The 274217-nt window shown below is 42.9% G+C and overlaps 13 protein-coding genes and 2 long non-coding RNA genes across 33 annotated transcripts; 8 read left to right on the forward strand and 7 right to left on the reverse strand.

Annotated features, from left to right (window-relative positions):
* Positions 1-10262: 10262 nt before the first annotated feature.
* On the reverse strand, positions 10263-11298 carry LOC117206618. Its single transcript, XR_004487416.1, has 2 exons — positions 10850-11298; positions 10263-10701 (listed from the first exon to the last, which is right to left on the reverse strand). It is a non-coding gene; the product is annotated as an uncharacterized LOC117206618 (long non-coding RNA).
* Positions 11299-11448: 150 nt separating this feature from the next.
* Positions 11449-82162, forward strand: LOC117206616 (LIM domain only protein 3-like). Its single transcript, XM_033446112.1, has 6 exons — positions 11449-11815; positions 52863-52978; positions 53336-53473; positions 54078-54203; positions 72135-72291; positions 80152-82162. Exons 2-6 carry the CDS (start codon positions 52896-52898, stop codon positions 80308-80310), a joined length of 663 nt encoding a protein of 220 aa, XP_033302003.1. The 5' UTR covers positions 11449-11815; positions 52863-52895; the 3' UTR covers positions 80311-82162.
* A 13098-nt stretch (positions 82163-95260) lies between these two features.
* LOC117206815 (calmodulin-like) lies at positions 95261-172524 on the forward strand. Of its 6 annotated transcripts, none has more exons than XM_033446482.1 (7): positions 95261-95391; positions 130026-130461; positions 136336-136479; positions 146265-146380; positions 163075-163165; positions 169864-169920; positions 170860-172524. In XM_033446482.1, the coding sequence occupies exons 2-7, from the start codon at positions 130119-130121 to the stop codon at positions 170940-170942; spliced, it is 834 nt and encodes a 277-aa protein (XP_033302373.1). In that variant the 5' UTR covers positions 95261-95391; positions 130026-130118; the 3' UTR covers positions 170943-172524. The 6 variants fall into 6 exon arrangements, with proteins under 6 accessions (XP_033302373.1, XP_033302374.1, XP_033302376.1 ...); XM_033446483.1 differs by lacking the exon at positions 95261-95391 and adding an exon at positions 106706-106832; XM_033446485.1 differs by lacking the exon at positions 95261-95391 and adding an exon at positions 110334-110468.
* Positions 95648-101248, reverse strand: LOC117206812 (uncharacterized protein PFB0145c-like). The gene is made up of 7 exons (XM_033446472.1): positions 101094-101248; positions 98667-100996; positions 98485-98580; positions 98332-98419; positions 97095-98247; positions 96417-96476; positions 95648-95996 (listed from the first exon to the last, which is right to left on the reverse strand). Exons 1-5 carry the CDS (start codon positions 101236-101238, stop codon positions 98105-98107), a joined length of 2802 nt encoding a protein of 933 aa, XP_033302363.1. The 5' UTR covers positions 101239-101248; the 3' UTR covers positions 95648-95996; positions 96417-96476; positions 97095-98104.
* Positions 101331-103702, forward strand: LOC117206813 (cell cycle checkpoint protein RAD1-like). 6 transcript variants are annotated; one of them, XM_033446476.1, is made up of 6 exons: positions 101332-101611; positions 101692-101852; positions 102323-102547; positions 102655-102864; positions 102939-103214; positions 103298-103702. In XM_033446476.1, exons 1-6 carry the CDS (start codon positions 101488-101490, stop codon positions 103325-103327), a joined length of 1026 nt encoding a protein of 341 aa, XP_033302367.1. In that variant the 5' UTR covers positions 101332-101487; the 3' UTR covers positions 103328-103702. The 6 variants fall into 6 exon arrangements, with proteins under 6 accessions (XP_033302365.1, XP_033302367.1, XP_033302366.1 ...); XM_033446479.1 differs by lacking the exon at positions 101332-101611 and adding an exon at positions 101993-102237 and having other exon boundaries at positions 101696-101852; positions 102670-102864; XM_033446474.1 differs by having other exon boundaries at positions 101331-101611; positions 102939-103395.
* Positions 103479-106867, reverse strand: LOC117206818 (sodium/calcium exchanger regulatory protein 1). Of its 2 annotated transcripts, none has more exons than XM_033446488.1 (3): positions 106595-106867; positions 104481-104752; positions 103479-103936 (listed from the first exon to the last, which is right to left on the reverse strand). In XM_033446488.1, exons 1-3 carry the CDS (start codon positions 106665-106667, stop codon positions 103883-103885), a joined length of 399 nt encoding a protein of 132 aa, XP_033302379.1. In that variant the 5' UTR covers positions 106668-106867; the 3' UTR covers positions 103479-103882. The 2 variants fall into 2 exon arrangements, with proteins under 2 accessions (XP_033302379.1, XP_033302378.1); XM_033446487.1 differs by lacking the exon at positions 106595-106867 and adding an exon at positions 104962-105144.
* Positions 107271-110416, forward strand: LOC117206816. The gene is made up of 3 exons (XM_033446486.1): positions 107271-109424; positions 109755-109914; positions 110014-110416. Exons 1-3 carry the CDS (start codon positions 109253-109255, stop codon positions 110414-110416), a joined length of 735 nt encoding a protein of 244 aa, XP_033302377.1. The 5' UTR covers positions 107271-109252.
* LOC117206819 lies at positions 155656-159859 on the reverse strand. Its single transcript, XR_004487440.1, has 3 exons — positions 159672-159859; positions 157268-157486; positions 155656-156275 (listed from the first exon to the last, which is right to left on the reverse strand). It is a non-coding gene; the product is annotated as an uncharacterized LOC117206819 (long non-coding RNA).
* Positions 172525-173085: 561 nt separating the features above from the next.
* On the reverse strand, positions 173086-228300 carry LOC117206776. The gene is made up of 8 exons (XM_033446397.1): positions 226934-228300; positions 185853-185988; positions 183055-183250; positions 181965-182175; positions 180571-180895; positions 179455-179721; positions 176362-179341; positions 173086-176188 (listed from the first exon to the last, which is right to left on the reverse strand). The coding sequence occupies exons 1-8, from the start codon at positions 227298-227300 to the stop codon at positions 175850-175852; spliced, it is 4821 nt and encodes a 1606-aa protein (XP_033302288.1). The 5' UTR covers positions 227301-228300; the 3' UTR covers positions 173086-175849.
* Positions 228301-229551: 1251 nt separating this feature from the next.
* LOC117206779 (RIB43A-like with coiled-coils protein 2) lies at positions 229552-233217 on the forward strand. The gene is made up of 7 exons (XM_033446400.1): positions 229552-230748; positions 230917-231057; positions 231238-231383; positions 231476-231716; positions 232464-232691; positions 232843-232949; positions 233025-233217. The coding sequence occupies exons 1-7, from the start codon at positions 230626-230628 to the stop codon at positions 233164-233166; spliced, it is 1128 nt and encodes a 375-aa protein (XP_033302291.1). The 5' UTR covers positions 229552-230625; the 3' UTR covers positions 233167-233217.
* A 331-nt stretch (positions 233218-233548) lies between these two features.
* Positions 233549-236220, forward strand: LOC117206778 (sodium channel and clathrin linker 1-like). Of its 2 annotated transcripts, none has more exons than XM_033446398.1 (7): positions 233549-233748; positions 233831-233906; positions 233979-234459; positions 234524-235508; positions 235569-235697; positions 235764-235925; positions 235991-236220. In XM_033446398.1, exons 1-7 carry the CDS (start codon positions 233711-233713, stop codon positions 236016-236018), a joined length of 1899 nt encoding a protein of 632 aa, XP_033302289.1. In that variant the 5' UTR covers positions 233549-233710; the 3' UTR covers positions 236019-236220. The 2 variants fall into 2 exon arrangements, with proteins under 2 accessions (XP_033302289.1, XP_033302290.1); XM_033446399.1 differs by having other exon boundaries at positions 233834-233906.
* On the reverse strand, positions 236051-237150 carry LOC117206780 (vacuolar-sorting protein SNF8). The gene has a single exon (XM_033446401.1). It carries the CDS (start codon positions 236928-236930, stop codon positions 236175-236177), a length of 756 nt encoding a protein of 251 aa, XP_033302292.1. The 5' UTR covers positions 236931-237150; the 3' UTR covers positions 236051-236174.
* Positions 237151-237263: 113 nt separating this feature from the next.
* On the forward strand, positions 237264-238630 carry LOC117206781 (RING-box protein 1A). Of its 2 annotated transcripts, XM_033446403.1 has the most exons (5): positions 237285-237444; positions 237611-237638; positions 237753-237874; positions 237987-238072; positions 238236-238630. In XM_033446403.1, the coding sequence occupies exons 1-5, from the start codon at positions 237352-237354 to the stop codon at positions 238246-238248; spliced, it is 342 nt and encodes a 113-aa protein (XP_033302294.1). In that variant the 5' UTR covers positions 237285-237351; the 3' UTR covers positions 238249-238630. The 2 variants fall into 2 exon arrangements, with proteins under 2 accessions (XP_033302295.1, XP_033302294.1); XM_033446404.1 differs by lacking the exon at positions 237987-238072 and having other exon boundaries at positions 237264-237444.
* Positions 238631-241839: 3209 nt separating this feature from the next.
* LOC117206625 (proton channel OtopLc-like) lies at positions 241840-251596 on the reverse strand. Of its 5 annotated transcripts, XM_033446127.1 has the most exons (12): positions 248028-248408; positions 246908-247211; positions 246720-246792; positions 246467-246625; positions 245818-246038; positions 245577-245746; positions 245335-245493; positions 244722-244988; positions 243839-244089; positions 243592-243725; positions 243143-243375; positions 241840-243058 (listed from the first exon to the last, which is right to left on the reverse strand). In XM_033446127.1, the coding sequence occupies exons 3-12, from the start codon at positions 246749-246751 to the stop codon at positions 242768-242770; spliced, it is 1917 nt and encodes a 638-aa protein (XP_033302018.1). In that variant the 5' UTR covers positions 246752-246792; positions 246908-247211; positions 248028-248408; the 3' UTR covers positions 241840-242767. The 5 variants fall into 5 exon arrangements, with proteins under 5 accessions (XP_033302018.1, XP_033302020.1, XP_033302016.1 ...); XM_033446129.1 differs by lacking the exons at positions 246908-247211; positions 248028-248408 and adding an exon at positions 251187-251596; XM_033446125.1 differs by lacking the exon at positions 246908-247211.
* Positions 249761-256193, forward strand: LOC117206626. Of its 2 annotated transcripts, none has more exons than XR_004487417.1 (2): positions 249761-250019; positions 250294-251187. XR_004487417.1 is itself a non-coding variant. In XM_033446130.1 (2 exons), exons 1-2 carry the CDS (start codon positions 249996-249998, stop codon positions 256080-256082), a joined length of 492 nt encoding a protein of 163 aa, XP_033302021.1. In that variant the 5' UTR covers positions 249761-249995; the 3' UTR covers positions 256083-256193. The 2 variants fall into 2 exon arrangements, 1 of the variants encoding a protein (XP_033302021.1); XM_033446130.1 differs by lacking the exon at positions 250294-251187 and adding an exon at positions 255615-256193.
* The last annotated feature ends 18024 nt before the right edge of the window (positions 256194-274217 follow it).

Below are 274217 nucleotides of genomic sequence, written 5' to 3' on the forward strand. Positions count from 1 at the left end.
AGCAGAGTTACAGTGGCTTGCTTTCACGCCGGAAACCCGGCGAATCGAATTCACTTTGCACGTTCAAACTGAGGTCCAGGATAATCTCGTAGGCGGTGTACGGGCTTCGATGCCTCTACAACTATCGAATCAACCGGCGAACACACGAATCGATCGATAATTGCGTTCTCCGCAACTCGAATCTTTCTCCGTTGAGAATGGACCGCGGCGTAATTGACCGGCTCGGCTCGCGTTTCGTACGATTAATTAATAATCAACCACTACGTTGGTGAGAAATTGGAACTCGTGGTCGAGTACGGAACGTCGCACATGGTCATGAACAATAAGCCGCAATCGAGCACCAGCTCGAAATTTAATCGGTCTCACGTTGCAGAAACATCGTTTCCCTCGTTGAAGGATACACCGCGGTTAAACCTGTAAGGTTTGACGTATACGTAGGAGATTAAAGAGAAAGGATACGTAATTACGGATGTCGCGAGATACAGGAACGTACGAAGTGTTTGCCTCGTGAAAAATTCAATTACAAAGGGGAGGGATAAAATCGGACCAACCAAGTACTTGAAAATGAATTCGCGTTCAATTAAAGCGCCTCGAACAATTTGCCAACGCGATCGCTTTCGTTATTTACCGAACGATAATTAACGATCGCGTCGTTAATCGTGTCTATTTGATTGCATCTGCTGGAAGTGCGCGTGCACGCGTGTGCGCACAAATTTATCAAAATGTCGGTGAACATTCACATCCAATAAAGGGATCCTCTAACGATCGGCCACCGCGGCCCGCCCACTCTTTCACCGTCATGTCCCGACACGAGATCTTTCCCACTCGTTTCACGTTTCCGGTAATTCATTGAGCCGAGATCGCGCGCGTGTACGTAGCGGTGTCTTAATTTTATTAAAACAGAACTTTGAAAACTGTCAAGTCTTTCGACTACTTATTTCTAGTCTTGGAACACGAAGAACCCAATTTTGAAAATCAACGATCTATAGTATAGTCGAAACTGTCCTTTGAATTAACGTAAGATATTCTTGCGCCATATTGAACGTTCCGAGAATGGGAATTTGTCCGATTGTAAATTAATTTGTCAATCTAACGAGTCGTTCGAAATCAAGAAATTAACAAGAATGAACTTATCATGTTTTTCACGTGTGATCTTCGTATGTTATACGCTTGTAAAGGTATTATTAAATTACGAATCTTGTTTTATCGCCTATTCTCGTTTCCATTTATCTGCAGTGTATCCGGCATGGGACAAAAAATCGATTCCAGTTTAATTAGCGTGCAATTACCGAGGATTATTTATCGCGTGACAAGCGAAACGGAGATTATTAGAATCTTCTTTGAGAAATAGCGGGCGCGGGGCGCGCGCCACGCAAGAACGATGCCAAGACTAGTGGAAGGTGGCAACATATGCTCAGACAGGCTTGCCACGAACGCGACCCGTATATATTAGAGGACGACATCGGTGTTTTCCGGCGAGCTGGTTAACCGCACTCGTTAAACGCCCCATAACGCGCTACCTCCGTAACATCGGGCCACGTTGTTTGTCGAATTTGAACTTACGCGCCCTGTTATAACTTTTTTTCCTCGTTGTTTTCCCATGAACAAACCATTTTAACCGAAACGCTCTTTTTATTCGTTTACATTACTAGTAGCTACATCACAGATATTCATTACCACTCGAATTGTCCTCTAAATTATAAATTCTTAATAAATTATTTCTAATCGCTCTAAAACTTTCAACAGGATTCGAACGTTCGAGTTTAAAATGCTAATTTTTCAACATAATGTTGTCAGAAATGATCGATAAATGTTTATATTCAAATTCAGTGAAATACGCTCACAGAGGATCAAAAGATTGGCAAAATTGAAACGTTTCCTGCAAGTATTAGCCGAATCAATGGGCGATTTACGAGGCGAGAGCAAGAAACGAACGATACAAAAGAGGTGGAGGGAGGGAGACGGAGAGAAAGGCGCTCCGCGAAAGATCGATACGTTGAATCGGTTTGCTGGCGGCTGAGCGGCTCGAAAGACTAGCTCAACAGCTCATAAAAGGGCGCCCGCGGAAAATATATATCGACATTGAAAAGTTTGTCGAACAAGCCGGGCGACATGTTGCCACGATAGCGCCATAACTTAACGCCGTCGTCGATATGGGAGACTCCTTCTCCCTCTTTCTCTCTCTTTTTGCCACCATTCTCTCCATTTCATCCACATTTCAGCTTCGTCCCTTCATAACGTGTACCTGCGATCGCATGAACTTAAGGGCCGCTTCGCGCGCTATTTTTACGAAACGATGGAAATATGTCGCGCCGATTTACAGGCCGCCGTCGACACGTACCGGTGCGACAACAAAGGAAAGGAGCTTTCGTCGTTGCGGATATTGGATATAGAAGAAACGATAAAAATCGTGGCAGGATAGCTGGTAATTATGGCAACACGGTTTAACACTAGAACCATCAAGTTTCCTCTTATTTTGTTAATGATAAAAATTTGTAATTTCATTTTTATCTTACTATTTTAATTATAATTGAAGATATAACTGTTGACATTATAGAGTTGCGTCGACATGTATACCTAAGTATAGTATACATAATTAAAATGAAAATTAAAGCTATGTAATGAAAGTAAATAAGTATATTCAATCGCGTTTCTGTCTCAATAAAACCAGACGTTAATATCGTAAAACCATTTGCACGCTTTTAGTTGCAAAATCCGAGAAACACCCGATGCCAATCATTTTGATTGGTTCGGTAATTCAAACGCTGAAGTTCCGACGTAGAATACTAGAATTATCCTATTTCTATTTTTCACTCCTTGATTCTCAAATTCCATCGACTACCTTCGATAAAATATTCCTGAATAAATAACATGCACGGAATTTTTAACGACTCTCACAATTTACGAGCAGTAGCGGGAAAAATAGCCGGAACATTGTTTAAGCATATCCGATTCGACACCAACAGACCAAGATTCTAACAAGCTTATCGGTAGCTGGTCGGATCGAAGCCAGGGGCATAGAATTGAACCGGCCTCGAGTGGCAGCGCATCGACATCGACAAAGTTCATCGAAGACGACAAGCGAAGCGGCGATCGGCTGAAACGAGTTCACCGTGGAGCATTCTAGCTACCTACAGCCCTGGCAGCGGCTGTAGGCTGGGGTCGTTGCAATTAAGGGTATTAATTAGCGGGTACTTCATGCCCCCTCTCGTCTCCGCCGCTGGCCTAGCCCACCGCCACCCCGTGCCCCTTTCCCGGACCAAACCCTCCTCTACCCCTCTCCGGTGGCTCTCCTATACGTCGACCCACCCTCTCGTCTCTGCACCCCTCCTCGTGCCGCTAAAGTGCACCGCACCGCACCACTGACAGAGCAATACGGACAAGAGGTATATAGCTAATTACATGATTTTATAGCGGTGTCCGGGGAATCAGGAAGGGGTGGTGTAGAGGAGAAAGGGGGTCCAAAAGGGGAGAGGCGGCACTGAAACACTCAGAGACGTTCGTGACGTCAATGGCGAGCAGCGCAAGCTGAGCTTCCGGCAAGGGAGGATCTAGTCGAATAGGGGAGAAGGGTTGTTGCGGAATTTTTTCTTCTCTACTTGTTTTTTTTTCTTGTTTTCTTCCGCTATCCCCTTTCCTGTCTCTTTTTCGCAGTACCTTCTGTTCTCTTCGTTTTCTCTCTCCTCCCATTTTCCTCTTCCTCTTCCTTTTTTCATTTGCTTCGCGATACGACGCAACGTCGACGGTGTAGACTTTGTCAATCGAGGCACGCGTTTGGTTCTTTGAGACGCCTCTGATGTTCCGTCACGAAAAAAACCACGTCGCTCGGTATGGGGAACCATCGTGCCGCTAATTACCCGGCGCCGTGCGTATGCAGTAACGCACGTCGCGACATCCCATGGAAATAATCGTAGCCCGTGTCTTTAAAGAAAGTTCGTTGGAACGCGGAGATTTTTAAGCCGGCCGAGTATTTGGTTCGTATACGCTGATCGGAAGAAGATAGATACAGGTGAGAAATTCGCGAGAAACGCGTCACTCGTCGATCGAATGAGACCAGTTGGCTTGGCGTGAACGCTCGTCGAGCCACCGATCCATCGGTATCCGCCAGATGAACCCGCAAAGCCGCGCGATCAGGCTACCGCCAGCTCGAGGGAGAATGGGTTAGATATTCATGTATTTAAATTTATTTATTGGCAGGATTTTTGCTCCGGCGAGGGTGTCGTCGGGAACGGAGGGAGAGGTAGAGGCCTGGCCGGACTCGCCTTTCTCGTCCCTTTTCCTTCCATCTTGCAGTCGACTGTTAAACCTTTGCCGCTCGACAAGCCCTTCTTGGTAATTTTCCCGCTTAAAGAGATCTCGGCCAATTACGCGGCCTGTCCGACGGCCGTTGAATTTTAATTGGAAAAGAAACGAGCAGAAACCCTCCTTGCCGGCTCTATTGGCGCACCCCGCGGCCCACGAACGCGCGCTCAAGAAGCGTAGATACGGACGCATCCGACGTTGGTCCGGTTTTGTTCTTGACGCGGCCCGAGGAAAACGTGGCTCGTGCTGGAAACGGTGAAACCGAGAGAAATGCCGCGTGATTCGCGGTCCCTCCGTGTCTGTGGCAGATTTCTCCTTGGTTTTCCGGGGAATTCCAAATGAGAGGATTTCACGGGGTTAGCTCGCCAGGAGCACGCCTATTAAGTCTCGCGATTAATCGCGACCTACTGAATCGCTTACGCAAATCACGGTATTAGCTATTCAGAGTTATCGGCCTGCTGTTGGCTCGTTCATTTTTCTCCGATTTTCTTCCTGTCTCTTCAAATTGACACGACTGGGCAATCGCTTTTGTTTCAGTTACATTAGCGAGAGAACTGAAAGTTTCTCTGGTGTTTGTAAATTGTTCGTTTCGATAATATTGTCTCTGCAATTTGGAAGATTTATTTCGATGCAAATGTAGTTTGGACAGTTTTGTAACACCTTATAATTATTTTCTTCGGAGCAGAAGTTAAACGCGGTCTTGTTTAATGAAAAATAAAAAAAAAAACATATAGAAAAAGGATTAGGATCGAAATCTATAGTTTAAGGATAGATAACGAAAGGTTAAAAGATAGTTTTAAAATGGATTCCGTCGTAGCAAGGCACGGGTGCTGCCACGTCGCGGAGGAACAATAAACCATCTAGCCACCCCCTTACCACCCTCGTAATCAATTTCCTAAAGTATCCACATACGATCACGATCTTCCTTCGGAAAATCACCGCGTCTCTTAACTCTGTTTCGTTCCAACAAACTGTACAAACATCATTATCATTTCCTCGAGACAGCCTTTTACGTCAACATCGAACCTTAACATGCCGAACAAGAATCGCCATTCCAGTCTCTATCAGCGCTGCTTCTTCGTCGAAAAAGTGAATGTAAACGTCGCTTCAACGTCGTTCACTCGTTTCATCGCATAATTATTTCCCATCCTGATGAAATTCGCTGCGTTTTCTTCATCCCCTCTAGAGAAACCGACGGAACACCAGAGCCGTAAGTAGCAAAAGTGGACGCATGCGTTCGCTGACACACGTTCCTATATTGCGAAACTTTCATGAACGCGTGAACGCGTGAACGTGCGAAGGTGACTACGTGCGAGGAGCCGACCGACAGGGGAGAGCTAATAAGTATCGAGAAACACGGAGTCGAAGTAACTTTTAAGAAGTCTACCATTGACAGAGGAAAGGGAGAGGCGAGTGGGGTTGCTCGGTTTCCAGGTTTCACTGGCGTTCGAACTCGATGGAACACGAGGTTTCGAATGGGGGTGGTTTGGGTAACCGTAGGGGTGGTGGTAGCAGTACTTTATGAACGCGTTTCACATAAATTGTCGCGGCTCTTTAAGAAATTGGAAAAAGGCGCGAGATCCTTGGTGAAACAGCTTGCGTCGAGAGTGGCTGGAGAACTTTTTGAACTGCTGTAGGACAGCGAGCAGAAAGGGGAGAAAGGAACGCGAGAAGAGTGAGGAACGACGGGACGCGGGGATGCTCGTGTGTACGTGTTCGCGCGAGACTGTGTGTGGATTCGAATCGGTGTGCGTGGCCGAGCCCTTCGGAGGAACGTCTATGAGGCAGAAAAGAGGGAGAGCACGGGCTTCGAATAAAAGGTGACAAGGTTCTAACCGTGGATTTACGTAACAACACGAATATGCCCGTACCCTTCGAACAGTCGAGATGCCTCGTGCTTATCGGGCCTCTTTCCGTCTTCCCACTTGCGTGTTGCATCCGTTCGAGCAATTACGTAACCGCGAGCAATTTCGATCTCGCGGAACTTTACTCGTGTTCCCCACGAATTAACGATTAACGAGCCAGAAAAAGGATCACGAAGATGAAACGGCGAGGATGGTCGAAAAAAGTACGACTTTCGTGTTGTAAGGATCTGTTATATAAAGTTTCGGAAATGGTAACAGAGACAGGCAGAAAAATGTCACAGTCAATACATTATCGATGCTCGTCCAGAAGAGGGTAATTCGAGTATACGAAAAAAAAAGAAAAAGAAAGGAGGAAAGGAGGAGAAGAGTCAAGCCGGAGGACAAAACAAGAGTGGCGGGTCGTCGAGGCGCAAAGGAAAATCGATGCGTACCTGTGGGACACATTTTCCAAGCAGGTAATCTTCGTTGGCGGACGAGATATTACATTTGAATAAACGTCGCCGTCGATAACCGCGACAGATCGCAAATACGCTATCGATCTAAGCGAACTGCCGCGCGTAAATATCCCATGGGAAATGTTTGCTAATATCGATCATATTCTCATTAATAGTATATGGCTTTAGGCAGGGGGGTTGTCTCTTATCGTCTGCGAGCGTCTCGCGAAATCTCTGCTACCCCTTTCGCAATGGTTCTTTGAGTATTTCGCGCTTTAACCGGCGCGGTACGAGATGGTCGTACGCTATCATAAGAAAAAGAAGAAACGAAGAAGAGAAGAAGAGGCAAATCGAGGGGAGAAAGCAAATATGTACACGTCGAAGGCAGACGCGAGCGTGAAAAGTTCAGAGGCGCGCTGGCGCACGTGCACGCATACATGCGTGTACTTGTATGTTCGAGAGCACACACAAGGGACTGGCGAACAAAAAGTTTCGGGGTGCGGCGGGCATTTATCTCGGCGGACGATGATAAAGGGAAACAGAGGTTCGCGGCGTGTTGGAGCGAATAAAACGTAGTCGCGGGTTACGTCGAATAATGCCTATCACGGAGAGTAAATCGGAATTTACCCCAAATGCGAGCGAGCGAACGAGCGAACGAACGAACGAACATGCGACCATATCTCGTTGGGCCCACCCCCTGTGGCCACTCGCCGCGTCCGCCGGTGTTTACCGCAATTATTAAATGTAAACTCATATTTCGTAATTGCCAAATATTGGCGGTCCGATCGGTTGGTCGTGGCTCGATGCATCTCGCGAGGGGATGCTACTGCTCTCGCGCGTTTTCATCCCTTCTCGCATAACAATCCTTCCCAGCGGCCCTTTGAACGAATTAAACCTCGACGAATCGATAAATGAATTTGCCTCAGTGGTACGTTTCTAGGTGTACTTTGCCTTCCGACAGAGATTCGATAAAGATTTTGCATTTCGCAGATCACACTATGTCGTTTCCTCGTTGTAAATCCACTTATTCCAGCGGAAGATATTTCATAAATTCAATTCTCTATCGATATTTCGGTGCAACGGTTTTTCACTTGAAAAAAACAGCACGAAATGGAAGCTCGCGAAGAAGTTAATCGGATATGCGATTTTCGATAGCCAACCGGGGGGGAAGGTCCGCGCTGTTGACGAGGGTTGTCAACGGCGTGGCGTCAGCTTGTGTAACTATCGGTAATTAATCAGAATCATCCCCGTATATCGTGTCCGTCGGGTGCGGTGAAGGTAAAGGGAGGGGAGGGTTGGTTGACGGTGGCGATGCCATGTGGTGGTGGTGTTGGTTGCGAAAGGGTAGTTAACCAGTGACGTCACGCCCGTGGCGACATCTGGTCCGGCACTAACCACCGGACACTGCAGGACGTTGAACACTGGACACTAGTCTGTCCCTAATTCTGGATCAGAATCAAAATTACCCTTGCGCGATCGCGTCTAGCCTCTCCATGTCGGCAGCTGCTTCTAATTAATTCCGCGTTCGGCACGTTCTACAACCGTTCTCTATCCCTTTCAGTCAAAACGACCCGGGGAACGATCGCGGGTCCAAACGAGCAATAAATTTTTTATTTCAAAATTCGTTCGACCGCATTTAGACTGAGATATCAAGACAAGACACGATATCAAATAATTACGTCGGATCTTTTCATGCAATTCGACTCCATGTTTTCTTATTTCATACTCCTTTTTTTTAAATTCTTTCAACTGAGCTGTTTCGCTCATTTGCGTATCGAATCCGAGCTGGGTTGGGACTGAACACAGTACGCAAACTTTCGAAACGGTTAAAACGCGAATAGTTAAATGGTCGACGCTTTGGTGCGTAACGCCAGCTTCAAGCACGTTCCTCCATGCTCGTGGCTATCAATTGCGGCTAATCCTTTTCGAGGATCACCGGGAAACTCTTGTCCTTTTTCCCGGTGGTTCCCTTTGCGAATCCCGGAACAGCATGGTTGAAAAATTCGTTGTTAAATTTCCGCGTTACCATGTGAATCTTTGCGCGTTACGTTCGGTAACGCGCGGTTTCGTAATTGGCCAGCGTTTACACGGTAATGGCGGGCTGGCATCGTTTTAAAAGGGCGAAACGTAACCCCCTGGTGGACAGTTAAAGTCCGGCCGGCCTGTGGAACCGGTCATGTATATTAGATACCCAATTCCAGCGGTAATCCAGCCATAAATATCTTTGAATTATATTTTCCACCGGGCTGGACACCATCACGAACGATTTGTTCTAAAAGGTGGTGGGGGAGGGAGGTATCGGAGAGAGAAGCGGCAGAGGAGGGATAAGCGGCACGAGGGCGAAAGAGAGAGAGAGAGAGAGAGAGAGAGAAACGGGCTTTATTTAGCCGTTAATCGCTCAATTAAACTGAATCGCTCGAATTAGCTTTTAATCCCGAACGTGGCGGTAGCGTGAATGGTATTTAAAAAAATCAAAATGAAATTTTCAGAACGTTCAGCTGCTGTACTTTTTCTTTCAAACTTGCCCTTTTCGATCGTTCATGCGTGTCCTCTGATTTTTTACGCGGTTTACAGTCCCATTTTTTCCCCTTATTATCGTGTTTACACGTATTAACGAACGTAAACCGTGGCGCACTCCTCAACGTTCTTCAAAAATAATAAACGCAGAATGTATTTATTTATTTATTTATTCAAGCGATCAAAACAGCGTTAATTTTCATAAAATCGTATTTCAGCGATAAATTCTCGTCGATAAGATGGGTGGGGAGAGCCATATAGCGAATGGATGTGTGAAAAAATAGCGAAACAGTGTAAATATTTACGATCGAGCGATATTTGCCAACTGGGAGAAACGATTTCGCGGTGTTTCTAGGAAAATTTAGTATCCACGTCGAACTCTCTTCTCCTATCTTCGAAACGAAATCACATAGACGAGAATTTTCATCGTTTCGCGAACAGCGTAACTATTTTTTGTTTCTTTTCAGGCGATCACCGAACGCTGGCACGATCTTTAGGCTAATCTAATCCTATTTACATCGCGGCACCACAGCCAGATTGACGTGCACGGAAATAAATCGGGACGGGGCGAACGCGTGCACCATCGTGGCCGTATAAATTCGTGCTTTCTCCCTGAACAAATCGAACGTCGGGCCTGATGTAAATGAATTCCGCTCTAATTGCAATTATGTGCTCGGCGAGTGCACATAAATGTTCGTCGTTACGCGATATATGACACGTCACTCACGACCGAGCCGTGCGTCATTGCGAATTTATGAAATACTGATCGATGCTATATCCGTATCGCGCTAGTCTTCCACCAGCCATCGTCATAATTGCAATCAATAGTTGACGTTATATATAATTTGGCCAAGTCGAGACGACGATCCATTACGTATTTACGCGTCCTTGTCGTTTTCTCCCCGTGGGTGAAGAAGAACGTCTTCGTGGACGAAAGCTTCGTAAAATCTAACGTGGTGGTATGGGTTATAGGTACGATTACGTCAGTCACAGACGATTAACGTTAGTCTGTGCTTGTCAAGTTAATTTTCCGCTACACGAAGCTTCCACGGAGCGACGAACCGCTGCCATTATTTGAAATTCCTTTGCTCCAAGTGGCAGCTACGTCTGAAAAGCTTCGAAACTCCGATTTTGACTGCTTACAATCGAATTACGTTTACTCGGCGTGAATCAATAATCGGCAATCAATAATAAATCACGTTACATCGTCCTAGGCTAAATGCCATTCTCCAAGGGTAAATCATTAAAACGTTGGTAGCCGCGCACGCCAATCAGCAAGCATAGCGTGTAAATACGTGATGGAAGTACCCCAAACCCCCTTCGCCACCGTGCCGGGCCGCGTGCTCTTCCCTGAAATCACACCATCCTCCTAACTGATTTGCTGTTTAGCTAGACCGATTTATTTATCGGTCGGCCGTGATTAGACTTTCGCTTTACCAGGGACACACGGCCTCGTTAAACATTGACCGGTCCGGCAGATTTGTTAACGATCGTCCTGCACTGCTACCGATCGTGAAAAACACTCTGCACACCTCCGCATACCTGCTTCTTTTCGCGTAATACCAAATAACTTCCACCTGTTGCTACAAAAGAAAAATACGTTGCGTCGATCGATGACGATTCGATAGCTCGTGTACACGAGAAAATGTCTTCGTTCACTTATCAACGAAAGCTACGAGGCAGATGTACATAATCTATATCTTCCAAATAACAAACAAAGAAAACACTTACAGAAAAGTAGCGAAGCTGTTTCTCGCCGATACATCTTCTATTCGAATTTATTTCGCCGAATCTTCGCCGTCGTTAAAATTCAAGACCGTTCGAGCAGACAATAAAATCCCTTCGCCATCCACGATTCCCTGTAACACCATTCAAAAGTTCAGAGCATACTACGTGGCAAAAAGTTCGATGAATAATACGGTGACGGGTCGCATTAACTATCGGCCCGTGTCCTCCAGGGTCTTCGGCGTCGTTAGTTTCCCTTAATTACCGCGCTTGCCTCTATACCCCCTACCCCACCCTGGCTGGCAGCCTCTGGATCGAAGAAGTCAGTTCGCAAGTTCTCGAAGCTCGAACGGGAGAGAGCGGTTCTCACGCTCGTTAGAAGCTTAAGGAAAAAGCACGTTAGGGGTGGGATAGGCTAGGAATGTGGACACCCACGAAGACGTGCCCCTTTCGGGATGTCCTATCGTCACCCCGAGCTTATTCCGCCCCTTAAGTTCTGGCCACACCCGCAATCATGCGCAGTTTCCACCCATCGGCCAATGAAAGCTCGAGAGCTTGCAAGCTCTGCTGAACGGCTTTCGAGCCGAGCCACTCCGACAAACACCACGTGCCACGCGGCCGAGTTGCACGTGCGTCCGCGGAGCTGTCGAGCTTTTGCGCGTCGTGGCCGTGAGTCGAGCCCTCCAATCGACGCGTCTTTTGAGGGACGAACGTCGTGTACCGGTATCTCTGTTGATTTTTCTGTTCTTCTTTCATCCAGACACACCCTGTTCCCTTTACTTGCGTCGTTGATCGTTGTACACATTAGTTCGTTATTACACTGTTTCGTTTTCTATGCTGAAGAGAAAAATCGTCTAGCTGACGACACAGAGGAAGACACCGAGACTTCACGGTCCTGAACAGGCTGGCAGAGCGGGGCCCAAACGTAATCGGGCAGAGGCAGTTGAAAACTTTGAGAAAACCACGAAGAACGTAAGTAAGAGTTTCTTTATTTCTACAATACGATTGGAGTTCGTTTGGATGAGAATCGAAGGTGGCAGCGGACGTGAGAATTGATCGTGACAAGCCTGGCCGATATTCAACAGTTGGTCCTTCTTTTATCTTCCAAAACTCGACCCTTCGTGCTACCCCTGCGTCGAGCCCTTAACAGGTTCGCTCTTACGTCACCCTCGATTCTTGTAGCAGTAGATCGTACCTCTCGGGTAAGAGGTTGTCGACAGCTTTCGTTTTGTAAAATAAATACTACTGGCACGCGGTGACATCATATTTAGAACATATATATCGTTACTTTTAATAAATATTCCATTTTAATACTAAAAATCTCAATTTACCGTCTTGTCGAGTCGACAGAAAATTTTGTTTCGTTCTTTCCATTACGAAAGGTACATAATTCAAAAAGAGTATCGTCGTGAAATCTCGAAACACGTAAAAGCAAACAGCTAAACGAAAAAAAGGCAGTAGCCACGAGAAACAGACGTCGCGCGTAAAACGACGGAACCGCATTTATCGCGTTTATCCGCGTAATTCTTTTCGCGGTCCGGCCGGATGCTGGCGGAGGAATTCGCGAGCTGTGGGCAGTAGGTGTGGCCATAGGTGTAACATATTTATGTTGTGAACCGGCCGAGTGCGGGCAATAAATAGCGAGCGCACGACCGGCCACGGCGGGGGGTGTGATGGCGCGGGGAAGGCAGGTACGAAGCGTAGGGGTAGTCCGTCGAGGCGCGGGGTTAGAACGATTACGCTTTCCAAACCCCTGGTCGTTCGACCGCGTCACTGGCACCGCCACTGGCACCACCATCGGCACCACCACCGTATCTACCCCCGCGTCGCCCACACCCCCATGTATGTCCTATCACCATCTGTCTTTCTCTCTTTCTTTCACCCTGTCCCGTGTCTCGCGTTTCGTCCCCGCTTAACCCTACCAACCCTTTTGCTCACCTACATCCCCCTGTCCCGTTCCAGCGGAGGCTGTATGGTGCCCGAACAATCCTATTCGTTTGTTTCCAGCCCGTATGCACGCATATACGAAGGCATGCAATTTCGCGTTAGGAATGCGCGAACGAGCGCATCGCAGACAATGTTTGGGGTGGACGGAGTACGAGGCGTGCTTCTTTGGAAAATGCCATGGCGAGAGGGCTTTAGGACGACCAGAGGGGTTGGAATACTGTCTGGTCCGTTTATACGCTTCAACCTCCTAAAGAAAAAACAATTTTCGTTGCTCTTGTTCATCACGATGTTACACAGTAAGATGTCCGTACCTGGGTTCTCGGTATTGGTTGTTTCAAATATCCGTGGGTAACCGCAGTTGGAAAAAATAAATACGGAACGAAATGTGTATACACGAAGGTACGAATAACGTTGCATCGCGTACGCCATTCATTTTATTTTACCTTATCCCATAGATATTATCACATAACGTTCATTACTATAATTTTACCGCTACATCGTATTAAATTAAATCGCGCTACACCATAAGTAATAACATACTACCAAGTTGTAATATACTTATGGTAATAAGTATGCACAGTATACGTGTAGCGTTATCTACTAATCGTGGAAGAGTTTGAAACTTATCCCCCGCGATCTCATTTATTGATTTATCTCATTTAACGAGAAATAAATAAAATTAAAATAAAATTCAAATTAATTTAAATAAAAATTGGACAAACGTGTCGTGTACAGTGACAATTTAGATTGGGTGAATGACGAGTACGCAAGTGGTAGAACGGAATCGCCTGTACAGACAGACGCGAAAGCACGCGTACGCGGCCTCGAGTCACGGCTATGCAGGCCATCTTAGGAAGCGAGCACCCCTCGGCATTCCAGCGATCTCGACCGATCGAGAATCGAAGGATAACAGGAACGCGGCGCCGAGTGGCCGCGTGTGTGTCGGCTGTCCGGCAATCCTAATGATGCATATCTCTCCTCGGCCCGTTATGTCTTGAATGTCACGACGATGCGATATCTGGCGGACCGGTATCGGTCGGTGAGGCTGTTGCTGGGGGTCAGTGGGGGGATTGAACAACGGGAGAAGCACGAAAGCTAGCCGGAATCAGGGTGGTATATGGTCGCAATGAGGTTGAGAGCTTGCGGCCGGATGCCAGTCTAACCATGTCTAGCGTACGTTTACTTGCAAGCTTGCCAGACGCTCGTACGCATCGCCAGCATCCGAGCAATGCGACTCAAGAGTCCGCGTCGCCGCTGACGATGCACTTCAAGATGCAGTCTCTTGGTAAGCACGCTCCTGCCCTTAGGATTGGCCCGTTCGTCGTCCGCCAATCTGCATCAGGGTGTTTTAACGTAAACGTGACTTGGCGTGTATAGAGAAGAGGAATCACGCTGATCCGTGCTTGAGATGCTCGAATTTTTAGATTATATTTTTTCGACAAACGTTCTGGGTATTAGATTCTATATAGGATGCATCTTGTTTAAAGTTGACGTACGTGGCGGGGGAATGATGCTAGACTTTTCAAGGGATGCTTCCTACGAACAAGCGTCCTTGATAGTAATTTTTTAAGGAATACTACCGACTGTATTAGGAGGTAGAAAGATTTCTTATGGGATGTTCAAACAGATACTCTTATTATGAGATTGCCTAGAGTGCGTTCTATTTGGTGTTGACGTACATAGAAAAGGTATAATGGAAACTGAGAAATAAAAGAATTTTCTTAAACGATAATTTCTAGGTTCTCACGATATTTGGTTCCGTATAGGATATATTTCACTTACCGTTGAAGTATGATAACGAGGACAGTTAAAATTAAATTGCAGATTCTGCACTTCGACAAATCGTTTCTTTTTCTCTCTTTCTCTCTTTCTCCTTCTCTCTCTCTCTTTCTCGAGTTATTATTTCTGTGGTTGGAATTCATTCGTGCGAAAAATAAACGAGAACGCGGTGTCACCACTTCTTCACCTTTAAACGCGTTATTCCTTTCAGAGAGGAGGCGTGGTCGCCAGTTCTACATTCGATGGAATGGAAAAACGCGAATTCCATTTAGCATACAAACGCGGGCCCACGCAAATGAATTTTATAAGTGTCCTTTTCGCGAGAACACGCGCGTATTTCGACGCTTTGGCTGCGTTAACCCGGCGGGATTCGAGGACGCGCGATGGGTAATAGGCGGCCGCGAACGAAATTTCCACCCTCCTGTTCCCTGCGCCGGCCACCCCCTCGCGCGGCACGGTGTGTGCGTACACCTCGCGCATTCCGCAGCGAGATTGCGCAAAAATCGGGCAAAACAAACGCAACTAATTTAACTGCTTTCGAACAATTAATCCGAAGCATTTAATTTAATTGCGCCGCAGCCCGTCGAGACCGGGCAGCGTCAGTTGAAACAACAACCGATGCGAGACCCGGCCGGAATTTTCGGCTCGTCGCGCTTGACTCGAATTCTTTCGGATGCAAACAACCGAAAAAAAATATACACGCGCCTCTGCACGCGCGAAATCAAACAGCGACCCATGGACATCGAAAGATGTAAACCGAATATCGAATCGACGAGTCGACGGAAATCGTGCAAGTAAAAGTCTCATGGACGACGAACATCGAACTTCAAAAATACGGCTGTATTTTCATATAGGGGAGAAAAAAAATTGAAAGTAGTTACACCGAGATGGAAGAAGATCGAGAGAATCGCGTACAGGAGTTTCGGGCGTTGGTGGAGAACGAGCTAGTGGGTAGGTGTAATTAATAGCAAACCCGTATAAATCAGAGACAGGCTGGATACAGGTTGGTATGCGCCGTTCCCGATGCGGGATTATGCCCAGAGGGGCGGTTACCCCACGACCCGCTAATTTTTCAAACGGCCGCCATAATGGTCCCGGCTAATTACTGATTTTTATCTCCACGAGTCGGTACTGTGAGAAAGAGTCGTTCGACCATGAGGAGAGGGACAGAGAGAAAAAAAATTGAGCGAAAGAGACGAACGCAGAGAGGGTGGGATAGGGAGGCTACGGAAGAAGAATTGGATTCGGGTCAACGCTCGTTCTGTATTGCGATTTTAAACGGCTGAGAAATTTTCTGCAGTAGCACAGTATATAGTTTCGCCCTGTTCCAAAGATAGTCGGAACGATCAAAACACGTTTTTAACGATTTTATCGAACTTTCGTGATAGCTAAAATGTTCGTTTAACCCTTTTGGCGAGTTTTGTTTTCCACGATAACGTTAAAACGAAATAACCAACTTTCGTCGAATAACCAACACTTATCGTAAGAAAGTTAGAGCGAGTGAATAGTTTGGAAGCCTGTGGCGTTAATGCTACCGATCGCTGTTAGTCGGATGCCGCTTGGAAACTTACCGAATTCACAGGAGAATTGTTGTTCACGTGTACGGGACGTTTCAAGTTACACATCGACCGCGTATTTTGCGCGGGTGAATACAGCTAACTACCCCCAAACACCTATGTACTTAACGTAACCCATGTAAGCTCACGCTAGAACAAATTTACCCCCTGAAACCCCCGAGACGGGTCGCGTCTCTTCCGACCATCCACTTCGAGTCCCTTCTCACCCCCCTAATTCTCCTATGGAACACCGATGTTATGAAGTTGTGTTGAACTTTTCGCAAGCATAGTTTGCAGAACACCCTCGGGTGACTGCAAGGCTTACCTTGGCTCGTGACATATATCTACGCGCAGTTCTAACAAACCGTCGCGGAAACTGAGGGCGGGTCACGAAAACGAGGGGTGAGTCGCACGAAATTTGCGGAAGAACGCGTCAACCGCGCGTGGCTCTCTTTCGATTTCGACCACGTCCCTCTGGAAAAGTCTGCAATTCTCGTATCAGCTACCTGTTGCCCGGCCACTATGTCAATCGACATGTCAATGCGATAATTCTGCTTTTAATGAAATTCACAACGCCGACACATGTGTTTGATTTTGGAAATGATGTTATTCAACTCCCTTGCGCAGCAAAGCGTACAATCTTGCGTAACAAAGATGCAAATCGGCCCGGCTATTAAACTCTTGGAAAATTCTGCTTTCGTGATATCTCGTCACTTCGCCCACGGAAGAAATTATTAATGCTAAATTCGACGATTTGCTTAATTCCTGTAATTTTTGTCTAACTTAGTATTGCGAAGACTTTGCTTATTTTCCCCGAATACGACTCGTGACGTGGCTTGTTTTTCGAACGGTAGCGTACGTACGTGTCGCGTATGCAGCCGAAACAACGCACGCGTTAGGAATTCTCGGCACGGCAGTCGGAGCCAACAGGCCCGGTAGAAACTTACGGGCCAACTTTGAGGGGGGTAACAGCATTACAACGTTATTAGATTTACCGCAAGCACCTACCCCCGAGGCACTCCAGCACATTACACACATAGCCGTTCTGAAGTATAAGTAACCCTAAAGCGGTAGAGCTAAAGCCCAGCTCGTGGTCCCGGTGTCTTGTACCTTAAATTATGCGCGTGTGCCCGCAGGTACGAATGAGAGGCATTCCTTCGTACTTTGCCCCTTTGTGTTACCCCTTTCGATCGTGCTCGTATTCGAAATTTCAATTGCGAATTTTCAAGGAAGGACAACGTCAAAATCGTTGAATTATTCACGAAGCGAAAAGAAAGAAAGAAAGAAAGAAGAGCGAATACAGAGAAGAGTGAAATGAAAGAAAGAAAAAAGAACAGAAAGTACAATGGAGATAGAACGGCGAACGGGCCATAGAACGAGAAAGAGAGAACGGTAGAAATTTCGGTGCGAGTAGCTATTGAGTAGCTACCCTTAAGATAAGGGTGACTTCACCCCGTCCCTCATACGTTTCCGCTATCTGACGCTAAACGGCACCGCTGCTCGTGGCCTTCCACGTAAAAGGGATGGTCCTGGCAGGATGGTTCTACATAATACACCGGCACATTACTGTCGAAACCCCATTAGATAAGCGGAATTTAGAACGGCGAGACAGGATTTTTGTACGGACGACGTACGTGAAAAATCACCCGAACGCTCAGCTTCGCCGCGGATAATTTTCTTCTCGTTTTTGCGTCTGCGGTACGTTTCGAACGAAGATCCTCCTTTTAATCACACTGCTTTGCTGCGTCTTTCTCCTTGCTATTTGTCCGCGTTGTCGCGACATCGTGGTAAAAATTCGAGTGGGAAAAGTAGAAGATGATTTTTCAAATTTGGAATAAAATCGAAAATCGATTTCTTCCGCGACACGTTTGAAAGGACGAAAGCTTCTCTTCGTGGATAGTCGATGGATAGTCGATCTGTTATCGTGGCAAACTGGCATCAGCGAAACTGATTTCAAAAGCGAGAAGATGGGATCCACGCAACAAAAGCCTTTACACGTCTCGCCCCCTCCATCGGCTCATTTAAGGCTAACTGTCCACAACGGGGGTGCAAACTACCCTTATCTGCGGACGTTTATGCCCACGCCTTATCTAGCAACCCCGGACTGCTTCGTGCTTGCTAACAACTAGGTATTCTCTCTTCCAAGCCAATCTCCTTCCTCGAACAAAACGACCTTAAGTTCTCCCGTCTCTCTTGCTCCACCTACCCAGCTTTGTCATTTATTTCGCGTCTTCTCTGTGCTCCACTTTGCTCTGGGTTTATTTCAATTTCCTCCGAGTGTTATTTTTAAAATGTCAAACGAAACGTAGCTTCTCTTAAAACACTTAGTTGTTGCGATTATTTATTCAAAGAATTTAAATTGTTTGTTAAAGAACATCTACTATGCAAAAGGACGGCGATGATTTTCAGCCAAACATTATAACGCGTGTCTCTTGATAAGTATTTAAATGTCGATGTTTCTTAGCGAAACTATTTCTCGTATTCTGAAAACCAACAATCTGTTCTTCTTCTGTATTGAAAAATATTTATCGAAAATCTGCTTTGGCAGTAAAGATCAACGGAATAACAGCAGCCGTGTTAGAATCGATCTTCGAAGCAATGTTCCTTTTATTTTTCTTTCTCTACAAATCTAACGACAGGAGAGGTTAGGAAACAATAGCGCAATTTGGTTCCGCGCAAATCCATAGAGAGGAACGGAGAAGGTGGCGATACGGAAAATCGAAAGGTACGATGTTCCTTATCTCGCAAGTTCCCTCAGCCGGGTTGGAAGAACGGTTGTCGAGAGACTGAGGGTCGCTGGCCGGAGGATGTTGCGGTGAAAACAAAGACGTTACTCGTCCCCTATCTAGGGTTGTAAAATAACCGTCGAACGAGAGCAAAACAGCGGGAGGCAGGGGTAGTAATAAATGAGATAAGCTTGGGATAGATTCTTGCGGGAGCAGAAGGCATTATCGATGCGTTTCGTCGAATTCCTTCCTTTCGTTTCAATCCGACTATCCCCCCCCCCCTTTTTCTACGATCTAACATCGTCAGGGTATGCGTTCAACGAACAAACGAAACTACAAAAAATAAAAAATACATATTTCGACTCTACAAGTTTCCTAGATTCTCTCCAATTTATACATTTTTTTTTTTTTTTTTTTGTTACCATAGAGAAACATACAGGGGCAAAATTGGAAAACACGAACGGAGCTCGATTCGTGGAAAATAAAAACACGTTGTTCCCAGCTGGTGCTCGTGCCTCGCGTCCCGGGAATATTACAAACAACCGGCCGATTTTCCGCTGATTTTCCTGACTGAAACGCGCATAGCCGCGTATTGGTATATCGAACTAATTGGAAGTCTTAATAGCACTCGACGTAATAACGCTGTCGGTATCCAGGCGTGTGCATCATATCGATTGGAATCTACAACGGACCCCTCTTGTTTTCAGCCCGCTCTTCCGTGCACTCGATCTACCTCCGTCGACTGGTAGCGAATCAACAAACGGGACTGATTTGATTTCATTCATTAATTCCGAGCGACTTCGTTCGCTTCGATTTAAGTTCATGCGTACTTGAACGCGTTTGCGGCTGTGGGTCGTTCGGTGATTTCGCACGTGCCGCACGCTACGGGGACAATTCCGTCCTCCGCCGAGGGTCGCAAGGATATTTTTAACCGAACTCGACGCCTATTTAACCTACCGAGCAATGTTTTCGATATTTTTGAAAGATTCGATAAACCGATTCAGCAAATACGAAAATAGCTCTGTTAGGCGAGTTATTTTTCATACTCAATTTAATACCGACTTGATAAAAACAGAATAATTTGCGTTCCGCTGAATATAGAATCGCGGCTGCAGCCCGTCACCTCGATGATTTAATTAACCATATATTCTTTCCAAATTGCGTATCGATTTTAACATTATCCTCGGGTCACGTCGGAAATATTACCTCGAAAGTTATAACAGGTTGAGAGATTTTCTCAACTTGGCCGAACGATTTCATAGAATTTCCCTTTTAGCCGATGCCGAGAGAAACACGTACCACGCGCAAAGAAGAAAGACACGTCTATTGACATCCCGTAACCGTGCCGTGATTTAATATAAACTGCACAAAGCTCCACCTTTGATAGTCAGATATGAAATACTCCGGACCGAGGAGTGCCCTTTCGAAGACAGCCTGCCCCTGCTGGAGGGTGCGTTCGAGAGTCTGGTCGGACTGCATCAAGCGGTGATATCTTCCTCCTCCTTCGTCTGTCTCGAGGTCGAATATTCTTGTAGCAAAGGGGCTCTACCAGCTTCCAGTCTTTCAAACATACGAATATGAAAGATACGTTGGAATGTTTGGACCTTTATCGTGGACGAATGTCACGTGTCCAAATGCCGAGATTCACGCTTGATATAATACCAGTCGTACATTGTAGCGAATCGAACAATCAACTAGAAAAAGATGTGTCACGCGATAAACGATAGTTCAAACGATTTTCGTGAGAATCTTTCCTTACGGATTATGAATTTATTAAAAATTTCAAGGTACCCTTGGAGGTCTGTAGAGACTGCTGCTCGAAAGAGTCGGGTCGTTTCCAAATAGAAATGAAAAATAATAGTTTAGTATTTCTTATTTTTAGTAGGTTTTAAAAGTAACCTTTCAGTAGGTTAAAGAACTTGTCATTTTTTGCTGCACAAAATCGAATACGAAGACAGGAAATTAACAATTACCGTGTGGAGAAATAAATCATCGAAATATCTCAGCATGGATTAATACGTTTCTATTTAACGACCAAAATTCGTATTAATTAATGATTATTTTCTCCTTATCAATTAAATGATTCTAAACTATCAAACGGTAGTGCAGCTAACCAAGTGATATGCCATTTCTTTGTCAGCGCCGAGAAAGCTAAAACACACAGCGGATTCAAAAAGAAAGCGGTTTTCTCTGATAGACGATGGTCCCGCGCGCGTAACAGCCGCTTCAACGGCAGACTTTGATCCTTTATTACATTTTTACAAGCGATTACATTGGCCAGCCGCTGGCGATTCTTTGGGGCGACCTTATTTTCCTCGGCCGAGGACGATCCACCGCGATCGCTTGGCATGATCTACCCTGCCACGGCCTTACCCATCCCTCCGTAACGAAGTTCCAACGAAGGAAGATATTGTTCTTGTTTGTAGCGAAGTTAACTCGAGTTCCGACTCAACCGTGGCTCACTCGCCCCTAATTAGGTTTAAGGGATTATAGAATTGCCTGGCAAAGTCGATTACGAGATTGGAACGGCCGACGGAAGGGCGGACGACGAAGAAGTAGCCGGAGAGTTTTCAAGACACGAAGCCTCTGCGAGCTGAAATTTATCGGATTTCGCGAAACGCGGCAAAGCTAGCTTTGAAGAGAGAGAGCGTGCAAAATATAATCAAAGGCTTGAGTAACTTTCTCGTCCATTTCACCCTTGAATACCGTTAAAGAAGGACGAAATTATTCCATTTCCTCTCTGCTTCTTTTCCTTCGTTTCGGTTACTAAACCGAGACTAGAAAACTTCCAGTTACCACGAAATAATAAAAACATCAGTCCTATTATTTCTTATGGAAAATTAGCTTGCCATCGAAATTTCACCATCGAAATCCTTTCCATCGGCGAGAAGCCAATCAAGGCTCGCCTACGGTTCAAAGCGACTCGGAACTTTTTCATCGAAGTCAAAACTCGCAGGTACGGTATTAAGAGCCGAGGTTGGTGAAGCGAGCCTCTAATTGAAAGCCGTCAAAGTGGTTAACGGGAAATCATAGGTTCCGGTGAAGAGAGACGCGTGCGACGAGCTGCTAGCGGAAGGTCGCGGGAAGGCACCGTTGACGGATCAGCCGACGCTCTGCTGTTGGAAATAGAGGGGTGGGTTACGGCGGTGCGGACACAGAGAGGGAGAAGGGCGGGTAAAGAGAAAGGGACGAGGGTTAGCAATTTTAAACAGTCTCCGGCGACTCGATCGTCCAGCATAGCGTAGTCCGGCTAGTGAGGCTGAGCGTGCAATGATTGATGCCAGGCCGACCGGTATGGAGGGGTGAAAGTGAGGAAGGCTAGAGGATCGGTCCTACGGCCTGGGGAAATTTAATTAACGTAAATGCCGCCGCCACGGCCGGCGTTACACGCCGTGTGTGGCAATCGCTCATATGCAACTGGCCCCTATCCCCCCACGAACCCTCTCTACCTTCAAACTCATCCCACACGGAGCCTCCTCCTTCCCTCTCCGCCCACTGGCTATCCTACTGTTCACCCTCTCGCGATTCACCCTCTTTGTTTCTCTCGATCTCCTCTTTCTCTGTCCCATCGTCGACGTGAACGCCGCGCGCGTTCAAACCTTTCCCCCAAGCACATCCACGCACGTTGCCGCGTGCGTTGGCCTGATCGGCCAGCTGGGGGTTATTAAACGTTTCGAACAGGGGTAAGGGGCTTCGATTGCGGGCCGATTGATGGATCTTGGATCCTGTGTTGCCTCGATCGACCAAATATCCGCGATCTCGTGGACCGCGATAAGTGAACGGGTTACGGCGCCCCTGGAAATAGTTCGCTGCCGCGCAACGAGCACGTATCGGTGTTTCCCTTTGGTTATTTGTTTGGCTTGATTATTACGTTTCGTCATGGTTGTGGCGAAGAAGATTTAAAAAACGAGAAACGAGGAAGACTTTTAACGTCGATATCGAGTAGGTATCGCAGAAAATAACGCATCGAACGATCGGACGCAACGCCGACCGAGACCTCCGTGCAACGAAACACTTTGTAAATAAAAGAGGTAAACGCAAAAGGAAATCGATCGATCGTTAAATACGCGTGTCTAAGATCGAACGATCGTTTCTCCAGTGGCGATTGTCAAACAGCGTTTTTGCCAGGCTTTGTACACGTAAGTATCGCGAGGTAACGGCTGCTGCGGTGCGTGAGAGTGGGGTGGCTTCGTTCGAGGTCGAGATAGGCCGTGAAGGGTGAAGTGGGACGCGGGGCACGTAATGGCCGCGGCACGTGGTGCGTGCCCCCATTAAACCGATCGCACTCTGGATTGATTTTCAGCCTTTCGGCATTTGATGCGAACAAACTTCGTTGTCGGTATAATTGAATCGCCGCGAGTGTCTACCTGACTCGAACGCAAATTAACCGGAACGCGAATCGCGGCGTCGTGAGTTCACGACCAAGGGTGGATGCGGACAGGAGAAAAAGAATTCGTTCCTGTTCGATACAAGAACGCGCGTAACACGATGATCTAATTATTCTCGCTCGTTGCCGACCGATTCTTTGACGATTACCAACGGCTCGTCCGGTTCGCTGAACTCATTCTTCGATCGAGTCCACTCGAATCTAATTCTCTGCCAGAGCAGCTTTCTATCGTAACTTCGTTACCCGTTTTATTTCCAACGATTTAATAGCTTTACAATTTTAATCGTGGACCGCCGAGTCGATTGATCAGAAAGGGGTAGAACGGCGGTTGATCCCGTTCGACGATCGTCGAATCAGGTGGACCAGTCGATTCGAAGGGGTGAACGAGTTCGGGACGAAAGTGCAACGTGGCAGCATGCGAGCAAGCAGCAGAATGCATTCGTGCGGTCTGCGGACCGTAACTGCTAATTAGCGCATACAGGTCTGTATGGCAGGCTCGAGGGTTGGACGACTGCCGGTGCAGGCTACGCAATGCGCCCCTTTATTAAATACCATCGAAATTAAAATTATAATTGCATTCGCTAACCCAGGGGGGTTAACAGCGTCCGTGCGCGCGATACTTCTTTGCGCGGTCGTTCCCCTTTGCCGCAGTCCCCCTATCGCGGAGGATTTGCGAAGAATTAAAAACAGGGAAAGATGGTTCGAATCAAAGGGGAGAACACGAATTTCTGTATTTAAAAAGGAGTAACCCTTACGAACATATCGCATCAAAAATAAAGATCGTCCGTGATAAAAAGGAAATCAAACGCTCTTACTAGAAATTAGTTGGTGAAACGGATACGCGTTGCCAGGCACAGAGGTTGTAAAGCGCTTCTTGAAACGTCGATAGTAACGAGTGGTAATAGTACCGTTGGATATTCTAATTAGGGATAACACGAGCCGCTACTTTGGCAGTCGAGTAAGGCATATGCCGATGAGATTGTAGGTGGAAACGATGCTGAAGCCAGAAACGGCGGAGGTAGAGGCAACGGCAGTAGGTTGTATAGCCCCTGTCAGCCACTGTGCCACTGACGGCTCGCTAATTGCTCGACCAACCTCTAATCCTCCGAGCTGCCCCTGCCTCCGCGTTCTGCCACCCTTCAAATCCAAATCCATCCCTTCGTAACGGCCGATACTCTCCGGTGCTTTCAGAATTGCGAGCATACATTCGAATATCGTGTGTATGATAACGAAATTTCTCAGCGAACGATCGGAATAACTGCACGCAACTTCGATCGAGATTTCTCATCGATCGAGCACGGTGTGAATAGAAACCAACCCTCGTTATCCCCTCTCGCAGGGGATCCGCGTTTCTCTCGTTTCACTAGGCCGGTCCACTAGAATTCGAAATTGCCTCGTCTATCCGCCGCTCGGTGGCTGTATCAATGCGATCATGATAAAAGGGAGAAAATTCCATTTAGGATCGTTCGAATTGTTTTGCGGTCAAGCCGGTTTTCCCGTGTTATCGATTCGATTTTATATCGACACTTTGAACCAACGGGACGTCTTGCTCGTTTTGCACTTTTAAGGAGGAAATAATAAGAGAAAACAAATATAGAGAAATTTCGGGTCCTAGCGTAGTTCATAGGTCGAAGGATAGATAGGCTGGTCACGGCCCGGAAATGAAAAAATTGCAAGTTGCACGGAGCGCAAAACGCTCCTGTGTGAAATCGATCGTCGTGACCGCGCGAACGAATGGGCGAGTAAGCGAACGAGCGTATCAAGGGTCGGTACGGTCGCGAATTAATCGAGCATATAATCGATGTGCGCCTGTCGATATATATGTATGTATATGGAAACCATCCGCCTGGTCACCCTCGTGAACTCGGGCCCCTCTATCGTTAGTCAACAGTGCACGCGGTAACGCTAATTTCTGTAGCGGACGTGTCCTCCTGCTTCGTTAAAAAACGTTCAATACTCTCCATGTATACTTACTTCTCCACCTTACGTTAGGTAATTACCGTACAAATGACCATCACCTAGTATTTATTACGAAGGAGCTCTGTCGTCGAACGTTCGCTCGAATAATTGTAATTAGAGTGGGACTTTTGACTATTACTCATCTACCTACAAACATTATTTCAAATATCTCGATTAACCTCGATTTAGAAATTTCATTATTACTCATCGATCTACATATCCGTAAAGCATTTTTACCATAATTATATTCTACAAATGTTTTTCAATCGATCGTTTTCGTTAAATTACCTCAGTACGTAACTTCGTATGCGGTGCATTTGCTCGCGCGTAGGTTACGAACAGTTGAAAATTCGACGATTAGATCGAACAGGACGCTTACCAATTCTTCTATTCCGACAACCGGGACAAATCGCAAGGTATCGAGGATCGATCGACGAAAGGATGGAAAAGGGGACGCGGCTGGGCCGATTGGTTGAAATTAAGAGCATCGAATGACATCATCGCGATATCTAGCGCATCTCCGCGGCCGCGAACGAGAACTGGCTGTCGGCCGGACACGGTAGCACGATAGCACGATCGTAGTCGCAAATTTATATCTGATTTTCCGGCAGGACGGAAATCAGGCAACGGCGCAAAATTGATCTGCCTTCTGATTTATTACCACGAACTAATAAAGCCAATATCGAGCGTGGCCCGCGGCATTCTACGGAACACGACCGATAGGTAGCCGTATCGCGGCACCCGCTACCGCGACTAGTTCAAATCCATACTTTACAAAAGCCACACGGCCCTGTGATTTCGATGTCGCGTCAACGTATACCGTTAGTGTGGTGGCAGCCGCGACGATCGACCACGATACTGCGACCGATAAACGCGTCGAATCGTGGATTAGTGGCTGCCACGAATCGAACGATGTTCTCTTTTTTCGGGGAGGCAAGCGACGTTCGAAAATTCAGAAATCCACGGCTGAGCCGTCTCCGCTTAGTTTTCGTTCCCTCGGTTCAGCGTGCACGTTTAATTCGGGCGATATTTTATTTCGACTCGCCGTCCACGGGTTCGAATATCAATAACTTTTCGACCGGCACAGTTGGAAGCACGTTTCAACGTTGTTCAAGCCATATCGCGACGTAATTTCATTCTGCCCTGCTGAAAATAGTTTCGTTATCACGGCCGTACAATTCCCGTGTCTTCGCGTTTCTGCACACCGTTCAAAATTTATACTTTTCACGCGGTCGGATTCGTAACGCGGCAAACGGCCCGAACCTGTCCGTTCGTCGAATAATGTTCCTCGCACTGCCAACACTCCGCCACCGATTCCCTGACAAACTAAATTAAACGACGACGAATCGTTCCATTCTATTCGCGCTATCAAAAACAAGTCATCCTGTTAATTTTCACTTACGAGATTTCGCGCGCGTGATCTCGATGGTCGAACGGATCGATGGATTTTGCGCGTTTCGATAACGCGTTGTTATTTTTTACAGCCGTGCCATCGACCGATGGAAACTCGGCATAGGGGCAATTGGATTTGGTGAACGTAGACGCGTGATTCCTAAGGATTCACCGATTTTTCACGACGGCTATTCCGTGTTGGTTCGGATCGATTTCCTTCGTTTCGTGTATTTATCGTCGGGGCGATTTAAATCTTTCGCGACAGCCAATACGATCTTGGCGACCGAAACGACGTGCACGATCCCCGTGGAAGCTTAACAGGCAGACTGTAATTAAAAATGCAATCGGCAACGAGCTCGTCCAGTCGTCCTCGTGTATAGGAAGATAAAGGAAAATTAGTAGCCGACGTGATTGGTAGGATCGTACGGGGATCTTTGAAGCATTTGTCAAGTCCCCTGGACAAATGAACGAAATTGCAAGAAAATAGTTCCTTCTACGTAGAAGTTGCGCGATATTTGTATATTGTTGGAGAAATATTTTTATTCCGGATTGTATATAATATCTGTTGAGGTTATTCGGTGTGTAAACAGAGAAAACACGTGGATAAATTGTAAGGCAGAAAAATATATTTAAATAGAAGTGAATAAGTAAAACACAATTTGAGCTGGTCCAGATCCGCACGCTAGCTGTGTTACCTAATAACTGAAAAACCCCGAAGCCAACGTCGCCTGTCTACTGTTTATGGCCTGACTTCGTCGCAGTCTTTTGTCTACGCGCTGTCGATGGCTTCAGTGCTTGAGAAAACTAAAAAGGACCAGATGTAGAGTTTTCTTAGAAGTGGTAACCACTTCAACAATATCGGAAATTCATTCCTTAAAACCGATAGCCGAGAAAGATTAGAAAATCGGCAATGAATAATACGTTCATGAATGGTACCCGTAGTAAAAATAATATATCTCGATGTCATGCGCTGCTTTGATGTGAAATTAAATTGGCAAGGAAATGACTCGAATTTTATGAGTATTTGATAAGTTTCATTACAACGAAAATCTTCAAGAATTTCTAACCGCATTTCAAACAAACGATATACATTCTTGACACAATCTGAAACCTGGATCTCAAATGGATATTTCATGCGTTACAACAGGCTATTAATCCTAGCATTCGTTAAAACTATCGTCTTCCTACGATCGAAACGTTCGTTACAGATTAAATGTCAGCAAACGAAGAAAAAATATCCAAACACACGGTGCAACGATTACAACCGATAGAAACCGAAATCGCGAGCAAAGGGGTTGAAAGAGCGGAATGAGAGAAAGGAAACAGCAGGACAGGGTCGAGGATAAGCAGCATTATCGCTCGAAGGGATTTCAGATGCTATTTAAATCGGCACGCCGGATCGCGTATATTATATTTCTCCGTTCCATTTGCGTGAAACGTAAAATTAATTAAACAGCTGATACGTCGTGCCAGCGGCAGAGAACCACCTCGTGCAGCCTCTGCCCGGAGGCAGGGGCACACGCCGGGAAAACAAACACATCCCCTTCTGGAAATAGGTTCAGGCCGACCAGAGCAGATTTTCAATTTACGCCGGGCCGCTCTAAGGGGATGTAAAAACGCGTTGCTCGCTCCGGTGCATTCTGCTCCGTTGCGCGGAATACGTCAGCGTGCATACCTGTCAACGTGGCTCAGCGATAAGGAGAACCTGCCGAGTGGTGTGCAACAAAGTAAAAATCGATTCGGTCAAACGGACGAGTTAATCGAATCGGCAAGTTCTGACTAACCGTCGAATTCGACGTTGCACTGTGAAAAGCCACCGACAGTCGGTACTACCCCTTTCGAACGTAACCGTCGCTGTACGGCGATGTTCACGGTAGAATTGATCGAAATAAGCTGATTGATTTTTCAGTTAACAAGTATGCAGAGGTATAGTCTTTGACTATCGAATTAGGATCGCGCAGAATTTTTCTCTCTTTCTTTTTTAAATAAGATTGAGAGATTAGAAGATCTGTGATAATAAAGTTCGTCGATTACAAGAACGCGATGTACGTGTGCATAATTTATGTCTTCTTTCCTGGTCTTTGTTACATCTTAAGTATCTCTCTGATATATGCGTGTTATATTATACACTTCACTTATATTTTATCAAATATCTTGAATTTTTTTCTTCCTATCTATTCGCAATTTTGAGTGGCCGTTCGTTTATGGCAGGGGCAGGCCCATTCCTTTCTTTAGGAAATTCCGAATTACATGTCCTGTCCATGTAAACCTAATGACTCCGAGGTCGGGTAAGAAACCCCGGAAAAAGCACAACCGGGAAGGCACGACGGACAGACGAAACCCAACGGCTGGTAGGGAGAATCAGCAACGTAGGAGGACAGTTTATCAACAGACATCGCACCGTGCGGGTAAAATACTTCACTCTCAACAAGATCTTACCGCCGCCGTGTCCATAGCATCACACTTTACTTTTCTACAACAAGTGCAAATAGTTTATTCTAACACTCGATCTATTAAACCTCCTGCACTTTGAGCATTAAGTTATTCGAGGTACGCGATATCGACCGATCGGTTTGACCTGACCGGTTGCTCTTTAGTCGAGAATTCGCAACAGTATCAATACGATGATCTGAGATGAGCAAGTAACTGAAACAAACTTCGGATTTCTTTAACGGCATTCAAATTGGGTGACTTAGCTGACAATGAGATTTTTGCAATATTCTTCTATGAAGGAAACTTCGTGACACGTGTGTGACAATAATTTCATCGCTACAAATACGTTATAATCTATGTATTTAATAGTATACGTGATACAACCAAGAACAATTTACCATTCATAACACAGTGTTGTAGTTGGAAAATTGAGTTCTGCACGTGGTCCTAATTCAATGACCAGGGGCTGTGCTATGTTGCAGCATAGTATGTGTGGCAATTGCGAACAGCGTGAAGATTGTTTAATAAAGACAGGGGGTTGCAGTAGCAGGTCGAAAATGGTACGCGAAAGGAGATTTGTCGCTGTAAACGAGAAGGGTGCAGGCGCCATTCCTAATAGCGCGCGTTTTACCTACACGCCGAATTCGCAAATTACATTTGCATGTATCCGCGCCTCCCCGAGACAATTTGGCCTCATAAACATAATTAATGGCGGAGCATTAATTCAGAGATTTTTCGCCGGTTGCGAACACATGTTACCGTGCGCCACCAACTGTCTCGCAATTTAGCTAAATAATTACCAAACTTGCTCTCCGCGGACGACGACGCATTGCCAGCCGCCGACGAAACTTCATTGGTAACGGAGTCGTACGTACCACTGTCGCATTGTTTACGACTTCTTGCCAGTGAGATTTATCTTCCATTCTTTCAAAATATCACACAAATTGTACGATATGGTACATCTTGCTCTTATTGGCGTGTCTGTCTACTTAAACCTTCTAAGAATCGAGGAATTGAAATGGTAAACGATGTACGATAAGTGTCAAAAACGAGTAGACGATTTCTTTAGTAGATAAGAATATAAACTCCATATACGAAATATGACGAAGGAAACTGTATTTTAGCTCTTAGGGCCATCGCAAGATAGGACTACGATAAGTAAGCAGCGATTAAAGCGTAGTTAAAAGAGATGACAGTACAATCTTGCAAGTAAATTAATGTAACTTTTTTACGAATACCATTCGTCCTTCATATAAATCTACGAAGATGATAGGAGCTAAAGGAAACAAAGGAGCATCTTTCGAAGCATCTCTACTTTTACCATTTACGCCATTCGCTTTCCGTGACTAGAAAAGTAAACTTAACGCTTCGAGAGAAGATTACAAATCGTCCCTGGTACCGTTCGTGTCTAATCAACCGCCAATCGACATCCAAGATAAAAATGTCCAACTCGAAGAAATTTGCTGTTCCTCGCGAAAGAACGTGGCAAGAACGCGTGACCAAAGCTCGTCAGAATTTTAACCCGTGGTAAAATCACACTTAAGCGTTAGAGTTGATGGCTCAACAGAAGCCGACAGTGTGGCCATTCGCGTGTGTTAAAGGCAAGGCATATACGTGTATATATGGACCCTTGTCCCGAAGCAGGGCTGCCATCCTAAGCCGGCTTGACTAATTGGTAGCGTTATAATCATGGGTACACGGTTAGGTTGGTATTACCGCAAGTTATAGCCCCGTCTCCACATCGGCGACCGCCACGCACATTCACGCGTAAGAGGGGTGCTTAATGACCCCGCCGTTTACGCAAATTTTCCCATTATGCGACGCGGTTTTGGCCCGCAAAACGGAACGATCCTGGCGACCGTCGGAACGAGCGTCATTTTCTTCAACTACGAGGGAGATTAAGGCTTTTCGAAACCGCGAACACCGCTTTTGACGTTGCCTCGTCGGCACCTCGCACACTATCGCGCGTTCCCGGGACTATTCATTCAATCCTCAATACGGAAACGGCCAGAACATCTACGTTTGTGCACGATCCTCGTTAAACCGCGCACTCTTCGCGCTTTCATTTGTCACCGTTTGTGATCGTACCTTGTATCAAGTTGTCAATTAACTAAGGAGCGATACGCTGGAACTCTACAGTTCCAAATTATTCTTATTTCAACCATTTCTCAGAGGTGACAGCTCTTTGTGATTTTTATTCCTTGATAGATTCGTAATATGGAAAACGCAAGGATCATAAAGCGATTGTGTGTCAACTAAATTACGTTCTTCGGTCATTTAATCTCTCGACGGTACAGTAAAGTAAATTCAGAACAAACGAATTAGAAAATAATTATTAGCTAGAGGTTTTGCGTGTCCCATGCTAGTAGGAAACTACTGCATTACGTATAATAATATTCAAGATATTACACAGTTATAGTACCATACTGTGAAGAAGTCAAATCCTATTATTATTTTTTACTCTTTGGCATACTGATTTCGCAGTGAAATAGTGCACGAAGAATTTTTTCGCCACGGAAAGTACTCTGTATCTACGGTAGTCGCGAGCGATCCGATTTTCGGTACACGTAGACGCAGCCGTTTGGTCACGCGAGATATTGATAATAAAAAATCGCAGGATATAAAATAATTCAAACAAATGCGCTCGCACGAGGAACGGTCCTGCCACGATATATTCCGGCGGGCTTATCCGCGTCCGGTCATTCATATACGTGGGAAAAAAAGTGACGCTCTAATGGCCGGCTATCTGTAACGGTTAGGAAGTGGGGAGATTTGTTGATGCCAGCTCAAAGAAGGGGAAAAAGGAATCTTCTCTCCGTTGGCTGTCGTTTGACATTTACCGATATCGTGCGATATTCGCCTGTCATAACGACGAAGAAATAACGACGAGCGTGCACTATCGCGACGTTTTACTGCGTTATTATATTCATGGATACGAAAATTGGATAGTTGGAAAGTAAACGGAATTACGAAAACGCGATTACTATAACGAAATCACCGTAGAAGGAAATAAATGCTGGTACAAAACGTGAAAAGGTTCGAGGAAACTTCATATCAGCGTACTGCGATGTCCCATCGGTTCGAATCCCGTGGGTGTGATCGCTGCTAACTAAACTTGTAAATCTCTCTGACCGACCTCTGGCTAGCGCGGGGCTAGAGCCTATTCCAACTGACCAGAACGCATTTGTCTATCTTACGAGCGTGGTAAACGGCGCCTGTGGAAAATCAGTCGTGCTGTAATCTTCGTTGCTTCGATCGAAACTAACTTTCAGCCAAACAATCGAGAAACATATCGCCTCTGTGAGCAGAGAGAAAGAGAGAAAAAGAGAAAGAGAGAGAGCATGGAACGATAGTCGAAGATCGATCAAGCGGATCAAGATAGTTAGGTAGTTCTCCATCACGGAGTTAGGTATACGTAAGTGGAAGAATTTCGTGGTAGGCGCAGTTTCGGAGAAGATTGTCGCGACGTCGGGGCATTAGAAACAAAAGCTGGGCAAACGAGAAGTTACGAGGGCTCTTTATACCTCTGCCTTCGCATCCGGTTGTCTCGCGTATTATGACTGATGTCTTAGTTAACCGTTGCGGCGAGGCGCTCGAGGCTTTAATGCCAACGAACGAGAGAAAAAAGGAAGAAACCAGGCGAGAGATACGCGAGCACTTGTGTCAGCCGCGCTCCATGCTTCGCCCCCGAAATTGTGAGGGATGGTTATGGTGCAGCGTGCACGCGATACGATCCCGCGAGCGCTCACAAATCAAAGCTGCCGCACGCATTTGCGTCATCTTTCTGCTCGAACCAAGGAATATCGCAAAAAGTTTCAAACCCAGTTCTCCGATCGCTCCACCTGCTCGTATATTGCCATTTCGTGGAAATCGACCTGTGGCTGAGGTACATACATACCCGTCGTTACACTTTAATCCTTTGTTGAAGCGGTCACCACTTCTAAGAAAACTCTACATCTGATCTTTTTAGTTTTCTCAAGCACCGAAGCCATCGACAGCGTATAGACAATAGACTGGGACGAAGGCAGACCATAGACAGTAGACAAACGACGATGGCTTCGGGGTTTTCGGTTATAGGATAACACTGCTGGAGTACGGATCGGGACCAGCTCAAATTATATTCCTACTTTTAGTTACACTTCTGTATTAAAATATATTTTCTACTTTACAATTTATCCAACGCGTTCCTCTGTTCATACATCTAATAACCTCAACACCCTTGACTCGTAGTAATTGCAAGATTCGATATTACGCATGGGGCGTCTACCGGCTAACTTTTCATGTATCGAAAATATTGAAGCGTCAGTCTTTAAACATCGTCGTGTTGAACGTTAACGGGATACGAAATACAAGTAGCTCCATAAACGTTTGATTTATCGTCGATTATCATATAAATGGCTCTCGAGTTTGATACGTCGAAGACACGAAAACAGTTTAATATAGATGTTATGGATTCTACCCTGATCGCGAATAATTAACGAGTATTTAATATTTTCGCAGCGGCTGCGGCCGACCGGTATCACGTAACTCCGACCCCTTTTTCTCGGTGGTTTTTTTATTCGCGCCTCGAGCTCTAATCGCCGCCTCGTATCCCGCGGTAATATTTAATTTTTAATCCAAGCGTATTCAAATGCGGCCGGGCTCGCTCTTCGTGGCGCTCTTAATGGGTATACAATTTATTCCCTGGCCACGGCTTATTTTACATTTTATGCTAAATAAGCGTCCCGGCTACGCGCGTCGTCTATACTCACGCCAACAATTAATTACACACTGCGTGCCGTTGGGAAGCACGGTTGTTACTTCTATAAAAAATAAACAAAGGAATTGCCGCGTCGATGGCCGATTAACCGGCAACTTCCCGGCCATTCGCCAAACCAGAAAATGCTTTCTCCTTTGGTTATATACCGCGTATTAAATAAGACGAGGAACAGCACGCTCGAATACCATCCGAAGTGCATTATCTTCTCACGGACCCTTGCCCGAAAGTTCGAGGGGGTTATATCCGACCCTCGTAATTATCTACAGGAGAAATTTGGTCAACGTGGCCCGAGGGTCGGCGCGAAACTCAGTTACAGCTTGGTCAGCCACACTTGAAAATTCCCGGAGGCGCCTTTAATCCGTGATTTTTAATCCGGGATCGATTAAAGGCTTAATAGGCAATCCTAAGCGAAAATTACGCGCGACCTGGGGCCACAACCGTGTCCACTTTCGTCGACTCAATCGCCAATCCGCTCGTTGCAACACTCCGCTTCAATCTTCTTATTTTTAGCTTCGTTTCCTCTATATTTCTGTTGGCTGTGCAAACATTTCGATGCAATTGAATCGCACGCTGTTCCGCTATCAACTTGAAACGTTCCTTCCACTTCATTTTCCCGTTTGACAAATAAGAAGCAACTTTGTCAGTTACATCGCGCGAGAATCGTTCGACCGTTCCATGCACAATACGGATGGCTGGCACGTGAAAGCGGCCGTAAAACGAACAATTGTTTCTTGCTAATCGACAAGTTCCAGAGCAGGCCGTGTGCATTGACTCGCCGGCAAGTTTACACGCCTACGTCGAATTCCGACCCGTCGTGAGGGGAACGAACCCAGTGAGCCGTTTGCGAGTGTCGAACGCGACTCGTGTCCGTGTCGGAACGGTCGTCAGAAAAAATCGCGACAAGTCTTACGATTCAATTACGACGCGTATCAATGCAACATCTCTGACGGCGGATGTCCGGCCTGAATCAGTCATGAGTAGCCTGCTCCCTGTCTCCGTTCTCATTTCCGACAGGATGGACAGGAAAGAAGAAAGAAAGGGACCGCCTTCCGGCTCTATCCACTGCTCATTTTTCGGCCGCCACTTCATGCATTATTTAACTCTCGGACTTTGAAAACGAGCGTTAAAGTCTCTACGGGTGGACGTGAACGTTGCCTGTGGCAGCTACCTCGAAATCGACTATTTTCTGAACTACGTTCTCAGCAGAAGCAGAATATTCAAAGCAGGTTGCGCACGAAAACAGATTTGTAATCGATTTGTAATCGATCGAAGATAGAACACGCGAGTGTTTAGGGATCGTACGAAACGTTCATTGATCGGACGCGCATTCTTTGAGAACTCGTTTCTCGTTTACCGATCGAGTCGCGTGGCTGGCGTTGCATTTGAAAGCTGCCGGGACGGTTCTCGTGTATGCGTTCGTTGCAAAATTCAAAGCAACGTCGAGCAAATTTAGATTTCCTCCCTGGGAAATTCCGGACATAGCCTAGATCTCGATTTAGACCAGCCCAACGAGCTGGCGAGATTGAATAATTGAACGAATTCTAAACCTCCGTGTCCGGCTATTACGAACGTTGAATATTAAAGCAATCGTTTCTCTGCGGTGCGGCGGTTACACGATCACGCCAGTTATAGACACTCTACTATACGAATCTGCGCTCTACCGTATGAGTTTCTTTCGATACGAAGGTGAAACAACGGATCGCTGAAAGATCCAAAGGAGGGACGTTACGCGCGCAACTTGAAACGCGTTTCAAAGATGTTTTATTTCCATTCTACGAGGAGATCTACGACTCGTAATCCGAGAAGAACATCGGATAAAAGAAGGGACGCGATCTTTTGCTTGGATCGTTCGTTTAAAACAGTTTTTCACGGCGTGAGAAGCGATAAAGACGAGAATTAGATACGAATCGTCTGAGATGGGTAGGGGACGCGAAGCTGGTGGTCGCGCCACCATACTCCATTCTTCTCGAGACCTCGCGCACACCTCGGATTCTTAAGCACGATTTGTACGAGTGCTATATTTCTTCCGTAAGGGCGCCGTTTGGTGGTAATAGTTGCAGTATTATTTACTGTTAACGGCCCACTTTGCTCGCGTAATGCCGGTGAATTAACTTCCTGCGAGCGCACCTTCCCGTACATGCGACACGGGATACTTTATGGTTACGAGACTGACTACTCGGCCACCCCTTTTCCACTTGTTTACTTTTCACGCGACCTCACAAGCAATAGTCGAAAGTTCCTTTCGCGAATTGCACTGTGCACGAATTTTTCACGATCGAATCTGCCACGAACGATAAAACACGAGGTAAACGTTTCCTGTTCTCGAACGAGCTTACGATACTTTAATCGCGACCGGGACGAACGTTTTCCTTAAAGATATACGAGCCTCGAAGCGTTAATCGACGAAACGAAACCGCAAACTCGATCCACCAGCCACGGATACACGCTTTTTTTATGGTACTTTTAGCTAATTGAATCGATAACTATCCAAAGCTGTTATCGAATTATCCCGCCATTGACTGGAAGGATAATTACGCGACGGTTGGGTAAACCGCGCGTGGCCGGGAACGCATATTTTTACCGGGCTTCTGGTGAGAAGGAATTTTATGTGTACCATAGAAGAGATTTATCGGGCTATTCCGGGGATAATGCCGGTTTCGAATGTAATTTGGACACTTTACGATATCTGTGTATGGTATTTATTAACGAGCAAGGTATCGATCTTTATTTTGCTTAATCGTATTTTATCTTTGCAAGATGTCATAAACACGTACCGCTGGCATTCATCTCAATAATCGTTTATGAGAACGAACTGGCGAACAAGCTAAGTTTTATCGACGCCACAACACACCATTCGTTTAAACAGGCCATAAAACGCTGCCAACATAATCCAACGTACCATCAACGCACGAACGAGATCGAGAACTACCATTAACGTTCACTATTACCGTTTCCAGTCGTTCGAGATCGTTTCACCGCGAAAGGCCGAATCACGATGTCAAACAGGGAACAACGTGACCGGACCTATCATTTCGGTGCATTGGAATTAGATAGAGTAGAAACAAACGCCTGAGCGAATAGATAGGCTAACGGGCGCACGTCCTGCCCAATACCTAAGATAGAAAGATATATATTATACGGATTATTAAGTGTTCGCGCATTCACTTAATCCCGTAGTGAATATCCCGTGGTATATCTCCGAGCCGATCAATCACAGAAGGGAGCCGTATAACCCCTAGCCAGAGGCGAGAGCCAGAGGGCAACGTGGAGAAGAGAGGAGAGGAGAATAGTGAGAGAGAGAGAAAGAGAGAGTGAGAGAGAGTGAGAGAGAGAGAGAGAGAGAAAGAGAAAAGGATAGGGCAGGGCAGGGCAGTACAGGGCAAGCCCGTCGGTTTCGGTTCTCCTCTGTTATTCGCACCGAGTCATATATCATTTCGTTATCATCGACTCTTTATATGCGGTTGCGCTCCATTTTCTGTCTGTTTGCTCCGTTAAACGGCGGCGCTGGTTTGATTCAGTGAAACCATTAGCCGGATTTCGGTCGCCGGCCGCATTTTCCGTTCTCGCCTATCGGCCCGGTTATCTCTGCCGCATCATACGCGACTGACTACCCGCCATTATCGGTATGGTCCGGCGCGAACGATAATACCCGGGGGCAACGGAAAAATATTCCCCTGGCTCGCGAAGCCGATTTACTATAAACAAAATCATTGAGCGAGAACGCGAGCCGCTTTGATTCTTGCTGTTGTACGCACGCGAGACTAGTGCGCGTGTAGCTGTTCCACGCATACGTACAATTCGCTCATAAACACGGAAACACACAAAGACAGGTACGCGCACACAAAGAGATGCTTTAATTATTATTCGGTCCTATTGCCCGTTGCATTTCATGTACCAACGATCACATTCCTTTATCGACGAGATTTTAACGTGAACGCGCGAGTTACGCTCGGGCGTTAATTCGATGCTTAAAATTCTAACCCCGTAATCCCTTTTAATTGCGCGATAACAGCGGTCGCATCGTGTTAACGAACATCGCGATGGACGCAACGCTGGACCGGGCATTCGTTTGAATTTAAATTATAGCGATCATATTTCTTGCTTCTACCGACGGGTCACGTTTCCGCTTCTCTCCGCCGATCCTCCAAACCCCACCAGAGGACTTTCGATTTTTTCCATCGGCAGGCGATCGGCGCCTGTGCATATGCGTTCGCCGAAAAACCAGCTGTGCGCCGCTGAACCGCAGCCATCTTGCCGAACCAACAACATCCCAAAGCGTTTGCTGAGCCGGAAACAACTGATAGCGATGCCGCCGATCGTTGCTCGCGGTCGTTCGAGGATGGTTAACGCCGATATTATCCATTGTCCTACGAATACGGTCGATAAGCGGACCGATAATAGATTTTACGGGACGAATTCATGCTCCGTTTCCTCTGGCAATGGCTCCCTGCCACCGACAACGGTACCAATAAAATTCCTTGAAAGACAGTTTATCGTTTTCGCTTCTCCGCGCCACTCACTTTATATTTTTCTTCGTTCCTAACTTCCTAACTCTGACGCTTTATCGATGTTTTAGTAGACCGAAGCGAAGGATACAACGAAGAAAGTCGAAAGATTTTAGTCAGCTGCAAAAATGGCTTCGTAGAATCTCGCGAATCAACGCGAGGTCGTACAGGAAATACCGTGAGAGCCGCGAAAGGGGATGAATAAGATTCACCCTGGCGCACTTTCGGGGCGCAGTTCCGCGACGGCAGAGATTGCGCCCGGGGGTTGCAAATGGGGGTGTCAACGGCATCAGGCTTGTATTGTGAAACGTCAATGCCACGGAAACTAACACCGTTCCCTTCGCTTCGACCCTCCTTCCCTTTGCCAAGCCAGCGAACCCACTATGGCACAAGATCTGTATTCTGTTGATGTTTGATTCGATGCCATCTTACGCCTCGTCCCGTTCGATTAACCGACATAGAATTCGCGCATCCATTGATTGTTCTCTCGTGTGATATTTCCGAACGTACGTCGAATTTGTAGAGTAAAAGAGCGAAAATGGAAAAAGAATAGTGGAGTAGAAAAATGGAGAAATCGATTCGATCGTCGTTGTCGCGTCGAGTGTATTTGCATTAATGGAAGAAGCGATCGCGTCGTCTTCTGAAGCACCGATAAATTCGAAAATTGCCGATAACCGATAACTGGCTGTCAGAACAATCCACTTGTTTTGACACCTGTGTCACTTCCGGTTATTCAAAGCCCGCCGGCGTGTTGTCCGAAACGATGACAGCACCTTTGTCCGTCGCATTCGAGTGCCGAGCGTGGTACAGTCGTCGACCATTATTGTTCCAATCATTTGATCAGTCTCTTTAGACGATCCTCTCGTTCATTTTCTCGTTGTAAGTCTCCTCCTACGTCTTATCGTTTACTTGGCGTAAACGATCGTCAGCTGACGATCGTAACACGAGGTGCTATCGAATGATACAACGCGCGTGTCAATTTTGTCTGCCTTTGCAATTTCATCCTCCGATTTTATTATATAAAATAACGTGTCACCGTGACAGTAGCGTTTATCGTCAAAAGAAGGGTAAAAACGACCGTTGCTGTTCATGACGTGAGCACGATTTTTCAAAATCTTCCGTCGTTTTTGGACGAGATTAATCCTGGAGTTGAAACGGTGAACGGTGTCTTCGGATTTCCAGTAGAAACGCGAAGCACATTTCAATTAACAAATGTATCGTTAATTATGTCGAATTTGAAAACAGGACTAATAGCGGAAAACATATCAAATTATTTACATTTGTCTGCTTGAAAAATTGTACTATTTTTTAAGTACAAACTAGTTGGCATTTGCGACAAATTCTTTCTTTCGCGGTATTCCTTTCAAGCTGAGCTAAGTTATAATTTTGTTCTCTACGTGACACATGAAATTTACATTCTTGTCTACGAGAAAGCCGTTTTTTTTCATTTTTTGCTTCCTACATCATTTACAGTTTCAACTCTTCGATTCGCTGCTAAAGATGCTGATCTTTCCGATCGTCCGAAACATCATGCGAAGAGTGAAGGTAGAATAAAACGATTGTATGGGAAATCTCGATCGACTCGGGTATCTGAACGGGGTAAAGAGTACACGAAATACCGCAACGACTTTGAGTGGTGTGATCCTAAGAGGCCGGCAAAGGGTTAAGACTACCCGCGTTTCCTACAACGATCTCCACTTTGGCTCGAGTCCTTATTAATAGAGCCGGATTAGCATAACTGCTACTCGGATCCGTCGGCCGAACTCCGCATAATTAAGCCTCGCCGATTGCCATCTTCGCCAGTGGAATTTCTAGACTGCGAGATAAGCCGTCGCGACAGCCTACTTGGAAGTAGATGGTGAAATACGAACGCCCAGGGAATTAAACGATGCCAAAATTTTCGTTCGCCGTGTTTCGCTGCATTTTCACAGACAGATTGCTCAAATGTATCGGTTTAAACGTTTTAGATTCGCGGTAATGGACGAACGATAAAATTTTCAATTATTACGCCGCCACGTTCTACTTCATCCGCGGTGTAATTGGGGTTGCGATAATAACAGCGATGATATCGCGCAGAAATATTTGGAGAGTGGAGAGAGCGAGACTGCGAGAGACGAACAACGTGACAGAGGGGGAGAGAAAGAGAGCGAACGTACCCTTTTCATATACGCGCGTATAGGTTACGCTCTGAACACGAGAGTACACGTGGCTACCGATAACGAGTTCTGTCAGTGACTGCTGCCGCTGTCACGAGGATCGTCAACGAAGAAAGGGTGCACGTTTGCGTTTTGCAAAGCAAAAACTAGAGGCTACGTCACGACGGTATAACGGCTTATCGGTCGGTGCGGTACATTAAGCACGGCCGTTTACTGGCGCTACCGCAAAACGGGGATGCTGTCGGTCATGCTGGCAGAAAGGGGGAGGGGCGGGGACGAAGAAGGGTGTCGAGAGATTATCTTGTCGTATTCAATATTCCTATGGAACGTTCGGGATGATAAATCGTCTTTCTCGATAGGAAAGATGCGCCGGAACCACGTTCCAGGACCTTCATCGACTCGCACCTCAGACCACCCCATGAAGTTCGTTGTCATACGTCCGTTTGCCCCGTTCCGATTCAATATCAAGGGCTCCCAGGGATTTGGCTTCCATCGAAGTGGCCAATAACGTCTTAACACTGCCTTTTTCTCGCCTACGTTCCGTTAACGCGCGTTTGATGTATCAGCAGATTATGTTACTGTATGGAACGCTTGGAACACGTTTGAAAGAATCGTCAGGCAAGGATTAAACGTTGCGAGTTATAGCGAATAAAAGAAGAGAAGAAGCAGGAGTTCGACGTCGAATAGGATTTTCATTGAAATGGCTCTTTGCCGAGTGGTGCGCGCTTTCCTCCTGACGGAGATTTCTGAGTCGCGGTTGCGATGAATCGTGGAAACCGCAGGATCGGCGAGGACGCGGGTGCGAATGCGTCCACCAAGAGATCCCGCGGGTATCAGTATAATAAAACCATTAGAATGATCCTCGTACGTGCATTCAAACGGTATAAATATCCGGCGGAATCCCTCGCGCCGTTTCCAACTTCTGTGTAATGTTAAACTTGCGATAAATCCGAAGTGCCCGGGAGGAGCGAATCTCTTGTCCGTGACGTTTAACAGGGATCGTATCGTCTTCTTCGTTGACCATGGACAATAAATACTCTGCAGCCATACGTGAAACGCGTGGAACCCCTATGGCGCTGTCGCTCGTATTACGCGCGATATATTTTTTTCTCTGCCAGACCGGTGTACTTTCGAGGTTTCATTATTTTATGTGCATTCATCACGAAAACAATAACTCGGTTGACCTTTATTTTTCCATTTGAATCGGGATCGGTGGCCGTTCGATCCGTAGGTAATACTATACCTCGACCCATTTACCATTCACACTTTTTCAAAAGTCATTCTCGTCGCTATCGACTCATCCTCAAGTCGGATATATCATGTACGAGGCACCATGCTGTTTATCGTACTCGTGACAGTATTTTCTGCAACGTTGAAGGAAGTCGAAACATTCACGTTATCGTCTCGTAACAGTAGAATGCTTCGTTATAACGCCGACCGCTTTGTTTATTATCTGCCAACATTTTTGTTGATGCAATTACGTTATTCGACCAACATCCGACGAACCCCAGTCATTAGAGTCCTAAGTAAAGGCTGACATAGCACTCCTGCTCGTTTGTGTAGACGCGTATATAATTATCGAAGCGTACACCGAGACGATGTTGGTGTCAGCAATGGTCATTTGCCGCTATCGGCTGGTTCACAGGCTATCCTAACTGCTCTGTCCTGTCTGATTATTCTCCGTACCCATTCTACTCCATAAAGCCTGTTAGAGAGCCGCGCGTACATTATCAGCGGTAAATTAGCGATTTCAGAGTTAATTAACGCCACGATCCATTGATCGCTACGATTTAAGAAGAGTGGCAATCGGGCACATTGAAGATAATCATTATAATTATTATTCGTAACAGACATATTTCCTCGTATTTCTCTATATGTAACAATCACTTTTCCTGGAAACAGCAAACAGTTATTCGTACCCTCGAAGAATTAATCAGACCGAGTTTACCCCAGTATTTTGGCAGCAATTCCAAGCTATCGATCATTTTGTCGAAGAATCAACAAGTACGGTTTACATGCGACCAGCGTCCAGTCTTCTTCGTGCTCGAACCACCGACACCCGTGGCGTGTGTTTCAATGCTCCGCCTCCAAACACGGACACTTCTCGCGAATATCGATATATCACGAGGCACGGTGGCAGCCTGACGTTTCCTGTCATCGCTTTAACGGAGCACCACTCGGATTAAGTGTTCCTGCTTTCGTGAACGAGTTGTACTCTTCGACCGGTCAATAACGAAACTACTTCACAACCGGACGCGTAAGAGGCGGCTGACCGGGAGATCTCGTCCCCTCGCCTTTCGCTATCGCTTTGTCTTCGACATCGTTCCTTCTGATCCGACGCAACGTCAAAACTCGATTCCCACCCTTGCGATCCACGATGTCCTTCTTGCCTCTATACAATTCCAAGTTCCAACTACGTTTTAGAAGATACGAGATTTAAATCTTTGACTTTAATATTCAATGAATGCAAGTTTCGTGTCTACGATCACTATCGTTCGACCATCAAACAACGATCGTATATTCTGGAAGTAGAATTAATGATTTTTCGAACAGTGCAGTTGATTAATTTAACTTCCTTGTGATTCCATGTATCTAACATTGTCTGCTCCTCTTTCACAATTTGTCTCTCTTACTTCATCTCCAAACAGCGTAAACTTTCTCAGAAAATATTCGATCAGGTCAGCTCTCTTCTTTCGCGCAAAGCTCCATTACGTCGTAATAAACAATCGCTGAAACGTTAATGTTACGTTATGAGGAAGACGCGACGTATTCATCAACCAGGATTTGCTGGTAATTCGTCGACGTTAAAGTTACTTTGCGCTGACCACCGTAGCGTAAACGTGTCCGAGCTGACCGAGAACCGATCTAAAGTTAGACACAAGTGTAACGTTGAAGATAGCGCATCTATCCAAGTAGAAGGGTAGTCGAGGAGGGTGTCTAGGTTATTTACCGACTAGCTGCTAACGGCTAACCGTTCCTCGAGCGGTCCTAACTCACGCGCAACGGCCGAGAATATGTCCCGGGTGTCCGGACCTTCGTCTTATTGCGGCGAGACCGTCTTGAATGAGTTATCCGGACCAAACCAAAGCCTGGATGAAGTTAATCACAACTCCTTCCTTGTACTCTACTCGGATTTAACGAATATTCATGACGATTATTAAGTCTACCGTGGTCTGTGACGATTTCCACTTTTCGCGTTTGCTCGGAATTACTGATTCGACGTGGCTCAAGCGACCGACAAATATGTAGTAGCGCCTAAATTGGAATAAACGTGGAATTGTATCGTATCGTTGCATTGTATTATAATTCGCACGGAATGAGTAACTATTTTTACTATTTTGGGAATATTTTCTAAATTGTTGAAATAAAAAGTATGGATTAAGTGGAAACTTTGCTACCGCTGCATCTATCCAGTGGAACTGGTGGATTTTGGTTGTTTGAATTTAGACGAAACAATTTTGTTAGAATTTAAACGAACGTTGCTGTAACATACTTTTCTTCCACCCATCATTCACTTGACCTACGAGAGTGTTGCACTTCCTAACAGTTACTGTTCGTATCCTTACAATGAGACGACTTGTTAGTTGAATTCTTTGCTAATTAATTTTTTATCTAAAAGTTAAAAGATCGAGTCGATGGTGGAATATTATACCGTTTCGTTGAACAATAAGGTGCTGCAACAGTAAACCGGGGAAAATAATCAATAAACATTCTTCCGCAAGAGATCTCGTGTTCCTTTCTCTGGGGCTACGTTTGCGTTTGATTTACGCGGACTCGTAGGAATGCTAATTAAATCGTTGCTGAAATTTCTCCGGAAACTTTCAGTGAATTTCCCCGGCCGTAGCTCCAGCGCGAAACTGTCAAAATGCTAATTTCCAAGTTGATCGTCGGGATGCGTTTCGTGGGAACGATCGAACAAGAATCATCGCGAAGACTCGACTCCTGGCGTGCACTTGGTAATTTCGTCCCTGTAGGATACAGAAGAGGGAGGGCGAGCGGCAAAAACGCAAAGAAACGTTGCTCTCTCCGGTCAGAGAGTCGGACGGCGACGAATTGTACAGGAAGGGGTGGAAGAGGGTAGCGTGGCTCGCTTCAACTGGCGTTATCTTGCAGCGAAACATTAATAATAAAAGTTTTCGCTCATTGTCTCGCGGCGTCGCGCTAAACGGCAAACGAACGATCGTGAAGGGGTGGTCGGGGGTAGAAGGGGAGAGGAAGAGGAAGAGCGCAAGCACGGTAGCACGAGACGCGCTGTATACATACAACTGTGGCGAGCGCGTTTTGTCTTTGTCATGAATGCTCCCTTATCTTTCGCGAGTCCATCACCGGAGACCGGTTTTGTCCTGACTGGGTTCTGGCGTAGGACTGTCTGCGAATTGTAAGGAGACAGGAAGCTGGACACACCGGGCAACGTCTGGACGCTCAGTTGGGAAATATTTCGAAACGTCGATCAGCCGCGAAACAAGGGTCGTGAGTTATGCGATGGGGCTTCGGTTTACGTCAAGTATCGCGTATCTCTCTTTCTGCCCTTTCGTTCGATGCACTCGACTCTCCCAGCGTCGATCTAACGGCGAGGAAACGCGACGTTGTTCCCTGGATTCTTTTTTTTTTTTTTGGCGATTTTATATCTTCCCTTCTTTGATGCGTATGGCCATCGATCTTCCTCGTCTTTGGTCTGTCGACCTTTAAAGAACTTGTATCGTGCGTATTTTTAGTCCGTTACGTGGTGAAGTATAGACTATTGTGTGGCGGGGTTAGAGCAAATCGATGTCTCTCGATCACCGGCTACATCTCTCGGCCGACCACAGTTTCCCGGCTCGCACTCGCTTTCGGTAAAGGGATACGATGTAAATCAGTCTAACGCTCGGCCGCATGCACTGACCGCACATTAAGTAGCCTTGACCACCCGAGATGGAAGCAAGGTAATCTCACAGTCGGACTACGCGGGTTCTTCGTTCCTAAACGGAATATGCTGTTTGATCGAGGTGATCAAGTACACGACAAAGTAATCGGTTTAAATTATAGCTCCGACACGATCGAGATTAGAAGCATGTCTTTATTTGAACGATACTGATTTGGATGTTCATCGGGTTTTAAAAATAAATTTGTCCACGAGAAAAGGACAATGTCAATGGCAAAAAGACTAAATTCGACGATCTTGGAATTTCGATATGACGTGTAAAATCCACTTTACCCTCGCCTAAGTTCCAGTGACTAAGTTAATTGTCTACCTCTACGACGTTCGCCGTTTTCGACGATTTAGACACAAAATAACCCACGAAATCCGATTCACCAGGTAGGATTATCTTCGGAACGGGCCATGCTCTCGTGTCAATGTCTCGAGCGAGAATTGCTGAGCACGTATGTGGAAGGAGGACAACCGATCGATCGTTAAGTTTGTGCACGGCTGCCGGGGACACTTACAAATTAGCCAATCAAGTTCTAATCCCAGCACGATTTACCCCAATCGGCCCGTATCCCACCGCAAATACTTTAATCCGTCCATTAATCCTACAAGATAAAAGTTTCCGAAGTAGTTACGGCCCCTTTGTCGTCGGCATCGGCAACGTATCGACTCGCGGCCGTTCGGCCGACTCTCCAACGATAAGGACCGTTTCGATCGGTTCCTATCTGCGTAATTAGCGTTCGCTGAACGCCCATCAATCGTTGACCACGGACAGTGGAAAAGGAAGAAAACGGCCGGACCTCGAAAGCTGAATTCACTGTCGGAATTCCACGGATTCGTGGAATAGCAGAAAATGCCTTCGAAACGAAAATTTCGGTACGGCAAACGATTCATTTTCAACAATCCGCTCTTATATATAATACTCCGTGAATATTGCGATTCTAAAAATTCCATAATAGATTGCGCTGCGGTTTAATTCGTGTTTGTTCTTCCGTACGAACATTATTTCGTAATTAGAGATTTATAACGATTAAATAAACTAATCACGTTCGAAATTAATTAATGTCTATAGTATCCCCACGATTGAACGTAAGGGGCTTGCTTCTTTCCTCTTCCTCTCTTTCTTTTCCATCGCTTTTCGACACTCTTGCATTTCGATGCCCTCCTTTGTCTAATCCGAAACAGTCTACGCGTTAAGGCTTAACGTATCTCTATATGTATAAGAACTACCCTTCATCGGCGAACTTTACAATACATGAGAACACATACTGCTTAAAAATATCTAGAAAAATATCTCGCGTGTATCCGTCAGACGAACCGTGACCTCCGCTGGAATAAAGAGAAAAGAAGGCGGGGAAAAAATTCACTTGGAGTCTTGATGACGAGGATTTTCTCCGTTTGACTGAAATACGTATCCGCGCGGCATAATCCCGATGTATTTAAGCGGACGGGTCGGAATTGAAATCCAAAAGAAGAAAAAAAAACGGGAAGAAGGATGGGTGGGATCCGCGAGGGTGGGCGGAGAGGTGCGAGCTCCGCTTAAATTTATGCTCGGCATCCTAGCGGTCGTCCCCGGGCAATTTTTTTTTCAACTTCAACCTCGGGCGATTCTCTGCCCTCCACCCTCCCCTTTCCTGCACACCTACACCCTGCACGCCACTCTCTACTCCCAGCTATCCTCTCTCTCTCTCTCTCTCTCCCTCCCTCCCTCTCTAGAGAGAGCTGCTCTCTCTCTCTCTCTCACTCCGTTGGTGGCCATATACAGAACGCTGGACAAACAACAATAAATACATTTTCCCAAGCGGGGTGGCAAACCCGGTGAGGGGTGGAACTTCCATGCGAGCACGTACGGGCATAGCTTAGCGTAATCTGACTGCACACCACCCCATTTCAGCCACCAACCCTCCGCGTCACGACGTACGCAAACCCCGTTACCCCTGCTCTCTACACTCCAGAAGACTGTGGCCACCCTCTCTCGTGCCGTAGAAGAGGAACAGAGGTGCGCGGCGGGCGGTGGTTGGAGATGGAGAGATAGCAAGAGAGAGAGAGAGAGAGAGAGAAAGGTGGACGGATGGGTTAGAAAAAAAAAAAGACAGGAAGGAGTACAAGCGAAGAAGACAGAAGAAGAGAGGAAAGAAAGAAACACAGAGGCCTGACAACGCGATGCGACAGGGAAGGAGGCGGTAGATGGCATTGCCACCTGACGAAAGAATGCCGCGACCTGACTAGAATTTCATTAACCGCGGTCTGGCCAGAAGGGGACGGCAAATATGAAGAGAAAAAGAGTGGAGACACGGCGGCCGCGTTTATCGGCGCGAAAGAACTTGTTAAACAGACCGTTTGTCCGTTCCGTCGTTTCCGTTATCCTTAAACGGCTCTTGGACGAAAATTATCCGGAACGATGACTGCTTAGAGGCTGGCTAACGTTTTCTTTTTTTCCATTGCGCTCGAAGGATTCTCGGTACCGTCAGTTTTCATCGGCAAAGTAGAAAAGACGAATTTTGCGTTAGATATTTTGCCAGGATTGTGCATTTTGAAACTTATGGACGGTAAAGTGACAGAAGAAACAACGTGGCTAGTTCTTTGTTTCGTTTTATTAAATCGCAGGCAGTTTGGACGATTTCACGTGACCGTGGAGTGTTTTTCGTCGGTCGTTGGACCGAAACGGAGGAAGAGTTTAAACGACGTTCTCAGCCAGCGTGTTTTCGGTCGACATCGACCGTTCGGAATGCTAATGCGTGATTACGGCGCAGCCACGGTCGTAATACGTGAACTTTTTGTGCGACTCACGTGTGCCACGGCCCGCTTAAAACATCCCTTAAATTACCCCCATTAGCAAGGGCTGAATGCCGGGTAAACGAGGATTTCACTGGCGCTGTTACGCGAGATTTATTCCGTAGGAAATATTCCTTTGGCCCGTTAAATTACATCGTTACGGTCCACTCCTCCCTTCCTGGCCACCTCCGCGTGTGTTGACCTAAACGTACGCGTAATCCGATTTCCTAACGCATTGTATAATATAAAAGTAAGAACTTGCGAAACGACGACCGACTTCAAATTTTTCTACCCCAAGGTATACCGTTCGTCGATCCGAAAAAGACGCCTGGAAGAAATGCTTGGGTTATTTCTCGTAGAAATACGATCGTCGAAACATTTTGTATTTGTTACATAGCATCTACGTATTGTACTAATTCGATAGGCGGAAGTATATCAAATATCGTATCACTTATCGTTAGTAACACGTGTAACTACAAAAATTAGATATTTAAAGAAAATGTAGAATCTGATAAAAAAAAAGAACGCATCATTAGAAAATACGCAAATACTTTTTCCAGACACCGTATTTGTCGAAAGTATCACATCTACCAGTAAGAACACGTATAGCTTCTCATGATCAACGAACGAGGGAAATATCTTCCTTGCCCCTGTGTCATCTCGAGTAACATCTCAACGATGAACGGGACTTAAACGCCAGCTGAAGAGTGTCGAGACACGTTTCGTCATTAATAACGCTTTCTTATTTGACGTAGATTATAAACTTTACATGGCATGGCCATTTTCTATCCTCGTTGTTAACGAATATTCAGGAATATCAAGTTATGTAATCTTTTAGCAGTTACTCAACCTCTTGCAGCTTAGAGGAAATACAATAACTGTCGTAAAGACTTTCGAACGGAGTTATACGTTAGAATATCATAATAATTTTCCATCGGACGACGCTTGAAGCTAAAATACAGCGAGGAAGAGGTACGAACTGGAGTCGTAAAATCTCAAGGTGCCAGCGATATCACGTGGAAAGCTAAGTCTCGCGTGTCTTTATTAGCAAGACTCCTTTAAATTTCCGGAAACAAGTAACAGTTCCCCGTGTCCGTTGAAGAGGCGGGATGAGGGGGATATTCAGGACGATTTACAGAATTTAAACAGTCTCTAGGGATAAGGCGGTAGCATGGCAGGTCGGATTAGCAGGCTGCCGCCGTCGAAATAATTCCCCCACTTGCCTTTGCCTGGCCACCCCCTTCAACCTCCAGGGGTGGTTACGTCCTTCCTGCGGGATAAAACAAAACAGCCAGCGGAGTATATTAATGCTCGGCTTAATGTGGCCCGCCTAATTAATGGACCGACTCGCCGGATGCCCGTACTCTCGTCCTAAAAGTAAAAGATAACGCTTCCGCAGAAGCATTATTAAAGACAAAAGCGTTCGTGCCGGGCGAAAGCCGGTTGGAAAAATTTCCAGCCGAGCCTCTGTTCTCTCAGGTCGACGAAAACACCGGCGAAAAGGCATCTCGCGCGAGAATATGACGCGGCTTTTTCCTAGGTATATCACGGTGTTTACAAGCGCGTGAAGGAAACGCGGAAAATTTTGTTTTTCCGTCGAGGAGGTTGCAGGGGTGGTACTCTGGGAGTGTCACGGATGCTGCGAGGGCGGAGCCTTGAGAACTGCATCGAGACTGCCCAGTTACGTCGATAAACAGAGACCTCCTTTCCACGGTTTTCGTTTCAAGGAAATCTTCTTGCGTCTTTGTTACCATCGTCCTGTACATAGTTATATCCTTGTTTCTTGTAAAAATATTTCATAACGAGATATATCGTGCGATATGACACTGGTGACGAATAAGATTCATCCCATTTGAAGATGATAAGTGAAACGTAACGAAGAGATAAATATGGAGAATGATATCGTTGGAAGTTCAAAGTCACTCGACGTAGCTAGGAAAAAATGGAGGCTCGATCGGCTGAACACAGATTACACGGAACTAATTTAATTACATTCAGGAAGATGGTTAACTAAGAAGATCTACCAATTGGAGGACATGTTGGCGGTTGTCGAACATGTACGAGATAATCGAATTATCGTCGCTTTGAGGAGCAGCGTCCGTGGATGATCTGATCACGTACCTGATGAACAGATCGCCAGCGATGCGAGCCGCTTTCGAAGGGAAAGCTCTCGTTATGGACCCTTCACGGTTACGTTCCAACGAACCGTTACCACTGTGCTCCGTTCGCTTCCCGACGATAGTAACTTCTACCGAGTAATTAAAGCCACGCGAAGCACGAAAAGCTAGCGGCGCGATATTGCTGAATAACTGACGTTAATGTTACAAGCACAATTGCGACCGCATCCGCGATAAAGTTGCCATCTAAATTGCTAATTAAACGGCGCAACGCTTTCAGACGATGTTTCTATCTATCGCAACGATGGTTTAGTCATGCGTTTCTATTCTTTGCCGGCGGACAAGGCGTTTTCGGACGGCCGGCAACGACCGCGATTGTAAACTACGAAAATTGTGGAACAAAGTGGAAATTGACCGACCGCATGCAGTCGGCAAAGGTTTTCCAGGTCGTCGCTGGCATTCAGGTTGGCTTCCGCAGGAATTTCTGTGGTGAAATTCCAGGCCTAGCTCGAAAATACTTTTGTAGAATAAGCGTTATACGTGCATGTAGAATAAGCGTTCGCGTTTTCGAATCTCAAAGGAAAACAAGTTCCAGTCACTGGACGGTATTCACATGCTTCTCCGTATCCAAGAAACGCTCGTTTCCTCGAACGTGCTGGAATATGAAACGAAGGACAATGGTGTTTTAAAATTACAAATATACGTGTGATCGATATTCGACGTATAGAATTCTGTACGTGTGCAACCAATAATACGTACGCCGCTCTCATACTTTTCGCGATGGACGTATTAACGACGACTTTAATCAACCAATAATAACAATAAAATATATTAACGTACGACATAAATTCAATGTATGGAGCATTCGATCGTTACCCAATTATTATGTGGGCAACTTTGGGCGCATTCGCATTTAATAGTTTGCATAATTTACCTGGCTAGTTAGTTGTTCTATTAATCACCTCCCTTATAGGGGTATAAAGTTACGCATAATAATTGTACCATTATTTAGATCATATTCGATGTATCGATAACCTGGCTAGCACGCAATGAATTCAACATAATTAATTAACTCGCTTCGACGTATCCATCGAATTTGAGGTTTCCTTTAGTTTCCAAACAAATAGTTTTGAAAAGATATAGTTTAGAAATTGAATTAATTCCATAAATAATATTTTGTTGTGAAAAATTGTAGAGTAAAGTGTAGCAACGCTGGCAAAGATCGAGTCATAATATCGTTCTAAACGTATGAGTTTCAAATATTTCCGTCTTTATTAATTAACGTATCAAAGGCACGGTATTAATATTTGCTTCGCAGTCTGAACCGCATAGAAGATATTAACGTCCCTGTAATATTGTGTCCAGGCTAGAGGGAGAGGACATATTGAAACCGCACAAACTTTGCTCATAGCATCCACCGGGTACTCGTAAATATACAGGGTGGTTAAGATCGAACGTCCCCGCGGACGTAGACAGAATTTAAGTCCGTTGTGAAAGCACTTTGTGAAAAGTTATGGAGGCGTTCCAACTAATCCGAGATGCATGCACATTGTGTTTGGTTAGTATAAATATCCGATGTTGCTACACCTTTCCCAAAGGTACATCCAGAAATCACATACAAAATTAACTATCGATTACTCTTCTAGAATATGTTAAATCTTGAACTATCCGTGTGAACAAATTAGCAGAAAGTACAACTAACTAAGTAGATCAACTGTTTCTTAGAAATATCACGTCCAAGGGAAGTACGATACTCCGTTTAATATAATATTCCAGGATCTACGTGGAGGGATGTCGTTCAACCGAAACCGTTTCAAACATTCTTGCCTCGAAACTGGAACTTGCCGTTTTCCCCCAAAAATTGTATTTTCCATCGTATGATATAACAAAGTACGAAAAACAAATGATAAATCAAATACTGCAGGCTATACTTCAATCAGACATATTTGCACTCTATATCTAAACCTTACTATCCTGAAAACGGACGATATTTTCGCGTTTCAATAACCGTGAACGACCGGTGAAATAAAATAGAACGGGAGAAGGCAAACGCTGCCGATTAAATAAACGTTAAACCCCGAAATTTCGTTTAAACGGCATACATAGGGGTGGATTAATACATACGTCTTCCGGCGAAAACAATTAATGTTTATCGGGAAGCTCGCACAGCCGTTACCCGACAAGCCGGTGGTTGTTTCAGAACCGGTGCCGCTTAAACGTGCAATAAGTGAAGAGAAGAGAGGGTCAAACTAATTCGATTCTAAACTCTGACCGCATCGCGCGAGAAAGAGGCGACCACGAGGACGGGCAGAGAAAGACCCGGCTACGCACACCACGATGGACACAGATGGCACTAACCGCGCCGTTAAATTCTCAACCTGTAACTCTAATTGCTCATAGACAAGCCGACGTCCTAGTGCCAGATGCCGTTGAAACTTGTTAAAAGCACGCAAACGCGATTAGTCATTTGCTTCTGTTAAACGATGATTTGCCGTGTTGGCTAATCGAGTGGTAATACAGGGCAAAATTAATTGATCGATTACGTATATAATAATTATCGTTCTCATATTAGTTCGCTTGTTCAGAGTTGAGGTGATCAATAGAGATATTGTTATGTTGCAGGAAATCCGAGTGACATCTGAAAATTAATTAACAATGGATGTGACCAAAAGCGAGCCGAGCAAGAACGGGGCAGTGCAACGAGAATGTGGTGGCTGTGGAGAGGTGATCACAGAAAGGTGAGGCCATTCCATAGACAACTATCGTCTTTGTATGTCTAAAGCAAACTCGAGCGAATGCCATCTGTACTATCTATACGACCATATGTCAAATACGCGCAATATTATAAAACGTAAGAATAACGCGATAAGCGACGAAAGGAATTGAAAAATTTGAATCGAAAGAGTAGTTGAGATATAATTCTGGAAAATATCAGACGATAGTCGTTTACTAATAGAAAACGAAAAACTACATTTTCTACCAGGTTTTATTCAACTTGATACGTTTATTTGAACTTACGAGCAATTTTTGTCTTACTCCTTTAACGTTTCAAAATAACGATTAATTAACGATAAACTAAATTTTTCAAATTGCAGGTATCTTCTGAAGGTATTGGACATGTTCTGGCACGAAGACTGCTTGAAGTGTAACAGCTGCAACTGCAGACTCGTGGAAGCTGGCCCGTCGCTTTTTATAAAGTCTAATCTCATATTGTGCAAGAAGGATTATCTAAAGTAAGCAATTTGTCTAGCTGCCATTTCTCGAAACGCATCACAACGTATATACCCGTGAAAGAATCGCGAGTTTGTAATATTATAATTCTATTCTGGTCTGGGCACGTTGACGTTTCATATCTCATTGTGTCGTGGTGCACGGTGACGTCAATAAAGAGCAAAGTGGAAAAGGCGATGTTAAGCTAACGTGCGGACAGACCTCGACGTGGCGAACGGAAGCAACAAATCGAATTTTACAGATGAGTTTCCCTTATTGAATACATCCACGTCCCATATAAACAGGCGAGGGCAAATAAACCGTGTTGAGATTACAAAGTCCCGAGGGAACACGCGCAGGTGGCGCGTCTGCAAAGAGCGTTCGCTGTCGAACCTCCGTGGCCTTTATTAATAGCCCAATATTTGAAGATGGCATATTCCTGGTGGTCGTAAGCTTATTGCTCCTCCTCAACTAAAAGTCTATCTACCCCAATGCCATGACAACACATTTTGGCCTGTCGAATAGCATAATATCGTGAAAGAAGAAAATAAAGCGGGAAATTATTACAAAACCTTTGCCTCGTCGGGTTTCTTATAATAATAAAGTTTTGTTTTTCGATTTGCGCAGACTCTTTGGACACACTGGTCACTGTGCGGCCTGCAATAAAACCATTCCAGCCTTCGAGATGGTGATGAGGGCGAGAACGAACGTTTATCACTTGGAGTGTTTTGCGTGTCAACAATGTAATTACAGGTGAGGTGCTTGACGATCTCTTAGAACAGCGGTGCGCGATACTCGAATGTTTCGAGATATAACACGGTCTAAGATAATAATTCGAGCAGAGGAAAATCGTACGAAAGAAAAATAGAAACTTTGGAAAAGTGAATTGTATGGAATCTCGTTAAGGAGTTGTTGGAGAACCGGATATAGTCTTAGGCTTGCTAGCGATATTATGTTATTAAATATAACGGGAGGCTGTGATTAAACATTCACACCCAAGGGTGGTGGGAAAGTCACTGGCTTCTGGGAAGTATTCGTCGTGGCAGCTCATCCGTATAACAATTTAATTCGAGCCAACCCGGCCGTGTGCCTGGGGGCTTGGCAAAACTTCTGCAGCACTTCGCAACACTTCGCTTACTTATTCACAACAACCAAGTTAAGCCCGAAGCTCGTTCGAGTCTGTGTTTAAATCGAAACACCTCGGTGAATCCGGCGGATGAAGATAATCGGCGCAAGAATCGAAAAGCCGTGAGTAACTGTCGTGCTTTCTCACCGGACTGAGCAATAAAGTCAGATTAATTACACCGTTCTTATTCGCATACTTTCTCTTCTTTATTACCATCGATTTTGAGCAACGAGATATTTATCGTTCAGACGAATCTTCAAAAGTATACTTGGCGATATCGAACAACAGTTTTTAATTTCCGACGAAAACAGCTTTAATTCTCGACAGAAACAGGCGTATCCTCGTTTACGTGAAAATTAAAATTTCTGAAAAATGAATTCGCGTTCTACGTGTAACGAAGAAGTCCGGTGAAATTTCTGTGACGGGCATAATTGACGTGAGGACGGCACGGTAGGTGTGTTGAGACATCTAGCAAGAGAGGAGATCCGACTGGAAAGTCGGGAGAGTTGCGAACTATGCGAGCGACGTGTAGGTGCCTGGAGGTGCACGTCAGATGCAAATCATGCTGACTAATTCCCCGGAAAACTAACGAATCCCGAGGGCGCGCGAGCCAAATATCCGCTGTTCGCGAGAAACGTTCGTTGCGTAACCGCGTTCCGATAATCTGAAATTAGCAAATTAATTAATTTTCCTGCAGGAATTATTCCTGGAATATTCGACGGCAAACGGTATCCCCGAAATTAACGAGCAGCCATCGATCGTGCAAAAGCTTTGAAAATAATAAGAGGGAGGATTAGGTTCGTACTCGTTCGGCTAGGTCGAGAGGTTTAAAGGGTGTTGACGCGGCATTTCGTCCACCTAATGTCAGACTACGGCATTTCTTTGACCTTTCTCCCTACGAATGCTTCCGTTTTCTACTAACGGGCTCCTGTTTCACCGATATCAACGTATCGTGCGTCTCGATTCGGATACAAACAAGGTACACGTGAGTAGAGAATGTTTGCGCCATCGTCGCCGGGAATTAGTCGAGTGGCCGTTTCTGCTCGAACGAGTTACATGTTCACTGTTGAATTTAAAATATAATCCACTATTAAAAATAGAATTTTTTACCATGTAAGCGACTCCTATCGCGATCGCGATGCCGAGAATAAAAATGAAAAGAAGAAAAGAAAAATAGGTATGAGGTATGGTGCCGCATGGGCAAAGGTTAGCAGCTCGGCGTGCTCCTACGGTAGCACGTGACTATCGAGCAAAGCCGATTACTGCTTAAAGATACGTCGAAAGTATACTTTCTTTCGTGGTCGAAGGTAACGTGCAACCCTTAAGGCGAACCATTGGTTAGGGGTCGAAGCGGTTGACCGTAGGTAAAGCGGAAACGGATGTGGCCGTTGGGTCACGCGATCTCTACGAGCCGAGCATAAAACACCTGAGTTGTTTAATCATACGCTCCTAAGCTGAGTCGTACATCGTAAACTCGCGGGGGTTGGTCTCCCTTTCTTCTGTTCTCTCACTCGATCGCTCGCTTTCACTCACGTGCTTTCCTCTACCGAGATGTACGGCCGGATAAAAGTACTCCGTTTATCCATTAACAGGTATGTTCCGACGAGTTAACGGTATCAATAAAAGTAACCGATACAATTGTCGTGAAATGTAGGTGTGCCGCGAAACAACTCGATCGTCCCTTCTACCTACTCGAGACTGATAAAACGCTACTGTATCTTTATATTAACTTAAAAAGGATGTTGCTCGATCACTGCATGTTTTCACAACTTACGATATCTTGTCTCGTTAATAACAACGATTATTACATTATATACGCCGTATATCGAGATAAATGAATTTCTTACACGGATTACAACGGTAGATAGATAAACGACAATTGGAGCTGTTTAAACGTCGCCAATGGTAGACATAGCTTTTTCGACTTGCGATCCAACCGACGGAACTTCGAGCTCGCCTTTTGTCTATGAAAGCACGGCAGGTATTGTCGAGCGGCTTCTCCCTCGCAAAGCCCATTGTTCGTGCTTATATTGTATTTAGGCATTACGAGTCAGGCTGGTATAATTGTTATTGTTCCGTGGCGCTTATCGAACACGCTGCTCTGCTGCATTCCCACGCGAGTCATCGCCTGGCCTCGTAATTACTCGAAAATCATTAAACTTCCACGGTGTACGAAACGCCTGGCAAGTCATGACGTCCGCCATTAATAGAAACGTTTCCGGATAATCTCTGGCGCACCGTAGAAAACGGCGCGAGAAGTAAACGATAGAAATGATATATCATAATATTTCGTTAGGACTGTATCTCTGGCAAACGGCAGCTACCTTATCGTGGGCGCGTATACGCCAAGAGCGACGAACGTTTCGATGTTCGAGCGAGACGACCGCGAAGCCGCACAATGCAAAGTTAACTCTGCCGTTACGAATTCACGCTCTTTAGGAGGGTTGCAAAGAGAGGCGTAGGTAGGTAGGTAGGTAGGTAGATGGTAGGTGGGTAGGAAGGTCGTGCAGAGTGGAAAGAGGCAAGTCGCGTAGAAGGGAGCGGCCATTTTGTTTCCGGTGTCCCGGGAGCACTTCCGGTCACCGTCACGCAGTTCTGCGTCGCGAAGTGCCCTCGAGCTCCTGAGATCTCCTTTCACGATTATATTCAAATTAAATGCGGGAGTCTGACCGGTAATATACTGCCACCAATTTAGCTACAACCCCCCGGAGGGTGGTTCGCCTTACCTCGTTCGCCGACCATCCGACTTTAGTGGCCTGGAAGAATCCCAGAAACCCGCTGTTTCTATCTATTCTACGTTAATCGTCCGTGACAAAAACGTAACCGCGTCCAATGGGGGGAAATCTTTCCGGGTCGCCCCTCTGTGACCACCCCCCGTAAACGATGCTGAAAAATCTCATAGATCGACGGGGACATTGGTAACCGTACACCAAAGGCATCGATCGGAAGAGAAATTTCGATAACGGGAAAAACAACACCGGTTGGACTTTTGTGATCGCCAATAAATGCGCGGCAGACAAGGAATTTGCTTCCGGTTTTCGATGCAAAGCTTGCCGTATCGCGTTCAAGCGCCGCTGCATCCGAACAGTGGGGTTTCAGTTGCACCATTTTCAATGGTGATAATCCGACGTACCGAGGGCCTCGTTGCACGAACCGAACCAGCTTTGTCACCGGATAACCTAGACTCGCATTGCCAGCTCCGGTAGCGGCAGCGATAGACCCCCCCCCCCGCATCTCTCCCCCTTTTCCAACCCCTTGTCACTACTCCTCCTCCTCCTACTCTTCCTCCTACTCTTCCTCCTCCTCGTGTTCCACCCCCTTTTGGCAACCCGTTTCATCCCCTTCGCCGAAACTGCCTTCAGCCGAAAGCAGCCCTGTGTAGTTGAACACTACGGACGTGCAATACTCTGCCCCACTCCTACGCTCTCTATCACACACGATACACAAACTCGTGGTAATAGACGTTCCAGCGCGATTATAAATGAAACGCGTGACACGCGGGATCGAATTACTTCAACGATCAACGGATTCTCTGGCAGAACGATGGTCGCGCCGTGGGAAATCCGGAGCTGCGCGCTTCCACCGTAACGAGCTGGTATTTGTTTCCGTGCCATCAAAATGTGTATCATTATTCATGCGTTTCGTTGTTTCGTGGGTCAAAAGGAACGCGAACACAGAGATGGAAAGAAAATTCAGCAGTCAGTCAAAAATGAAGCTATTACGCAGAGGTATAATTTTCTTTCTTGGAAACGTTGTTTGGTCGTGCATCGAGTTAAACGGACGATATGGACCGCGGTTGATAGGGAACGCCGTGATACCAACACGATCGTCCGTCATGACAATTTTACGACTACGCGTGTATACCTTTGTGTTACATGGATGCCACCACGACGCAGCGCACGTACACTCAAGCTATGCACGGTAATCGGAGCCAAAAATTCTCTGAGTTTAATTGAACGCGATAACCGATACAAATTGAACATTGCGGTGAAATGGCAACAGGTTCGGTAAAAGGCGCGTGGCTGAACCAAAGATATCAAATAAAAGATCACGATGATCCGACTAAACGAAGAAAAAAGACAAGTCCGAGGAAGACTAACAGTATTTTGGCTCTCAAGTAAGTAAAAAAAAGGAGAAATACGTTATACGAGTGAAATCGATATGTATACAACAAGAATTAAAATGGAGATAGAAAAGAACCATCCTTAGAATCCTTACTCTTATTCAAGCTAACTCGAATAATTCCGCTAGCGAAGAATTCTTTTAGCAAACAAAATTCGTCAATATCAGCGGTACTCGATAACCGGGAATCTTTATGCGAAACGTTAATCGATCGCGCAGTCCGTGAACGTGGCACATTTCACGCAGCCGGTACGGATTGTTCGCCGGCGGTGCTTTTGGCGCTGACAATACCGCAATGCACAGGTTGGCCTAATAAAACTATGATCGCCGGATAAAACAGTGCAGTGCATGCTGGTAATTAGCGGTATACATAAATCATTGGCAACGTAGCACGTAAATGCATACACACACGCCAACGTGTACCCGCGGCCACACCGTCACCCATTACAAACCCCCGCGCACCCTTTCAACCCCCGACAGTCGAGCAAACGAGAGATCTGTGTGTATGTATAATGGGCTACGCAATGTTGCAAACTTGGCCCGCGTATGCGACGCCACGCTGAATCTTTGCTTTTTGTTAGATTCGTGTCGACTTAAATAGAGAAATGAGTAATACCTTTGCACCAAGTCGAATAAACGAAACATTCATATTAGCTTTTTGTACGTATCAGAGAATTGCGATATGCAGGATGATATTCGCAAGAAGTTTTAGTTTCTCCAATGAAATTCGAACGATTTTTCCATCGATAAAAGTGGATAATACGAAGGACGAAAAAGATCCTTTGTAGGGAAAAATGAACGAGACAGAGATATTGCTCTTAGCGTCGTAATTAATTCGCAGTTGCTAACGACGCTTGCGCCCGTATCGGTGTCTAGACGTAAGCCTTGGATTTTTGAAGCGCTCTCATGCAAAGTGATGACTTAATCTCTGGTTTAGGGGCCTTGTTAGAAAATGGACGTAGCTAAGCCTCGCATGGCTTAAACGGGGCATTAAACTCTTCCCGTATAAGGTATACACATGCCCTATATCACTCTGACAAGTTGCGATTAGTTCGCCTCGAGTAATGCGAGCTTACCGCCTTAACGATGCCTCGCGCTTTCTGCTTTTATTTTAATATTTTATCGCACGCATTGTCGCCTGATCGATTTCTGCGTGATTTCAGCCGAGGACGAAACATCGCGCGTATCCCCAAACAGGGAACGTAGAAAGTGAACTAATCGAAGATTTTCGTCGAGGACGAACTCGAATAAAAGACGAACGTGCGATTTTGTACAGTTTTCCGATGTCTCGATCAATGGCACTTTTTACTTCCATCAGCCTGGTGTTTTATTTCTCACAAATTTTCGGTGATATTTTAAATATGAAATAGTGGGTGTAGAACGAAAACTGACATTTATATCGTTCTGTTAGAAAAAAACAAACAAACGGGGGAAAAACAATACGCATAAATTACATTCGCACCAGCTGTCAATTCGGACGGTGATATTAGCGGATCGCGGCGTTCTCCAGCAGCGATACGATAGGCGGCAGATATGGCTGCATGCAAAAGTAGTGAACGATCACCGGGGGCGAGAGCTGCATGCGTGTCGGGGCGTGCGTGCGGTATGAAGCGCGCACGACAGAATAATTAACGAAACATCAAATTCCGTTAAACGCGGGAAATTAATCGAGCAAACACGAAATTAGCTGAGGCGAACGGTAGATACGCGGTTGTACACGCGCAAAGATCCCAGCACACCTATATACGCTTCATATTATATACACACTGGCGGTCACACAGATACGCGCGTATTTGCGTTACGTGGCCGCCGATAAAACGATACCGAAATTGCCGCACCGCGGTGAATGTCGTTATAGAAATTAATGCGATTTCCCTCGGGCTATCTACCCCCAGCTTAGATTTACTATAACCATAATCGAAATATAATCGAGTGCATCCGCGATGCCAGACGCGTGAAACGCGACTCTTCGTGTGTACGCGCCGCCTATTCGTCCGTAGTCGTTGCGTTGCGCCTGTTGCGAATCCTGTTACGAAATTCCTTCCGATGCGTCATGCTGTAAACCACCGGAGTGGTTCGCAGCTTATGCGTGCGATAGTAGCAAAACCAGACGTCCATCGTTCATGGTCGAGCCTCGTGTTTTACAAACATTTGTTTTCATGCAGCGGTGTGCCTGCACGTTTATAAACAACGCGCGGCGTGCCGCGAAATGTAATTCTTTTTCCCCTGTGCATGACTCGGCATGAGCCGAGCCAATTAGGGAAAACTGCGCGTCGATGGTCGCGCTGTACGCCTCTGCACGATATTACCGAAGCGAAACGATGCGAAACATGTTCGACTTTGTAATCGGACTCGGTCCTTGGGAAAATAACGGGAAAGCGCACCGACATTAGCCAACGATCGGTATGGGAAAATGGAGGGGAGAAAGGCGCGTGTACATGTAGATGGGGTTACGAATCGAGCTGATGTTTGCGTCAGACTCGAATGCTTTGTCGGTTGACAAACTCGACGTGTGCAACGTAATGTTAGACGGCTTGTGTAATCACAGAAACGCGGTCTACCCCTTAATAGGAAACTTCAATTGCAAATTAGTTCGTGGAACTATGCGACGAACGCTTTAATAGCCAGCATGTGATAATATCGGGCGAATTTACGTTTGTCCGCTAAGCAAATTCTTCGAAAAGCGGTGGTGGATGGAAGCGGGTGTGCCGTTGGTGAATCGAATACGAGAGCCAATAAATAATGAGAGCGCGGGAGATCGGCCGCGCTCTCGCGCGTGACCGTCGATAAAATAATAATTACCGGCGACAATGCGCCCGGTACAAATTGCCCGTTAATTTTTGCCGATAAACATTCGTAAGCCCGCGTAGAAGCGAAAACCGTATGCACGCGACGCGTAAATAATGGTGAAAATACGATCACGAAAAGCGCGTGTACCTCTACGCGGACACGTTCGATGTGCGAATGGCACACACTGCGCATATGTGTGCGTGTACCTGTGCACGACGCGGTCGAACGTGCGGCGCTGGAGGTTAGCCTCGGCGTAAATATCGCTAGACAATAATTTGGGGTGGTTATTAGCGATAATAAAATGCCAATTTATCGAACGATGCCTTTCCCATCAACATCCGCGATTTATAATCCGTATTCTCGATGCTTCGTCACGATCGCGCATCGCAACCACCCAATGTCCAGCTATTATTCACAGATGGAAAAAACGTGTTGTTGTACGTTTGCACGCGTTTAGCAGAATCGAAGATTCAGGAATCGGTAGTTTTGTTTAAACGGTCTGTACGGTTGCTCATTATGGACCGATAAGCCAACAGGGGTGAAACAACGCGGCGTCGACTGTCTCGGGCAGGTCACAATGAAACTAAGGCGCAATCTGAAGCCCCGTTTCTCTGTGACACATTGGTTTCTGAGTTACCGAGCGTCTGTGTCAGACACCCCGTATCTAGTGGGCTGCAACGGAGTTAGACGACTCGGTATAATATCACTTGTCACGTCCAACGTCAGTTCGGAAACCTAGACTATTCGGTTGCTATACGGTTGCAATAACACTGCCTATAGCTAAGCGAGCGTATAACTCGCGCCGTCCCCAACAGTCTGTTCGTTTGCTTCGTCTCGACAGTCGTAAAGGAAATAACATTCCTGAAATTTCCATGATACTTTCGAACCTTACTAATTACATCGCGTCTTAATACGAAAGTATCTTTCATCGAATATCGATACCTTTCACAAACCTTTACGACCGTTTTATAAAATCAAGGTAAATCGACATATCGCTATCGAATCGATAAGAAAAGATCTTTATAGACACGTCACAGAAAGCTAGATTACGATAATAGATGGGCGTCCATCGACGCAACTTTCGAGAGGAAGAAGGTGGTGCTGGGAGCAGCTTGCGACACGTAAACCTCATGGGTTCAGGGTCCCGTCCAGTGCATCAATTTCAACTTTACTCGCCGTCTCCCTGTTTTTAGAAGACGCATTTTCTTCCACTTAACTTTCCCGGCGATAAGGGCAAGCTCTACGTCGAGGACCTGGCGGCGACAGGACGAGAGAGAAAGAAGACCAGGGGTTCGCGTGCAAAGTAAAGTTGTTCTTTAGTTCGTTAGGTCGGATCTACCGACAGCCAGGGGAGGCTGCTTTTCCGCTTTACTTATGAGACTCGAAGGTGAAAAGATAACCTAGCAACATTATTCACCGCTGGAAAGGAGCTGCGGTTGTTACAGCTAGGTTTAAGAATTCGCCGATGGCAACCTGCTGACGTAATACAATTTGATCAGCCCTCGATCCCCTACGTTTCCCTTGCTTACATCGCTACAGATAGAAGATTACATCGCTGCAAAAACTTCAACAAAATACAGTAGAAACTTGTTTATTCGCACTTCGTTTATGCGAAGAAATTAATACTCGACTTAAAACGTACTACTTCAGTTACACGAATGTGTATTCTGACAACGACTGCAAATGTTTTCGGAGTATCTATAAGGAATACTATATCTCGAATATTTTATGTACTTTTGCGTATTATGTGCATTTTTGCATCCTCAAATTTTCCATTAATGCATAAGAATCTTCGGTATTCCTGTAGCGAATATGATGGTTTGTTCGCATCGAGAATAAATTCAACGTGTTAAAGAGGAAACAGCTAAACGTGATGGAGAAGCAACTGGTCCGCTTCAGTTTTCCAAACATTATGTTCCTTTTTACGAAGTAGTATAGGAAGTAGAGGGTGAATAATTTGGTTATTCGTCTTGACCTGTTCGGATGATCGATCCTGTACAATCTTCTAAAACATTTCTTCGACGATAATGTGACGATAGTAGTCGGACGATCGTCAATATTCCGATTCCACATATATTGTACAGGCACAGAACGTTTTTGTTTCGTATAGTTGGCACTGTCATTATGATCTCGTTAAAGAGAAAGTTTTGCACAGCTCATCACAAGGGTAAAAGAGGATGCCCAGGGGCCAGTCTACGGATGGGCTTCTGTTCGAGGGTACAGGATGGATTCGAACTCCCAAGGGTGAAATGGCTCATTCCGACGCACTTATCCGGCGCACGCCGTAGATAACCATAGATTAATGGGGCTTGGAGACTCGAAAGGCGACGGAAAGAGACAAACGAACGAGAGTCGAAGGACGACAGAAGGGAATGAAAGACCAAGGGCAAAAGCGAGTAAAGACATGTGTCACGGAAAAGAGGAAAGAGGAAAACTCGATCTATAAGAGAGGGCGTTATACCTTACTCGGCGTCCTAGCTGATTTATTGTTTATTGAGAAATATGGCCGTTACTTCGCTCCTAAGAATTAACTTAACTCTCTTCTTTCCTCCTTTCATTTCGAACGGTTCAACGAACTTCAATCGGAGAGAACGAAAAAAAAAACTGCACGAAATACGAAACGGTTGCTATTACTTTCACCATCGGACGAGAATCGATCAAAGAGAGAATAGCCGAACGATGTTCGCTCGCAAAGTTCGAGTCGGGATGAAATTTTCACCAATTATTAGATAATACTGTATTAATGCATCGCTATATATAGTCTTTGAAACTCCTGCAGCTTTACGCCAAGTTGATGGACTTTGCTTAATGCAAAGCCGACCCACAGAAAGGATTAGGCTAGCTAAGCCCGCTACCAGAACTCTATCTCTTCCTCTCTTACTGTTTCTCCCCTCTAGGATATTCAGGATATTCAGTTATCAAGAGCTACCGGTCAGAAGGAGGTACTGTTAGAAGTCAAACAAGCTGCCCTAAGCGAGATAAGGCTGTTAGTCAGACCTGTAAGTTATCGGATAAGGAGCTCATCCCGTGTTTTTCAAAAATAAGCGATCGTATTAAGGAAATTAACACGTACAAGTCCCGACAATACTCACGATTGGCCATACAGTTTCTCTGTATGATAATAAACCACGGTTTACGCACATATTAACTCGAGCCAAGAAGTTTGCAGCTTGGTTCCTTGCACCTAACTCCGGACAAGATTTGGTAATTAAACCATGGCCTTTGCAACTTTGAATTATGCGTGTTCACGGTCCTACGCAGGAGAACTCCTAGGGGACCAATTTGTTGATTAAACCTTCGAAGCATCTTACCTTCTAATTCCAAGACCCTCTGCTTCTCAGCCACCATAGGTATTCCAGCTATATGTAAAAAGTTTGTCTATATTTCCAACTATTTTAGCATGGTTTTCATTGAAAAGACACTGTTGAAGAAGACCCGATCAACCTTACAAGAATAAACAAGAAATCTAAATCATCCAACGAGTTTCAGCCACTTAAATCGACTCCATGGATCTCTTTAATTGTGAGCTTAATTTTGGGGTTTACGTTCATAACCCTTGCACGAAGAGGGTCGCATTATTCTCCCGTGGGGTGCAATTTATTAAATCCACTCCGGAATACGCTCGATTCGTATAATGCGACGCAGATTTCACGCTGGCGCATATAACAAGACGAGAAAGAACAACAAAAGTTAAACAAAACTAAAACAAAGAAAAAACTAACGCCGCGAAACGATCGAACGTTTGGCGGAACGTTGGCTTTCATCACCCATTTCCGTTACACCGTATCGCTTCGAGTAAATGACTCGCACGGACTGCTTTGAAATTGATTTTAACGACAGAATTAACATCGAAACAATCTACAGTTTTCGATAGAATTACGCGAACGATTTGGATATTTTCCAGCCAAATTACAGGAACGTCAACACCATCGCTGGTATCCCTGTCATCCACAATGCACAACTATGCGTCGAGGGCAATGCCGCTCTCTTTTCGAGTGTAAAATTGAATCAGCGCTTTTTAAACGTCCCGCACGCTTACTTTTACGCGTTTCGTTGGCGCGTTCCTGTACGTTTGATGAAAAACATAAATCGTTCGCTCGGCGCTCCGTGAAATTTTCAAACTTATCAACGTTTCTGAACAAAAGTAAAATATTCAAATACAAAATCGTCACAGTCTTTGTCTCGTTATCGATATGAATTATCCGAGATCGCGAAGAAAGGTCGTACACGTAGATCGATTCGTCTCGACCGTGATACTCGTCGATAGTCCAGACCGTGGACCAACTTGCCCGAAGCTGGCTCGTGAAATGACGATGAACGGAACCGAAACAAAACCTCGACAATGCCCGCCGGTTACACTTACGGTTCTACTGCTATAGCTGCTGGATAACTTCGATATTCGATATCGGTACATGGAAGATTTCGGAGTTGAAAGATCAAGCTTGTACTAGGCTGCTACGGGCTACTTCATGATAGGAAACTTAGGTAGCAGCGTAAGTCATGTTTAACCCGGTTCCCCTTAGTGGCACGTCAGCTCGTAAACCAAAGTGACTTAGCGGACCTCGGACATCCACTTCCGGTATACGCGGTCTCTCGAATGCGGCTGCTTCCCATTGGCCAATTCAAATTAGCCGGAGTTTATCTGGAATTATGGAGTACGGTAGCGTACTTCTCGACGATGCTCATCGATGAGCACGAGTACGTGCTTCCGAGCAGATCGATCGACTATGGGCCGCTGCCATAATTGGCAGATTCCCTCGTTATATTCACCAATTAAGTTCTCGCCTGGCTCTGCCAAAAACTGTTTTGTCAATTTCCAGCGGGCTGAAGGACCATCGCGTTTTGTTCGGCCGCCGTTGGAAAACAAACAAGGAAAAAAAAAAGGAAAAATCGATGCCTGCGAGCCGCAGGGGAGAGGACGATGTCTGTCCAAAGCGGAGTTTACATGCGTGCGTTGGACGCGTGTGTGGGTTCATGCCAGCGCATTATAGTTCGTTGCCGTTAACTGGCAATTATGCAGAGTGGAAGCTTAGCCTTCCGAAATGGGCATCGATCGTGTGCCGACTATCCATACCGTTATGCTGCCATATCCAGCCAATACGCTTCCGTGAAACGGAGATAATCGCGCGTCGAATCAAAACCGCGATTCCTGCGCCTTTCAACCGCTCGTCCTGTACGAAACGATGGAAAACGTTGGAAACGCCGAAACGTTTCCTTCGATTCGGATGGTCTATCTTCTCTCATCGAAGGGACGTCGCAACAGGATCTAGAAAGACGGCGACGCGATCGACGAACATGGTCGAAGATTGACGAGCTTGCTTGGAACTCGATGTCAATTTCCAGAGATGAGAGCCCGCCAGGCTTTTCTCGCAGTCACCGGTGTCGCGGATGATCCTAGAGAACTGATAAGTACCTGCTTCAGGCGAACGGTAGATTTATTGCCGTGCTTGTCGGTCTAACCTCTCGCTGCCACCCTTCCCTCTTCAGTTCTATCTTTACCCCGTCGATCTTTCTCTCTTTCTCTCTGTTTCTCGTGTTCCCCCTCCCGTTTTCTTAGTATGGAACTTGCCCTCGTCTAGTTCCGCGACCGAGAACCATTCGTACAGTCTCCCTCTCTTCTTCCGCTTCCGACCAAAACTCGACTTCCGTTTTATTGGCGGAAATAATCTTTGATGTGATTGCGTTTTGCCTTGGAACTTTTTTCTCCAACCACGAGGGCGACCAAGCCGATCGATTTGTGATACGCGGACCCGATTCAACTTCAACAGCCGCCAACCGCTTTCGGCTCCGCATATTTACGATAATGCGTTCTTTTTTTCCCTCTATCTCTCTTTCGTCGGGGCTCGTTACATATTAATACGATTTGCATTAGCATAACAGCGAACAATATCGGCGAGAAAGAACGATAGAACGATATATACAAGAAACTAAAGAGTTGGAGAAGTGGGAGACGAAAAATCGCGGTGATTCTTTCCCGTAAAGTAAAGAGCGATACGTAGCAATTGTTCGATAAGACAGAGGCTTTATAAGGCGTTCAAACGATGACGAAGGGACAGTGAACGTGTCGCATAGAAATATCGCAGTTTCATCCAGCCGATTCAACCCCTTCGAAGCAACAAAGCCGCGTTCCTAAAGGTATCAACGACCCATCGTTGTCTTAATTTCCTTCGTAATCTAGGTTATTAATATAGCTTAGGGTCGGCGGCGCGTAATTTCACGCCGCATAGAAATTAATAGAAAGACGAATGCTCCCTTCGCGTACTTTATAGCTGAATACCCAAACGGAATATCAAATGAACCCTACATTGGTGGATTTCTATATTCGTTTTGGAAAATTTCACCAGAAAATTTCAGTAGAAAATTTCACTAGAAAATTTCATTAGAAAATTTCATTAATTTCATTCTTTAAAATTAACTACCAGTATTTTTCTTCGTTCGATAACGCGTTACGACATTCATCCTACTAATTAAAAAAAAAAAAAAAAAAAATCGTCCGCTGTATTCGAAGTCTTGAGCCCATCGGTTCGACGTCGATGGGATGCGTGACATGACGTAGGGCCCGTGAACATTTCCATGTCAACGTGCACCGTACGGTCGGACAATGAGTCGCGGATTCGAGACGTCGCGTTGTGTATTATCGAGTGGCATTCCGACGCGTCTCTGCAGCGACATTTAGATAGCGACGTCAACTGTCTACGGGGGTAAATCTGTCTTGGAAGCAAAGGCAGCGCACTTCCCCCAAGCGCCACAGCGACCAGCCCTCGCTACCGAACCGAGCGAATTCACTTCTGATCGAATTAGCGCGTCACAGTTCCCTGATACCCCGACAGTCTGAATTAATTAACAGGAGAACGCACTAGGTAAGCAGCCATTATCGAAATAAAGCGGTCAGATATGAGGTGGCATCGCGGGAAATAACCCGAAGGATCCGATGAATCGTCAATTTTTGCCTGTATAAATTTAAGGTGTTCTAGAAATCAAAAGAAATGAAAAGAGCGAGTTTCGAGTGCTAAAAATACGAGTACTGGCGAATGAAAGAACAGAGTATAGAATAGAGAAAGAGACGCGTGTCTGTGACTTTTGAACCATACTCTTAATCTCTTTTTAAGTTGTATTGTACATGAAAATTATTATTACATCTAGTTATTGTTATATCTAGTTATTATTTTACCTTTCGGCACCATAATAGAAATCCCAACGATATTTTGATAAAACTAGTTACGATGGTGGCAGGAATTCTTACTGTTTCTTAAACAGACAAGACTACCTAACGTCATATCGGGAGAACGTCTCGACGCGAAGGAACAGCGTCTTGACTCCATTAACTTCACACTTAGCAGCACCTTAGAAACCCTGGTGTCGGCGGAAGATCTGATTAGGGGTTCGAGTCTCTGCTAAACGCGTTAGTCTCGACTGTAGAACGTCGAAGAGGGAGGGGAGGTGGAGTGTACAGCTCCATCAGGTGCTAGAACGGTAGCTCTGCGAGAAGCCGCTGGGGTGGGACGTTTGGAGGCGGGGATGGTTGTCTCTCCATAGTTTGATGCAAATTGAGTAGGAGCACTGGCAACTACCAAGAATGTAGACCCTTTCTCTGGCTCTTCTCTGCCGCGTAGGGATTCCGCGATCAAGTACAAAATTTATTCTCTGCAACCACCTTCTCGCCAACGTTGCACCACCTCCCACCTCCTAGTCTCAGGTCTTGACTACCGCCGAAGTGTTGCCTTTTGGGGTTTCTCATCCTACTGCTTCGACAACTCGCTCTGTTTGCCGACGAATCTCGGGAGCTTCCTCTCGACTTAGCAACGTTAAAGTCGAAACGCGGGGAACGGTTAACTGTTTGCAAGACAACCCCTTCGCAATCATCTCGTTTTCTAGTTTTCCTATGCGTTGATAGATATCAGGAAAAAAATTTCGAAACGCTTGGCTTCTATTTCTAAAGCTCTATGAAAGAAAGCTGTATGAAACTGAACTTCTTTTCCGAACACGACGTTGCCTCGAAATGACATTACCGCGAACGAGAACGTTCCGACGCCATTTAACGTCACTAATGCTCGAAGCGTTTAACATTGCACAGACGTGTAACGCGTATCTAGTCAGAAAATCACAACACCATTACGCTACGATCTCGTTGCTTCCATCCTTCTTCCTTTCTGTAGCTTACCATCATCATCTCGCTCTAATGTTCCCTTTTTATGGCGCACGATTCGAAGCTGCCCCCGGGATCGATTTTACTTCGCACCATGGCACTTATCGTACCCCGTTACGGTGGAGCATTGCTTTTTATGGCGGTCCATGCTAGATGTTCCGATCGCTCTTCGCTTCTCTCGCTATTTTCTTTCCCTCCCGTAACCCTCTGCTCTACCCCACGCGTTCTTCCGCCTGTTTCCCTGTCTTCTCTCCTCTCGACCGTTCGGAATCGCGGAATTAAAAGAATGGAAAATCGAAGGGTGATCACCGTTCGCGATGTCAGTTACGGACGCGAACAGATGCTATCTCAATTCATTTTTGATGACGCTAAATCATCCTGCCTGCTATCGATCGCGTTACGTATCGGAAACCGCTCTACGTTTCTTCGACTGAATGCAAAGTAAAGATCGTTGCTAACTCTGTCGCCATTTCCACGGAATTTAATAGCATAACCTCGGATGACATCATCGAGCTCGAAAATATTTAGCCCGAGGCAACTTAAAAATACATATACATTTGTTGGCCATTACTGGCGTTACGATTGCCGGCCAGGCTCGTTTCGAATGCTGCAAATGCTCTGCATATTCGTGCAAGTGGCCCGGGGAGGTGCTGAAAAAAATCACGTCTGCATTTACATAAGCGCCGGTATAAACCACTCGACAGAAATCCCGACATAAAACTCAAACAGGATCCCAGCACGGGACAGCACATCCGTTGAATACGCAATGCCCGTATGTACACAATGTACTGTCCCTCCCCCCTCAAAAAAAAAATGCTTTTATTATTCACCACTGAGTTACGATACTAAGATACACCCCCTACGTTTACACCTACGAGAAGTTTACGCGTCTGAACGATGACTTCCCGTCATCTCCAGGCTTTGAGCTTTCAGCGACAATCGAATGGAAACAACGTACGGATATTACAATATGTTGGAACGTGAATGCATAAATACGGCATAATCGCGACGTCTATGGTTAATAATTTGTATATATATGTAACAAATTTTCTTTTTGCGAGTTATTTGGAATTTTAATCGTGTTTGTCAAGACGAGATTATAAAGGAATTTAATCGATTGTAGAACAATCTGTTCTATTTTCTATGTCTGAACGATAATATCTTTTATCTGTCTTTGATCACGCTCTCTTTTGTTTTGCGGTGTAACAATTTTTCGTTCTTCTCGTCCCGACAGCCATAAACGCGCGAACCGAGAGAAAATTGAAATACACGAAGATCACGCAGTGGACAAATCTTAAAATTCGTCGCAATAGTTTAGAAATGCCAACAATCGTATTTTACGATGTGAATGGAATAAAAACGCGAGGTAGATAACGGAATTAAATAATAAGGACAAGAGCGTTTCATTCTTGGAAGACAAATCGCGGAAACAGGCTCGTCATACCGCGGTCGATACGAAGTACGTATAACACTCTGAGAGCGATGTTCACGGCACCTGACGAGAATATCAAGGCGTCGCGGTATCCTGACAAAACGATTTTCGAGTCCCTCGTGGATCCTGTGAGGATCTATTGTGTTCGTTGGAAAGCAGCCACCCTTCGTGATCCTCGTTTTCCAAGGTTCTTTAGCATTTCCGGCGTATCGCCCTTTATGCGGACATCTAGAATTCCGCGCCCCGTTCTCTCGCGCGGTTACAGAAAAAATTGACTTTTAAGCCGGCAATAAAAAGGAAAAATGCGAAATCTTTGATTTTAGTAGCGCCTCTCCCACGCGTCTCTTACCGCCCGTCCGGCGACAGTTGGTCGATGCGTATAACCCTCGCGGCAACCTTATTTCTCTTATATCGCAAGCCAAGCACGTTCGTACTTCGCCACCATTTCGAAATCTGCGTTTCTGTATATAGCGTACATCGCGTAGGATCAGTAGAAAACACCATGGATTTCATTCGTTGAATTTTAAATCACAGTTACCTGCGCGTTATCAAAACTCAGTCGAATTATACATATAGATGTTCCGTGGTTTACAAGCTTTACAATGTGGATGCGTTAAAAATGAAACGGCCGTGGCGACAAAGTAAATGCTATTGGCGGATCGTTGGAAAAGACTTCGATTCCGGTATTCAACGTCTGCAAGGGGTGTGCAGGAAAGAAGGTTAGAGCAGAAATGGACTCGGCGGTAATCCAGGTACGACGTAGCGTCTGCGAATCGAGTGGAAATTTACATTTAAAGGACCTCGAAGACACTCTCGGAAGCTACGGGGTACCGGTGGCGTTTCGCTGCCTGTTTTTATTTTCTCGCAATTTCCTCGACGGAGCAGAACGGAAAACGGTCTTAAAAGGAATTAGCACGCTTTACTACTCCGCCTATCTCCGACAACTCTTAGCCGAAATTTCTTCAAACCTCTGCCATTTCCCAGCCTCGTCATACTAATCCGCGCTACTCTTACTACTTTAACGAAATGCCACTCCGTAAAAATAATTTCATTTTTCTCTGTTCCTAGATTCTGTATAGGCGACAAGTTCTTCTTGTGCGAGAACAAAATCCTGTGCGAGAGCGACTACGAGGAAAGACTGGTTTTTGCGAACATGGCGGTGCATCCGCCATCGACCGCGACTCTGGCGCACATCAAGAGACAAGTGATTCATCTTCAACCACAGGTAATTAAACGCTTTGAACATCGAGCATTCGATACTTTTCAAAAGCAGCGTCACGCGTAGCGATCATCGATTACGCTTAGTCCCGCGATCTACATAATCCTATGGAATACCAGTTGACATCCTTTGACAGCGATACCGCTATAAACGTGGTCGATATCCCTGTTCTGTCGCAAAATATGTATGCTGACCGTGCAAGCGTATCGCTTTCACCCGCGCGACGCTGTCCACGTCGCTGCTTCGAATCTGCCGGAGATTACGATGATCGGATGTTCTGGAAGGTTCAAAACTCCTTAAGACGTAACCCCTTAAGGTGGGTTAAAGTGGCAGGTCGCTCGTCCTGACCCTCTCGACAACAAAGGACTCCCTCGGGACTTCAGCTATGCTTTACCATCCCGCCATCATCTTACGAGTTAGGATATCGCGTGTCCTTATTAATTAAGCTCGTCCGTTAAGCAAGCCTCATCGCATACCGTAACTATCCATCCTCTTCACCGGGACTGGAACGTGCGAAAGAATTTACTCTTTGAATAAGGATTTGACAGCGTCTTAAGTGGAATTACCCAGCTGAAATTCGTTGAAGAACTCGTGCTGCCGTCGTCGCGAAAAATGTCCTCCGGAACGAAACACCAGCGAGTATTTTAAGCGCGTTGATCGACAAGAAATTGTACAGAATTTTTATCCGTAGAGTAGATTCTTCGATATATAAATACGCAAAGTTTTACCGTTTTCTATGGATAAAAGATAAAAGCAACGACTCTTCTTATCTCGATGATCATAGAGGGCTACTTTGCCTTGCAAGTTGGAATTTTAAGCACGTTGATGGATGAAATGAATTTACGAACAATGTCAGTCTACTCCTTCTTTTATAAATGAAAGATAAAATAGAAATTATTATTCCTTAGATAGCATAGAAAACTACTTTCCATCTACAAGTTATTTGGAATTTTAATTATGTTAATCAAGACGGGATCATAAAGGAATTTAAACGATCGTAGAAAAATCTATTCTATTTTCTATGTCTGAACGATAATATCTTTTATCTGTTAAATGCCTAAAGATATGGTTGTCTTCCGATAACCATGGCTACTTTCCAAGTTGGAATTATAAACTCGTCGTCTAGTTAAGCCGTTTGGGTTTCTTGATTATCTTAAGACAACAGTCGTGCTTCGAAACAGTACCTTAAGCCCTTACCGCGGACCTCCGCCTGTCTGACCCAAGGTGGATCCGATCTACTTAATCCGATCTCCGTCTTGCAAGGATGTTTACGTCCCTCTGCATGCTTGCGTCACGTACCATAATTTACCAAGTGCAATATTTACCGATCAACTATCGTCCGACTTGTCGTTATATCTCGTACAGGAGCCACGATCGACGACGTGAATCGGCACGATAATACGCACATTTCCTTTATAAAACTCGCATAACACGAGCTACGAGAAAAATAAACCCATTACGCTTGTAATCTTTTAATTAAAGATCCAGATTTCCTAAATTCTCTCTCCAAACTCGATCGTGTAAAATTACTAACCAAATTTTGATGGTTCAACGTTTTCATAATGAACATCCTGAAGAGTATAGAAGCATAGCGATACAAATCTACTACCACCGTAAATACCGCGCAATAATTATTTTAAAATTGTAAATTCTAAAATCAGATTACCAACATCAACGCTTTCCTTTGACAACTACTTCATTTTTAGTAAGCCCTGTCTTAATCCTGTCTATAGAAGAAACGATTCGCATAATTGCTGGAAAGTATCGTTAAGGAAGTTTCAAGACAAACTTTTAAGAGTGGTCGAAGAGGCTAGATTGCCGGTGCACACGCTCGAATTGTACGCATGCACAGAATAACGAGGTCCCCAAGCCGATGATATCAGACTCGGCAGCGTGTACTACTTATAATATGCAAATTTTCTCCCCTTAACCGTTCTGCCGGGGAACTACGTGTAATTCAGGGGTTGCTAACCCTTGCGACTCTATTTCTACACCACGTAAGTGTTCATGTTCTCGAGCGGTAGCCTACTACGCGCGTCCTTCGTTTCCGTATGCGTGGTTCGTTCCTCGTGCGTGAGTGTTTAGTTCAATTAATATCGGTTTGCACGTACGACTGGTGAGCCAAAGTGGCAGGGCGCTGTGGAATCCGCGTGTTGGACAGAAAAACCAACGGTGGCAAGGAAACGTCACAAGGGAAAGAGGAATTACGTGCGAAAGTAGAACTGCTCAACGATTGTTTCTCACGTACTGGAAAGAAACGTCGCGCGCGACGTTGAAACGCGTAAATCGCGGTGTCCCGATCGCACGGAACTGAATTTTTTTCTTTCTTTTAAGCGACACCTGAGACGAGTCTAGGGTCGGCAATGAACACGAACGTAGAAGAGAGGCAGCGTTGGGAAACCTGGAAGAAAGTAACGCCTGACGTAAAAGCGTCGCTGCATTCGTTACGCGATTTCTCAGGATCCTAGGATTTTTCGCGGATCGATGAGTCGGCTGTAATATCGATTTCATCCGAGGGTTTATGACTGAGGGTTATAAATGACCGATGCTGTGAAATAACGGTATGGCGGACTAATGCCAATAATCGACGCGGCATGCTAATGTAGTTTGCGCATCTATTACGTTAAGCCTGATGGATCTCTCTTGACATGTCGTTCCTGAAGCGTGAATACCTTCGATCGCAGAGAACACCCCGAAGGTGTCTGCCCCGGCGACATCGAGAGCCGTTCTATTTCCTCCGGTGAATGTCATTCTGACATTTAGCATCTGAATGGAAAAGACAATCGCCGAGACAGCTGGTCTCCGGCGTGAGTTTGACGCGGTAGATAATGTCAGGTAGCGAATCGTTTCGCCGCGCGTGTTTCTCATTAAGTGTCACGAATCAACGTGGCGCTAGTACGTTCAGATTGGAAACCAAGATTGTCATCGGCGATGCTAATTTTCCAGATTTACGCAGCTACAGATCGATTCGTTTTATTATCGTAATATCGATCGATGACGCGTCGTTACGGAGATGTTCTCAGAGGACGTTTCATTCGACTGTACAAAGATCGTGGGAACGGATTAGGCGGAAACGACGATCAACAGGAGTTAGGGAGGAAAGGATAGGATAATTCGACCCTTGGAACAGCCGGCTCGTTGGTGGAATTAAACGTCGCGACGGAATGCAAAGTGGTCGTGCTATCTCGACTTGACAAAATCAAGAGTAAAGAGGGGCAAAGAAGGAGGCGCTAAGATTCTTAAAAACCGCGAAGAGGGTGCGCATCCAGGCCATGGCAGCTGCCACCCTTAACGCTTCTCCTTAAGCCGTGGCTATGGGAATGGCGAAGTTACCTCGGCCGAAGGAGGTGGAAGGTAGTTTTTCTGATTGCCTGAGAACGGACAGCTGTCCCAATCTTTCTCAGCCGAGCACTCGGCAGCCTCATCGGCTCTTGTAAATAACGCCTGACCGTGCAGCGTTTACGAATAACTCGAGCGTGCCAGGCGATCCTAGGTAAACCGGTAATGGAGGCGAAAAAGGGAAAGGAGAATGGAAAAAAATACGACGGTCATCACCCTCGATAAATTCAATTACCATCGTCCCTCGAACAACCGCTGCTCCGTTTCTACTTCTCTCTCCACTCTCCGCCAAGTGGAAAGAAAACGTCTCGTTGAAAAGAAGCTCGCCGTTCATCTATCAAACGTGTCACGCGGCTCTTTAAACGCGTTTAGGAAAACCGTTCGAGAGGGGAGTTTCTAATCGATTCGAGATCGCTCGTCTTTTTAAGGCATCCCGGCTAACTTCGTTTCAACGGCGCGATATCCCTTTCCCACGGAGACAACTGTAACGCGTTTAAAAATTGGCGAGAAGTCTTATTTTGATCTAATTTTCCCCTCGAGACTCGAACGGAGAACGCGGGAACGTGGGAAAGGGATATGCCGCGAAGAGGTCGAGACGAAGAAAGAGAGAAGCCGAACGTAACGAGAAAGAGAGAGAAACCGAAGGGAAGGGAGTTGGAAACGATTATCTGAGTTTTAAAACAAACTCTCAAGTGTCTGCAAAGTCCTCTGCGAATCAGAGGGTCGAAGGGGGTGGAACTAGGGAACGGAGAAGGGGAACGATGGAGAAGGAGGTTGCGGAAGATAATATGCTAATGCCAAGACGGAGACTACATGGGAATTTAAGAGGATCAATGTGCAGTACGAGATTCGTACGGCGAATAAGGTATTACAACGTCTTCTATACTTCTTCCAGGCGATTAGACCCTCTAAAGTTCGCGGAACGTGCACGAGGAACCTGAATTAAATTAAACTTCCGAATATTCGTCATTCTTACTGTGCGTAAGTGTACCGAAGCATAATTCGCTGGGTGAAAACATTATCTACGAATCTACCGTAACGATAGAATTAATCTACTGTTATAATATGAATTCTTTTAAAATAATAACGAAGAAAATCGAGGGAACTCCTGTGAGACATCGGGCCCGTATACATATCGTTTTTGTTAACAAACGTATTATTAGATTCACGGTACTTGACTACATTTCACATAAAGCTTCCGCCTAGCCCTTTACACAATGCACGCGGAGAAAGCTCGCATGGGAAAGCCCAGCTTGCGAGCTTATGTGAGATTATGAGTTTAGTTACGAAACAACGGAACGCTACGTGGCCTCTACTCTCTTTTGTAACGATTATTACACGTAGCGCGTGGTCTTACCTGCGCGTTCACTTAACCGCGACAGAGAACTCAGCCATCGTCGAGTTTATTTAGACCGACAAAAATAGAACACGAGAGAGAATCGTAAAATATCAGTGGAGACGTTTTTACCGCCTAATAATGCAATTACACCTATGATAATATAATTTCACGTTCTAATAATAACGACGAACACGCTTCCTGTTAATCGAGAATCGCTAAGCGTGACTCTGTATTTCACGAATAACTCTGGAAATCCCAAATGATGAAGCACATTAAGGAAATCCTACGCGATATAATAATCCCTGGTAAAATAGCGAGGTTCACGGCATTCTGTTCTAAATGATCCTCCTTCGATAAACGACGTGGCTAATTCTCATCTCGTGCTTCGGGCGGTGGATAGCCGGGCAAGGATCGTGGTACCGGAGCGGCGAATGGTGTAGAGGGTGGCGCTAATTTTTGCGCTTAAGAAAAGCAGCACTGTGGAGGAACTAGCTTGCACCTGGCTGTTTCCCAGCCGCGGGAGATCAACGGACAAATGACACGCGATTCTCGTAGCTCCCGGTAACCACCGACAACCCCCCGATGCTCCGCATTTACCGTCAGTTACAAACTGCCTTCACCTTCTCTCGTCGAGTCGCGATTAATGTCTTATTCGTGGCCGAGGCGTAAAGATACGTTTACGCTGGCGTAGGAAATTTCGCAATGGAGTTAATAAAAATAAATTGCCTACTGTCTGGTGTACTGAATTGAAAGAAAAGCACGTGAAGGATTTGAAACGACGAATGTATTAAAAATGGAACGAGTTAAGGGAAACATTAAGCTTAAGTGGTTGTGGATCTAAAAGATTCCAGACCTATTAAAGCAGAGTCAGATAACGTTCGACTTATGATCCGAGTGGAAACTCGATTTTACCTTCGAAAGAATCATCTACGTTCGTAGAACTTTGCAGTTGAAGGTTTAAGTTGAAGAATCTTAGAATTCCAAACGAATCTCGGTCCTCTTTGAACTTGAATATCTCCGCGAGACATGCAGATCGGACAACGGATTCTACGAGTTCGGGATTCACTCACAAGTCTATATTTCGAATGTTCAGGATGATTTTCACCGACTCCTATAAATCTAGCGTCTAGAAAACCGAATTTCATTAGGTTACGATGATTTCTATTGAATCATATAGATCTGTTGTATCAGAATCTACAAATCTAAAGCACCGAAATCTAAACGTCGAAACCGTATTTTTCACGAGACGGTGTCTGAGATGAAATTACCTTCGAACTTTGTCGCCGAATGTAAAGAATGTAAATTATTTTTAACGAAACCTACGCTCGAATGACTTCATCTTACTAGAGTACATATTAGTCTGTGCCAACAATCTGTATCTGTGTAAACGATTCGCAGAGCGCGTGCCGTTTGATTACAAAGACGGCAGTAAATCCACGGGACAGTAATTCCTTCTCTGGCAATTGTAGATAAAACTTGAATAAGTCATAGACTTAATTTAACCCGTGGTACCGACCAACAGCGGTCCGGAGCCTTCCACGGAGATTTCTTAATTACGTGCGGGCTTCTGGCCGGGATGGGGTGAAAAGAAACAGAGCAAAAGGCGAGGAGGAAAAGAGATAAAATGGAAGGGCGTTTGTATCGAGAAGAGAGGAAGAAAGACGATGGTCCCTCGTCGGCTCGCGAAAAGCTAAAAAGGGTTTCCCGTTGCGGCAAGAAGATTTAGAAATTCTTCCAGAGGAGAAAGTCGCCCTTGCAACGGCGATAAAGCATTTCTTCAGCGGTGCTTTGTCATTTTTATCATAATTATTTACGGGTTAATTACTCGCTCCCGTTGGGGCTGTGCGAATTTTTCTCCGTCAGTTGCACCTTAGATTTTCCAATTAAAAACGCCGTACATATTTCAACTTTCCTTTTAAAGCGTATATCGTATTCGAAAGAATTACTAACGAGCCTTTATTTTTCTTTCCCTAACGCGCCCCCTAACTGTTCAGCCACTTTGTGGACACGAAAGTTCACGCGCATGAGGGAAATCATGAGAATGGCAGGTTCGTTCATCGTGCGAAAGTTAGCATGATCAACTCGCGAAGTAAAATCATGGTAAGGGTGGATCTCGTCAGTAAGGGCTGTGCCGCACGGTCTGCCGAATTTTAAGCCTGTATAATTTAACACCTTTGCCGGCGAAACTAAGAGAAACTGATGGCGAAGGGAACAGCGGAGCTAGAAATACCAAGTTTGAAGTTTTCAACGCCACTTATCTATCCTAGCGGCATCTCTTGTTCCCCGTGGTACCCTCTACTTACTACTTCCACGAGCACTTCTTTCTCCCTTTCCCCCTCCTTCGTCGTCGTTCCGGTGGATATGGCTTGCAGATAGAGACGGCTAAAGACCGAGACAAGTGGCGCGGAGAAAGAGAAAGAACAGAAACGAAAGAGAGGATATCGAGAGGGAAAAGATAGGAGGGACGAGTGGAAACGCCCAAGTTGAGTTGCTCCGTCTGAACTGAGATACAAGTTCGTTCTTCTGGCCTTTTGTTTTTGGAGTAGAACCGTAGAGACGGCGGAGCAGGAACAAGAACACCGTGTCTAAAACGAATTCGTTAGTGGCATCAACCCCTTTCACTGCGCGAATACCTTCCCTTCTTTCGAGTTTTAAGTCTCTGTCGTGAATAATTGCTCGAATCAGATTAAGGCGTTGCCCGGTCGATTGATTGCTAATGTAATTACAAGGCAACCAGTTTCTATCCACCTTTACGCTATCGTAGATTCGTCGATTTAACAAAGCTTCGAAGCTGTCCTCTTCTGCAAAAAGATTTTAACGCCAGGACTAGAGCGGTCAAACGACGAATAACATAATTTTTCATATTCGTCTTATTACAATGGCGAATGTTTGGACGTTTGAACGATGTTTCGTAAAATTAAATTTCTCGTTGATTATATGTAAATGAAGCTAGTTCTTTTTTCTGTATCGTGGATTTTTTCAGGTATCGGATGATATCTACTATGTTGATTTCTTTCGGACAAATTTTATACTTTAACAGTCGTCGATAAATCTAATGTTAACGTATAATATTGCAATTATCCTTCAGAATGCTTCCGACCAGTATTCTACCTTTAAATTAATCCACACCGCGTGGAATCGTCGCAATTTTTGAACACGTTATAACTTTGACGATTTCTGTCTTTCAGATCATGTCTCCGGGAGGCCCGCAGAGACAAGTAAACGGAGAGACGACCCATAACCACAATGGATACGCAGCGCCAGCGAGCTCGAGCGCCCATAACATCCTAACCTCCATGAATAATTTAAACGGTATCAATGCACAAGCACCTTACGATACCAAATGACAAACGAAGTAAGCGCCGACGTATCGATCGTATCACAAATGCGTTGCCAAATTCGTTTAACGACACGGACGTCTTCTATCATCATTGCCGCTATCGTAGTAACACTCGGAATGTTCGCTCGTTACTGGAGTCTCAAAAGTCTGCTTACACGTTCGAGATTCGTTATTAAACAACAGCCAAGAGTGGTCGTCGTTCTAACGACCAATAGACGAACATCCGTAAAATCACGCATAGACAAAATGTTAAACACTTTCGCAATAGCAACTTCTATTTCTCTAAAATCTACTAGATGGTACTCTAATAAATAGATGCCTGTTACATCATAATTTCTAACGAATTTCAATGGATCTTGAAGTCAAGTTCATCCAGAGAAACAACGTGCTGATCTTAAATTCGCGTTTGAAGTTATCAAGTTAAGACGTATTTTATATCATGGCGTAGCAGGTGACCAGACTCTGAAGACTGTACGAGTCGACATGAGTGAAATCATTGGTGCTGTTTAGAAGTTTAATTGCTCGAATTTCGCAGGCTAAGGTAGAATATAAAAATCAACAGGAAGGACGAAGTGGCCAGCGAACAGAAGAGCAAGGGAGAAAAAGGGGTTGAAGCAGGATGAGGTTAGAACGCGCGAGGAAACAATGCGGGTAAACCAAATGCTCAGGGGTGATCAAAGTTTGGCTGTTCTTGTAGTCGACTTTGCTGTCCGTTGCGGGTAACGCCGGTAAATCTAGCTTTACCGGACTACCGGACCAACGAACTACCGGAGGTAGAACTGGAGGAATAGCCAAACGGAGTGAAATTGGTGAGCGAGGTTGGCTTGGCAGATCGGATCGGTAGCTCCGGCTTCGCCATCCAAACCAGCCAGAACCAACCTCGCCACCCCCCTTGGGGCTCATACGTTAGGGGTGACTTAAGCATTGTTTCAACTTCGAATCTCCCGGTAGAGGGCCAGATTGATGTCGCGAACTTTTCCGTTGCCTTATTTGCGAGTCAGATAACGAGGCTGAGTTATGCCGAAAGTTCTCTCTTTCTCTCGGATTGGCCGGGGCCGCTATCAGAAACGAGCAGACCGGCCGAAGAAAATGTTTTATTTCCTTGATGCCATACGCTGCGGAGATTTGTCGGTGGCACGCCTCCGGAAAAGAGTTTCACGATCGCTCGAACGATAATAGGCTTACGTCTGTCGGATACGATAATTTTTACGGGAAACGAACAGTTTTCCATTTCCAATGAGAAAACAGATACGACTGCGATTTCTTTCGTGTTCGATCTCTTTCTTATCGACGGTTACGTACTTTATCGCGTGTCACGATGAAAATACTCGCGAGCGAGCGAGCCTATGATCGTTCTATCGTTTTTATCGAATTTTTCTATCGGAACGTTTTGTTTTGTATTTTGTAAGCATAACGAATACTTCCACGATACTCTACGATTTTACGAGTACGCGCGTAGTTCCTAACGCTAAGCGTCTCTGGGACGAAAAATGAAACGTAACGATCAGTAAAAAGGAAAAACCCATATCGTCTCGTACGACTACTAACCGATTGTCTAACCAAATTAACTCGTATAGATTACGATTAGCAGTGACTGTGGTAGGCGATCTCTAGTCACACTATCGTTACCTACATCATCGAGTATGTTCCCTTGACGTACATTGTATCCAAGCAGCTTGTCTAACGGGAGAAAAAAAAACACCTAGTCCATTTCGTCTTAAACGCTATGTACGATGCATGTAAAATCTTTGACCGAGAATACGTAAGGAAGTGTGTACGTTCGCTAGTATAGATATGTTTTGTATCATAGTTCTATCATAGAAATATTAATTAAAATAAAATTACTGTTTCGATGTTAACCGTGTCGTTCTATACAATACCTGCCTAACCTCCCTAACATATAGCAAAGAAATGACGAAAACGCGAACGTCTATGATATTGATTTCGTAACTTTAAAGTCAATTCTTCGTAATATCTTCGCATCCCCGTTACTGTCCCGAGATTTTCCCTGCGTTTCTCGCATCCTTCGCGCTTCCTCTGAATTATTTAAGGGCACTACGTGATTGGCCGACAAATCCGATATACCTCAATAATTTACCAATCATACGCAGTCCTTTGTGTTTTATACGCCACGTTGCGAATAAATCGCATTGCGTATTCAGGAGAGCGAGATCCAACTCTATTCGACTGTGAGCGCGAACCCTCGCTGTATTCGCCTCGAGAACAAAAAAAGAAAAAAAAAACGGAAGAGAAGCGATGGTCTAGGATATGAGAGATCGAAAAGGGAGCAATTTTTAAGGAACCGCTCGAGGTTTGCCGAATGTGTCAATAATATCGAGATGGTAGAAAATTTGAAGCACGAGCTAGTACGGAGCTTAAAATAATTTCCTCTTTCTTTCTCAACACAATTTTTCGCGCAAATAGAAATTTCTCGATTCGACCGAGAAAATAACGCGATTTCGGTCGTAAAACACAGTCTGATTTCGTCAGAAGAACGGCTTATCTGGAATCGAACGACTGCGGCAAGTAAACTAAGCTGGAAACGAGTGGTGGAGAGAGAGCGGGCATTCGATGTAAATTGGCAATTTTTCCTGTGCGACCTACGGTAATCATTGGCAATTAGACCGACGGACTACCGATAAATGTTATTTATGGCCGCGATTATCCGCGGCGCACCTAGCTGCCCGAAGGTTCGTCTAACTATAAAACCTTGCTCGCGGCCGTCTAATTGGTCGACGATTATTCCTGTTTGTACAAAATGTCCGTACAAGCGCCACTTTACTTCGCCACAAATACAGGCGAAACTTTCTGATGAATCGCGTGTACCGATTTAATGCACGCGAATCACGGATACCAGCAAACAACTTAACCGAATTCGGTTGTATCGCTTAATTAGTACAACGTCCCGATTATATTTGTTTTAATGTATACAGAAAATCGAAAGATCAATATATTAAATCAAAGGATATAATTGTCAAATTGCAATCAAATACAGCGGTCACCAAAGGTATTCGCGTACCCCCATTGTATTTATTACGCCATAATAATTAATTACCTTCAAATATATCAAATTTTGTATCATTTAGCAGTACTTCCATGTAGCTACAAAAACTTGATACTGCGAAAATGTAACATATATAGAACCTGATACGAAAACTTTTTATCGGAAAGTATGGTTATGCGAAAATCTCTTTTGCGGCAATTGTATGTGGTTGATTCAAAATAATTTCAAGAAAGATATTTTACTTAACGTCAATAGCCCATCTGTCGGTTGTATTTTTCTATGGATACGTGTATTTCGGACAAAGCACGGATGAGAATACGGCGGGTAGCGTGGTAGCCAGCCGAAAATCGTATTCCATTCGCTGAACGTGATTAAAAGGGAAGAACGTACGCATCGCGGTCCTCTCGCGGCCCTTGAAACAATATTATTATTAAAAGCTTTGCGCGGTCCGGTGATCCACGTGAGTCGACGGAATGGTGAAAAGAGTAGTGGACACGCCGGAGGAGAGAAAGAGACCAAGCTAGAAGGGAGATAGGGACAGAGGGTGGCTTGGGAGAGGGTCCAGCGACGGAACAGCGATTAATTAAAAGAGCAAAAACTGTTTTCATAAAATTCATTTGCGGAAATATGCGCCGACTGAAATAATATCCGGCCGATGAGCGCGCGTGTCCTGGCTCGCCCCGGTGTTCACGGGGACGCGGTGCTCGAGAGTGAAAAACCGACGCGAATAAAAATGGAGGCTGCACGAAATACGAAAGTTTTCGCATTTTTTTACGTTCGTCCAGCGGACCGTGGTATACGTTATCGCGCGATTCTGTGTGGGTGAGTACGTTTATTCTCTTGACCCGGCATCGTAAGCGTATCGTGCATACACCGGTTACAAAGCAACCAATCTTCTCTGTCTTTTCCTTCTTTTCTCTGTCCTTTCTCTCGACCCTCTCGCCACCACCCTTCTCCCTCCACTGTTCCGCTATTGCTTCTCTCTCTTTTGTTGCCACATTTCCCTCGTTCCCACTTTCATTCAATCTCACAGCCGTTCAGTCATAAAAATATTTCTACGCCTTCCTGGATATTTTTTCTTTCCGTTGCCATACCTTGCACACTTTCCCAACGTTGGCCGTCGCCCTCCCCCTCGGCGCACCCCTGCCCCCTATTATTCTCGACGGCTAGGAGTGGCGCGAAGTGTGATTTAAACGCGCGTAAAAGTGGCCGTTAAAAGGCAAGAAAGCTCCTTAACTCCCGCTTTGATTGGCCAACTCGGTTTATTAAAACGCCCCGAGCGATATTACATATTTTTCTTCTCGCTTGAACCGGGCCACTTCAACGCCACCGTACATCTCCTTTTTCCTCGTCGTTGCCCATTCTTTCGTATTCTTTGTCGAGCTATAAGGCTAGCTGCTCAAATAACCATTTTCTCTTTCTCAGTTCCTTTTCTTTATTCCCCACCTCCGGTCCACCTTCGGGCCAGTGTCTTACTACGCCTCCAACAACTTTCTTTCCCGAACCTCCGTGCAACCAACATCTTTCAACTCCTTCTAAACGATATTCTTGAAGAGCGTCGAGTGGAAAGAATACAATCGTTGAAACGGATCGTTGGAACGTAAGTGAGAAATATGCAGAAACGAGCAACGAGAATTAAAATCGCGTTAACGCCATATCCCCTTGTACAAACACGATTACTCTCGCTTGTAAATCTGTTCGAGCCGCAAAATCGAAAATCAAATCGAGGTGAAACGCGTAATCGTTAAGCGGCTCGCCCTTCCTCCGCCACGACAGCTGGACTCCCTTTTGTAATATTAATTAATAAGGCAACTTCCGTGGAACGAGATACTTGCTGTTAATTAAGAAATACCTAGCGAGCGCTCTTTTCCAACGCAGGGGCGAGGAAGCGGAAAAATAAGAGGTAGAAATTCCACGCTGCTCTGGCACCCTTGGAACGAGGTAAACTTAATCCTCGGCCAAGTTAAACCAACTGCTAAGCTTTTCATTATGCCAAAATGAGCACGCGAAGAAGAAGGCTGGTCGAGGTGAGCCTTGTTTTCCTTTATTCCTTTCTTAAAATCTTCATATCGAACCTGATCTTTTATCTTCGCTTTTGGATACGCGGATCATCTCGCCAGATTCTTTAAACATCTCCCGGCTTCGTTGCATATTTCGAGTGGAAATTTTCGAGTTTTAAAGTCTCTTTATAGAATTCAAATTCCTCTTGTCGGTTTGTTCTCTTTTCTTTATTTCCCAGAGGGATCGTTTACGATAAAAGAAAAAACGAAGGGAGGGAAAAAGAGAGAAGCGAAGGTTGCAAAAGAAAACTCTTGGAACTTCGAATTCAAGCGAAAGGCGACGAAAAGTTTTACGAGTGCCACAGCCGTCCTGGCTGACTGGTTTGAATTGCATCAATTAAAAAAAGCCGTTCCACAAAAATTCCATAACGCGACGGTTGGAGGGCTGCGTCAAATGTCCCTGCACATTCGTCCGCTTTCCATTTCTACCGGATAGTAAAACCTTTTCATTCTTCTCGCACCTCTTTTTCGTTGCATCGTCGATAACGATTACCCTGCCGCCGATTTAATTTAGCATTTCGCTCGCCAAAATCAGAGTAAATATATCTCTCTTTATAACGCGTACTATGTTTTAATTTTTCGATAAAAATATACGTCGGCAAATCCACCGTATTGAAAAGTATCGTTTCAATGACTATTATGAAATAATATAACGATAGAAAATATGTGTACAGAAATATTTCGAATAAATATAAATGTAATATGTAACGGCGTGAGAATCTTCGCTTCGATAGTTGGAATATTTTTGAAAACACGTCTGAACAAAGAAACGAGAAGAATACTATTCTACGAGAGAAACATAACAATAGTACATACACCTGTAATAGTACGTATAGGATCGGCACTCAAGGTATGCGAACTATGTTCTCATAATACTTTGTCCGGTCGCAGAGGATATATGAAAATATACGACAAGGGTCGATGGTGGCAAGGGTGAGATCTATCGACAGGGATGCGATGTTTAAAAGGATCTTTTTCTGTTTTCTTTTTTTTTAACAGAACGATACATTTATTTTATCTACTTTTGCTCGTTTCGTTGGGCTAAAATTGAAGAATAAAAATTGGTCCACTGCCAGGACTTCTTATAAAACGCGTTTAAGGTATTTCCAACCACCATTCGCCTTTCCTACGAAAACAAAATTACGGTATATCGGCGAGCTTGAACGAGAATGTTGAAAGGCTTCGATATAAGCCAATCGAAGCCTGTAAAAAATCGCACCTAGAAAAAACTCGTTACCCTCTCCATCGAAACGACGCTTGTTCCGTCGCGTGACGCAATTTAATTTGAAAATTTCGCTGTTTAAATCGTGCTTTAAACAGAAGTTCGCGAAATCGTATTCTGAAAGCGAAGATCGCGCAACTTCCGATAAACGCTATTGTTTCAACGACGACTGAAAAGAGTCTCGAGTTACAATGGATTCCGATAATCGTTCCCGTCGTCTTACTATGAAAAAGAAAGAAAAGAAAAAAAGAAGAAAGAAAGGTAGAAGAAGAAAAAAACGAACGGACGATAAACAGATCTTATCGCATTAAATTGGGGAAAGACCATAGCGAGGTACTAATCGGCTACGATTTTTCCCGAAAAGGCAGTGGAAAAAAAGGACGATTCTTCGGGGAGTTGTCGAATGAATCGAGCAATCTTCGGGTCCTTTGTTTTCGAGATCTGCCACTTGTAAATATAATTACCCCAGGCTCCTCTTGGTTGTCCTCCAGTCCAACCCCCGCAGCCGCTAGTACTTCCACCTGGCCCATCCCATCGTCTCTAATTTGATTCCGCGGTTGTTTTCACCCGCCTTCGCCGCCTCCTCTCCTCTGTTCTCTGCTCCGCTCACGCATTGTCTCTTGTCTCTTCATTCAAATTACCCTACGCTTTCCCATTCTCGCGCCGTTACAGCCTCTCTCTTCCCTCGTTCCTCTCCTCATCCCTGGCCAGACCCCACCGTTTTCACCCTTATTGTTGCGGTTTTATTGAATCCGCTGTGCATTGTCTGCGCGCGAGCGAGACGCGGCCGTTGTTCAAAGAAAATTGGCGCGTAGTTCGAAATACGCGAATATATTCGTCTTTCAGCGGGCTTACCCTGTGCGGTCCGATGAAATCGAGTTTCACGGCTGCGTACGTACGGTCAAAAGGTACACTAGGCTGGCTACGTTGTTATTGTACCGTGACGTGCGTGGTACCATTTTTCCGCGTATGGGTGCGGGTGTGTTTTTTCGGCAGTTGTCAAATCGTAAAATCGTTATCCAGGAAAATGGCTCGGCAAGAATAGAAGGATGCTTGCGATGCGTGCTTTAGACCGCCGTTCCGGTGTATAAATTCGTTGTACGCGGAGCACAGAGACATCGTCGATCGTTGTTGCGATGCGTGGAATCGCTGTAAATACGAACGACGTTGTTTCCTCTTGGGTATCGAACGGTCTCTGCGAACGTCCATTTCGTTCTAACATTTCCCGGCATTGTCTCGTTTCCTCGGGTGTATAAATATGTAAGAAAGCGGAATTCGTGACTGGACTGCGTTACACGAGCAAGGAAATATTCACCGGGAAGAAATCTGTGCATCGAGGGTAGGGCATCGGGAAACGTTCGAGGGGAGACCGAAGAACGTTTACATATCAAGAATCAAACGGGAACTCCGGACAAAGTGTCAACATGCAAAAACGGATTGCCTTTATTTATTTTTCCATTACTTCCGCGTGTACATTTTATGAAAAACGTTAAAACCATGAGCCCGGGCTACTCGATAAAAGATACGCAAATATTTTCCAATAAGTTTCGAGTGCATGTCGATAGGTCGTTTCGAATGTTTCACCGAACAAAATCGCTGTCGACAAACAACGGAAGACAGGGGCAGCACGGTGAGAGAGGGGTGGTGTAGGTATGGTGGAAAAAAGGGGTGCTTAATAGCCGTCAGAGACGCGATTGTTGATTCGTGTAATGAAATCAAGAGTAATCGCGAGGGCGATGGCTTTTGTCCGGGATGCATGAATTTTCGACGAACGACCATTAATTATTCGAAATTAAATATCCTCCGTAGGTTTTAATTAAAATGTTTACAATGTCGCCCATCCAGATTACCAGCGGCATTTTATGACGTCGATATATTAAAAAGGTGCGGATTCATTCATCACGACTGGATCGGCGGCTGCCTGTACAACTTTCCAACGAGACATCAGCCTGGCTTGTGTATCGAATAAAGCATCGAGATAATAGCGACTACGTAGAGAAGAGAAAATAATAAAAAAAAAATCAAAACCACAAGACGCCTAATATAATGTCCGATGTATATGAAATTATCAAGGAATCAGCTTGCGTGAATCACACGACTCGGTTGATCGTCAGTTTCCAAATCCAATAATGCAATTATGACGCGTCCCGATAATATTCGTGTAATTAAAATTCCGCGCCCTCCAGCTAGAGGCTCGTACCTCCGTTACCACGCTCCCTGACTCTTGTGAGCAAACGATTCTTGTTTGTTTTGCAAACAAAGGGTTTCTCGTAAGGGTTGGAGAGACTTGGAGCAGAGAGAAAGAAAGAGAGGATGGTGAAGGAGGGCGAAAGTGAAGCGTGGAGGAACGAGGGGAAGAAAGAAAGAGGGGTGGAAAGTGAAAAGGGGGTGCTGGAAAACAGGGGGCAGAATTATTACATCTTTTGTTCGAAGGCTCGAACCGCCCCATTTGCGGAATTGCGGATCGCGATCCAGCCGCGATTGCGACCGCTGAATACCACAGGGTCGGCATGGCTTTTGTTAGTTTTGACTAATTTCCGCCAGGTAATCTGCTTCAATTCGAATTTCCTCAACCATAATAGCGCGTTACATAGGAATTTGATAAAGTTGTCTATGCGATATCTGCATTCCTGATTAGTTTACGATCCGCTGCACCGTGTTATATGGATAAAATATTTTTTCGTCTATTCACTTACGAACAGCTCGTCAAATTATTTCGTTTCGGTAGATTTATTCCGATCGTTGAGGTTGAGGTTGACTGATCGAAGAACGAGTTGATGAATTTGTAATAGAAAAGTATATTGAAATAATTAAAGGTATAAATATAAATACAATGTATAAGTTTATACTGTTTCAAATCCTTACTCTCTTAGTGTTACTAGACAATGGAACGATATTGAGCACGCTTTTATATTTAAAGCAAAAGGACATTACCAAAAAAGTCAAAACTTATAGCTTTGACTAGAGGCTACAGGGAACATAAATAGAAATCTATTTGTTAGTTCCTTTGTTCCTAGACCTTGCAACCCAAAGCATAATGTATACTCAAGGGTACAATAATATGCACCGCTCCTTATTTGGAATATTTCTGCGTAATAGCAATCTCCAGATCACGGATATACATAAATAAAGATGTAGAGTTTTTCTTGAAGTAGTTACTTCAATATCGATAAAGAGGCGGATTCTTGAATTTTTGGATAGCAAATATAAGAGAACGGAGTATACGATGATCGTAAAATTTTAATCCCTATGCGACGCGACGTGCACCATCGACAAAACCCAGCCCTTGAGCAAGTTTAATTCTTGTGGGTCCCATCGGTGACTTTATCGCGAGAAATTGCCACGGTCCGGAAACCGTCGTTACAGCATCGTTACCGTAAGAACTTACTGCGAGCATTGTTACGGCTAATGTTACCGAACTTGGTTAACTTTCAGTTTTACCGTCGATTCGGATTAAGAATTTATGGTAACAGCCGACTCTTCGGTTTATTCCCCACCGCGGAAGAACCGAGAAAACGTTTTCGAGATACACTTTAATTACACTCTCGGTATGCTTGAATATTTATTTTTATGGAGCAGAAACTAGACTCGAGTAACGGGACACGTATCGTGAGCATTTTGTTCGCAACGAGACTAAAAATTCGAAGAAAAATTGCAACTACCGTCCCAAAGTCTCTAAGCCTTGCTTACGGTGCTTCGTATTGCTCGAAGAAACGAGTAATCAGAGAATAAACGACTCGAGACTGCGGTTGGAAGTGAATGCGCGCTGGCCTAGAGCCTGCTCTCGTTGCGTATAATTCGATCCACGCATCGTATCGTGTTACCGTCGATTCGATAAATCGGACGACTGGCTTGGACGCGACGTCAACGTCGCAGAAACCGAGTAGTCTCGTAGAAAACCGAACGTACTGGTCTCATGTATCATCTACTTGCTGGTTCGGCACTTTCACCGCCAGTCAATTATATTAACGAAGAAACACGGGGTGACAAGCAAGCAAGAAGAGCCAGACCAACTTGGAAACTTATAACTTCACCCTGATGACTTGTTATTTTTACTTCGTCCAACTGGTTCCCATACTAGCGTACTCGTGATATGATGTTACAAGAGTTTCTCGACGTTAGCTTGACTAACTTCTGCTAATAACAGCGAAACATTAATTTCATCCGATTGGATCCAACAGACTTAAATAACAAAAACGAAGATAAAGAACGACGCTCTTTGGAGGACAAAGGAGTCTGTCCTTGCTCAACCCTCGCATCTCCTCAGAAACATTCGAATTCTCATTCCATGACGGGAACAGAGAGGACTACTTTAACCCTTCTTCCTTACCCCGTATAATCTTTCCCTGTGGTAGCTTTCTCTTGGCGGTCGGTATAATCGCGCCACACCAGTATTCCCGCTGGAGCCGTTGCTCTCGACACGATTCCTCCAAAGGATGAAACGACGAAAAGTTTAATGAGTCCGCCTACCACGTGTCCTCCGTCGGTAAAATTGCCTTTTCCTTCTCTTAACGACCTTGATTTCGGACATCTCTATAATCGAATTACAAACAGACGTATTATCTTATTATACGATTCGACCAAGAGATTCAACGTTTCTTACGAACGACATACAATACAAGCACGTTTAACGCTAGAACTACCACACAAGTTAAACGGACTGGTTTTACAATTTCATTTTAAAATTCCTATTTTATGCTATATTTTTTTCCGCGGTGATGTAATAATTTTAGCAACGATAACTAAAGGAATAATATAATGAACTTTATTTTGTTTTTCATGTATTCAAACTCAAAATAATTTTGTATCAAGGCTACATATACCAATAGCAGTCAAAATGACTGGTACTTTTCAAAGTGTAAAAAGGTCCTGCAATCTGTTCATCGAACCCCAATTGACCAGTTTCCTCGTTTTGTAAAATTTTTACCGCGTATTATTCAATATGATGATGTCAATTATCAGGAAAATTCCAGATCGATCGCCAGATCGCTAGATGTTAACACTAGAAATACCACATCAGTCAAAATGACTGGTTCTACAGTTTTATAAATGTGTCAATCCTCGTTTAGGGATCATCGTACTAGATGGATTAATAATACCAGAAATGTACTACATAACATGGAATTCCTTCCGTAAGAAAGTAATAAATCAATAAATATAAAAATATTCTATTATTACGTATTTTTTAAAGACCAGTCATTTTCACTGGTTTGATAGAAATAGCTTCTTGTTAACTATCAGTAGTTTTAGTGTTAAGAAAACTCTTATATCTTCGCGGCATATGTATGAATAGCGAGAGCGTTTCTCACAATGGTCCTCGGTAACTGTTATCTTTTTCCGAAGATTATCCTTCGATAAGCTACACCACGTTAAAGATTACGCGTTACGCGTAACATACTCGCATGCGTTCCATTTCGGAATGCTTCTTAGACTTTAGAAATGTATACTGATATTTAATAGCCTATCCAGAAGTTAGCTGCAAGAGTCTCAACGGTAAGTACAATCTTTGCGTTTTCTGAATAGATGCATTTCAGCAGAATGATTTAGGAAGACGAGCTATGCAGTGAACAACGAAGTAAAGCAAACATTATTATTTAAACTACGAATGTCGGACAAAAGAAGGTATGCAGGTTCCTAGTAGTAGTTCTAAGTAGTAGAAAATGTGTTAAGTTAGAATGTAAGTTTTCCATTTGCACGAAAGACGATTATCGAGACGTGTATGACGTAAATTACTACGAATTATTACAACAAATATCGAGGTTCGTTGTACTTGTGTACAAAATGTCCGTTGATTATTGCCTATTCTATTCCATTATATCCGATATACAATAAATTAAATCGCAAACCAGTAACAAGATACGGCAATACGTGATAATCTAATTAAATCCATTTTATACAATGTCTGTGATAAAGGACTCGCAGCACAACAGACGTATTGATTGTACGCCACTCGGCAAGTTTCACGAGCGTTTTACAGCATTTCGAAACATAAACGCGACTGAGCACTAATGGACCGACTTAAATATGTAAGAGAAGCCTGCCCAGCGGGTAGCGGGTAACAATAAACTAACACTTAAGACGTACTTCACGGCACAATGCGAAGTCACACTCTTCGCGCTAACGATCTCACCTCCAAGCTTCAAGCTTCCAGCTGCTTGTGCCACTGTCTCTCTGGAAACTGTTTTAACTGATGCGGGATAGAGAAAACTCGAAAGAGCTGCGAAATATCGACAAATATTTACGCCAGCGATTATATATTCGCAGAATACGTGAACAAGAAACAAAATAAAGATATAAATGTTATTATAGGAGAAAATTTTATATGCAACATTTTTAAACGATAAGAGAATATCTAATTGGTTAAAGTGGTTAATTTTTTGGATCGTGTGATATTAGTAAAGTAAACTGTTACATCAGAAAACAAAATAAAAATATATTTTTTGAGAGCGAAATAATAAACGTCTCGCGTTGCACCAAAATCTTCTAAACTGTAAATGAAAGAAACAGACGACACCCGGTATGTCATAAAAACTAACAATGATGGAAATATTAGTTTTTAAAGTCGCGCAGGGTGTCGTTAACGTTCCCAGTCTTTCCCGAGCTAAAAGTTGCTGTCCCCTCGTTGCTCGTCGCTTTTCTTAACGCCTCGCGTTTATAGGCCTTCGTGAGCTATAATTCCTTTTTTTCTTTCGTATACTGTTTGATACGAGAAAAGAAAACCGTGTTCCCATTCGCCTAGTTTGCAACAAGTTATAGGACTTTATGTTACAATGCACATTGAAGTAATCCTTCGAAGTGACCGTTTAATTTTCTACAAACGTACAATACTGTTTCTATAGATATTTAACGCCGAATATGCTACATAACAGCGATAAATTTGAAGAATATGTAAATTAAAAAAATCTTTCAGATGTTAAACGACATAAGTGATGATTAAATAGTATTTCTATTCGTATACGACGATTCAAATGGAAATCAAGTTTTCTGTCGTGCATCCTTAAATTCGACCGTCGTACCTTTCGATCGCGACGGCCGATAACGGTGATCATTATAAATTTAAGCGCTTTTAACAAAAGCCACGTTAGCTCACAGCCGTTTCGCACGCAAGCGGCACTTTGCATGCCGCATTCCGGACGACTTGCCACCCTTGTTTGAACTGGCGAACTGGTGTTGCGCTCAAAGTCCGAATGTATAATTAATCGGGTTATCAATTAAAGGAGCGGCGCCGATTCGTGACCGCTTCCTACAGTCGAACCGCTATTATACATATGTCGATATTTGATCGTGACACTGGAAACGGAAACGACGTTCGTATATTTTCGCGGTGACGAGATCGCATAATTCTGCCTCCCAATCGTAATCGATTCACCTTATTGAATTTTCACTTAAGGATAAATCAATAATACCGAATACTATTTCTTATCATAATGTATATTAGAACTTATTATAAATTAAGTTTATTTTATTTTAAAGTATTTGATAATGGACATCATTTTTGATATTTTGTATGTATTTCTTTCAGACAACTATTAGTACCTGAATATTTTTTGAAAAATTTAACCTAACCTATGCGTGTATATCAGACATGAACCTTCAGTCTTTGATTATTTTGAAGCTTCAGTATTTTGCGTCTTTGAATCAATTTATACTCTCTGCAAAGATAGAGACGGTCGATCAACTGAATTCTCATTGGTGGAACGACATGGAAGCCGGTAAACTCTGTTTGAAACCGGCGAACTCAATCATTCCCTCTGTTCTACGACACGGCAAGGACCAACACAGTCTATGTAAATACAGGGAACTACTATACACAAATACGTGCACTTTACTCGATATTTAATGGGAATACCAAATCCTTCCGGTACATTTTTTATTAGCACGAAGAGAAATGAACTAGGTACACGATCCTTCTATGGCATATTCGCAAGTTTATAAATAATCGATAAATTTCTGAAGATAGCTCTCGATATAAAAAGTGTATTATGATGTTATGAAGAAAATATCAAGTAGAGAATGAGAGAAAATATTTGACATTTTATACAATACCAACATAAATAATTTAATCTAAATGTTACACGTAATATGTTTAAACTTACCTCGTATAGGCAGACATTTTGTCAGGAAATCTTCAAATGGAAAGTACTTATAAGAAACGTAAAAACAGATAATAATCACATTTATGTGACACACAACACGTACTCGATATAAACTACGTTATATTATTCTTGTAGATGTATATCAAGGAGTACTGGATAATTAATATCACACAATTACTTCAATTTTCCGATTATTTACGTCAATATGACGCGCACGTTTCAAATCACTACTTTAAACTAGAAATTTTCTCTAGCGCTAGTGGCGCACTCTAGTGAACGAGTGCTGAAATTAACCAAGCCTTGCTGTTGCACGGTAAACAATACTGGATTATCATTGGCTGACAAGATCAACAAGTAAAATAACTCTAATTTTATTATCGCTGTTGCCACTCTTATATTTCATAATTTGTTTACGATGAAATAAGTTTGAATCATCTAGCGGCGTAAAATTATAATTTTTGAAATAGATCGACTCTTGAAGTTTGAAGTTCTTTTAAGTAATAATCGTTATCGACGTTACGAGTGTAAATAAAAGATGTTATATCTTACATTTTTGATAAGAAAAAGTGTAGTATCTTACATTTTTGATAAGAAAAAGTGTAGTGGAACATTTTGAGTGACTATTGCGCGAAAAAAAGAAGCATGAAATAGGCGAAGGAATTTTATATGCTCCAGCTTTGACCACACATAGCCTTATCAGTAAGAGGTAAATCAAAATATGATAAGTATTAAAGTAGTTTTCGTTATATGAAAAATGCGCATACATAAGTCGAGACGTAGTTTCCATATCCTTTCATGTAGTTATTATATGTATGTGTATTTATATCTACATATATCGATGCGTAATGCGCATTTATGTCGATCCGTAAATACTCTTTGATCGTTTCCTGCGAATCGATTATGAATAAGGAAGGTCATATATTTCCGAATTAGAATAACTAAAAAATTTGATTAGTTACGTCAAATCTTTATTATATTTCACACTATAAAGGTAACAGTTTTGTAAAAAGCATAGTTTCATAAAAGATATATGTATACATCTGTAGAATATAACGAATGCAAGCAACAACTTTTAATACTTTTATTAAGTGACATAATGATTGCTCATATAATATGTATTATTATTTATTCTTTGCGATAAAATTTTGCAATATTAATGATAATAATAGTAGGGGAAGCATAAGTAGATGATGACATCTAAAATTGCAACATCCATTCTCGGTGTTGATCAATTTATTAGCGTCCTGTCTGAACTTTAGCATTTACAGGGCTTACAACTACACTGTTCGCCAGATTTACAAGCGCATTTGTCTGTAACACAAAATACAAAACTATGATTAGTGTTAAGTATTTATTGAGAATTTATTTACAATAAACATTAAGTATAACAAAATGTGAAACAAACAATAATTTATGATTTAAAAAATTGTAATGTTTTGAACAGTTATTTGCAAAGAAATATTTCGTGAAAGTAATAAAACTCGTTGGAAATCGTAACGTAACCGAACTATAGAGTGAACCGACATTAATAATGGTCACGGTTAAGCGATCGCTGCTCAAGTTTACAAAAAATGGGATATGTACAGTCAGAACAGAGAATCATTACCACATTCCTTCGAAGAAATCTTTCTACCTTACCACAAGTCTAAAAGTTAGAGTATAATTTTTTTAACATATCGTTTGAAAATTTAAATTTAAATTCTGGAAGTAATTTAAACTAAGAGTTATTACCTCCACATGAGGAGACGCAACACTTGCATTTGTCGCCACATTGACATTGTTGGCATTTATCTGCAATAAGAAATAACATTTTAAATATTAGACAAAGTAAAAAATAAGTATTAAGTGTAGCAGTCAATTTTATTGAGGAAATTTGCTTCACTATATATAAATTGGTCAAAATCATCAATTGAGCACTGCCCGTAATAGCGTTTGATGAATAAATTATCCCATTACTTCCTGTATAAACCAATAAAGCTAACCGCATATTATAAAAATTGTAAGAAAATTTCGCGTAATTCTAGAAATTTCAATTATCCCCCATTCATTCATATGAAACAAAACTATATGAAAATATCGAAATGCCTTAATATAAAATTCAAATTTTTTAATATGATTTGAAGCAAAACGAAGAAACAGTTGTTGTAAATATAAAAAAATCAGTTGGATCTGGTAATAATTACAATTGAAAAATAAAAAATATTATAAATGAAAGTGTTAAATTATATGTAGACAAATTAACAAGCATTAAGCAGGTATATTGAAAATATTAGCATTCAACCAAAAGTGAGCAAGATTACTAAAAATTTTAGAATAATTTACTGAATTGTATATATCAAAATTGCATTACATCCAAATCAGATTATCGTATAATATAAGGAGGTTCTTGGAAGTGAAAGTAATTCTTACCAGAGCACTTGTCACAACCTGGTCCTGGCATTTTGTAGTTTTTACGTAGTTACTTGGTTCGAATCACTTGGAAGCTGAATGATCACTTGTTAGTTCCGGCGTACCCGTTCGAATTTATCGATCATCTCCTACCATAAGCCCTCTTATACTAACGCATCTTAACGGCGTGTGCAACTAGCGTCGTGCGTGCCATGCGCAAAGCAGGAGCGTACTTATTCACACTAGCTTCATACATTAAATTTAGAATTATGGAATTTCAAATACACTTTAAATTATATCAACATCTGTCACAGTTTTCTAATATGATAATAATTATATGCAATTGTCAAATTTTCTGCATTAAGGTTTTTCATCATATATTATATCGCAGAATATTACAATACACATTTTACAATTAATTAATAAAAGGAACAAATAACTTCAAACTATGACAATTCTACTGTTAGAAATTAATGCGATTTTCTGTATATATTTAATTTTAAATGCTACTAAGTAGAATTACTTAGATATACAATTTAGATACATAGGGGTACATAGATACACAATTTACGTCCCTGATTTAGTGCAGCACGAAACCAATGAATAACATTGCACGTTACACTACATTATGAGATAAAAACATTAGTACTACCAGAGTCTGATACTACAATGAATTAAACTTTATTCTAGAAACTTTATGTAAAGACTAGAACAATGACTTACAATTAGAATAATAAATAACTGAATTTCTTTCCATTCTTTCCCCAAAATCTATTAGAAAGTCTATTAGAAAGCATAAATAAGGGAATATGTATTTTCACTCGTATGTATCTCGTTTTATGCTATATATTTAATATTTATTTAATAGGAAGTAAAAGTTGTAAAGTTCATTAGGAACTTTTTTAGAATATGGAATTAAATTAAGTGAAATTATATGTATTTCACTAAATATTATTACTTTTTACCAATACTTAAGGTACTTATAATAAAAATATGAAATATTCATTTTATTGCAAATATTTAAATAGAATTTAAGCATTTCTCCAATTGTTAATAAAATTCGTTTTTCTGGCTGCTTCTTCAACATGTATGGATTCATCTTCAGGTTCATAATTAATTTCATACATCCCATTACTTGCTGTATTCTTCCCTTTTTGTGCTGAATTTATCCGGGCTGAAAATATTTTTCATATACATAGATTTAAATCATAAAACTAAGAATTCCCTCATTTTCTTCTATAATCAAATGTAATTATACCTTCGTGCCGGATAACAACTTTGCTTTGAGCAGTTTCAAGTAATTTCTTGACACGAATTCCATGTTTCGGCGAATTACTATTCCTTATCTATAAATATGTATAATGAATTAACATATTTCCAAAATATAGAAACGGTATATAGAAGTACCTACTGTTTTAACTTGTAAAGGAAGTTTATATGAAACCCTAGGAAGGACAAAATGACTTGCAGCTGTATTATCACACTCTGGTGTTTTTATTACATGTGCCTTATAGAAAAAAGAAAAAACATACACACATAAATCAAAAATTACCAATACAGCATTTAAGTAAATTTATATATATTTATATTTACCTCCTGTTCGTTTGTATTTACTCTAGGAGATAAATTAATCTTGAGAGCTGTGGTTTTTTGAGTTTTATTTATAGTTTTCGGTGAAGCATTTTGTTTTGAGTTCCTGTTTGATAATGATTTAGGATTCTGTTTCACAGGAGTAAGCAATAAATTATCTGTTTTAGCATGTACATTTTTTATAAGTTGCATATCTGTGCCTCTTATATACATACCCACTGGTGACATTATAGTATTATAATTCAAGCGATATAAGCCTTCTGCATGTGGACTTTTTAAAATGTGTCTTACTTTAGTATTCTGTACAGGAGTGTTCATATCAGGAAAATATGTTTTTTTCTTTCTACAATCCTTATTTAAAGGAGATTTTCCGGGTGTCGTAAAAAGTTTTGTCTTTACAGTTTCTCGTATCTCTTTCTCTTGCATACCCTGTTTCTTTAACAATGGTGATTTTACATTTGGACTTAAATTAAATTTTGTCCCAGTAGATGTCCTTTTAATATTTACGGTTTCTTTTTTAGAAACTATATTTTTTTCATATTTTGGATCAGCGTCCTCAGTTTTCTTTAAGTTACTTTCACTTACAAAAGAATTTGAATTTTCAAGTATCTTCAAGAGAGATTTATGTTTTTCTAAACACATTTGATAGTCTTTACAAGATACTAGAGTTTGTAAAAATTTAGTTTCATCATTCAATGAATTTGATTCGCTATCATTAGCAAACATAGGTGACGTTCTCAATGTTTTTTGTATCTGTATAATTTCAGGATCTGCATTAATTTCTGTAATAATTCTTGCTGTATTAAGACATCTCTTCCTTTTTTCTGCTATGTCTTGTATAAGTGATTTGTCTAATTCATCTAGATCTAGTATTGCATTACTATTTACCTTATCAGGTGTCACCGTATTCAAAACAGGCTTTTCATTAATTCTTTTGGTTTTTTTCTTAGAATATGAGATATCACTACACTGATTACCTTGTGATTTATTGTGTAATTCTTTTAACTTCGAGCAATTAAGGTCTGTTTTGTTTATAGATGGACTTTGACATATATCCAATAAATTTGGAGTACTTAATGCTCTATTTTTTGGTGGATTTACATCATCAGACATATTTAATGATGCCATTTGTTGCTCGCATATATTATGAATATGACTCATACTTAACAAAGAAGGCAATGACAAAATTTTATGTAAAGGGGCAGGACATTCTTTTTCTTTAGGAAATAATCTATTACACTGATCTTCCAAATGTTCAAAAGATGTACTACTTGCATTATCTACATTATTAATACTCTTACTAGAATTACATTTTGATATTTTAGCGAAGAATCTTCTTTTAATTACATCTATACCAGAAACAGGAGTAGTACATAGAGATGTATTTATGGGAGAACATAATTTCTCATTTTTGCAATTTGTCATGTGAATAGATCTATTACATGCAGGGCTTATAGAAGCTTCTGGGTGTATAAGCGTAGACATTTGAAATGAAAGCCATTCAGGAGCAGATTCATCTTCAATAAATTTACACATTTTTCTAAATTCTGTTGTTAATCTGCTTAAATTTATTGCAGACGTTTTGTTTGCATCATCATCATCATCATACATGACAGACTCTTCAATAATAGTTAAAAGTTTTTCAGTAAAAGTTTTTGGTGACTGTTCGAATTTATCAGATAAACGTTTTAATATTTGTTGTGTCTGTGAAACTTCTTGTGCTTGATTAAAGTAATTATCTAATAAACAAAGCATTGTCTCAAATTTTTTTGTTTCAATATCCACATGTTCATCTTCATAATTTCTAGAAAAATTCTGTTTGTTTCCATCTGTACAATGGGGAGAAACAAATGGCGGTATCAGTTTTGTATTAGATGCATTATCCGAAATAGAACTTGCATTTAATCTATTACTGTTTACATTGTAATTGGTATCCCTTCTTAAATTTTTGCACATTGCATTGGATTGTAACTTAGGATGCAAATCTGTGGTTTGCTTTTTGACTCCACTTGACAATTTGTTAGATGTATTCTTTGTAAAATTCTGAGGATTATTATTTTCTTTATTATTATCCGTTTTAACATATAACTGTTCATCTTGAAATAAGTCAATACACTTATTTAAATTTGATGTAGGATGTATAATTGAAGATGAATTAATTGACGGATTCTGTATACAAGAAAGTTTTGAAAAGCTGCCAGCTAAAATAGGAGAATCTTTATTGCTGCTCGTAGTATTATCAGATGTATGATTACTTTTATTTTTACTTTGAATTTCATTCAAACTGTCTTGAGACATTGAAGAAAATGTATCGGGATCAGTCTCACAATGTTCTGAAAAAAAGTTATTTTATTGTTAGATGAAAGATTAACACGTAAATTAATATCTTTATTTAGATAGAACCACTTGTATATTCAATTCTCTACTTACGAAAACTATTTAGCGAATCTATGAAATCAGCTCGCCTTCGTCGCCGACTCATTTTTCGAAATTTTTGGAAGAGCACTACATAACTGCTAAAAACGTTACGAATCACTATAATAAATTCATTTTGAATCATCAGTAATGCCAACATATCAAAGAATTATATATAGGAAATAACCTATACTTTATGTTGGTAATGCTAGTAATGCTAGGGAATGCTAGTAATTACGATGTGAAGATAGTTGCATGTTTTATCATCTTTTAACGTGTTAAGTTGTTTAGAGTAATGTGATTCAAAATTAAGATAACCTTGTGTTGGCTACTTATCAACATTTTTTTTATTTATATTTTTTGTACAAAAGTTACATTAAAATATGTACTTACACGAAACATAACCTTCATGAGTGTAAACGAAAAATTAGCATCAAATGCGCTTCTGTCTAAGACGTACGATATAAAATATGCAAAGTTTGTAAATAAAGTACTAAAGGAAGCAGCTGACAGTTTTGAAAAAGAACAGAAATGTATACATATTTACTATGTAATTCTATAACGCTGCGTAATTATCAGTGACAAATTTTTACACAACAATTAATGATTTCAGTTTTAGATGATGTACTATTAAATCTGTATAACATTTTTGGTGATGCACTTGAAAGGGCATTAGAATTGTATGAAGGAGGACGTATAACTTATATTTTTCCTTCTGAAAGTGCTGGTGTTCCACCTCATAATGATAGACATACTGCCAGATATTTAGTGCAAGTTAAAGGATTGTCAGGAGCAATATATATTCTTTTCCCAGATATAAACTATTGTCTTTGTGCATCCTTTAGGTATAAAATATATAACCTCTCTAGGTACTTATAATAACAAATATTGATGATTATAAAATATACTTCCAGATGTCAAGTGTTAAATGATAGATCTTTATTTACTTGTAAACACGTTTTAGCAGTTTGGCTAACTGCCATCACGAAAGATAAATTGTCTTATCAATATATAACACAGGAACAATTTCAAAGCTTGCTATTATTTCAAGTTTTAGATAAAGAATATGTACACTGAAGTAGAAAATTATAATTTAGTTGCAAAGTTAGGAAATCTTAAAACTATAGTATTGTTACTAAAAGCAATTAATTTTAAAGAGGTATAATAATATTTTTTGAGATTCTTTGAGATTTCTAGCAGAGACAAAATAGATTTTGATATAAGAACTTTTTGATTTTCTTCAGAATGCCACATGTTTTGGAACTGAGAATGGTTTAAAAGTAACAGTAGAAGATGCAAAATGCATGCAAGCTAGTGCTTATATACCAGCTCATGTATTTCAAGTGTTTAATTTAAAGGAAGATGTAATATTTAGAGTAAATTTAAACATATTAGTGGAGTGCCTCTGTATGTTTTGGAGTAATATAAATTGTCAAGGGAGCTCTGTAGCTTTGCAGCTCTTTTATGAAGTATATATGGTCAAAATATATTATAAACCTTGTATTTAGCTATTAATAAATAGAAGTTTTACTTTGCTATTAATAAATAGAAGTTTTACTTTGCTATTAATAAATAGAAGTTTTTACAAAAGGGCAATGGACATCCTGTAACAGTTCTGATAGAGGAAGATGGTATTATAACGGATTGTTCTTTAAAAACTCAGGAACCTGATGAGTTATTAGATTTTCATCTTGAACCAGAAAATGTTTTGAACAAAGTAGTCCTCCAAACCGAACTATTAAAAGATATCTTATCCGAACTTGATTCAACTAGTGATTTCATTGAGGTGAAACATAATTTAATACTTAAAAATTCTATCAAATTATAGCTTATTAATTTTATATTTTGGTAATATTGCAGTTATTTTTATCACCTGCTCCACCTTTTTTTCGTATTAGTACAACTGGTTTAGCTGGAATTTGTCATATTGAATTACCCCATGATGGTGAATTGGTTGACAACTTTCAGTGTACTTCAACAGCTATGTCTAGTTACAAACTCTCACATATTAAGCCAGCTATGAAAGCATTGTCATGTGCAAACAAAGTTTCATTGAGAACTGATACATGTGGACTATTGTGTTTTCAATACATGGTTAAAACCGATGAAGGACATACTTGCTACATAGAATATTATGTAAGGGTGACTTATTCTTGCTCAGTATTTACAAAGAAATATAGTGTATAGATAGATGTAAATATATAAATAAAATTTTTCAGATTTCTCCAGTGATAGATCCTAATGGATAATATTACTTAATAAATGTGGTACTAGGATTGTAAATATTTATCAGTAAAGTTTTCAAAATTGTTTTTTATTTTGTATTATTTATAATTAAAGCTTTTTATTCATTGTATTCGTTTTCATTGTATTTATATAAAAAAAATATTTTGATACAAAGATGTTCAAAATTATTCTTTATTTGTTCTGAAATTTCGTTCGATATATCCATAATGGATATAACATACATGGAAGCATATGAATAACATTTAAAGATGCATAAAAAATATAGAAATATTTGATACTTTCAAAATGCAACATAATAATTTCCGTCTTACGTATATGAATATGAGTGACATTGTATTCATATATCGTATCATACTGTGAAATATTAGACCCTTATTTGAAAATAATACCAGCTGTATCATATTTATGCGTTCATATGTATTATTCTGCGTGTAAAAAAGTTTATTTTTTTTACATTTATGAAAACAATATATTGCCCTTAATTAGCGAGAACAACTTTCAACATCATTAATCAATTTTTAATTCATTAAGGAATATTATTTCCTTAAATAACATCTTTATTCTTGAACCTTGTATACTCTTGTACATACGATATCATCAACTTTCATGATCTGAAACATAAAAAATATTCATTTCTTTAATTCGATAAAAAAATTACATATATGTAACAAATATTTTCATATTTTAATAGTTTCATTGAACGAATGTAATATACGATTCCTATAGTTTTTTAAACTGTCTTTCAAGGTTTCGAAACAGTTATTATTAACTCTATTATTGAACTTATTACATTGTTCGAGTCACGAAGAGCAAGCGGTAATTGGCGGACCTTTTGACCAATGACAGGCATTGTTATTATCATCAGATGTTCGCCCTGTTATCTTTCGTAGTGTCGTTCAACCCTGCAGAACTTCCATTGCACAAAATGTAATTCAATTGAAACACTGAGCTTCTAATTCCTTAATGATCGAGATTATGTAATTTATTATGACCATGGTTTTTATTAGATTAAACGTTTACGATTGTACTGAGATAATAAGTAAACTGTTAAGGTACAAAGGTTGCTGATAATGTTCTTATAAGATTAAACGAGATAATTTTTTTCTATTCTCTTCCCCTGCCGCGTGTAAATATACTTTTTTTAGGCATACATACCGCTTTCATTTCTGTCGGCGTGAATTCTCTTTCAATAGTGGTATCCTTTTCTCCTTTTTGTACTTGAGTAAGTTTATTTCCATCTAAAGTGCAGACACTCTTCACTTTTCTTCCGTCTGCTGTTTCTTCATCAAATTCCTCACCAAGCTTGAATTTTATTTCGGAGTTCTTGAATGCGCTAGTCGTTTTCAACGTATACACTCCATTGTTTTCTGTTAGTTCAATCACGGGACTCACGCTGCTACCCATTTTACGTGTCATTATACCTACACCTAAAACAAAAAGAAAAAGATATACAAAACTCCGAAGTTTAAGAATATACAGATTAAAAAAAAATCAAACTCAGTCATTTATAAGAACAGCTTCTTTTCAAATCGATAAATGCAAACGCAGATGTACAATTATAATGTTTGAATTGCATATTAAGTTTAAGATACTTTTTGCTAAATAAATTTGTGTTAAATATGGGAGTCTTCCTTACCCAAGGCTTTCAAGAAGTCATCAAAATTTTCGCTCGATTGGAGTTTGTATTGTTTTCCGAAAACGGATGAAAGCATTTTGAACGAATAGAACACGACACGTTACCAACGAAAGTAAAAGCAAGACTGAACACCACCGGTGTTATTATCGCATCTTATATCGTGTATAATGGAGGAACCAGGTTCTCCATAATCGAAATACCAATATGTAAACTTTGAAGTTTGAACTTTTCTGCGATTATTTACGATATCTACAGCGCATCGCGCGTACATATCTTGAAAACAAAATATGAAACAGGTTACCATAATCTTATTTGTTCGTTTGTTCGCATTAAATTACACCGGTTACGTGATATTTGTTTTCAATGTACTTTATATGCATATCGATAGATTATGTAATTGCGACCGATATTATTAGCCATATTTTTTGTAAGGTAAATGAAAGTATAAGATCTAAAATATCATCGCGAATCTATAAGAAGTTATAGTATGTTTTTACACACATCAATCATCAGCACGATTTCAGCCTCCCTCGATTCGAGGAAGGAATAATTTATATTCCTTGCTCGTATTAGTCAACACTTTAACGTGTGGGCGATGTCGATCAGAATGAGCTTGCACTTTTATTTAATTTCCGGTAATCGTATGAAATAACCGGTTGCAATATAATGAGAATGTGAAAATGTTGCGGATGCGCTTATACGACTGTTGTCACTTACAATGTGACGAGTAAATCATGCGCATTTTGTAATGTTATGTATCTTGTTCTTCGCTTAAGGCCCCTATTCGTCTATTATCAGGCAACGCGGTCAGTGTATTTTTATTAAGTTAACTCCACAAGTACCATACATTAGTACGATTCGACTGACAATTGCGATTTATTAATCTTGCTGGTAAATTAATTCAAGTGTTAAATTGGAGTACAATCGGACTCTGTCTGTGGCACATGGCGGGAATTAAGCGTGAGGTCAGGTCGTTGCACAGCCACAGGAGCATAGTTCAACATATTAAAATTGATTATCTTATTTATCATTACAATACGTTGCGGACTCTAATATTATAAATGAGATCGTTCGTTTGTAGTGGAATTAAATTTCCCAGCAACAGAACCGGCTATTTCATAGCATTGATTGTGCATGCCACCCACATTCTTGAGGTTTGTCTGACTTTATCAAAATATTTTATTATTTTCTATTTTACTTTAATCTTCCGTCATTAATAAATATTTTCATAACATAGATATATCACAAGTTCGTTCCAACAATCGAGTATATCGATTATTACTACAATACAGCAATGGCATTGCAAGTTGTACTTTCACAATTTCGTTACTAGATCGTAATTGGAATATCTCCCTTATCAAACGACAAAATGTCGTTACTCGCGTGTGTGCTGTACAATATTTATGAATATTTCATTTCGATTATGGTATTTACGATTTATTTGCCACATCAGTCGGCGCTGATAACAACGTTTGATATCATAATCTGCCGGATGAAATTCATGCAACGATACAGAACGTCTCGTGCATTATCATTCACCTTTGTATCGTACGCGCACGTTTAATTATGAATCACGTTCTTGGAACTCAATTGGAGCAACTTACTTACGTATATATTATCAATTCATACGTACCGAGCGCCTTCATGAAATCGTCGAAATTCTCGCTGCTGAACAGCTTGTATTTTTTTCCAAGGAACTCCGGCATGACGATCGATCGAATTTGTCTGGACTCGAACACGTGACCAAAGAATTAGGTCTCAAAGGACGATAGCTTCAGTTGGACAGAGAAACGATAGTAATGAAACGATGTTCACCGTCTTGTTGCCGGCTCTAGACTGACTAGGATCCGGGAGGACGAAGAGCGTTAAAGGTACACTCTGTCTGGACTGACTACACATCTCTCTCTCTTCTCCTTCCCTCTTTAGCTCTCTATGCATCCTCTCTCACTCCTTTTCATTCACCCCCTTTTCGCCCTTCCCTCAATCGATCTTTCTTTCTCATTCGACTTTCCTCACGCTCTTTCCGTCTTCTATTCGAAAATCTTTCATCTCTGTTCCATCATTTAGCTCGCGTGTTTGGGCGGCCCCCTCTCAGAATATTTGCAGCTGCTGCGCAGAGTCTGTCTTTTTCTCGTAGCTTGGAACTTCGTTTGCTTTTTTTTTTTTTTATTATACGTTGCGTCGTCGTCAAATCGTTCTTGGCGTTTGTTTAGTTACGGCTATCATAGTAATAGTTTGGTTTTATTTACCAACTTCAACCTTATTTTTGTCGGAGTTGAAGATACATAAATATACCTATTGGTAGGAAACAATATTTAAGCAGTTTCACTTTGACCTGTATTGGTCAAGCCTATGTATAGTCTATACTTTACTGCCTTGTTTTCTTACAATAGTCACAGATATGTATGGGAGACGTTTATTTTTCTCTTCTCTTTCTAGGACATTTTTTTCTTTCACGAAATGTTTTTGAATCGTAACATCGTTCCTCAAGGTTGGATTCTTTTGAATTATTTTTAAAATGGCACTTAATCATTTACATATTTGTCAAAATAACCATAGCATCGATCGTCGTCAATTATTTATATAACGGCAAAACAATGTGACGTTGTTGATCACGTGCAAAACATATTCATCCGACTATGCAAAGTTTGTCGTTTATTGGACAGCAAGCATTTGCGCGATGCATCAATTAATTCTGATATTTTACAGTTAGATCGTGAACGTAATTATTTATGATCTCAGTAGTACGTCAAAGTGTTTCATTTAGTTTGCTCTTTCATTTTACTCTTCATCATAAAAACGTGTTGCTATCAACGCCATGAACTTGCCCGATAAAACAATCGTCAGTGATATTATACAACTTCGGATGTGTTATAAACCGAATTTCGTTAATCCCCAGTTTCTGTTTGTAAAAATGGTCGCGAAGGTGTCTTTACTAGATCGCAGGCGAGATAAGAGGATATAACGTTTCATTCAGCAACCAGCCGGCGTCGATTTCGCTGCGTTTGCCAAACGGCCGGACATGGTCGATAACGGCGCGGTAGAAACGCGACGACGTGGCCGCGGCGCGTCCGCGTCCATTCTTGTTGAGCACGGTGTCTACGATCGCGTAGCAACGCGCCACATTCGACGTACCTACTCGTACACTTAGCAACACGTTTGGCAACGTCGAAACTTGCGGCGAATTCCGCATCAACAACGACGATGAGAACGTAATCCACCTGTATCCATCTACATACGTACGTGTTCTATCAAAACGATCCGAAGCGTTTGCTGGATCGTACGAACCACGAAATCACCGATGTGTTCTCGTTTACCGTAGTGCAAGTAATCGCATCGTTTGATAATGATGTTTTGTCTTTCATGAGATTACGTAAGTGCACTTTGAATTTTCGCGATTTGATGGTCCCATCTAATTATAGATCCAAAGACGAAACATGCGTTTTGTTCACGTGCGAATATCGGACTACCTCCTACAACCGGTTCCAGCCGATCACCGGTTTCTCTCGCAAAGTTATTATAAACCCGGTGCGGTCGATGAGCGCCAGTATCACCGCATTGAAAATGCGGCGGCGACGACCGGCCAACGAGGATGCGTCGCACACACATCCACGCAGAGGAAAGGAGGCAATCGCGACGTGCTCGCGGGTTTCGCCGTCTTTTCAGTCTCGACTGACCGGGTAGATTTGGCAACGCTGCGGCATAGCAGCGGCATAGATTCCGCTCCGCAACCGCAACCGCACGCCAGCCTAGCGCCATGATGCCAAACCAAGCCAGCCGTACAACGGTTTCTCCGCAGTGACGCGCAAGCTGCCGGCGACGGCGTAGCGTACACAAGCCAAATCGCTTGCGGGATCATAACGTTCCGTCCAAAAATTTCTTTTTCCAATTCTTTTTCTTAGTCTTCGCGCGCTTCGATCGTCGACATCGACCAACGCGCGAGTATTCACGCGCGATACGAACAACCTTCGTTCTTATTCATTGGTCGCGAATTGGCCAGCTCGTGCGATCGTATACACGTTCAGCTTAATCCGAATCGATACACTCGTATCTTGCTCGTTCGACCGTTGAAACACGATCGACTCTAGTCGAGTCGTGTCATCCCCTTTTGTAATCGGTATCGTTAAGTAGCGGCAAATTTCTCTTCTTTGTTACATGGTTACGTTCTTTCCTTTCCTTTCTTTTGTTGTTAATATTTGAAGTAATTGAACGACAAAAAGAAGAGAAAATCTATAAGGAATAAAAAAGAATCTCAAAGGTGACTTTGATAAACCTTCCCACGATAAGCACCATGTTCGATACTGAGAAATTTATCGGAGAAATCGAGAAACGACCGGCGATTTATGATGTGAATCGTAGCGAGTACAACGACCGTAATGCCAAGATGACCGCGTGGGACGAGGTCTGCCAGGTGATGGTACCGAATTGGGCGCGCTTGACGGACGAGGAGAGAAACGTAGAAGGTATACAGCCTCTTGCGATCGATCGATCCGGATTCCTCGACTTGCACTTACTCGACCCTGGCACGAGTTGTCGTGACCGTACCTGCAGTCGTTTAAAATTAGTACAAATTGTTTCATCTATTCAATAGTTATAACAATAACTATCGTTCTACTTACATAATCTTTAATAAAAAAACAAGATAGAAATATCTTGTTTTTTCCGACGCAAGTGATCAGTTTTTATAGATCTCCTTTAAAACCATCGTAGGAAATAATCTTTAGTAAGAGTAATTTTGTTTATTATCGTTAAAACATGTTATATATCTACAACAGATACTACATAATTTGCAGAGAAAAACTTACGTGGAAAATGGAGAAATATCCGTGACTATTTTATGAAAGAATTGAAGCTTCAGAAATCACAGAAAGTAGGGCCGGTTGGTCGGAAACGAAAGAAATACATGTATTTCGATCAACTGTTATTTCTAATGCCAACGGTGGAGAATAAACGGTTAGTACCTCCCGAATGTTGTGAGCGCGGAGATCGTTCGTATTTGAACGACGCATTAGCCAGTCTATAGTCGTATGCCCGTATTCCTATACATTACAGAAATGCCGGTACTACATTAAATAATTGCAAATCTGAGGAGAGCGAGGGTGAAATTGACAATCCGGTGATCGAAGAATACGACGTACCATTGGCCCATGCTGCTCCCTCCATTACCACTGGCAGGGAATACCTTCAGCCGGGCGCATCCTATAAAATGTGCCCCCGTTATCCGAAGCAGCTTTGTGAGACGTCGTTCGCGTCCTTCGATAATGAAATTCACGATATCCTGTCGTCACACAGCAGCCAACGAGTTACATACGATGAGGATGACTACGACAAAATGTTTCTACTCTCGTTGTTGCCGATCATTCGACAAGTACCGGAAGAGAAGAAGCTCGATGTCCGGATACAGATGCAACAAGTCTTGGCCCTGGCACTTCGTCCTCCGGATAGTATGCAATGATAATTCTGATATTTCGAAGATTTTCTAATAAAAGCACGGCGAACTAGGACATGTGAGTATGCTAGTCCACACGAAAAAAATTCTTTTATTATTCCGTTGTTTCCGTTAACAACGATAATTATGCAAACGGAGAAACGATATTTTTATGAATTTAGTATCGTGTATTTTTTGAACTTTGGAACATTGCAACGAAGTTATATCTACATCGCACTTCAATTGTGTTCGTTTTGATAAAGGCTAATATCATCGTAGATGTTATATAGATTGTTTATATCGTAGACATAGCGAAACCACGATAATGTTTGAGAACGTCTTGAACATAAGCTTTTATGAAAGAACCATGACTTAACGGATTACACTTCGAGTACCTATATCTGTGATATTACACGAGAAAAACTACTTTTGACAAATGCAATACTAAAAATAGGATTTATAACGTATCCTACTCTACTATAGAAAGGATGGTATACATAGTTGTTTTTCCTACATAAGACAATGATATAATATGTATTTTCGTAATTTGAAATAAATGCCAGTGGATTATCGATATTTGTCCAATATGGATAAGTGTGTGGATGCGTTGCGCAAGATTATAATGAGTATGTAAATATGCAAAAAATAAACGATACGTAAGGTTACTTCTCGTCGATACAGAATTCGCTTGCGTTTTGGGAAGTATGGACAGGTGGCAGCACCAGTACTATACTTTCGAACTTTTCACTTTTCGTACTTCAGATAACGCATATCGAACTACTTAATTTAGCAATTTAGTAGATATTTAATGGAATCATGGAAATTATCCCATTAAAATGCGCCTACTTAATTTCGCACTTAAATAATGTACTTGCAGTAAGATTTATCGTTAAACATGATTCGTATTTACTCATTTTGTACTAATCTATTATTTGTCAGTTTAAAATAAAATTATTGTCGAAATATGATAATCACTGCCCGTATCGTATAAATTTATCCTTCGTTCGTTCACGATGGCAGTAAATTCGATGCGGGAAGAAACTTTGAGGTATCCATTATTTCTCGAGAAACTTAATGGTGACGTGAATGGTCGTAATATCATTTACATCTCGGTACGCTGAGGAAATTTTGAAGTAGCATTTTAAGACGACATAAAATCTTATCAAAAGTTGAAAAACCTATTTTAACATGGTTGACTTTTAATCGTTAACTGGAATAAGATGTAGATATACCTTTTTATGTAAAAGCAAGTCAAACGTTATATCGATCCTAAATCGAACTTAACTAAGATTATACTTCAAGTATTTGTTAGAATATTTGGTTCTAATCTAACAGATACAGAAAGAGTAACCCGATATCATTGAATAAGAGAAAAATGTATTTGTTCGGATATCGTATCGTTTGTCGTTCCATTTTTACAGAGTGCAAACTGTATTTAATTAACCTACCATCGCATCCTCTAGTGGGTGGTATCCTGTTGTAGCATAACATAAAATGGTATTCATGCAGCGCATCTAATTATAACAAATAATGAGGTCCATCCAGAATCTAAATTCACGATGTCCTATTTTTTTTATAGTCAAAAGTACAAAGGGGATGGAAATACGGTGTATACTTTACTATTTTGTTAGTTTAGTGAGCGTACAGCGGTAAATATCGATTAAAAATTCTGTAATGTGAAAATACTTTGTGGTTTCTGCAATCGTTGTTCTTCCAATCTCGATTGCCGATATGTATGTAATCTCTATTGTTGATATAAAGCAATTTTAAATGAAATTTTGATCCAAATCTCTTTAACAAAACTCACCGAATAAATTGAATTTCGATTCGATACGACTAACCACGACTGTTCGTTTACCGAAGTGCTAAAATAATGTACCTTGGTAACGAGAACGATGCGTACACCTATTAGCTGTTGCGCCCCCACTCATTTAAATATAAACTGCCAATCATTGGCTTTCCATATAAATTGCATAGATCGTAGACACCTTCGGTTATAATATTTGACCAATTTCGTTTTACAACAGAACAAAATGAAGTCGTTAGAAATTTCGTTGACTCTATCATTTCTTTTGTCATCGAGCGTTTACGATCTGAAAGTTCAGACAATGGAGATGCATCGTTTCCCCATACCATTGTCTCGTTTTTTTGTTTTTCTACGGTATTTCATACTCAAAAAAAAAAAAAAAAAAAAAAGAATAAAACCAAAGAGTGGACCACAAATACAGCATTACAATACGTTTGAAAACAAAGAATCGTTTTTTCCTATCATACATTTAATCCACAAATAAATTACTTCGATGAAACTTTGCCTCTATATCTACTACGTTTATCGATTATTATTCAACAAAATGTCCTTGATCCGTATTCGAAGGGTGAAAATTAATTCAGCGATTTCTGACTGGAACACTAGATGATAAAAATGGCATTAACGCATTGACAAGGACAATCGGTAACCGGCTTGGAACATCAGGCGTGTAAACATGCAAGGGTTACCAGCAACTAGTGGCGTTTGTTGAAACCCAACCCCTCGGTGAACCCTCCTTTCCCTTCCATTCACTCCCTTCCTGAATAGACACAGCCACCCCCTCGATTTCCACGTATCCACCCCTCTCTCCTAGCCATTTCTCTCACCCTTGCTCGTTCACCGTTCCCCTCTTCTCGCTATCTGTCTCTTTCCCCCTTCGACACGCGCGGCTTTCTCTCGCGCGCGCGTTCTTCTGCCTCTGGAGCAACTCGCAGCATCCATCGGCCCGCTCCGGACTTCAGTCCATGTCGAGAACGCGGCACCGCCGGGACCCTAAGGACCCTTCGATATTCACGAATCCTTAGACCTTGCGAGCTAGTGGTATCGAGACAAAGCTGTTCGTTCGAAAGCCACAGCCACGTTTCAATCAAATCGTCGACCGATCGAGCGTATTTTTCAAATAAACCCGACACCGCACTCCTGTCAGTGGGAAACTGATCTCGTTCCACTGGAGAACTGGTATCCTCTATGGTACCTGAAACCTGAGCCTTCTTCCTCGATCGAGCATATTATGCTACCAGCGAAACAAAGAATCTCGACGACCTCTCAATAAGCATTTCTAAAGCGTCGAGATCTGTTTACGTATAATACGTGGTGGACGTATAATACGAAAAAAACGGAGCGTCCGATACTTTCGAATTCATTTGTCATTTTGGCCAAGAACCCGTGTCCCGAAGGATCAGCTATCAGCTGTCCGATTCTATTCGGATGTTCTAAGGGGTTGTCAGAGTATAAAAGTAGATAGTCGAATTTAATGCGGATAGAAGTAAACCGCCTAAAGCGTGATCTTTGAGGAAGCGACAGTTGGAAGGGAAGAGGAGCCACGAGGGCCCGCGAGGAGACTGAAGAAGAGAGATTTCCCGCAAGACTGCCGGGGGTTGTTGCCCAGCCCCGGAGAAGCGGACATCAGGCCCGGATGTTCGCAAGGACGAGACGCCGAAAGCGCTGCCATGCTACAAGGGAAACTTTTCACGGCCGTCAACAAATTCCTTACGACATCCCCTTTGGTTAACAAAATCAAGTTGCTGATTGTAAGTTTCTATTTCTTCTCTCTCTCTCTCTCTCTCTCTCTCCTCTCTTTCTCTGTTTGTCTGCATCTCTGTCTATCTGTCTGTCTGTCTCTCTCTGTCTCCCTCTCATCACTTCCCTTGTCCGTGTCTGTCTTTGACCTTCTTCTCCACTGGCACAGTTTCTCTTCGACCTTATTGAGAAAAGTTGTCAGTCGCTGTCTCCGGTTTGATTGTATTCCGAGCCGTCCCGAGGAAACTGTTTAGAAAATTGTCGTATATATCCTCGACCAGCCAGATGGGGAGAATATTTGTTGTATATTGGAGTCACTTTTCTCCGCTATGATCTTCTCCACTGCCTTAATGGAGAAAATGCATTAGTAGCTGAACGTATGAAATTGAAACTATATTTCGGACCATTTTCTTCGATGAAAGAATATAACCTTGTGGATAGGAGGAACGTAACGTGAAACGCTTGGAAGGGAGGGTGGAATTTCTCGAAATTCCTCGTTGCATGCTTAACTCGGAGTACGTTACATTCTGCAGAAAGGCACCAGCAGAAATTCGCAATACAGATTTTTTCTCGTGAGAAGGAAAATAGCTCGGATGATACTACAACAGCGATAGTATGTTGGAAATGCAAGCTGTACAGTTTTTACGTACCCTTCCTCCAGTTCGAGAAAGTATTTATAGTAGCTTTCCGAGAGGGATCTTTTTGTTTACCTGACTACGAAGTGAGAATTTTGTGCCAGCGAAATGGCCCGTGGAAACTTCGAACTTGTTTTTCCCAGTCATGAATACGACCAGGGTGGCACCTTTAATTGCACACAATTATCTAACTCCACGCTTGTTTGAGCACCATTATACCTTCTTCTACCACTGACTCACCCAACTTTTTACTTTCATTTACTTTTTCCAAATATTCTCTTAGGTCTCGAGTTAATCTTCGCTAATAGTAAAAACGCGAGCGTTAAGGAATCAGAATATTAGAGGGCTTAGTCATCTCCAATATATATTTCATAAAGAATTAGGTGGGAGAATCGTACAGTTTAAAATTATGTGGTAAAAGTACAGCGATTTGGTAGCAAAGAATTTTCACGTCCTATCAATCATGTAATTTCATACACGTGCTTCGAAACCGAACGAAGTCATTGATTGAACATTAATGCAAATCGATAATGCTCCTATCTACGGGAGTAGTTACATGCGCATACCTTGTAATGCTCCAAATTATATAGCGATACACGTCAGTTATTTGCCAGATGAAACAATCAAAGCACACTCCATTTCCCTCGTTTTAACTTGTTGCTCGTCGTACCTCCATATCCTTCCGTATGTTTATCATTGGTTCTAACTGAATACCATATTCCTGTCACTGATAAATCCTATGGAATTCGTCTTTGGCATGTAACGACGACTACAAGCGAATGATCAAAGGCACACGGATCGTAATTTCATGTCGTATTCGTGAAACAACAACGTATGATTCTACCAATTTACCTTGCACGTTTGATACAAGATAATCTAACACATCTTTAATTAAATTTAATCAGGGAACAAACGTATCGTGGGGGATTAGGAACAAGCAATTGAATTCTCCATTCCGCACGGAAATGATACATGCCAAATATAGGAATACATTTTAAGGGATCATCCTCGTCGTATTACATGCGCCAATCCCTGTATCGTCTTAGGATTCGTTTCGAAGATTCCACGTGTAATCTTCGACGTATTATGTAGAATATTCTCTCTCTCTTTTTCATTAAGCGATACAATCAAAATCATAGGTATAAGATTTATATTTATTTAAAATTTGTTGCCACGAATTGATTATGGATTTATAGTACTTTTCCAAGAAAGTGAGTTTGTCTAAATTATTGAAAAATGCAGCTTACTGTCAGGATCTCTTCAATTAGACGTGACCACTTTCGTTAATCATACTCCTAGAACTGAAAGTGCACGCGAGATTCAGCTCACAATCCCTAATTCATTACTGACTAATTGAATTTGCGTTTCTTCCGCTCGTCCTCTTACCAGCTCTGCAAGGTACCTGACTTGATGTTTCTATTTACAAGTATCAGACTTCCGATAAAGCACTTTGATCCGGTTGCTCGAGTACTGTTTCGGACGTTTCAACATTGTCGTCTGTTGGAACGGAACGAATCTCTAGGAGTTCTCGCGTTTCTCCGTCATTCTCGACGTGCCATTATCATCGACGAATGTTCACCGCAGAACTCGAAATTCCGACCGGGCACGATGCTACACGCGAAGACAAATGGTCAGATCGTAAGCAGATACGAGACGCCGTCTAAAAGAATGCACTGGTGGACAACTTCTAGCCCGAACTGCATCGCGAATGAGCCCTTTGAATAGCAAGGCGTAGCAGCCACGTTTGTTGCAGAGTGTAGAGTCCATCGTGCTTTCATCCTGCCTCCATAGTTTGTTACTTTATCAGTTTACGTGAGCCACACACAGTGGTACAGGTCAGTCTGTTGACTTCCCCAACGAGATTAGCATTGTGTTCTTTCACTTGCAGCGTTCCTGTGATTCTATTAGCCCGAGCAGAGTTTTTCTCTACGTGCCGCTTTGTTGTGTTTTTATTGCTGTTCATGGTGTTTTATGTTGCAACTTGCAGAATCCACATACCTACTTTTTTACTCGTGTTTGGCTTTGTGAAATTTCAGCATGGATGCGTGTTACTACTAGGAAAGAATGATCTTTGGTTTGAACATTCTACCCTTTCAGTTTCGTCAAATCAAAGAAATCATACTTGTCGTTCGTTTAAAAAGTTGTACAAACAATTTTCATTTCTTGGAACTCGATATTGTGTGTTTGCTACCGATATATAAAATATATCGATTGAGTTATGATTTTAATCTTTAATTGGTTTATTTACCTGGTCCGTCTCAGATTATATAGATTATCGATAGATTATCATCAACTTTGAAGATCCAGTAATTCATTTTTCAAATAAATAAGCTTTGCAGCAAATCTACCTTTTATTATACGTATTCATACATATAACAAAATATTCGAACTAATTTTAAACGAATTTTCAGCTTTGCTTCGTTCATTTGACAGCCGTATCACGCGACACATGATTGGTCAATTATCAGCATTTATGGGCACATGTTATACGCAAATTGCGTTCCAGATCAACGGAATTTTTGTCAAACGTCTGTCGAAATATTCACTGAAAATCTCAGCAGGATTTTCCCGCGCGTTGAAATCCCTGGAAGTTCCAGTGTGTACCATTCTATCGAATCAGTTTCCATCAATTTGATCAATTCACCTGCGAATTATGACGTTATAAATTTGAATCATTCGTATTACGTTTTAATAGACTTTCTATGAGATATCGTGAGTTTTCATTCGTTTTTTCTTTTTTTTTTTCGTCGATCGAAAATTTGCTACCCGATAAAGGAATAATTAACTACGATCAACTTCATCGAGCAGGGTAAATGTTTAAAACAAACGGTCCGGTTTGGCTTTCTCTGGTTTCAGCCGACGAAAACCGTCGGGCCAGTTCAGTTTCAGGCGGCGCACCGTATATGCACGTAATTGCGCATCGTTTAAACGTAGATTAAAGGAACATGTTGACAGCCGTAACATTGCACGTCCGAGCATCATAATAAAAACCGGGTCAATCCGCAACGTTTTGGCGATGACACAATTTCGTACTCATCGCAAAGCACGTAAGTTACTTTGAAAATGTTAATGAGTCAGGACTAACCAAACCGTTAGTCCATATTATGATTACATAATTTGGGTCTTTGAAATGCTCAAGGAGAGGAGAGTTATTAACATCACTGGATGTCCTCTTCAAATTTCTGAACGTGAAATTTGGAGAGCGGAATATATGCTTATCTAGAAATTTAGAAGAAAAGTCACAGTTATAATTATGTATCTCCATCCCGATTGGTTAAAATATAAGATAAGATAAGAATTTTACGAAACAGATCTCCCAAAAATCATAGAAAATAATTCGAGCTCGCGATATTTAGCATATATTATATGTATCGTTCATCACGTTTACGTACTTTATCTCTTCGTTAGCAGATCATATCTGCCTAAATATAGTTTGCATTTTTCCTTTGGTAGAACACCTGAACGTTTCTTCATTCATTTGCGATGTGCTTTACAACGATTCTTTAATAGGTTCTTTTTATACTGGCGCGGAGAAAATGGAGGAATGTGGCTTGAAGAAGACAGTAAGTGGTGGAGTAGTGGAAGGTCGAATTTAATTAGAGTATTCCATTTTCTGTGGTAATTTGTAAGAAATAGGCGAACGTTTCATTATTTTAATTCGTTCAGAGCTTTCTCTAAATTTGTACCTATCGTAAAGGAAAAAATTTCCTGTGGTTCGTTGCAATACGCCCACTCGACTTCTGTTTGATTTATAATGCTTAGGCACTTGATTCCAATTTAAAAAATTGAGTAAAAATATAGAGAAAGGATAGTATGACGAATATCTCACGATATGAAACTTGTTAACTCGCTAAAACATTTAATTTCTGTTTCGAAGCATCGAGCACGATAAGATAATTTTGAAAAATTATCAGCACTCATACTTTCCGCAGATATTGTGCTGTCAACAATACGCTATATACGAAATCTTACAACGCTGACCTATCTGCTTTCATCTTACGTAAAGTAAGAAACGTATAGCCAAGACGCATTCCATTTATCGCTTTGTATGTCACATCTTATAACGAGCTACTCAAAGGTAGGGTACCGGTGGAATGCGCAACAGAAGCATACAATAGCCTGTAAGCTTCGATACTTCTCCCTTGTCAATTTGCATATCGACGCAGATACCGCATGTCGTCAATTCCTCGACCAGGATCATCCTTTATTCCTTGTTTTCGCTATTGCTTTTTATCGCCGATCAAAGTTTTCATACTGGGTGTTTCGATTAGAACGAACACATTTAATACAAGACGTCGTAAAATGTTATATTTCATCGAGTTAGTGACAAAAGGAACGATCCATGATGTATATTTATTCTCTCCTAGATCGTAAAGCGAAGAACAGGCCAAACAACATAATGTTTACGAGGACGAAGAGTTTAATTGATATCGACTCATAAATTTCATAGGTTTTCATATCCTGTCGAGATATATCTTTCCGTGTCGCAAAACCCGGAGGAGCTTTCATATCACACGCGTGCACCATCAAAATTTCATTTTTCTTTTGCATTTTTTCGCCGATTGCTTCTCCAGCTGTGGTCCGGAGAGATTGTTCGATTTAGGATTTAGATTCGATTCAGGCCAATGGAGATCTCGCACGAACAGTCCGGATTTATTCGAGAATATCTTGTGCAAAGCGCGTTGAAAATCTACGGATCGGGCGACTATTGGATACTTCGAATTCGAGTATCGGGATTCGACGATTCCTATCGTTTTCCAAGCTCCAAAGGAGCATGCTTTCTTGGAAATATTCTGACTGTTCGCGCGCTCAATGCGACTACTTGGCCGCGAGTTTCGAGTCCGAGTTGCTTCATGTTTCACGCGTTTTCTCCCCCAAAATCGAATCCTTCCGTTTGATCGCTTTCACCTTTGAAATGAAAATTCTTTCGTTCTCACTACGTGCAAGAGTCAACCTATATATTACTTTTCTCTATTTTTCGACGAAAACAACTTATCATCCAGCTCGTATTTCCTATCGATTATTAATTTCTCTTTAACGACTGCTCCATTCTTTCAGAGCTGTCGATTAAACTCGGACGCTAACAGAAAATATTCGACGAGAGTATTCATTAATATTTCACCGAATAGCAAATAAAATTAGCTCTAGAATTTAATTCGATTGACTGGACAAATAGCAAGGTGCTACCGCGGTGTTCGGAGCACGTTACGAATTATTTTATAGCGATACACGCGGCCACGTCCCATTTACCATGCCTCGCTATTTGAATACCGTGTATTCTAATTAACCGCACCGTACTCCTGCATTTGTACGGATAATTAGTTTACTCAATGTCATTAATATCCGTAACGAGACGATAACTTCTCGAATACCCTGACTTACTATAGCTTCGTTTGTATTGTCGAACTTCGATGAACAACATCCTTCAAGATGAGTGATAGATTATGATAGCTGCGAGATAGTTCTTGCAACGTTATCCATCGTGTAAATGCACATCTGTCCGTTACTACGACTCTGTATATATTAAGCAAACGAGTCGCTATTTAAATCAGTTTCGTTATTCACGGTATTGCTCGCGGCCTACCCAAAAGACGTTTCGAGGTAACTTCGTATGGTAACTCTATTCATTGTCCTAACTTTCTTCCCAAACTTCTCCGACGTTCGTGCATGCGTCTCGGTTCTCGTGGGCGTAGGAAACGCTGGGGTGGAATGCGGCTGAAAAATTTGCGATTGTCGAGAAACGTATTGCGAGGGGTAGCCGGCGGATTAGCGAGGAATATGCAAGAGGCCCTGGGAAATTAAGGGGACAGAGATTTCGCGTTTCGCATAATGAAGGCTTTACCGTGGAACAATAAGATTCGCAAAAGTGGAAATTAAATTATATTTAGGTGTCCTTTATGGCAGACGCTCAGAAGGTAGACAGGAATCTAATCGACCGAATTCTTAATCCTGTTTTCATTTTATACAGTCGAAAGAAAGAAAAAAAAAAGAAAAAAGAAAGTGGTGGGGAAAGTGATAAAAGATGAATCCTTACGATTGCAATATTTTCTTCTGATTTTTAGAACTTACATTGTTCACTTTGATCGATCGATTCGGATATACGTACTTCAAAGATAAATATACCTTCGCGTATAACACGTCTGTTGTTGATCGAGGATGAGATATAAAAGACAAGATTAAGGTGGCGATATTATTTATCTTGACGACACTTATCTTTAGTTATTTATATATGACGGTCCGGTCGCGGGTGTTGCAAAGAGATCGCGATAAATTTAAGACAGGCAGGCTCGTTTATCGAATATTCGTCGTAAATAGAGTATTTTCGAAGAGAAAGCCGCGGGAACGAAGACAAAATCGATATAACCATAAAGATACCGATCATCATAACGATTCGCCATTTATCGTCGAGTTTTAATGAAATTTAAGAGCGTTTCAAGTTGGTTGTTTGTGATTTACGCGTAGCACGCCGACAAAGCACAGAAAACGAAGTCAATTTCGTAAATTAAACCTCGCTCTCTCGTATCTGACAGTCTACAATAAAATTTCGGGGAACGCGTATAAAACTTGCGTTATCTTCGCGGGTAACGATGCGCACCAGCGTAATAAGTTTGTCAGAATGTACATAACGATATTTTATTTCGTCATAGAATAGCTAACACGATCACTCGTTGCTAGTAAAAAACGGCCGACGTCTTTTTATTATTGAGCAAATAGAGGTCTGGTCGATAAACCGTTCACTTTATCAAAATGGTATTGACCTGACCAGGTAAACACTGTGGCAATACCCATAGGCAACGCATATCGCGCTGTAATACATACGTGTTACATCCTACATTTCCTAATTCTAATCTACGTTGAATCAAATGTCACACCTAAGCCATCGGGGTGTGTTTTCCCATCGGCGATGTCGTGACGGGTATAACACTGGTTCATTCGTAAATGTCATTCATTATGCCATTACGTGGTACATGTCACGAGTATTAGTGGGAAAACACGAGATATATCGAAGGCAATTAACACGAAGGACATCGCGATAAGGCGATAGCCAGCGGCATTTAAGACACGACATGCATCGATCTGGTTTAGCAGATAACGAGGACGAGTTTCCTAATCGAGATTTTGACACGATGCATCGCGATGCTTTCTATTGCCATGTCGCGAAGAAGAACCAACAGCAACGACGATGATCAATTGAATTTTTCGACAATGCTGATGCGCTGGAGGGGATCGAAGCTTTTTTATTCTTTTCTAAACTACCCAGTAGCGAGAAATTAAATCGCGCCATCGATTTCCGTTGCGTTCCAATCGCGTTCAGCGAATATTTCCCAACCGACGGTATACGTAACCTAACCTAAACCTCTTTTTTTCCTTCTCCCATTCACTGTTCGATCCCAATCGGCGTGCCACGTTTCATCTGCATATCCATCGATTGAATATGCAAATGTTTCGTGTATCGTGAAACACCACTTACGCCGCGCCGCTGCGACCCTACGGTCTTTTGACTGTTCTACTCGCAGAAATACAGTGCCGCTTCTATCGGCGAAGAATGATAATGTGGCTTTATTTCGGACAACGGCGAGAAAATAACGGGGCCATTGCTATTGCTAGAATGGCGAAACATCGACCATTATACTCGGAAAATTCTTGGCCGAGGCATAGTCGTAAAAGAACAGTGGGAAATAGAGGGAAGCACGCGTTTGGTTTGCCGAAAGTATGAATATCGAATAGGTAAATCTGCCGAAGGCTTCTGCCAGTGGCACGGTCGTAGCGGAATGTCTGAATTTTATGTAACGTACGATATCATTTCGAGAAACAGAAGTATAGGATTAAACGTGGACTTTTTTTCATAAAGGTACAGATACAGTACCTATTTTTGACAACGCGTAACGTAATCACAAATGTTACAGATAAAAGAATCTTTAATGATTTTATACTTTATAATTATTATACGTGTGTCTGATAAAACAACACGATGATCGATTTACGTGTACGAGTTAATGCATCGATAAAATCGAATTACATAATCATCGAAGATCACGGAATTACATATCCTATTGATTTGATAACAATTAATTGCGTATCAGATAAAGAAGATTTTTTTAACTTGATACGAGAACTAGCGATATTATTTCGAATGGTAACATGTAAAATCGACGGATATATTATTTTAAAAAGAAAAGGTGTATATTTTTCAAAGAAGTTTTTTTATTAAGTGATTTAAATTTATAGCTTTCTAAATCCATAAACGCTGATTCTAAATTTTGATAAAATTCGTACAGTCGTCGTAAATCCTAAAATTTCTAAATATTTACAGACGTTACGTCAGAACAAGTGCGTATCAACGTCTTGAGAATTTCTAGGCCGTTCGTGAACCGTAAATTCCTGCTCGAGTTCCCATTCGAGGACGAACTTCAGCCGGCAATTAAAAATCCCCTTGGTAATCGTAGCACTTTTAAACAATTAACGAGCGAGCAACTGCGTCCGCTGTAATTAACCGATAAGCAACCCGTCCGTTCCTTTTCAGTCTCACGTCGCATTGCATTGTTTCCATTTTCGCGAGCTCCTTCAGAACAATTCGACGGGGCTAACGAATTTTTTTCACCATAGAGCGAAACACAAGTACCCGTAACGCGAAGCGACATTTTCAAATTTTATTTTGCCTCCTCTCTTTTTTCTATTCGATACGGCGAACGCGAAGAGAAAACAAACGCGAAACTCTCGTTTCTCTTTAAAACGTCTCATAAAACGTTCCGATATTAACCCGAGTCTGTCCAAAGCTTTGTCAGTTACTCACATCGCTAGCCTATTCTCTATTTGTTCTAATTTGCATACTCAAGTTTCACAAGATGGCTGATATGAAATTTTAAATTTCATCGCTGCGCAAAGCGCACTCTGTCAATTCGTTATACTCATTTTTTAGTGTCCACACCTACGTTATACACGTATATATATATATTTCGCCGTTGAGTGAAATTTACGATGGCTAGAAATTCCAAGACGCTGTCAGAATGTCTCTGTGCACCGAAGTAGATGCGTTTCTCGCTTCCCGGGCTCGATGCGTTGCTTTCTTCTTCCTCGTTAATTCTAACGAATTTGAAACGAGATACGAACGATTTTAAGATAGATGGAGTACCGGCGGTAGCATTAAATGAGAAAACTTAAGCGTTCTTGCGGTGTTCGTCGTATTACGAAACCGTTGCTGCGACTGTATGCACTAGCCACACTTTGGCCCGCTCTTTTCTTCGCCCGTTTGCTTTGTGCACGTTGATCCAACCATGCTGGGAGTTCCCGGTAAGACGTAGCCGTGCGTTAGGAGGCTTTTCGAAAAGCTTCAAGCACGTTACGGTTGGAAACACATACCTACTTTTCGCCGGGTGAAAGTCCCTGGAGAGAAAATATCGCGCTACACCTACTACAGGAATATAAAACTCGGCCGTTACTCCCATCCGGAACCAAATGGGTGAAACGATGCTAAATTCTTCTCAAGAATATCATCGCACTTGTCACGTAGGCTCGTGTTTCCACTTAGACCGTGATTCGAGGGATTCGCGAAAAATGTTCAAACCCCTCGCGGATAGAGCATTCATTGGCAGCCTGGAAACCCGATCATATATTCCTGTCTCAATTCGTGTCTAAGGTTCACGAGATACCTGAATGCGAAGATTAACGGGTTTTTCGATCACACTAAATGGTACGAGGAATTTAATGGACGAGGCAATGAACGCGTGTCATTGATCTGTCGCGAATAATCACGCCATTGTATCGGGAGAACAAGGACGTGAATTAGTCGTATTTCACAGGCGTTTCGTCGATCAATTTTAGTCTAGATGCTTTATTGTTATGGCTCGTAGCACAGTTACTATTCTCGCGAACATAATTCTTTAATACTCTCCTATAAATAAAAATTTAGTTGCAGGGAAATAAAAACAAAACGTGTCTGTAGCAAGGTGAATAAGAAACAGGAATAGTTTCAGAAATTTTAGTACAAGTTCATGGAACGGCATCTTGTTAAAAATTAATGTTTCATCAAAAGGTGTGCTAATAGAAGAGGCGAGGAAAAGGCACGCGGTGTTATTGAACGATGAATAGACCGTGTGTTTTCTTTCGATCGACCTCTTTCTCTTTATTCTTATCCTAACCGTACTTCTTCTCTTCGAAGAATGTGTCGTCGAAAGATAAATTTTCATCCCGCGTGAAAGAAAATCGCGATGGCTGTTCTCTCGACCCTTAGCGAGAGCGTAAAATGTTGTCGTTCGATCGATTACAACAGATATCGGTTTGTTACCGAGGAAAAGAATTATTTTTCTTCCTTTAACGGAGCCTAACCTACACAATGGCCTATATAATATAATATGAATCGTAAACTGTGTGTGTTCCATGGTTTTCCTCTGGCAATGAATTGAAAACGAAATCGCCGCTTAATAGCTAGCACAAACACGGGCAGCCGTGCCGTCGCGCGATCATTTCCTTTCTCATAAGCTGAATTATGGCGCAGAGCGACGCGTTTGCGTGAAATCGGTCGTAAACGGGCGGTCAGCCGCAGCGCTAACGAGTTCGCCCTCAACGCGTTTCTCTCCCTTTCCCAGCGTGTCGATTAATCGGTTAATTCTTGGTAATTCCGTACATTCCCAATTAGCACTCAGCGAGTACGAGTACGGTACGTGGTCGGCGATCAAATTCTGTGTACAATGTTTCTAGTTACGAGTTTCAGCTTGTAAAATCGTTCGCAACTCGCCAGTTGCTATGGTTCAGCTTCTGAGGACAGGTTGTAGCGCGTTTGGTTCGAGACTTCGTGGAAATTGCACGAGCGGAGGGTTGAAAATGAGAGAAAGGTCGTGAAGAAGGGCGACAAGAGCGCACGAGGGTGTTTTATACTTTAACCGCGTACCTCGTTCCTGATATACCGGGCTGTGTCTTATCTGGTTATCTTGAGAAATGCTCTTGAATATTAGAAAGATTTTCTGACTCGGCCGAGTGCCGGAGGAATCCTCGGGGAAACTGCTGGTCCCTCGTTGATTGAATAGTGTCGAGCAGGCGGTTGCTTACATGCTTACAAGGTACAAGCTTGTCGCAGCAGTTTACCCCATGTAAATTGAATCACTATACCGCTACAACGGGAAGGTAACTACATGTCTACAAATTGCACTAATCCGGAATGGAATCGGTGAAATTTGCCGTGTCGCAGTCAAACCCCCGAGACTCCAAACACCAGATGCGTACGTATAAGCAAATATCCTCGAAGTTAACGCTCAGTTGGCGCTAAGAACATCGTATTTCACGTCAAGACATTTAACCTTCCTGTGTACTCGTACATTTCGCGAGATATTTTTTCGAAATATTATCTCTGTATAAATCTGGCAAGATGATTTCTCTTCTTCGTAATTGGCCATTTGTAACGTAAACATCGCAGTTTCTTCGTTATCGAACATCAATTATCCAGCTACGTACTTTCTTCCCTGGACGCTCCGATGGTATTTCATCCGAGGAAAAATTAAATGTTTAATAGCAACATAAAACGCTATCTCTTGTATGCAGGCCGTGCCACGTAATAGTCGCATGCAAATCGTCAGCCGCGCGTTCGAGTCAGTCGAAGTTTTCTCGTTTCTCGTTCAATCAAAATGCGAGACAGTGTGATCGAGTGCCAGGTCTTATCGCGCCTACGGCCTAACCCTCGTAAACTTTTCTCTTCCTCGGTCCATTCCTTTCCATCGACCTTGTGTCTCTGCTATACGTTTCTCGTTGTACGTTTCTCGTGTCGTTGCATCGTGCTTGTTTTCCCTACCCTGTAATTCTTCTCTCAGCGAAAATTACATTCGCTAGATGCCTGTTCCTAGTGCTTACAGCACTGATTTACGTAGTGAACACATCCATTCTGTTTCTCCGTAACCGTTCCGACGAACTCTCGAAATTCGCTTCACGCGTTTTACAAACGCGCTATACAAACACCCTTTGGCGTTAATTGACACGATTTTCGAAAAGCAAACGATTAACGGCGGCATATAATTACAAGTCTGCCAGGAACGCGTTTCCATGACGTTTGTTTACTTCGATCCACACTCAAATTCAACGAAATTCTCATAACTTTGAACGAACGTTTCAGATCGCGCGATTTTCAGCGGAAGTCTCCGATCGCACGTTTTAATTAAAACGTCTTAACCCATAAAATTCCGCGAGACCTGAGCCGCGCTATAGCATCAGGCATTCCATTTTGCGACGTCCTCTCATCGGTATTCAAAGAAAGCGTTCTTTTAATCGCCACCAACATTCCACGATCCTGCGGCAAGATTCATGCATCGGCCATTGCGATCGTTAGGTTCCTTATACCCATTTAATTGTTCGTCGATCTGTTAAGTATTCGATGCTTCAACCGTTCGACCAGATGCTCGCTGCTAAGACGAGTTAATTAAGCGGCACGTTTATTACGAGACTTAATCGAGTTAGAACGGTCGCGTCGTCCAACCGATCTTCGTGCCCTCGGACGAATTTCGTGACTCTTTTAGCCCGAGCCAAGTCTCGATATGAAGAACTAGGCTGATATGACTGGCACAGCGATAATAACCACGGCTGCGAACAACGGTAACATAACGACGTTCTCTTCGACGCTCTTCCACCTGTTCTTCCAGTTGACGAGTAATAAGCCGGTCAATTGGCGTAGTCGTTGCCGCTAATGAAGTTTCCCCTCGACGAGGAAATATCGAGAAACGAATTAAGAGCGTGCTCTGAGTTGAAAAGACTTTCAACGATGCAATGTGTATTACCAATTCATCGAGCGACTAAAAGAATACGAAATGTGAATCGATTGATGATTCGCTATGGATACACTCGGTAGAGCAAGACGGATAATCCGTGTGGCTACGGTAAAATTTCTTCGCGATTAACCGACACGACGTTAGAAACGATCGGTAATGATGCAATTTCTGGCTGAAAGTCCACCGGTCAAAATGTTACGTGTATCGTTCATCTCGCTGTTGTTTCATTAACCAACTGGATAATGGACCGTCTGGTTGTAGGAGATGGTCGTAATTGAATTATCTACATGATAGATTGCAACGGACAAAATCGTTCTTTTTCTGGTCCCCCGTCCATCTACTTTGTTCTCCAATTTCCTGGTTTCGTTGCGGTTTCTACGGTCGCGGAATGCGACTTTGTCTCCGGAAGAAATCGTGATTGGTTAGAGCGACGAACGCTTGTTAAGTAGTGCAGGTTGCTCACGAATTATTTTTATACAATAGTGTCAGTTGTCCGTTTACGATCGCAGGAATTTTAATTATGCGGCTAATTAAAGACAACGTTCGATAACGGCTAATCGGAAAAACGAAGGGATAGTTAACGAGCGATTACGAAGGGGATTAAAACCGCTTTTATAATTACGTATCGAAGACGTTCCCCTTTATGTAGTGGTCAGCGAGGACGAGTAAAAAGGAAAAGTATTCGTTGGTAGATCTCGACCGGAATCTGAAATCTAATCCAGTGAAATAGGCTACGGTCACCTTACCCACGTTGGGTGGCACCGATAAAATGTAATTTAAATCCGAGGAAACGTCGAATCCGAGCACAAAAATGTCAGGACCGATCGGGAACGCGTGACGAGTTAACGAGAATCCGATTTTGCCACTGTCTTTTTACCGATGGCTATGCAGATGAAAATAAATGGATAGAAAAGAAAAGGGAACCTCGTTCCACGTTCTTTTGTTACTAAATTCGCGAAACTTTTCCTGTCGGTTGATTTTAAAATTCGAAAGTTCTGGCTGCAGGGTGGTCCGCGTAATTCTCGTTCTAGCCATCTATGTCAGTTGTGAGAAAGCTGCACGGAATTCAATAAATCGGATGTCTCTTCTTGTCCGCTCGGATCACCGTGGTATTTCCGCCGAGTTATCGATCGCTCATGCGTTAAGAAAAATTTAATTCGTCTTTTTATCCCGAAAATCGCTGCAAGAAACTGTTTGCCTGCGAAAATTACGATTTTATGATCGGCCGTTTCTTTCCGAGTGAGAATACGAAATTTATAGTGGTCACGATACGCGAGCTCGATCTCAGCGGAAGATTAGGGTCGATTCGCGCCCCGAGCGACGGCTCTCTCATTCCGCTCGCAAAAACGCAGCAATTTGGCGAGTCGTCTGATCCGAGGTTTATCGCTGTGACGTGTGTATGTTGTGTCGAACTGACAGGGAAAAAAGCCGCCGGCTCGAGCTTCTTTTATTGTCGCGGGAAATACCACGGAACCTGGCAGTTTCTAAACAGAGTTAAACGCGTCGTAACTTGCGTCCTGACGTTCGAAATGCTTTCAACCGTTGTGTGCTTTTTCTCTTCATAAATCAAGTCGACTTGCAGTAAGGACTCAATGGCTGTTCTTACGGTTATTAAATCCACGTCTCAATTACTTTCGTTAATAAAGTTCCGCGCGATAAAATTTCTTAATTTTGCAGATTAGAAATTAAAATTTCTAAGTTTAAAAATACCGGGACGGTATTATGTAGGAAAGAAGAATACAGGCAGCTTTCGATGAGATTATTTTAATCAGAAAAGAGAAGCGACCAATTTTATGCCAATTTAATAAACTAAATTGCCAGAGTTTAACGAGAGCGTTTCCCAATCGAAATCCAATCGATGTTTCTGTTACGAATCGCATCAATTACTGCCATCAATTACTCGGCTGTTGATATTGTCGACAATATATCTCGCACAGAGGAGGCTGAATGTCAAGCCGACCATCAAGGCGTTCAATCGATGTTCGTACCTACAACGAGACACGATTACCGTGAACAGCGCAAAAACACGTTCGTGGCTAGCTCCTAAACCACGCGACCGATAAACTTTGTACGCTGATACGCCTGCGGGACGTGTCTCCAAGTTTATAACCGCGAAACAGCGAATACCTGCCACTTCGTGATCGTTACCCGATTCCTGTATATTTTTCACTCCAGTTCCGTCCGAGTTCACTCAGTTCCTTTCTCGCAAACTGTCCGTTCACGTTATCTTTTTATTATTAAATTCCGGTAATACGCATCGGGCCAACGTGCAAAATCATCGATAGAATTGCGTGTTATAAGAACGAGCCAATAGATGTGTCTTTCTTCGATTAGAACACATAATTCCAATTTTCTTTTTCACGTAGCTTCATCCAGATCCGTTCTATTGTGCCTTCTGTGTCGCGGTGAACTGTCTGTCCATCGTAACGCGCGTCGTGCTACCTGTGGCTAGCGAGCTAGCTCGATTCATCGACCATCAGAGAACGTTAAATCGTTACCCACGAAATTCATCTGTCTTCTTTATTTGCCACGCTTTGTCTCGCGTGATTCCACTCTATATTCGCAAATAAAAACCGTGAAATCTCGACGTCTACCGTTTTTCTAAGCATTTTCTCTCTAAAAATTCCTGAAACTCTGGCGTATAAAAGATAAACAAGCGATCAGACGGTTGTTCTCACGAGTGTGTTTATTTAAAACGTTTGCAGACGAGACAGAACAGCGGGACGGTAGCGAACAGCGAGGGACAAGAAGGAACGACGAGCAGCTGTTCGCCGAGGACGTCGGCGGCTACGATAACGATGACGATGACGACCACACCGACAACGTCGACGTCGACGTCGACGATGACAGTCGCGTCAATGGCGATGCCATTTGTGCCCGTGGAATCAGAAGCATCGATATCGTCCAGCGCGACAGACCAACGGCAGCAATGTCGTTGGCAATGGCAACAGGCCCCACAGCCCCATTCGGCGACTTGCCCGATCACGGCCACGTCGTCCTCCACATATTTGTCGGCCTCGTCGTCCACGGAGGCCACCAAGCTGTCAACGAACGTTCTCTTTTCCTTGCCCGCGTCTCCAAAGAGATCAGCCCCTGAATCGTCCAGCAAGACGCCTACTATATCGAAATCTCAAATGAAAGGTGAGTTAATTTAACGATTATCAAATGGTCGTAGCAATCAGATTTGAGACATCGTTTGCACAAATGGACTATGTCTTTTTTTAACGAGAGAGTATTGATTTACGTATTCCAATAATCTGCAGTAAGCTGTCAATTTGAGGAAGACGATTTAACTGGTGACTGAGACTCCTAATTTTTTTCATATAATAATTTTTCAATTTGTGGATCTTCCTCTGTTTAATTTGTTTCATCGTTTTTTGGTTGAAAGTAAATTATATGGTATTTCCACTTGTGAGGACTAAAATCGATCTAAGTGGAGTTAATTTTTAATTCTGTAATTATAGAAATTTCGGATTTAAGAAATGACCATATTAATCGTAGAAAGGCGAAGGAATTCACAACAAGGTAAAAAGTTATCGGAATTAATATTTTGTCCTCGCATAGATCTTATGTAAACAACAAATTACTCAGCTTGCATTAGAATTAGCCCACTTTTTCTCTCGATGCTTCATTTGCAGCCGAATCCGATATAGGTTTTTCAAAGACAAGAGAGAATTGGTGGGTAGAAAGTGGAGTGGTATTCGTTTGTAGCCGAATCTGGTACCTATAGGTTGTTTGAAGGCAAAAGAGGACTGATGGGCAAAAAGTAGAGTGGTATTCGATCTATTTTTACGATCTTTAAAAGACAGATAATCTTAAATTCGTAGCTGAGAACTCGAAGAATTATGTTGGTGTCACATTCTATCCATATTAATGGCTCCAAACAAATATAACAGAGATTTTCTTTCTGTTTGAATTTCGAGGATTAAATACGATATCGCGCTGGAAAGCTTAATATGAATTTAATCTGACGTATCCTAACAATGTATAACTCTGCTCTTGTGTTATAATTTGGAAGGTGTTGTGGCGATGAAATGAATGTACCTGTGGGATATTATTCGTAGGATTACTTTTGAGAATATTTAATCGGAGATGAAATAAACATAAATCATGATCCAGGAATATATTTAAACCGTGTAACGAAATTTATTACTTTAATAACCGAGCTGGAAGTATCCGAGTGAATTCATGAAAACATAAAACGACTCTCGTTTTAAACGCATCCATGACTTTTCAGTCATTTTCCATGACATGAAAGAAAATTTTCATATATTGCATCTGTAATTAGTTCTGTTATGTGATAGAAATACAGAGCCGAATTTCATACGAAAATTTATTTTATTGTATGTGAATTAAGTTTTAGATATTATGGTGCCTTTTGTTTCATTAGCTTATTATCAAATTAATTAAAATTAATTATGATACCTTCATAATTCCGAACGAAGACACGATAATTAAAATTTCCAATATCATATCCCTTTTACAGTCATTAATTCCAGCGAATCGTTGAGCAAAAGAAATTCCACGAATTGTTTTTGTTACACGGCTTATCTTTCCACGCAAATTGGAAACAACCAAACCGTTTTGTATTTTATTTATGGTATTGAGCCATCGTTACGAGCCACTACTTCGTTAGCGTTGTCAAAACAGAAGAGAAATTCGCAAATACATAGCTACAAGATGGTGCAACCAACAGCTTTTTCGTCATTGCATTGGTATACTGCTGTTACATCGCGTGAAATGGTCCGTGTGACGTCCTTCATTGTCTGACCGTCAAGGCCCAAGCACCATTAGACAGACCCACAATAAACCTAAGGCCCTACTAACACCGAATCTCATTAGCTTGCAGGAACCTTTAATCCTGCAAGTATTTTCGGTTTATACCTGGTACTTAAAATCCTTAGGTTTATTGCACGTTCTTACAAATTACGGAGAAAGCGGATATTTTTCTAACAGAAAAGCAGATTTTTCCCATAAACAAGGTCGCCCATGAGTCACGTCGGTAAGAGGCTTCTTCCTCCTATCTTCATTTCTAACGTTGGTCATAACTAATCGTCATCGTGGATCGTTACCCTCACTTTTCTGACGAAAAGTGTGAGCAACAAATTCACGTTCTTCGTTCAAAGGGCACACCCTTACCGAGCTTTCCTCCGTGATTACATAGGAACGAATTTCACTTCTTTTACGGCATCAGGAGGGTCAACTTAACTTCTTGTACTTGCGCTCTAGACTTGTTCCACAGTAATATTCAAGTAACAGTTAAAGCTCGTCAGTTAGTCTACATCGACTCGAGTCGAAGGACAGTGCAAGGAACAGCAAGCGTCGGAAGTCAAGCAGAATCTATAAGTCGAAGACAGTCAATCGACAGAAGATATATTATCACCGTCGTCGACACGAAAGGAATCTCAGGTTGTACTCGTTTGCAATTGCTATTTCACCTACTCAATCTTGTATTACATTGAAGTTGTTGGATCATTCAGGTATATAATAACCTGTTAATAGCAGCGTTATATTCAATCAACCACCTCTATTATCTCACAAGAAATAAGGGATCGAACGATTCGTGGCGCCGATTAGTCAAATCGTAACGGGAATTTATGACTTCCGTTGGCGCGCTTCTTCGAGATCGCGTCTCCCCGCGAACGTCCGAAAGTTCATGGTTCTCCAAAGACTGTTCTTCTGCCTGTTGTTCATCTGACTGTTGTTCATCCTCGTATTGTTCCTCCAGTTTTTTCCTCCTTTTGTTCGTCGACCTCCTTCGTCCCTCCTTCGCGTTGATAAAAAGTATAGATAGGTATTTCCCTACCTACGTTACCCCCGTAACTGATGCTTCTTGTCCCATTCTCGTTCCACATTCTGCTGGCATTCGCGATTGGTAGAATCGTATCTTCTTGCTCTCCCATCATCATCGTACTCTCTTCCACGCATTGGTTGTTCAATGAATGTGCAATGAACCTAAGGACTGTTTTAAGTGCCAGGTATAAACCGAAAATACTTTCAGGATTAAAGGTTCCTGCAAGATAGGGCCTTAGGTTTATCGAGGGTCTGTCTAATGGTGCTTGGGCCTTGACGGTCTGAAAATGAAGGACGTCGCACGGAGCATTTCACGCGACGTAACAACTGCAATGTTTTTGCGGCAGTTGCTTTTTTTGACATTTGCGTCACGCGCAATCAGAAGTATAGTTCTTCGTGACGTATATTCGTTTAGAATCCGAACTGTCGCCACGATTTTAACCGTTTTTGTTTTTGACAGGAAATATCACCGATACTTAAGCTCGACTCTTTTCAGTATTTTTCCCGTGTTTTCTATATGTAGACCGTTAATTATAAAAACGTAAAGAATGTCAGCGCAACGTTCAATTACATAAATCTTTCGTAAAAGATCTATATCGAAATAAATATTAATTTCAAACGAATAACAAAATTGGCAAAAGATTCGATATAAGATTCTTATACCGTACGATACACAGCTACAAATTAATGATTAGACCTTCGACAAATTTCAAATGCTTTTTTCCAACTGCAAAATCCTCTTATAAAGACAGGATTAAAACGTTGGTCGACGGTTCGTCCAGTGGCAAGATAACGCGACGTTAAAAGCAAAAGGATGTCGCAAACAGAATTTTTGGATCAAAGAAATCTCGTCTACGTCGCTTATTAGAGAAACGGAACGCAGAAATATGCCGGTCCCTTTACAGCAAAGCGACACGTGTGTCAATGCTGACTTAAGCTTCTTCGTAACTTCCGGTTCGTCTGATATTTTTAAAGAGATCCTTTATACCAGAACATTTTATGCGTGCGATTCTCAGTTAATGATGCCTAGCTATTCGTTCGAAGATCAGGTTACTTTCTATAGAATACCATTCGCATGTTTCGCGCAAATCCTCCTCATACGATGTACGGTCGTTGCCGAGAGAAATTACTCGCGTTACTTCTTTCGAGAGACGAATGTCGAAAGTTTACTCTCAGTTCAAGACCCATCGAAACAAAGAGATAGCTGCAGTACGTAGAAACTAATGGTTTAATCTTCTAAACTTAACTGCGTCCTTATTTATATCGTCAATTCGACGAATGCTGAAAAACAACTTCGAAAGGACTATGGCGCTAAATATATCGCAATTCGGAGAGAACCATACTTTGTTCCTTAAAGTCTTACTTCACATCTGCCTTTTAGTGACTACTTAAATGAACGTTATCTATTTCCTGTTGTAACATTGCATTAGATATAAAAATGTTTGATATCGTATCGTATCGTTGATTCGCCAGAAGAGTAATGCGTCTAAAGAAATATCAATTTTCGGATATGAACAAAAGTTAATTCTAAACCGAGGTGTATAATATTTTATTAGAAATTCTAAAAATTCAAAGGCTATTATCTAAAAATGACAGAGAGAAGGAAATCTATCTTTATCGATAAATGGACGCGATATTAATAATTACGAACTACAAACTTGTTGCAGACGTGTCGATATTATAAGGCGAGGGGTTAATTCTCTTGGATATTGTCGAATTATCTCAGCATCGTTTCCCTGTCGTTCGCACAGGGTAAAAGAGAACTACGACAAAAAAAAAAAAAAGAAAGAGAAAGATCGGAAAATCACAAATCCGTAACCGGGTTAGGCAGAATCTATTTGTCGACGTTCCTTCCTGCGCGGTTTTTCTTCGTCGTTACCCATTAGCGCGAAATCGCGGGTATCCTCCGGCTTCACTCTCACTCGTTCTCTCTATCTCGGTCTACCGCTAGTTGCAGCACAATAGCGCGTGTATACGCCGGTGGAGAATGTGCTTATAGGAAAACCATAGCCGCCGGTACGAACAAAATCAATGGGCCGTGAAACGAGGCTATTAAACGGTCGAGTCAAGCACCGACGATCCAAGTCCGACCAAGCTTGTCCCTTCTCATCGTGCTCGCCACTGGCATCAAACATCGCGGAATGTTATCGACCGAACTGTTTAATCAGCTCGAACGTCCGATCTTTCTAACCCTACGTAACGAAGAAAGAAAAAAAAAGAAAGAGTCGATAGACGGTTGCGGATTTTACGATTTTTTCGACTCGTCTTCGTGATTTCCGAGTCATTATAATCCAAGTTCATTCGTTGTGATACTGTCAGTGTAATTAGCTTCGGGGCTACTAGCGTCTTAATCGCTTTTCATTATTTCCTTTGTTGTATATATTGCTCGATCGAAAGATAGTGTTTCAGAATAACAGATATTTTAATTCGATATAATAGTTCAAGATTTGGAGGGGTCGCCTGGTAATTACCGCTACGGTATGACCTCCAGACGCGAGCCTCGGACAGGACGACCGTCAAGGGTACCGTAATGCGGACCCATCATAAACAGTGGGCCTATTGTACAGTCCAGGTACTTTAGGACCTATCATAAAATACCTATATTTTATGCGACATCTCAGGAAGACGGGACACGCGGATTTCCCAAGGTCATCCGCGCGAACCGTCACTAAGGCAGCCAGCCCATTCAGAAATACGGCTTTACCCAAGGACCAGGTAGGAACAGACCTGGGACACCTCCACGACGAACCTTCCGCTACAACAGCAACAGCCCCGAGACTCACTCTTGCAGCAGTATTCGACGAGTCAAGACGTATCAGTATCTTTAATAGTATCTTTAACAGTATATTCCGTAACTGGTTGTTAGTTTGCGTTAGTTCCGTATCTGGTTGTTAGTTTGTGTTAGTTCCGTAACGGGTTGTTAGTGCAACAAATATTGCACTCTGCGAGAAAAAGGTATTAAAATACGGTCGTTGAATCGGAGCTAATTAAAGAATCGCCACGTGATTGTGTTGAGGGATGACGCATTAAGACCGGAAGGAAACTCCGCTTTGTGCCGCTATGCAGCACGTTTCTTGAACGCGTTTTGCCACTTGCTAGTTGTCCCCTTAAATCTTTCCTTTCTACGATGCAACTTTTTTCAATATTATTCATCGAGAAAAGAAGAAAGTTGGAACGAAGTGGTGCGCGTTTTATTAATCGCATTGAATTTCGCTGTTGTAGAGTTCAGGGAAGCTTTCAGACTATTCGACAAGGACGGTGACGGAAGCATCACCAAGGAGGAACTCGGCAGGGTCATGCGTTCGCTAGGACAGTTCGCGAGGGCTGAAGAACTACGCACGATGCTACAGGAAATTGATATTGACGGTAAGCGCACACACATCGAAACCCATATATCTACGAAAAAAAAACTTTCCTATTTTGAAACTAAGAAACGTCACGCTATTCCATTAATTCGGCTATGGAAACAAGGCAATGTAAACGTGACGTGCGACAAAATAGACAAATGTGCCGAGAACCACGGTGGAACGTGGCGTTAATCGAAAACTTCCCATTAATATTCAACGATACTGTGAAAACGAAAGCGCATGGCGATCGGGTCGAGCACAGAGGTTCGTTAAAATTCGTAACGGTGTTTCCAATCATCTGGCTAAATTCATTAGCAACACGTTCGAGTGGAGCGCAACACCAGTCCCTTGCACCACTCCCGCACGTAAATCGTTCCGCTGTTGTTACGATCCTGTGGTTATAGTTTACGAACGTGAAACAAATAGGGATAGCCAGGTGGATTCGTGGATGAAGGTGATAACCGAACCACCGGCGAATGTCGCAAGTTTCGTTCGTTGGTGTAACCACGTTGGCCCACTTACAACCTTTCTGCCTAACGGCATCGCCTTAATTGCGGGTAATTTTCCAGAAGTGTTCTCTCGTCCAACAATGGGGAGAATGTTCGTGAGTGGAGCCTCTTTATTAAGCTAAATCCATTTCTCTCTCCCCGAGAACCCCTTCCCATCGTTACACACTTTTACCCCTTTTCGTCCGTCTATATCGCCACAAAAGCGGCAGACGGTCGTTTCGTTTGCTCGTTCTTATTTCGAAGCGCGTGGCTTGAAATTCTTGACGGCATATCCGATCCAACCTTCCTATCGTTCCGATGTCTAATCAGGAAATTCGTTGAAACTTAAGGACCAAATCGGTGGCCGTATCGCGGCCGAAATCTTGTCAGCCTCCTCGATACTTCTTTACCCTTTTAAAAGAGACGGGATGGTGGAAGATATCTCGGACGGATAAGACGCAAATTTTCAGTGAAAATTAAACCGCGCTCGTTGTTGTTTATGTCGATTGCTTCGTTAAGTGAACCGAGGCGAGGTTGGAGCAATGGAAGTAGATATTGGTTTCCGCGCCAAGGAGCGATGCTCTCGAGTTCGCCGTACTTTTTCGCCACAATACACAGGGTTCATATAAGAGTATCGGGACCTGTTGCTGATTCCTCCATCGCCAAAAGGAAAATTTCTTTTATCGCAATGCAATTGATTCTTCGCTTTACGATCGTGCTTTGTCACGGTACTAAAAAGCACAAATTTCACACTGAAACTGGCACAGTGATCGAACCGATCAACTCGTTGATCGGTTCGTAGAAATTTTATAGATTTACGATGATGTATGATTTTTGGAAAGTTTGCTTTTGTATAAATGTACGTTATTTCATCCCTTTCTCTTTAGCTTCTTCGGTAGAAATACAGGCGCTTCTTTGTACTTTAGTCGTTGTTAATTTCGATGTTGTAAACTTCCGATCTGAATGGTACATTGAAATTCCAAGCAATGTAGCAATGGCCACAATCTCGCGCGAGAAGCCTTTATTCAAATGGAATCTGTGTTTCGCGAAATTACTTGTACGTCTAAACAAACAACGACGGCTCATTTCCCATGACGAATCCGAAAGCTGTCGTCGTCAATTGCGAGTCGTGTTTATGGCGCGTAAAATTTTCTCTCTCTATGTAACGTCTATCGTCGCGCGATAGGTAGTTTGTTATACGTCGACGAACGGCTTGTTCGTGAAAGATTTTATCTCGTTGACAGGGTTTTTATTAAACTATACGACCCGTTGGAAACAACGTAACGCGAGCGAACTTCTATAATTTACAGCGTTATGAATATCAAAAATCATTTAACTTCTCAACACTGATAACCAGATTTCATAACATCCAGATCACATAGATACACGTTATTTGTCTTTAAATATCTTCATTCCTGTTCGAAATCTTAGTCGTCGACACAAGTCCATGCTTTGCTTCTTTAGTTTCTATTTGCAGTCGTTGCAACACGTTCTTTACTTCGTTTTCTTATCGTTTACTTACTTGTCGCAGACTTACTTAATAGTTTGCGACTTTTTAACAGTTTCCTTCTGTCAGCTTCAGCGCGACTCGTGATTACAAGTCGGTCTACTTTAACCGTTGTAGCTTCTTCAAATAATGTATTTAAAAGATTAATTGGACCGGTTTTGCAGTTTACAAATAATAATAAAGATACTCGTATTATCTTTATTTCTCTTTCGTTACTTGAACGTGTTTTTATTGTTTCTTTCATCAATCTTTGTTTCATCTTCCTCGTTAATATTCCACAGCTCACGGACGTTCCCTCTAAGTTCATGTAATTCTCGCGTCGAATATCGTAACGGGAGCGAAGAACTCCGTTCGTGATCGTCATCCTCGCCGAATCAACGCCTGGTTTACCTGGCTTCACGCGGAACCTCGGTAGGATCGCTTCGAATTTCGATACTAGAACCTCGTGGCATGTACGAGTAATTAGAAATACGGATCTGCTGGCGGCCCGCGATACGAGACCATTGCGCGCGTCTACGTCTAATCGGACTCGTTTCATCGTGGATGCATCTCATCTCGATGAATACGTTCGCCTGTGTGCATCGTATAGCATTGAATAAAGAGAAAACAGAGAAAAAATGGAAGAGAGAGGAAAAATATTCCTATGCGCACAGATACATCGGCGACGGGACAAAACGGAAAGAAAAGCCGAGAGAAAAAATATCGCAAGATACTTCGACGATAGGACGCTCATGCAATCGCTCTGATGCGACATCCATCGCGCCATTGAATGCACCCACTCCTCTACGAACACGAGGAATCGTTCTTTCCGACTTAGTCGGGCCAACCAGACCATTCGTATGGATGGTTCGCGCCATATCGAATGTCAATCGTCACGTTGTGGTACTTCATGTTGCGCGGTCGCAAGTTGCGGTTTAGTTGCTGTACAAGCGGGTAACAGGATGATTCTATGCTGCTGACTAAACGATTATAGCTTCCACGATTTAACAGTATTTTCTATATATATGTAATATCAAAAAAAGGGGTTATACGCTTGGTTTATTATATATTTAGGTTCAAGTTGTCTCGGGATAGTATAAGTTGTAAATTTAAGGTATAAACTAAGAATCGTAAGAGTGCTGAGGAAGAGAGAAAGAGAGAGGGAGAAAGTGTGTAAGTAAGAGTGTATGCCTTGGTGACGTCAAAACTAAATGAGTAAAGGAGTGGGAGAAGGGTGCAAGGGTTGAGGATCAGCATTTTTTGACCTGGGAAGCCAGAAGTTGTGAGTCGAGTGTTACAACAAGAAGAATAGAGTAAGAAGATATTGTAGTCAGTTTTTGCATTGGGTATTGCTTGTTAAAATAAAACTAAACTAAATTTCACTTCAAATAGAACGTCCTTTCTTGTCCTTGCTCTGGGCTATTTAGATACTACATATAAAACTTAATAAATGCACTCTTTATATGTTTAAGGATCCTCAACTAAGATGCTATTTAGCTACAAGGATCATGTAAATGGGCAACTAAATACCATTACCAGTAGATGTTTCTTTTTTTTTTAAAGAGACAATGTTTACTGTAAATTTTATTTTTATTTTTTATTAGGTTTTTTAGTTTTATTAGGTTGTCCGAAAAGTTTCATTCGTTTTATGAGAAAATGATAAACCTACAACGTTTTCTGTTTTATATTATTTCGTCGAATTACGTACGATCGATTTTGTTCTGTCGAGATAAACACCGTGGCATTTCACAGACTTGATTGCACGTTTGTTTGAAGGTGCACTGTTGTAAAAAACACGTTTGCGAAAGAATGATACTTTTCGGACAACCTAATACATCTCCATTTTCGTGTTTCTAATAGTCGGGTTGCATGCCACGCGTATATTCCATCGTTAAAACCATAATCCCGTCAAATCCTAAAGCGCTCCCGTTGTGAAATAGCAACAACGGCGCATCATCCGTGTGTACCTAGCCTTAATCGGGACAACTAGATTATTCGTATGAATGACTCGTGGAACGTCGAATGTCGATCGAATGGCACGTCGCATCGCGTCCTGATGTTTGGCTTTTCGTATGGAGGTTCCGACAGTCACTGCTACCTGTAACTCGAAGACAGGTTTTTGCCGACTGGAACATTATTCATCGGCGAAACAGTTTTACCGTGAGAAAGTTGGAGAAACGGGGCGTAAATTGATTTTTGCAACCCAGTGGTGTTGTCGGTTATCGCACGGGCCTCTGACTTTCGCGGGATTCAGCGGATGTGAAAAATTGATTGAAGCCTCCACGGATTGTTCTATAAATCGTAGTTAGGGATAAAGTAATTGGACCGAGGGATTGAAAACAAAAGCTTCAGGTACCTTTGCTCCATTTAACATTTTGATTTATTCGTAGTCGTATTGTGCTTATTTCAACACGGTTTTGGTTGTTCGGTATCCACCTGAAAACTGTAGGTCCCTCGTGGTCAGCTCATCGTTACATGTTTGGAGTGTAAACATTGAGACATTAGTTAAAGTGCTTTGAAGTACTGCGGATAACAGAGGTTTTTGAGTCTTAGACTGTTAGAGCCTTGTACGGGAGTATGATTACGACAATGATTATCTCAAAAATAACAGCTTGTTAGTAGTACAATAGTAGTGCTAATGATCTTGGCAATCGACGCGACTTCAAATAATAATAAAAAACAATGCTTCAGATTCGGATTTTAGTTTATCTCTTAAATTTGATTTACGAGTTAGCTTATAGTTACCAAAGTTTTACGTGATACAGCATCCAAATATATCAGGTTTAGCTATTGTATTATTACGTTAAGCGCTGCGAATGTTTTTAAACAAATTCCGTGTTGTTCCAGTGGAAATTGATTGTTGAGAAATTAGTTTCTAATTGCAAGTATACTATTCGTCTGTAGCCTATTCTAGAACAGCGTGTGTGTAGAATGTTAGATCAGATGTTATTCGAAGTGCATTTTAAAAATAGGCTTTAGGTTGCGATCGATCCACTTCAACGAAGTGTTAATTAAAATTCGTGACGTCTGCCGTGTTTGCGGAACGAGACTTCACGTTAACTTCGTGTTAGCCTCTCGTGCTTCATACATATTTTTACAAAAATGCAATTCAATCATACGCAATTAATATCGAGACACCAGCAATTCTTTCTTTTATGCACGAAATTAATTTTAATGCTCGAAACGTTTTTTTATGAAAATTCCTCAAAGTTTAAAATACAATGAATACCACGTTTTATTAAAAACGTACAACAGTGTCCTGGAATTTTCTATGTCGATGTTGAACCACTAACCTTGTTCGCGCATTTAAATATCACTGCAACTTGTTATTTCATTAGCACTCGAAGTACGTGTCAGGAAATCAGTTACGATTAAAAGCGATTCGTTCGATAGCTTTTCGATCGATGAATCGCCACCTATACGTGTGTATACAATGTTTCAAATTCACCCTTACTTTTCTCCACGATATCTAAATCTGTTTGTGTAACTGCATATGCGAAAATGGCCAACATTCATCACCGTATTTGTCGACGTTCGAAATTTACGACAAAAAAAAAAAAAAAAAAAAACGAGAAGATTAAAATGTTACATAAAATCGGAAACGCAACTACTACGATATAACGTGGCTTCCGCGAGACGGTTTCGTTTTCTGTAATACGAGTCTGGTTTTAAACCAAATCGTCGATAACGATTCGCCACTCTGATTTGCAAAACGATTGTAAATGGAACAGTGATTCCACGAGGTCCAGCAAATGACGAAGCCTTGCACGACTATTTCATGTACATATTCCATTTCAAACGGCTATTTGATACACAAACGAAAGAGGAGTGTTTCGTCACAGGGGTATATTAGGTTCCGTGATCCCCCTCTGTCCATCTTTGACTTCATTTTCCGGGGGAAAATGTTACGAGTGTATCGATACGACGTCTGACTCGACGGCCACTGCTATTTATTTCGCACGACACATGTCACGCTCGTTATTTGCTTTTTCGTGAACGAAAAATAAAAATATATTTTATGTATATCGATATAATCGTAAAATATCATTGTATGAATGAGGTCGAAAAACATCTCCCCGGAATCTTGATTTCACGAGTACGCCTCTATTTATAGGGATATGGTTGAATAACATTCTTCACGGTTCACGGTTAACACGAATTGGATGACCACAGAGGATGCAGCCAAGGTTCCATACCATTCGTTCGTCTTTTACGTTTTTCTCGTGATCCGAGGGGAACATCGTTCAACAAATCCTGGCTTATTTAGATCCCGATCTATTTCTTTGTTTATGCTTGCATGCCGTATTCCACTTCTGTCGAACGCACGACGAATTTAAATTTGCTGTTTCTGCATCTGTAACGAGCGATCCCCTGGGCTGCTGTCACAAGCTCTATAAAATATTCCGCTACTCTTTTTTCCCCTTTCTGCTCGCCCTTTGCGACACGTTATTCGCGCGCAATTATTCACAAGTTTAGCGGTGTTTACGAATTACGGAAAATCCGTGGATGGGGGGGGCGATCGAAAGCCCTTCTATTCGTCGCTTGAACGCAAACAAACGAAAATAACTCTTCCTCCCGAATATCATCGACGGTATTGCGCGATTTAGAGTGAAGTATCGTTTCGAGAGGGATTGTAAAATGTACCAACAACCAACCGTTTGCTTTTTCGGTGGCAAGAATTCCACGATACAATTTATTCCGAGAGCCGGATGAAAGTCACGAAACAGACTCGGCTAATTTTCGAGGAGAGCGTCCGTTTCCCGTTTGTGTTTCTCGCCACGCTCATTGTCGATGAAGTCGCTAACTTACGACGGTGCTCCCTGCTCAAGATGCGTCAAGAGATTGCAAAGTGGCGGCACGGTTACTCTGGTTACGTCAACCGCGCGTCCCTGGAATTTACCATCTGATGTCCGGATAGGTAAACCAAGAGCACTTCGCGTGAACAGTGTCTGTATGTACCTTGCGTTTACGTGTCTCTCCGCGCTTGCGTTTACGTGTAAGTATACTGTAGTATATACAGAAGCGGAACAAACGGAGCGCCAAGGCGAGCGGTTGAGCGTGACGCAGTTGCGCGAGTGCAAAGGTAACCGAGGCTCCTCTACTGCCAGACTATTAGCGTATCTAGACAGACTGCATCGCGTGTTTGTTGGCCTTTTGCGCAACGCCCTGCTTGCAAGGCGAGCACGCGTTAATTCGTCGTAACAATATACTAATTAAAACTTGGGCATCCGCTTGAATGGCACGATCGTTTACACCGTACAATCTACGGCAACTATTTCACACGTGGAGGTCGTTTCTCGATCTCGGCACGTTCCCCGATTCCGTATGACTCGTGTAATTTTTAAACGCAAGAAGCTATTTTATTTTACAAATTTTTACAAACATTTTATTGATTTTTACAAATTTCACAAATGTATCACTGGTAGAAATATTCGTTTATTATCGATTAACGGGCTATAGTCCAATTACATGTATGCACTACATGTCAGTCATATAAACAACGTATAAAAGTACAAACACAATGTCAAATCGCCATCTGTATCGCGAGCTTACACAAGGAGCGTTTTAACGAAGAGATATTTCCGGCGAAAAAGTCCAGGCACTCGGCAAAGTGGTTAGCATATACAAATAGCGTACAATTAGCAAATTAAGAATACACGGTACACAAATTCAAGCTGTTGAACGTACATTGTTAGCATAAAAAATATTGTTTCTCCTCCTATTTTTAGAAGGTACGCAGGTACTATTCGTGCTAAGGAACGGAAAATCAATATCAGTGGTTAAGGTTTTTTTCTTTTAAAGAAAAATCACGTTACGTATCTTCCTTTCATCTGCAGGCGATGTCGTGTTAAGCGTACCAAGATCAGGCTATAATTATGAAATTATAGTTAGCAATATTATATCGCCAAAAATTCCTTTTAAATTACGTATATCGTTAGGTATTTCAAATACAATTGGAATGTAGCTTCGCGATATTGTCGTTCATTGTCCGTTATCTGAGTTTCATTGTTCTCATCTTTTTCTCTACACACGCTGTTATACAGTTATGTAGTTTTTAGATAGATTTTTTGTTTAATTGAAATAGGTTACTCGGAAATTGATAAGCCGTTGGAACGTCCGACTCCCACTCAAATTTCCGACCGATAATCCAATTTGTCGACGAAAAAAAAAAAAACGAAGGAAAAGCGCGTTCGAATAATTCTTCACGCCCGGGCGTTTAATCGCCCGAACAAACGAACGTTGCTTATCTCTGTACACGTACGCGATAACACGACGTGCATAAGTTCACGTGGACACGAGGCTGATAATATTAGACACGTGATTGTGCACGTTTTATGTGTAGACGCGTTCGAAATCCGGCGGATTTTAGAAACATAATCGCGCGTAAATCGCGGCGCCCTCGTCCGGAATAATATTTCGACCGTCTCAGGAGGACGGGAAATCCTGTAAAGTCACAGAAAATTGCCGAGTTTCGAAAACACGACAGCTTTGCTTGGAGAAGACACGTACGAGTTTTATAGGTTGCGTTTTGCCGTATCTTTGACTTTTCCAACGGATACGCTTCCGTGCAGATAGCGCTGCACCCATGTTTTACTTGACATCCTTTACAAGTGGATACGTGCACGAAATTCAACGCGATTATTCCATTTACAAAGCTGCTTTAAATACAATTTACCGGATGGCGTAATTAACAGTAAATAATAATAATAAAGGAAGGTTCCCTGACGTTCTTAATTAAGTACAATTTTCGTGTAATTTTTACAGAATTCCTATAATTCAGTTTCTGCGCGATTCTGTGCAACTCGTGCAATTTTTAAACGCACGACAAATTATTTAATCCTTCGCCGTTTCATGTAGCGCCGATAGGAATGTTATACCATGGAAAATTCTTGCCATGAACGAAGAATGAACAATTTCAGTAGACAAAAAAATTCCCCGCCAATCACCGGAAGCTCGAAATAATAACCATTATACAGTCTGTACACACTAGTCGTTTGTTTGCCCGAGGGGAAGTGGCAAGAAGGTGCTTTTCTATCCGAGACTGTGGTTATTTATTTAAAGATGAAGGATACGACCAGAATGTTATCTTTCGATGGTCTTCCGTCATGGAAAATTGTCACACTATCGAAAGCTCTCGGTGGGTTCTCGTGTATTTTCGTCGGTGCTTTCTCGAACGTGTTTCCCACGAGAATTACCACCGAGAGAATTTATATAGTTCCTTAACCACGAAATTCTTCTTCGTATATTTTGTCTACTGTTCCATATTTTACACGCGGTTGCACGATCGCGACAAAATAGGCGGCCGGGGAAGGGGAGATAGAAAAAGATGCAGATAATGGAAAACGCGATTTTCAGGATGGGAATGCGAAAAGCGTGGAAAGCAGCTTTCGTATAAGAACGTCGAGCTTACATCCGAGTCGCCAAGTTTGTTAATCCCTCGATGTCGCGGCTTATGTCTTCTCATACTTTGCAACGTTCTTTTCATTCTCGGTACGAGAGTTTCTTTTCGAGTGGTAGTTTTGAAGTAAACTGAATCAGAATTGGGACTGTAAAGGGCGGGAATGATAAAATCTTTCTTTTGCACGGGTGAGAGATTGTATCTAGACAGGATGAATAGCGTGTACGTTGTAAAGCCACATTTTTTTCTTTTAAATAATTGTAATAAATAGTTGTAACAGAAAAACGAAAAATGCAGAGATTCCAGTAGAACGGCGTTTGAGAATAAATAGTAGCCATGTTGCTGGCTGACGCCGAAAAAAAAATTCTCTAAAAAAAGAATGAGACGATGTTGGTGTACATGATGCGTTCGTTTTGTTTTTGTCATTTTAGGAGATGGAAATGTCAGCTTCGAGGAGTTCGTGGAAATCGTGAGCAACATAGGTGCGAGCGAAACCGCTCCTACCGATCAGGATCAGGAAGAGCAGGAGCTGAGGGATGCGTTTCGGGTACGTTTGCCTTTTATCTTTTTCCCTTTGTTCCTTGGAATCTCCACTCCACGCTGTTTCAACGTGATTGCCAGCATGGAATACACGGTACAGATACGATTTCACTGAACGGCCAGTCAGTTTCATTTAACTATTTAACAATCGCTTGATATCGTTTTGAGTGTACCCGCCGCGTTCTCCACACGGCCAATCTGCAATGGATCGTTTCAAAGTGTTCTGACAGCGTGAATTTTCCTATTGAAATTATATAGAGTCACGGGAGTTAACGAACAGTGATGGAAATCGATAGATTAATCTGCGTGTTCATTGCGAAGCGTCAAGGGAATAGATTTATTAGTCGAGCACGAAGGTGTGAGATAATGTTAATCGTAACGATAGACAGGTTGATAATTATTTCGAACTTCGATGAAAATTAGCAGGTAAAGATAAGAAGTTGAAAATTTAGAAAAATTCAAACTCAAATAATCGAGAATTAAAAAAATGTGAAAATGTGAAAAAAAGATCGAAGGTTGGAGAATTTAAAGATTTAAAGATATTTAAACTCAAAATCTTACACGTTCAAATGTGCAATGTTAAGCGAAATAATTAAAACTTGTTAGGTTTCCGATGCTGAAACTAGAATGATCACGTACAAGAGCAAGGAAATCGATTTATGTACGAATTACCTGATCAACTCAGGGTCTTTGCTAGTGAACGAGATACGTACGGATTCGAGTCTCGCGTTTGCTGGCGCTGAAATTTTCGGTACACGTCCGCTCGGACTAGATACGTATAAAGCAGCAATGATGCCGGTAGTTTACATTCCCATGCGCATATATGTACCATAACGTAGTGTCTCTACGTGAAAAGTAGCAGGTCCCTTAGGAAATGTAAATCCTTGCAAGAAGGAAATCACGAGAACAGCTTCACGCGCGGAATCGTGCTCGATGCTGACACCGGTCTGTTGTCTTCCGGTAAAGTAACGTCAATGTGGCTAGCTTCTGAGAGAGTTGAAGCGTAAATCCGTTTAACGTTATCGAATCACAAGTTCCCTGTTTTCTCCATATCGAACGATATCATCTTTTTCCATCTATCTTCGATTTATCATAAATTTATTCGGAACTAAGAGAGTTAACGATAACGATGCAACGATACGCGACGATCCGTCGAAGGAATCGTCCTCGAATCGAAGAAACGCAGAATTATCGCATCTGTCGAAAGTCTCCGCTTTCTATTCCACTTACATGGAAATGAATCCATCCATCGAAAGGAAGGTTAAAAAACACGACGATTGTAACAGTTAAGTCGATCGCGACATCGAGGACGCGGCTCTTTGTTCCCGTAGAACGACGACGCGGTTTGCGTTCAACTGGTCCGTCAAGCGTATCGTACCTATGCTTCAATACAAACGTTAATAATAATTGTCAGATAACGAGTAACGAACGACAGATTTCGTTCCAAGGCACAAAGCTTTTGCGCGCAGCAACTGCACAAGTGTTCTACAAAGAAGCCACGTCCGTGTCGTTCCGTCCCGTTCTGACCAATTCCAATTAATTCTCGCACGCGCGCCACGAATTTGTCCGACGAACGCGCAACCGACTACCTTTGTTCCAATGACATCGAATATACCACGCGTAGGCGGCTGCCATTTTTGGAATGTCTCTTCTTTGGAAGAACGTTTCTATGTTACGAATGAGTTAGTTTGGTAGAGTAGTTTCGGCTAATGCTTCAAATTTTCCGCAAGCTGACTGTCCTAGTTAGCTTAATCGTTGCATCATTAACTACAGAGACGAGACTAGGAATTTATTGATCGTTGGATAATTGAATTATCAAGCTATCGAAGCGATCCACTGACAAATAACAGATTTCACTTTGTGCCAACGGGTCCGCGAATATCTCAAAAGGTTCAAGCAATTAGTTCCAACGAACGAATCTTTGACTCTTGTTTGATCGCAAAAGACATCCGAAGAAACGGGATAGCAAATGCCTCTTTGCTGTTCACGATGCTTGTCGCGAGACGGACGAGACACTCGCTTTCCTTCGTGTTTTATATCCTTTGAAAAGCATCGCGACATGTCGGCGATTTTAAGCTGCTATGTAACGATGCGCATTAAGTGGAAGTTTTTCATTCGACGGGAGAAATTAGATTCGTCGATGTCGTGTGACATTTGCACGAGACACCGCACCGCTTTATTACTCTGAGACGCTTGTTTACACGCGGGTTGCTTTTTTCCAAACGACCGTCACATCTTTATCGACTCCGCTTTGTCTCGTTGTTTTTCTCGATGTTTGCGGAAGATCCTTCCCTTGTGCGGCAGATTAAACGGTACACCGATAGGTTGTACTTAAACAACGATAATACGACTGGATATTGTCATCCACGATCGTGGCTCTTAATAAACTGTCTAAAAATGGAATAAAATGTAGAAACAGGGAAGAAGAAACGGAAATATAAAGAATAACGCGATTCTCATCTAGCGAAAAGAAATGACAATTTTTCACCAGCCTGTTCTTTCCCTCTACGAGTTTCTAATGCTCTGTCGTTTCTTGGACCATGCAAACATTTGCAACCTGTTCGTCGGTGATTTAGAACGAGCATATATTCTCCTCAATGTTCAGATTTGAATCAAACGAAGATATTTTAATCCGATGAATCCACATTCGCGAAAAGAAACGAACGTTTCCCGAAATAGCGTTAATAACGGAACGATGACTGGAAAGGCGTCCATTTCCAAGTTCTAATTGATAAATTGAAGTCTAAACAAGTTTGTCTCGACAACGAAGCCTCTTGGCTATTGCGCAATACGGAATGGCTCAAAGCGTCCAGCTTCGAGTAATTTAAAATTCCGTCGAATCTAAGTTTTCCCATTTGTGCCACGAAATCCATGAATCGTGTTCCTCAACGAGACCTCCTTTCGTTGACTTCGTAACGGGTTTCTTCTCTTTTCGCTAAACGGCGAACACAGGAGTAATTGAAGAAGAATTTCTCGCAGCTGAAACTACGTTCGGTCTGCTTCTCTTTTCTCCTCTCTCTGTGCACACTTTATAATAATTTCAGGCGACAGGGGGAATACTTGACGAGCTGGATAAAGCTCAAAAGCGGTCAGGATCAAAGAGGATAGTAGCCGGGTTAGAAAGTTCTTGGCCAGGAACGTGGCGGCCTCCGAATTCGAAGCGAGCGACACTGGTTGCAAGATTCAAGCTGAATCCTTCCGGATCATCATCGTTCTTCTCTGCCGCGAGAGAAGTTGGTCGCGCATCGACCGAATAAAGAAGGTGACAACGAGAAAACGAAGAAAGTTTCAGTCTCCTCCGCGCGTGACGTAATCAAACTCAGAGCGAACCGATGGGATTACGTTGGTCCTTGCAAATCCCCGTTTAACGTTTCGTACCGTGCACCCACCTCGTTTGTCGTTATCTTAATGAAGAAAGCGTGTGCCACATTCGAATAGTTTTTTCGAGAGATTTTCCCGACAATGTTTCGTTTCGAGGATAGGTCCAACTTATGAGCGAGCTGTTCTCATTTTCTTGATTGTACGGCTCACGAAAGTATCTGAACACTTATCATAGAAAACTTTCACGTATCATACGTATCATACGTATAAAAATTTATTAATATTTCATTATCTATGTGAGATACAGCTGTCACGATTACACTGGTAAAATTTGAAATCAGTTTGGAAAATATTCAGGCTTGTTGATATAATCAATTTTATTTTATTTATTGGATAATTGGATTATCGGATAATCGACTATATAAATACCTTTGTGATCTCTATAAAATAAAAGCTTGCACTAGATATCTTGTAGATTATAGATATCTTCTATGTGGATTTCCAGATTTATTCCAAACTTTAGCAACATAACCGTAATTGTTGAATCTTATTACAGTGTTAATGAAATTAGCAAAAGAAAAAAAAATGAGTAAATTAAAAAAATGTCGAATACAAGTAACACATTTGTAAAAGGTATTTATAAATGTTTGAATAACTTTGCGAGCTATTATATTTTTCTGATGTATTCTTCTCTTTCTAATATTTACTCCCTTGTTGTTGATTCTTAAAACAACAGTTTTGCAAACATTTTGCTGTTTTTCGATGCGGTGCGGTGTATTACGCTGTATTATGGCGCTTTAAACGTAGCCATAATGGGATATGTTTTTACAGGTAAAACTGTTTGAGATCTTGTATACTATAGGTTTGCAAGTTTCTTGGGGCATTGTTGATCGTTAGAATTGCAAAAGCAACAAGTTTCCGTGTATCGATTTTACAGTCCACAAAACTTCATTCCATCTAGTTGTTATCAATTTGTTACACAAACATTGTATTCTTGCTGTAGACAGCCGCTACTACTTTCACGTGCCTACTTTTTCTTTTATACTGCAGAGCTCCGTTTATCTAAACTTGATATAAATTCATCAAGGGATAAACTGCAATAAAACTTGAGTTTATATAGTAGAAGTTTTCCGAGCTTCCCCATCTATGATATTTCGTTCATATAATAGAAATCCACTTTCGGAAATGTAATTTTAATCGGCGCAAGTTTACTTAATCAATTCGACGCTATGAATTTATATAAGAATTTCGAAAAACGATTCGAAATTATTTTTAGTGCCTGAAGCTGTGTTGCTTCAAAATAAATCTTCGATTTACGGTATGTATCACTTGTCGTGTTCAAGCCTAAAGATATATTTCAAGCCTAAAATCTATAATTTGCCATTCATATGTCTATAACATATGCTATAAGCGATGAATTCATAAAATTTCATGTTTTTCGCACTTTGACTGTCAAATAATTTCGGCAGCGTAGCGCATGCTTCATCGTAATAAGTAAACAGCGTACGATAAACGCGCGTCGACGAAACATCTTAGCGTTGAAAGCGTTAATCGAGTAGTAACTAATATGTCATTCCAATATATACATTTGAAATAAATGTAGTTCTACTGGCAAAGAGCAGCATCTTTGCGAGCCTATTCTACTCGGAGAAAATTAGATAACAATAATCGAAATACGACATAAAGATTTTCTCGTGCAGCTGTCGCTTTTCATTTCGTTTCGCAGCCGAGAACGAGAGAGAAATTTCGTTCCGGTAATCTAGCGGATCTGAGACGCGAGATTTCACAAGTTTTCCAGTTGCACGCTTAATGCCCTCTCGGAACGGGTCTGAGCTTATCTTGAGCGACAATGAGTAAGAATGCCGCGTGGTGTAACGACCTACTTTCATTTACGTATGTACGCGAAATTCAACTCAGTACTCAGCGAAAAATCGCAGGCGTTTTTTAACTGAAAATCTCGCGCAATCAAACGGTGATTAAACGTAGGTATGAAAAGATGATCCGTTTTGAGGCTAACTGAATCGAATAGAAGTTTTCTGCTGACCAGGGTGTAACAGGTTTGTCAGTTTTCAACGGGGAAATTGATAAAGTCGAGGAGGAGGAATTATCGTCACCTTTGGAAAGCGAAACGCGCCGAGGATGGCGCTAATGGAACCGCCCTCGATCGATTTCCGTATTAAGATTCGCTTTCAATATCGAGGCCACAAATAAACCTTCGACGGATGTGTCGATGAATAATTAAAGCGCCGAACGATTCGTCATACCGGGAGAAATAAACACGGAAGAGAAAGTACACGGAGTTCCTTGTTCGTGAAAAGTAATCTAATCGAAGAAAGCGTAACTGGAAGAAAATGCCAGCTACTCCAGTTACCAAGAATCTTTCGTCCGATGGTTAGCTAAAAGGTAGCTTTCAAGCTTCGAAAAAGTACTGCAACGAAAGCCGCGGCGAACCACTGGTCTTTCGTGTAGTACAAAGGGAACGTCCATTAGTCCTTTCGGCGTAATACGATTCAATCTCGTGACCATTTTTTTCGTTCGATTCTTTTGGATTGTTTAAATCCATCGCGTATACATCGCTGAATTCGTGGAACAATTTACGGCTGGTCGTTCAATGAGTAGAGTCGAATTCCCGGTGAATTTGATCGTAAAACAAAAACAAAGTGACTGCATAGAGCGAATACTATTCTATGGAATGCAAACGTCTATATTGTTTTGTATCAAATGGGTTAGTTTCGATGTAAGTGCCATCGAGGAAGTACATGATTTCGTCGACGTATCGTAGATAATTCGATCAAATTCTTCGAAGAGAAAATAAACTTTTTGATCGTATGTAGTGTACGATAGATTTGACGATCGTCGATACGCGATTTCCAGGTGGAAATCAACGCGAATTAAGTAACCATTTAAATTAGATTTCTAATGAGAAATAATATCGTTAAACACAGTAATTTGCAAACGTAGGGTCTCGTATATTTCGTCATCGACAGTACTACGTGATTACTGTCAAATTCTGTTTGATTCTATGGATAGAAAATACAATGAAGTGCATTCAGAATGTATGCACTTACATTGTTAGTTTATTATACAATTGGTTATACGGCTACAATAAGTATGATAATTGCATTGAATGGAATTTGGGTTGCGTGGATTTTATACGACGCAAGGCGTGTAGTACGTGACAATGTCGCGCGGGAAGTATAGCACCAGGCGCATTTGTTAATTATGATTTTTATTTTCGTAAGAGATGCCGCGTCGTAACGAATTCTACAACATTTCACAAAATATACGATGGGTTATATGCACACGTATGCGGTGGAATAATACAACGAATGCTGAAAAATCCTATTATCCATCCTACCGCTTTTTTCATTCTATAAAGAATTCTGCCGGCAACTATGACGATTATTAAATTGTCAATCTGCTGTTTTTTTTATCGTTCGTAACATTATTTGATTATTAATCTAATTCACTTATCTTTTACTATGTGTACTATGTTTACTATGTGTACGACGAAATTAAATTTATCTATTTAAATTTATCCATATCCTACAATTTGATCACCAACTGATCAACTTTTTATTTGTTCCTTGACAATTCGACATCAGAAATATTTATTTGTGAAACAATTTAGAAATACTTACCGGTATATACTGAATTCAGAAATATTTTTCCATACCTACAAAATATAATATATGTTAATGTAGATACAGAGACAATGTTTAGAACGAATTACGTTCGTATGCACTTCGATGCACGCTAGAATGAGCTGATACTGCAACGAATAAGTATCCAATTAGTACATCCTAGCGTATCCCACTGAAACAACTTTTTATCACGAATTGCGTTTCCCTTGAAAACATAGATTCCCCGGACTATTCGTTAGAACATACGTTTCTGCAGCTAGGAGTCGATCGGTTCGCTTTTCCGCTCCTTTTTTTTTTCACCTGGTGTGACTCGTATGTGCTCGAGTTCCAGAAGTCGATAACGTACTTTCGACACGTGATCGTACCTATTCGTCCTCATTTCCAGCGCAGCGATAATGTACCACCCACGCGCAGTTATCGTACATATTAGTTAGTTGAACGAGCTTAGCCACCTCAATACGCGTTCCGCCGAACTAACTTCGTCTTATGATGGCGGCTTTAAAGGCCGTTTGTCGTTCATCTTGCCGATGGCAAGATCTCCCGAGTCTCCGCGTTTCCATCGTTCCAACACGTTCCAGCCATAATTCCGAAATATATTTCGTGCAATTTGTCTCGTTTGCGAAGCGCGTGCAACGTGCAATTCGTAAACGAGAATTTAGTGCGATTACAAGCGTTTTAGTTGAAAAAATGGGAAACGAAAATTGTCACCTCCTGTGGCAGTATATTCGGTGAAATGGAGGAAACAAGTGTAGAATGGAGTAAAGCAGCCGTTTTTTCCTCAATTTGAGGTAACGAGGATTCGCAAACGCTTGTAATCTTCGGATATAACGGCGCAAACAAAAGGAAAGAAAAATTGTTGAGAAAATACCTGGGAATTCATCGGTCGGCTGCGGCGAGCTTTGGATTCTTACCAGACACAGACTCGCCTTTATTTTCCGTTTACACGCGTTGTACGAAGACATAGCTCGTGTAATGCGAATCAACGTTGTCGGAAGTTTGTCTGCTTGTGATTGTTCCGCAAACACTAACTTGTTAACCGGGAAGAACAGGTTAAATTGTCACTTGGATCAGCACTCTCTTGGAGATATAATAATTCTGTTATTCAGAGATCCTTATTTTTTACGTTTTATTTGTCTTACAAATAAACGATGCTGTGTTTATATGTATTTGCAAGTATATAACAAATTGTCTTTATTAACTCTTAACTCCATGATTGTAGAAGGTTTTAGTTGGCTACCAGGTTAAAAGTAAAGATCGTCACGAATTGATTCGCCATAATACAACGGGAGATTGTGTCATCAAGTATCGGACGAATTAACTGTGCTTAGTTAGCTTTGACTAAGAAATTTAACAAACCCATGTTAGTTACCATTTCCTTGATTGCACTGCCAAAATGTAATGTAAACAACGTCGATATAACTATGCAACGTCGCAACAGAAATAGAGGTCCTCCGTTTCTCGTACGCCTTTGCTCAAGAAAGTGTTCCCAATTTGTTGATATTCGACGGACAGAGACAAATGAATCATTTGCGATTCCGGCAACTGTTGTTCAAATAAATCAATCGCAGTTGTGTATTGCGTGTCGAGATATAGCGAAGTCGTAAATTAAACTGAGAAGTAGTAGCGGCTACTAATATTTTAAGCTTCGGATACACTCGAGACCACTACATTTTGTTTTATCTGTTGTGTATAAAAAGAATAATGCGACCTACGACTAATGTGTTCTATTCACAGGCAGAAAACCAGTAAATATTGATTACTTTCCCAAGTATTAAAAAACGGAAAGAAAATGTCAATACAAATATAAATATAAATCGTATAAAATGTAAATTACGTTGACTCCACATTGAGAACTTATTCTCATTGGAAAGATATTGATATGAAGCTTTCATTATTATTTGTACATTATTTATCTAACATTATCTAAATTATGTACAGATTATTTAGAATATTAGCATCTTGTTTTTATCAATTGAAGTACGATCATTCGACGTGAAACACCAAGGATTAGGTTGTCCGAAAAGTTTTTTTCGTTTCATAAGCTGATAATAGATGCACAACAATTTCTGTTTTATATTATTTTATTGAATTAGATATGATCTATTTCATTTTATTTCTATTATTATGTTCGTGCATAACTCAATAAACTAACATAAAACAAAAGACATTGTGCGTCTGATATTTTCTTATAAAACAAAAGAAACTTATCTGACAACCGTACTTCATTGTTAAGGAACTAATTTTACCCTCCATTAATTCTACGATTCCGCTATATCATTACCCAAGATTATAATAACTTATAATAGCTATCAAATTTAGAAAATAGTCTGATAGTCTGTCTGTGTTATCCACGAGTGCCTTTACCATCTACGCATTCTCACCACTCTACAGCAGAGCTGACCGAGCCATGGTCCACAAAAGATCAAAAAAAGTATAGCGCTCTACTACCTATTATTTAGTATATTAGAATGACCGGTTTATATGCAGGAGGAGCGCAATTCTGTGCATCTGCCAATACGTAAAAGTGAAAAGGCCTTGGCGGAGATAAACTTTCTGGAGAACGAGAACCGGAGGTATGTGGAGCGACGCGTCGCAAAAGGGAGCGTGTCAAACCGTTGAGCCACAATACATTCTAATGACTGTACCATCGCAGCTCGACCACAAGGACATTCATCCTGCCGTCGTTTTCGTGCACCATTCTTCTTTCCGCCCTGCCGTCTACATACACTTTCCTAGCCATTTCGCGGCCTTTGTTGCCTGGTCTTCCCTTTCTTCTCTTTCTCCACCAACCAACCGTTTCCACTCGTTCCCTTTTTCTCCCTTCCTTTTCGTCTTGGCCGGCTGCGTTTATACTATTTCCTCGAGCGTTTCTCGATTATCAGGGAAAAAATCTTCGTCTCGTCGTCCTCCCTATGATCCTTCATGCATATATTCAAGCTGGAATCCGGTAAGAAAAATCACCACCGCGATATCAATTTAATCATCCTCTGTTCTTCCGTTTATCCAAGAAATCGTTGCATATTAATTCGAATACGATACCATTTCCATGGAATATTCGTCTCTTTTCGTCCGTTAACGAGGCTCGTATTACCATCCCTGGTCAGGGGTCAATTTGTCAGCCAGATAAAACTCGAGTATTATTTCATTCGTTATTCGATGTTGAATATCAGTACATTTAACCAAGTTATGGTTTTCATTGCGGTATCACGCGTATAAATTCCCGTTCGTAAATACACAAGAGGACATCAACTGGTCTCGTAAAGAACGCAATAATTGATCTAGTCTATCAGGAAACTAAATATGTAAAATCATTTACAGAATTCGTCGGATCAAAAAGCGACAAATACGGTAAGAAGACCAGTGATACTGTTGAGAATTTTGGATCTTAATTGCCGAAATAATGGTATAGGAGCACTAAATTTACACTTAGAATTTATATTACAATAGTTATACATTTATTTGATAAACGATTTCAAAGATATTCATCGATACTCACTTGCACGCGTCTCACCTTCTTCCATACCACACTGTTAACTGAACAGTTTGCATTCCTTTGTTTTCGAGGTGCCGTGCACACGCATACTTCCATACACTCGTATTCACATACATGAATCACTACTACACGGTCAATCTAGTCTAGCACATAAAATTATACATATCTCGATAGATATGAATGCCGAGATTGGCTGAAACCCTTAAAGAAAGACACGACAAAGATAGGTAAAAAAGGAATTTAATCGAATTGTACGTAACTGGTGTTATTATAATATTGAGTGCATGAGTTCTTTAAAGCGTAAGATTTCAAATGAGATTTGTTAAAGACTTTAATAATTCCCTAGTAATCGTTCATTTTATTACACAATTCAACCTTTCATAAACGTCTTAATACTTATGAACAGACATATATGTATACATACATACATACGTACATAGATATAACAAAGCAATTTGCGGTATCCAGAGAACGACCTGTTCGCCGTTGCGTGCGGCCTACACTCAGTCTTGCTATTAACGACCCGTTCCTCTTCCTTCTCCTCGTTCCATTCTCGAAGCCATTACGTGCTTACGCGCGGACGCACGCTATCGGCCGACGCTGGTCACTTTTACCGCTCCATTTAGCTTCTCGTATCCACTCACGATCGCGGCCGCTTGAAATTTAAAAAAATAATTTTCGCCTCGTTTTCAAGCAATTATCTCCACGAGGAGACTAACGCGTGGACTTTTCTTCCAGCTCTTCGACCTACGCGATCGTAAAAGTTATCGAAATTTTTTAATTGATTCGAATGAATTTTCAGCTTAATATCGAGCGCTAATGACTTCTCGCGGTGCTCGTTTTCCCTGCTCGTTTTACCACGCGGAATTAATTTAGTTTTAGATTCGATGATCGACGATCGTCTCGTTGGCAATCATATTGTCTGGAAATCAAGCTTGTTGTCAGGCTGAGTATCTGGCTTCGTAATAGGCGAGGCGGAATATTTATCGTGGGAAGTATACATATATCGTGGGCCGCCTTTATTCGATACGGATTAATTAACTTCGTTTTATCGCGCATCAAATATCCCTTGGAAAATCAACGATTGAATGTTAATAATGACGAGGAACAAACACCGTATCGAAATCCCTAGGTGCGTAATACGCTTCATTACACGCGTCCTATCGTTGATTATTCGATTAACAATGGCAGGAGAATAAACGATGACAGTGTGAAAGCGCTTGGAGTCGTTGGCTCGGCGGCGTGAGAGAGCGATTCAACCCGTCACTCGCGTTGAAAGCTTCGCCTCGATCGCTTTAAATCGCCTAACGCGCGCTTAAAGAGTTTAGCGAGCCGGCATTGGGGTCAGACGCGACGTATCGCAGTGTCCCGAGTCGATATTTTAATCTCCGTGGCCTGGCGAGCGCGCCGGCAGCCGGATTGTAGCCAGGCACCGGCGAATAAAAAAAAAGGGAAGGGAGGAAGAGAAAGAAAGGAAAAAGAGCCGGAAAACACGAGAGAAAAAAGTGAAAAGCGCGGATGAAAGCGAGAAACAGCTTCGAAAGAACGGGATAAAACGATCGAGAGTATAGCGAATGACCAGTAAGATTTATTACGTTCGTTGAGGAAGGGAAAAGAGGCGAAAGGGTGAACATTAGAGAAAAGCTAACAAAGACAAAAATATCGAGAGAGAAAAAAAAACACGACGGCGATCTCTTGCCAAACGCCATATTCCATGATCTGCATTCTGAAATGTTGGTCTTCTTCCTCTTCTTTTGTTTGTTAAATACAAACCGTATTTTGCGCGGTTCCGGGAGTCAGTTCGCGTAGTGAAATATGAATCGTTTTAACGTATATAATTAATGGAGTATGTTATTCATTGCGCGATCGATGTTATTCAACCGTGAACAAATTAAATTTCAAAATGGAAATGTATTGGTATTTACACGTGGGAGGTATGAGTTTTATCAGTTAACGATATCGAATTTGTAAAACAATTTGATACGTTCAAATTAATTATCTGTAATTCTACGATGTCAAGTAGAATTTTTGCGTGGCTTCTACGAATAAACGAATTGCAGAGAAGAATATCCAAACGAATCGAAAAGCAACAAGGTTCAAAATCTGAGAGGTCGTTGAGTATGCAGATCGCTGCACCGAACAAACAATTTATTGTCTGTAAGGAACACGCATCGATAGGAAGAAAAATGGAATAATCTGTGAACCGGAGAGATCTACGACGAACAGAAGAGAGTCACAGGTCAAAAATCCAGATCGTGTGCCAGGAGTATTGGCATGCAAATATTGTACGTTGCTCGCCCTTTGAGTCAGTTGAAAGCTGCAGAGAGTCCAATTTAAGTTAATTTAAACCAGCAAAGGACTACTGTAACATCGTCAAAAACGAACATCCATCGTGAGTCAACGGTGTTTCTTCGACCACGACAGAAAACCAGAAACGTTATCTTCTCGCCTTACTAACAGTGTAATCGCTCCTTAATCGACAAAAGTGGCTTTTCATTGGATTTACGCGAGGCAAATAGAAAAGGTACGCGCCCAGCTAATAGAAAAGATATGCCCTTTTAAGCGAGCCACTTTTAATATCACAAAGTGTATGCTTTGAAAGAAGAGGATGAAACAATGGACTAATTGGTTATCACGAAAGGAATCGAAGGGTGCGAGGAATTGGAGCGAATCTTAATATTCCGGATGCGAATGGCCCGACACTTGGGAAATTCTTTATGCTCTTACAGCCTCGATTACGTTCGTCACGTCTCAACGTCCTAACGTCTCGCGATTATCATCTTATCGCAGTAGCGACTGCCATTCCCTTCTATAATCCTTTTTTCGATTTTCTCTCGTACCTGCCTCTGGTCGTGCCAAATTTCAACGATTTGTCCGGGATTCGCGATAAAGCTCACGAACTTATTTGGTTATCTCGCTCGTAGCCTGGCAAGAGCCTGGCTTGATTTATTCTGTCGCTGGTACACGTTTGCGCGAGACAAACGAGCGTATGCATGAGAGAACAGCATAAGGCGATCTTAGATCAGAGATCATAGGGTGAATTGGATACGAAAAATCGGCTATTTTAATCTTCGTCTTCTGCATTAGCATATATATGACACAGTTTCTTTTGTCGCGTTATTTCTTTTTCTCGTTTTCTCTGTTTAGTTTCTCTGCGATTTGTTTAATATTCCAGTTTATTATCGTGAATTGTAAAGAGAACTAATTGGCAACGGCCCCGATCAGCGACAGATTTTTTCCTCGTTAGTCTGCCTCGTTCAGCCGTGACATTGTTTCAAGAGGGTCGACGTAGAATACGCGATACGCGCGTCACAGCGTGTATGCGATTAATCGTCCTTAACCTTTGCAACGCAGACTTAATCGGCGATTGATTAATTACGCACAGTTTACACGTCTATTGGCACGATTCCAGTGTATTCCAGGCATTGAAAACCAATGTCTACTTTTCCATTTTCCGAAACACAATCTCTTCCTTTCGTTTAGTTGCTGAAGTATCCAATTTCGCGGCTGATCGAGGCGTCTCAGAAAAAAGTCGATCACGAACAACCGTGGATTAATCAATCAGATCGATCGTTCCGATCCAAATGCTTCGAATTCGATTCTCCACTGAGACTCGTTCGATAGGTCGATCGACGATCCGTTCGCCAATCACTCACTGATGAAACTATCGCGCAAAAATTGCACTCATCGTGCGATGGAATCGTCATGAGACACGCTCGGTTCTCGAGTATGCAAATAACGATAGTGTTGATTACGACGTGCTATATTTGTTGGCTCGACGACCACACGACCAACCACTCGTGCGAGCAAATAATGGAATAGTTAGAGAGCTAACGATTTGGTAATTGCCGTAATGACTGCTTGATTACGATTTCCTACGTCGATGAATGTGAGAATGTCACGTCAAAGCGCGTCGTCGCGATTCGAGACGCGGCATCTTGCGTGAAACTTTTTTTCTTTGCCCTTTCCCATTTCCTTGCACAATGGAGAACAATATTCCCCTGTGATCGGAAACGGAGCCAGTCCAACGATTTCCAGTCAACGGAGAAACAGAAAAGTGTGTGTAATCGTTAAGCTGTAATGGGAGACTCGGCGAGTTCCGCCACCTGGAAACTGGTCGATTCGCAATCACCGACTATCTACCCGACGTTGTTACCTTTGACCTCAAGATGCTGCGGAAAGGGAAAGAATGGAAGGGTGTTCAAGCGAGCCCTTATCCCTACCTCGTCTAAGAAGGACTTCGCAAATTGGAACGCATTGCGTAATTGCCGAGGGAAGAAACTTTTGGCGCCATTGTGCGTAAACTTGATCAGATGGTGGAAAGTTAAGGGGGCGAAAACGACTATTTAGTTACTCGAGTGTTCTATCTCTTTGCTGAATAAAGCTAAGGCACATTATTCCATAAATAATCTTCCATAAATTGTTTTGTACGCTGTTGGAAAGTAGGTTTCCGACTTGCAACGAAGGCGTTACCTTGTAAGCGAAATAACGAGCAGAATCGATGCGTAGCTCCATTTAAATAAATACCAACTACATATTGCGCGCCAGCGAAGCACGGTATCGTAAGGAGACGATTCTCGTTAAGCAACCCAACTTTTCTCTCTATCAATTTGCCTATCTTCGTTTAAGAAACAGGTAGCGTTCCGAGCTTGTTCACTTTCCACTAACGGCATCATGGAAAATTAAACTTTGGATAGTATAATGGTTCTGAACATTACGAAACACATTTATTATTCCATTTATCGCGATGTAATATTTTGAACAAAAATCGTTCAACATTGGAGCGATGTTTTCTTTATATCGTAAATAGTCAGAGCGAATATCGATTTCTCTTTATTTGAACTAACTAGAAACATGTTTAAAAATACGGGATCAACGTGATTATGTGGATCTGGACGATTTCAAAATATCCGATGAATAAACATGGCTGTGCAATTTCGTTAGCCAATAAAAACAGAAACGCAGATCGAATGTCGAACCGCCAGACGAATTGAGATATTCGTGTAATACCATTTGCATTACAATATTTGTATTATAACCGAATAACGATCAGCTCTCTAATTCAATTATCCTTCCTACCGTAACAAATATTCCCCATAATCGCAAAACACCGACTGATGGCTCAGGAAAGTGTTCGGACAATTATCATAGAAAATTTCTGTGTGTGTATTGTGTGTTTCATAACAAACATTTTGAAATGTCGTTTAACCCTGTAACAAGACGCGGCTGCCATGCTTCCATTGATTAATAAATGTTGCAAGATATTTATTGCAAACATATATCTTGTAAAAAGGAATGGTATACGGCACACGGCATGAATAGCCATCTGAAGTATATAAAATATTAAAGATAATCCCACCGAATACGGAGACTTATTAATATAAATATTTTTTAATTTGTTTGAAACTTGATTAATGCGATCGCGAGATACTAATCGGATTTGTCCAACTTTCAAAAGATTTCATATAACGGATATATCATATATATTTCATATAACACGATATATCGGAAAAGATGTTTACCAGTGTTCAAATACTTTCGCGAGCAACTGTATTCCCACGGTACCGAAAATCGACCATTAAGATCAGCGAAAATAACCGTTTTTCGATCCTGTTTACTCCCCTTTCCACCCCCTCGTTATCCTCGGTCGATGAACTTTACTTGTTTGCTTGACAATTCAGTAGAAATCTCGACGACGTTGGTCGCGAATGGACATCGTTGCTCGACGCTGTGGTTGCGCACGTGACTCCTTAGAAACGTGGCCTGGTTTCTCTTTCCATGGAAAATGCAAACCCATTAATTTGCTGGTAACGAAGCAAGCGTCGGAGAAGGACGTTTGCACCGGGAGCTAGACGAACGAGTCGAAGGTCGTCGCACAGAGAACGTTCCCAGGAGCTGCATCAATCCCAATTCTACTTCCACAAAAGTGCGATGGTTTCGTGATTGCGTCTGCGACAGCGGCACGGCCTGACAAATAATAGAGACGTGCGCCTCGTTATTATTCCCGCGTCGGCATTTACTCGCGAGCCTCATCGTCCGCGCGATTATCGACGCCCTCGAAAAGAGCAACCCTCCCGTTAAGTTCGGAGAGAGAAAAGTGCCGTCTGCCATTTTCTTTGCGCGGATATTCCATTTATCTCGAAATAAAAGAATCTATCTCGCCCGGATGATTCAAACCCGAATGCTCTAACCGATGGCATACGGTGTAGAAGTTTTCTGTAGCGATTCGTTGTTTGCTTGCAGGTGTTCGACAAACACAATCGAGGATACATCACCGCCTCCGACCTGAGAGCCGTGCTGCAGTGCCTCGGCGAGGATTTGTCCGAAGAAGAGAGTACGTATCTGTTACCGTTCTCTGTATGTTTATTTTATTTATACTTATTTTATATTTTGTCTTATATTGCTTTGTATTTCGTATATTATTTATCCTATTTTATATTACGTTGTATTTCATAGTTTGTTCATTTTATATTATATTTATTTTACTTGATACGTTTTCCACTACGTATAGCACAGTGGATGACATATTTATTTTCTTCTCGGTCCGTCTGAAGTTTTCTTTAAATTGTAGTCTTTTATTCAAGTCAAACAAATCTCTGTATCTTGCAGACGTATCGAGTTTCGTGTGTCGTGAATGGTGTAAATACGTTTTCCTATGCAGTCTGTTTGAAGTTGACTGTGAATTTTATTCTCTTGTCCGGGACAAATAAATCGAAGATGCGAATAAATAAATCGAAAGGACGAACAAAGTCTAGATAAATAAAACAAAAATGAAAATAATAATGGATAGTGTTGATAGTAAAAACGGTGGATGAATGGAACTTCACGGCAGAATGGTGCGACGTGGAGCACATTCAAGAGTATTTCTTGTGAGGATAGAAAGGAAGGGTAGTATAGAAATATGTGGTACTCAATGCATGGGATGTATATACTTTAAGAATTGGGGAAAACCGTAGGAGTCATAGCAAGTGATATATCACGAGGGTCGTGGTACCAAAATTTTTATTTCCCATAATTCTAAGATCCCCAGCTTGTTGGGATACCTTTTCTAGTTTATTTACGATCCGTATGTAATGCCAGAGCATCAGAATCGTTTGTATAGACGCGTCTTGACCGGGAAGTAAAAGCGTAAGTAGATGGTGCCGTGTCGAATCAGACAAACGAATCTTCGAATTTTAAGAACTTGATCTTAGAAACAGATATTGGTGTAACGCTATAAATCTGAAAGATTGTATTATCTGATGTTTCCATTATCGTCATACCCAAGTCAGATAAAAAGTTTTCTACCTTCAGGGAAAATTATCGAATTCCAATTTCGAGTTATTTTTATTTAATACTCAGAGATCCGAGGTAATAGTCAAGTATTCAACAATTTTTCTAGAAAAAAGTCAGCGAGTAAAAATTTCATTGTTATTTACATGGAAGTCAGTTACCAGTAAATTTCAAAGAAATTTCTCAAAAAACAAAACGATTGAAAAATATGAATTTTTATTTGTTCTTGTTACGAATAACCATTGTCGGTTACCAGTAACCAATATAAATGATCGGGATTTTTCGTGGTTACCAATAACCATTATCGATGACCAAAATTTTATTTTGGTTACCGATAACCGATATCGATGGCACAAATTTTTGTACTACGATATTTTTTATCTTATTTTCTGTTTCATATGTTTTCATGTTTCTTTGATTTAACGCTATGAATTCGTAGAAGTTGTCATTGAGTATTTTCATTGTGTAAACTTTTCTTATGTATCCATATATTAGGTTGTCCGGAAAGTGTGTTTCTTTCGCAAACGTATTTTTTACAACAATGCATACAAACGCGAAACCAAGTCTGTGAAATGTTTATCTCAACAGAACAAAATGGATCGTACGTAATTCGACAAAATAATATAAAACCAAAAACGTTGCGCGTCTATTATTTCCTCATAAAACGAAAGAAACTTTTCGGACAACCTAATATTTTATCAAAGATATGCCGCGATAAACCTATAAAATTTCTATGAAAGTTTACCAGTTGGTTATTTCACTCTGATAGTTCTAGCGTGAAAATACACCGTAATTATATGATACTAAACGATTTCGGATTGATTAAACGAATCGGAGATATCGAGATTCGTCGTTCGTAAACTGTCGAACAAGTACAAACGAGAAAGAGGCCTCCCGAGAGGCAAAAACGAGAAGGGAAGTTCGCGGAAAGTTTTCATTCGATAGCAATTCCGCGCTTGTCTTTCGTTCCCGCGACAAATCGATTCCAATCTCGCATCGCGTTGGTTAAAACGCGTGGACGAAGATCGTGCAACGCTCTATCTGTCGCGGCGAATTTTCGCCAGAAATCTTCACGAACGCATCCTCGAAATATCTGCAATATTCGCGCCGCTAAAATTTGTCCAGGTATTCTCGTACATTTCCACTACTCCATATCCAAACTGTGTGGAATTTTTCGTTAGGAAATCTAAGGAAGACTAAATCGAAAAATATAGGTCGTTCCTGGGAACTAACTTGGGAAATTCAAATATTATTTCGAGTGCAAGCGAGTCTGAGAAAATAAAGGGAAAAATGGGCAAAGACGAAAAGACAAAATGGCTGTTATTATCGCGAAACGAAATAAAATTCCATTTGGAAAAACATTCGTTGCCATTGTTCTCGTCCCCCCTTGTTATCTCGTTGGATTAGCCGACACGCGTGATCTCTAATTTTATTTGACGTGTCGTTGCAAGCTTCCGCAAGTTCGACGAGGATTCCCTCGTCCGAAAGAATACGAAGAAGAATTCTTTGCTCCTTTCTCGATCGACTCCGCTAGAATTTCGTAGGGTCACGCAAAGAAATAAAGATTACAGCTCCTCTGAAGTTATCCTTCTTTTACACGACAATCTCGTAAACTTTTTTGCAATGTAAATTCTACGTCATGTTGCCGTCGTTTCGACCGATCGCCTGAGCACTTTCCTAGAACACTTTCGCAAAAGAAGCTTCGTGAGAAATTTCGTTACGCGCGATCGCGCGCCGAATGGCTACCAAACTCAGTGATACTTGCTGAATACGATTCCTTTTTATGACACGAGGAAAATTTGCAACACTTTGGGAGAAATAACTATGAAATACGCCAGATCCTTCCTCTTTGCTTAAAATATCCCTCAAGCGTTGAAATGTGAATATTAATGAAAGTTAAGTAAGCACAGAAGGCTAGGTATTAATTCACTCTTGTTGAACAAGTTGTGCATACCTGTGGTGAAATACGTGTCACACCATGTCATACATAGTAACGTTTATAACTTTTATGATGCAGCGTATCTGCAACTTTGGTACATAGCTTCACTAATATTTCCAAGTGAAACTTCCCAAAACTATAAGCTTCGCATTCAAAGGAAAAAAGATGCGCGAAATATTTTTTTATCGGCAGAAAACCGAATTAAAACTTTTACGTTTTCTTCACAGCTATGGAACCGCAAACGGAATACAAAGAGGATTATTTTCTAATTTTTCAATTCTTTCTGACTTTAGCGTCCAGCATTAATTTGAAAATTCACGGTAGAGACGATATTTTTCACCACGTCTCGTTACGGTGACCAACCGAGCTGGATGAGCCTGTTAACAAACTTAACTCGCTCGAATGGCCCAATAAAACAACAGTGGCCGCGCAAAAACAACGAAACTAGCCTCCACTCCTGTCTCTCTTTCTCTTCCCTGTTTCCCGTGCTTCTAACCTTTGCGAAAGTTTTACAATAGACAATCAAGAAGCATCTCGAGCAAATTTGTCGAGGGTTGAGTTAATAGCGCGACCCGTTCTGAGAAACGGTAAATTGCGTGGCTTCATCTACACAGGGCAACGTAATAATCCGTCCAATATATGGTATGAGGTTACTAATTGACTGGAATCAATTTATGCCCTATATGTATTTCTGCCTATCTAGGTATTAACATTTGCCGTAGGCTATGAAACCGATTACGGTAATAGCCCACCGAGAAAATTGCCAATTGTATAATTTAGTAGCAAGTGTTATTAAATATTCATAAGTCACGCGGTATACCGTAGATGTTTTCGAAGAAGGAGATACGGTAAGAAGTGATCTCAAGCGATCACGACATCGATGCTACAAATCTTCGTTACGTATTAACTGTTTTTGATCGTGGAATTCGACTTGATATCATTAAATAACTATTTTGCTTCAGAATTTCGAGAAACACAATTGGAATCATTTCCAATTTTTACTCTAAAATTTTGCCGTCTGCGATCCTTCAGTTTCTCGTGAATTATCGCAAGGGTTGCTATTCTCAAGTTTCTATTTGCTATAGTATCAAAATCCCAAGTATTTGAAGCCCGAAGGATATCCTTCCCAATCTATTTACGACTCATCCGCAATACTGCAACATCTGCATCATTTGGATAGACGTGTCTGACCGGGAAGTAGAATTCTAAGTAGATTACTTCGTGTAGAGTCAGACAATATATCTCCAAATATTAAGAAACGTGGAAAGAAGTATTAAAAGTTAATATAGAGGAGTAAATATTAAAAAGAATTGTCGAAGAAATACCAAGGATCTCCAAATTTCGAATTATTTGGTATTGAAAATATTTCTCATTTTTTGTTCGCATGTATATTGGGGAAGAAGGAAAGAGGAGATAAAATTTTTATACAAACATAGGTCGTTTAAAACTTGATTAAAAAGTTATGACAAAAATGAAATGAAATATAATACAAAGGGAACAGTAAGAGGCTCGCGCTTATTGCGATATAATGTAAGAACACATCAGCGACACGTACGTTCGTTCGGTTTATGCAAATGTAACAAATTCTCCATTCCAAGATGTTCACATCTCAAAATGATTACATTTAACGAAATGAAAGAAAATGGAAATGAAATTCGCTGGATAATAAATTCTACTCTCAGCCTCTTCGATCCTGAATTATCTGTTTTGATGAACATTTTCACATGGGAATTAGCTGCCTTCAAATAAACAGATAGAACGTAAATATCGCTGATGTATTCCTACGTTATGTCGCAATAACCGTAAGTCTGCCACTGTTCCCTTCGTATTTCATATTTTTGTCGTAACTTTTTAATAAAGTTTTAAACGACCTATGTTTGTATAAGACTTTTTCCCTATTTACGCGCACAGAATATACTGGCAACGTTTGGCCGTTAATATCTGCGACTCTCTGTATAATATATCGTCTCAACAATATATTTCTAAATTTTAAAGGAATAGCTATACGCACCAAAAAAGTATATTTTTTCCTTTTGAAAGAAACAATCTAGGTCAGAATGATTCATAAAGGGTAGAAAAATCAGATTACGCGCACGTTATTTCCAGTCGTGGTAACTTTTAAGAAGAAACAGTAATCGTCTATGGGAACTCGTACTGGGCCACTGAAAACACTTCTGTGACTTGTTTCGTGCAATTACAGCGATCGTGATGAGAATTAATAGAGTATTAGCGGATACGAGATATGGCGTTTATCGTTCGCGGAGGATCGTGGGAATTCGCAATGACGCAGCTGTTGCATTCACAATGGATTAGCAGTTACAATCGAGACTAAGGTCGAGTGGGATAATTACAGGGATGTAAGCAGTCACTTGCAGTCTCGTGGAAAGATCGAATTTTAATAATTGGTAAAAAGCCAATCATAGAGTAATAAAAATCCGAGGAAAGAATAGAGAAAACATCGTTGGAAAAATAGGCAAAACGCTGTGCAAGGGTAGAAACAACAATCCTTTAGACAATCTCGCAATCTCAAAATTCATGTACGAATTTGTTGCATTTCGAGGAATTACAGTTAGCGAGTGAAATATTAATTACATAAAATCAATATTCCGTATAGAAAATTCTACAAGAAAAAGAAAACGGATAAATATCTGCGGAAGAATAGAATTATTGGTAAGAAAATTAGCAACGATAGAATTGACGCGACGATTTATCGAATTATCAAACGGAATTAAAATGGGAAATTGTCGACGTGGTTGCGTCATGTCTGACCACGATCGGTCGTTTTCCACTTCTCCTGTATTACACTGGTAACACGTAGCGAGGGGCAGAGCGGTTACATTATCGAGGTGTTTTTCGCGCGTGGGAAGCGCAGGCCAGAATATTAATCGCTTGGTACGTTGTTTCGAGCGCTAATACTTCGAATTTTACGGGAACGAGAGGCGGAACCGTGCCGGTGAAAAATTAAATTGGCGCTCGTTACCAGCAGCCGTTAATTAGCATAGGAACGTTCATAGGTGACTCTAATCAGACTAAATGCAATATTTGCCATGTCAGTGAATGCCTACGGTGCGTATGTTAACGGTGAAGATGTTAATTTCAACTTCTCGTCAAGCCGTCCGACAATTTAACGATCGTTCTACCTAACTTGTAATAATCTTGCATATAATCTGTTCGCAAAAATCAGTGAGAACGAAATTCGTTTTGATGGTTTAACGAAAGAATTTTTCAAACGAAAGTTCGCTTGGTATTAAATGAGAAATCTGCAGCCGTAAAACAAAATTTTCAAAAGTATCATTTTGCGATAAAAAAGAAAAATGATATTATATTGCGTTTCTGAAATAGAATTACGTACACGTTCTTCTTTTCCTGTTGTGCAATTACACGATATCATATCTTTCAATTCACTTTTCCGTACAATTTGGAATACAAGGAAGACGTCCACGATGTAAAATATATAATACAATTTAAAAAGGAAGATTGTAAGAAATTTTGGGAAGAAGGAACCGTATTATCGTAATATCGTGAAAGAATTTTCAATTGTTCTTTTCACATCGACAGATTTTCTCGTGAAACTAGCAGAGAAACCATCTCGAATATAGCTGATTCTATCCGCATCTTGTATACACGTGTAAAGTGCAGCGGAATTTCGCGCGTGTAAACACGTATGACGATAGCGAATATCGAGATAAAGCCAAAAGAAAGAGGGAAAACCGTAACCATAATCATTTTATCCCTGTTTACCCGACGATTTGCTTCGCCTATAATTTTTAAACCATACTAGAAAAAGAAAAGATGTAAGCTGGTTTTGCTGTGTGTTTCAGTCGAAGACATGATCAAGGAAGTGGACGTGGACGGAGACGGCCGAATCGATTTCTATGGTAAGCCCAATGCCCCATAGGAGTTCCTAATAATCGAAGAAAAATACGAATGGCTGAATGGAACTGGGAATTCCTCGAGTACGTGACGCGTGTGATACGAGATCGCGATTGATCGATGTATGTTTGGTCGGGGATAGGAAAATTTTGGGGGAACGAACGAACAAAAATACCAAAGAAACATTTCGAGGAGAGCAGAAAGAAGATCGACTGTTGCGAGTTTGGAGAAATTCCATCCTCTCGATGATGCGGCTAACAGAGAATCGAAAGGAAAAATCTGTCTCACCCTTGTCGTTTCTATTTACATTCTAACCTTCTGTTCGAGTATTGTTTCTTCGGACATATTATGTACATGAATGGTGGAACGTGCATTGTTGCCATCTGCGATAAACCTAAACATTTCGATCACGATTACCCTTATTTATCCCCTTTTTCCTCAAAGATGGCCAAAGCTTCCGTGTATCTTTCCCCACGAATTTCCTTAAGCGACATGGCACGTGGAATTGTTGATCCGTTGTAGTATTGGGATTGGAAGAAGCATCTCGTCCGTGATCTCTTGCAGTTCGATTAACGTATCTCTGGGACCCTCCACGAGAGCAATGGTAATACAATTTACGTTCATCGAATTTGTGACACTGGACCATGGGACGCATTCCAGAGAATTTATTTTATTTATGGGCACCAGCTGCACGGGAAATACTTTGCACGAACGAATATACATCTAAACTAGATAAGGGTAAATTCTATTTTATAGACGTTTTTGAAACGTACGTAATTCTATACCGGGTTTTTGGAGCTTGCGTTTGAACGGAGGGTAGGCGTTGAATAGATTCCATAAGCAAAGGGTCGACATGAAAATGGTATTGGCAAACCTATTTATTTTTGCGACGTCTTTAAGGACACGTGGTTGCCGAAACTTCAGCAAAGATATTTCTGTTCCAGAATTCGTCCATGCGCTCGGAGAGCCTGGGATCGACGACGACGAGGAGGACGAGGAAGATGAGGTGATGTCCCCGGTCTTCTAGGATTTTATCTATTCTCGTGTCTCTATTAGATAGAACGAATTAACATCAAGCCAACATCAACGGACAATCGCATTAGTCGTACACTTTCTTCCCCTCTGACATTCACCTCGTTGCATGTATCGCGAACATCTCGTGTCGAAATTCGGCCTGATGTGCATCGAACGAAAATGATATGCTCGTAATGCCCGAGCCTTCTGCTTGCGTCTGTTAAATCTTCGAGCGAAGAAAAAGTCGAGCGTAGAATGTAAGGAAAGTCGCAGAAAATGTTCAAATGGCCGCCGGCGCGGAAGATAGTTGCGTTTCGGACCGACAGAGTGCGCCACTCTCTGACCAGAGTTCATGGCGCCACTTTGAACTTGACTTAATCGTAACGCTCGTTATCTTCGGCCAATGTCAGGGGACCTTTTCGACAAGCTCTAATCTCATCTACCACATGATTCGTAGATACGTCTGGTGTGATTTTACGTTATCCAAATCCGAACACCCTTAAAGATACATCGATCGACTCTATATGTTCTGTTATCGATTCGCAGCAACGAGTATCGAATTATTATAGCAACACGCGAAGGAACGATTTTCTTTTTCCCATCCCATCCTCTTTAATTGCAACGGTGCAGTCGATCGTTAAAGAAAGAAAATCTACGTTGATACACCATCAGACGTCATAGTGCTGATATTTTTAAGCGTCTTCGTAGCAAGCGGAATGAACGACGCAGTGTGTAACGTGAACGCGAGAGAACCGGCTCGCGTTTCGTGTAACATAAGGTCCCAGCAAGCGACGCGTCGTCTAACTTCCTTCGTTAACTGCGCTACAGTGTCTACCGATAAATCTCTGCGAATTGTGACTCGCGCGAAGCAAGACACGAGAGGTTGGTGTTAGAGACGGAGACACGATCGCTAATTAAACGATCTTGTTGATTAAAGAACGCAAGGATCGTGCTCCATCTCTCAGATAAACGACGATTTTCTCGACTAATTAAACTCTATTCGAGTCTCTTGATGTCTCGATCGCCTGTGTCACTGTAAAAGAAAGGCGATCGGCTGATAATCGATTTCTTCTCATAAGATATATGGATTTTTCGATTTTACTCTCTCTCTCGTCTAATCTAAGTGATGCACCGTATTCTTCACCTAAAATAACGTAAAAATTAAGAAGATCCAGCACCGCAGTAAACTCGATATGTTCGAGATCGGGTTCTCCGTTACGATGTCGCTAGAGATCGATCGACGACGTTTGATCGCAACAGCTTTTGGTATTGCGTTCCCGCCATTTTGGCGAACACGCGACGAAACACGTGGACGAGACGAGAACTCGCGCTTGCACTTTTCGAAAACTTTCGGTGGAGCGGGTCTCGAACGATGCCCACGATCCGATTCGTTCGCAGAACGTAAGGTAGCGAGTCGGGACCGCGAGGGGGAACGGTTGAATTGTGAATTTTAAATCGATCTTGATCGCTTTGCTCTCCTTGAGCTTCATACTGTGTACCTTATTAACGATATCTCACTGTTACGCCAAATAACAAGAGTCGCACGCTGTTTAAAATATTTTAAAGGGTCTAATAAATCTACTAAACAAACGTTCCTTGCTGTGTCAATTTTCTTTACTACTCCCTTCCACTGAGAAAAGAAGACATCTGATAAAAATAGATATCAGCGTAGAAAGCAAAAGTGTTACACTATGGTTAGCTGCTAGCATCCAATTGATGTATGTGATTTAATTCACGTCGTGGTTCACGCGAGACTAATGGACGAGTCTCGTGAAATTTTAGAGAATCCTATTAATCGAGAGACAAATTGAATTCATTGGAAGAAAGTAAAAGACGCGTGTAAAAGGTATAAGGTATGAGTCAACTAAACAACGTGTTCTTTGATAAGAATGGATCACTAAAGTAGAATTTAAAAGTTATACCAGGATCGCTTGTTAGCTTCTGATTGATATAACTCACTGTAATTCATTTAACATTGAAAGGTTCATATCGGATTAACCGGAAGATAGAGCGAATCACGAAAACAAGGATGAATATGGATCGCTTTCATTTCATCAAAAGGAGGAAGAAAGAAGTGGCTGTAGAAGGAGCAAGGTACACGGAAATTGAACACGAATACATATATCCACTGGTAGCCACGTAATTTTTCTTAAACGTTCATTTTTATTAGCGATAAATAAACTTACATATCTTTACAGTAACAACGTCCTCTCGTAACCCTCGGAAAATATGGTAATATCTATCCGCGAAAATCCATATAGATCGAGACTTCCGTTCTTTCGTATTTCACGTGTTTTTCTTCCCGTTAAATGTTGTTTCTGCCTCTATGGTGTTCCGTATCCAACACCGACACATTCTCCGTCCCGTAAACGGATGAACGGGCTCGTTAGGAAGAATCGGTACGACGCGAAACGTACGTACCAGAAGTATCTACGTTTTACAGTGTGTGTTTTACATGCGGCCTACGTACGTACGGAACCTTACGCTTCCTTAGTTAAATCCTAACGATAGCGAGCATACACAGCTGTCAAACATAAAACGAAACGAAAACGTAAAACGAGTTCGTTAAGTATCGAGCCGAAGGATATTTCAATCATCGAACCATCGACGCCAACTGCCGCGACGATCGCGACGAGATCGAGGCCACGAGCGTCCGTACGGCTGTTTTACATTTTTAAGTTTCACTATGCCATCCTGCTTTGACCGTTAACTGGTTTTCGCTTCTCGGTCTACTAATATAATCTAGAATGGCTGGAATATATCCTCGTTACACGAATCCCAGTCCGTTGGACCGAACACGGTTGGCGAACGCCTTACTTCCGGCAAATATAATCCGAAAATAGTACGCCCGCTCGGCCACGGTAAATCGAGAAGAATGAAAGATATCATGCGATCGTCGTAACTTTTTCTTTCGCGAATAATTCGACGTTTCTTACGTGTATCCTTTTTTTTTATTTTCTTTCTTGTTCACCGACGAAAAAAAAACGGCTATACAATATTCGAAAAATATGATTCCGCCAATGATTTCGAACAAGGCGACATACATGATATATATGTATAGATGTAGTACGTATATTTTACCAGTTAAGAGGAAAAAGCTTTCGTTTAATGATTCGTATATGTATATATGTATATATGTATATGTGTATATATATATGTGTATATATATACCATGTTTCTTCGGTTTACTCGTCACAGAAGCAATATATGTATGTACACGTATATGTTTACGAATATACGCGGCTAGGCGTCAAGTTTTGTGTGCGTGCTATCGAAATACAATGCGAAACGGCTGAGAATTTGTCAAAACCTTCACTACTCAAATCCTCTGACCGACTTTACGTAATCCGAGTACGATAAACGTTCACATGGAGCGAAAAAACAGATCAAGTTGAGAAATACACATCGTCGATTGGTCTGCGCATGTTTGCAAGATCGAACAAGCGCGTTTTCCTTCTCGATTCTTTTGCTCTTCCCACCGTTCAATTTGTTCCCGAATCGTCAAGGACGACATTTTTCTTGACCGCAAAAAAATGAACGTCCTATCGATTCCAAACGATAAAAAAATCCCTGTATCCTTATCCTTATTTAAAATCCACTTACGTTCTCTCTCCTATTGAAAGACACCGTGCGAAGAATCGCGTTCGATCGTCAAAAAATGCTCGAAAAAAGAGGCTCGTCTCGACAGTGATCGCGGACACGATTTTACAAAAATGTTCGTATCATAAGCAACTAACTCTAATCGTTCACCGGTGCGAGACACGAGGCTCGTTGGTTTATCAAATCGTAATTATATAAAAAATCAAGCGTCCTTCGTTTAACTTTAACAATGCGGTCCCTTGAGCAGTCGAGGTTTTGGCTCTTCTCGAGTCATTCGAGTTACTCTCGTTTACCTAGTACCATCCAATTATACAGATCGTACAGTCATGCACTTGAATCCAATTGATTTGTCAAACCGACTTGTATTTATTTTCTTCTTTTCGTACTTTTATCTTTGTTACTTTCAACGTCAGTTCCATTTTCCATTATCCAGATCCATGCATCTTCGAATGTTGCTTCAACAAGACAAGACTCTGGAGTCGCCATCGCGTGCTCTGAACTTGAAAAGTACAACCGAAGTCTCAACATGTTGGTGGTTATTAAACGCTAAGTGTCCTTACGTAAGTAACATTTAAACGCACACAACGTTTTCCTTAAGTAGCTTACGAAGCAATTTATGTCGTTACATATCTAACGATCCGCGACGACGGTTTCCACGATCGTTCTCAGACTTTGACAACCATTTCTTCCGAGAACACGAAGGAAAAGGAAATATTCGACCCGTCGTTGCGCTCATTGTTCGAGCGAATGTCCTACTTTCGTGCATCGACATCCCGTGAGACCGCTCGTGCGAAAATCAAAACGCTTCACGACGCGACGTTAAATCATAACCGTTACAGCAACTTCGTATCGAAGTACAGAATCGCAAACATATTCACGGAATCTTAACGAAGCTTCGACAAATCGCAAGAGACTTGGACAAACAGAGGGTCACCAAACGAACTTCGAAAACCCTCTGGTCTACGCGTTGATCATTTGAAAACAAGAAAACGATCGAACGATCGCTACTGGCAGAATAGTAGCCTAGCAAAGATAGTCCGAAAGACCGAGTACGTTCTCGTACAGCTATATATAAATATGTATCTCATCATCGATCCATTCGTCGCGATCTTTCCCTCTCTCGCACGATCGATTTCGTTTAATGAAACATCGATCTTAGCATTCTCCCTCAGGATCTTGAATTTTCGCGGTAGCGGCGGCGCTGGCAAAACGTAGCCGCCTCCTCCTAACTATGGAGAATGCCGATAACGGTGGTTTTCGACGGTGATGCGAGGATGAGATAGAAGCACGATTGAAATCCCATCTCGCGACGGGTCTCCCTCAAAGGACCGGTTCTTCGTCGGTCTCGTCATTGTCATCATGCTCCTGTGCCTTGTACTGAATCGTAGCTACCGAGACAGAATTTGTCTTCGCTCTTCGCTGTCTCTTCTGTTGATTGTTAACACCAGTGGGTGCATTGCCCACGCTGCTGGCGGACGAACTGCAACTGGATCCGCCAGAATTGTTGCCCCCGTTGTTTCCCACGGGAGATGCGAGATCGAGATCGAGTTGCTGGCCATGGGCGTCGATCAAAGGTCGCAAGGCGGTCCTCAAGGACCAGTAAAGTCGAGGATAGGCGCGTTCCTGTTGCAGGATTAACTCCTTGCTTTGTTTCTGTCTCTGTAACAAAACCGAAAAGCGTATAGTCGAAGTGGATGTTCTAACGGGTCAAGAACGAAATCATCGAGGGGAAAGTACGTGAGAATTATCGATCGCGTTTAATTAAAGGACGAGCAAAGAGATACGCTACGACGAACAATCAAAGATATAAATAAACTGTAGGAGAAGCTCACCTCGGGAAGGTCAGTTGACCTGATTTCCCGTGAAACCAACAGCTTCTTACTATCGGCGAACTGTCTCAACGCTTTTTCTCGGGTGTATACGAATGGTCGTACGACCCTGAGATCCTGACGTCGTATGTAATAGTGCGCTTTCATGGTTTTCAGTTTGCCACCGTGAAACACCGAGACGAAGAAACTCTCGGTAAGATCATCCAAGTGCTGGCCAACAGCCAGCACGTTGTATTTATGCCGCTTGGCGATCGCGTATAACTGCGACCTGATCTCTCGGTTGCAGAAGCTGCACGCTCCACTGGCGTCCACAGCTTCTTCTTCAGGCTGATTGTCACCGCTGCTGCACTTGAATTCGCTGCTCTGTTCTTCGTAGAAGTAAGGGACGTCCAGAGCCTTCAGATAGCTCATTAGTTCCAGAGGATCGAATCTGTTTGCGTCCACCGTGGCTGCTCCGATCTCAAAGTCCACGCCCTTTGATCTTACGTAGAATCGGTACTGGTGCAACGTGTGTAACAAGGACAAGGAACTCTTGCCGTTAGTCGACAAGCAGACCAGCACTCTATCGTTGTCTCGAATCATATCGAACTCTTGCATTGCCTCGACAGCTGGCTTCCAAATGTTCTTTGGCGGGCAATGCCACTGAACTCGGGACAGTTCGGTGTTCCCGCCCTTCGAGTCAAATGTCGCTCCTTGGTCTCCATCTTCTTCCTCCTTCAGATCGCTCGAACATTCCTCGTCTTCAGAAAAGTCATCGTTTTGACGGACTTGCTGCTTGCAACTTGATTTATTGGATAACGCGGTCATCGAACTTGCTCTTGGTTTGCGACCGTAACTGTTGGTCGAATTGGACTCTGCGCTGCTGCTACGCTTTAAATCAACCGAATCTAGAGACTTGTCGCTCTCGTGGAAAGATAAATTGATACCACTGTCTTGGGAACTAACGGAATTCACGGCGGAATAAATTTTGGGAAGAATCTTTCGCGCGTCTCCGATCTCCAAACCACCGCGTTCTTGAGAATCGTCGTCGTTTAAATCGTCATCCAAGTCGTGTACCACTTCTTCGTCGTCAGTTTTCGATTGGTTGCGAACCATCTGTTCGTTCTCAGCTGGCTTCATCACGTAAATTACCGTCTCGTCCGAAGAACACTCGCTGGACATTTTGCTTTCCTGTTGAGTCAGTTCTCCGATCTTCCCAGAGATCTCTATTGGTCCGCTTCGTCTGGCGCTCGACATTCTGGGCGATGAGGAAGATTGAACGATCCTCCCTCTATCCGGCGAGCCGCAACCATTCGACGACACATCCGAAGCCGAAGCATCCGGAGAGTGTCTATGCAAACCGTCCACGGCATTAACCATACATCTGATCTCTGACTTCACCTCGCTAGCCATTTCCTTCGAGAATTCCATCAAATATTCCGCGATATCGCTCGCAGTGAACGAATCGTGTCTCGTCTGTTTGTCCTCTACGGACAACTGACTAATGGCGCTTAGGTTGCGTGAATGATGTTGCGGCGTGTTCTCGGAAGTGTTCGTTTCCGACAGCGCATCGTCGACCTTGGATATCACTTCTCGGATCTCCGACTTAATCTCCGTCGCTAATTCCTTCGTCACCTCTTTTACGTAAGCTCTCAGATCGTCCTCTGACTTTTGACCGCCGTTCGCTGAAACTGGTGACGACCTACCTCCCCCTACGAATCTTTCCGTATAATCATAGACAGAGGAATACGAAGACGGGGGCGATGTTGGGTTATGACAATTTAACGACAAGATCGAATGACTGGGGCTGCTACTGTCCAGCTCCAGAGAATTCAAATCCGTTTGACTGCTGCAACTACAGTGATGTCGTCTGTGCTTCGAGGAGTTGCCATTATTTCCACTTAATCCCAGACTAGTCAAGGTCTGCGGGCTCAGCGGAAGCAGTGGAATCGGGGAGGACGAGGACGATGCGACGTTTCGGTTCCCCGAATCGTTGCCACCGCCGCTGGTGCTACCGAGAGAGTTGCACCTGGCACGACCAGCGTTGGTGGAGTCTATAGAATCTCTTTGCTCTTTAATTGGCCTGCTGCCCGCGTGAGACATCGTGCTGAGAGCCGATGCCGTGACCGCTTCGCCAACCGCGAACCTCACGGGCATCGGAGAACTCGGACAAGTAGCCGGTGACCTCTCACCGGCTGATTCGGTATTTCGATCGACCACGGTGGTAATGGACGACGTCTGTTCCTCTTCGTTGCTGTTCGCTGGATTGGACGAAGAAGTCTGGAATTCGGCCGCGCTCAACAGAGTTCTCCTGACTGTACTCAATACCGGAAGACTTCTGTGTCTAGGTGAATTCGACGAGATCGGAGCGTTTCCCGCTCGAGGAATGTCGCTGTTCAGTCGACGGATGCTATTAGCCAAGGCTAGGCAATTGACCAAGCTGTCGTGCGTTGTAGTCGGCGTGTGATGGCTGTGCTTGTTCCAAGATAGCATCGGACTGAAAGGCACGTCTTGCTTCACGTTCTGCGAGTTACCCAGAAGGAGATCCTGCGCCTCGCTCGGCAACATGAACCATCGTAAAGACTCCAGCCGTTCCGACACGATGTTGTAGCTACGATCTATCTGCAGCGGATACCTCTGCGCCATTTTCCTAGCCCGGTTGAAAATGTTGCGCGCTGTCTGCAAACAGTCGCCGTAGTTCTGCGGAAGTACACCAGTACCGGATATTCGTCTCTCGGAAGCGTTCATCTTCCCGTCTGTGTATCTGATTGAGCTGAGCCACTTTCGCTCTTTGAACACGCTATTCGTGTGGTGGCGCCATTCACCCGTATCCGAGTTGAGCACGTACTGCGGCAGCAATTTCCAACCTTCCGTTGCTACCATTTTTAGTGCCTCCAGTACGAACGCCACTTCTGCCTCAGACATAAAGTAAGGGAAGGAGAGTTTCGCGAAACCCGGCCTCAGACCTTCGGCGTTCGTTTCTTCGTTCTCGGTGTTCCGTTCCCTGGAAACGATAAGGTAACCCGGTTAGATTGCGCAGGCAAGTACGTTCTATTTAACGGTGTCATGCACCGTAATTATTTGATACGGTCCAAATGAAGTTTTCAACTTTCGTACCCCTCTATCAACGCCTTCTGGTATTCCTTGGCGAGTTCCTGGTCGATTCCCATCAGATCGTGAGCGTAACGTCCGGCACACGCGCACCCGCCACGCGCCTGTATACCGAACACGTCGTTCAACACGGCGCACACGAAGTTGTGGTGAAGGAACGTGCCCCGCGGATGACGCACCATAAACGAAAAGATCGGCAGCCTCTTAACATTCTGCGAGCCGCTACCGAGCAGAATTAGTTCCGGAATCGTGCGTACGTGTGCCAACACTTGCCTACACAAACAGGAAACATCGATCATGTTTTACAAATACAATCCACTTGCAGCATCGATCGAAATGATCTTCGAAAACATTGTGCGCGGACGTCCTTCGTTCAAAGTCGATCACAGCCTTCCTTTATATCGCGTGGTTGCTCAAGAACATTGCAATTTGGTTTTGTTATCTCGCTGATTGTCATGCAAATTTCATGTTTCTTATCTGCAGCACCGAAGTACTGTCATTTATACGTGACACGCTTATTACGAACATCTTTTAACCGCTTTCTTATGCATCCAGTATTTTACATTACTAATCTACAAATTTAGTCTACAATTGTTTCTATTAATTCTCACATCACCAACCATCGATGCTAAAGTCTGACTAAAGACTGATCGCCAGTAACGACCGTAGCAACCGACGTTTTAATGTACGAGAATCGGCCGGTAGAAATTTAAAAAAAGAAATAATCGAGTTATTTCCACCAGCGATTCGCAATCAAGGAAGCAGTCTCGTACTGCCAATCGATTTCAGTCGAATACAGAGCTCCAGGAGGTCTGGCGTTGAAGACGTTCCCCTTCCCGATATCTACCGTTCTGCTGTATAAATCGGCTATAAATATTTCCACGATATCGGCGACGTTTCCTCCTCGCGAACACTGCACGTGTCACATATCGTATTTGAAACAAACAAGTTCACCAAACATGAAAGGAAAATGGTAACCAGATTGTACGATTTGCTACGATTGTACGAGGATTTGCTTTTAGACGATAACAAGCTCGATATTCGTCGATTTTGATCGACTTTTCAACAATGAAATTGTTAATTCACGTTACATTTTTATTGCAGACGTGTAAAAAAACGTACCTGGAAATCTTATCTTGACGAGTGACGATCGCTCGCGGCGTGACGTTCTCTTTCAGTTGCACAGCGAGTCCGCATCTGATGGTCTCGACGACACCCGCGGTGCCACTCTCCTCGCAGAGTTCCGGATCCCGGTGATAGTGATGAGAGTCCCGCATGTCCTCCGTGGCAATTTTATCTTTCAACAGGGACCGTTTGGTCACGAGCACGCCAGGGGATTGAACTCCACCGATGAACTTGTGCCCGGCGAAAATAATCGCGTCTTTGTGCACGGTCGTCTCCCCGACGCCGGGCAGATGTGGATTCATATCGATTTGAATGTACGGGGCTGAAAAATAGATGTATTTCTAGAATATACGTTTCTATAAATGCTACTTTAAGCTTTTACAGTAAATTCGTTCGATCACTTTTTAACTATCGTCTATGAAAAAATCATAATACTATGAAGTATAATATTGATCAACACTAGAGATATAAAAATTTCTATTGATTTAATACAGTGGTCGTAAAAACGATCTGCGCGTACCCTTTTATTTTTACTTGTTTTTCAACGAAACAGGTTTTCAACGAGTTCTACGTTTCATTGAAATAATACTTTGTAGCAACTGTGTATATTCCTTCTATACATTAATAACAATAAGAAAATTATTTCGAACGGAGACACGCAAACACACTCGCCGTTCTTTAAAATAGTTTCTTTAAAATCGAAAAATTGCGAATAATTATACTCGTTGATGACGATAATAGCTCTTATCAATTCGTTAATGGCGATAAACTGAGGCGATTAGTCGTTCTAGCGTTTACATATCCTTTTGTAGAACAAGGTATTTAACATCTCTTTTATCTGCGAAAAACTGTATTGTTCCTACGTCTGCCACTTTAAAGATCACGGTATCCGTAAGTGATTGTCATCCGGTAATTACTAGTTTCATTGATTACTACCAGATAAATACCAGACTCTTCAACGGATAACGACTTCAATCTGATCGTCACCGTCACTTTCTACTTACATGCGTAATCGCATTTCCAACTCAAGTTGCATTCGTCTTCTCTAAAAATCAATCCTCAAGCACCGCGTACAAACAAATCTCTACATTTCCCTTATCTTTCTATAGATCAAACTTCCAACGGAGTCATACAATTTCTCTCCTATCTTCTATTATGTTGAAATGACATTTACAACGACATTGTTCTATTTCAGGTAACAAAAGAAGAAAGAAATTTCATACGATACGGAGATAACAATTTTTACGCGACTGATAATACGCGTGCCCGATCGATCAGGATCGAATGATCGTGATAATATACTTTTGTCAGAAAAGGGTGCAAACATTACGTCACGTTGAATCTTTCATTGTTTCCACGCGTATATCGACTTCCACGTGCATCATTGTTACCTGTTGTGGTGTAATCCCAGACGCTAAGTGCCCCATACTGATGCAGTAGAAGGGTCGTGGCGACGTCATCTGCCAAAACCCCGGTTATGCAACTGGCAGCGCTGAAGCATCCGATCATTTGCGTAACACCTTCGCTTCGAACTTTGATCAGGCTCCGCTCGAGATCGTTCAGATCCAAGAAACCTTCTCGAGTCTCGGACACTCGTACTATCTACGATAATCGTTTTAATGTTACAAACAAATATTATTCTATTATGAAGTATTATTCTACTTGCATACTCTCTGCCCTATTTTTAGCGTTCTACTTTCACGGTTTCCACTTTTGCCGTACGATGTTATCGATCCTAAGTCGGTACTTGCTCACGCGAACGCACGATTACACTTGCAGTATAATCTCTATTTCTGAATATTCTATGCTCTTCGATGACTTGTTGAACGTTCTAGCAATTTAAAAACGATTAACGATACGCGTTTGAGAAACACTTTTGCGTCAGTGAGGCGGACAAAAGATCGTATTTTATTTATACCGAGAATTTTATAGCGATGCCTGGCGAGTTGGAGTCGCTTCAAAGGAAAGAATTGCAAATGGCTTAGTTCCGGAATAACATGTATCACGCATTCGTGTTCTGCGAAGTGTCAAAGACTCTTCGAAGTTTCCCCACGAGTTTCGCTCAAAAGGCACATTCCGGAGACTTCTCTTCGCTCCGAACAAAGGCGTACCAGAACTTATCACCGTAGAAACTTCTTCTTACTTTTAAATACTACGCCTATTCCAGGAACGTATCGATTATTAAATTCTCAACAGCCGGCTCGAAATAGATTTACTTATTCCCTACTGAGAGAGCAAATAAACAAATTATTCAAAATCATGCCATTAAAAGGTTAACTCATTTCCATCTACTTAATATCTTATAATTCAGTAACAAGGAGATTGTTCGAAAACAGGAAGGAATGATGACTCAAAAATATCCTCAGTGGAACTCTCAATGTCTTTCACAACATTTACGTTTACATTGAAACGCATCAAACGTTTTCATCGACGAGAATACTTTCGATTCGCTGTTTTCAAAATATCGTATCGTCTGCTTACCCTGACGCCATGCTCACGCCAAGGCCGGAGATTCGCGTGATGCTCGAACGGTCCCACGAACACCACGGTGGATTTGGAGACATCGAGGTGTCGCAAAAGCGTACGAAGGGCAGCCGCCGTGCCTTGACCCGTGAACAGCACAGCATCCTGCTCGCCAGCTCCCACCGCATGTCGGACAATGTCTCTGGCTTCGTGTCTGTAAAGATCCTTGCCGTCAGGATACATCGATTCGTCCTCCCGTGGCTATTAACGATCGTAAAGTCGCTGCTGTTTGTCGAATCGAGAACAAACGATGCTCGTTCGCGTTTCTCAAGAACGTCTCGTGATCTCGAGTTTCATTGGCGATCGTTGAGGTCGCCTCGAACAGAGAAACGCAAGTAGGACGAAGCTTACGATCGCTATAGGAAAACACGCTTCTTCCAAGTCCATTTCTATGGCAACGAAATTTTAATCAGATACACGAATTTCTGCCGATTAAGTTCATTTGTCTGAACGAGAGATCGCGATATACGCGTAGGATGTCACGAGCGGTAGGAAAACACGATGGACTTTCGCTACGTGAAATTCGTTTATACGAAGTTCTCTCGATAGGTTTAGATAGAATTATGGTTGGCAAAAATATCGTGGCTTGGAAAACACGCGTGGTAGTAACATCTGCCACGATGATACTCTGACTCCACGTGCTATTTGAACGCGGAAATCTACACGCGCGTCTACTCTAGACAAAAACACGCCAGCGGGTGGAAAGATGAAGCTAGGGATGCCTTTGCCAGCACCATATACAACCCCTAAAAAATATAACACCTGAATCGGAGCAAAAGGATAGCCGACAATCGTTAGGAATACGATCACGAGTCTCGACACGAAGAATGTCAGTGCCCGTTACCCGTGACGTGCAAGTAAATTACGTTATATGTTTCTTAATGTAGCAAACGATAGCCGCGATGCTCAAGGAATAAGCTTTAGTTAATGAATTATTTAGATCTTAGTAAAAGGTGCAATGTTTATTCGCCTAACCGAAAAGCATCCGTCCATAACCACGTCAGGGTTGTATTGCGCAACGTATCGTTCATACTTTTACCGCTTGTTACGTGTACATTGGATAACGGCGAATCACATTTGCGTTACTCTGTTTCTGAAGCTGCTTCACTCGCTTAAACAGAAGATTTGAAGGGATGGATGGAAAAATGGTACAAGTACATTGTTCTCCAAGAATATCAGTATCCTTCTGGTAGATTTTGTTAGCGTTTTAGCGCTACAACTGCCGAGAACCAGCAGAGTATAAAACTCGTATCGAAGGAACTTAAATAAAAGTATTGGTATAAAGAAATACGTAAAAATTGCAGGGGGAAGCAAATTTTTATCCATACACTTTGCAAATGAAAGAGTATTATAAATTTATAGAATTAATAAAAAAACGATACCAACTAGTCGTTTAAATCATTCCGGTAGTATTCACGTTAATATTCAGAACCATACGTATGATTTCTCTCTACCAAAGTTCAACTTTCGCCACAATTTTCCCAAATCACAAACATTCTCGCTCGTACCACTTTCCCTCTGACCTCTCGCTTATCTCCGGTTTACGTGAGAAACGCGATTCGGATGTAACCGTATAAAAGTCGCGTGACGAAAAAGGCGCGTTATTGTCGTGACTGGCTTGGTGGTGCAGTTGGACAGCCGGTAAGCGGTCGGGAATCGACTCGGTGGGGATATTGATCTGGGACATGAGCGCCAGGGAATGGGACGCTGTGCGGAACCACCCCTACACGTTCGACCGCGTAAGATTTAGGGATAACGGGGTCGCTTCGCGCGGGACAACCTTTTCGATCGAAAACTATGCCAACAGCGAGTAAACGGACAATTATCGGCGGCTATGATCGACTATGAACCTGAGATATGAAACGAAACGTGTCGCGAGCGGAATGCGTGGAATGGAGGCGAAATTGTACGGGTCGGCGGAGAAATAGAAAGGCTCGTGTACGGTCGAGTGGCGCAGAAAACGAGTCTCGTTTACCGCAGAAACGGTACGTCAACCGGAATCGTACGTTGCACGCGGTACGATATGCTAATTTCGCGTAGGAAATCGACGATTACAAATTCATAGCGCATGCTCGGATACTTTCTAACGATGCGATCCGCGACGTACGTAAGTACACAACGGTCGCGTACGAACAACAGGACGAACGATTGAACGGACGACGGATCGTGTTGGTCCGCGAATAGCTACAATATCTCGATTAATAGGCTGACCAGTAACTGGAATTGGTTCTGGGAAGCGGCAGCTGGTGAACGCGGATGTGTCGCGCTCGATAATCGTCGACCGTGTATAAATGCGTGCGCGTGCTTCTCGCCGCGACCTCGATCGTTATCGTGATCATTCGGCGGTCCAGTCACACGCTGATAGCATAGATATATATATATATATATACAGGGTGGTTGGTAACTGGTGGTACAAGCGGAAAGGGGGTGATTCTACGCGAAAAAAGAAGTCGAAAATATAGAATACAAATTTTTTTTTTTTTTTTCATTTTTCCATCGAGACAACGATCTACAGTGAGATTCGTTATAACGTACCGCACGCGTACCGAGCGAAAATTCAAAGTCGATTTTCTCGAAAACAAAGCCTCAAACGAAAAATTTTTATTCTATATTTTCGACTTCTTTTTTCGCATAGAATCACCCCCTTTCCGCTTGTACCACCAGTTACCAACCACCCTGTATATACCAAGAGAAAGAGAGAGAGAAAATATGGAGGGAGAACATGGAAAGGAGAGGGCGTCTCTCGATCGTCTTACCTGAACAGAGAAGACTGAAGGCTGCAGATGGACGTGGACGCCCGGGTGTCGCCCAAATATGGCAGCACCTCCTTCGCAATGTACTCTTCGAGAAATTGCAGCGACCTTCCAGAAGCGGTGTAGTCGCAGTAGACCACTGTAACAATAAAACGCCAGTCGTTTTCAGATGTTCCGAATACATACACAAGAAAGAACACACAAGGAAAAGGAGGCGGAGGGCGCGACACACCGTTCCTCCTTGGCAAGTCTCGCGCGTGGGAAATCGATCGACGTCCATGATAACGCTGCCGCGTCTTTTATTCAACGGGCGTTGCCAAGTGTTTTTGAAAATTTCATACTGTATAGCCGTGGAAAGAGCTTGCACGCGACCGGGTCAACGATTTTACGTTTCTCACGAGAATAAGATTTTCGATTCCATCTTCTCTCTCTTTTTTCCTTCTTACGCTCGTGCGTTGGTTTCGAGCGAGCTGTTTTCTTACACACTGAAATATCCCACGCGATTCGGACGACCACTAAAACTGCGCGCTATTATTCATGCTCCGCGAGAGCACCGGCGCCAGCGACGGTGGGCCGTTTATTCGAAGATATATTGGGTGTGACACTTGATAGAAATAAGAAAAATTGCTCGACGTATGGGGCCAACGCTCGTAACGCTGGTACGCAACGTTCGTCCAAGGTGTTCTATTAGCGTAACCGAACTCGTGGAATTCAAATTCGAGCGGAGATCCAGAGGAGAAAAAACGAAGTAGGTCGCGGTGTCAAGGCAACTCTAAGGTCACCGAAATATCGGAAAAACTGATTCGATGATAAATACGTTGCGATTTCAGTCCCTCTAACAGGAAGAAGTCAGAGGTCATGGTATCGCGACTAACCTTGCAACGACCTTGACAAGTCCATCTATATTACAAGCTTTTATCGGACCTACATGCTCGGTTTTCTGCACATATATCTATATGTAGAGTAAGTCAGCTCACCGCGTATAAAGCCACTTCCGTTCGACTCCAATTAAATTGTATTACAGGTTCTCGCTTGAAAAGTAATTCGAACGTGCTTCCTCGAGAGTCGAGGAACGAGATGACTCAGAAAATACAGGATTTGCGAAGATCGATGGTGACAAATCTCGAGTATCTTTCGCAAATATGTTCGCTGATGCCCGATAAATTATCGAGGAGAACTCGAGAAAACAAGGTCGAGCGTAGCTGGAACTTTATTTCAAATATCCCGAATTCACCCCTAGACGATTTTCCTGCGGTCGACATTCGCACGTTCCACCCTGTACATCGGTGTCGAGGCGTCGAAGCCGCGGTCGTTGCTTCCGTTGCTATTTTCAGCCCCGCCAGCCAAGCCGAGTTTACCAGAAAATGGAAAATGTTTATTCAGAGGAGAATGGGAGCACATTCTTTCTTGATGCTTCTCCATCCGTTCCTAACAAAGGACTGTACGTACACGTTTATTTTGCACAGACAGATTTGCCCCATGCGAAAGGGTTCGAGGGAAAATATTCTGTCGAGTTGCGAAACAGGCACTTTAATCAAGGTGCCATAATAATTGTCGAAAATCGAGGTTTCCGTAGGTAGGTTTTTAAAAGAGAGATTCTGACATCTTGCAAGCATTGCGATTGACACGATCGAAAGAAAATTTAAGACGACGAACGATACTAGAATGCACCTTAATTCTACAAAATCGAATCGTATTAGGCAAGAACAATAATATAAACGACAGGAATTTGTTTAAAGATTCGTTCGAAGATGATCGTTGTCATACACGCAAGCATAAACATTGAACGTTCTTTTGACCAGCATTGTAAGTTTCGTCACAGATTGAACTGATACGACACTGATGCCAGCACGATAATTTATCAACTAATAATATTAATAAATTGAATTACATATTGGATCTCATAAATTTCCGAGAAAGTAATAAACTGTTCGTAATCTTGCCTTCTACGATCTTACGATTTTAGAAAATAGCATAATCGAGTGACTTGCCATTTATAAAATCCACTTATAAAATCTTATTTGTTTTATTATCGTTACTATCTTACAACAGAATCTATTTGTACTGGCACAAAATTTCGCTAATAACCCCAATCATATATATGCATATAGTAAATTAATAATAGCGTTAAAGGAGCGCGAATAGCCATAGGTCGTGTTATGAAATACTTGGATCAGCGTCGACGTAGAAACGAGCGTTCTCCGATATAACATTGACGAGCGGCGACGAGAAAGAAAGAAAGAGATTTGGCTATTTCGCGCGGCCAAATGGAATCGCTTTATTGCCGGGGAAAGCCAAGGTAGGCGAGGGATAATGATTCGCAGGTGTGTCTTACGAAACAGTCACGATCGGTAACCGGTCCTGCGCGGGTTCGCCAGTGAAATTATGCCCCGGCCTATAGCGGCTTCCGACCATTTTACCCGCCAAGGGGATAAATTGCATTGATTTGTTTAGGAAGGAACGCGTGGAACTAAGCGAAGTTTAATGGCCGTTTCGTAACTGTCCAGCGCCACTTACGTAAAGTGTCGAGCGCTCTCGTCTAGAACGCGAATGGAAGCGTTATTCCGCGAAGTTGAACGCCGATTAACAAATGGAAAATAGTCTTCCGCTTTTACTTCTTTTCCCTATGTGACCGTCGTGCGGAACGATCCACGAGCACGCGTTCTTACAATCGTTAAACTCTTGTTCCCGTTAATTAATGCTATTAGGAATTTAATAACCGGTAATTTGTAGCGAGAATTGCAACAAGGTGAAAGTGTAAACTAGAGAACGATATCTGTACAGTTTAAAAATCGTTAAGAGGCTGACATTTGCATAAGACTCGAAAGGAAGAACGATTCGGCGCTTAATTCACTTTCGATGTATCTTATCTATCCGCGTGATAACGATTCTTTTACATGCACAACGTAGCCGGCACAATTATTTGCTCGTTAGCGATTTCAACGTTCCTCCAGAAATATTCCTCGATTGTCGCGCTGCAAGGATACACGCGTTTCGAAAGAATAAGGAGAGTTTTATTTATCTACAGATCATGATCGATCGTTTGTAATCGAAGCACCGCGCCGTTAAGAACTAAGCGATTCAGCTTGGCGAGCGAACTCAAGCGCTGTGATGCTCTCGACTGACGTCAAAATCTCGTTACTTTATCGAGTTGTCACCGGTTCCATCAATGATCGCGGATACTAAATCGCTCGAAGCAACGCACTTCGCAATCGTCTGCACACACAGTGTCGCCAAAGCTCCTTGGGAATAATTCGAACGCGCCGTGACGGCTAACCTGAATGTCAACTACGCCTCCGCGAATGTAGACGAACAGGGTCGCGCGATCGCGCGACTACGTCCGCTCGAGGCGATCCTTTTGCCAAGCTTCTTGTCGTCAGAACTAACAGCGAAACGTGCAATATCGATCGGTGGAATAATACGCGAAAAATTTTGCCAGATGATTGACAGAGCTATTATAAGTAACGTCTAGCCACTCGACGGCCGTCAAAACGAAGTTTCGATAATTGATTGTGAAGCTGACTGGCGAGAAGCGAGTCTTCCGAATGGATTAGCCGCTGCGCCGGCAGGCTCGAGACGCGAGCAAGGCTCGTAACCTCGTTGCGGACCACGTTGGGAACTTTGCATACTGGACGCTTTCTCTAGCTTGCAGGCACGAAGCCAGCCTTCGTTCCGTTCGTTTGAGAAGGTTCGACAAAAAACGTAAGGACGGTTGGTTAATCGCGTCACGAAAGGCAAACGACATAACCAAACGAATCGACTAACGAACGAACAACCAACTATTCCACGGAGGTGCGCGCGAATTGTTTTACGAGGCAGCGGACGGGTTCAAGGTACCAGGAATTGCAGGGAATTCGCTTCTGGGCGTAGTTTGACCTAAATCCCCAAGGCAACTTACTACGATTGCCCGAACGACCGTTCGACCCCGAACCGGCAACTATTCGCGTTCGAAGCACACACCGAAAGAAATCCTCTCCTTTGTAGAACTAGAGCACACGGGTGTGCAGTGGGCACTGTGTGCACGGGTGAATCTACAAAGAGAAGAAGAGGAAAAAAATAGAGACGTTGGATAGAGGACGCGTGCGTGCGCGAACTTAGATAGCTGACGTATCGCTCGTCTCGGATAAACGGTAAATTACCAGAGCATTCCGCTTTCCAATTAGTCTTCAATTACACGCGGACGAGTTGACCGACGACGGCACGCGTCCGGCAACGTTTAACTGCTAAACGACGGGTTCCTCTTCGAATCAACCGTCTTGCAATTAATTCGGAGGAAAGCTTTCGCCGCTAATCGATTAATTCGGCTGACCGGATGAGAAAGCTCGGCTCGCGTATGCAGTTCGATGGAAAACACGTTAATTGAATCGGCAAAAGATCGGCTCGTAATGAGAATGTTGATATACCGTTGATCTTATCATATGGAAGGATTCATTGAAAAGGTAGACGTAGCAAATAACCGTTTGAGAAATATGCAGTCGCATGGTTGGCGAGCTATTCTTTGCACAATTAAATATTTACGTAACATCCGCACAACACGGCGATAATTTGTTTGAATGATGCGCCTTCTATCTACCTCTTGGCAGACACGAACGTTATTTGAAAAATGTTAAATCTCTTTCTCTCTCTTACTCATTATACTTTTTAATATTATTTAAAGAACAGTTTGCGTAATGTCAAAGAGAATAATTGAAATGAACGTAATAGAATTTAGGATACGGATAATACATAAACGAATATTCGAATCGATGCAGTCGAAATACGCGAATAGACTATGGTCAGCGAATAAAGTCGGTACTCCCACTTGATTATTCCGAGTGCCAGTTAATTGGTCGTATTTCCGCAACGTTATTATTCGCAATAACGAGACTGTATATATCACTTGCGTCCTTCGATACGTCGTGCGTGACGGTTCACGAGATTTTATTCTATCACGTGTATCTCCTGGTAGGAATGTACGACTTTAACCACGTATTCTTTCGCTGATTCAGCTGACATAGCAAAACTATTCCACTGTTTCTATATCCTCCTAAATCTTTCAGATTTCCACGCTATCAAATATCGATCAACGAATATCTTCCTTCCTATCAAATATCAAAGTCTATCGCTATCAAATTCGAGCAATTTAAGTTCCGCAAATGTCATGGAAATGTTGAAGAGAGGTAATTACTACCAATACCAACTATTTCGTACATAATAGTTAATACTGATTTAATTTAATTTTAGAACAAAATGTCCGAAGAAAAATGTAAGAATCTCTCATTATCTTCTATTTTTACAGATTTCCCAGTTTCTCTTACAAGGAACCATCGCGAATTTTTCTTTGATCTACGTTAATCGACGTACTGTGACGATTATAATCGAGGTCTAAGTCTATCGTCATCCAATTCAAAGAATTCGAGTCCCAAAGCTTCTTTGAAACAGAAGATCTCGAAGAAGAGTTAGAGGAATCGTCGCATGAGAAGATTCGACAGATGATGCAATTCTCGCGACTATTTTTGACGCGTTTAAGTGCTGGGTAATGATATGTGTAATGGAACGAAATTAACGCTCGCAATTATTGTCAGCAGCTGACTCGAGAGCGAACGTTTCTAAGCGTTCGTGAGTGTCGACCGACTTGGCTAACTGGATTACGCGTCGCTCGCGTTTCGCGGCGGATCGTTCCGGCCGCCATTCACTTTGTTCTTAGTTATACGACAATCCGGGAAATTGTCCTCGAGGCCGACCGAGTCATTCTGTGCGTAACCGCACGCGTACAGTGTACGCGAACGTTTTGAGGGAGAAAACCCTACCAGTCCGCATTTTGGGAACGAGTCGCAGACGCCTGTTGCGTGCTCGTACGTTTCCGCAAATTCCCCTCGTTCGTTTTCAAAATTTGACATCGTAGATACGATCCGTAGAAAATCGCCGTGATATTTTCAATGGTTCGTCGAACGTGCTTAATGTACGAGAAAATGAAAAACAGAGTCTTCCTTGGAACAAATTCGCGGAAAATCGGAGAGAGGAGAAACAGCTTTTAATAGATACACACGATTCCCTTGGCTTTGATCCTCTTACGATTCTGCAATTTTTATGCCGCGATTTTGCTCTCCTTTCAACGGAAAAAGAGACTTTCATATTCAATTCTAGATTATATTCTAATAAATTCTATTCGTTATTCTCTTGTATTTTAGATGGAAAAATACATTTATGTTAGAAATGTTCCAAGGAACATAACGGAATTAATCGTTAAAAGCTTCGTTTTTACATGCATTAAAAGGAAATGAATTTTATAATAATCACCTTGGACATAGCAGTAATATCTAAAGGGTGAAGGTAAACGAAATAAGAAAAATTCGAGTAAATTATTCTCCCACGCTTCGACATTCCACGAAACTATAATTACTACTTAAACCTAGAGTCAATATGCACGATATCCAGCCTGATTAACCAATAATCTCTTTATCCCCTTAATCGCGTATCAGCTGATGGGAAGCTTCTGATAACCGAGCTACTTCCTGATTAAATCATGTACGAGAAGCGCAAGAAAAATAGGAAAAAAAAAGGAAGAATGACCTACGACGAGACGCGGACAGAGGCCTCGAGTCGTGCAACGATCGAGTCGAACGCGACCCAGTTTCCACGTCTATCCGTGTTCTACGGACTCCTTGGATCGCGCGATAGTACGATCGACCTGGCCGACGAGTTCGTACGATCAGTCTACCGTGTGGAATATTGTTCGCACCTATTTCGGTATAGGATCGGTACGACCGACTTCTATCCACGACCCAGATCGTCTATTCCATCCTGCAAGTAGTTTCTGCGCACGTTCCCTCAGAATGCTTCCTCGTTTCGTTCCAAACGAATGGATACGATCGATCGGTATATACACTAGCAAAAGTTTCATACCATCGAATGTGTCTCATAAAATCCAAGAATTAGAAAAAATAGCACTCTACTTCAGGAAATACTTCGGTTAAAAAATTATCGACGCAAAGGAAATTATTTACTATGGCTACCTGTATAGTAATGATTTCGAACGAGTCCTGTCGCGCGATAATTTACTAGCTAATAATATTAACGAATTAACGTGTCGCAAATTATAAACTCGACTTGCATAGTTTTTACGATTTTGTAATTTTACATCGAACGGAACAGTCAGCTGATCTGCGGTTTCAAAACATCGGACGTAAAACTTTTATTTATCGCATTACTAAGCTGGCCGCTATTATTACGTATAATTTATCAACACTGATGAGTTGTAATTTGCAAACCCGTAAAACGTCGCTAATAATACTATTTGTGCAAGAGGATGTGAATGATTCAACGGTGCGAATTTTTGGCTAGTAGTGTACATTCCATTCCACTCAAAGAAACTGCATAAGAAAATAGGGAAGCGGCCTTTCCGTTTGCACATGAGCGGTTTGGATTGCTTCCACTCGCGAGATAAGCGAATCGATCGTGGTCGTTCCAACCAGCAGATCCATGCTACAATAAGAGCTACTCTTTTCCGCTGGATACACTCGAATCGCTAATTAACGCGCGAGTGTTTCGGAGTGGAACGGCAGCGGATCGATGGCCCTCGCCACGCTTCCAATTACGCGGGCCCCGAGGAAGAGTGTGGGCCGTCGCGTGGGCGTTCGAATCGTCCTGCTCACTTTCGTTCCCACACACCTGACCTTCGAGAGAACAATAAATTTCAGATTAGTCAATCGTGTCGTACGTCTGTCCCATATTTACTGCATCCGCTATATCTGTTACGATGCGAGCGGTTTTTCTCTTTTGCAAGAGAAAATAGTCGAAGGCCGAGTTTTACTGCTACTCCAATCGTACTTCTGTTAGGTTCGAGTGATATTTCTCGCGCCGCGGGTATCGCGTGGTGAAACAGTTGCCTGATAAACTTTGGTAAACGTGCAAGATTGTGCTCACCGAGGGGGAAAAAAATCGTATCTGATAAGAAAGTGCGAGGGAACTCGCGCAGCTGTCGGTAATCGATTTCTATATCGAGTGATGTCATTTATAGTACAGTTTCTTCGAAACAGCGTTGTTAATCTACAACGTTTACAGACGTACATATGAATCACGAACATCAGAATCCATCTTTAAGATTTCCAAACCTGATCGAACGATCAACGTCACTCGAAAACCTTAAGGGGCTCTTACAGAACGAAAGTTGCCTCTGTGTAACGTAATATTTTGCATGGAAAAATATTCATCCGCCGTTTTAACACCTCGAAGTTGCTATTGAGAAATATACAAATAATATTATACTAAATGCTATTCAACTATTCTAACACCTCGAAGCGTATACGAATATTCGTCATACCCAGTGATTGCATCATACGAGACATCATCTTGTTTCGTAGGATGAGGCAAGTTTCGCGTATAGGAACTACTTTAGAGTACCCGGAAGAATCACGTAATCGCACGAAAAACCATGTCGTTAGCGACAGTCTCGGCCAAGATTATCCTTATCGCGTGACAATTAACGCTATAAATAAAGCGCAGCGATATAGGTGAATATTGCAGCAACTTCTCGCCAAATGTTGTGCGTCAGTAGCAAGACGTCGAGCTGCCGATGTTGTACGCGATGCACGCGACAAACGTCAAATACGAGATGGAGGACGCTTCCGACAAGCGCGATGTGCCGTTGCCGGAATCTTTCACGAGCGCCAAAAACCTCCGAGTCGAGAAGTAACGTGCGAAACCGGGCTATGGCGACGAGACGGGAGGATGGGGAAGAGAGGGTGGAAGCCTTTCGAGATCATGCCCGGCACTAAATTTGGAACAAGGCTCATATCCAACGTCGCACGGTTCGCCACGGGGCAGAGGAGAGAGCGTCGCTTGCGACCTAAATACGAAGGGACCCCGAGAGAGCGTTTCGCCGTCCTAGCGTCGCGGGGTCACTTCCATGAAATCGTCCCGCGCACGAAAATAATTCAGTCTTTGTTCGTTAGAGCGTATACAGACGGAAAGCGAGCGAGAAGTTGTTCGCCGTGAGAGCCACTTGCTCTCCCAGTGCGAAGAATAGGTCGACGAATGGTCGTACGATCGATTCCAGAAGGAACAGTCGCGGGATGAAGGTTACGAGAGAGAGTCAGCTGTTCTTGGAAGCTGTGTTTTCCATGGTTAAGAGGTTTTACTCGAAGCTGAGTTGGAAATGGAAAAAATAGATAAACTCTGAAAGATTCTTTGTATCCGTGCCTCTAATCAATCTTCTGTAAAGAGATGCAAAAGCGGTGGTAACAGTCTGGCCATTATTGCGAAAGATAGGTCATCGTGTGAACTAGAGATAACACCAACGACGGAGAAAGAAATAACTTGCGTTGAATTTTTTCATCGTATCTAATCGAACAGCTGGTCTTCCACAGACACAGAACGAGTGTCATAGCGAGAACCAACTGATCGATCGAACGTCGAAGGAGGATCCGAGGCGGCCAAAGCCGAAGCTTTCCGTGTTCTTCAACCGATCCTCTCGTGATCTTCGATAGATCGGAAACGGAGCAGATCGCGCGAGATCGTGACTAGATGTAACTACCGTTGAGCAGCGTGCAAGGTGGCGGGGAGCGAATAAAAACCGAAAGTGATTAAATCACCGCGCCACACTTCCTTGGACCGTTTAACCCTGGAGCAATGACGCATGAATGGAGACGACCCGGTTGAACTTGGAACCGTGAAACCGGTTAAGTGCGCCGGATACCAGGGTCGTTCCATTCCGATGTAATACGCGCTTGATATTTTTGCCGGGTTACGTATTATTTGTTGACGAATGGTATCATCGTCGGGAACAATCGATGCTTTGGTTCTCGTTGTTTCGATAACCACGGGCCATCAACTGTCGATGCATAACAAATATCTTGCCGCACAGACCACATTTATTGACTTATGCAAGAGAACATGGGCGGAAAAGATTGATTTACGCATAAATAGATAGAAATGTTAATTTTAATTGACATTGATTTATTTTATGAAATTGTTATGCTAATACATTTGGACGGATATTGTTGGCGTACGTCTCGTTTCTGAATGTCTCAACTGGATCTTGTTGTTGTAAGATGATCTAACAGCTTCGTGTGCCTTAGACGTTCGCAATTAGACCGGAATAGGTAATCTATTTGAATGAATCGATAGCTAGGTACACAGCTTTCAGAGTATGGCAGCTATGCAATAAATATTAACTAGCCGCTGACTCAAGGAACGGTGATTGTAACAGATACGAGAAGAGTGGGCATCGATTACGTCTTACCAGGCGTGGAAGTGACACAAGAATTGCCAGTATATTACGTTCTATGCATGATTTCACTTAGTTATCGTTATTATAGGTATGCTGAAAGACTTCGTTGTTGATTATCATGATTTTTAAGTTTTTAACTACTCCACGTATGAACAAGCATTTCATTTTCATAATTCAATACCGAAAGTGGAAAATACCTGGAAGAAAAGTAACAGCGCCGTAATAACAACGTAACCGCAAGTTATCTGCGTAAACAGTCGATCGAGGCACGAGTGGCACTCAGGCCAAGCGCAATTACCACGATAAACTCGATTAAACCTCTCGTTTCGCTTGGCATAGTTTATTTTATGCACAGAAACTGGGCGCTCTGTAATCTCAGGGAGCAAGCGGAAGTGATCGAACGGCGCAGTTCGCCTCCGGCCCGATATCCACACCGATAACTTCCGCGTGCCGCTATGATGCGCCGCGATAATCGGCCATCGCTTCGGTAACATTATTAACGAGCTCTGTGCACGATGACGCTCGAAAACGCCTAAACCGCTCTCGCTACACGATTTAAAGTCAGAGTTCAAAGAGTGGCCGTGCATCCTCGCGTGTAACAACTCGAATATCCTGTTCCAGGATCGAAAACCGTTGCGTCGGAGGTTGATCGGTTTCCATCGAGATTCCGTGCAGTGGCCTTTCGTTTGAACCGTTTGCTCGGTTCGACCAACGTCCAATCAATTAAATTCCGTTCAATAAATCTTCGACAGATTTCTTCTTCTTCGTTCGATTCCTTCCTCCTAAACGACAACGATAGACGCGCTCCCCTCGATCGAGACAGTGAACGCATCCGTGATTTACGCGACGTGCAGCCCTGTGTCGTGACACGAGCGCATATACACGTGCACGTATACGAGCTAGGGAAGTGTAGAAAGAAAGAGAGAGAGAGAGAGAGAGAGAGAGCAAGCAACCGCGTCAGCAAACCACATTAGGCGTGTGCTACATTAACACGTGGTTGGTCCGTTGGCTGCGTTGAATTACATAAGCGTGAGGTAACCGAGGGCAATGTCAAGGCTGCAAGCTTTACCAGTGGTATATATCGCTGCTCGATGTTGTTACGATCCAGATTTACGTTCGTCAACTCTCTGCGGCTCCTCTGTGGCCAGAGATAATCACGCATGATAACGCGTCTTCTAACGTAGTCGTGGGTGGACGGACACAGGAAGTCTCCGTCGTCGGTCGAATGCACGATGACGCGGCCTCAAAGCTCAGCCAATTCTTCAACCACTCATCCGTAGACGAGCGAATACGCGAATCTTGCGTAAAGATATTTGGCAACGATTCGATGATATCGAGCTCGTCGAAGGTTACACACGTCGAGCTTTTCTGGTTGATCGCGTGGGCGTTCGATATGGGGAGATAGTTTTTGTTTGGCTTCGAAGGTGCTCGCGATGAGTTTACGAGATGCCGCTGTTGACGGAGCGATTCGTTATCCCGGTGACGGCACGTGCTTTCAAGAGCCGTGCTCCACTTACGACTTACGACCCGTATTCGAGAAAGCGCATGAATGAGCTAGTGTGGTCGACTACTGTTACATAGGGATTATTCGTTACGTCAAGATTTACGTCAGAAAACCATCCATGCCCTAGAAAACATTTTCAATTGTTCGCAGAGTACTATACCCTGTATACCTTTGGCTATTGTTGCAATTTACTTCACAATATGACCATCCACTGCTTCTTCGGTTGGCTGATTAGACAGCACCCGGCCGTCTTATTCTACTTACAGAAGAAAGGTTTCACTGAGACAAGAATCCGACTAGAAAAGAACGTAAACACTCGTTGAAAAGTGCAAAGGTAACGAAAATATTAGCTCGTATCGATCGTATACTTGAAATAATCCCAAAAAAGCGTTCCAACTGTTACCGAAGCAGAACTCCAAGACAAAGCTAGGTCGTTCGAAGCATCTCTTCGATTCAACGTGATCGCTCGATTTATATTTAATCCGAGTCGTGGTCTCGGTTCAATCTTATTTATAACGTAAATACTTCGTTAGAGAGTCCATTAATAAGTGGCAAAGGGAGAAAAAGAAAAACGGGGAAACGCGGACAATTACATAAGGAGACGAAGTCGTTAACGAGCAATGTCACTAGTAGAGGTAGCTAACCAAACCACGTTATCAATGCTCGTTCGAAAATCTATGCGATTCGCATGTACGATATATAGGATATCGAGTAAACTCTATATTCTTCATCCAGTACATACCATGGGCTTAACGTAGAGTTAATTGCTTGTTTCGCTGATAAAATATTCTTACGATTTTTGCCAGTGATAAACGCGTTCTCGAGCGCCGATAAGAATTTTGTTTTTTTCGCCTCTCGTTCGGTGCCACTACGTCTGCTGGTGTTATCTAACAATTAACGTCCCACTAGGACAGAAATCTGTACATCTGTTTTGCCGGCTGTGTTATTCATCGCATAAGTAATTACGACGCAAACAGTTCGGCTCATTGTTTTATTCTTACTGCGCACGAAAAATTCTCGATTTACCGAACAGGGAAAACATCGAACCGCATGATTACCATTCGCCACGAAGGCGAATTAATAATGTCCGACAGAATACTTATATTCCAGCACGAATGCAGTTCATCGGCGTCATCGATCGCTCGATTAGTCGTCGTAAAGATAGTGATAGCTGTTTACGATATTACCTTGCTAGATGATATTTTCCAACAATATCGCACGATAGTCAACAGCTCGCTAATCATATAAATAAGTGGCCTTTCCAACAATATCTATTTTCGTCAACTGGATATTTTCACCGAGGTTTCGAGTTGGAAACTATTTCAGTTGTCGAAGCGACACGCGCTGCCACCTTCGATTCGCGATTTATCTATATCAGTTTACGGCGCACCAAAACATCACGCATCGTGGCAAGCGGATATTGGCCGGGTTCTCTGCTGATTTCAGAATGCCCGCCACTGGAAATTTTTTAGCGTCGAAGCAAACACGCGCCGCGCCTCCATCGAATTTATCGAACGACATCGACTTTAATTCCGTGACAGGACGGTGCCACTTCTCGATTACCAAGTTGCGTGTTGAAGAATCTAAGCTTGTCACCGTCGGTGTATGAAGATTGCTCGGTTTTTCCGATAACGTACGAAGATCGCGATGTCCGTCCGTCACCTTTTCTCTTATTTTCATGAATAATTCATTTATTAACAGAAGTAAACCCTTTGATATTAAATATAGATACGGTGAGAAGAGGTGAAGAAAATTGGAAGAAAAACGATGTATTCCTCGTTAAATTATTCCATTTTGTATCTATTTGGAGGGAAGCCACGGCTCGTTCTAGTCAGTAAAATCGCCTGTTTACGCATGAATCTTCTAAGAAACGCCTTATCTTGTCTTGGGAGTGCACATAGTGCTTCCTAGCTAGGAAAACCTACTATACTTCAAAGACAGATCCGCCGCTTAAAAACGATATAAAAACTCCATATAGGCTCGTTCCGTTACAAGCTTTTTAATCAACGGTATCAGTAAAAAGGTTCGTATCTTGTCTATGATAGAAACACATTGACTGATCTAAATGGAACTCGTTAATTTTTATTACAATTTTTCCAACCGTTCCAATCCGTTCATTGGTCAACTTTACCTAGTAATTACAACGTTAAGTCGTGTTCAGGTTATTAAGTGTAGGAACGAAAAAGTCGATCGATCGGATAGAACTAGAATTAGAATTTTATCTTGTTAAGCGATTGCTTCGCCAATTGAACTGTCCTTAACTTTTTCTATATTCTAATCTGCGCTGATGTAACTGACTGGTTTGAGCAAAAGGCAAAACGAGAAATTCCGAGGAAAAGCTGCGTATGTCTCTCAAAAACTTATAAATGGTTGAGAAGAACACGTTTCAGACCGCTGATCTATTCGCGAGCAAAAATAAATCAACTCGTGGTTATGCGCAATCCATGAATTGTTTATCGTGAATCATTTCGAGTATGGCGCAAATCCATCTCTTAATTCTATAAGCGTCCCATATTTGTATGCACTTCTGTTACTTTATGACATTCACAAACGCTTTGAAATATTTAAGTATTCCTCCTTCACAGACAAACAGCGTTTCTGACTATCCAATTACGAAAAGTTTCGTGGATTGTCTTTTCTCGTACGCTTTTGTCCCTAATTACAGCGGTGTACATATCGCTCGTTAAGGAAATCTTGCCTTATTTTCCAAGATTCGAATCAACCTCGAGATCGATTAAATCGAGCAGATACGACTTCCCGCGATATCTTCCACCAGATCGGAATCTAACTTTACTGTATGTACAACGCGAACAAACACATCGAGAATGGGAGAAACATCATCGATGTTCAATTTTACGTTTGCTATTATTGCGTCACGGTCCAAGTGGCTCGAGTGGAGCTTTCCTCGAGAAATTGACCGGTTGTTCGCGCGATAGCAGATTTCTCGTTGCTGTCATAGCCTCCGGAGACAGCCAACCGGGTCGTCTTCGCAATAAAGAACGGCTAATAAAGCGATAAGCGTGGCGTTCTCGAATTACCAGTCGAGCACGTACACAGTTGCTGTTCGCGGCCGCATGCTTACGGTTACGTAAAGTAAATCCTCTCGTAACGAGGAGACCGACCGATGCGCAGGCGAGTCGATAAACCTGTGGCCTGAAGTCGAACGCTCGGGGAATATATCGAAAACCAGTCGACACGTTCGATGGAAACAGTTAACACTGGCGGATTAAGGTCGACAATAAATCGACGATTAATCCGTGGCCACGATAAGCTACTACTTTCGTACCAGTCTCCGTGAATCTTACGAATCGTATTTTTAGAAACGTCTGAAGAATAATAGGATTGGAATATATTAAACAAATACGGAGAGAATTTATGAAGTATTATTTTGATGTTTGTACGCGTGTACATTACACGGGACGAACGTAGTACGGAAGTCACTTTCGGCTTCAACATGAAATGCATTGTCGTGCAGCCTGTTTGAAACAGGATGTCATTCCGCGTATCAAATAGATTGAACGTGCCGGTAAACAATCGTAATTAACCCGATTTTCGAATGTTCCGAGTACACAGCTATTTCCGTCATTTTCTATCGCGCACGCAGAACGCAACCTGTTTGCGCAATCTGCATCGATGATGGAATGTTATCGATAACGTTATCGAGCGAAGTCCTACACCGGAAATGGTAAATTTACGGATTTATGCAGATACAGAATGGTCGATAAAACGAATCGACTTAAGATGAGTGTTCGTACGGCGAACTGTAGATCGATAAAAAATTCGTACGGGTGACCTCGCTTCTGTTTTCAGCGATCTAAAGATTCTCGCTCGAAGGCGGAGCTAACGTAACCGGCTCTGAGCAAACATTTGCAATCCACGCCCGCTATCTTGTGCACGATCTCGTTGACTATTTGTAAACACTGTCACAACATTCTGCGTATCATTTCACCGAGTTAACCCGATAACGATATCAAAAATTTCTAATATCAAGTATATCAAACTGTATGGCAGAAAAAAAAAGCGATTTCGTCGTCCAGTTAAGTATTGGATCATTCTATAAGTAACGCGATGTTTTCCAATATACGCGTACCAAGCAGGTAAAAATAGACAACTAGGCTTATAATTAACCTTATTAACCTTCGCTTTATATTTCTCTGAGTATGTATATACATCGGCATTAGCTATTTAGCTATGTGTTAATACGTTATCTTGATCAAAAGAACGAGATATAACGTACGATTTGCGTTCGATGATTTACAGTATTCTAATTTAGAAGCCGAAATAAAATTAAAATTGAGTTTTCCGAATACGACCCATCTTCGTTGCATTTGATGCATAGATTCCACTTTACACCGAGCGTGCATCTCGATATTATAAAACAAGGGGTTAATCAATGATATATCTTTTCTGCAGTTGTTCGTCATCTTTTTTATTAAGTTTCCTATATCTCTTTTATAAATCTTCTATCATGACTCACGACGATACTGTTACGAAATCGCGCTAGTTAAAGGATAAACCAATGTTTAATATCTAGATGATCAGATTTGATCACCAGAAATCATCGGAAACGACCGGCGATCGTTAGAGAAGTACGTTATAAGGTTCAAAATATTTATATACAATCTTATCCTAATTGTGACAAGCATCGTTTGAAGATAACATCCAACAATTTTCATCGTGGAACGACGTTACATAAGAAACGCCTTCGCGCGCGCGGAACAATACGGTCCCCTATACGTGGAAACTCCTGTGCATGACTGGTCGTCGCTTAATTCCCGAGGCCATTTTCTAAACGACTGGCCGAGGAAAACGGAACGTGGCGACGCGAAACGTAATGATGACGCAACACCGCGAGAAACAAACGAGCCGGCGGATGCGCGACCATTGCTGCTAATTACGCCGATCAATCTACGATTTCTTCGAAAATGATCATAGCAGCGATCAACCAGATCGTCCGTAATATTAGACGATTGCTAGGTTACCAAACAGTAGAATCGCGTTTAAGGATCGAGTAGTACATATACGTAGATCGTAGATAGAATTAGAACGTTATCAACTGTGTCACGATAACGATGTATTCGTATTTGTAAATTTGGTACCAGCAGAGAGAATGATAATCGTTGTGTACCGTTATTCGAAAAGAAATAGGTGGTGAGAAAATTTAAAATTTAAGATTGGAGCATCGATATTGGATGGAAATTTATTCCGAAAACGCTAGTCAGGCATACTGCATCTGATACGAACGACTACGTCGAGTCGCTATTAAATGCGAAATAATTGCGAAATAATTGCGAAATAATTGCGAAATAATTGCGAAATAATTGCGACTCTGTTTTAATATACTCGGAGAAATTCACGAAATTCCTAAACACGGTGTTTATGCCGTATCTGTTGCCAAAATCGCGCGTTGGTACACTTTGACAATCTTCTTGCGTACACAATTTGTCAGAACGAGTTATGCATCGTTTACTGTTCGATCCATCTAACGTCTGCGACACGCTGGATTTCGCGAAATGTTATTTTTACGAGGGATAGACGAACGTGTAAATATATTCGTAGCGTTTCGCGATTCGATTTCGACGACGATATCTCGGCCACTTGGCGCAAGGCCGACCTATGAATCGGTCCGCGATTATTCGCTCCGTGATTTCACCGTCGCGTAAAAGTGGCCACGAAGTCACGGAGATACGCGTGTCGAAACTGAAAAAGCCGATACAATTGTAGATAATGGAAAAACGCTCGGATTTTTGCCGCGATCCGACAAACTTTTACCGATTGCCCTCGTTCCTTGCCGTAGCGCGTGGATCAAAGCAGAAAGTAACACTGGTTTATGGTGTTTTGCGATGCGGCGTGGCGTTGCTTTTGCTTCCACGCCCTGTTGGAGCACGTCGCGTAAAAAGACAGAGATCTCGACCCTCCAGTAATGTAAAAACCGATGCTCCGCTTTTACCTCGTCTATACCGCAACGCGGGACACGAACGCGACGCAAATAGAACATCGCTGCAAGGTAAACAGCAAACGGATGTCGGAACGAGCAAAATGTGGAATACATTAGCATTAGTTGCGGAATAAAGGGAACAGACATCGAAGGTGACGCTCGTTTGTTCCACTGATCCGGACTAAAGTTTAACTATCGGCACAATATGCATTCTATGGATAAAAATTCGAAATGTAATAGAACAATGTTGACAGAATACCATATGCTGTGTATACTTTCGTTCGTAACTTCGAAACTTGCTGGCTTTATACGAAACACGATGACCGACTCGCATTATCAAGAAAGTGCTTAATTGATCAAAATTCTATATTAGTCAGTCAAGCTAAAGAACAATTTGCAAGAATCGCAGAAAAATTATGAATTAATATTCGTGAGTTGCCAAGCACAACCTTCGGACGCAAAATTTCATTGAAAGTATCTTCCCTGAATGAAGAAACTTGAAAAGTAAATAGCAAGAAACCGAATAGAAAATAGAAAATTTCACAATACGAGTACTAATGATATATATATATATATACGCGTGATTAAAGTTTTATCACAACAGCAAACAAATGAGTTTTTTTACAATCCAAAGCTCCAGTCAGGATAATAATTCTCGAAAATTTCACTAGTTTCTTGCGGATTTTCCAGATATATCGTTTTTCCGTATGCGTGTCTTCGTACTTAAATACGTAGATATTTAAGGATATTTGACCTGACATTTCAAGAAAATGACAATCCGTTCCATCGAGTTTTTATTGGTTCGATTTGCAAACAGATACTGCTGTTCGATCGGGGGATTACAAAAGCCGACCTTCGGACACTCGGGCGAACACACTGAACTCCATCGAGCGTAATCTCGTTTCGCGTGTGTTGCAATATTCGAGAGAAAAGGAATGGGCAGATCAGGTTTGCCGGGCCCGAATTCGAAACCGAATCTTTTATTTCTAGGACGACCGCCAGCCGGTTGTGGTTGCTTGGCAGATTCTTTCTGGTCAAGCCTAGCGCGTCGAATGATTGTCGCTTCTAAAAAAAGCGCGTGCATCACGAGGCTAACTGCAAAAGCAAACCTGGACGAGACACCGAGTAAATTCGCGATTCTACTTGACCTAATAAAACGCCAGACGACGACAGACTGCTTTTTATCCTGTTGAAATAAGACGGTCTCCATGGAAACAAGGAAATCAGTTGACTTATGTACGAGCGAATAAATAATGCACGAAAGCCGCCGCTTCGATGTGCGTTTCTTCACGTCTTTGCGACATCGTAAGACAAGATCCGTGGAATCCATGCGAACAGAGATGAATAAACGTGTGAATGACAAACCACGAGTCGCGTCTGTCATTGAAACGTTGTATTATCACCTTCGAAAATACGATTCGACATATTCCGGTTACGTTGCCGAGTACTAAATACGCTGGCGTCTGCTGACTAGTTCGCTGGAGATAAGATTGAAAGTGACGAGCCGGAGAAGCTGTAGAGGAATAGTTCGAGTTTCGTTCGAGCCTCTTAGTTACTTCGAGCCTGTAAGTCTTGCAATGCCAGTTAGTAGACTTGTCATCGACGATACCATCTTCTGCGAGTCACCTCGCGAACGATCTTGTACCTGCTGTATATTGCTTTTCCAGATGCTTCGTCTCTCTCGACGCGTGCATGCGCGACGTTTCAAAAGTTCTATCTCCGTTCGACGTCTGACGAGTCCATAAGTCCGAACGTATTTTTAGTTACAAGAAAACTACAAAAAAATTTCAGCTTGATATTTATTTAGAGGAATTCCTTTCCATTCCGATCTTTACCTCCGTCTTCGTAACGTGACTCGTTCCACGAGTCACGAATCACTATTTTTAATTATTTCGTCCGAAAATTATTTCAAAATTGCAACCAGTTATCCGTCATTTCGTTTGCCTGTTACACGACAAAGAAGCAATTCGTCGAAACGTATCGGCTTTCAAGATCGTCTATGATTCTATCATTAGCCTCTAACGGCGTATTGTACTTCTCACGATCTAACATTATGCTTCATCATCCTAGATACATAGACTAGAGAAAACAAGAGAGTTAACGAAGCTCGAAAAAGCTCACAAGTTCATAAACACGCCTGAACATTCCTTCTATAAAAAAAAGGCAAATCTCTGTTACCCTCTGTTAGCCTAGGAAAATGAAATCCTTTCCTAATCGAGCAATCCATCAGGAAACGATGCCTCAAGCAATTTCCCTTTTCTCGTTCTCCTCGTCCCAGTAACTTACAGAAGGCGTGAAACGAGAAACGATACATAGAAGAAACGGAGCAATGTTGATCCACGCGATATACGACCGCTCACCATTCAAGGTCCACCGTTCAGGGAAACGTACTTACATATCCCAATGGATATGTGAATGCACACGAAGACAAGCGCGGAGCCTGTTTGCGATCTCCTCCACACAGATCGAACCGAACACGTAACCATCGACAGTTTCTCTGGTACGCGCTCTCGCGAGATTATCACAGAGAAGAGAAGGGCGTTCATAGTGATGTAATCGGCAAACGTAAACCGCGGGCGACGCCGGGTCTGCCGGAGTCGGCCGATGGCCAACGACCAATGAGAAAACGTGGCACGTTTGTTTGTACCTCGGCACCGCGTGTATGATTCCTTTCGCTGGCCTCGTTCCCTAAGCGCCCGTTTCTGATCGCGTTCCATAACCGCGCCAGGATCAAGGATACCTTGTCCGGGAATTCGCCTGTTGGCAGCCGTTCACGACTTTCGGTCGACGGGTCTTTGTCCCTCGTGACCGACTAGTCTGGCTGGTAGCCGATCCTTTGGAAGGTGAATTGGTCTATGGGTATGAAACTAGTTGGTCCCTCGAGGCCGTTCAGGAATAGGTTGTGGTCTACTATTTGGGTATCCTCTTGCTTTGCTGTTTCTGTTAACTCCTTAACCCTTTCGTTCCTGATACCATCCACAAGATGATGCATCGGTACTAGCGGCAATTTTTGCAGAATTTTATAAATCTTCTTTCTTTTCTTTTTCGTTTTTGAACAATTTAAAGGGGTATTTTAGAAGATTATTTTGTTCCTGATCGTGAAATTCGTGTATTGACTTGTTCAAATAGCGGTGTTATTTCGAATAAATAATATCGCTGAATAATCAATTAATAGTATAAATGAACGAGTAGTAGAGAGTTAAAATCTGCGAATATAAGTGCACGTAAATATATACATACATAGGCTCATGTGTGATGCAGCGAATTTTTGTTGGTACATTTCAAGAAAGAATAAACGTATATTGTACGAGATAAAATAATTTCCTGGCTTCGTAAAATTTCTAAAGTCTCGATGAGAAGTTGTCGCGGTAAATAATCTGTGTAGAAAACTAACCAGTGTTCCATAATCTGCAAACGAGAATATACTGGTACTTTTGTGTCGAAGAATAATTAAACACGCGCAGCAAGGTCACGAAAGAATTCATTTGAATGCTATTCATAGTTGAAGAGGTGGTAGGTTTGGGCAGTCGATTAATTCCAACATATAGAATACATTCTCGCTTATTTATGCCGCAACTTGGTAAATGTCAACGAAAGGGACTCCGCTTTGACACTGTGATATCGAATAAAATTGCCATCCGCTTGGTTACATTCCACTGTGATTACAAATGAAATCTCATTACTCGCGAACGATATAGCTCGCGCAAAGCGAAATAGATTGCACAGCTCGTCGAGCATAGCTCCGGGCGTTCTTTAAACGTTCTCCGCTGTGATTGTACGTGAGCTGCAGAACGATACGGAGGATCTATTCGAGAAACTATGTAAACGCGACAGGACGCGAGATTGGTGGGAACCACGAAGAAATCTCGCATTTAAAAGCGGCGCGCACAACATGGATTGCATATTTTGATGGTCGGCGAATCGATAACGACCGCAACCAAGAACGTAACGAATGCAATAAAGCGGTCAAAGCGGTAATTTAGGGCCGGCGACGTTTCGTCCAAGGAGAATTGTTATTTACATATAGCGTATATTGCCGTCGCTTTTTAACGTCTTTGTTCCTCTTTGTCTCTCTCTCACTCTCTCTCTCTCTTTCTTCCTTCGTCTCTCACGAGACTAGAATTCACGCGGACAAAAACAATGAGAACGTAAATTATGCTCGTGACTGACTTCGCCGCTCGTCAGAAGTGAAGTGGAAACGGACGACGAGGTTACAAGGAGCGATGGAAAAAACACGGAGGTCGTTGATGGACAATGCGTAATTTACAGCGATAGAGACGTGCCAAGCACAAGCTTCCGTGTTAGAATATGTATACAAATGCATGTACAACAGGAATATGACGAATAGAAGGGGAACGAAGACTCGCCGACAGGAAATCGGTCGGTGCGCTATTAAAAACGCAGCCATTTAATGCCACGTCTAGCGATTGTCAGCGAAATTGGATAATACTACCGCGGGATTTCACTTCCTTTTCACGTGTTCTTATGTGGTATTAATAGAAAGGGTTCAGGTGTCACCAGAAACGTAAGGTGAATGATACAGAAATTTGTCGGAAATATTTTATAGTTGTAAAGGAATTAATTGGACTGTAAAGCAAATCTAATTCTTAAACAAGCTGTACTACAACGAGGCTCGTATTGCCGGCGACTTTATCAAATTCGTAACTCGACCCGTACCACTTCCGGCAACTTCTGCTTCGGTATTACTCTCCCGATGCGAAGTCGATTATTGAGTTTCACGCTGAGCCTGTCGCGCTGGTAGTTCGTAAACGAAGCTCATCGTAGAATTTCATCATCTTAAACGAGCTTGTCGAGAAGATAACCACGTTAATATCCACCCCTTCGTGCCGGCGCTTGAAATGGCTATTCCTCTTCCACCTCCGGATGGGAAAGAACCGTTCGCAGAAATTTCTTCTCGCTGCAACTTCCGAGGGAATCTAATAACAATATCCTTGACCCGGTTTCCATGGCGATTGGTGTCGCGTTTAATCAAATAGTTGGAGTCTGATCGAGTTCGTCGTTGGACAAACAACCGAGTAAACAAAAGATGGACGCGCTAGATGGAAGAGAGTCTTGCTCAGTTACCAGGACACCCCCCGGCCACCTCGATCGATCGTCAGAACAGCCGGTGAAAATAACGCGGGCATTATCGACGATAGAAAGTCCGCTACTACCCGGGGAATGCAGATAAAATCAATGAAAGCGATTCCCTCCTGTCCGTGTTTACGGTCAATCGCAGGGACTTGAAAAACTCGATGTAACAATAATTTACAGGCTCGCCCATAAAAAGTCCCGTGATCGACTTTATCGTTGGCGGCACGACCCCAGATATCGCGCACCCCCTTTCCCTCTCTGCTTGCTATTGGCTCAGCCACTTTCCCCGATGCTTGTTTCAACGATCGCGACGATTGCACACGCAACCCAGTTTCCAGCTGTCAGAATCAGTGACCAAGACGAGACGCTACGTGGAGCACGATCACCGCGTAGAAAGTGATCGAGCGTTTCCGGGACAGGCTGCGCGAGTCTCGCCGGAGACGCGAGTGATAACGAAAGGGAATAACCGAAGGTGGCATTCGATTCGATAGAAAGGGAGATGAGATATCGTCCGGTTCGTATTGTCACGAACGAGAACTCTCTTAAGAGCGAAGAAGATCGAGAGGAAACGAACGACATCGACGAGGACGTCACGTCCGTCTGATCGAAGCGAAAGCAGCGAACAGTTTTGCCGCGATACGGTCGACTTGGCACACGTGTGTCTACGAGCAGATGGTCTGGGCTTTTGTACGATGGATCGACGGCAGTCACGAACTCGATAGAATCGCGGCTACTCTACGCGAGCGGCTAGCAAAAAGGAAGGAAAGGAAGAAAAACAAGGCGACGAAGAAGCAGAAGAGGTGGAAGAGGGGTTGGAGGGGGTGGAGGCATGACACGCGTATGTCGGAGTAACTGACGACATCGGAGGTGGGGATAGACCGTCTACTACGCGATAGGTAGCTGTGCTCGAACGAGAGAGTGGTCTATAGGCTCGGCTTGGCTCATCTCCAGGGCATTGTCTTTTTACGATGACGAGTAGCACCGAGGGCTGAAGCGACACCGGTGGAAGGGTGAGATTGCGAGCTACGAAGAAAGATACTCGCGGACGAATAAGAAAGGAAAACAGCTCTGTCTATGAATGTACCGACCTGGAACGGATCATCAGCGAGTCGTGGGTCAACGTTCGGACAAGAGGGAGATATTCTTTTCTTGGTCGCTTTTAGATCGTGGTATAAATATAAGCGGAATCGGTGCATGGCTGTAGCCGTTCCGAACTCTGTGACTCAAAGGAAATAACGATGGACACAAGCACAACAGCCGTAGCTCGATGCAACGACCACGCTTTATTGCATGAACGCACGCAGGCCTGGTCATCGTTGGACTCGCCGCGTCCCTATGATTTTTAGTTCGAGATGATTATAAAACCCTCGTTGTTTGAGTTACGATACACGTAAAACGGCCGCTTGTGCATATTATTATCACGCTGTATACGCGACCTAAGTCAATTCATGGATTGTCAACTGTCGACCATCCAACGATAAAGAAATTAGATGTAACAGACGACGACGTTGCAAAAATTTGATCTAGTCAGTTCGAACGTATCCAACACGGATTGTGTTTCGCATTCTTTATCTCGCGTAGCGTCGACGTGTGTCATACAATATATCATTACCTTGGAAAACAAATCGTTACTGGAGAAGTTTCCCACATAGAAAACATTCGCGCGGAAATTTTCCGCGCTATATACAATGTAGAGGGTGGCCGAAAATAAAATTACGATCCAGCAGCAGACGCGAAACGGGGAAATACAATACATTCGATTCCTGCCACGAAAGCCAAACACAGGAATCGCACCTTTCGATAGGCACCTCGCCAGGAATTCGCTTCGCTGACTGAAACAAGTATCCACCCTGCATAGCCTGGCGTGTTGTCTGTGCGTAATGGCGGTGCGTGGCTTATTCCACTGCACCGCGCGCGCATGCGACACGACGCAGCTTATCGGTTCGTTTGGGGGACAGGAGGACTCGTGTACATGGCAGATAATAAAGGTTCATCGTCCCTCTACGGTACCAATTATTTCTCGTTTCGACGTTCTCGGCGGACATTGATATTCGGAGAAGCAGATTTGAGCACATCCGCTCGGCTGAAATGGTGCTTTAACGAGCTCGTAAGAGGTTACAACCGGTTCATGCACTCTGCGAACCATTTTTACTTCCGCGACCACTGGAGAGGAAGGAAGGACATTGTAACCGAACAATGGCGCGTAGAACAAAGGAGAAATTATGAAAGACGCACGTTTAGATTGACACATTTTTAATCAATGTACCAAAGCAAAACTACGCGTATCGTTATACGAGAAAATTCATTTACAGGGAAATAAAAGGACGTATGGGACAGATCTGTATGATATAACAACGACGATTCGCTTTCACGCGAATTCGATGATACGGATAATAAGAGTTCGGCCGACGATCGATAAAAATTCCATAAACGGAATCAAGAAACGTGATACTACGGATAGAGAAAGTTTAGAGCCAACGTGAATCGCGTATGCGAACAACTCCGTTTGATTTGGGGATAATTATGGCGAGGAAGGTGGATTTTATGAATATTGATGTACTTTATGGGTCTTTGGTTGTCAGAGACACGGTAAAACGGCTGGCGCGGTGCAATTGATTTCACCATAACGGGCCGATAACGAGTCAATTGCCGTGGTTCGCGCACTTTCGTTCCTGATTGCAAAATCGGTCACGCGGATTATGTTACGCGCGCCGCTCGTTCGACTGTTGCTCGCCGCGGCAAGATTTCCAAGTTGCAATGGAACACACGACGACTGCGAAATCACGCCAACGGCCGTTCACAATTTCTTCGGGAACATCGGAATGCGTAGTGCGACGCGTCGTTGCTTAAAGAACGATGGAAGAATCGGAGAATCGATTGAACTGCTACGAAAGATCGGTTATCCTGGTGACATCTAACGGATCGGAACAAAGGTATCGTCCTTCCCTTCTTTTCTCTTTTCCTTTTAAAGATATTGAAGAATGACAAAAAAAAAGAGAAAAAAAGAAAAAAAAAGTAAGATACAGAGGTGGTTGCGAAACAGTCACGAAAATGGAAACTAGGACGTCACAACGAGAATTAAAATCGTCGTGGTGTATAACGCTCGTAGGTGTTTTCACAAGAACGTCGATGTTCGTTTGCTTTCGCGGGTCGCCTTCGATCAGTTTGTGTGCATAAGTTAAAACCCAGCCGGTTCATCCTAACGAACTTATAGGTGCATCGGCCTACTTTTAGGCTCCGTTCGTGGGAGCGCATAAATAAAGGAGTCAGTGTATAATTCAAGGTCCGTCCACGTTGGCATTAGGAAACGTTTTTCGTTCTAGAAACCGTGTTTTCTTCGTGACCTTTCATTTCTTACGGTGTAATCTTCCGAGCCAAAGCATATACAATCGGTCGCAATTTGTCAAACGGATAAATTTTCAAAGGGAATATCACTACGCTTGCGCCGCGTTTCATCCGCCATTCCCTGCTGGGTATCTCGCCGGCATGGTTGACGTCAAGGGAGAAGACGCGCGCGCTTAGCGTCCCAGTGCCGACGACCGATCCTTTTAACGAGTTCCAATTGGAAGGAAATGAAGTAATGAAAAGCGCAGCGACCAAGGCGCCCTTCGTAAAAGGGCGCCAAACACGACGTCTAACAACTACTTTGTGATTCTAATAGTCGTATCCGTTCACGCAGCTGACCTGCTTCGCACTGCAACGTTGAATTGCAGATTCGTCGAAGACGCAAAGTTATGAGTATCCTCGTTCGTGGACACGAAGGCGTTGCCAATTATCACGAAGAAAAAAACCGAACGATTTGACCCGAGAACGAGAGCTAACTAACTGTTGAGTAGGACTCGGATCGGCCATGAATGCTTCGCGTATCGACGCTTGCGATGGGATTGCCGGCTCGTCGAGTGGTTTAAGTGGTAGCAAATTCTAATTGGCTTCTCGTCTAATTTAATCGACACTCTGTATCCGGAGAGTTCGCGTCACTGAACGCCTCCGGCTCGTTAGTCAGTCCCGATCTCCAAGATCGGAATTGACGGACAGTTTTGGGTCACGGACGCACGTAACGCGCGAATATTTTCGGTGCGTTTATCGAACCGGTCACACCGCGTGTTCGCGCGAGTGTGCGTTACCGTTAGCCACCGCGCGTCTCGCGACCAATCGCCACGCGCTCGCCTCGTTTCTTCGAAAACGGCCGTACCTGGACGAACGCGTCCTCACGCTCCATTGCGATCTTCTCAGGCCATCCGCGCGCGTTACCGCCGCGTCCAGAAATATTTACTATGTGACGCACGACTAGCGGTGATTAACGACGAACGAGACACCGTTCGCGAAAATGCTCGGTGAAAATAGAAAGCGTAATCGGGACATCGCGCGCGATCCTCTTCCATCTTCGCTTCTTCTGTTCCAACTCATCCGTTCAAACGATGACTAGGCAAATGTTTACCACAATCCTTGCCGCTTCTAGGTCCCGCCTTTCGGACTCGATTGCTCACACAGAAAACAGCCAATCGTTCGACGAGATTTTTTTGTCAAACCCATCGATCGATTCACTTCGCGGACGCTTTTAGATGTTAATGTAAAGACCGTGCGATTGTGGGGCGTCCGAAGGTTTTTTTGAAAAACAACCGTTACCTTCACCTTTCCTTCGGAATAAGCGGCCATCAACTATAAGAATAAGGCACGGAAACCGATATCTTTCCTCGAAAATTGTATCGCTTTCTGAAACGTGTATTAGTGACAGGGTCTAGTTTAGATTATAACCGACTGACCCTTCTTTGTTTATCCGCTTTGAAAGTGTGTAAAGATAATCGATTTATCGATATCTGGGCGTATAATGTAGCACTGTTGAAGTATCATTAACTCGGCTTTCGTAGAAATATCTTGACTTATAGCATAGTACACGTGTCATCGTGTTCGCCTTCTTTTTCCAACGTTGTTAACGTTATTATCGCAACCTGATGAGCAGGTAACCAAGCAAGAAACAGATCCCCGGACAAAACGCAGTATCGATCCTTTTATTTCCCCGGGTACAATTTGCCAGACCGTGTTACCTCTTGAAAATATATGATTAATGATCGATGCCCGCGCAGATGTAGCTTGGCACTCGCCACACAGAAAGAAAAGCAAAATTAAAGCGCATTATGACGAATTCTAATGTGATGACTGTCTGCTGTTGTCGTTGACGGATCACAGCGTTCACCATTTTCGCTCGCACTCTCATTTCACGCAATGCATCGTCAAGCATGCAGAACAAGTTACACGGACGTGGTCATGTATAGAATAAAAATATCGACTGGCTTTTCTAAGATCAAGTTTAAATTTATAGCAAGTACGACTGTTTATTTATTTCTTTAGCGAAGTATTTTGGAAGATCGAAGATAGATGCAATATTGATTTTGCTTCTTAAAATAGTCATACCGAGTAACTGTTTGCTAATTCGATTACGGCTTATTATCGATTTTCAAATGTCTTCTAAGTTATTTTTGACCGAAAATTGGTTTTAAAACGTTTCTAGAATCAATTTTCGTATCGATTTTACGACATTTGGTTTTATTTACTTTTATCCTGTAGCTATCGAATCATAACCATTCGTAATATACATATCTAAATATGAGTTTCGAAACTTATGTTTTACACAAGAAATAGCATGAAAGCGTTTCGTAGGTTTCCCAGAGGTTTTTCAGGGAAATCTGATCTGTGTCAGTGCATTTGTATACAAATCGATAGCGTTAAGAGAAGCGTGGAAAGCGACGGCGTGGATATCGATATCCGACTTAAGCATGCAAATGAGAGATCAACTGCGGCAATTTAAGAAATAAAATTAACTGGCACTCACGAGCCTACACAGGTGCTCGAGCGCGCAAGCTTGTGTCGATAAGTTATTTGCACATATTTCCATAGAAACTCTCAGGTTTTCCTCTCCTTTTCCTTTCTCTCTTTCTCCACCGTGAATCGTGCGAAATCGCACGTACATTTCCAACATACACACCCATATTACAACTTCTCGCACAACACACTCTCGTTGTTTCGCGCGTAAATACACCTTCTCCTCTCTTCCGGAGGTATCACCGTTTGGCAGCGCGCGGACTTTCGTAATATTTGTATAGAGAAGGGAAAGTGACTGAAAGAAACGAGCGGCAGATGAGATCAGCGTGGCCGCGGGTATCTCGAAACGACCAGCTTGTCAAAGCCTTTTTTGTCGAGTAACGGTACAAGCATCGTTTATCGAGGCGAACTAGGAAATTCGTGATGTCTTTCGCGAATTTTTATCCGGTCGAGTTTAAAAGTTGTGCGCCAGATAGGGAACAGGAAAGCCGATCGATCGATATTGCGAATAGGCGAGGGGCCATGGTTGCTCATGCGGCACGTTGATTCGAGCACTTTCACCTAGACCCGTGTCGATCCAACTCTTCTAGATCTTGCATGAAACGTAATAATTTAGAAACGAAACGTTTGGCTCGAACAACGTTCCGTACGCTCATGCTGATCGTTTTCTTTCTTCTTTTTATTCTTTTTCTTTTTCTTTTTTGTCGTATCGCAATACAAAGAGACATATAGATACGATCGCATTGCTCGAGTACCATATAATTCGCGAACGTCCCGATTAACCGAGAAGCAATTCGTGGAACGACTTCGTCGGCTGTTAAAGTCTATCGAGATTTTGTTGCCAGGTTTTCGTAGACGAGATCTAGTACATGGCCGAGCCGGTGAATTTTCCAAGAAGCAACGACAACGCGTGTATCTCGGAAAGCCGATAGACTCCTCAGAGTCAACAAAACCACGCGAATCGAAAGATATAATTGACACAGATAACTGTTCGATCGGTCGCCATGCGGAGTAATGTTTTTGCGGCAATCGCGTGCGGTGAACGCGTCGATCGTTGTAGAGCACACGTCGATGTACATGTGCCGACGGTGTACAAACAGCAATAGTCGCATTCATCTTGATTATTTTCATTGCATTATGCATTTAATTGGTAAAAGCATGCATCGAGTTGCGCCACTCGCTAGCTGTTCCGTGAGTATTTTCCAAACAGCTCCGACTTTTGTCGAGCACCGTCATCCTTCTTTCTACGTGTCCATTAATAATGGACCTTGATCTAACGCAAAAAGAACATACTTTACGCGTGCCGCTAGTCCAGCACGTAAAGTTTTCGACCGTTGCTCGACTCGATCCAAAACAAAGAACCAAAGGGATCGTATAGAACGAAACACGAATATCCGAAGCTCGGGTGCGCGTGCGCGCAAAAAGCGAATCGCTGCTTCTTATCGAGGGCGTAACACGAGACAAACCGATCTGATTACCGGCGAACGACCTTCCCCGAGAACTATGTATCAAACAGGCGTTACCTGCTACCAGGCGGGAAGTCAACGAACGATCATAACCCGTAAATGTCGCCTACAATGGAACCAGTTTCGTCCCGTTCCATGCTGTTCGGTGGCATCGATACCGGTGACGTCAGACGTTAACGGGCAAGAGGGCTGCACGAGCACGAGAAAGGGAGAAAAAGAACTCGTGACACTCTCCGGGAGCAGATAGAGAGCTGGAGCAAAGTAAATCGGACAGAGAGTGGCAAGGGAACCGCGAAGGGTGGCGGATCGATAGCACGACCTTGAGACTCGTCGTCGCCTCGGTACGCCCGAGCAACCTCCGGTTCTCATAAAAGCGAATTACCGTTGGGAAGAGAGGACAGCGCGTGGACGTATACACAAACGCGCAAGTTCTCTGGGTCGACAACGGTTTGGAGAGGGAGAGGAACGAACGAGAATGAGGTGAGGATACGGGGAAGAGGTAAAGGGAAAGAACCATCGTGCAGGGTGTAAGTGAAGAGAGAAACAGGGACGTAAGACGAAAGAAAGAGACCGGAGGGAAGGAGGAAACAAAAGATGGTTCGAATGATCGTACGACGTCGTGGATACGCGTTTTATTTCAAGAGGTACTTTTACGGAACGGGTCTCGTTGAGTAGATTTTTCTCGGCAGAAACCGTAGCTATTTACGTACCACGCCCGCGATAATGCACGTTTCGACGCGATCGTTGGCATCTCTGACGTTCGGCCATTTTGGATACACGGTGACGTCAGCGACAAAATCTGAGAAACGATCATGAAGAAAAACGTGTCATCCATCGTGGCACGACAATTTTCTCCGTTCTATCGGTACCTTCGTGACCTCACACTACATCGATTAGCGTCTCTATTCGTCCGAGAATCGAACCGGACACGGTCGAGTATGTTCCTCTTGTTCGAGATGTATTATTATTATCTCTGTTCCTCAGAGTGAATCGAGAATGTGCCGTTGCCATTCTTCGTTACAGCCAAGACAACAAAGATAAAAACAACGACGAGCAATACCGAGCTCGATTTTTTCACTCACGATAGATGGATTACTTTCCTTCTCTCTTTATTTTCTCATACTCTCTTCTTTTTTTCCTTTTCGTATGACAAAAAGGAACAATGCAACAGAGCGCCGCGCTGGGTAACGAATGGACGAGCATTCACAGACGACCGATGTGCAACCTCGCGTTCTCATCGAAACCGAGAAACTTCAACGTGCATCCGGTGCATGCCATTGTGCGACCTCACCGGTAGTCTGTTCGTTCACATACGTATCGGTTTGGAACCGAGACGCTTTTTCGTATGCTTTCATGCAAATACCACTGTGACGGAGCTCAATTGCTTTCAATCGATTTAACATTGCGAACTTAGTCATTAACATAAGACGTAATGGCCGCCGAAGGCATAGTAATTTATGAATGTATCGTTCGTTTATATTCGAGATATTGTAGCTAGTTTCTAAGCGAAGATAAAACGTGCTAATAAAGGAAAAAAAATGAAGTAAACAGCTTAACGAGGATTACCTTCTTATAATATAGCGTCTCTAACGAACGACGGGTTTATTACTTTATGATGACTCGCGCCGTCACACGTGAGAAATAATCATGTTACCGGAGAACAGCCGACGGTAAATCTAATCCGTTCTTGTCTTCTATCAATCCAAGGAGGAACCATATTCGTCATAGTTTCTAGAACCATCCTACAAACGCGATATTCGTTCCTTCAATAGTACGTATAGAAATTAAATAAATATTAATTTATGTTCTCTAATCTATTTATATAGATACGATAAATTATATGAAAACTGATGTATGTTCTCTATATAGAAGATCTGATTAAAAGTAGTGAGAAGATTTTAATTGAAACTAGGTCAAAATCTAATAACAGAGAAAGCTGACTTCAAAACATATCGGAGCAACGTTCGATCGTTGGACCAACCTAACCAGGCAGAAACGAGTTTACATAAACGAACAGCAATGAATCATCGATATAATTGGCAAAGAGAGAAAGAGATCGCTCTCGCTCCATCTTTCCGTTAGCTACGATTTCGAGTTGGAAGCCAACAAAAGGAAGAGAAAATAACCAGCAGAACTTTCTTTTCGACCACACATGCGAGGACTACGACGAACAGATAGCTATCAGGTGTCGCGTCGCGATAGTACTCGCTTCCCCTTAGCGGCCGCGGAATTTAGATACCCAGCGACGCTTCTCTTCCGGCTGCACCGCTTACGTAGTGCGTACAAGCGTTACGTAACGCACGAGAAGCAGAGCAGACCGAGCAAAGCGTAACAATCTATCGGATCTACGCACGGTTGCCGCGCGGGTGAACGTTCGGCAATGTTCGTGGATTCCCGGCTGAGCTCGTTGGCCGCGGCTCGACCGATTTACAATTACACCCGCGCCGCGCATGCGCGTGCCTTTCGTACATGCAACAGCATCCACGATTTCAAACCTATCGAATTTTTCTTTTTTCTAACGCAACGCTCTACGTATCTTTATTTCATTTCGTTCCCTATTTATTCAGCTTTATGTAACGCTTCCAATATTTTCAATTTCCCTGCAAGCTTGTTACACCCACGCGCTCGTTTATTTATCAACACGTGTCGACACAGCGCAACATTTTTCAAAGGATGCGCCAAAAGCTTCATCGCATTCTGATCGCGAAACTGTTTTTGGAATACGCCACGTTTCGGGTGCAATTTTACCCCGCGCGTGACAATATTGCATTACGTTACTGCGGTGCAATGCGCGCCGCGTATTTCTCCGTTCCTTTTCCACGAATGCACGTACGCACGCTCGTTTTTGCGTACTGCATTTCAACCGGTGTTTCTTTCGCGCCGCGCGGCCTTTAAGAAACCACATTTCACGCGAGCCCCGTTCCTTACCACCCGTTCCGTAATGCCGGCTTCTCTCATTTTTTTCCCCCTCTCCGCTTCCTCAGTTCGTGCGCGCGTATACAAGAGCGCTCGATAAGCGAACCGCGGACGGATGGGTTGGCAAAGGTCAAATATTTCGAAGCTTGTCGATGAAATTATTTAACGAGTCGCTACCGTTCGACGGTGTAAAGTCGTTATTGTAGCTGGTCGGTCGAAGAGTGAGAAGAGTGAAGGGAACGTGTCTGTTACGATTTGCGCGGGTTCTTTGCACGTGGACTTTTTTGCGCCCAAATAAGCGTCCTCGACATATAAAACCTTACGTGTACAGAAACATTTAAGTTCTCGAACTGGAAAGGACGGTCTCTTAGAAACATATGACGTATCGCTCGATCCATCTTAGCCGAGGATCTAGATTGCTGTTGGTTCTTTCTTTTTTCACCGCTCCTATAAGGCTTTACGGTGCGTTCTAAAATTAGAGGATGACCAAGGGTTCGCGCTTTTATCGGATAGAATTAATCTGCCGAGAAAGTTTCACTTTTGGTCGCGCGAGTTCAACGAAAAATTTAATTAAAAGTAAAGAACGTCGATTAACCGTGTCGAGTAAAATAATGTTTAGTTGAATCTTTCGAAAATGTTTCCGCAGCATTATCAATAATAGAATAATCGTGGGTCAGGAGGATCAACGCCCGTATAATTCCTATGAGACGTACCAATAACCAGCCGCATCTCTTCGTGCCATTCTCTGATACGTAACACTTTGGTAAATTATGGTCCGAAGCTGCGCAGATTGATTCAATACAGGTTATGAAAAGCAAATGTATAGCTATGTACCTTCGAGCAAAAACTATGTACATCATTTTGCAGATACACTCGTGACCGCACGTTCGTATTCATGTTGATTTTTTCCTTCTTCTGTTAAGTAAATTTTGCACGTTGTTTACACAGTTAATACAGTCAATAGAACCTCGATACAATAATATCGCGAATGACATCATAGACAAACATTTAAATGATTATGATAAGAACGATCAACAACGACAAATATGACATCAATATTATATAATGCCCATAATGCCCATTGGTAACATTAAAAACAGTTACGTATATCTGCAAACATGAAATGCCTTTAAAACCGGATCTTTCGCATACATTCGCATACCTTTTTCTAATGCATATCTTCGATCCGTAAACGTTTTCACCCGTTGAGTTCACTTCTATAATTCCGACGCTAACCTCTCTCTCTCTCTCTCTCTCTCTCTCTTTTTCTCTCTACGACGATCGCTGGAATGCTTTCTCGCGGTGACCTAGCCGTTTAACTAACAAACATCTGAACAAAATGACGTTCATATATACCTTGATAAGTCAACGATAGCGATACTGGTACATGTCACGTTATTTACAAACACGAACAGTCGTTAATTGAATGGTTTCTCGGTTAAAATCATCCGCCACTACGAAGTTAAATAAATGCGCGGAAGCCGATGCTGCATCGTGAACTTAAACCAAACATTAAACTCTATCGAAAAGCTATTACTTCACGTTTGGTTTGGTCGTACTCACGAACGTCGAATTCTGAGTCACGTCCGCGAATAAACGTGTTACGATGATTGTTATTCTTCGATGGCGACTCGTTTCCACGAGCGATCCGCTGGTTGGTCTGGAGCGACGAGAGGAGTCGCTAAAAATCATGTCGCGCCGTATACGCGTCCTTATGAGGAAATCGGGACGTCGGAGGACGAGGCCTGGCCTGCCGGATTTCATGCTATCCCGTTAGCAGACTCGGGGGCAGCCGCGACGCAGCCAGACGAGACGCTCCGCGACACGCGCCGCATCCATCACCTACATACGCGCATAGATTGCGATCGTTTTCCGTTCCCGTTTCCCATCTTCGTGCACGATAAAACCGTTTTGCGCCTCTGTGAATCGCGACTGCAGCATGCGCCTCGCACACTGACCTCGATACATACGTCGCGGGTCTGATATCTGCTCGCGTTGCTCGTCAACCTCGATTAAACCGCAGCCACCGAAAAATGTCGAATATCGCGGCGCGTCGCCACGGACCGTGACTATCGGTGCCGTTCCGACCCTCGGGGAAACGCTGGCTCTCATTCCTCCAATCAACTAGCTCGGTCTCTACCATTACCAGCTATAGCCGGGTAACCGTCATAGCAAAGCGGATATATCTTCCAGCGTGCATTGGCGAAAAGCGGTGAAACTCGAAGACACGTCGAAACGCGTAAATTCAAGCAACCGTGCCTCTCGCGGTTTACCTTTTTGTGAAAGTAGATCTCTCTTTCTCGACGGGTCACCGGGCGTAATTCCTCGTCCTTATGCAGCGAGATTACGCGCTCGCGTCGGCCGATGCTTGCGCGCATTCTTTTCCTCCGCCGCGAAAGGACATTATGCATAAACGACGGTGACAATGTGTCGTGCCATGCGCGGTGCACCGCACCGTCCCGCACCACGCCACGCCACGCCACGCCACGCCATACCGCGCCGCGCCATGCCACACCGCATTACTTTCCCGCGGTGTGGAATTATTGCGGCCCGTTGGCAAATGGGTGTGGTAAAGCGATTTCGCCCGCTCCTTCACGAGTCACGTCGCAGCCAACCGATTTTAGAGATCGCGACAACGCATAGCACGCGAGATATAAACATTTTTGTCGTGATACGTCGGTGATACTCCTTTGGCTGATGGCACGTTTTTACGAAAGGTTCGCTAGGGTCCGTTTCCGGGAACAGGTCTACCTGTTCGAAAGGACTTCAAAAGAATTCTCGCTATGCGCGCGCTGGATTCCATGCCGCATCCTTTTACTGCTGCATGACATCATATCTATTTTCAGTAGCGCCAGATATCTAATATCGGACATCCGCTGTAATGGAACCTGAGATCGTATTCCCGGGGTACTCGGCATAAACAAACATAATTGTTATCTCGCGTGTCTTATTCAACTATATTGCAAAGGAAATACATATACGATACGAGAATCATCGAAACGACCGCAATATCCACTACTTTCCACTGTCGCTCCTACTTTATCCCATCTATGCGATATCTAGGCGACCAGCTATATTTCCAGCGCATTCATCGATCGTTGGTTCTCGTAACGAGGTGAGAAAAGACTAGAATTTCATTCAGCGACGTTGGCGTGAGGCTGCTGCTCGTAACACTAGTCCAAGCAAAGATACAACGTCCGTCAAGGTGCTACTCTTGAGACCGTGAGAAAACAACGTGCGTAGAATGTGTGTACAATGATAGCACCAGCTCGGCTTCCTCTTGAGGAGAGATGATTTCGCGAACCGTGCAATCTCTGATGTAACACGAATCTTTCTCTCTCTCTTTCTATCTTCTTTTTTTTTGTGTCGTAGAACAATGTACAACGTATAATACACTTCCTACGCGGCTTGGCGAAATTCGACGCCGGAGTGTCTCATTAATATTCTACGCCGTCGATTCTTTATCTAAAATTCGAATTCTCGGATCGAGGCCGTGCGTCGTAAATTGACTTTCGGTTGGAGAAAATGAGAGAGGAAAAAAAGATGATAAACATGAAAAAAAGAAATCAAAAGATAGAGAGAGAGAGAGAGAGAGAGACGGGTAGAAAACAACGAATGAAAACAAAAATAAGAAGCGATAAAAAAAATACAATAAGATATAGCGTTTGGCGTTTTCATAGAAGAAGAAAAAAAACCGTCAGAGCATCGTGATATCTGGGATCGCGCGATTGCTCCGTTTCTTAGGTCGAATCGGACTCGAATTCTGGACGTGCACGCCACGCGTACACACGAGTAGCATCGTTGCGGCACGTGAACGAGATACCACCACATGTTCTCGCGACTTTTCAACAACACTGACGTGTTGGACTTTCAGCTCTGCGCGATTAACTCGGCGGATACTAGACAGTCATCGGCGTGTAACGCCCAGGAGGACGCAGCGTTGCCCGCAATAGAATGAGCCCGTCCGATTAATGGCACAGTCAGACGAAAGAGGACGCATCTACTTCGACTATCCGATATCGACGATGTTCTATCTCAAGCACACAATCAGATTATTCTCTCACATTTAAATCGCGTGCTTTCACCGTGTTACAAATAACATGGTGATAAAAATGCACGAGTATAGAATCAGGCAAATCTTTCCATCAAATGGCTGGTCATATTATCGTCACGTAATTACTCAGCGGGATTGTTATTCGATGGAAGCTACTACGAATGGTCTACGTGGAATGTCAAGTAGTTTTGTTCATGGCGGTTTGCATAGAACGCGAAAAAAAAAAGAAAAATAGAAAAATAGAGAGACGGTAAAAAAGAGGAAGCAGGGAGAAGGCAAACCCGCCCGAGCGAAATTACGATGAATACCGGTCGTTGTTTTCTAGTACAATGGCCGTCGTTATGTCGCCGCTTTTATTACGTTCATGCGAAACTGCATTGGAAATGAAGCGACGCACGCGATTGGTCGTTCGTAATATCGTTCGAGGCTGATTTCCATCGGATAAAACGAAGCAGGAGCAACGTTTGTCAACTAAGATTCCGTGGAAAGTTGCAGAGAGCTCGACAAGGGGCGCTCGTGGGCGTTACTCCGCTATTATACGACGGAAGGGCTGAAATTAGGTCAACAAGGTGTCGGTACGCATAACGAACTGGGTCACGCTTTTACAGACGCTTCCACATGGCAAACAATCGATCGGGCTTCAGTCTCCCTACTATATATCCCGTGCTTGCAAAGTAATAAAACGCAACAGGATAGAATAACGATGAGAGTATTTGGCGTGGATACGCGAATACACGAGCAACGTCGGAATTTGCTCCGGCGATTATCTTATCGCGAATATTCCCGCCGATACGTAGCTCGCGTTGCCAGAAAACATAAACAGAAATTCGTTTGGCCCACGCAAATAAACGATCATTGCAAATTGGGACACAGATTGATTCTCTTATATCCATCTCTGAATTCTCCGCCAACTTATGAAAACTTCTCGCGTGCGATAAAGAAATATTATTCCCAGTGTCAATAACGTAGCAGCGAAGATATCGATAAAGAAAAAGATCGTGATACATCTTACCGGTTGACCTTGCACTTGACGAAACTATCCACGTGGCTATATCCGCCTGATGACGACATCGATGATGTCGGTTGCGGCTACAGGCAGAGGGGGACTTTCGTTTTCATTTTCTTTCGAGGTACTCGTCGTCGAGTCCTTGACTGTGCCCACTTCGATAACGCTACTCGCATAGTAAACCCGCTGACTCTTATCACCTTCTTGCATTCGCGGCTATCGTTTCTCGCTCGTTCGAGGTGAGTCACTTCAAATGTTCGCCATTATGACATTCGTGGCATCCTCGTCGAACGATGCTACGTTACATTGTTTCCTTCCGTCTACATTGCGTCCAGATTGTATATGTATATACATATTTTCGTTACGTGAGACACGCCAATGGTTTATACGGTCGTGTTATAAAACTTGCACGACTCTCAGGCGATATGATATGTATACATCAGACCGGATAAAACGGACGACCTTGCGTATCGGCGTTCTCATGACAAATCGGTACATCGGCAGATTGGGCGACCGACACACATCTGGCCCATCTGTCGACTCGAGAAACTTGTTTTTCGACCGTTGGTCCGACGTGTTTTTTCGACCTCCTCATGAATCACGCGTCTCGTCCACGCTCCGGGCTATTAACGCTAATAATGCCACTGCCTCGAACGGGATTAACCCGATGGCACATTAATTTGGACGATATTCGCGATCGCTCTTCGCTCTACCAGAGAACGTTACGTCTGCGAGCAATGACGATAATTGTTTGCCAGATTACGAGATCTATTAATAGGTGGAATATGTCTGAGCGTAACCACGAATAGCTTTCCTGTCAAAGAGAGGGAGAAGCTGTCGATTTTCTGTAATCTCACGTGTTCCTAATTTCATCTCCAAACGTCTCAAATAGGAATGACGAATTTTAACTATAAACGTATTTTTTCCTCGAAGTATTTTTAAATTTCCTTTCCTACGATCGGACGTTTTCAGATTAAAAACACATGGAGCTAAAAAAATGTCTAAAAATTCTGATTTTATATTTGCCGTTATTATTCGCGGGAATACCGCTAATAACAAATGTAAGCGCGTAGTTATGATCTTGGAATGTACAACAAACATCGACGTTTAAAAAAGAGAATCGGTTTGTGAACGATATCCGATAAAAAAAAAAAAGGAACGTATAATACAGTACTGTTCACTTTACTCGTTCGCATAAAAAGCGGATCAAACGTTGTAATCACTCAACAACTCGGGTTCTCTGCATCCCAGCGAATCCATTATTCAACGAGAGAAAAAAGGAAAGAACGTTTAAGTAGCCTCGCCGCGTGAATCCCGTGGCTAAAAGAACGATCTCGAACGTGTTAGTAATTTCCTGCGCAATTGCGACACCGTCCTTTATCTACTGTTTACATAAATCCGTCGCCAGACACCTAAGAAACGATGATTAAAGAGACATAGCTTGTGGATACTTCGCGAGGAAAATTAGATCGGCGAGCGTTTAGCCGGAATACGAGGCACACTCTAATGGCGAATCGTTTAAAATGGGCGGCGGTGGCAATTTATTTACATCGCACGTGGCCCTCCGTGGGCGGCGGTCAGAAAGCGTGTGTACACGAGATCCCGGAACATCGTCGGCATCGACGTACCCTCTTTCTCTCTCTCTCTCTCTCTCTCTCTCTCTCTCTCTCTCTCTATCATCTCCCTTTCTCTCTTTCTCTAGCGATAGACACACCCGAGTTACGCTTTGGGGTGAAACTATACATATAGTTAACTCGATCAAAACGGCGACGGGCAACATGGTCGCCATGATTGGTACGAAGTCACCCGGAAGAAAGAGGCAGAGAGCCTGGCTTCCGCCCTCGGTAGATCGACGCCTCTCGAATCCCTTATCCCGTCTTAACGTTCCCGCATATCGGATCCAGCTCGGGCCGTGTTACCAAGGAACGAACCTCGACAGACAATTTCGGCGGAGTACAGAAGAATGGATGTCCTTCGACCGGATTGACCGTAGGCCAACGACACCGAAATAATACGACACGCAAACATTGTCGTGCCTTTGAATATTTAACAGAATCAACATGCGAGTTGCCGTAGCAGAACGCCGGGTGTTTACGTTGACGAACGAACGCTTACATTATCCGCGCCTCTCGATATCCTCTCCTCTCTTACCGCTACTCGAAAGCGAAATACCGAAGGGAATTAATTATGCAAGCGTCGTACGCGATCGAGCCCGGTTCGTTCATACGTATATACGTTCGCTACTCGCCGCTTCTACCTGCAACGGAGGAACGGAACACCCTCGGGTAAGACCGATCTTCGCGAGGTTGTACCTCGCACAGAATCTCGCGTATCACGCACGCGATCGCGTCAACAACAACAATCGGGGATACGCGGAGAAACGATCATCCTCGCGATATCGATCGCAGTTGCGGCGAACAGCGCGCGACGCGCTTTTATGTTCCTAATTGGAGATACATACTCGCAACGCAGAGGTTTCCACGCGCGGCTCGCCGAAGTATCGTGTTACGAAAGGTATATGCCAAGTGCACTTGTAAGGTATCCCCTCTGTCAGTCCGACACATAGCGAAACAGACATCGAGCAGAAACACCTGCTCGAGAAACATCGAGGCTTCGTCGGTCTGATTCTATGAAATGCACGCGCGTTTAGGTGGAACGATCTAGAACCAAGGTGGGCAAAATAAATAGGAAGAAACGGAGGTGAAGCGGTCCAGTAGACACTCCTCGTATGTAGTCAGACTCGGACTCGTCGAAGCTACGAGAACCTTCGATTTTATTGATAGGACACACACAGCTCGTAGTGTGTCGCGTTAATCGAACGATGTTGACGACCTTAACGAGAGCTCGTGGACCCTGCTAGACGCGCGCTTCTTTGTGTCGCGGATCCATCCGTTGCGTAGTGTCGGCTATGGGAAGAGGGAGAAAGAGAGAAACCGAGAGAACAAGAAAGTCACGGAAAGTGCGACAGAGAGACACAAAGAGAAAGAGGGAAGAAGCTTCGAGGGTTTTGGTGGGGGGCAGGGGGGCAGCAGGGCTGGAGGAGGCGGTAGGGGCAAAGACTATATTGATCACTGACCTTTCCTGCGGCCGAATGGTCCGAAGAACGTGCCGTTCTTGCCGATGACGTTATCGTCGATGTACTTGAGCAGTTTCGTGGTATCCTCCCCTTTTCTAGAGGCGATCGACTTGACAGGACGCGGCGGCGCAAGCCTCTGGTTACCGCTGGTCAGCGTGCTCGGGCTGACGGTGTTGGTTGTGGTTGTGGTGGACGTGGTGGCCGTGGTCGACGTTGACGTCGACGCTACGGCGTTCGGTTGGCCCGCTAAGCCGGCGCAGCTTGTGCTTCCAGCCGTAGGGCACGTCGTTTCCTCCGCGAGGGAATTGATCCTTCGCTGCGACCCGCTCCAGTTCTTACCACACGAAATCTTCACCGAGCAACTCATTCTCTCATAGTAATCGGGTACCTCTCAGTGTGCATAGTAAGGGTAACGACGATTCGACACACGCGATAACGCACCCGATCGTTGCATGTACTCTCCGCGATGTGCTCACGGAGCCGAACGTACCGACAAACACTACGGAATAAACGTGTGTACGATGTATTGTACGTGTATATATACGTTTGTATGCCTCCTTAGTTAGAATTTGTCACTCGCCGAACAACAGTAGCATCGTCCGCAACGAAAATGAACAAATTTGCCTGTCTGGTTGCCCTTTCTCTTTGTCCCTTGCACTCTCGGATACACGTGTTTATCACTGGAACGTTAATTGGAACGGTGCGAGGGACGCGAGGGTTTAGTTATGGTTCGTAGTCTGATTTTTAAAAAAAAAAAAAAGAACAGACGAAGAGGGACGCGCGCGTATCGCGTGTTAATCGTCCGTTCAAACGATAACTACAGGCGGAACGAACGAGCTTCGCGAATATCTCTTTCGTTCTTTCTTCCTCCTTTACTTTTTCTTTTTTCCCTGTTCCTGGCTTGTTCTACACCTTTCGTTACTTGACAATGTTTCGATCGATTTCGACCGATCCGTTCCAGGCGTACGGGACGAGGAAAAGTTTAGCGTTCACTCAGCCTCGCGATATTTGCTCGACTTTCGACGTCACGCGATCCGGTTTGTTTCGTGTTTTTGTACCTTCGAATACGTTAGCGCGACCACCGTCGGATTAACTCGAGCTTCGACTACTTCCGTGATAGCTTGCCAAGCAATTGCGCACCGTGAACACATACAACCTCGCTCGATGCTGAGGCGAGACTGAATGTCTAGCGGACGAGCTGCCCGGTTCGCCAATGGCGTCACATGGTCACGCAGGCGCCGTCGAGTCTCGCTTCGCTTCGGGGCATCTTCTCTTTGGATCGGACGTGCGGGGTACCGCGAAAACATGGAACTCATTTTTCCGCGAGTCCCCACGCGGAATCTACTTAAGTGCTGCGCTCGATATTGCAATTATTATTTGCTATTTCTTTTATTTCTTTAGCAACGCGAGAAAACTACCGTGTGAATTAAAACTCGCCGCTAATCCGTGTAATTCCTTTTTTAGGAGCAGTGGATTTACGTTTCTTGAATGGGTTTGTTCTTTCGTACTTCTTATAACGTTAAAGTTTTGCACCATACAGACAGATATACATGTGTGCATTTGTTTTTTCTTTAATTGGCGCGTGAATTTTTAGTTCTGTCAGGCATTTCGAGATATCATTCAATTTTATTTATCTTTCATTAATATCGACAGCCATACGGTAGGTAAACATAACTGAAAAACAGAAACAATTAGTATCTTTTTTCAATCTTAAATAAACTCTTCTTTGGAAGAGTGAACTTTTAATGAAGCGATTCTTTTAATCGGCAACTCCGTATACATTCAAAGAACGTATTTTTGCAGAAACGACTGCTCTTTAAGTTTCTCAACTTGCCATTGCGAAAATATGACACAAATAGACGTCTCGTGCTTCAAAGGAGAGTTTTATTTCTGGCAAACCTCACTCTCTGAACTCGAATCGTTATACAGGAAACGTGCAACTCTTGTACGTTAATCTATATTCGTTATTAAGAGTACTTAAGGAAAAGGAAAGTGAGAAGACTACTTTTTCTTCGGTTTATCGTAATTACGCAAACAGCTCCTAGTTGTATCGTTATGATCCTTTGCGCGTTAAAATCCGAACTCCCTCGTTTTAAACATACAAAATTGAATTTGCTACAAAAACCATTGGGTTTGTATCTTTTACCTTGATCGTCTCCTTCCACGTTATAGATAGACAGTTATTCGTGTAACCTCTTTTCCATGATCTGCACTGGCAATCTCCAACCATATGGCCCGATACGTTAAATATAGGTCAACCGAAGGCACGTGCGTTTTCCCATTAAGCGAACAATTAGAATCATTAGCCGCGAATACAATACCACGATCGTGTTAACACATTCTAATAAGAGCGCAAAATTCGTGACAGCATCGATATTCGTTCGCATTGTTCGAAAACTGTTGCTCGTCGTTGAACGTCGTTCGATGACGCATGGAAGAATATCAATGGTCGAGGTAGTCGAACGAAACTCTCAACGCGAGTATCATCGAAACGTTTCCCATAATCGTCGTGGTAGCGATGTAATTAACAGGAAACAGACCTATCGTACGGTAATAAACGAATCGCTTTTTCCTCCGGTTACGTCCCTGTAATTAAAGATCAGTGAAATCTTGTCTGTTAGCGCGTTTCTTTTTTCACTTTCCGGCAGTATTAACGGCATAGCGGAATCTTTGCATAAAATAAGAGACACAAATTGCACCGTTCGTTCGAATCGATAAAAGAGGAAACGAGGCGAGTATTTCCTTAAAATCTATGGCAACGCGTACCAACAGCGTATAATATTCTTTTCATCGTATCCAGCTGGAAGCCGTAAAGAGGCTTTGCCTTTCACGACCATTTATTCGAGCTTCTCGCGATTCGCGCAAAACGATTTGAGCCTAGAATATTTAATAAACAATGTGGCGTTCTCGTGGCTTCCACGTGCCTTCGACGCCGCTCTAAAATCTATGCTTACGTTTGATTCGTAATTCGTTCTCATTACAGAGTTCTCATTGTCGAAGAAAACGATGCGACAACGACGGCTCCGTGAGTCACGATGTCACGCGAAGCACAACGTCCACACAAAGAAATCAAAGAAGGCGACTAAATTCGTTCTTTATTCCTGTCGTAAGCTCTGCAATTGTAGGCGGTCGCCAACACGCTATGAACTACGTACATATGTATATACGATCGATACAGGCGTTCACAGAAGCGTGATAATACAGAAACGTAAAGTCACGAATCATCCGTAATGACTTTCGCCGAGTCAACAGATACGTTGTACGACACATGTTTACTCCTTCAACATCTGCTCTTCACGTGACTTTTTCATGCAAATATTCTTATTAGCACTCTATATACGTGCGTCAAATAGATGCTACTATCGCCTGAATTCGAACATGATTAATGGCGTTAATATCACGCTTTATATAATATAATCACGTGTTTACGATTAATTAAAAGCAATCCAACATTATCAACCGATTTGTGTAGATAAAAGTAAAATTGGCCAAATTTCTTCTTAATCGATAAATAGGAATCTCTCATCCTCTGCTTCGATACGAAGAACGCGTTAGATTTTGACAAGGTAACGCCATGTTTATCGCTCAAACGCTCCATGGTAACGAATTCCACGTGATTCTTGCGGCTTTCGTGGCTAGCTGACACTCGGGCTCTGGTTACGCTCGTCCTCACGTAGATCGAATTTGGCACGATGCTGAAGTTTCAAACCGCGACCAAAGAAGACCTGAAACTGGCCGCATCCATTCAGCGCAGACGGCAGATAGATGCGGAAAGAAAGGAACGAATATTCAATCCACGATTCAGGAAAATCGGAGTAAGTCTGAAGGAGCAAAGTGTTTCCATCGAGCACGATAACCTGTTACAGATCGATCGTGCATGAAGGACAAAAAACGATAAGTGTATACGCACGCGAAAGAACGATATATCATGCTGCGCTTTCGAGAACGTCCGGCATAATAATTTTTATCCGTAACACCCGCAGATAGACAAGGAATTCTTGGACAAACAGGTCGCGGAAAAGAAGCAGCAGCGTGAGCTGGAACAGGCCCGAGAATCTCAGCTCGACGAGAATTTGATTCGCAGTAGTAAGGTCGCTTTACTGCTGGAAAAAGAACAAGAAGAGGTAAACTGTCAATTATGGACGGTAAAAAGTAAACGGCCGGATGATTAATTGTCTTTTGCAGTGTCATCGTTAAAAATTCCGACTTTGTTCGCGTACTCGTTGCTCTTTGCGCGTTTCTTACCTTTTCAATACTTTGTTAGCGGAATCCACGTTACACCTTGTCATTTGTTGATTTTCCAGGAAAGGCGAAATATAAATAAGGAGATCGAACACTTTAGACAGCAGTATCAGCGTGCTGAACAGCGTCGGGATTTCGATCTTTACGATCCGACTGCTCTTAAAAAAGGCGATGTCGACCTTTCTTTCGAAGCTGGTTTTGGACAGAAGTAAATGTTGTCGTAGTAAATTTCATTCGCGTGAGAATCTCCTCGAGCTTGAGAAGGAACGATGTTAAATATTCGATGGTCGAATGCTGCAGATTCGCGGGCGAGGACGATAATGCAAAAGAACGGTCGAAAGCGCAGAAAGAAGAGATGAGGTGGTGGATCGAAAAGCAAAAGAACGAACGTATGCAGGCGGAGAGGGAACGCGAGGAAGCCGAGAAAGCGTACGAAGCAGCTGTCATCTCCAGGGACAAGCGTGCCATGGCGTTAGATCAGATGGAACGGGACTGTCGTCGAAGATTGAACGAAGCCACCGCGCAATTTAATCGAGCTCTGGTAAGGCTTTCTCCTATTTAGTCCTTCGACGAAACAATCGGGAACAAAGCGTCAGGAACTGCAAGAAAAAGATAAGAATCTTATTATCTGACGATTGTATTTTACAAGCCGGGGAACACGGCTTGAGAATCGAATTTCCTTCTCATACAGACGGAGATCCGTTTCCCTGTCGTGTTCCTCTTCTAGGTATTTGCGTACTAGTCGTTGTTCGTGAACGACGAGAAAGTGTGAATTCAGATAATTAAGTGCTCGATGGTACTTCATCTCATTAATTGATTTAAAGCCCTCCCTCTCTTGTTGTCTCTTCTCTCGTCGCGAACGAGCCAATGACGACGAACCGTGAAATGTCAAAGTTCAACGGTGGCAAAATCTCGTTGTACTTGATACGGCTGTTCTATTCTGTTCGCTGATGAATTCCCTCGGTGTCACTGCACCGACGAGACGGAGTTATTGTCGCTTCGTCGTTTAACACGTCCCGAGCACGGGCTACACAGTTAACATAAACCTTCGCCGAAGGTGAGCACCGTTTACAGCAACGACGAGGTTGCTACGGTCGATGAGCAAACTTGGTGACGTCATCGACGTACGAGTCTCTGTAACAACACGACGAACGATCCTTCAGTCGCTTCCCCGACTCTTCCTACACGTTCTGATCCTTGACTTTTTTTTCTCTTTAAATTGTCACGCTCCGTTGGATCGTGCGTTTTAGTCGAATGACCGGCTTCGTTTTTCGTCCCCTTGCGACAGGCTGAGGAGCAGAAGTACCGCCGCCACTGCGAAGCCCTTCAAGAGGAGGAGGACAAGAAGGCGGATATCTACAATCACGTGACTGGGGACTTCCTTACGGAAGCCAAAGAGCAGGCGGAGAGCACTCATGGACCGCACAAACCGTTGGCCTCACGTTACAAGGGCATGACTGCGGACGAGCTTAGGGTTTTCAGAGAGGCGCAAACACAGCAGCTGAAAGAAATCGAGGTAAAAGCCGATGGAATGAACGCTTGTTTTGCGCGGTTTTAACGATGCGCCGCGGATGGTTGAAACAGTGCCAACCGTTGTCACGGCCATGCGAGGGCACGGCCAGGGGAACAAAAAATTTGGCTCGCTCAGGGTAAACCTCTTTTTCCAGAAAATGAGATTAGAGGAGAAGCGAAGGGACGAGGAATGGGATCGGTTAATGAACACCCAGGCAGAGATAGCGGATTCGTATCAACGTGAAATTGACCGGAGAAGAACGTAAGAGGTTTAGGTTAAACATTTGTTGAATTATAACAAAAAAAAAAGGGATTTGAATAAATCGATACGTTGCAGAGAGATTAAGAAGAAGATAGCAGAGGAGAACTTGGAACTCGCGCAACAGCACAAATCTCATCAGGATTATCTGAACCGTGTGCTCTACAAAAACAAACCGACTGCAGCCTTTTTTGAACAATTTAACAGAGACGCCCGCTAAAACGAAAGCTTATACAATGATACGAATAAATGACTTTTTTTTTTATATGGATACGTATATTTTATACTTACTATTCATAACTTGTATACTTTTACCTTTTCACGCACATTTTCTACGTGTAATCGAATACGATTATTCGAAATGTTGGCTTGTTGGTAAATGATAAATTTGCCGCTACATGAATCACCTTCAGTCGGTATTATATCATCTGCTTGCACATCATGTTTTGTATTTTATAACAGAGAAAGTTTTACGGACAATCACATGAATTTGGAATTTTAATGTATGATTTTATTGCAATGCTTTAAATATACTGCAGGATATTAACATTTTATGTACTATTATCGACCATCCTGTTGAATGCATGCATTTGTGCGCTATCGGTAAAATGAAACATTGTTGATGTTTACGCGTCCGGCTTCAATGATGTTGCTTGAAATATCTCCCGAAACATTGCAAATGTAAATTAAACGTACAATATATCTTTCATCATGTTCCTTGACGCAACATAATATTGCGAAACATAAATCATTCTAGCGATAAAATGCTCGATACAGAACACGATGATGCTCGGAAACAAAGGTTAGCTTTAAGGTTATATATCTTCCTGTATTCTTTGTTTTATTTATGATAAATATATTTGGTAAGTTTTTTTTATCAATAGCAGCGAGCGGGATACGTTGCTCGAAGAACAATATGAAATTGTGGAGGACCTCAAACGAGATTTGCACTTATGCAAGGTATACCGTTTGTACAAATTAAAACATTGTATATATGCACCTAAAAATATTTGTTATATATCCACTTTCTAGACAGAACAATACAATATGCGAGTTGAATTAGAAATTCTGCGAAATGAGAATCAAAAGGTTACCGATATAAAAGAATCCCTGAATCGTATTCATTTAGAAGAATGTGATGACAAAGATGCACATAAAAAGGAAATAAAAAATTTACAAGAACGTATTAAGCTGTTAGAAACAGAAAAAGATTCAGCTTTGCAACTATGGCATATTTCCCTGGATACTGTAAGTGCCTTGGAAGATCAATTAAAAGGATTTCATGTGTATGGGAAAGGGACAAAATTTCATCAAGAACAAACAAATGCTATTAAGGAAAGTTACTCGGAAGCTATTAGAATGTTAGAGGAAAAACTTGCGTTGGCCAAAGATAATTTTATCAAACATCAAACACTGTATGAAAGTAGTAAAGAAAAAATTAGCAGTTTGACTAATGAAAAGGATAAACTTTTGGAAAAATATAAAGATCTTGAAATGAGCGCCCATGATAAAGGTCAGTAACATCTATTTATAATTTGCAATAACAAATAGAGACATTATTTTTATTTTTTAAAAAGACAGGAATAACCAGCTGACGATAGAAACGTTAAAACAGGAATTAGCTTATGCCAAAACAGAAACCAATAAAATGGTACAAGCAAAATTAGAATTAGAAAAACAGTTGAATGAAGTTAAAACATATGCTGCAAACGTAATGGAAAGAGACAAGGAAACAAAGACTAAGATGGGAGAAGTTATTGAATTGATAGAATCTGCAGTTAGAGAAAAGGATTTGGTGCTTCGTCGTGAAACTCTTGTATTGGAAGAAAAAGCCAGATTAGAACAGAGACTAAATGTAATAGGTAATGAATATGATGTAAAAATACAAGAGTTGAATAAAAAAACAAGAGATGAGATTGAGTTAAATACAAAAAGGTATCTAACAGAGATCAATGAACTTAAGGCAGAACTAAAGGCAAAAATAACAGTAGCAGAAAAAGCTCAGAGAGAATTGAAATTTACTGAAGAAGAATCAAACAAAATACGTAGAGATTTAAATGTGAAAGTATTAGAATATGAACAAAAAGCCAAACGTATGGAACTTCAGTTACAAGTATACGATGAAACAATAGCTAAAAATAAATATGATATGGAAATTAAGCAATTAAGAGAAAAAATTATTGTTCTTGAGAGTAAGCTGGGTACTTCAAATGATAAATTACAGAAGTTAGAGGAACAGCAAACTAGTAACATACAAGATCAGATGAATAAAGCTGATCATAAAAATAAAGATATAATGAAACAATATTCGGATTTAGAGAATCAATTAGCTAAAACATTAGGTGATAAAGAAAATCTTGTATTGCAATTAAAGTCATTGAAACATGATTTTGAGTATGAAATACAGAAAAGAGATAATGAAAGGCACTCTCTTGAAAATAAAATTCAAGAACTTGAAGTTAATCTTCATAAAGCAACTTGTATAAAGGAAACTAAATTTAGAGATGACATTACTGATGGAATAAATCCATATGTCAAAAATAAGCCTAGCTTTGATATTACGTAAGTAAATACAAATATTTATTAAGTCAAGCGATATTATAAAAAATATTTCTATTACAGAGTTGAAAACAAATGTCATTGTTGTCAGTCTGCATTATCAGATTATATGAATAAATTGCAAGAGAAATTTGATAGAAAAACAAAGGAGTTAATCAATCACGTTCAAGTTCACCAAAAATTAAGTAAAAAGTACATAAACTTTTTCCAGATGTAAATGAGAAATTATCTGTATCATTATGTTATTTTACATTTTAGATGGAGGGATGAAGCAAAATCTTTGACAGTTAAATTTCAAGGGAAATCTAAAGAACTCAGGGGAAAGATAAATTTCTTACAGAAGGAAAATAACGAATTAAATAGAGAATTATTAACTTGCAAACAACAATTGGCACAACATGCAATTGAGGATATACAGAAGTCTGTATTTACTGTATTCATGTAATATAAGATATTTTGGACTAACTATGGATATTTTGTTTTAGATTTAATGAACCAAATGAAATTAAGTGATATTTTTCTGCATCTACAAGAATTTTATAATGGATGTTTCATCATGTACATATTACAGGAATATGTAAATTTATTCACAATAAAAATACATTTTATGCTACAGATATCCTTTTTTTAAACACTGTCTATCTATATATAGTAAAGTCAATATTGTGCTTACTCTTTAGATACAATGCAGGCTGTAAATAAACTAGGAAACCAATATAATGTTTCATTTTCACCTTGTTCGTCTAACCATGCCAGTCCCTCTTTTACCATGTGGTCCAAGGCTTTTTGCGTTCTATCTGGTTCCCATTTTAACTCCTTGCACAGCATATTTCTTGAAATATATGCATTTCCAGATAAACTAGCTTGCTGCAACACAGCAGTATGGTCCATACTCAATTCACCAGGAATAGATTGTACTAAATGCTTGCCACGTCCAATTGGAACAATAGAAAATCCATTTCCAAAAATTCGTAATTTTTTGGCTGCGGCTAATAAGTCCTCATTTGAGATCTCTTGGTGTTCTTTCCTACGGCCTCTGGCTTGTATCAATCTTGTCCTAAGTTCGTCCAATGATATCAATCCACCATTTTTATAATTTGTAGCCATACAAACTTCGACAATTTGAACAGCAAGTTCATAATAAAAATCTCCTATGCCAAGAACTGACCAAAATCCTTTACCCGAGGCCAAAGGATCTACACCTATTGATGCACACATTTCAGTAAATTGCCGCCGAAAGCGTGCATTCTTCTTAATTTCATTTTTATACTTTGAGGCGAATTCTTCTAAATTCACGCGAAATGTTTCCATATGCTTTGTCATTTGCTCAAACTGATTTTCTTGAATCTCAGTTCCCTTATCTCTATATTTTTCTCGCTCCAGCTTTTGTTTTTGAATAGCACCAACGCCTGCCTTTCGCCTCATCGTGCAATATATTTTATACTGTGTTACGAATTACAAAAGTACGGATTAGAAATTACACCGAAACAAAATTAAAATGGTCTTATCTAGTTATTAAATGGTCGAAGTAACTGTCATGTTCCTTCATGCATTAGGTCCTCTTCAAAAACATAACCTAATGTCGATACAATGACATAGTACTATATGTCGTTTCTACAATAGATACTTTGATTCCTAAACATTGTTTTCAATACGAAATGAAGGTATTGATGTTTATACAATATGACAATTTATGACGCGCACAAAATGTTAAATAATTGAAAAAACTTGTAACTTGTAAATACATTCGTACAGATTCGTGCCTTCGTATCGCCTATACATTGTACTTCGAATCTCTTACACAAGGTGTCAGGTATCAGTTGGCTTCAGACATCAAAATTTAAATATGGCGTCGGCAATGGAAATTGATGATGAAGAAAGTGATTTACCAACTTCGAGTAGTAGTAAAGGAGAGAAAAAACGTTTCGAAGTAAAAAAGGTGAGACAAAGAAATTAGGAAAATATTTCATAAATCTCCTATAAATTTAAAAAGTTTTAAGAAATTAATCCACGAATTCTAACCTCATTTTTGCGTTGTCATTTTTATTATATTCGCATGGTTTATCTGTAATATTTAATTGAAAATACGAAATTTTATATTACAGTGGAATGCTGTGGCCCTTTGGGCGTGGGGTACGTATTCGAAAATTACATTATATATATAATTTATTGTAAAAAATAATATGGTTAATTTAATACCTATGTCGCAAGATTTTTCCAATAATTATAAAATTTATTATTTTACAGATATTGTAGTAGATAATTGCGCGATCTGCCGCAATCATATAATGGATTTATGTATTGAATGTCAAGCAAATCAAGCGTCAGCTACTAGCGAAGAATGTACCGTAGCTTGGGGTGTATGCAATGTATGCATTTTATCGTTATAGCATTTTGTTACAATACACATTTAGTATCAACAGCAGAAGTAAAATATTTTAACTTTTTTATTTTAATTTTTTACACTTTTTTTTCGCATAGCATGCATTCCATTTCCATTGCATCTCACGTTGGTTGAAGACTCGACAAGTTTGTCCACTTGATAATCGAGAGTGGGAGTTCCAAAAGTGAGTACAATTTACAACAAACAACAATACACAACAGGCTTCTTAAAGCTTTTGAAAATTGTGTGTTTGTAGAAGAAGCACAAAAAATGTTCATATATTTTGTATAACTTTTCTGTTTTATATATATACTAACTGCGACATGCAACTGTTATATTTATTTTAGATACGGTCATTAGCTGAGTGTGTTCAACTACCACGAACATCCGAACCCTCCAGAATGCCAAAGCCGATGCAAGTTTAACTACATATGTGAATAAAAGACATTTAAATAATCGACGTAACAGCATCATAAAAAAAAAAATCGGCGGCATATCTACAAGCGTCATCGCAGTGCTTTTGGCAAGGAAAATAAATTACAAATTTGCTTGAAACACAACGTGATTAAAACATTATTGCACCAGCAGTATCAACTTTATAATGATCTATCTATTGAGTTAAAACAGCGAATACTAAAACTATGAGCTATTGAAAGTTTCTTATCTTATCCGTTATGCATTATATGACAATGTACTTCTTAGTCCTAAGAACATAAATAAAGGAAAATAAATTAAATAATTATTTAGTCCATATATTTTTTCACATCGTTTCATTAAAAAGCACACCTCTACCTCTACACACAACTATAATTTTACATTTTTTTTTCACAGCATCATTTGGAGTTAAAGAGCCGAATACAGAGATATAGAAGTATCTTACGCCGGTGCATTTTTCCCTAGGATTATTTTTTTACCGAATTTTCCAATGATCCGCTTATCTGATTGTAAGAAATACCATCTAGCAAAAGTTTTGTCCTTGCCCTTCTCAAGAACGGTGAATTCACGTAATCCACTCTTTCGATCAGCAATTTTTTTACTTTAAATAGATATTGGTTTCACCGACACACACAAGACCTATAAGAAAGATGTTTCAATATCTTTAGGTAAAATATCCTTTACATTGACCGTGTCGCAAAAATTGTGTACACGCGTGTTAAATATAGATAAATTTATATATAAAAGTATGCGTATCAAGTATTGGTTTCTTAAGATCTACTTCTTTGGAAAGATTGATGGATATTTTTCTCTCGAGACGTTAAGTAAACTCAATCTCATCGAAATGGCAACGACAGGTATCGTAATAATAGCTTTTACGTTCTGACAACCTACATGATTCTCCTGCCTTTATGCTCTTATCATTAATCCGCGCTATTATAGCACCTGGATTTTTAATGAGACATAACAGCTGCCTATCTCCGTGACCCGTAACGTCACGTCGAGGCCAATCGACCGCTTTGAGATCATCTCGAATCCCTTTTCCAGTTCTAGTGTATTCAAGAGGTATGGGGCAATACTTATCAAGCGGCATACCGTGGAGGAGCCTCCGACGAGCTGGCTTCTAATCCGGGCATACAGTGAAAATTACATCCATGGAGACCAAGCGACATTCAGCAGAGCTGCGACGGAGCATTAGTAAGTCTTTCCGGCTCCGACTTTACCTCGTCTCACCTTCCTTCTTTTTTTCCTTTTTCTTCTTCCGCTAATGTCTTTTTTATTTTTACTAAGCTTACCATTCCTACTCTCCTACGCAGTCACTGCTATAATAGAAAACACGGTATCATCGTAGAAATGGGATTTGTTTAAGTTCCAATTTGCCCGACGCACGGCCATGTATTTCAATAAATCGCAATAAACGGTCGTTCAATAATGATAATATCGCTGTCAAATTACAACGTCTGCTTTCAGTCGCACGTTTCGGTCAGAAACTAGAGTTTCGCGACATCGGTAAATATTTATAATTTAAATATTTGAAAGAGAGCGAAACGTGGAAAGGGACGGATCGGGATGGATGAGGGACGAGGCAGCTGGAAAGAGCGGGAAACGCGGGTAATTCGGCAAGCGGATTTCAATGATTTCCAGAGAGCAAGTTTCGCACGAAACGCGGCTAACTATGGCTGCTTGAAATATTTAGCTGGTCGCGTGAGATACAATATAAATACGATTTGCATTCTCACCCTCGAGATAGAGAGCGATAGATAGATAGCTCGGTTAGGGAAACGGCCATAGGCTGATCGAAGAGGTTCGAGAAAGCGTTCAGGAGGAGGCAAAATTGGTAGCGGAGGATGGGAGTACGAGTCGCGAAGGTCTCATTTCCGCCGGAAACAGAGGTTCCCTCGTCCTTGCTGCGAGTTACCCTCCCTTCTTCTCTCTTGTCTCGTCCAGATGGAGGCAGAGTCCAATCGAATTAAATACATTCCCGAGGATCGTCCAATCGACGACCTCCGCCAGTGGTATTTGTCGGGTAGAGTCGTTCCACTCAATACCACTGTCATATCTTTTCGTCAAAGTCTACCCCTCCCTCTCCATCTTCACGCTGTTTCTCCTTATTTCAGTTACATCGACAGCGACCGAATAGTTTACTTGTTTTTCCTCATTCTTTTTATCAACGCGTCGTAGCGGGCAGCTACGACCATATCGAAAATTCATTAAAGCCTCGTGTAATTGGGTCGAGAAAGAGAATCGCCGCTGACCCTTCGCATGGCTCCTTTACGCTCCGCTCTCGCCGAGATAATTTTATTTCGAACGTTTAATGATTTCACGTGTCGATACGTTTTCGGTCCTCCGCTGATGGCCGTGGGCGACAACAAGAGGCTATTCCTTTCGGCGGGCGATTATTTTATTGCAGTATTTACCGGAGAAAAGGACAAAGAGGAAAAGGTATAAGCGTATTTCAATTCGCCATAAAATCGAAGCATTTCCGCTAGTTGTACGTTATATTATTCAAAAAAGTTCCCCTGCTGGGAGACCATCCATTATCTGCTGTTCCGATAAATCCGCCAAGACGTTCTCTCTTCTTGTGTTTGGAGGATATATCAAGGTTTCCTGGTCCCGTCGTTGTCGCATCGCCTTTTCTTCCTTTTCCACGCTTGGTTCCTTTCTGCCAACGTGGACTTTCGAATCGACGGGAGTTACAGGACAGGAGCCGATAAATTGCAAGATTTTTCCGTGACCGATACAAGGAGCATCGTGCCTCGTCCAAGAATTATCGCGCAAACGGTCAAACTCGCGCGAAACGTTTCGTATTCATCGAATGTTAAATGCAAATTCACACAGTCCTTGATTATTTCGCTTTCAAGGTGTCCCCGCTATAAATAATCTCGTCGTTAATAATAATCGATATTCTCGTTGCGTGGCCGATTCAGTCCGATAATAACTATTATCGTTAATAGATGACTCGTTATACGACAATTACGGTCACCGCTTATGGTGCAACTTTAAATTCTACTGCCAATTAAATTAGGTAAATGGATTACGACCTATGGCGCTAGATTGTCCTACGAATTTCATTCGTTCCGCTTCCGACCTGTCGATCCTAAAAATTCCTAAAAATTCGTGCGAGTATTTTTTACGTAGTTCAGGATATCCAACGAAAGCCGGGCAAATCTAAGATTTCACGTTTCCTTGGAAGCCGAACGTTTTCCATGCGCGCGTTGCAGATTGTATCCGATGCTGGTGGTGGTAGGTCGCGCAGCTAGGCGGTCGTAGAGACGGTAAATCCTGGTTAAATCCGTAAAAAAAACAAAAGCTACGACGAGCGTTAGAGGATTGTGACGGCTGTTACTAACACCCTCTGTTCTTTCTCCTTTCGCCCAAGATTCATACATGTTTTTGTGCAAAATTCTTCCCAACAATTATTACTTTCAGTTTTGCGACTAATAGTTACGCTTTATTCCGATGAAAGAAACCCCTCAACCCCGTGGGTAATTAAGCATGTTCCGATCTTTTACTTGAAAAATTTATTTATACGAGGGCGAACGCAATCAGGTCTTCGAAATCTTGACGCGGAAGGTAGACGGGCAGTAAGTGGAGCATTAAGTTCGAAATTTCGGAACACAAGGTACACGGGCGGGACGCGTACACGGTATTCTTGGTGGACGAGTCCGAGAGCACTCGATAGGCTAAGTAAATCAGAAGCCTTTGGTCAAGAGTACAGCCTCCACTACGTTTAGGGTAGGAGTTAAAGAGGGCAGAGCAGAGGGACCGGCAGGGTGATGAAGGAAGAGGGTGCAATAGTGGTGGCAGGAGCAACAAAGGGTTGGCTAAGAGCTCTTCACCGTCCACTCGCTCGCTTTCTCCAACCACCGAAGCATCACCTACTTCTCGCTGCAGCGAGGCTTGCTTGCCTCGTGATGTGATTGCTACCGAAATGTGTTTACCGTAAACCGTATCAAACTGTCGACCGTCCACCATCATCGTTACCGTCTATCTTTTCTCTGTGGTACACCGATAAAAGTACGCACCTCTATCGATTTGCGTCGAGCATGGCACGTCGCGTCCTCGTCCTCGTCCTCGTCCTCGCCAACATCGTCGCAGCCAACGAAGAAGGCTTTGAAACGGCCCTTTTACCCTTTGTCTTTGGCGCCAGCTTAGAAGTTCCCGTGCAAGGTAGTAAACGTTGCGGACAAGTTTGCCTTTTGTGTCTTGTAACGTTGTTATTTGCGAAGGATCGCCAGTCCTCTTTTCTTCATTTTTTTTCCTGTTCTCTCAGTCTCTCTGCCTCTCTTTCTCTTTCTCTTTTGTGTTTGCCAAGTTAAATGGTAATTAAGGAACGTCGAAGGATAACGCAATTTCTTTGTGTGCTTTACATGTACTCTTTATGAAAAGTAACAATTTTATCAAAATAACCGTACTATAAAGTCATCGTTTTGAATCGGATAACTTAGTAAGGAGTTTGAACGACGCTGTTGGATCTACATTTGTAACACGTCTTCCATATTTCGAACAGGCATATCGCCGAATGAAACCGATAGAATATAGCCAATGGCATAGACACGTGCGTTATGATGGTCCATGCCCATACACCGAAGAACCGTAAATGATCCGGACGAACCCCCGCACGAGATTTCTCCAGTGTGTTCACTGTCCATAGGGCGATATTCACGACTATCAGAAAGGTGATCAGTTCCTTGCCAGGCTTGTCGTTTCTGGAGCAACGTCTTCCCCACGCATTCTACAAATTTTTGAATAGTCGAAAGACGATTGTTCTACCTGTCGATAGCGCAAGATTTTATTCTTCGTGCTATCAATTTCTTACTTTAATAAGCAGTGTCTGGCTCGTGCTCTGTACCAGGGCCAATAAATCTGTGATAAGCGATAGTACCCAGGTCGGACCCATTGTTAATATATCACCAACAACTCCGAACAGACAATGCAGATAGACCCCAGCTTGAGCTGCCGCCAACAGGGTGGTATCCAAGTCCGATGGCTTGATAATCTTTTGCTGCAACGCTTGCAATTTCAATGTCCCAGCGACCGAAGCGATCATACCTACGATCGTTGATCGTTTCTTTGATTTATAAGAATAAAACAGAAAAATATTGGGATTTTATGATGTTTTGAGCGACTTTAACGCATGATGTTCGCTGAAATTTAATACCGAAAATATCTTGGTGACAAAGCGGATCATTGATCTCCGTTAACTGTAAATTTCAAAATAGCGACATACGATACGATACGATAATTCCATAAAATATCGCCACTTACCTAACATAAGTATAGTCGCGTCCAACGAGGTAACCTGAACGATCGCGATCTTCATCTTGGCCTCCTTCAGCACGAAGAACATGATCAAGCTCAATATCGTCGCGGCAACGACTAGAATTCCGCCAAAGAGACCTCTGAAAAACGTCGAGAAGGAAACGTCGGAACGAAACAATCTTGAAATCTCAACGATATCGCATTAACAAATTAACGGGGAATTCTATCGGACTAATTAAATTTCCAGGCTGACTTGTGAGAGCTGCTGCAATCTATGCTAAGGTGATACGAAGATCTCGTCGGGATCTCGCTTTTAGCATCGATCTTCTCGTCCACCCTCTTCCACATCTCGAACAGTATCACCGCGCAAATTAAACTGAATTCAATTGTGCACGGGAAAAGGAACGGGCTGGCGTCTCTCAGAAGCGACTTGAGGATACCGTCATCGTCGTCGTGCGTGTAGCCCAGCTGATCGATCTCGTGTTGCGTTTCCTCGACCAACGCCTTGGCAAACAAACGGAATGCCTGAGGACTCGTGAAAAATTCACGTTGACGCACGCGTATCGACATGACGGAAACACAACGGTGAAAACATCGGCTGCGCGACGGAATCGCGTTGCTCGCTCTCGCGCTTTTTCATAACACAAAGATCAAAAGCCACGCGTTGTAATTGTACCCGGTCGTTGATACGCGACTATTTCCATTTCCACGTGAAAATGAGACCTAGTGTTGGTTAAAACCGGTAGCGCGCGTTTCTATGAATACAGAAATAAACAGCGAATTCGGCTTCGATAAATGGTAAATACGTTTAATCGACACTAACCGCTCGTTCATGCTAATGGTCATCGAAATGCTGGCTGACGTTCGAAGTGATATCATTTCTGTAGCTGGTATGTTCTTTCCCCTTTATTCGAGTTGGTTATCATTGAAACGTTTTCGAATGTTGTCGGACATGACGCGATGATCACTGGCAAATTGACTCGAATCATTCTACTATGTAGTTGATGCAACGATGTTTCGCTTTTGAATCGCGTTTCGAATCAAGTTACACGATGAGTGTGTAATGTATCAGGTTGTTCAAACATCTTGCTTCTCGTGATGACAAATGTTTCTATTTTATTCATCGGTCCACGTACCTGCAACCATTCGCATAGATTAGTCGCGATCATGTGCATCAGGCCTAACTTGGCGAGAGCGGCGTGCTTGGCCAAGTTGAGACTTTTACTGTTGAGAAATATAAAGTGCATCTGGGCCGTAACTAGCAGCAGCCTGGCACCCGGTGTAATCGCCCTGAACGGACCGGAAGCTATTTCCGCCCCAATTTGCAATCCCGTAAATACCAACGAGCCAGCGCCAAATCCCACTGCGCCGAGTCTCAGACAAAAGCTGCCGTACTGTTGCGTCTAAGGGAAGAAGGATTTTTTTTTTTTACATCTGTGTATTGTACGTGTGTTACGCGGTTGAATGCGACTCGTTAATCAGAATGTACCGGACTGTTCGCGAATTCACACGCTCGATGAGAAATGTTTTCGTACAAATTATTCAATGGCCGAGTCGGTGTAACGAATGATTGGCCTGTCAGTTAGCGAACAGTTGCACAGGCCGAGACACGCGAAAGGGATTGTCTCTGATCGTTTCTGACACTTTGACAAAGACAAACATTCGCGGGTGCAAAAGGTAACGGCAACGTTGGACGTGATTCCAAGTTCATTTCGGAGGCGATTAAATATTTTCGAAGCGCAAATTTACCTGACACGCGTTCACGCGATCGCCCTTCTCGTCGAATTTTAACGCCTCTTCCTTCTCGTTTCTCCGCGCCATATTCTTCTCGGCTTTGTCCCTCCATACCATTACGTACAAAGAGATCACGAACGTGACGCTGACTACGTATAAATACAAGTAGAAACCCTAAACAGATTCATTACAGCGTACTTCTCGAGATGATATCCTTTCTAACGACGTTAAAGAATATTTATAAGAAAACTTAGCACCTGATTCAACGATGCTGGAACTCTTTCCGTCACATTAGCAGTGATAGGTACAGCGAGTCCAACTACGATCAACAAATTCGCGTAGAGAGTACTCATAATGGACACCATTTCCGCGTGACACTTTCTTTTCTCTGTCAATTTTGGTCGTTGCTCGATCATCTGTTGCTTGACTATCGAACGAAATGTTCAACATCCCTTAATTGCTTTGAGTGTGCACTTTCGTAAATAAAAACGCGCTCACCCTTCGCTGGTTCCAAAGCGTTTACAGACACGTAAGCCGTGTTGACAGGTGACAGTGGTAGGAAATTGGGTCGTTGCCTTTCGTGATCGTTCCTCTCCGGATGATTCCGATTGTTTAACAACGGTATTTTACATCCTGTCGTGTGTCCCGTTACAAATTCCTGATCCTGAGGGATGCAGGAGGGTAGCGACATGTTACTGCCTAACCCTGAAATCAATGCTCTATCGGAAGGGAATCAGTTCGCGTTTCGCGTTTGACGTTCATTGGATTCGAGACAGAGATCGTTTCGTGACGATTAAAACATATAGAACGCTATTTCAGTGAGCATTTGCGAAGAACCTGGCAGGTATTTAACCGTAGTGAACCGGTCGATTTCGCGTCAATACACTCAGCGAAATAAATTCAAACGAATCAGTGGACCGTCACGTTGAAAATGTTTCATTGGAAAACTGAATTCAATGATCGTAAAATTATACGCTTTCTGCGCTCTTGTATATCGCGTTGATCATGCAAGACCCCATAGTATTTTGGTTTCGATATGTTATTAATGTCGTCGATGATATGATATATCAATCGCGTGTATGTACGTACGTATGTATGATCGAATAATATCTCGAAAGAAAATTAGAAAACGAGAAATTGGTATTACCCGAGAAGACCTCGTCGATGGTTTATAACGGCAGTCAAGGACATGTTTTGTCCCCGTGGATGCGACGTTCTTCCTCGAGGCGAAAACACGTACTCTTTTCCATCAGCCTCTGACGATAGGGTTATCGCTGTCGGCGCATCGCGAGTTTTCAACTCGCAACTTTTTTCACAAGGTATAGTTATTTGAAAATGTAGTTTCGATCAGGATGCTATATCGTTTTATAGCGCGATGTACATTGTTATCAGTTACTCACGTCGTCGTTATATTGGATTGACTATTATTCATAGTCTATCGTCGTTGTCCTCGATATGGATGAATAACACGAGCTGAAAGAAACGGTAGCTTTGAAACGTTAAAGAAAATCAACTAATCTCTCGCGGTTCATTTTTTTCCTTCTTTTATTATTTGGCTATTATAGAATTCACGTAACACACGACGTACGGTTAAAAAAGTTCTTTCCCCCTTTCTTTACGCAAACGTTGCGTAACAATCGTTTCGGTTTATTCACCGGCAATGCGTCAAACTTTCTAGCTCCTTCCAGGGTTGGATAAGCTCGCGACGCCGTATTTGCTCGGCTATTCTCGCGAAGGAAACTTGGAAATTTATTCCCAAGGAAATTCGCCCGCGTTTTGAATTTTTAGTAGGCTGGCCAACTTTCTTTCTTCGTCGGTCGCCTCGTCGCGTTTAAACGGCCGCGACAAAAGCGATTCTTCGTTTCGATCGTGACAGAGCAGCACCGTCACACCTGAAAAATTGTTCCAATTACCGGAACGCATCGTCCTTCTTCTCGTTACCGTCTCCTTCTCTAAATCCCAGCGACTCGTCCAACGAGACTGATTCCGTTGGCGACTAATTTTTCGGAGAAGAACTCCAGCCGACGAACTTGTTCGTTGTTTTCGCTCGTTTAGAACGCGAAACTCCGGCGACGAGTCGACGACGACGAGGCGAACTCGCGAAAGTTGCACTTTATTGAAGGCGATTTCCGACTTTGTGCCCGCCGTACAACACTGACACTGCCGCTGTCGTGTAACCAGACCAACTTTGCCAACTTTCGTTTGAATCGCGTTAAACGAATCCTGGTGAACTGTGTGACGCTATCGGCGCGTCACTCGTTTCAAACGCTTCGCGAGAAACCGAGGCTAGGCGTGGTAATGCCATTGGTGTTACGCATACTGGCAACTATTCTTGTGACGCGCGCCGTGAATCGCACAAAAGCCACTTCGAGCACGCCTTTGCGGAAGGTAAGCGCTTTCATGCGTCCGTCGACGATGCCTCGTTACGTTCTCGTCACGAAATTTCTAACGGCGAGTGTCTTTTGTAGACTGTCGACTAGTTTCGCGGCCGTAATTAACTTTCCGCAATATATATATATATATACATATATATAATAACATATATATATAACGTTTAATACAACGAGCGAAAGGTCACTCGAATTTATTGTATAGAAAATCCTAGGCGTTTAATACGCGATGTCTCTGTTTTTCGAACGGAATTCGTTACGTTAACAGGGGACGGACGGTGGAAATGCAACGCATAATACAATAGCACGGGTTATTACCTCTAACGTTGACAAATCAACTGACACCGTTGCGAAGCGTTACAAACTGTCGCTTTGATTGGCGAATCGAGGCGAACGATGCACGAATGAAACGGAACAGTAAATCTCGCAGAACGATGTAATGACTTGGAAAAGAATAATTGGCTATTTGTTCACGGTTACGAATCGCACGAATCGTCCAACGATCGTTCGACACCGATCAACCCCGAAACACGTCGACGCGAACAGTGACGAATTGGACCGCGACTCGCGTGATTCTGACCCGAGAACCGCGTCCGCGTCCGCTTCGACGTAGAACTCGCGACAAACAATTGGTGTCGTGGCGAAATTAGCGAGAGATCGCGAGAAACCTCGGAACCTGGCATTCTGAATATCAGGGAAAAAACACTGCGGTGTAGTTCGACGATCGAACGCGCGTCAAGATCGTTGATTGATCAACGACGCCCGGTTTAACGGCAACACGTTGGTCGATCGATATTGTAAATGAATGTAACTCGTAGCCGTCGATTGTTTATTTATGCGGAATATTTCGAAGCGGTGATAACGCGGCCGTTCGAGCTGGTATTTGCATTTGTATTGCTTGATTACCTGAGAATTCAATTTCTGCGACGCAGTTTTAGGAATAATCGAAGCAAGAAATCGCGCTCGTTCGACGAGCCGCTCGGACCGTGTAAATTTTCATACATCGGTGACCGTTCACCGGATCCACTCTGCGAAGAACGATCGCGAGATTATCGCGAGTGCGCATCGAATCGAGAATCGCCGCTGTATCTGTATCGAAACGAGTGTATCGATGGAATTTGCGTTAATAGGAAAACATGTAATCCGTATGGAGGCGGACGTCGGCTCGCCGATACGTTCTCATAAGTGGGACCCAGCCGAATTCTGCATAATTTTACGAGACTTCTGCTCGCGATCCGGCAGAGTTTATAGGGCGATCTTCTCGAGCGTAATCCGCACAAACGAGCCGGTTAAGTGGAGTATAAACTGTTAATGAAGCCAGTATCATCATCCACGCGGAACGCCACGATGTGTTTGCCGAAACAGTTCGAAAATTTAGACCGTGCCTGCTAAAAGACACTAATTGTAGGCGCAGCCGATAATAGTTAGTATCTGTGGCCTAATCACCGCTTCGATGCGAACGACGATCGATTCGACAAATCCCGATTTGCATCGGCTCGCCATTGTCCTTGTCACTTTTGCCCTATGCTCGCCGCGGTTAATCGGCTAATAATTTTTTTTTCACCCGACAATCGGATATGAGAAAAGATTTTATGATTATTCGCGACCTCGGGCAAAAACGTAAACGTGATAGCTATTTCCTGGTTTCCGTCGCTTTCCGTGATGAAATTGCACGGAAAAAGAACCGAGAAGAAAAGAGGAAAGAGAATGGATCAAAGAGACCGCAAAGCAGCGCACACGCCAATTCGCCTCCCAATAGAGTACAGATTGACGAGAATAATTTCGCTAGATTCGCCAGTTTGACGGCGGTGTGGCGATGAATAGTAATGCGCGGATTAGATGCGCTTCCAGTTTAATAATCAAATTTTATCAGTACTCTGGGGGACGAGAATTCGGAAACCTGCCTTCGTTCGAATTAGAAAAAGCGCGAATCGGAATTAGACACGCTCGATGTTAGAAAAACCACGAAAATCAAGGAAACCAATGAACGACGAATTCGTTGTAACTTTTCGTCGCTAATTTTACATAGAACATCGCCTGCTTCCCGATAGGACAATCGTGTACAGATTATTTTGTCAAATATAAATACCTACGTATAGCAAGTACATGGATATGTACAAGCTAGCGACATTCGATAAACAAATACAATAACGACAAAAGCATCGAATATCCGACTATTGATAGAACAAAACGCAATTTCTACATGGTAGTCTATCGAATGTAAACACCTCTACATAAAGGAGGAACGAATAACATTCGACAAAGGATTATAACAGCAACAATAGAATGGAGGATCAGGATAGTGCACAGGTGAGGCTCCATTCTCAGCAAGATCGGTAATGACGCGAGAAGCCCTAGTAGGACGACGAGCAATCAATCGAAATCGTGCTTGTTGCTGTCTATCCAACCTGCGACCTCTCCGTTCCTCAATTCTCTCCTGTCTGTCCCTGGCCTCTCTTTCTCTCTTTCCCACCCTTTCCTTTTCCTCTACTTCTCTCTTTCTCCCCAGAAGAGAGCTCTCTCTCCGTCTCGTTTCTTTCTCTCTCTCTCTTTCTCTCTCTTTCAGTCTGTCAACGTTGTTCAGGTCCCTAGCTCGCTCTTGAACCGGGCCATTCAGCGAGGCCGCCCTTTCGCCAGATTCCTCTTCCCGGGGGCGGAACCAGGGAGAACCGGAAGTGCCCGGATATGAGTTTCCGGCGCGGACAATTTGCAGCGCAAAATTGAATGATCGACTCCGATAATCGTCGTTGCTCGTGCCTACCTATGTAGCTCTGCCACGCTCCAAATTCCAAAGCGGCGGCGTTGTCGCCAGCAGTCGACGATCGGCTGCCTACCGCCATTACGTCGATTCGTTATCGTCATTACCGGGGTTCCGAACGAGGCCTGTCGAAGCCTGGAGACGGTTCAACCCTAGCCAGCCTGATCCGCCATTTTTCCGCTAGTCACTTGCCAACGTTTTCACACTCGAAACTACACCGTATTTTTTTCCTCCGCTTCATTTTCTTTGTTTAATTAACTCTGCAAATTGTACGTGCATTCGCGTATTTTCGCTAAATATGTGAGCAACCAGCGTGTTCCTGGAAGTTCCTAATTCTCGAAACGAATAGTTTTCAGTTGAGGATGAAGCCTCTTTCCGAAAACCGCTAAGTGAAACACGAAACGGTCGAGACTAACGATAATAACCTGTTACTTTGTGCAACCGCGTGCACGGTCGAACACACGCGACCAGAATGGCAAAGAGAAAGAGCACGGTCACAGGTGAACTCCATTTGCCGCACCGACGGAAACGCTGATACGGCATAAACTGTTTCAACGGCTACGAAATAAAGGTGTCCCTGCCGCTGCTGGTTTGGTGGGAAGGGAAATAGGCGCGAGATTGATTCGAATTGCCAAAACGGTCCGGTGACTGCGACAAGGCGGTAGCCATTTTTGAACAGCGAACCTTCGCTATAAGCTCGACCGCAAATGGCTATTTACCTCTTCTGGCCCGCTCGTTGACGTTCGTGTCCCTGTTCCACTCATCGGCCATCCAGTTACTCGTTCCAACCCCGCTTTCGTCCGCCCCGCGTCCCATCCTTGCTCTGTCGCCCTGTTTTCAACCCTCCAACCCCCCCCCCCGTAGCCTCTGTCTCACCCCTATCTCTTGGCGCACTGTGCCTGTACAGCCACTGGTTCGCTCGACAATGTCTATTGGAAGATTTATTCCAATATTTTCAATTAAAGTTAGACAAAGCCGTGTTTGATAACGCCTGCGTGTTTCGCCGCTCTAGTTGCGAAGGTAAAAATAATGTAGTACGCGCGAATGATCAGGAGTGGTTTTCAGCGGTGTCGCTTCACAGGGGAGGGACGTTTCAGGCAGTGGGCTCGGTGTGTGTAGAAAACGTATCAAGTATGGGAGAACGAACCGCCATCGCGAACGCTAAACAAAGTTCGGTTTACACCGAATAGGAAATTTTCGCGTCTGGCCTCGGAAGACAAAGTGCTTTTCTTTTAAATAGAGCGCTTAAGTTTCCTGATGGACCGAGTACTCGATGTTTTGTTTCGAAACAACGTTTCGTGCTGAACGTTCGACTGGATGATTTTCTTTCTATGAAAATAATGATAAAGTTTTTAAGAAGCTAATAGTGAAATATCATTTGAATCTTTAAACGACTGCAAAATCGATAGTCCACGATTATCTAAAGGGTGCAATTAAACGGTTGGGCGACAGTGAAATTATCATTACGCAAGCTAAACGACTGGATATCGTAATTAGCAGCGTCGCATTACATTGATAATTGATTGCATAACGACTATTCGAGTTACTTATAACAAGCTGAAATGGAACAGTTCTGCCCTTCTGTTCTTCGAAAATCATAAAAGAAAAAGAAATGGAAATCGTTGAATTTCTCTTGTTTCCTCTTCTCCTTGGAAGAGAAAATGGCTGGTGGAAATCTTCGCAATCCTCTCATTTACTTTCTTATGTATCTAAATTTACGAAAGGGAACGACGGTCTTTTATTGTACGTGGCGAATGATAATTGGATGCCCAGTGGAATACCCGCAAATGTCACGTGGTTGTCATGAGAGCTGTCATTGCCTTCTGTTGGCATACGTGTGTGTATATGTGTGCGTGAGAGAGAGAAAACGGGAGATCGGCGAGAGAGAGAGTAGGAGAAGAGGTATGCACGTATCGGGCGGCACACTGATTCGCTCGGACAGTTCGATCACTGGCTCGTATACTTGCGACAAGTCCGGAACACGTAGCCTCGGGGAACGGCGGTTGAAGGCGGTGAAAATGGAATTTGAGTGGCATCCGGGGGATCGTGTCTGTATTTATGATTTGATATCAACTTTCCTTTCTGACTCGACGTTGCCGCGTTCCCAGTTTTGCGTCACTGCGCCAAGCTTCGTGAAATTTTACCCCGAATTATAGGTTTATAGAATTAGAGATCCATCAGTTGGCAACTGTTTAGAAGAGGGAACCGTCACGAGTCTCGCGAATTCATATAAATGCGATAATTCACCGACTAATTGTACGAGCAATCCGACACGGAAATGAAAACACGAAGAAACGAATTACATTGGTAATTTTCGTTTTCTTTCCGTCGTAAGCAGAAATTCAGTCATCGTCAAATAAAAAGTGTCGAAGAGAAGAGAGTGGCTAGTGCGAGGAAAAGATGGCACAAGATTCGCGAGGTTTCCAAAGGTTGAAGATGCACGCACGCATTGGCGACAGGTCGAAAATCGATTCTTGGTTGAATATGTACAACGCGAAGGGTAGGATGACCCCTGGTAATGCGAAATATAGTGCACAGGCGGAGCAAGAGAAGGGAAGTAGGACGTCTGACGTCGAGGGGAGGCTGATGAGGATGAGGATGTTAAAAAGAAAAGGAAAAGCTGGGAGGCACCGAGTACTCGAACAACAGAAATGGTCTGACGAAGTAATAGGCTCGCCATGGCGTGCCCAGGTATTGTGCCAAGCAGAACAGCTTCAATAGGAAGGGGATGAACGCGTACACGTAGACCAGTACCGATTGACGTCGTATAATCGAAACTTATTAGTCGAACGCGTTACGTCCATCGTTCTATATATACATATATGCATATATCTGAAATTCTCTACTCTTTCATTTTGATGAAATTAATCGTTCGCTCTGCTTTCCATTTTTTTTTTTTTTTTTTTATAGAGCCAGTTATTTACAAGGTCATTCACGTGGAGGAATATAATTTTATTTTTTCAACATTTTTTTCAAGCGTCGTTCACAGCATTCTATTTGATCGGCGTGTCGGCATCAAAATGATTTTCGCAACGACTGAGAGTCGATTTCACGCGAACGACTGGTCGACGTTCGCGCTACAAATTTGCGTTTTGATAACGGTCGGGTTGCGAGGGTGTCAGAGTCGAAATGGGTCAGAAAAAAAACCCCGAAAGACCGGATAAAATACATATACGCGAAATTGAAAAACTCGCACGCACGAACTTATACAGCGGCGAAATCGACCAGTAGAGGTTTAAAAATAAATACGACGCGACTGGGGAAATTTTCGATAATGCTTTTGGCGTTTGTCGTAAATAACGTAACGTTGCCGCGTCTGGTGACACACAAAAACGGCCAGCCGAAAAATTCTCTATCCCGGCAAACCCTCGTGTCGCGACTCGGTTGACGGATACAGTATGTGGCGTTTAAATGATTCTCACGCGCGCGATACGGATCGCGCCTGTTCGACCACCCTTCTGTATCGCTATTCAGCGTAGTGATTTATATAGAAATGCCGAATGAAAGAGAGGGACGAACAGATTATATTGAACGACGATGGTTCGCGTGGAATTTATCTGGAGTGTATGGGACAGCACGTACGTACACGTGTCATCTGGCATCGGCGGCAACTGTGTTGGTGCATGTACCACGACACGCGTCCAGCCATTCGCAGGTGATAGAGAATCGCGAGTTCGCTTGTTATTATGCTATGCGCGGTGTGATTTCCAATATGTAGCGAGCGACGACCGTCATAGCGACCCGTTTCGACCTTCGATGCCCAAATGACTGGCCCAGTGGCTAAGAGAAGAGTGCTCGTTCGATCTGTCGCGTTAATGGCCAATACGCGACACATTTCCGATTGGTTCGACCTCGTTCGCCGCGTGGCATCGATGGAATTCGTACTCGTTGTCACGTATAACCAGATGGATGCGTACGTGTGTGTAAATACTGGCGAATTGTGTAGCGACGGTCAACGATAACGTCGTTAAACGGATAATAACTTCGCCGAATAACTGTCTGCGACGTGTGATCAGCTCGAAAATATTGTACATTTATTTGTATCATTGACAAAGATGTTTCGACGAGGGTAGCTTTAAAGGCGACGTAGCATCTATGAGGAAATCGTTTCTTCAGATTTTTATTGGAAACGCGTTGCAGAATTTGTTAGATTAAAGACACCAAGGGAAGGAGGAAAGGAGATGATAGAAAGGGACGAAGTCAAGGTAGAACACGAAGGTAACGTAAGATCGAAGTTTAAGTGGTTCTTGACTCGAGAGCGAGAAAGAGATTGCCACATGCTCCGACAACGTGACTCTGGTAAACTGGTAATACTGATGCAAGTGTAATACCTAATAGCAGCCCGAAGCGGTGTCGGGGCCAACTCCTTCTAAGTGAATTAACTCTGAGTTAATCTCGAGTTAAGTAAACCCCTAAGTAGACCTCGAGTGTCTTCCGTTCTTCCTTTCCTGCGAAGCCCGCTTCGTCTAGCCTCGTCTAGCCTTTCATTGCTCGAGCGTATGTAGCCGAAGTACCGTGTGATCGTTAACGATTAGAATCTTTCGAGCCCTCCGAGCGATTACTAGTCACGCTAACTCCTTCGCATCTTTCCGTTTTACTCGCCTCCCCTACCCTCCATCCAATGAAATGAACGTTACGCGAAACTAAACCAACGAAATACATAGTAACCCGTTTAACGAACACACTTTGCAAGATTTCTCTGAATTTACCTGATTCGCGGATAAATTCACCGATTCATCGCATTTTTAATCTTCCCTCTGTTCATTAAGATTAACCATAGAACGTCCCGACGACCGGCCATCGTTATACTCAGCAACCCTCTTTTCTCCATCGGGTACAGACGCATATTAATCACCGCGCGGCCACACTCCGCTCTCGCGTCATTTTTCCTCCGTTTCGAGATTTTTCCTTTTTCGCGTCTGACAGCATGGGGGCGGAGCGAAACCGCGTTACCGTTATTTTTTGCGCCATTTTTCACTCGCTCGTTTCTCGCACCCTCCTTTACCGCCTCTACCGAGCCACTCCGTCCAGTATATGTGGACGTTGTTCCCGTGCAGTTTCGCTTGTCGCCGTTTCGAACACGATATTTATACAACGAATGGAAAACGTTGATCAACGTCGTTGACGTACCGTCGATTCGGTTGCAGATCGTGCAGGTTTCGTTGACAACGAACCAAGTCGTAAAGAACGGCTCGCCTGCCACGAAACCCAGACGTTTGCATCCATGTCTCCAGTTTTTCATTCTTCGTGCTCCTTCCACGGATGTTTCTTCCGGACGTTTGCTTCTCTCGCGTTCACCAGGACGAAGAAAGGTCTCGCGCTTCGACGAGGAAACGTTCGAGTGTGCTCGTGGAAACGTTCCACAGCGCTATATGCGTAATTGTTACCAAGTTCATTTACATCGCATTAATGCCCAAGCAAAATTGCTGCACTCGCACGCTAACGGACCGATCGTTAAATACAGCTGCCGTTTAATCGGCTTGCACGGTATTACGCCGGGTGTGTGCAACAAAATTATAATCTGCCGGCCTCGTTGTATATTCCGGCGACTATTAATCGTCTACCGAATATGGTTAATAAGCATACTCGATGCGCGCCGATCTATCGATTATTAGGCGTTGCTTCGAAGGTGTGGAGAGGCGCGGCCGAAACACTGATATTTGGAGTTGCTCGATTATCGTACTCTGCCGGAAAGAATATATCAGTGGATTGTATCATTTCGATGTATTAAACGAACGAAAGGGCCAAGTTTTATTTTTCTGGCTTCAAATACACGGCACAGTAGAAGCCTATTTATCGGAATCTAAATTGGACGCTAAATAGGTAAAGGATTTTGAATCGCTTCCACCGAGTCGAAGAATTTACCTCAGTTACTTTGGAATATTCTGTAATGGAACATCTATCGAAATAAAGATCATTACTATGTCTTTGCTATTAACACTGAATTAGTAACGAAATTAGTAGATGATTTGAAGAAGCGATTAAAAATGTTCATTCAGTAATGTATCTCATGTTCGTGCAATAAGATTTCACTAATTCTCCACTATCGTTTACGATGTTTCATGATCTATGTTGATTCACACGATAGCAGTTCAGAATCGCAAATAAACGAAATCAAACAACAGGGATTCATTTAATCGTGTACTAATCAAAGATTCGTTCCAATGAATGAAAGTCCACTGTGTGAGGCAAAGTAATCTGCTAATCGCTTAAAAGAATCGTACATTTGACGGAACAACACTTTCAGCCTGTTGGTAAATTCTTACGATGTATTTTAGTATCGTTACCAGAAAATAAACGATGGACCAATGTGAATAATGCACGAGGGCTTGAGAGAAAGAGGCGGGTACAGAGAGACATGGCGTGTCAGGGTGGAGAGCGACAGGAACCTAATGAAATTACGATGTTACTTGCCTGAAAGACACTATTCAGAGGAGGGTACAAAGACAGCCAAAGCGGTAAAGTCGGTGTTTGTGTCGCAAGCTGCTCGACCACGTACATACACGTACGAAGACATAGGGCGAGACGCGTGCATGAGGGGAGAGTACACGCGCGTCTGCGTGTGTGCGTGCGTGTATTATACGGTAGCAGCCGTTGACGCAGAACCGTGCAGGTGCATGCGAGATACGATGCCTGCATGTGCATGTACGTATAGGTAGGCGTAGGCGTGCATGCGCCGAGATGCGTTTCTGCTCTTTCCCCATAGAAAGAGCTGATGCTCGCAAAGCAGCGGAAAAAGAGCTTTGTGAAAAGCGCAATTGACGGGCTTTCTATTAGTAGACGAGGAAATATCGGCAGAGGAAAAGAGAGATGAGACGAGGTGAGAAGGAGAGAGGGGACCATCGATGGAAGACCGGTTGGGGCTAGACTTTTATGGAATGGACGAGGAGAAAGAGCGCGAGAGACAGAGATCGAACGCGGAAGGTGAAATAAAAAACAGAACGAAAAAAGAAAATAACGAACGAAAGGAAGAGAAAACGGAGAGAAGGAGTGGGGGAGAAAGGGAAAAGCAAACGACCCTCCGTTTTACTTTCCTTCTCTCCTCCTTCTTTTTTTTCTCTTCCTTTCTTTCCGCCTTTTTCCATTTTTACATTAAGCGACTAAATTTCCGTGTGTGCCCGGCTACGTTGAATATTCGCCCGGAAAGCCGTCCGATCGGTTCGCATCCTTTGATGTGCCGCGGCTTTTTTTGTTGTACACCGACTGAAAACACGAATCGATTTTGCGCTGATTCGCGCCGAGGTGTAGAGCTACCACCTCTCTTTACCTTCCACCATCTGCTCCATTTCCATTCCCTGTTCCTCCATCCGTCCTTCCGTTACCAGGTTTTCGCGAGAATCGTCAACCAGGCGCAGCTTGCAACCGTCAGTTACAAACGACAGCCAGCGGAGGTTTCGCATTGAAAACATAAAAGCTCCGCGAATGCTTCCTCGTGCATTGCAAAATGTCTTTTAACCTTTAAGCGGCGCACGCGTTTGCGTATATCGATCGGCCATCACGGGAAACTCCATTAATAAATCGTATTTACGAAGGAAGAAAAAAAAAGGAAAGATAGAACGCGTACCGCTTTGACACCGGGTGTTCGCGATCACGACGCTGTTCTTTTTCTCTTTTCGCCCTCCGTCGCTACGCCCACCATCCGAAAATTAATAGTTCGGTCCGGTGCCGTCTGGTTGTACCGGATATGGAATATTGCGCGCAAGATTCAACGACTAGCCCGATTGACGTTGGTTACACATCCTCCCAACTGTATCCTGGCGCCTGTTTCTCATTCCACGCATGCACGTTCATTGTTTGTCGAGTGGAAGGCATGAGATTCAAACGGAAATCAGTACACGAATCATGACCAAAGTTCGACGTTCTCCATCGTTTGTCCCGAAAGCATCGGGCCACGGAACAATGCGACAACATCCTATAATTATGTTAAGTACGCCACTGGAACACGGCAACTGTATAGTATGGCAACTAAACTAGCACCACCAATAATCGTGCACTTGGTTTGCTCAGATTCCCTCTTGTAGACGGTGAAGAGGGTGGGGATGGAGTGCATATTACGAGCCAGCCTATAACATAACGTTGTTACGAAGCATCGCGACCGACCATCTCTGTAGTGATCAGACAGTAACTAACCACATTTCGATAGCGCTCGCGCGTGCCTATACTCGTGAACGCGAGTATAAACGCGTGTGCAAGTATTTATGGTACAATGGAAAACGTAAACATATATCGAGGAACAAAAGTAATAAATCTTATCGGTAAAATGAATGACAGTTGTTTACGACGGTGGTTATATTTCGATTCCTATGGAGTTAAGTACCAGATACGTATACCTATATGGTATTATATAACTAGGTACCCGATAAAACGCACGATCACGAGCAAATAAATATTCAATCAGTTCTGTCACCCTTTCCCGTTGCGTCCGCGCGGTACAGCCACGACAAAACAATTAAATTGGACAATAAAATTTTAATCTTTCGTTCGAACGGGTATCGAGTTTGTCCGAGGAGGAAAAAAAAGAACAACTTCAGCGAGTTTCGCGAAACTGGTTGCCATCTGGCTGTACCTCAATAACGCGTGTTGTTTTTTCCTTGCAGTTGCCATCGTTTTGTAAATTAATGCCCGGTTACTACATCGGTATCGTTCTTTGACGATGCGTCAGTATTGGCTTGCTTTTAACATGTCCCTCGATCATTACCAATTAGCGACTCACTAACGAACAAAATAAACTCGTCGTTTTTCCTCTCCGCGAAGCTACAGCTTTTCGTTCGGTTAGCGGAATATAATATCTCACGGAAAGCAATTAACCACGGATAGAAGGAATCGTTGTTTGTCTGGCAACGTTTGCTCGACCGTTAGAATTATGCGTTAGCGGGCAATTATCATCGACACTCAAACGTGGACACCGGCTGTACCTACCTGCTGGAAATATCAGTTCAAGCAGGCTCGATCCAGAGGGAGGAAAGGGGGGAGCGTTAGATCGGAGCAGAAGCGGTGATGGCTGACGTATCCTGTATTCCACAGTGACGGCAGACAAGCACGTATATCAAATAATTAGATTTCGGCCTGAAACGTCAATAACCATGTCAAACCATTACCCGTACGAGACCCTGTCGGCCGGTTCGTTACTAAATGGTTGGTGGACCCGGCCGATCATCGGCGGGGATGTTAGGCAGGAAAACGCTCGCCTGTCTGCCCTGCTCGTCCGCTTGCCTGGACGACTGCTCGCAAATTTAACCGTGTTAGCAAACAACTCATTTAACGAAATTAGGGGCTGGAGCGTCGCTTAAAATCGGAGAAATAAAATTACGTTTCAAAGGGGTGGCCGAGTGGAAAGTAACGGGAGGCCGTACAGAGCACTGTACGGCCTTCTTTTCTCTCTGTCTGGTGCTCGCCGTACTATCCAAGCGTTGCCTGTCAGGCGAATTTCTCGGTCGCCATCGGCCACTGATTGCTAGAGGGGCACATCTCTCGGATATTTCTTTGGAAATGAATTTTATCGAAGGAAATCTTTCAGCTACGAGGATCGATGTTCTTGGAACCTTTTCGTATCGCAACAGAGAACGATGTAGAGCTCGTGGGATGAACCTCGTGAAATCGAATCGGTCAATGGGAATAGGAGCGGATTAAGAAGATCTTCTCTCCGAGAGTAGAAGAGTCTCCGTAAATCTCTTCCTTTATCGTTTTTAAATGTAACCAGTCTTGCGATTCTTAAACCAGTAACCAATCAGTCTTTCATAACGTGAATTCAAAACATTGAAAACGAGGTAAAATTTTTCACGTAATTCCGATTGCGAAACGTTGCGTAGATTAGTGTTACAGAATGGCTGGCTGGCTGATAATAAGGGAATGGCAAGAGTAAGCGAGGCGCGGTGATAGCGGAATAGGTTTGTTTAAAGCGCGAAGGAAACGTCGTCGATGTCAAACGTCGCAGCCCCGAGTGTAACAATGGACGACGTTGCGCCTTCCGTTCGAGATACGATTCGTCGTAGTCGTCTCGTCGGTCGGTCGGTACGCGCTCGCGACCAGGCAATCGCGCACACAATTGTACACGCGCGCACATTGTGTATGGCCGCCCATACAGCACCGCGCGAAACCCAACCGTACAGCTATCACTGGCTCGCCATCTGACAGCTTTCCCTCCACTGTTCTCCTCCTTCCTAACGTCATTGTTTGGACGTAACCGCGTACGGACCAAACTTGCGTGCAGCTGCACGACAGGAAAACTTTTGGGAACTCGTCAGGCTCGTGACGCGGCCGGTAGCTGTCCGCTCGAAATTGGAGGCACACGCGTGAATTCGATGAACTCGTTTTCAAAATTAGGCGTCGCAATTGGATTCCAGGATCGTCACGAGTCGGTTGCTTCAATCGGAAAGAAAAGAGATTTAGTTTTTATAAATAAATATAGTCCGATGGGGATCGTCGGGTTTTATTCACGCGGTTAATTTATCGAACTTGACAAAAGTTGTTAGCGCCGCTAATGTATCGAGTCATATCCCTGACGTGGATCGTGTGAATTTGACACGTGTTTATGACGCAGATTATGTAGCTATTTTGATATAATATATTGCGAAAATACATCGTGGCAGTTAATGTGGTAAACAATAGCAGGAAAAGTTATTAAAAGAATCGCAAGTTTGTTGATTAATCGTACTGAAATATCCGAGTGTCTAAATATCGTGTTTGTTTCGGCACGATGAAAAATAAGCGTATTTCTTAGGCATCGCTAATTAACAACGTTGTAATTATATAACTGAATACGGCTGATCGATCGGATATGCGAATCGGAAGAGGAATATGTAATGTGAACATTCTGCACGCGGTAACGATGAAATAGAAAAGACGGTGGAGTGGAAAGAACGTCGCAGTGAAATATTAAAACGAAAGGGAAAAAAGGCAATATTAAAGAGCGCCGTAGTTTAAACGCTGGACAAACAGACGAACGACAAAACATGTTTTTCTATTCGTCAAGAATTTTATTTGCTCGCGCAGCCGCTGGTCGTTATTAACCGAGTTCGCTGACGGAAACGTTTTAATAAGTTAGCCGCGGGTAACATGATTTTTGCAATTCGAGAAATTGCAGTGTCGCTGGTAAAGCAAAGGAAGAATATGGTAACAATGCCTTGAATAAGTGGACGAAAGCGTGCGCAAGGGCCCGCTTCGAAATTACGTTGTGCTAATTGTGAAAGTTTGCGATCCCCGATGGTATATGGACGTGGAAAAGGAGCGCGTGCTTTTTTCCAGATTGCCAGCGTCGAACGTTTATTTGAATTCCTCGCATAACTATGCACGTTTATGTATCCGTTACGTTACGGAAACCGCTTGCGGCTGAAGTTCTTATCGATCGATAGCAACGCAACAGCAGCGTAAAAGAAAAAGGAAATAAAACGTGCACATGGCATAAATATCCCATATAACAACGCGTTAATCTTTCGCGTTGAACGATCGACGAATAATTTCTACTTTGTCGATTATCCTGGCATCCATCTTCCCACGCTCTCCTTCAATTTTCCTCTTCTTCTTTTTCTTCTTCTTTTTCTCCTTCTTCTTCTTCTTCTTCTTCTTTGTCATTCTTATTCTTCTTCCAGCTTCGCTCAACATTTCCTCGTTGTTACCTTCCTCCTCTGTTTCTCTCTCGTCGTCGGCCGAACAAAAGATCCTTCCAAGTTTCTTATTTAATTAAACTTCGCGAAACAACCGGTAATGAATTTAGATATCCTGATGCGTTTCGTCCGCGGCAAAGAGATACGTCCTGACCGTCTCCTCGGCGGGAGTTTGCGTTTCCACTGTCCTGACATACCGTGAGACGTCGACCCCGTGATTAAACTGGTCGCAGTAGTGCGAGTCAACGATGGAACAGGCACGTTCCGTCAGATACGCACGGTTACGTAAATGGAAACGGACGATTATTTCTTTCGATTTACGCGTTAAATATTATTTCTTACGGCAGAATTAAGATAATATAAATTATTAATTATCCTTAGGTCAGGAATATCGTAAATAGTTTCGAATTCGAATATTCTAATCGATGGTCTTTATATAAATTAAAGTTCCTTCGGTATTCCCATATAGATGTCTCAAGTTCGACGATTGTTTTCCGCGGCACGCATGAACACGTATCGACGTCAACTCGTGTCTCGTCGCAAGTTTCAGTTTGTCTTGCGGCTGATTGCCAGGCGTATCGCAATTATTGGATGAGCAAAGAGCCGTGGGCGTAAGGCGGTATCATCGAGTTTCACGCAACACGCTGTTTCGTCTGATCTCTCAGGGCACGAATCGATCTGACCCGATTTCTGGCTTCCCCTTCGAGATACTCCAACACCTTCGATCAAGCCAAAATCGTTGTCAGTTATCGACGTGTATTTGGAAATATTCGATGGGACAGTAATTTTAAAGTCGCGATTTCGCAATAGTGATATCTGCTAGATTTTCTTTCGAGTCTCAGGCTTTTGTATCTGTGCGTAAATATTCTCTTTGAGTTCATCGGATTATTACGTTGAAACGAATGTTACCGAGAACGGTATCGTATCGTTTTAATATTACGATGCAGAATCAGTTAAATCTTCGGCATAAAAAGGAATTTACATAATTCTATGAGAACGTTTCAGGTATAATAGGTCAGAAAACCGTACGGCTAAAGGAAAAGTGTCTAGACAGGCACAATTATTATAATAACGCGAGGTATTGACAGTTTATAGCTACGCTTTTATTAGCGAAATTAATTTCGCTAATATACAATTAGTACCGTAATTGAGTGATTTAATACGGTTTGATTATTGAATGCGTTAATAATGAATTTCATTTGATTATAATATCGTATCGGTGAAGATCGAAGAGATTATAACACAGATTGCAAAAAGACGGGAGGAAATAACGTCGAAAGACATTTCGTACTCGAACTGTTCAACAAATTTTTACCAAAGTGAGAACGAGGATCGATTTCCATTTCCGGCTTCATTGCGTTTTCCAATTAAAGGTCGCGTCAAAGTTTCTTAAGCGGCGGACGTCAATTTCCTCGCACTTACTCCGCAAAGAGAGTGACTAGGGACGCAATTCTCTCTAAATTAAGTTCTCGATGACTTTGAGTATGGGCTGCGTTGGATCCCGTTGACAGGGGACCAAAGGAGAAACTGCAGGACGCGAGCAGAACGTTAAATACCCGCGCTCTATTCTTCGTTGTTAATACTTTCTCGATTAATCGGAATCGCGTGTCACGTTTAACGTTGAAAAATTCCAATCACAAAGTCACCGTGTGCGGCGGACATCGCGAAAACGAACAATTTTTCCGGCAATTAACTTTCGAAGCCTCTGGAATCGCGTAACGACGAAACATTACTCTCGGACAATTATCGATTCGCGGCAGGTGGCTCGTTCGAATTCGAGTCGGTCGTTTTGGCCGAAACGCGAAACACGCCATGTTAATTTTCGTTGCTTTTGCGTAAATAGGCGTTAAGTTTAACTACCCGTGAAGGCGGCGCGACGCAGCCATCAATTCCCTCGCATCGACCGGCCGTTTTCCTGTTTTCGTGACTTCACAGAGCCTAGCGCTGATCCTGTAAACCGTTTCGCGAAAAACTCTCCGCCCAAGCAGTTAGAGATCGCTTCCGTTAAGCCCGTTAACTGAAATATCACCCCGATAACGAGAACGTACTGGAAGAATGGAAAAAGAGATGGAGCCCTGGAGAAAGGAGAAAAAAAAACGAGAAATAGTAGGGTATACATATATACATATATATACGAGATATATATACATATACGAGAGAAAAAAGAAAAGAGAGATGCAGGAGATCGAGCAATTGTATCTATTTGTTCGAGAGTACCAGATCCTGCTAAAGCATAGAGTGGGCTGTACATAAACTGGTATATACCACGGGATACACATACAGGCGCATAGTACAGGCTACGGGTAGAGAGCTTAACGGGATCAACGGTCGTTTAGTATCATTTTATCCGTGGGCTTAAGCGCTAATTTTTGCGAATAAACTAGGTGAATTGTACACACAGTTCAACCATCGTACGTGCGGCTATTTAACGAATTTACAGCGGGGACCGATCTGTTTCGGATTTGCCCGCGAACTACGACCTCGAAAATTCGATTGCGGCTCTCTCGATGATTCATTTATAGTACCGGTCACCTGGACCGCGATCCCACGTTAATTACGAACATCCAGTGAACTATCGCGAGTTTCACGCGCGAGAGGGAAAAAAAAAAAGATAAAAAAGAGTGTTCGATAGGGAATTTTCGAATCGCGCTACGGCTCGTTCGTTTCCGTTTAACTTGATCGGTTGGGAATCGTCACGTTTTAAGGGTATCGTTCCGATTTGGACGCGATTCAAGGGAGTAGTACCTATTTCGGAACAACGACAGGAATACTATCGTTCATTCGGTCGATCAGCGAATCCGGGACGGCGCGTGCCGGAAACGCGGTTAATTGTTTATACGATGCAGATTGAATACTCGCTTAATGATTCATTGGATCCAATAGATCTTGAAATTGGATACAAACGATAATGGAACCGTGACAGGACAGTTCGATGCGATTGATGAAACCGTCCGCGGCCACGTTGCGCACCGTTCCGTTTAATATAAATCCGATTTCGAGCATCGATTTATACAGCTGGAAAATAGTTCTCCGCACTCTGGAGGATTATCGTCGTTCCTCGAGCGGCAACGTTATAACACCTATAAATTTCGAAACGCTTTACTCATCGCCCGGATTAAACCGTAATTAAATTGACGATCGTGGCTGGCGAAGATTTCGTAACCTCCCGGATGCAGACATCGTCGCGATCATCTTTTTAACATCTACCTCACCTCCGTGGAAGGGCTTCGTCGCGCAAACCACCATTAAGACTCTCTCTCTCTCTCTCTCTCTCTCTCGCTCTTTATGTCTGTCTGTCTGTCTCTCTTTCTCTCGTTGAAACCTTAAACCTTCGAATCCTCAAAGGAAGAGACCAAGAAAGCGGTTACTCGGCAAATGATACCAATTACCAGGTCCAATCGGATAACTTAATCCCGAAGCGATTTGCCGAGTTGGCGCAGGTGGTTTGCGGTTTAATCGTGACTGGTAGCAACCATGCACAAGGCAACGTCGAGACCAAAAAACACGATGCTGCACCATCCAGGCTGGCAGGCTTACCTACTCGAACGGTCAGACGAGCTTAGTATGCATTGCATGAAGGCACCGCGTATATCCATTATATTACGATCCCTTCCTCCCATGCTACCTACTCTTCCTCCCTGCAACTCCGTTCTTCCTTGCAGCTCCCCGTGCTGCTATATCCACTGGAAGAGATTTTCTGGCGGATGGTTCTCCGCTATTATCCGGGCGCTATCTGCTTCACTCCTCTCTTCATACCCCATGTACCCACTCCTTTATGTGCACCCGTTATATGGAGAGGTATTTACCTGAATACGATCCCTGCAGTGTAGCTCACGTGCGTCTGCAGCCTAGGCTCACACAGAATACCCGCGCCTATTCGCGTTACCGCCAGATATATTCGAGCAGTCTGTGCCACGAGCCAAGCACCTATGCCCTGCTTCAACCGCAATCCAATGCTAGAGAGCGTTGAAATGCACGAGCTTCGTCTGTGTGCGGCTGCGTGTACGTATACGTGTTACTGTGCATGTCCCTGCGCGTATGTAGAACGCACGGTAAAACGGGGAAGCATAGAATGCCGGTAAGAGGTGGCGGTACGCGTCAACGCGTAGACAGTATTCTACCGTGGTGCGACGAGATCAAACTACCAAGCTCGGGGTAAATCGGTCGAGCGTGGTAGAGGTGCAACAGCAGAATCAAACCTAGTTTAACGTCAAACGTCTGGCGTATTTACATTGTCGTTAATACCAGGTCCACTCTGTGAACTTAGCCCAGCAATTTCGCTATTTCGCGCTGTTCAACCACATTTTCAGCCACTAACGGTATCTGCAGATGTGCACGCAGCACCACCACCACCCCTCGTTCAAGCCGCGCCACCTCCCGTAAGGACGAGATGCCGTGCCCATGGACCCGGTCGTATTGCCTTCCGGGGTGTAAAATAAAATTTTACAACATTTCGAGGCTTCGTCTCTAATTTGATCGTAACCGGTTTTCCCACGGACCGCTATCACGGCCCATTACCAAGAAATTTCATTTTTTTCTTGCTCAATTTCACTTCTCCTCCCCCCGCCCACTCTCTCTCTCTCTCTCTTTCCCTTTCTCTCTCTCGTTGTGTCTTTTTCCATCTCTCCGTACGTCTGGTATTAACCGTTACTACGATCACTATTTCGACCGCTTTTCGTAAACGATCCTCGTAGCGTTTCGCTGCGATCGCCAGGAGAATGAGGATTCGTGGGTCGGCCCAATGTCTGGAGATCGTTTCCCCTAAGTCCAGATATCGTTATATCGTATTCGTTGGCCGCTATCGAAACGATCTCCGGAAACTTTAATTGCGACAGAGTTTGGAATTCGACGAAAGATGGAAGGCATTAAATCGTACTGCGATTTCCTTTCTTCTCTCCATCGTTCCTCCTTTTTTGTTCTCCTTTTTTTTCCGGATATTTCACTTAAAACCGTATAACGTTACGTGGAACGTAACAGCTCCGGAAACGGTTTCTTTTCATTACGTTAATAGACCAGGCGAGAGTTAATTCCCTTTTTCTAGCCGCAGACGCATCGTCTCGTCACGGTTCGCTTTTCCCCCGATTCCTTCATTTATCTCAGTTTCTCTCGATCGATCGGATGTGTCGGGACTGCCGGCGGCGTGTACACGATACGAAAACTTGCAAGTCCGTACAAACAGCGGCAAGTTCATTGCCTCGATCCGTATACGCGGCGCGGAAGTTCCGCGAGAAATCCGCGCTCGCGGTTTTATTGCTCGTTTCGCGTCGCCATCGAATCACGAACCGCTTGTCCGATACCTGGATTCTCTTCGTTTTCGCGGCTACGACCGGGAGAAAGCGGGAGAGAAGGGAAACGTTAATGTCCGTCGAAAAAAAAACCTGCGCTGCCGGTAGTTTCCCACGGCAAATTGATTTAATATACGCGCGGGCAAGTGGGTGACGCCGGCGATGAGAGCCGCGTCGCCTGTACGCATCTCGATTTTCGCATTTCATGAGCATAACAAATCCGGTAAATCCGATTTCGCCTTCGCGGATGGAACCTCTCGTATTGGACAACGTTATTTCGAACGGAAATTCGCGTCGCGTTCAGCGTTGATTTCGCGCCTTCTCCTTTTGATCCCTGTTTTCCTCTTCGCCTCTATACGCGTCTTAATTGCGAACGAACGCCTCTCGACTCTGTGTGTGTGTGTGCGTGTGTTATTTATCTAGACGGAAAAGAAATACGCCGTTGCAATCGACCACGGAATTCCATAGACTGAAATCAATCATTCTCTGAATTCAACGTTGATCCCGTATTCGAAAGAGACCTCAGACCGTCTTCACGGGCCTTTCACGGTTCCTTTCACGACTCTGCCAATCCCCTTTCCATCGGCAGGAAAATACGTAAACGAAGATAGACGCGCGTATTCCCAGATAGGATCGGGGAATATGTGCATCCTCGGAGGCAACGAATCGTTGGATGTTTGCCGACTGTACGATATAAGGTGAACCGCTGGATGTCGCGCCGCATCTTGTCAACGATATTTCGCCAAATGTTATTAGGGATCGTTTCTTTGAACGTTTCCACGGGAGAAAATATCCCGTGACATCTCGGCGTATTACCAAATTCGCAAACATTTGCGTGACTGAGATCGAGAAATCTCGCAAGTCCTTCGACCGTGTAAGTGGTGTGTAAACGGTCGTACGAAGTCGCGATAAAAATGACTTGTATTTCGTTGCTTCACGAGGCTAGAGGATCGTCGTTAAATGGAATACGGTGTACGTTTATAAACATATCGTAGCAGGTGGGACAATTGGAAATGCAGGTTGGAAACGACGTTTTATCTCGGCGAAACTTTTTTTCCACAGAGCCCCGCGGATACGTACGTCACACGGAATATCGGGGATCTTGTTTAATTTGTTTTCAGGATCAATGAATTTTTATTAACGAACTGAAATATTTGAATTGGAAATGTAAACTGAAATAATTTATATTTACCAAAGCCGTTCGTTCGAATGACAATAATATTTGTACGAAGCGGTGGTATCTGCCGAATTAAAACATCCGTGATTTATGCACGAAACTACGTGCAACAAAACTTTCTAAATGAAATCCAATAAAGCGAGCTTTAACGAAAGGTAGATACACGCCCCTGTTCAATCGGTTTTAAAATCGGGTTCGTTTGCAAAAGCGTACCTTGTAATGGAAACATTCTCTCCACTGCTATTTTATTTTAATTCACCCTCGGCGAAAAATCGCGGCGTTTCGAACGGTATCACCATGCCGCGTGTCGTAAATAGTTTAAGACGTGAAAAATATGAAACTCGTCATATCCTCGCCAACCCTCGACGAATCTTCCTCCCCTGTATAAATCGTTCCAGCGACCGATTCGTAACGACCTCGACGCTTAAACGCGTCGTTGCATCTGCTCGCGGAAAATTAGGGGCGTCGGCGCGATCCTCCGCTTCACTCCGTTTGATTATCGATCCAAACCACCGAATCGTCCGAGTATCCAAGTATCCACGCTCCAGCCACGTCGGTGTGTACCTTTGCTCTTCCTCCGTCGTCTATTTGCCTTCGACTTTCCATTCTCTTTCCACCCCTTTCCACCCGCCTGTGCTTCCTTGTCCCCTAACCCTGCTGACTAGTGAACCATGTAAGAGGCTGCTTGCTTTTTCTAATCTAGCTGAGGGATTGACGGGCAGGATCGAGCTTTAAGCATCAATTTACATGTAAGTTTCCGGCCGGTGCCTCGTTCGTACCGTAATTACGTTCGCACCAGGGGTAATCGTTGCCTGTCTTTACCAGAAAATATAGGAGGCGCGAGTCGCGTCCGATGATCGCGTCTACATCGCCCGAGAGACGCGTCCTCCGAGCCCCTGTCGAGGGGATTTTATCGATTCTCGGTCTCGCCACCCTCTCTTCCCTTTAACGCGCGTTTCGACGCGGCCGTGTCTAAAACCTGATATAGAGCTCGTTCTTTCGCTTCGAAGAAATCGTTCGCAGTACGTAACTTATCGGCTCGATTCGTCCAACAGTCGAAGGGGAATCGAAGACGAATATTTTGATTTTAACGACCCAGCTTGAGTGCCACCGTTTCAGTGAGATTGAAGTTGCAAAATTTCAGAATGTTTACCGTTTGCGAATACGATACTAACGAATTATATACGTTATCGTGACTAATCTTGTTGCTAGTTTTGTAATTAGAATATACCAATATATCGTACCGTTAGGTTCAGCTGTAGTTCATGCCGATGGTTACGACGTGACCGTTGAAAGTTCCTACGTAACGCTCGTTCTTTAAAGAATCATACCGTAGGATTAATTGATCACAAGATACAGGCGCGGTCTATTTGCTCTTCCTCTTCTATCGCTACTCTTGCGTCCACACTTCGTCCATCGCTATTACAGCTTAATAACCGAACGTCTCGAAATCGACACTGTCGTAGCTTTCGCCCCGAGCTTCTCAAGCTGTAAAAATCGATCCGAATCCATATTGCATTCCCGTCGGATTTCTCTTTCCATTTGAACGAACGTTGTAACAATCTTCTCGCGTCCCTATCCACGACGAAGAACGTTAGCAAAGGTCCAACCGTGACAACGTCGAAATCTCCTCGGGATTCACATTCACCGCGATTAAAATATTCTTTTCTTGTCGCACTTTCGATGATTTCGTTCGTGATTCGCGCTCACGCGTCACTCACTCGCCATCCTACGAGTAGTTCGAGTATTTCGTGCAAATATCCAGTGGTCAGAGGAGCGTTTTATTACAAAGCGAAAATAAAGGAGAACGACAACAAACCGCCGCGTCGTGACATCGGATATCCTTGCAAATTAATTTCTATGGCGGATTTCTGGATGGTATTGGTGCAACCCGACCGATTCAAGATAATATCGGTCGAACGAAAACGGAAAAAACTGTTCACCGTGGTTCGTGGGCTGCTCTATTAGAATAGGTATCCGTTCCTTTTCATTTCGTTCTTTCCACTGTCTCTGATTTGTAGCTCGTGTTTCCATCGAACGAGCTACGAGGCCAGGTTGCCTCTCACGGTGGAAATCATTCGTGCATCTCGCACGAGCCAGACCCTTCCTATCGGTTTCCAATTTTTCTACGTGCGCGTGACTCTCTATACGCCCTGTCCTTCCTTTTTTCGTCGTTTTATTTTACGTATGCGCCTCGCTTCCACTTTGTTTGCTCCCGTTTGTTTCTCGCGAAAAAGACAACTCCGGCTGTCTAATCGTCGATGGCCGGCGCGACATCGGCAGCGTCATCGAGACAAATTAGACGGATCGCGGAAACGTATTACGCGAACAATGGATTCGTTAGCGAGCACGCTTTAGTTTTTTGGTCGATTCTCTTGGCCGAAACGCACGAAAATTTGACCGGAATATTGAAAGGTATCTCGGTCGTACTCCAGCGGGTACGTTCTAACGAAAACAAAAAGACGAGATAGGAAGGAAAAAAATAAACAAGAAAAAAGGAAGAAACGAACCCCGACGCTGGTACAACGAAACGTTTCGCTGGAGAGAAACGGTAACTTCGTGAAATATCATGCACGCTCAATTTCACTTTGTCGAAAGTTTCTTCGTAGTCTCGGTCATTATAACGACGCTTTGTTATCCATCGTCTCGTCGTACTATAGCTCTCTTACTCGTAGCTCGCTTGCTCGCTTGCACGCGTGCGAGTGCGTTCGCTCGACCACGCTCGAAACTCTAACTTTATGAAACAGCTCGCGGAAGCGTGGCTCTGGCTCGGCGCGACTCGGCGATCGGGCTTGCGTCGCGTCGTTTCGCAAAAAAGAAACCTGGAAACCGAAGGTAGTGTAAATTGAGCTTACAATCCAATCAGCCGCCCCTGCCACGCCGCCTCTGCCACTTCCCTCCCGCCCCCCGCCTCCCCCTCCCCCTCCCGCTGGTATCTCGGGCTCTGCTCGAGGTTCGTCAGCTCGAGAGGCGTAAAATAGAAGCAAAAGGAGGCGGGAAAAAAAAGTGGAAGGGAAAAAAGGGAAGAACGAAGGAAGATCGCGCGATGAGGAGCTGAAGAGAAGAGAAACGACGAAAGAAGGGGGATGGTCAGGATCAAGGAAAAGGGTGGCTGAGAAAGTGGGAGCGTAGGGCCGCAGAAATAGCCCCGGAGGGTTGATACAGTGTCAGCGAGCGAAGAGAGAGAAAGAGATGGAGAGGATCGAGAGAACTCGGCAGCACACAGATATTTCCAAGTACATTTTTGATGGGATTTTTAAATGAGCCCCAATTGCGTTAAACGTTACGGTGCTCGACTTAAGGCAAGATTTCCTTAAACGATGTTTCAGATTCTGGTTGGTCTGCCTCGTTAAGGGGTGAAGATTAAGCCGGCGACGTCTTGTACTTCTTTTTTCGTCGCGGCCTGCTTGTGGATCGTATTAATCGTATCGTACCGTCCATTTCACTCTTGAAATCTATTCGAATTCTTACGACATCCTGTACCGTATCCTGCCCATCGAGTATCGATTCACTGCCGTTGGAAAATTGGTCGACGTAGTTGCGAAACAGGAATATACAGCTTCGACACGACCGTCGCGTAATTCGCTAAGCTAGTTTCTCGTAGAAAAAATCAAGCTCGAGTAAAGCGAGAAGTGTAAAAGCGTGTAACGAGGGGACGAACAGCGTTGTTGTATGAGATTCGTAGAGGAAAGTTGCAGTGTAAATCGCTAGATGGTCAACTAGTTGATACTTGGTTGTGTGCCACGAAATCGCCGGTATACTTTGTACTTTACGCGCTGGCCGAGAGGGCAAAGGAAAACCTTGAAAAAGAGACGGTAGATAGGAGAGACAGCGGGGCGGAAGGGTGACGGGCTGTACGCGAAATAACGTAAAATAAATTACACCGAGTTTAAATGTACTTTTACAGCTGCGATGGCGCGGGTTTTACACCGGAAACTTTGAGACCGACAGTCGTAGAAAACACGGTGATACGAAGAATGAAACGAGGAGCATCGTTTTATCCTGATGAGCGAGGAAATTGACGCGTCTCGCGGGGACTGTCGGGCTGCACGCTGATGCTTTCATCGTTAATTTAATCGCAAAATTCTGTTCCAAGTAAACACGAACAACATTTTTCCTTCCATTTCTCAAACAGAACGAACACGACGTTGTTTCTTTCGCGATGTACTACTACCGGTACGTAGTTGAATCCGTCGAGATCCATTTAAATTCGTGTCCTTATTTATTTCCGTCTCTCGATAAGCGGGATTTCCAGTTAAATTCGATTTCCATTACCAGATTCGATCCCGTTGCAACGTATACTCTCGGTATCTTCTAGAATTGCGTCAGACACTCGCTGGATCATGGTTCTTTGGCTGTGAAAACGGATTTCGTTCGACTTTACCGTATCATTCAACCGCCTGTTCTCCTCTCGGGGATAAAAGGGATACGGAAAATTTGATCCGTCGCTATGTTTTCCGTGTGATACGATAGTTCCACGTGGTAATCGATCATTCGTGGCATTTGAAACGACCACTAGATCCTATTTACTAGGCGTTATAGATTCCCCACGACTCTCGTCAATATATTATACTTGTTACCCGAGTTCGATTATCGCGTCTCTCTTTCTCCGTTGCTCGTTCTTCGGTTGCCTGTCTGGTCCGGTCGTTAATGGATACTTATCGAATTAAAAGTTCGGCGTGCCATGCAATCTCGCGGTGCTAAGAACCTAATTGGCATTTAATCCCGTTAGCGGGGGACGTTAACACCCTCGGACGATCTGGCCAGTCCCCCGGCGTTCGAGTCCGATCGAGAAGCGTTCGTAACCTTTCCGGTAGGGTACGGTCGCGGCAAACTATATCTCGTTGTAGCCAGAGTATTTTACGAAGTAATTAATTCCCGGAAAACAAGTATACGTACGCGTGAACAACACATCGATGAAATTGTTTAACGATGCTTGGCGACAGCAAGCTCCGTGCTTCCGGCGTCGTGAACCAATACACCGATGAGACATAATTATGTTTGACGAACGTCAATGACATCGTGTTGCGCAATTTACGCGGCAACACACGTCCAAATATGATACATACACGTTGATGTCTAGACATGTACTCATAATTTCCCGGATGATATGCCAATATTCTATCTGTGTCAACAAGAATATCGTTAGCTTACTGTTTACGAGATAGATACAGATTATCGCTAGAGGTAGAGAGAGAGAGAGAGGGGGGGAGAGAGAGAGGGAGAGAGAGAGAGAGTTTCAACAGGCCAGGCTCTCTGCATTCCTCCACGAAGGCTCCGACATAATAAAATGGAAATATGTTGCACGAGTATACACGGAGAAGGCTTTTCGCTGAACGCGTTGAACTTGCCTTGTTCAGTGGAACGCAATAATTATTCGCTGCTTAACCGCTGTGCATCGTCAAACCGACCCTGCCGTATCGGATTATTTTACGGTTACAACGAGCGCGCATTGTAAGCGCCCGTTCATTGTAACCTCCCTCTCTCGTATTTTTTTTTTTTCTTTTTTTTCGTCTGTTTTTCATCCGTTCTACTCTTTTTCCCCCTCTCTTTTATTTTTGTTCGAAGCGGGAGGTTGCTCGATAAATATTAAATCCGACGATAGACGATTAAACGCGCGTCAAAGCCGATCGAACGGAAAAGAAGCAAGCATTCGATGGAATTGATCAACCGAACAATGTCAAC

Source organism: Bombus bifarius, unplaced genomic scaffold (genome assembly GCF_011952205.1).
Source record: "Bombus bifarius isolate JDL3187 unplaced genomic scaffold, Bbif_JDL3187 scf7180000008008, whole genome shotgun sequence".
Lineage (NCBI taxonomy): Eukaryota > Metazoa > Arthropoda > Insecta > Hymenoptera > Apidae > Bombus > Bombus bifarius.

Bases quoted from the DNA above. Each gene is read 5' to 3' on its own strand.
- LOC117206813 (XM_033446474.1), top strand. From the start codon at position 101,488: ATGAGTGTAAACGAAAAATTAGCATCAAATGCGCTTCTGTCTAAGACG. The intron at 101,853-102,322 runs GTTAAAGGATTG...GATTTTCTTCAG, and splicing joins CTGCCAGATATTTAGTGCAA to AATGCCACATGTTTTGGAAC. The intron at 102,548-102,654 runs GTATATATGGTC...ATTAATAAATAG, and splicing joins CTTTGCAGCTCTTTTATGAA to AAGTTTTTACAAAAGGGCAA.
- LOC117206625 (XM_033446129.1), bottom strand. From the start codon at position 246,751: ATGAATAATAGTCAATCCAATATAACGACGAC. The intron at 244,989-245,334 runs GTAAATTTGCGC...TTCTTCCCTTAG, and splicing joins ATCGCGTGAACGCGTGTCAG to ACGCAACAGTACGGCAGCTT. The intron at 243,376-243,591 runs GTAAGTGGCGAT...CAACGATCGTAG, and splicing joins CGCGACTATACTTATGTTAG to GTATGATCGCTTCGGTCGCT.
- LOC117206818 (XM_033446487.1), bottom strand. From the start codon at position 105,037: ATGCTTTCATCCGTTTTCGGAAAACAATACAAACTCCAATCGAGCGAA. The intron at 104,753-104,961 runs GTAAGGAAGACT...TTTTTGTTTTAG, and splicing joins TGACTTCTTGAAAGCCTTGG to GTGTAGGTATAATGACACGT. The intron at 103,937-104,480 runs GTATGTATGCCT...TTTATGTTTCAG, and splicing joins CGCCGACAGAAATGAAAGCG to ATCATGAAAGTTGATGATAT.
- LOC117206816 (XM_033446486.1), top strand. From the start codon at position 109,253: ATGTTCGATACTGAGAAATTTATCGGAGAAATCGAGAAACGACCGGCG. The intron at 109,425-109,754 runs GTATACAGCCTC...CATAATTTGCAG, and splicing joins CGAGGAGAGAAACGTAGAAG to AGAAAAACTTACGTGGAAAA. The intron at 109,915-110,013 runs GTTAGTACCTCC...TATACATTACAG, and splicing joins CCAACGGTGGAGAATAAACG to AAATGCCGGTACTACATTAA.
- LOC117206776 (XM_033446397.1), bottom strand. From the start codon at position 227,300: ATGAGTTGCTCGGTGAAGATTTCGTGTGGTAAGAACTGGAGCGGGTCG. The intron at 183,251-185,852 runs GTAAGACGATCG...GGATCTTTACAG, and splicing joins CTTCAGTCTTCTCTGTTCAG to ACACGAAGCCAGAGACATTG. The intron at 176,189-176,361 runs GTGAGCTTCTCC...GTTTTGTTACAG, and splicing joins GGTCAACTGACCTTCCCGAG to AGACAGAAACAAAGCAAGGA.
- LOC117206626 (XM_033446130.1), top strand. From the start codon at position 249,996: ATGGAGGATCAGGATAGTGCACAG. The intron at 250,020-255,614 runs GTGAGGCTCCAT...ATTCGGTTGCAG, and splicing joins AGGATCAGGATAGTGCACAG to ATCGTGCAGGTTTCGTTGAC.
- LOC117206812 (XM_033446472.1), bottom strand. From the start codon at position 101,238: ATGTTGGCATTACTGATGATTCAAAATGAATTTATTATAGTGATTCGT. The intron at 98,581-98,666 runs GTAAATATAAAT...TTTTTCTATAAG, and splicing joins TAAATACAAACGAACAGGAG to GCACATGTAATAAAAACACC. The intron at 98,420-98,484 runs GTAGGTACTTCT...ACATATTTATAG, and splicing joins TTCCTTTACAAGTTAAAACA to ATAAGGAATAGTAATTCGCC.
- LOC117206779 (XM_033446400.1), top strand. From the start codon at position 230,626: ATGCTGAAGTTTCAAACCGCGACCAAAGAAGACCTGAAACTGGCCGCA. The intron at 231,058-231,237 runs GTAAACTGTCAA...TTGATTTTCCAG, and splicing joins TGGAAAAAGAACAAGAAGAG to GAAAGGCGAAATATAAATAA. The intron at 231,717-232,463 runs GTAAGGCTTTCT...CCCTTGCGACAG, and splicing joins CGCAATTTAATCGAGCTCTG to GCTGAGGAGCAGAAGTACCG.
- LOC117206616 (XM_033446112.1), top strand. From the start codon at position 52,896: ATGGATGTGACCAAAAGCGAGCCGAGCAAGAACGGGGCAGTGCAACGA. The intron at 52,979-53,335 runs GTGAGGCCATTC...TTCAAATTGCAG, and splicing joins GGAGAGGTGATCACAGAAAG to GTATCTTCTGAAGGTATTGG. The intron at 72,292-80,151 runs GTAATTAAACGC...TCTGTCTTTCAG, and splicing joins TGATTCATCTTCAACCACAG to ATCATGTCTCCGGGAGGCCC.
- LOC117206815 (XM_033446480.1), top strand. From the start codon at position 113,867: ATGCTACAAGGGAAACTTTTCACGGCCGTCAACAAATTCCTTACGACA. The intron at 130,462-136,335 runs GTGAGTTAATTT...TCGCTGTTGTAG, and splicing joins ATCGAAATCTCAAATGAAAG to AGTTCAGGGAAGCTTTCAGA. The intron at 136,480-146,264 runs GTAAGCGCACAC...TTGTCATTTTAG, and splicing joins ACAGGAAATTGATATTGACG to GAGATGGAAATGTCAGCTTC.
- LOC117206781 (XM_033446403.1), top strand. From the start codon at position 237,352: ATGGCGTCGGCAATGGAAATTGATGATGAAGAAAGTGATTTACCAACT. The intron at 237,445-237,610 runs GTGAGACAAAGA...TTTATATTACAG, and splicing joins AACGTTTCGAAGTAAAAAAG to TGGAATGCTGTGGCCCTTTG. The intron at 237,639-237,752 runs GTACGTATTCGA...ATTATTTTACAG, and splicing joins TGTGGCCCTTTGGGCGTGGG to ATATTGTAGTAGATAATTGC.
- LOC117206780 (XM_033446401.1), bottom strand. From the start codon at position 236,930: ATGAGGCGAAAGGCAGGCGTTGGTGCTATTCAAAAACAAAAGCTGGAG.
- LOC117206778 (XM_033446398.1), top strand. From the start codon at position 233,711: ATGCTCGATACAGAACACGATGATGCTCGGAAACAAAG. The intron at 235,698-235,763 runs GTACATAAACTT...TTTACATTTTAG, and splicing joins CACCAAAAATTAAGTAAAAA to ATGGAGGGATGAAGCAAAAT. The intron at 235,926-235,990 runs GTCTGTATTTAC...ATTTTGTTTTAG, and splicing joins GCAATTGAGGATATACAGAA to ATTTAATGAACCAAATGAAA.